Here is a 238616-nt window from a genome sequence, read left to right on the forward strand (position 1 = left end):
GAAAGAAAATCTCATGTTTCCCTTATTACAATCTCTACCAATTTTTTTAAACATGTTAACTTTTTCTTATTGTGAGATATAACATATACAAAAAAGCAGTACATTTTAACAAGTAGTTGTAAAACAGATTTTAAAAATTGGTATGGGTTACAGTTCCACAATTTTTCGTTTTTTTCTTCTGGCTGCTCTAAGACACGGGAGAACAACAGAAGTATCAATATAATGATTCAGCAGTCATAATCATTTGTTAAATCCTATCTTCTCTGTTATACTCCTTCTCTTTAAATAACATATATAGAGAAGAGAATAAATTTCAAAGTACATCACAACAATTAATTGTAGAACAGATTTCAGAGCTTGGTATGGGTTACAATTCCACAATTTTAGATTTTGATTTCTAGCTGCTCTAAGGTACTGGAGCTTAAAAGAAATATCAGTATTAATGATTCAGCACTCAAACTCATTAGTTAAACCTGACTTTCTCTGTATAACTCCACCATCACCTTTGATCTTTCTTCCGCTCTTTAGGGATATTTGGGCTATGGCCATTCTAACTTTCTCACATTGGAAGGGGCTATCGATAATATGGGATGGGGAATGGAAACTAGTTGGCATTATGAAAGGGCCGGCTCCTCTGCATTTTAGGACTTGTCTGGTCCAGGAACCCATCTTGAGGTTTTATGTTTTGGAGAGTTACCCTCGTGCTTGGAACCTTTGTAGAATCTTATATAATGCCCTAGGTATTCTTTATGATTGGAAGGAATGGTTTTGGTTGGAGTTTGGCAAGCTATGATAGGTAGCAATGTCTAACTGAAGCATGCAGTGACGTCCACTTTGGGTGACCTCCAAAGTAGCCTTTTGACTCTAGTTGAACTCTCTTAGCCACTGATACCTTACTTGTTACACTTCTTTTCTCCCTTTTTGTCAGGATGGCATTGCTGAGCGCATGATGCCAGGGCCAGGCTCATCCTTGGGGGTCATCTCCCACGCTGCCAGGGAGACTTTCACCCCTGGATGTCATGTCCCATGTAGGTGGGAGGGCAATGGTTTCACTTGCATTTACATAGAGAAAGGCCACCTCTGAACAACAAAAGAGGTCCTCCAGAGGTTACTCTGAGGTATACCTATAGGTAGGCTAAGTTTCTCTTCTACACACATGAGCTTCACAGGAACAAGCCTCAAGATCAAGGGTTGGCCTATTGATTTGGGTGTCCCTAATGTTTGGCACAGTATCTCTGGTGGTAAATTTTAATAGTTCCATATTTTTGTCCCATCCCTCAAGGGACTTTGTCGTTACTGCTTTTGTTTTTGTTTTTGTTTTTTGCATGGGCAGGCACTGGGAAATCGAACACCGGGAACCGAACCCGGGTCTCTGGCATGGCAGGCAAGAACTCTGCCTGCTGAGCTACCATGGCCCAAGTTTTATTCACGTATTTATTCACATATTCACAAACCAAACAATCCAACCTAAATTTAAAAATCAATGGTTCCTGATAAAAATCACATAGCCATACTTTCACTGAGGTAGTTCATAAGAGGGACTTCAGTATTATTGCCTTATTTCCTTACTGAAATGACTTTATGAATTTGTGTACTCTCAAGAATGCGTGAAAACATGCTTTCTGCTGCATCTGCCTCTGCCTAGTTATGTCCAGGAATGCCCAGGAATGTACAGGCCTACCTGCATAGCAAGATGAAATGTCTATTTTCCAAATCAGCCCTGAGCCAGAGCTTATAGCACCACCCCAGTTCGTTCCCTTTGTAAATCCTGCCCTGAAAGTTCTGCTTCTGTATACTTCCCATTTGCTAGCCTATATAATCTGGAGACAAAGGATATTTGGTGCTCAGACTTTGGACAGAAGTCCTCTGAGCCTGCAGGCAATAAAAAGCTTGTCCACTTCTCAGAGGCTCCGGTGCTTTCTTGTGTGGTGTTCGGAGTTTTTCCCTACTTCATCACCACCACAATCTATATGAGGACATTTCCATTTCTTCTACAGAGAATTCCAGACCTCTCCCAAACATCCCTTGCTTGTTGACATTCAGCTTTGGCATATTGCCTTTGCTACATTCAATGGAAGCATATTACACAAGATGTTCTTAATAATCTTTTCCTTTATTGTTGGTGCTGTATGTCCTATTTAAGAAATATTTCCCTACTTTGAGGTAAAGAAGACATATAATACAGTATACTAGAAGCTTTTTAAAATTTTGCCTTTAATATTTAAAGCTATAGGGGTGCAAGTGTAGTTCAGTAGTAGAATTCTCACCTGCCATGAGGGGGACCTGGGTTCGATTGCTGGCCCATGCACTTCCCCTCAAAAAACGAACAAACAAACCAACAAGAACAAACCAACAAACAAAAATTCAACAAATGGTGCTGCGATAATGGGATACTCATATGGAAAAAGAATGAAATGTGACCCCCCACTATACAGCATACACACACAAAAAAGTTATAGTCAATCCATATATCCTATATGGATTTCTGCAAGTGATCTGAGATAGGGTCTCTAAAAATCAAGCTAAGTTTCACTTTTACACAAGGTGACACAAGCAGGGAAAGGGGAGGGCCTCTGATGCAAGCCTAGAACTGGCGCCAAATCCTTAATGGCCAGGGCCATAGAATGTAAAACATAGTCAAAGGAGGAACCTTCGGTGGGAAGTTCAAATTCGTTAGACTCTCTGAATAGACTGTAACCTTTGGAGTATCCAATCAGTGGAGAAACAGGAGAGGATCTGTGTGCTAGGCGCAGGTATAACTGTTTTGGCATTCTACTGTTTGGCACACCAGCCGTCATTTTTCAGTTAGGTGCCCATTCTTGCACGATCATAAATTGTTTTCTTCTCCACAATCAGATGAGCATTTGTTTTCCTTCAGGTATGGTGTTCTTTCTAACAGGGTCTAGTTTAATTTTTCCATTTAGATATTCAATTGTCCTATCATCATTTATTGTAAAGACATCATTCCCTCACCTCTGTTGTGCCATCATTATTTTAGATGAAATATCTTCATCTGTTTCTGGTTTATTGTTCTATTTCTCTATTGTTTCAGTGTGTCAAAGCTGCTAGAATGCAGTATACCAGAAATGGGTCGGCTTTTTCACAGAGGAATTTGAAAAATTCAAAGAGGAATTTTTCAAAAATTCACAAATTTACAGTTCTAAGGCCATAAAAATGTCCAAACAAGGCATCTACAAGAGGATGCATTCACTGTAGAAATGCTGATGGTGGCCAGGGTTCCTCTGTCACATGGGAAAGCACCTGGAGACATCTGCTGGCCCTTCTCTCCTGGGTTGGTTTCAAAATGGCTCTCTCAGCTCCTGGGAGGTTCTTTTGGCTTCTCCTGGGGTGTTTTCTTCTTCTCTTAGCTTCTCTCAGCTTTGAGTTTTCTCCAAAATGTCTCTTGCTTAAAGGACTCCAGCAAGTGGACTAAGACCCACCTTAAATGGGTAGGGTCACATCTCCATGGAAATAACCTAAACAAAAGGCCCCACCAAACAGGAGGTCTGCCACCACAAGACTGCATTAAAAAAAACATAAGTTTTTCTGGGGTACATAACAGCACATCTATCCTTGCACCAATATTACATTATTTTACTGAGGCTTTATAATAACTACTGATTTCTGTTGTGCAAATATTCCCACCTTTTTTTCTTCACGATTGCATTGGCTACTTTTGACTCTTTGTACTTCCATATAAACTTCAGAATTAACTTGTTGGTTTTTGCAACAATCACATTGCTTTTTAAATTTTGACTGTATAGAGTCTATAGATAAATTAGGAATAATTAACGTCTTTACAATTGTCTCCCATCCATGAATATGCTATATCTTGCCATTTATTTCAATCTTTTAAAATTTCTGTCAAAAATATGCATTTAAATACATATATTATATATGTATGTACATGTGTATATATATATATGTATTTATATTGTCATTAGAACATTATACTTTGTGAGAATAACTATAATTTTAAAAAGTTATGCAAAGCAACTTTTAATCAAATATCAATCGACATTTATCAGTGTTTTGCTTAGCTGAAACATTATTTAATTGTAAAAGACATTTCATGTTTCAAAAAATATCAGAAGCCTTATTAGATTTAACCTGTTTTTTCAAATGTCTTAAGTGGTATCATCTCTTGGTTTTTCAAAGTAGAATAGTATGAATTTTAAAACAGTTTGGTATGTTATATGGTTTATATACATGTATTGACTGGCTTCTTTTATATAAAATGTGACTAGAAGTTATCATTTACATTAAGCATTGTAAAATAAAGGCAAGACAAAAATACTGTCATGGTCAGGTTCACGTGTCAACTTGGCCAAGTTTTGGTACCTGTTTGTCTGGTTCGGCAAGTGCTGGCCTGTCTGTTGCAATGATGACATTTCATAGATTAGATCACGATCACGTCAGCTGCATCCACAGCTGATTCCGTTTGTAATCAGCCAAAGGGGCGGGTCTTCTGCAATGAGTGATGCTTAATCTAATCACGGGAAGGCTTTTAAGAAGTATTTAGAAGAGACAGACTCTATTTCCTGCTTCGGCTGGCCAGCCTCTCCTGTGGAGTTCGTCCAGACCCTACATCAGAGTTGTCAGCTTCACAGCCTGCCCTGCGGATTTTGGATCGGCATTCCCGCGGTCACATGAGACACTTTTTATAAATTTTATATTTGCGAGTGTTTCCTGTTGATTCTGTTTCTCTAGAGAACCCTAACTAATACATCTTGGTACCAGGAGTGGTTCTTAAGAAACAGAATATTAAAAATTAGTTTTTATGAATGGTTTTCTACTCTGACTGGACTCATAGACACTAAGGACTCTGATTCCCGTAATCAGAATGACACTCCCAATCCATGGAGTGAGTTGGGAAAAGAGACAGTCAAAATATTACCATTCGATTCTCCTAATGCTTTGCTTGTATGAAGCCAGGCTCAGGGGGATAATGTTTTTGACACCTGTACAGAGTTTTGTAGAAATAAGAGTTATAGAGATGTAGGTTGGTTATTGTTAGATACACTGGCTACATTAAGCAGTGAAAGGGATTCTCAAACGAGAAGCTTAAGCGCCGCCTGACAGATGTAGATGTTTCTACGAGTATCCTGAAGGAAAATCTTATTTCCTGTAGCCGTAGACTTGAGATCTCTGAAAATCAGACTCAGAATCTTATTGTTAGAGTAGCAACTTTACAACATAAACTGAAATCTCAATCTTTCATAGTGTCTGCTGTTAAAGTGAGGGCATTAATTGGAAAGCAGTGGGACCTTGAAAAATGGGATGGTGACATATGGATTGATAATGATGTTCGGGCTGAAGCTGAAACCCTAGATCATGCTGAGTCTTCTCTAGATAACCCTAGTAATAGTTTGCCCTGAGGACATAACCGCCCCACCTCCAGCCTGCCTTGAGGAGTTGGCCACCCAACCTCCTCCTGAAGGAATTAGCCCTAGAGTGATTAATCCTGTTCACCAGATGAAACTGCAAATGAAGGCCCTAAAGCAAATGGCTTGGAAAGTATTTCTAATTCTTTTCATGACCCACCCCCACCACCCCTCATTTCTTCCAGACCTATAACTAGACTAAAGTCCCAACTGACCCCTAAAGGTGAAGTACAAAGTATCGCACATGAGGAGGTACATTACACTCCAAAAGAACTGTGGGAGTTTTCCAGTTTATATAGACAGAAATCAGGGGAATATGTGTGGTAATGGATTTTAAGGGTGTGGAATAATGGTGAGAGGAATATAAGGCTGGATCAGGCTGAATTTATTGATATGGGCCCACTAAGCAGAGATTCTGCATTCAATGTTATAGCTCAAGCAGTTAGAAAAGGTATTAACAGTTTGTTTGGATGGTTGGTTGAAACATGGATCAAAAGGTGGTCAACATTACCTGAGGTTGAAATGCCAGAACTGCCCTGGTATAATGTAGATGAGGGGATCCAGAGGATTAGAGAGTTTGGAATGTTTGAGCGGATTTATCATGCAAAGCGTGCTCTTATACCCCAGGAATGTCCAGAGGATGCACCTTTTACCAGAACAGTGAGAAATAAATTTGTGAAACTAGCACCATCATCCCTAAAGAGCTCTGTGGTTGCACTTCTCTGTAGGTCAGGTATTACCGTAGGAACTGCTGTCACAGAGCTGGAATCCTTAAACACAATAGGGATGATGGGATCCCGAGTTGGCAGAAGCCAGGTGGCAGCACTTAATTGCCAAAGACAGGGTAGATGTGGCTATTATAATAGCAAACTCAAAGCAGGCATCAAAATTATATGACATACAGAGATTTGTGGCATTGGCTAGTAAATCATGGGGTACCTAGAAATACAATAGAAGGGCAGTCTACTAAATTCTTGTTTGAGCTGTATAAACAAAAGAGTTCTAGGTCAAGTGAACAGAAGTCTAACCTAAATTACAAAAACACAGAGTCACGGCCCCTTAATGAATTTCCAGACTTGAAACAGTTTACAGACCCAGAGCCCCTTGAATGAAGGGGAGGCCAAGATCCCTTTGGGGGAGAACCCTGTTACACTGCCACAAATTTATACCGTTAATCTTCCTCCAAGCCTTCCCCAAGGAGACTGACGGCCTTTTACCAGGGTAACTGTGCACTGGGGAAAAGGAAATGATCAGATATTTCGGGGATTATTAGACACTGGTTCAGAAGTGACATTAAACCAGGGGACCCAAAACGTCACTCTGCTCCACCAGTCAGAGTGGGGGATTATGGAGGCCAGGTGATCAATGGAGTTTTAGTTCAGGTCCGTCTCACAGTGGGTCCAGTGGGCCTCCGGACCCAACCTGTAGTTATTTCCCCAGTTCCAGAATGTATAATTGGTATAGACATACTGAGCAACTGGCAGAATCCCCACGTTGGCTCTCTAACTTGGGCAGTGAGGGCTATTATGGTGGGAAAGGCCAAGTGGAAGCCACTAGAACTGCCCCTACTGAGCAAAATAGTAAATTGGAAGCAATACCAGATTCCTGGAGGGATTGCAGAGATTACTGCCACTCTTAAGGACTTGAAGGATGCAGGGGTGGTGATTCCCACCATATCCCCATTCAACTCTCCTATCTGGCCTGTGCAGAAAACAGATGGGTCTTGGAGGATGACAGTGAATTATCATAAGCTCAACCAGGTGATAACTCCAATTGCAGCTGCTGTTCCAGATGTGGTATCATTGCTTGAGCAAATCAATACATCCCCTGGTACCTGGTAGGCAGCTATTGATCTGGCAAATGCTTTTTTCTCAATAGCTATTAGTAAGGACCACCAGAAACAGTTTGCTTTCAGCTGGCAAGGTCAGCAATATACTTTCACTGTCCTACCTCAGGGGTATATCAACTCTCCAGCCCTATGTCATAATCTTGTCTGCAGAGACCTTGATTGTTTCTCCCTCCCACAAGACATCACACTGGTCCATCACATTGATGATATCATGTTGATTGGACCTACTGAGCAAGAAGTAGTAACTACTCTAGATTTACTGGTAAGGCATTTGTGTGTCAGAGGATGGGAGATAAATCCAACAAAAATACAGGGCCTTCCACCTCAGTGAAATTTCTATGTGTCCAGTGGTGTGAGGCATGACAAGATATCCCTTCTAAGGTGAAGGATAAGTTGCTGCATTTGGCCCCTCCTACGACCAAAAATGAGGCACAATGCCTAGTTGGTCTTTTTGGATTTTGGCGACAACATATTTCTCATTTGGGTGTGCTACTCCAGCCCATTTATCAAGTGACCAGAAAAGCTGCTAGTTTTGAGTGGGGACCTGAAAAAGAGGAGAATCTGTGACAGGTCAAGGCTGCTGTACAAGCTGCTCTGCCACTTGGGCCATATGATCCAGCAGATCCAATGGTGCTGGAAGTGTCAGTGGCAAATAGAGATGCTGTCTAGAGCCTTTGGCAGGCCCCTATAGGAGAATCACAACGCAGACCCTTAGGATTTTGGAGCAAAGCCTTACCATCTGCTGCAGATAACTACTCTCCTTTTGAGAAAGCTTTTGGCCTGCTACTGGGCCTTAGTAGAGACTGAACGCTTAACCATGAGCCACTAAGTTACCATGAGACCTGAGTTGCTTATCATGAGATGGGTGTTTTCTGACCCACCAAGCCATAAAGTTGGGCGTGCGCAGCAGCACTCTATTGTAAAACGGAAATGGTATATATGAGATAGGGTCAGCGCAGGTCCTGTGAAGGCACAAGTAAGTTACATGAAGAAGTGGCCCAAATGCCCATAGTCTCCACTCCTGCCACATTACCTTCTCTTTCCCAGACCAGAGCTATGGCCTCTTGGGGAGTTCCTTACAGTGAATTGACTGAGGAAGAGAAAACTCAGGCCTGGTTTACAAATGGTTCAGCACGATATCACCCGAAAGTGGACAGCTGCAGCATTACAGGCCCTTTCTGGGGTGTCCTTGAAGGACAGTGGTGAGGGGAAATCCTCCCAGTGGGCAGAACTTCGAGCTGTGCACCTGGTTGTTCATTTTGCTTGGAAGGAAAACTGGTCAGAGGTGCATTTGTACACTGACTCATGGGCTGTTGCTAAGGTTGGCTGGATGGTCAGGGTCTTGGAAAGACCATAATTGGAAAATTGGTGACGAAGAGGTCTGGGGAACAAGTATGTGGATAGACCTTTCTGAGTGGGCTAAAAACATGAAGATATTTGTGTCCCACGTGAATGCACACCAGAGGGGGACTTCAGCAGAGGAATGTTTTAATAATCAAGTGGATAAGATGACCCGTTCTGTGTTACCAGTCACCCTCTTTCCTCAGCAACTCCTGTCATTGCCCAATGGGCTCATGAACAAAGTGGTCATGGTGGCAGGGATGGAGGTTATGCATGGGCTCAGCAACATGGACTTCCACTCACCAAGGCTGACTTGGCTACAGCCACTGCTGAGTGCCCAATCTGCCAGCAGCAGAGACCCACACTCAGCACCCCCTATGGCACCATTCCCCGAGGTGACCAGCCAGCTACATGGTGGCAGGTTGATTACATTGGACCAGTCCCCTCATGGAAGGGGAGGCAATTTGTTCTAACTGGAATAGACACATATTCTGGATATGGGTTTGCTTTCCCTGCATGCAATACTTCTGTCAAAACTACCGTCCATGGGCTTACAGAATGCCTTATCCATTATCATGGTATTCCACATAGCATTGCTTCTGATCAAGGAACACACTTCACAGAAAATGAAGTGCGGGAATTGGCACATGCTCATGGAATTCTCTAGTCTTACCATATTTCCCATCATCCAGAAGCAGCTGGATTGATAGAACGGTGGAATGGCCTTTTGAAAACTCAATTACGGTGCCAACTAGGTGTTAGTACCTTGAAAGGCTGGGGTAGTGTTCTCCAGGAAGCTGTATGTGCTCTGAATCAGCATCCGCTGTATGGTGGTTTCTCCCATAGCCAGGATCCATGGGTCCAGGAACCAAGGGGTGGAAATGGGAGTGGTACTACTCACTATTACCCCTAGTGATCCACTAGGAAAATTTTTGCTCCCTGCCCATGCGACCCTGAGCTCTGCTGGTCTACAGGTTTTAGTTCCAAAATGGGGAGTGCTTCCACCAGAAGAAAAAACAATGATTCCACTGAACTGGAAGTTAAGACTGTCACCTGGTCACTTTGGGCTATTTATGCCACTGGATCAACAAGCCAAGAAGGGGATTACATTATTGTCTGGGGTGACTGACCATCACTATCAGGAGGAAGTAGGACTGCAACTACATAATGGAGGTAAAGAAGAGTTTTCTTGGAATATAGGAGATCCCCTAGGGCGTCTTTTAGTACTACCATGCCCTGTGATTAAAATCAATGGAAAACTGCAACAACCCAATCCAGGCAGGACTACCAATGGGTCTGAAACTTCAGGAATAAAGGTCTGGGTCACCCCACCAGGCAAAGAGCCATGGCCAGCTGAAGTGCTTGCTGAAGGGAAAGGGAACATGGAATGGGTAGTGGAAGAAAGTAGTGATAAATATGAACTTCAATCACGTGAACAGTTACAGAAACGAGGACTGTATGCTGTTTTGTTCATGTTATACTATTTAAGTTGTAAGATAACAAGTTTTAGAATGAATGTTGCCCAAGGATTTGCACCCTATTCTGGAGAGATTTAATGTGTTTCCAGTTATATGCAGGACAGTTGATATTTTAGGTAAAAGAAAAAAATGTGTGCTTTATTGTTTTTATTCGGAAATTGGGTATGGTTTAAGGTGATATATATAGCTGCCAAGTTGACAAGGAGTGAACTGTCATGGTCAGGTTCATGTGTCAACTTGGCCAGGTTGTGGTACCTGTTTGTTTGGGCAAGTGCTGGCCTATCTGTTGCAATGATGACATTTCATAGAATTATATCATGATCACGTCAGCTGCATCCACAGCTGATTCCATTTGTAATCAGCCAAAGGGGAGTGTCTTCTGCAATGAGTGAAGCTTAATCTAATTAGGGAAACCTTTTAAGGAGGATTCAGAAGAGACAGGTGAGCCTCTGCTTCGGCTGGCGAGCCTCTCCTGTGGAGTTCCTCCAGACCCTACATTGGATTAGTTGGCTTCACAGCCTGCCCTGCGGATTTTGGATCTGCATTTGTGTGGTCACATGAGACACTCTTTATAAATTTAAATTTGTGAGTGTTCTCTGTTGATTCTGTTTCTCAAGAGAACCCTAACTAATATAAATACCTTTGACAAAATTACTCTGTAGCAACAATCACAAGTATGAAATATATTATTTACTGGCTGATAATTTTCTGCTACAAAATATGAAACAATATACATTTACTGAATTATTTTTAGATTGCAACTGCCCTCTGGCATCCAAAATAAAGATTGCCCATAAATAAAATCTTCAATACAATTCACTTAGTGCTTAGTTTAGATCCTTTTTATCCCCCTTTTTTCTTCCTCTTATCAAACCCCTCACCCTCCTACACTGAGACACCATATCATTAAAACATGTAAGTACCTGTGGTTTTTGCTTTGAACCAAGATATTATTTAATTAGGTACATTGTTATATACCCAGGTGGAACTGCTGGTGGTAATTCCATATTTAACTTTCTGAGAGAACCTCAAAATCATGAATCTACCACTCCAGTTTCATCCAGAACAGTTCCATGGCCCTAAAAATATTCCTTTTTGTAGTCAACTTCCCGTAATACTACCAATAACTGATCTGTTTTCTATCACTATACTTTTGCCTTTTCCAGAGTGTCATATAAATGGGATCATATAATATGCAGACTTTTGGGTCTGTCTTTTTTCACTTAGTGGAATATATTTAGGATTCTCCCATGTTGTTGTATCAATAAGTCAATTCTTTTTATTACTGAATAGTAACCCATTATATGTATATACCATGGTTTTGTTTAGCCATTCATCTGTCCAAGGACGGTTTGATTGAACACAGTTGCTATAAACATTCACATATAGGTTTTTGTGTGACAAAAGGTTTTAGTTCACTAGGGTAAATAACTAGGATTGTTGGGCCCTATAAGCACAAACAGATTTTAGGTTCCTAGGTTGCTCAAGCAAATAACATGAAATGGATTGACTTATATAATGAGAAATTATTAGCTTATAAATTTGAGGTTAAAAAAACGTTCAAATCAAGGCATCATGAAGGCAATGCTTTCTCCCTGAAGACTGTGGTGTTCTGCAGTTGGCTGAATCCTTGGTTCCTCCATCAAGTGGGAAGGCACATGGCAGGATCTCCTGGTGTCTCCCTTCTCTTCTGCGTTCCATCAATGTCCAGTCTCTTTCATCCTTTGGCTTTCTCTCTCCCTGTCTGAATTTTATTCTCTTATAAAGGACTCCAGTAATGGATTAAGACCCATCCTGACTGAGGTGGAATAACACTTTAACTGAAGTAACTTCATCAGAAGGTCTTACTTATAAAGTGTTCATACCCACAGAAACAGATTAGATATAAGAACATATTTTTCTGAGGGACATAGAGCTTCAAACCACCATAGACCATATTATCTATATACAAAGCTGACAAATTGTTTTCCAAATGGCCTATACCATTTTGCATTCCCACCAGCAAAGCAGGAGTGCCCCTATTGTTCTGCAACCTTGCCAACATTTGATATTGTTTTGTTTGCTTGTTTGTTTTTAAATTTTTTATTGTACACAAATATATGAACGTTCTTGACATATAAACATTCTATACATGGCTGTATTAGATAGGATTCTCTAGAGAAATAGAATCAGCACAAAATATCCATGGATATAAAATTTATGAAAGTGTCTCACGTAACCGTGGGAACACAGAGTCCAAAATCCGTAGGGCAGGCTGTGAAGCTGACAATTCCGATGGAGAGTGTGGGTGAACTCCACAGGGGAATGTCACTGGCTGAAGCAGAAAGAGCTTGTCTCTTCTGAATCCTCCTTAAAAGCCTTCCAGTGATTAGATTAAGCATCACCCATTGCAAAGAACACTCCCCGTGGCTGATTACAAATGGAATCAGCTGTGGATGCAGCAGACATGATCATGATTTAATTCTATGAAATGTCCTCATAGCCACAGACTGGCCAGCACTTTCCCAACCAAACAAATGGGTACCACCACCTGGCCAAGTTGACACATGAACCTGACCATGACAATGGTGTATAATCAATGGCTCACAATATCATCACATAATTGTATATTCATCACCATGATCATTTTTTGAACATCTGCATCTCTCCAGCAAAAGAAAGAAAAAAGAAAACACTCTAGCATGCCATACCTCTTACTCTTCCTCCTCATTGACCACTAGTATTTCAATCTACTCAATTTATTTTAACCTCTGTTCCCCGTATTATTTCTTTATTTTTTATCCATTTTTTTTTTCTTTTTTGCATGGGCAGGCATCGGAATCAAACCCGGGTCTCTGGCATGGCAGACGAGAACCCTACCTACTGAGCCACTGTGGCCCACCCTTTATCCCATATTTTTTATTCATCTGTCCATACTGTAGATAAAAGGAACATCAGACACATGGTTTTCACAATCACACAGTCACACTGCAAAAGCAATATCATTATACAATCATCTTCAAGAAACATGGCTACTGGAATACAGCTCTACAGTTTCAGGTACTTCCCTCTAGCCACTGTAATACACCATGACCTAAAAAGGGGATATCTATATGATGCAAAAGAATAACCTCCAGGATAACCTCTTGACTCTGTTGGAAATCTCTCGGCCACTGACACTTTTTGTCTCAGTTCTCTTTTCCTCCTTTTGATGGAGAAGCTTTTCTCAATCCCTTGATGCTGAGTCTCAGCTTATCCCAGGATTTCTGTCCCACACTGCTAGGGAGGTTTCCACCCCTAGGAGTCACGTCCCTCATAGAGGCGGGAGGGCAGTGAGTTTATTTGCCATGTCTGCTTAGACAGAGAGAGGCCACATCTGAGCAACAAAAGAGGTTCTCTGGGGTGACTCTTAGACCTCATTTAAAGTATGCTTAGTGTATTTTTTGCAAGGATAAGTTTCATAGGGGCAAACCCCAAGATCAAGGGCCCAGCCTATTGATTTGGTTGTCCCTACTGCTTGCGAGAATATCAGGAATTCTCCAAATGCGGAGTTGAATTTTTCACTCTTTCTCCCTATTCCCCAAAAGGGACTTTGCAAATACTTCTTTATTCACTGTTCAGATCACTCTGGGATTTATCAGTGCATCACAATAACCTGGACAAACCATGTTTGTTTGTTTGTTATTATTTTAGTCATTCTAATTTGTAGGTAGTTGTTTTAGTTAGTAAAAGTGCTGATACATAATATATCACAAATGGAATGGTTTTTTAAAAAGGGGGAATTATTAAGTTGCAAGTTTATAATTCTAAGGCCATGAAAATGTCCTAATTAAAGCAAGACTACAAAAATGTCCAATCTAAGGCATCCAGGGAAAGATACCTTGGTTCAAGAAGGGGATGAAGTTGAGGGGTTCTGTCTCAGCTGGAAAAACACCTGGTGTCTGCTAGCTTTCTCTTCAGGCTTCTTCAACAGCTTGCCTAGGGCTCTGTCCACTCTGTTGGCTCTCTAGCTTTTCCAAAATGCTTCCCTCTTAAAGGGCTCCAGTAAGCGGCCTCACCTTGAATAGGTGGAGACGCATCTCCATGGAAATCACCTAATCAAAAGTTACCACCCACAACTGGATGGGTTACATCTCCATGGAAACAATTATAAAGCTCCCACCCAGCAATATTGAGTGAGGATTAAGGAACTCAGCTTTTCTTAGGTACACAACAAATTCAAACTGGCACATTCCAGTTTGAATGTGCCAGTTTGAATGTGCCAGTTTGAACCCCCAAAAGACATGTTCTTTCCAAAAGCAAAATACATTCATTCCATCACAACATCAGAAAGCCTTAAACCATTTCAGTAACATATACAATACAAAAAAAAAAAATACAAATAAAATACAAATACAATACAAAATTAGAAACAGTAAAAAAATCTCATCAAAGTCAGCCACAGACATGGTCTGTCCTAAGGCAAAAAATTCTCCTCTGGCTCTGGACCTATGAATCTCAGACCAAGTTATCTGCTGCCAATATACAAAGGAGGAACAGTCATAAGATACATATTCCCATATCTATAGGGAGAAATTGGAAGGAACACAGTGGTCACAGGACCCAAGCAGTTTTGAAAACCTACAGGGCAAACTCCATTAGATTTCAGAAGTCATTTATCCTTGGGGCTTTAGAGAGCGGCAGTCCCACCCTTTCCAAAGGCTTGGGTGGGTCTGCTCTCCTGGCCTGAGTTTTCTTGACGTCAGACCTTAGCTCCCCAAGTTCTCCCTCTGAAGTTATTTTTCTTCCAATTTGTCCCTTTCTGTCCAGACTGGGTGTGGTTCCATTTATACAGATCCCACAACACTATTATTGATTTTCTATGTAGTAGGCTGGAATTATGTCCATCAGACAAAAGGAGTTTTCACAAATCTTTCCTGGATACCTCCATCTCCAATCCTTTCTTTCTCTGAAATGGCTGACTGGTTCCACATTTGATTAAATTCTCATGTGGGGAACTATTCTCTCCCTCTCTGGAAGCCTAGAATTTTCCAGACCATCTTTCTGGTTTCTTTGTACCCAAGAGTTCGGTTCTCAGCTTATCTCTTTCCTGTTGCATTTCACTATAAGCTCCCAGGAGTAACAAGGCTGCACTTTCCACATTTAATTTGGAAGTCTCTTCTGCTAAATATCCAAGTTCACGGCTTTTACAATCTGCCTTCCATCTAAAGGCAGCAGTTTTGATAATTTTTCTCCAACTTCAAAACAAGGGTCACCTTCCTTCTAGTTAGCAATAACAAGTGCATCATTTCTGTTTAAGGCCTTATTAGAGGTATCTTTAGAGTCCACAACTCTACCAACAGTCTCCTTTTTTTAAAAAATATTTTTATTATAAACATTAACATACAAACATTCTTGACATACAAACATTTCATACATGGTGTACAATCAGTGTTTCACAATATCATCACATAGTTGTATATTCATTACATGATCATTTTTTGGAACATTTGCATCTCTCCAGCAAAAGAAATAAAAAAGAAAAAGAAAAAACTCATACACATCATACCCCTTACCCTCTCTCTCACTGACCACTAGTATTTCAATTTACTCAATTTATTTTAACTTTAGTTCCCCCTATTATTTATTTTTTATCCATATTTTTTACTCATCTGTCCATACTGTAGATAAAAGGAGCATACAATACGTGGTTTTCACAATCACACATCATATGTAAAAGCTATATCATTATACAATCATCTTCAAGAAACATGGGTACTGGACACAGCTCTACAGTTTCAGGCACTTTCCTCTTTTTCTCAGTCTTCTTTCTCATGGGTTCCATGATTTTTGCCTATGAGCTTATTATTCTTAGGAAATTTATGAGGGCTGGAATGATGTAATTTCCTTTACAGAGGATTTGTATTTCTTTTGCCAGAATGCTGAACAGTATTATCCCAAGATCAGTTTAATTTAAATTTTCAACTGGAGATTTTTCAGACATTTCAGGTAGTGTGATTTTGAGCTGCAAAAACTCTGTGATAGATGGTTTGTGATTAAAATTCTTAGGAGAATTTCCCCATCCCCAACTCAGTATCTTGGTTTATGACTTATGACAGGAAAATTGCTTTGTAATCCCTAGGGGAAACAGGCACAGGTTCATATCTCATTCATCCTTACATTGAGGATGGTTGCTTTGGAAGTCACAGTTTTTTGGAATAAGAATTCCAAAAGTCGCCAAGATGATGTCTGATGCAGAGATAACTCATAAAAACTTTTATCTAACTTGTCTTTGCTTGAGTTGTGCTTATTTTCAGAAAAATATATATAACTGCCAGCATCTGCAAAGAAGCTAAGCTGCTAAAACTCTAGTTCATGCAGCCATCATTCCATCACCTTGCAGTGAACCACAAAGTCTCAAAGAAAAATCAAGAACCCATCTCCATGCTAACCTCAAGTTCCTGTCTTGCTGCATCTGAGGAAGTTCCCTTACTAAAGTATGCGCACTAGCCCCCAATACTGACCTTACCTTACCTTTTGCTCATTATAAATTGGGTGGGATTTAGACAACATTTTCTGATCATATGATGTATGTAGAAGTATGTTCTAGCATGACCAGGGACTACACATGCTCAAAACTAATTCCTCAAAAACTCTTTAATTCTTTGGAAATGTCATTGCTCAGTTGTCCCAACTATCTGCATGCATATCCCCTAATCCTCTATAAAAGAATCCCACTCATCTCCCTTCTTGGAGAAGGTGCCTTTTGGACATGAGTCCACCTTTCTCCATTCTCCGGCCAAAGAATAAAGTGTTGCTTTGCTTTACTGAACTTGGTTTTGTGCATTGGTGTCCAAATCCCACAATATGTTCAGGAAATGTTGGGTAACCCAGGGGGTAATCATGACCCATCAAGGAGCTTCCAATGGAGGAAGAGGCAGGCATTAAGGTAGTAATTACCACTGTGCTCAAAGTTAGGGACAGAAGCACAGGACATTCTGAAAAATTCTCCTTCCCTTCAGGGTTATGAACATCAATACCATCCGTAGACCCAGTCAAGCAGTACTGCTCAGGGACCCTCCTGCTTTGGGGATTCTTCTAAAAAATATCTAAGTGCCAGGGACAAGTTGGAGCTAGCAGTACAGTTCTTTGGGCAGGAAATTTAGAATCCAGACCAGGACTGCATTGCTCCAGTCCTATTCTCCACTTTGGGGGCACTTTCTGACTTTCCCCATCCACTGCTCGTAGGGTTGACTCTGAAATCTAATGCAGTTTGCCTGCAGGTTTTTCAAACAGCTTGGGTCCGGTAACCCCTTGTGTACCTTCCAATTTCTCCCTACGGAAATGGGGGTATTTATCCTATGACTATCCCTCCTTTGTATACTGGCAGCAAATAACTTGTTCTGAGTTTTACAGGCCCAGAGCCAGAGGAAAATTTTACCTTAGGGCAGACCATGCCTGCTGCTGACTTTGATGAGATTTTGTACTGTTTCTGACTTCATATTGTTACCAAAATTGTTTAAGGCTTTCTGATGCTGTTATGGAATGAATGCATTTTGCACTTGGAAAGAACATGTCTTTTTCGGGTCCAAAGGGTGGAATGTGCCAGTCTGAATCTGTTGTGTATCCTAGAAAAGCAAAGTTTTTTAATCCTCACTCAATACTGCTGGGTGGAGCTTTATGATTGTTTCCATGGAAATGGACCCACCCAATTGTGGGTGGTAACTTTTGACTAGATGCTTTCCATGGAGATGTTTCTCTACCCATTCAAGGTGGGATTGCTTACTGGAGCCCTTTAAGAGGGAAACAATTTGGAAAAAGCTTAAGAGCCAGGAGAGCCCAAGCAGCCAGAGACCTTCGAAGAAGGAAAATGCCCCCAGGGGAGCTTCATGAAACTAGAAGCTGGGAGAGAAAGCTAGCAGACTTTGCCAATGTGTCCTTCCAGTGGAGAGAGAAACCCTGAACTTCAATGGCCTTTCTTGAGTGAAGGTAACTTTTGTTGGTGTCTTAATTTGGACATTTTTACTGCCTTACTACTGTAAACTTTCAATTTAGTAAACTCCCCTTTTTAAAAGTCATTCTGTTTCTGGTATACTGCATTCCAGCAGCTTGCTCCTCTGCTTCCCCTCAAGTAGAGACTTTACTTGAGGTTCCCTTCTCTGCCTTTTTCTCACTCTAAATTGGGGTTGTCATCCATTTCATGGCTTCAACTACCACCTTCACAGAGCTAACAACCAAATTCATATCTCAACATGAATCTTCTCTTTTCTCTATTCTTTTCATTTTACAGATGGGGGGGGTCTCCTCAAATGTGTCCCTTTAGTCACTCAAAGTCTATGTATCCCAAACCAAACTCATGATTTATTCTTATAATCTCTTTCCTGGATCTCCATTTTATGTATTTATCTGGTTGGATCAATTAAAACTAGCACTACCCCTGCATGTTTAGTTTTAAGAGTCCACAAATTCTATTTTTTAAAAAAGGAAATAGCCAAAAGGAGGGATCTGGTTTAATACATATGGGATCCCCTTACCTGCATATGAAAATTGTTTTAAAGACAAATTAGTGACATAGTTAACATTAAGAAATATGGCAGGGTAAATGATGCCAGGGAAGTAGTGCAGAAAAGAAATACATTTACTTATATATGCAGAAAAAACAAGGCTGGAAAGCATACAAACATAACATTTGTCACTGGATGCTGGCATAATGGGTAGTTCTTTCCTTTAGACTCTTCCATATTTTCTAAAATGGGCTTGGATTACTTTTATCATCAGTAATAAACTGTTTTAAAAGAACAGCTTGGAGTGGGCCACCTTAGCGCAGCAGAGTTCTCGCCTGGCATGCCAAAGACCCAGATTCGATTCCTGGTGCCTGCCCATGTGAAAAAAAAGAACTTGTCTGTATTTCATAGTGAAGTCATATGATTACTGCTGACTCTAAATTAAGCAGTATTATATATTTAATCATGCTTGAGATATATGATGCTGTCACTGAATTTAAAATTTCATATTATGTTCATTTAGAAAAAACAAGGTAGAAAAGACTCTCTTGTGGATCTTCTTCCTCCAAAAAGAGTTTATATCACGGATTCTTTACATATATTTATGTGAAATTTTCTGACTTTTGCAATTAAGAGTCCTCACCTATAAAATCACAATGCCACTACCCACAGAGTCACCATCAACATTTTGGCTTTATTTCCTTCCAAACATTTTAATGCTTCTAAATACACTATTTCCTTTATTTTTTAACTTGTACAAAATTAAGAAAATATACACACACCTCTGAAATATTTCAGTCACTAATACAGTTAACTTTTTTTATGTCAATCAAAACTACCACCATTTTAAATTACTGCATAATATTTCACTCTAGAAATACATCATAATTTAATAAATTTCTTATTAAGGAACACATTTTTCTGTTTTCTCTTTCATAAATGTGCCATTTTTATATATTACTTCTATTATTTCCTTAGGATAAATTTCTAGAAGTGGAATTGCTGGGTTACAGAACACGTATTTCCTCCTCAAGGGTTTTGACATATCTTACCAGATTGTCCTTCAAAAGGAATATACCATTTAGATTCCCATCAGCATGAAAACTAGCATGCTTGAAGGGCTGGAAAAAGTGACTAAAAGGGAAATGCCTGCTGGGAAGAAAACATTCATTTATTAACTGAATATTTATTGGGTATCTATTATTTGCATAGCACTGTGATAGGTGCTGGGGATAGTGTGAACATGGACTCTTAAACTTGTTACACTGTATTCTTCCTCTCCTACTATGACAAGTTTAGGGAAATGCTTACTCGGAAGCTTAATTAACCAGCATTATATTCAACATCAAAGAGAGCACCAAAGAGACAGTGGAATCATATCTTGGCATGTATGGTAAAAATCGCTGTACTGGATATCGTTAATCTACATTTTCCTTTCTATGCTCTCCTCTATACAGATGCAGCTAGAATCCTGAAAATTTCTCAGATTCCCTTGCTGGAGGGGTTCTGCTTAAGAGGTTGCCCATGGGAGATACTTGTAAGATACTTAGAGGCAAGAGGGAGGCAGAAGCCATTGTGTTCCATGGAGACAGCAAGTCCCTGTGGCGGCTGTGTGGCAGCACAGGCTTCAGCAAGAGCAGCAGCAACGGATAACCCAGAGACCATGAAGCAGCCAGGAGGCAGTACAGGGATGCAACAGTGCAGGCTTTGCAGTGGCTGCAGCAGCTTCCCTGCAGTCCCTCACCTCTGGACAATTCAACCTTCTTCTTTATGGTCCTATATCCCATTTAACAATTTTGAAACAATCGCTATAGTAATCCTTCTCTGTTTGAAACATTTAGAGTGGTTTTTGTTTTCCTGACTGAACCCTGACTGAGTCAATAGCCCAACATTAAAATTATCTTGAAAATCAATTAGGAATGAGTTAAACATGAGACCAACACATCATCTTTCAATAAGTCTAACAGAGCCAGTTTTTCAAAGCAATGGAATGGGCTGCTGCTTTTTCTTTAGTTGAACACCAGAAGAATTCAGTGACTCGCTTTGAGGGGGCATCTTGCATGAAAAATATGTATCTTTAAACACAAGAACCACATTCAGGAAGATATGATGTACTCACATGCTAGGTACATGGGAACCGAGATCAGTCTAAGGGAACGGGAGTTCTACAACTTCCATCTAATGCTTATAAGCATTGAGAACACAATATAAACAATTTGAAAACCAGAAAGTAAACTGTGCGCACATAATTGGAGCCACATAATGAAATGATCATGTGATATGACTATTTTCTGATACAATGAGAGGGACTTGGGATATTTTTGTTTTATAAAACTGTTATTTCCAATATAATGGTACAGAAATATTAAATCATCTCATAGCCTCCTCTTTCTTTTCACATTCAAACAAATTTTAATATGAACGCATTAATAAAATTTCAATGCTGTACAATACAAATGATCGTTTTCAAACCTTTCCTCTGGCAATTGCACATTTTTTAATAAACACCAATACTGAAAATAGCTTTGCTGACATATGTATATGCGTATAAATGCAACCAAGCTAAGAAAAAGGAACAAGGAAATGGTAACCTCCACTTAACTTTTTTCATCTATGTCTTCTCCCTCACTGTTGTCTTCACAATAAAAGATGTCACTAAACAGGAAAACTTGCTTTGGTGCGGGAGGAGTCTGGATTTCAGTGCCTTCTTTCTCCATCTTCTTTTCTAACTTTTCTTTAAGCAAAGGCAGACTGGTCTCATAAAGATAATCTACAATCTCTAAAGAAAAGAAATTTTATTTTTGAAATTATTTTTCTCTACAAAGCCTCCTATCAAGGTCAAAGAATATAGGCTACCGTAATAATCACTGATCTTGTGGTTAACTTCTATTAATTCAGTCAGTCTTCTCAAAATCATATAAGGTGGCAACTATTTTTCACTATATTTCAATTAGAGCAATTGAGGCATAAAGAAACTGAGAAACTTGCCCAAGGTCATGGAGTTAGTTTGTAAGCAGTAGGGCCAAGAATGAGACCCAGGTAATGATGTCTGCTGAATGTAAAAGGTGTTTTATCACACACTCCAGGACACAATGTCATACAAACCAGTGGTTCCCAAATACTGGTGCTGGGCAGACCACATGCGCCTTGTCTGTAAGCTTCTTAATAAGTTCCCCACATAATGCTGAGGATCTGTGTTTGGGAACTACATATTTAAACTACCCACAACTGGATACCAAGAAGGAAATAGGGGTCTTAGAGTCCATCTGGAATGGAAGGGGTTGGTGAGTGTGATGGCAGCAAGAGCAGCACTTGCAGTTATTGACTGAATGCCAAGCATTGTGCTGACCACGTTTTAGAGGCAAGTTTATCATACTTCTGAAAATCCTGTCAGGTAGAGATGATGATTTTCAGAATTTTTACCACTTTATGATTAAGGAAATTGAGACTCCAAGAGGTTACATTAAATTGCCCAAGGTCACACTACCAGTATGTGGTACCCATGTTATATTCTTAACTATTCAAATATTGAGAATACTGACCTGGAAAAGTCTTTTTCTGCCAAAAGGGGACACAGGTTGCTTTCAGCTTATAAAATTTATTTTGAACATAAGATGGAGGAACATCACTTTAGAAGGGAAAGATTTTAAAAAGTTAGTGTCAGTTTAAAAATTTATAATTTTAATACAGTATATGCTAAATGCATTTATTATACGGTGACATCTATAGATGTAAGTAGCATTCTTATCACAAACATGAAATCATCATGTCTAAACTGTGTTATAAAAATAAGACAAAATCTTTTGCTCATTTAGTTAAGAAAGAAAGAAAAAATCAGTAGTAGGACAAGATGGATTTTGTTTAAATTAAAATAACTTAAATCACTAGTCAGGAAGACAAAGTATAACACTAGCTAATATCAACTAGTGTTGATGCATAGGATGGACTCAGCACTGCCCTAAGTGCGTTACATGTACTAACTATCTTCACAACAATTCTACAAGATAGTTACTTTGACTCATATTTTGGAGTTAAGGAAACTGAGGCACAGAGGAGTTGCCCAAGGCCACGGAACTAAAAAAGGATAGAGCTGGCACTTGAATTGGGCAGTCTAACTCCAATTCCTACCCTCTTAACCACTATATTTAAGATAAATACGTATATGTCACAATTCACAACCAATGTTTATTTTTTATTTTATAAAGTTAAGAAAGGCAGATGCATATGATGTTTTGGTGAGTCAAATAAGTTTTCAATTTATGATAAGCAGTGGAAACAACCAAATCTTAACTTTTTTTTTTTTTGCATGGGCAGGCATCGGGAATTGAACCCAGGTCTCCAGCGTGGCAGGCCAGGGAGCCACTGTGGCCCCACCCTTGTTTTTAAAGGTGAAAACCACTAACTTAAATTCTTGGGACACTTTTTCTTAAACAGTAAAAGAGTTACTTTTTAAAATAATTAACTACTCTAGTTTTTAAAATGACTGTCATGACTAATTTCATCTGTTAAGTACGTAGAGGAAGATGATCAGGCCCTTTTAACTTCTTTATCACAGCCACACTAATTAAGCATGCTCTGTGCCAGGCAGCGGGCTAAGAATCATTTATGCATTGTCTTCTATAGTCCTCATAACAGCCCCAACTAAACCAGTTTGCAGATGAAGAAATCAGGACTCTAGAGAAGTTAGGCAACAACCTGCTCAAGGACAGCTAAACAATAAGTATAGTGCCAGAACTCAACACCAGTCTGCCTGACTCTAAAGCCTGAGCTCCACAGCATCCACCAGCCTTTCCTCTCCCCACAACTGCCTTGTGCTCAATGTGATGTTCTGCAGACAAAAGTCCAGGCTCTGAACAAGAACAACAATTGATTTTAGACATTTTGCATTAATTAGATGTTACATCTCATTAGGTGGAGACGTCTTCTTTAAATCCTGCCTAAATAATCCACAAAGATGTTTTTAAGATCTGAAGAGGTTGGGCCTTTAATATATTTTCCCTATTTTAACCTGTTATTAAAACTAAGAATGTACTATCTCAAATAGTTTTGACTAGAAGTTGCAATCACTATTTTGTTATAACAGCTTTGAGATGATATAAATCTTAGTAGTATAATCAATTTTTCAATATGTAATTTTTATTTAATAAAAAACCCATTTTAATAAAAAAAATCATGTGCTCTGGATAAATGAAGCAATGTCACAAGACATAAAAAAAGCTTAGTGGAAAAGTCAGATTTTTAAAAAGTGATCTGATATCATAACAGGAAGGCCCTGTAAAGCACTTCTCAACAAGGCAACTGGCAGAGGTACACCTCTTTCAAAGCACCTGACACCTTTACCTCTTGGGGACTCACGGAGCTTAAGAGTGTGTGTCCTACCCCTCCAGTGAGCCAGGAAAAGACAAGGGCTTGGGACCACTGGCATTCATTCCTTTCAGAATTCCAATTCTTCAAGTTTAAGAAAGAAAGAGACTTTCTTGTGATATAGTGATAAAGACAACATACTGCCTATGTTCTTTGGCCATAATCCCAAGCTATAAGTACCTAACTCACCAGAACTAGTTTAAATCTTTCCTAATGGATCACTGACAACTTCACACTACTAATTACACTTCTTAAAATCAATCAGGCAGCAGCAGCCTCACTTGTGTCCATACTTCCATGAATAAAGGCCAAACAATTCTTCAACATTCCCTCTTCTATAAGTCCACCAATCTCTGAACCTCATGTTTCTCACCAATTTGCTTTGTTTCGAGTGACAATGCTTTGCAAGTATAACTCTTCCTTGCTTATCAAGCAATGAATTCAGGCATTGAGAGTGGTGCCCTTTCTTCAATAGCACGACCTGATTCAAAACACAAGTGTATGCAGTGAAGGCTCACAAAAGGTGAACAGAGATAGCCTATAAACATTTGAAAGTGATATCAAACTTCACTCTTCAGATGAGAAATGCAAATGAAAACCTCACTGAAACTACTGAGTGAAAACAGGATCTTTTTATAATCTCTACGCAGCTATTTCTTAGTTGCCAAGGGAAAAAGAGGTCCTTTTATACAGCTGGTAAGTGGGGCAGATATGACCTGAGCCAAATGATCAAAGTTAGCATCATGTGCCTTATCATGTGATGTAGTAATAAAGACATAACATATTGCCTATGCTGTATTTCTCCCTAAACTACATAATCTGAATCTAAACGTGAAAAAACCCCAAATTTCAATTTAGGGAGATTCTACAAAACAATTAGCCTGAATTATTCAAAAATTTCAGTGTCATTAAGGTCAAAGGCATAAGAACTTTATAATATAAGACATTAAGGAGATATGACAATTAAATCAAATGTGTGACTCTAGACTGGATATTGGATCAGGGAGAAAGTGCTATGAAGGACATTATTGGGACAATAGGTAGAAATCTGAATGCGGACTGTTTCAGTACTAGTATTGTATCAATGTTAAAATTTCTGATTAGGATCATTAATTTGTGATTATGTAAAATAAGATCCTCGTTTAGGAAATGCCACTCACAAGTAATTCTCAAATGGTTAAAGGAAAAAATTTTATTCCTTTGTAGGAAGGGAGGACTGATAAAGCAAATATGGCAAAATGAAAAAGAAATGATTATCGGTGAAGGGTATACGGGAGTTCTTTCTACATATAACCAGTTAGCTCTTTGAAGCTTTTAAGAGACTTCTGCATATTTCATTCAACTTTTCCAGGTATCCTCAATGTGTGTTGGTCCAATTCACTTCATCCACAGTACACACAGTGGAGGGCTCCAATATGCACATATTTTTTTCCTTTGGTTTATACAATGCTGGTATACTAGTCACATTGCTTTACACTTCATCTTTTCCATCTAATAATATATCTTGGAGCATTCTGTGTACCATCACGTAAAAGCTTTTCTCACTCTTTTTGGATATTTCAGTTGTTCTAGTAAAAACACTGCTGTAGTAAACAACCATGTATACAAGATTAAATTTTTCTATTTAATATTTCTATTAAAGTTGACAATTTAACTTATCATGAATCATGAATGTTCTTAATGGCACCTAGAAGTGTGAATCCTTACCAGAAGGTTTCAGCTGACTTTACCCAGATCCATCAGAAGAATTCCCATCTATGGCAGCTATGATCGTATTAAATGAACTTCTTAAATAAAAAGCTTTCCAGAGATTTCAATGTACAAGTTGGGTTGCGAACCACTGAGCCAGGCCATTACTAGGAAATCAGAAAGCTTCAAATTGAGGACATAAAGATAAATGGAACTTCTGCAATTTTTTGGAGGGCATGCTCTGTTGTCAATGTATCATCTGAACCACCTTGGATGCATGGTGGTCTGACCCTGGTGGGCCCACCCAACTCATCTGATACCATCACCCTCTTACTTACTTCATTCCAGACACCTTTTAGTCCCTTGGATATGCCCAGATGGGGCCTGTTTTGAGAAGCTTTTGCATTTACTTCTGTCTGCCTGGGACACTGTTCCCTCTTATCTTTACATGGCTGCCTTGTTACTTCTTAAAGGGGCCTTGCCTCATCACCCTATGTAATTGCTCCCCTCTCTTCCACCCTATTTTACCCTTTTCTTTTGGTACCTATCACCATCTGAAATTAGTCTGTTTACAATTTCTTTCTAATATTATATATTTAAATGAGAGCTCCAAAGACCCTCATTACATCAGGCTTTTGTATCTAGCATATACAGAAGGTAGTCAACAAGTAATTGTTGAGTGAACAAAAGAAACTGTAAATTTTTGAGATAATTATTATTAATGTAGTCTGTTGTGGATTTTTACATAAATTCTATAGCACACAGAAATTTGTATTTCTGTCAACAAAATGGAAGTTCCACAAGGGCAGGGAATTTATATTTATTTATTTATGTATTTATTTTGGGGGGTGCATGGTCCGGGAATCAAACCCGGATCTCCCGCATGAAAGGTCTCTGGCATTCTAATCACTGAACTACCTGTGCACCCCCGGGAATTTATCTTTTGTTCGCTGCCATATTTTAAGATACCAGGGAAATGCCTGGCATACAGGATGAGTAATTCTAGGACTTGAATTTTCCAATAATCATACTGGTGATGTGCTGGGATAATTCATTCCTATATTACTAAAGTATAATATCTACAATTTTGTCTCCATTTTCCATCAACACCAGTTGGACTGTATGGTAACACCTCCTTGTCACAATAATTTTTCCACTGGAAAATTGAAATAGGTGGGATAGATAGGTGGGCCATAGATATTCCGCTCTATGTAAAAGTTGTGATCACAAAATGCTTTAGATGCAATGATCTACATGACAAAAGAAACAAAATAATCCAAAGAAAAATGAAAAACAAAGCAAATTAATGACTGATTTGCTAATACTTATGGCCATGAAAATCTTGTCCCTCAAGGAACTCAGAGATTAGATACAGTGTGCTCCTAAAATTTAGTTTTACTCTGTACTGGCTTTCCAGCAAACATAAAGAATTTTAGCCACCACTTACACAAAAATCTATATGCAACATGAATTTCAGCTCCACTCTAAAATTTGATAGTCATTTTTTTCTTTTAAGACTTATTTTATTGCAGAAACTTTAAATTTTTTTTCTCATTTTCCATTTAACATTTAAACAATTAACAGTAATCATATTCCTTATGGAAAACGTAGGAAACAGAGTAAAATAAAATAAGAACATATTTACTTAACGGCTTTATAAATGCATGTTATGATATTCTTGAATAATTTTAAACACAATTTTAGTGGTTGGCTAATAGTTTCTTCAGTCAATGGTTCATACTGCCATTACTTGAACATTTATGGTGTTGCCAAGTTTCTTTCCTACTATTTTACATTTTCATAATGATTCTCTTTGCTACTAATTAGATCCACCACCTCCACCACCACCCCCATTCCCTCCATATACATTTTGTTCATTTCCTTAAGACAATACTAGAAGAGAGAAATATTTTGAAAGGGATTTGAGAACTTCTTGATATATATCACAAAATTAATTTTGAAAGAGTTGTCCCAATTTGTACTGCCACCAGCCAAGTTTGAAAATGCTCATTTCACCTTACTATAAAAGAGTTAACCTAGGCGCTTCATAATATAGATACATTTTCTTGTTCTCTCATTTAAATGTGGCTCCAATATACATTTCCTTGGTTCTGTTTAGCATTGAGGTATTGTTTACCTTCCCTATGTGTGAAGCACCTTATATGCGTCTTTATGTCCCAGGGGTAATACAAATTAAAAAAGGTCAAGGAGGACTATACCATCAAGGAGCTCAGTCTTGGATATGAGATGTTCATTAGGATTAGGTTTAGCTGCAAACAACAGGGCTTCAACAAGATAGAAGTCTACTTCTCACTTAATTATAAAAAAAAGAGCCCAGGGTTAGGTAGTACTGGCGCTCCAGACTCTCCGTTCACTGTCCACCATGACTAGTGTGAGGCACTCAGCCTCATGATCTGAAATGGCTGCAGAACTCTAACCAATAATCTGAGTTCCAGGCAGGATGAAAGAAGAGGTGAATAAAGAAATGACCTGTTTCTTTATGGAAACTTCCTGGAAAGGGACTTAACACTACTACTCACGTTGGCCAAAACTTAAGTCAGATGGCCACACCTAGCTGCAAAGCAGACTTTAGATTTTGATCTTTTAGAGGAACATTAATGTACCTGACTAAAACTTGGACTCATATTAATTAGGAAGAAGAGGAGAATGAACGGTAGACAACTTGGGGTCTTAGATGGTCAATTTTTATAAGTCATCTCTTATCCTTTAATTTGTAAAATATTAAACAAATGGTCTTACCCTATGACACTAGCAAGATCTTCCCAATCTATTTCATTAGCATCTTCCACATTTATTTCATACAATCTAGGGAAAAAAAATTAAAAATTAAGTTTTCAAGCAAAATTCAATATGATGGACATTTTCATGGGACTCATATATATGCCTTTATTTCCATTCCAGCTCCCTCATTACACAAGCCTGGCGTAGTTGGCACCTTGGTCCATGGTCAGAGTTAGTGAGCTAACTCTGAGTTAGCCTGGCGTAGTTGGCACCTTGGTCCATGGTCAGAGTTAGTGAGAAGTGGGCCTAAAAGGCAGTTTCCCCACTTTTGAGTTCTTTGCCCCTCTCACCAAACCATGTTTTTTTTTTCCTTACTAAAGAACACAACTTCTCCACTCAATTTAGATACATACAGTACAACACTTGCGCTTACATTTACTATGTGTCAGACACTGTGTTAAGTCCTGTACATCCCCTAACTCATTTATAGCAATCCTAGAAAACCACCTTATGAAGTAAGGGAGATTATTTTTATTCTACAAACAAGAAAACTCAGGTTGAGAGACAGTAATTTGCTCAAGGTTATATGACTAACACACAGTGCCAAGACTGGAAGTCAGGTCTGCCTAACTTAAGAGGCTGTCCTCAGATTTGGTGTATTATACTTGTCTCTGAAGTAGGGACAAAAAATGTAGTGGCATAAGAGTCAGACCAGTGTGGAGAATCAGGAAGCACACAAAAGAACCTCAAGCAGAGTTCATGAGAGAGCAGGGAGAACAAAGCTGGAGAGGATGCGATCAGATTCTAAAGGCTTCTTATGCTCTTTGCTGTCATTCATTCAACATGAGCACAGAGACCAGGTCTGTTAGACTTGTAGGCTATATAAAATAGGCCCATGCCTCCCCTTGTCATGCAAAACTTAAAGCAACTTGTACAGAACTCTATATGGATCAGGAACTCAAAGACAAAAACAAAATCTAAGCAGTAGTATCATCAACAAATGTATGCTGGAAAGCAATAGAGCTTTGCCTGAATTATTTATCTCAAATGGAAGAGATAACTTATATATATGAAAAGTTTCAAAGGCTAAAATAACTACACTTATTGAATACATTAAAAGTTTTATATGCATTATTTAGTTTCAACCTCTCAACAACACTCAAGGTTGAAGTAGGTACTATTATCCTCATTTACGACGAGTAAACTGAGGCTTAGAAAGCTAACATGCTCAAGGTCATACAACTGAACCCAAGCAATTCCATTGTAGACCCTACTATTTTAACAACTACTCTTTGGCTAGAGAGATAAACAGTTAAAATATCAATTTCTATTTTTTCGTACCTCTCAATAAGGTTGATTTTGGCCTGTAGGGCATTGACTCCACGATATACATCCCGACCATTTGTCATTCTCTTAGTTAGAATTTCAGTCCTACATCAGAAGAGAGAAAAATAGTTTAGTTTCAGGAATAAGGTTTCCATTAAAAATTTCCTATATTTTTTCTCATCTAAATTGCCCTCATTCAGAACCTGTTTCTAACTTTTGCAACTCATCACTGATAACATTTACCACCAAGAACATACCTATTTAAAAAAAAATGGGGAAGGGATAAATAAAATAACAATGGAAAGTTGACGGTTATTGAAGCTCAATGATGGGTATAAGGGAATCTACATTTGTGTGTGAGAGAAAATTTCCACAATTTTCTATTGGTAAGTGTTAAAGAATACAATGCAAACTCAGTCTAGTTCTGGTTGCTCACAAAACAGAGGTTGCTCTGATTACCATCACCAACTGTTCGAATACTATATAAGACAAACAACTTAGTAAAGTGATAAATGATTTGAAAATTTCTCTAATGCTCAAAGTTAATGGCTGAAGGAAAAGCCTGGCTAAATTTCCTAATGCAAACAGGAACTCAATAAAAATTATTAAAATTTTTACAAAAAATTACAAAATATCTTGAGTAGCAAAATCTGTCAACATCTGACTGACAGACCATTAACTGTTACAGTTACATTTTGATAATAGAGATATACGATATGCAACAGAAAATACACATTCTTAATAATATCCATGTTCACAGGTTTGAAATACACCACTTGATGTCATTTTAATGTTACATGAAGCAAATGTATGTTCAAGCATCAAATACCTTATTTTTTCCTCCAAATTAAAAAAGAAAATTTGCACATTATCTTAATAATGTTAATTCTGAAGCAGCACTTCCTTTAATCATTTCCCCCATATCCTTTTTCAATATTGATATACCATCCTCCAAAAAAAAAAAAGGCTTATAATCCCTTCCTTTTTTAGGCTCAAATATAGGGGCAGACAGGACTCCAGTTCTTCTGCATACTACACTTTGTTTTTTTTAAACATCATCTGTTCTTTGGAGTTCATTTCTCTCAGTGCAGTGCAGTCTTCTACTAAGATAAACATACACCAATCACAGAATTGTAAAGTACATGAACAGTATATTCTAAGAGCTAAACTAAAATAAAAAATTTATTAAATGTTTTATTAAAAATAAATTATGTTCACTTTGGATTTCATCATATTAAGTCAAGGATCAGTGAGCTCCTTTGATGCATGCGGTGTGGGCTGTGAGTGTATAGAGCTCCTGCTTCAAGGAGTCCTGGCGCAGCTGAACATCCAGCTCGACCACCCTCCAGCCTCCAGGGCTTGGAAACGCTACATCAGGCAAAGAATGGACAGCAAGATCTGACTGAAATATCTCCCTGTGACTGTTTTAGCCAGAAAGTTCTAAAACGAAGAGTGTGACAGCGTCACTGTAGGTGAAAATAGAGGAAATGATGAATCAGAAAACAAAACTGAAAAGGCAGGATTATTACTGATGAGCATGTTGACAACATTTCTCCCGAATGTTAAGTTTCGTATTGTTTTTTGTGTGTGTTGCAAACAGATAACCACCTTGTTTTACGAAAGACTTAGAAACCAGAAGTTAACATTCAACAATAAAATGTCTAAGTTCTTAATGAGGAAGCCATGCAATTGTCAATGAATCAGAAGGGCTAGCTAAGCACCAATATAAGTCATTTATTGATATTGAAGTGGATGAAGCAGACTAGAGATGATAATTCTTGACATGTAAGGCCTTCCACATAGTAGTTATGCTGATATTACCTCTCCACCTACTCTGTACAAATTGTTGAGAGTAGGAGAGAATCTTGCTGATATTTATATAAAGAAACCTTAAAACTTACCACTTACTTTTACACTGCATCCAATTTCTTGTTTCCACTTTAGCTTCTACTTCTATCCAAGATATGCCCTTGTAGAGCTTTTCCCGAACAACTGATAAGCGGTTTTCAGGATTTTCTTGGAGTTTAGAATCCATATCCTTTAACTCCTGGGGAGACATTTTCTTTAGAATCACTTCTTCAACAGCCTTGATTAATTTCTGAGTTTCTGTTTTGCTCCAAGTACCACGATTTCTTTCTACAGACATAAAAGTATAGTCTTAAAGTTGCTAATCTATTTGCTTTCAAACACAGTGTTAACAAATAAATGATAGATTAGGCACTCTCCAGAAGAACATAATGGTTGAACATCTCAATAACACAAACATAAAACTATCAAATACAATTTAATGAAAATGAAAACAAAATTACTACAGCAACCACAGAGTCCTTTTAAGATCAAAAGCTAGAAGTTATTAAATAGTAAGTGATTTCGTAAGGCAGTGTTTTCTTTTTAACTTCGAAAAAAGTTGTTCTTCCAGTTTCCAAGAACAATGTCTTATCTAGGAAACTGTGAGGTTCCCAAACTTTTAATGGGGGGGAATCAAATGACTTTTATGTTATTTATGTAATTTCCCTAAGAGTACCTAGTATAAAATTAATGACCACCAATGATCTCAACACAGAACTTGATGTATGCACCCTGAGAATTTTGGATGTCATTCATCTATGTCAGGTGTCAAAAGTATTTATGGTTCACCCTTTTTGACTAGACACATTCACAGTAATGTTAAGGAAGAGCTCTCAAATCAGCCAGCAGCCTGCAAATATCTTTGGTTTGGCCCATAGAAGCTTATTTTTCCCCCCAATAACAATCTGAACCAATATTTAAAAAGAGACTTAAAAAAAGAAAGAAATCCAGATTTTGTGAAATAAAAAAAAATCCAGATTTTTTTTGTTTTATTTCTTGGAAACTGGAAGAAGTAGCTAACTTTTCACATGGCACCAGTGGCTGGAATTCAGTGGCACAGCTCCTATGGTCTCCAGTCACCTGTACTGCCCACGTGGCTGCAGAACGTGAGGCTCTGTGCTAAACAGTAACACCTACTAAGGGCTGTTTTCTTACAGAAATGGGGGCTTTGTAATGTAAATATAAAGAACACAACTAAGAAAACATTTTACGAAAGCAGGAGGAGATCACCAAGACAGGCAGGAGATCCCTCCACTGCCACCTTAGGGAAATGACCTGTTCTGCCCAGGCTCTCCAACTACCCAGTTTCCTTAGGTACTGGCCTGCATAACAGTTATATTTGGGGTCAAAGTTACTGAATTGGGTGCAGTAAAAAGTCTTATGAATAAAGACTGCCTGGTTTCATCAAATAAACTTGTGGAAACAAAATGAATTATTATGAGACTGTTCAAAAGAACAGTAACTCTTTCTGAAGGCAAGTCTGAAATGACTTCTGGGCACTGAATCAGCTAAGGGGCTGAACTAAGCCTCTACTGGGGCTTATTTTTTCATCTAAGTGGACAACACAAACTGCCACTTACGACTGCTGATCTGGGAGAATTTCAGGGCAACAGAGAGGCTACTTCGGGCCACCATCTCACCAATCTTTTTCCAGTCATTTCCATGGAGAGAATGGTATATCTTTAACTTCTCCATATCTCCTTTACTATACCTAAGAGACAGGGAAAACATATTACATTTTTAATTAATTACAAGATTAAAAACTGAATTTTCATTGCAGTATGCCATAGTCATGGAAAAAATTGAATGGGGAGGGCTGTGAGGAAACCCAGTTCCAGCTCCTGTCCTACCAATAACTAGAACTCTCTTTGTTTCATGTCTCTGCATCTCAACTGTATTAACCCCATAAATTAATCATTGCAATCCCAGTCCAGAGACCTGGCTCAATTATACAACAGCTGGAAGAAACTAACTGGATCATGTTACTTCCCTATCTAAACCCCTTAAGCCTTCACATTACAAGTACAATAAAACACAAAATTCTTCAAGTGCCTATAAAACACTGTGCTCTCTACAATTGACCTTTCTCAATTCAGGTGAGAAAGGTCAGCCCTTTCTCACCTCAGAGCCTCTGTACCTGCAGAGGAAATAGCTCTCCTTCCACCCTGCCTAGATAATTCAGAATGCAACTCAAATAGCATATCTTCAGGGAGGTCTTTCCCATCTACCTGAGTTTAAGAAGACCCCTCTGGGACGTTATCAACATGCAATGTAAAACATCCTCTGAAAAAACTACCCCAGAGACTCAGTGAATAAAAGGACAAACCCCACTTGGTTAAAACTTTGGAAGATGGTAGATACCAGAGAAGGACTTGTTGACATGAAGAAAAAGAAAAACACCAAGGAGGAAATTGCTCTCCTGTAATGCCAGTCTCACTCTCCTCCCTCACTTGGTTCCTCGGAGCTTGGAAGTCCCTCAGAGACAGAGAGGCCGGGATCCCTCCCTCCCACTATGGTCACAGACTTTAGAGCCACTCACAGGAATGTATTAGAAGCCCACATATATCCAGGCACTGGGCCCCAAGTTTGTAGAGATCTAAGACAGAACTCAAACTGCCTCAAAGGGCTCTAGGGGAGGGGGTTAGAGCTATACTAATATCAGACAAAAGAAACTTTAAATGCAAAACTGTTACAAGAGACAAAGAAGGACATTATATATTAGTATAAGGGACAATTAACCAAGAAGCAACCACAATCATAAGTGTCTATACTCCAAATTAAGGAGCTCCAAAATAACATGAGACAGACGCTGGCAAAAATGAAGGCAGCAATAGATGTTTCAACAATAATAGTAGGAGACTTCAACATAACATTCTCTAGAGGTAGAACAACAGAGAGAGGATTAACAAGGAAATAGAGAACTTAAGTCTCATTCATTTATCGAATTGTTTAACAGACATACATAGGTCGTTACACCCCAAAACATAAGGACGTACATATCCTTCTCATAGAGCATTCTCCAGGATAGATTGTACACTGAAGCACAAAACAAGTCTTTATAAATTATTAAACACTGAAATTATTAAAAACACTTTTTCTGATTACAATGGAATGAAGTTGGGAATCAATAACCACCAAAGAATGAGAATTTACACAAATATATGGAGATTAAATAACACACTCTTCAACAATGAGTGGGTCAAAGAAGAAATTGCTAGAGAAATCAGTAGCTATCTGGACACAAATGAAAACATGAATACAACATATCAGAACTTATAGGATGTGGCAAAGATTGTGCTGAGAGGAAAATTTATTGCCCTAAATGCCTATATTAAAAAACACGAAAGAGCAAAAATCAACGACTTAACAGCTCACCTGGAGGAACCTGAGAAAGAACAGCAAACTAACCCCAAGTAAATAGAAGAAGAGAAATAACAAAGATTAAAGCAGAGTTAAAGGAACAGGAGAACAAAAGAACAACAGAAAGAATCAATAAAACTAAAATTTGGTTCTTTGAGAAAATCAGTAAAATCGATGGGCTACTAGAAAGGCTGACAAAGAAAAAAACAGAGAGGATAAAAATAAAATCAGAAGTGAGAGAGGGGTCATTACCACAGACCCTGAAGAAATAAAAAAAATCATAAAAGGATACTATGAACAACTATATCCTAAAACTAGACAATTTAGATGAAATGGACAAATTCCTGGAAACACACAAACAAGCTACACTGACTCAAGAAGAAATAGGAGATCTCAACAAACCAATCACAAGTAAAGAGATTCAACTGGTCATCAAAAATCTTCCTACAAAGAAAACTCCAGGGCCAGATGGCTTCACAGGGGAATTTTATCAAACATTCCAAAAAGAACTAACACCAATACTGCTCAAACTTGTCCAAAAATTGGAGGAAAAAGGAACACTATCTAACTCATTTTATGAAGCTAACATCACTTTAATACCCAAACTGGGTAAAGATGCTACAAGAAAGGAAAACTACAGACCTATCTTCTGTATGAACATAGATGTAAAAATTCTCCACAAAATATTAGCAAATCGAATCCAACAGCATATTAAAAGAATTATGCACCATGACCAAGTGGGGTTTATATCAGAAATGCATGGATTATTTAACACAAGAAAATCAGTTAATGTAATACAGCACATTAACAAATTGAAAGGGAAAAATTATATGGTCATTTTGATTGATGCTGAAAAAGCATTAGACAAAATTTCACCTCCTTTTCTGATAAAAACACTTCAAACGGTAGAAATCAAAGGTAACTTCCTCAATATGATAAAAGGCATATATGAAAAACCCATATGTCAACAGTAAGAGGCTGAAAGTTTTCCCCCTAAGATCAGGAATGAGACAAGGATGCCCTGTGTCACCATTATTATTCAACATTGTACTAGAAGTTCTAGCAAGAGCAATCAGGCAGAAAAAAAGAAATAAAAGGCATCCAAATTGGAAAGGAAAAAGTAAAACTTTCATTATTTGCAGATGACATGATACTATACTTGGAAAATCCTGACAAATCTACAACAAAGTTACCTGAACTAATAAACAAATTCAATAAGGTGGCAGGTTATAAAATTAATGTACAAAATCAGTCATGTTTCTATACATAAGCAACGATCTAACTGAGGAGTCAGAAAACTACACAACAATGCTAAAAGAAATCAAAGGAGATCTAAATAGATGGAAAGACATTCCCTATTCATGGATAGGAAGGTTAAATGTAGTTAAGATGTCAACTCTACCAAAATTGATCTACAGATTCAACACAGTACCAATCAAAATTCCATCAATCTACTTTGAAGACTTGGAAAAGCTAGCTACTAAATTCATCTGGAAGGGAAAGAGACTCCAAATACCTAAGGTATCCTAAAAAGGAAGAATGAAGTGGGAGGATTAATACTCCCCAATTTTAAAACTTATTATAAAGCCATAATGGTCAAAACAGCATGGTACTGGCACAAAGATAGCAGTATTGACCAATGGAATTGAATCAAGAGTACAGAAACAGACCACCAAATCTATACTATAGTAAACTGATCTTTGACAAGCCCCCCAAATCCACTGAACTGGGACAAAATAGTCTTTTCAATAAATGGGCATGGGAGAACTGGATATCAAAAACCAAAAGAATGAAAGAGGACCCTTACCTTACACCCTATGCAAAAATTAACTTAAACTGGATCAAACACCTACACCTAAGAACCAGTACCATAAAATTCCTAGAAGAAAATGTAGAGAAACATCTTCAAGACCCAGTATTAGAAGGTAGCTTCCTAAACTTTACACCCAAAGCACAGGCAACAAAAGAAAAAAAACAGATAAATGGGAACTCCTCAAAATCAAATGCTTTTGTGCCTCAAAAGATTTTGTCAAAAAGATGAAGAGGCAGCCAACTCAATGGGAGAAAATATTTGGATATCATATACTGGATAAAGGTGTGATATCATGTATACATAAAGAAATCATATAACTCAACAACAAAAGAACAAGCAACCCAATTATAAAGTGGGCTAAAGATATGAATAGACATTTTTCTGAAGATCAAATACAGATGGCTCAAAAGCACATGAAGAGATGCTCATTCTCATTAGCTTTGAGGGAAATGCAGATCAAGACTACAATGTGATACCTTACACCTATAAGAATGGCTGCTTTTAACAAACAGGTAACTATAAATTTTGGAGAGGATGTGGAAAAACTGGGATACTTATGCACCGCTGGTGGCAATGTATAATGGTACAGGCACTATGGAAGACAGTCTGGCGGTTCCTCAGAAAGCTAAATATGAGTTGCCCTATGAGTCAGCAACACCACTACTCGGTATATACACAGAAGAGCTGAAAGAAGTGATACAAATAGGCATTTGCACACCAATGTTTATAGCAGCAGTATTCACAATCACTAAAAATTGGAAACAGTCCAAGTGCCCATCAACAGATTAGTATATTAACAAAATGTGGCATATACATATGATGGAATATTATGCAGCAGTAAGACGAAATGATGTCCTGAACCATATGACAAGATGGATAAGCCTTGAGGACATAATGCCAGACACAAAAGGACAGATACTGTATGATTCCACTTTTGTGACCATGGTAAAGATAAAATCAGAGGCTTATAATACAGAATATAAGGGACCTTGAGATACACAGAAGCTTGAGATGCGTGAATAGTTCGCTAATGAGGTTGAACTTAATTCCAAGGGAATAGACAAAAGTGAAGGCGGTTCACTAGTGGGTCTATAAGTAACATTATCATATTGAAAGTGAATATGATTGAAAGGGGTTGTATAGACTCATATGTCCCACCAATTAACACTACAAATATAAATATCTGGAGACAAATGACAATGAGACTATAACATATCAGAACTAATGGGATGTAGCAAAGGCAGTGTTGAGAGGGAAATTTATTGCCCTAAATGCCTATATTAAAAAAGAAGAAAGACCCAAAATCAAGGACTTACTTCTTACCTGGAGGAACTAAAGAAAAAACAGCAAACTAACCCCAAATCTAATGGAAGAAGAGAAATAAGAAAGATTAAAGCAGAAATAAAAGAACTGGAGAATAAAAACAACAGAAAAGAATCAACAAAACCAAAAGGTGGTTCTTTGAGAAAATCAATAAAATTGATGGATCCCTTGCTAGGCTTTCAAAGAAAAAGACAGGAAGCAAATAAACAAAATCAGAAATGAGACGGGGGTTGTCACCATGGAATCTGAAGAAACTGAAAAAAATCATGAGGAATACTATGAATAAGTATACGCCAACAAACTAGACTACTTAGATGAAATGGACAAACTCCTAGAAACACAGGAACAACTAAGAAGTTGTTGGCTCAAGAAGAAACAGATCTCAACTAACCGATTACAAGTAAAGAGATTCAATTAGTCATAAATAATTTTCCTCCAAAGAAATGTCCAAGCCCAATGGTTTCACAGGGGAATTTTATCAAACATTCCAAAAAGAACTAACACCTATCCTGCTCAAACTCTCCAAAAAAGCTGAGGAAAAAGGAGTGCTACCTAACTAATTCTATGATGGCAATATCACTCTAATACCAAAACTGGATAAAGATGCTCCAAGAAAGGAAAACTACAGACCATCTCCTTAATGAACACAGACACAAAAATTCTCAGCAAAGTACTGGCAAGTCGAATCCAACGATACATTAAAAGAATTACATATCATAACCAAGTGGGGTTTATATCAGGAATGCAGGGTGGTTCAATTCAAGAAAATCAATCAATGTATAATTAACAAATCAAAAGGGGAAAACCATATGATCATATCAATTGATGCTGAAAAAGCATTTGACAAAATTCAGCATTCTTTTCTTATAAAAACACTTCAAAAGATAGGAATTGATGGAAATTTCCTTAGTATCATAAAAGATATATATGAAAAACCCATAGTCAGCCTCATACTTAAGAGTAAAAGATTAAAAGCATTCCCTCTAAGATCATAAATGAGACAAAGACGCCTATTGTCGCCACTATTATTCAACATTGTTCTAAAAGTCCTAGCTAGAACGATCAGGAAGGAGAAAGGAATAAAAAGTATCCAAATAGGAAAGAAAGAAATAAAACTTTCATTATTTGCAGATGACATGATCCTATACTTGGAAAACCCTGAGAAATCTACAACAAAGCTACCTAAGCTAAAAAACAAATTCAACAAAGTGGCAGAATACAAGATTAATGTACAAAAATCATGTTACTATATACAAATAATGTCCTGAGGAGACAATTAAGGAAAAAAATCCACTCAAAATAGCATCTAAAAGAATCAAGTATCTAGGAATATGCTTAGCTAGGAATGTTAAGGGACTGTACACAGAAAATTACAAACATTGCTAAAATAAATCAAAGAAGGTCTAAATAAGTGGAAAGATATCCTGTGCTCATGGATAGGAAGGTTGACTGTTGTTAAGATGTCAATTCTACCCAAACTGATCTAGAGATTCAATGCAATTACCAATCAAAATTCCAAAAACTTCTTTGAAGACATGGAAAAGCTATTTACCAAATTTATTTGGAAGGGAAAGAGATGTCAAATAGTTAAATAAGCCTAAAAAAGAAGAGTGAGGTGGGAGGACTAACACTTCCTGATTTTAAAGGTTATTATAAAGCTACTGAGGTCAAAACAGCATGGTACTGGCACAAAGCTAGAACTACTGACTAATGGAATAGAGAACAGAGAATGCAGAGATAGACCACCAAATCTATGGTCAATGAATCTTCAACAAGGCCCCTCAATCCACTCAAATGGGACAGAACAGTGTTTTAAATAAATAAGCCTGGGAGAACTGGATATCAATAGCCAAAAGAATGTAAGAGGACCCCTCTTATACACTATACCAAAATGAACCAGACCTAAATATATGAGCCAATACATAAAACTCCTAGAAGAAAATGTAGGGAAACATCTTCAAGACCTAGTAATAGGAAGTAGATTCTTAAAACTTTACATCCAAAGCACAAGCAACAAAAGAAAAATAGATAAATGAGAACTTCTTAAAATCAAAAGCTTCTATGTCTCAAAGGATTTTGTCAAAAAAGGTGAAGAGGCAGCCAACCAAATGGGAGAAAATATTTCGAAACCAAATATTACATAAAGGTTTGATATCCTGTGAACATAAAGAAATTACAGAATTGAACAACAAAATAACAACCCAACCCCTACAAAAGGGCAAAGGATCTGAACAGATATTTTTCTAAAGAGCAAATACAAATGGCTGAAAACTACATGAAGAGATGCTCATCTATATTAGTTATAAAGGAAATGCAAATCAAGACTGCAATGAAATATCACCTTACACCTATAAGAATGGTTTCTGTTAAACAAACAGAAAACTATAAATGATGGAGAGGATGTGGAGAAACTGGAACACTTATTCACTTTTGGTGGAGAGCTGCTGTGGAAGACAGTTTTACAGTTCCTCAGAAAACTAAATATCGAGTTGTCCTATGACCTGATAGTACCATTACTCAGTATATACTCACAAAAGCTAAAAACAGTGATAGACATGTGCACACTGATCTTCATAGTGGCACTCTTCACAATTGCCAAAAGATGATAATAATCCAAGTGCTCATTGACAGTCAAGTGGATAAACAAAATGTTGTATATGATGGCACATTATGCACCAGTAAGAAATGAGGTCCTGAAGCATATGTCAACATGGATGAACCCTGAGGACATAATACTGAGTGAAATAAGCCAGAAACAAAAGGAAAGATGTAATTTCTCTGTTATAACTCTGGCAAAGGCAAACTCGGAGGCTTATAATGTAGAATAGAGAGGACCTGGAAGCATACAGAAGCTAGAGATGGATGAATGGTTACCTAGTGAGGTTGAACTTAAATATAAGAGAATTGATAGAAGCGATAATAGTTCATTAGGAGTTATAAGAAACATTGCCATACTGAAGGTGAATATGATTGAAAGGGGTTGTACAGAACTATGCATCCTATCGATTAACTCTACAATATTATAAATAAATGCTTACATGAACTACCTCAAACGTTTGATCTGGTACAAAATAGTCAATAACAGAGGGGTGTGGGGGAAAAGTAATATTGCATGATATGGTTTGTAATTAACAGGAAGACATCAACAGTACCACAGTACCTTGGTACCAATTATTACCAAGGGTAAATAATTGGGAGAGAGACAAAAGATAGGGGGAGGTTTGGATTTGATGTTTGGTGAGGCTGTGTTTATGTCTCTTTGGACCAATGAAAAGTATCTAAAATTGAGAGGGCTGATGATCGTACAGTGAAGTGAAGATACTGTAAAACACAGACTATTTATTGTGGACATTATCCATGATGCCCAATAACTGAAAGGGGCTGAAGGGAACAATGACTTAGAGGCAGAAAGGTAAATTGAGATGTACACATAGGATGGAATATTGTGTGGCTACAAAAGGAACAAAGTTGTGAGGGATGCAACAGAGTGAATAAACTGTGGGGACACTGTGTTGTGCAAAACAACCCATAAACAAAAGAACAAATATGGTATGGTCTCTTTTAGAAAATATTTCTAGACAACTGGAGCCTAGACTGTAAATTCTTATAGCAGACTCACTTAGTCTAGAGTTAAGTGTTTCTAGATCCTGAGATGCTGTGCTATACGCGTATAAGCTGGTATTTTCCCTGGAACTTTAGGTTCCAGGTGACATCTAAGACTCTGAGCTGGGGTTATGTAGCTGTGAAAGTAAGCACTGCTATATACAACAACTGTTAAAGTAACTGAAAAAGAGATCAGGTTTTAATTAGAGTTAAAAACAAAGCAGATCAGGTTGGGACTAAAGTAAACCAGAATACAGGGCAAAGGATGATAGTGTATGTACTCTAGAGCTTCATCTACTGTATGAGACCAAAGGCAGAGTGGTTAATCGAGTCTAGAACCTAAAGTTTCTGTAACACACTATCTAAATCAACTTGTCTAAACAGCGCATTTAAACAATCCAAACACATGAAGCCCAGAACCGGAAAGAGGCCTTATAATTCTGCATAATGTAATACCAGAACACATCCCAAACTATGGTGGGCTGATAAAAAGTATAGGTAGAGTCCCCCGAGGTACTGGAGAAAAAATATGGAACTATTACAACTTCCCCATCTGGGAAACCCCTGGTGGTCTCAAACATTAGGGATTCCCAAGAAAATACACCAAATCCTTGATTTAAAAAAAAAATCTTTTTATGTTATTTTTTTAAATAACAAAAAACACAAAGAAAATGCAAACATTCCTATTTTGACCATTCCGTTCTGCATATATAATCAGTAATTCACAATATCATCACATAGTTGCATATTCATCAACATAATCATTTCTTGGAACATTTTTTTCAGAAAAAGAAAAAAAACAAAACAGAAAAAAAATTTATACATACCATACCCCTTACCCCTCCCTTTCATTGATCACCAGAATTTCAAACTAAGTTTATTTTAACTTTTGTTCTCCCTATTATTTCTTTTTATTCCATATGTTCTATTTATCTGTTGACAAGGTAGATAAAAGGAGCATCAGACACAAGGTTTCCATAATCACATAGCCACATTGTGAGAGCTGTATCATTATTCATGCATCATCAAGAAACATGGCTACTGGAACAGAGCTCTACATTTTTAGGCAGTTCCCTCCAGCCTCTCCATTACATCTTGAATAACAAGGTGATAGATATCTACTTAATTCGTAAGAATAACCTCCAGGATAAACTCCCGACTCTGTTTGGAGTCTCTCAGCCATTGACACTTTGTCTCATTTCACTCTTCCCCCTTTTGGTAGAGAAGGTTTTCTCAATCTCTTGATGCTGAGTCTAAGCTCATTCTAGGATTTCTGTCCCATGTTGCCAGGAAGGTCCACACCCCTGGGAGTCATGTCCCACGTGGACAGGGAGAGGGTGGTGAGTTTCCTTGTTGTGTTGGCTAGAGAGAGAGGCCACATCTGAGCAACAAAAGAGGCTCCCTTGGGGGTGACTCTTAGGCCTAATTTTAAGTAGGCTTGACCTATCCTTTGTGGGGTTAAGTTTCATGTGAACAAACCCCAAGACTGGGGGCTCAGCCTGTAGCTTTGGTTGTCCACACTGCTTGTGAGAATATCAAGAATTCAACTAGGGGAAGTTGATTTTTCACCATACTAACCATTCGTTGAAGGGGACTTTGCAAATACTTTTCCACTTACTGATCAAATCACTCTGGGATTCATTGGGGCATCACTCTAGACAAACCAACAAAATCTCATGTCCTACCCAAAGTTCCAAGTACTTAGAGTGTTCAATCAAGCTATCTACATAAGTTATATTAGGAAATGCACTAGTCAAAATATAAATTTTGTACCAAAGAAACATTTTTTGCTTTAGTCTCACACATAAGTTGAAATTTTAAAATATTAATTACCATCTATTTTCAGCACCCTGCAGTAAAGACATTCCTTTGTTCTTCTTCATGCAAAAACATTTTTTTAATTTGTACATTTAGTCACTATCATTATACACTCTAGGCATTCCTAGATTATACCATCTCAATATTTATCGTCTATCTTTCTTTCTGACTTCATTTATGCCCCCAGCCCTTCTCCATCATTCTCACATTCAGCTTCATTGTTTTAACATAGTTGTACTACAGTTAGGTAGTATTGTGCTGTCCATTTCTGAGTTTTAATATTCAATCCTGTTGCACAATCTGTATCCCTTCAGTTCCAATTACCCAATATCTTACCCTATTTCTATCTCCTGATGGTCCCTATTACAATGAAATATTCCAAGTTTATTCACTGATGTCAGTTCATATCAGTGAGATCATACAGTATTTATCCTTTTGTTTTTGGCTAATCTCACTCAGCATAATGACCTCAAGGTCCATTCATGTTGTTACATACTTCATAACTTTATTCTGTCTTACAGCTGCATAATATTCCATCACATGTATATACCACAGTTTGTTTAGCCACTCATCCATTGATGGACATTTTGGCTGTTTCCATCTCTTTGCAATTATAAATAATGTTGCTATAAGCATTGGTGTGCAAATGTCCGTTTGGGTCCTTGCCCTTATGTCCTTTGAGTAGATACCTAGCAATGGTATTGCCAGGTCATATGGCAATTCTATATTCAGCTTTTTGAGGAACTGCCAAACTGCCTTCCACAGCGGTTGCACCATTTGACATTCCCACCAACAGTGGATAAGTGTGCCTCTTTCTCCACATCCTCTCCAGCACTTGTCATTTTCTGGTTTATTGATAATGGCCATCCTGGTGGGTGTGAGATGATATCTCATTGTGGTTTTGATTTGCGTTTCTCTAATGGCCAGGGATGTTGAGCATCTCTTCATGTGCCTTTTGGCCATTTGTATTTCCTCTTCTGAGAGGTGTCTGTTCAAGTCTTTTTCCCATTTTGTAATTGGATTGGCTGTCTTTTTGTTGTTGAGTTGAACAATCTCTTTATAAATTCTGGATACTAGACCTTTATCTGATCTGTCGTTTCCGAATATTGTCTCCCATTGTGTAGGCTGTCTTTTTACTTTCTTGAAGTTCTTTGATGCGCAAAAGTGTTTAATTTTGAGGGGTTCCCATTTCTTTCTTCAGTGCTCATGCTTTGGGTGTAAGGTCTAGAAAACCACCTCCAAGTATAAGATTTATAAGATATTTCCCTACATTTTCTTCTAACAGTTTTATGGTCTTAGACCTAATGTTTAGGTCTTTGATCCATTTTGAGTTAACTTTTGTATAGGGTGTGAGATATGGGTCCTCTTTCATTCTTTTGCATATGGATATCCAGTTCTCTAGGCACCATTTATTGAAGAGACTGTTCTGTTCCAGGTGAGTTGGCTTGACTGCCTTATCAAAGATCAATTGTCCATAGATGAGAGGGTGTATATCTGAACACTCTGTTCTATTCCACTGGTCAACATATCTATCTTTATGCCAGGACCATACTGTTTTGATCACTGTAGCTTTATAATATACCTTAAAGTCAGGTAGCATGAGACCTCCGAGTTAATTTTTTTTTTTCTCAGGATACTTTTAGCTATTTGGGGCACCCTGCCCTTCCAGATAAATTTGGTTATTGGTTTTTCTATTTCTAAAAAGTAAATTCCTGGGATTTTAATTGGTATTGCATTGAATCTGTAAATCCATTTAGGTAGAACTGACATCTTAACTATATTTAGTCTTCTAATCCATGAACACGGTATGCCCTTTCATCTATTTAGGTCTTCTGTGATTTCTTTAACAATTTCTTGCAGTTTTCTTTGTATAGGTCTTTTGTCTTTTTAGTTAAATTTATTCCTAAACACTTTATTCTTTTGGTTGCAATTGTAAATGGAATTTGTTTCTTGATTTCCCCCTCAGATTGTTCATTACTAGTGTATAGAAACACTACAGATTTTTGAGTATTGATCTTGTAACCTGCCACTTTGCTGTACTCATTTATTAGCTCTAGTAGTTTTGCTGTGGATTTTTCGGGGTTTTTGACATATAGTATCATATCATCTGCAAACAGCACGACTTTTACTTCTACCTTTCCAATTTTGATGCCTTGTATTTCTTTTTCTTGTCTAATTGCTCTGGTGAGAACTTCCAACACAATGCTGAAGTGATAGTGGACATCCTTGTTTTGTTCCTGATCTTAGGGGGAAAGTTTTCAGGTTTTCCCCATTGAGGATGATATTAGCTGTGGGTCTTTCATATATCCCCCTTATCTTATTTAAGGAAGTTCCCTTCTATTCCTATCCTTTGAAGTGTTTTCAACAGGAAAGGATGTTGAATTTTGTCAAATGCCTTTTCTGCATCAACTGAGATAATCATGTGGTTTTCTGCTTTGATTTGTTGATATATTATATTAATTGATTTTATGTTGAATCATTCCTGCACCTCTGGGATGAATCCCACCTGGTCATGATGTACAATTCTTTTAATGTGTTGCTGGATTCGATTTGTTAGAATTTTGTTGACGATTTTTGCATCTATATTCAATACAGAGATTGGTCTGTAGTTTTCTATTTTTGTAATATCCTTCTCTGGCTTTGGTATGAGGGTGATGTTGGCTTTGTAGAATGAGTTAGGTAGTTCCCTCCTCTTCAATTTTTTTTGAAGAGTTTCAGCAGGATTGGTACTAATTCTTTCTGAATGTTTGGTAGAATTCACATGTGAAACCATCTGGTCCTGAACTTTTCTTTTTAGGGAGCTTCTGAATGACTGATTCAATTTCTTTACTTGTGATTGGTTTGTTGAGGTCATCTATTTCTTCTTGAGTCAAAGTTGGTTGTTCATGCCTTTCTAGGAACTTGTCCATTTCATCTACATTGTTGTATTTATTAGCATAAAGTTGTTCATAGTATCCTGTCATTACTTCCTTTATTTCTGTGGGGTCAGTGGTTATGTCTCCTCTTCAATTTCTGATCTTATTTATTTGCATCCTCTCTCTTCTTTTTGTCAATCTTGCTAAGGGTCCATCAATCTTATTGATTTTCTCATAGAACCAGCTTCTGGTTTTATTGATTTTCTCAATTGTTTTCATGTTCTCAATTTCATTTATTTCTGCTCTAATCTTTGTTATTTCTTTCCTTTTGCTTGCTTTGGGGTTAGTTTGCTGTTCTTTCTCCAGTTCTTCCAAGCGGACAGTTAATTCCTGTATTTTTGCCCTTTCTTCTTTTTTGATATAGGCATTTAGGGCAATAAATTTCCCTCTTAGCACTGCCTTTGCTGAATCTCATAAGTTTTGATATGTTGTGTTTTCATTTTCATTTGCCTCAAGATATTTTCTGATTTCTCTTGTAATTTCTTCCTTGACCCACTGAATTTTCTGGCACTCTGCCTATTATTGATTTCCAACTTCACTCCTTTATGATCTGAGAAAGTGTTGTGTATGATTTTAATCTTTTTAAATTTATTGAGACTAGCTTTGTGACCCAGCATATGGTCTATCTTTGAGAATGATCCATGAGCACTTGAGAAAAAGGTATATCCTGCTGTTTGGGGGTGTAATGTTCTATAAATATCTGTTAAGCCTAGCTCATTTATTTCATTATTCAAATTCTCTGTTTCTTTATTGATCCTCTGTTTAGATGTTCTGTCCATTGATGAGAGTGGGGAACTGAAGTCTCCAACTATTATGATAAATGTGTCTATTTCTCATTTCAGAGTTTCCCGCCTGTATTTTGGAGCATTCTGGTTTGGTGCATAAATATTTACGATTGTTATGTCTTTGTGCTGAATTGTTCCTTTTATTAATACAAAGTATCCTTCTTTGTCTCTTTTAACTGTTTTACATTTGAAGTCTAATTTGTTGAATATTAGTATAGCTACTCCTGCTCATTTCTGATTCTTATTTGCATGAAATATCTTTTCACAACCTTTCACGTTCAACCTATGTTTATCCTTGGGTCTAAGATGTGTTTCCTGTTGACAGCATATAGATGGGTCCTGTTTTTTAATCCATTTTGCCAGTCTATGTCTTTTGATTGGGGAATTTAATCCATTAACATTTAGTGTTATTATTGTACAGGTAGTACATTCTTCTATCATTTTGCTTTTTGGATTTTATATGTCATATCTAATTTTCCTTCTTTTTATCTTTACTCATAGTCTTCCTTTCTACATTCTTCTCCACATCTCTCTCTTCTGTCTTTTCGTATCTGCCTCTAGTGCCCCCTTTAGTATTTCTTGCAGAGCTGGTCTCTTGGTCACAAATTCTCTCAGTGAGTTTTTGTCTGAAAATGTTTTAATTTCCCCTCATTTTTGAAGGAAAATTTTGCTGTATATAGAATTCTTGGTTGGCAGTTTTTCTCTTTTAGTAATTTAAATATATCATCCCACTGTCTTCTCGCCTCCATGGTTTCTGCTGAGAAATCTATGCATAGTCTTACTGGGCTTCCCTTGTATGTGATAGATTGTTTTTCTCTTGCTGCTTTCAAGATTCTCTCTTTCTGTTTGACCTCTGACATTCTGATTAGTAAGTGTCTTGGAGTACATCTATTTGGATCTATTCTCTTTCGGATACGCTGCACTTCTTGGATCTGTAATTTTAAGTCTTTCATAAGAGTTGGGAAATCTTCATTCATAATTTCCTCCATTATTTTTTCTCTTCCTTTTCCCTTCTCTTCTCCTTCTGGGACATCCACAACATGTATTTTCATGCGTCTCATATTGCCATTCAATTCCCTGAGTCCCTGCTCATATGTTTCCATTTTCTTCCATATACTTTCTGTTTCTTGTCAGATTTCAGATGTTCCGTCCTTCAGTTCACTAATCCTATCTTCTGCCTCTCAAAATCTACCATTGTAGGTTTCCATTGTTTTTTCATGTCTTCTACTGTGCCTTTCATTCCCATAAGTTCTGTGATTTGTTTTTTCAGGCTTTCCATTTCTTCTTTTTGTTCATTCCTTGCCTTCTTTATATCCTCTCTCAATTCATTGATTTGGTTTTTGATGAGGTTTTCCATGTCTGTTTGTATATTCTGAATTGTTTCAGCTCCTGTAGCTCTTGAATTGTTGGCTTGTTCTGTTGACTGGGCCATATCTTCAATTTTCCTAGTGTGATTTGTTATTTTTTGCTGGCATCTAGGCATTTAATTACCTTAACTAGTTTATTCTGGAGATTCCTTTCACTTCTTTTACCTAGGGTTTTCTTGGTGGATGAATTTGTTGTCTATCTGTTCTTTGACATTCAGTTCAGCTTTTTCTGGACCACCAGCTTAGGTTTTGTTTAACAGAGGAGAATTTTTCAGTTCTTGTTTTCTTGCTTCTTGCCCGGCCTGTATGGTGCCCTTCCCCCTCCACCTTTAGGAGAGTCTACTTAGGTATTATAGACCCCAGCCAGATTTTCCCAGACTAAACTGGCCTCCTATCAGAAAGAGTCACCTGCATCGGTTTTCCCTGAGGGTGAGACCCAGCAGGTTGACTTTCCTGTGAAGTCTCTGGACTCTGTTTTTCTTATCCTGCCCGGTATGTAGCGCTTGACTGCCTGCAGGTCTGACCAGCGTAAGATGATGTGGTACCTTTAACTCTGGCAGACTCTCCCTGCTGGGGGCATGGTGGAGACAGAGGAGAGGTTGTAGGCTGGTTTTAATGGCTTCAAATTACCAAGTCCTCATGTCTGAATTCCTTAAGGAAGGGATTCCACCTGAGTTGGGCTTCACCCCTCCCCTGGGTAAGGTAAAAGCTCCAGACAAGCCCTCAAATGAGCTTGTTTCTGCCTATGCCTGGGGCAGTTGCAGCCTGAGAAGTCCTGTGGCTGTATCTAAAGGCAGTCAAGCTTTTGTAGAAACACTGCCACAAAACCTCTCTTTTTTTTCTTTTTCTTTTTACTGTCAGCCGTGCCCCCTTGATGCCCGGACTAAAATGAGTGACCTCTGCCTTGACCAGGTTCACCTGAGCTGGGGGCCTATTTTTCAGTAGTCAGAATTTGTTAATTAATTCCACAATTTGTTTTGGTTGCACTCAGCCCCTACTGCTGGTACAGTCTCTTTCCTTTTCCTTCTGGGAAGCAGCCTGTGGGGAGGGGTGCCAGCTTCCGCCGCTTGGAGAACTCACGGTTCTGGGGGGGGCTCGCAGCCAGTCCAGCTAGTCCAGACTGGGGTACACTGTGTGTCCAGTCACTGACATGGCCCCAGGAGCTGTTCTGTACTGTTTCTGGTTATTTAGTAGCTGTTCTGGAGGAAGAACTAAATTATGCACATTGTTAAGCCACCATCTTGCCCCACCTCTCCCAAACCCTTGATTTTGAGGCTTGCCCCTATGAAACCTATTTCTGTAGTGAAGAAGATAAGACTACCTATATTATGCCTAAAAGTTGCTTCTAGGCAATCTCTTTTACTGCTCAGATATGGCCTCTGTCTCTCTAAGCCCAACTCCGCCAGGAAAATCATTACCTTTTCCCTTCTACATGGGATATGGCATTCACGGGTAAAAGTCTCCTTGACAATGTGGGATATGACCCCAAGGAATGAGCCTGTCCCTGTGGGATCAACCATGCCTTCTGGACCAAAAGAGGGAAAAGAAGGCTAACAAACCCTCCTATCAATGGCTAAGAGGGCTCAAATTGAGTTAAGATGCTTTTCTGAAGGCCACTCTTTTTGTTTTTTTAATAACTTTCTAAATTGTAAAATATAATACATATACAAAGAAAGAAAGAAAAAAGCAATAATTTTCAAAGTACAATTAAAAAATCAGCCACAGAACAGATCCCAGAGTGAGTCATGGACTAACATTCCATCACCTCAGATTTTTCTTTCTAGCTGCTCCAAAACACTGGAGGCTAGAAAGAATATTAATATAGTGATTCAGCAGCCATTCTCATTTATTAAATCCCATTTTCTCTGTTATACATCTTCCCTCCCCCATCCCATAGCCATCCCCAGGGAATGCCCATCCCTACTCTCTCATGCTGAGAAGGGGTATCCACACTGAAAGACAAGGGGATGCAATCAATTGATAATCCTAGAGAGGATAGTCCTTTAGGTTTCAGGATCCATCTGATGTAGGAACTATATGTTCCAGGAAAGCAAACACAGTGGATGAAACCTCTATAGTTTTAGGTCAAGCCCCTTGTGCTCTTAAGAGACAACAGGAATGATGCTGATTGGGGTCCAGCAAACCATAACTATTACCAAAATCTAAATGCCTGTTAATTATTGGCCATAGCATGCAATCTTAGTCTTTCCTCTAGATCTCTTTTATATTTACTCCTTGTGGAGGCCATTCTTATTATAGAAGCTTCATTTTGATATTACTAATTGCCATGGTTTGCCAAACCCCAACTAACATCATGCCTGTTAGTACAATATGTGTTAGAATGGTAACACATATCAAACTGTGAAATCTATTTTGTAATTATTTGTTAAAATGTAGTTTGAAAATTATTGCTTTTTTTGTATATATGTAGTATTTCACAATAAAAATGTTGCAGCTAAAAAAAGAATACTATGAACAAGTGTATGGCAACAAATTAGACAATCTACATAAAATGGAGAAATTTCTAGAAACACATGAACAATCTACACTGATTCTAGGAGAAAAAGAAGACCTCAAAAGACCAATTACAAGTAAAGAGATTGAATGAATCATCAGAAACCTTTCAACAGAAATTAGGACTTAAATGATTATGACTATTGACTTATTATACAGATACTTCTTTTTAGTTTTTAGTGTATTAGAATAGCCAGAAGGAAATATCTGAAATTGCTGAACTGTAACTGAGGAGCCTTGATCCATAATGACTATATAATTATATAGCTTTTATTGTGACTGTGTGATTGTAAAAACCTTGTGACTGACAATCCCTTTATCCAGTGTATGGGTAGATGAGTAATAAAATAAAGATACACATGAAAAAAAATAGATTAAGAATATGGGTAAAATATACCCATATGTAAACTGAACAGTAGTTACAGTACTATTTTAATAATCTTCTATCATCAATTGTAACAAAAGCAACTACTGTTACAAAATAATAGAATTACAAAAAAAGTGTTAACATCAATTGTTACAAATTTTCCACACCAATGCAAGTGTTGATGGTGGGACGGTGTATTTTATGCAAGATTGTTCTGTAAACCCACAACTTCTCTAATAGAAAATGCCTTTAATTAAAAAAACAAAAACAAACAAACGAACTCCCAAAAAAGAAAAGCCAAGGACAGATGGCTTTACAGGAAAATTTTACCAATCATTCCAAGAATTAATGCCAATCCTGCCCAAACTTTTTCAGAAAATGGAAGAGGAGGGAATACCACCTAACTCATTGTATGAAGCCAACATCACCGTAATACCAAAGCCAGATAAAGAAACAAGAAAAGACCAATTTCTGTTACTAACAAAGATGCAAAACTCCTCAAAAAACATCTGCAAATGGAATCCAACAGCACATTAAACAACACATTAAAAGAATTTTAACACAGGTTATCAGGAGATACACTGGGGTTGGAGAATGGGGAGTTAATGCCTAACATACACAGAATTTTTTTTTTTTGGCATGGGCAGGCACTAGGAACCGAACCCAGGTCTCTGGCATGGCAGGCGAGAACTCTGCCTGCTGAGCCACTGTGGCCCACCCCTAACATACACAGAACTTTTTAGGTTAATGATAAAGGTTTGGAAATGGATGGTGTTAATGGCAGCACATTATTGCGTGTGTTATCAAAAGCACTGAACTACAGAGGTAAAAGTGGTTAAATGGGAAACTATAGGAAGTACATAACACTAGAATAAAAATTAAAAGATAAAACAGAACTGTACAACACAGTGAACTCTATTGTAAATGGTGGGTTATAGTTAACAGAGAACAAGTATAATGTTCTTTCATGAATTATAGCAAATGTACGATACTAATATGAGGTGATAATAGCGTGGTTGTGCCAGGGTGAAGCTATTATGTACCCTAGAAAAGCCATGTCCTTTAATCCTCATCCAATATTGCTGGGTGGAATATTTTTTATTGTTTCCATGGAGATGAGGCCCACCCAATTGTGGGTGGTAATTTGTGATTAGATGGTTTCCATGGAGACACATCTCCACCCATTCAAGATGAGGTTGCTGCCTGGAACCTTTAAGAAGGAACCATTTTGAAAAAAGCTTGAGAGTCACTGGAACCAAAGAGCCAACAGAATAGACAGAGCCTCAGGGAAGCCACTGAAGAGAAAGCAAGCAGATCTTGCCATATGCCTTCCCAGTCAAGAGAGAAACCCTGAACGTCATTGGCCTTCTTGAACCAAGGTATCCTTTCCCTGGATGCCTGAGATTGGACATTTTTATAGTCTTGTTTTAATTTGGACATTTTCATGGCCTTAGAATTATAAAACAGCAACTTAATAAATTCCCCCTTTTAAAAAAAGCTGTTCCGTTCCTGGTATAGTGCATTCTGGCAGCTTGTAAACTAGAACAGTGGTATATGAGAAAACAATACACCTAACATACATTATGGATGATAAATAACTGTATGATTTTAATAGTCTTTTGTCCGTTGTAACAAAGGTAACTACTGATAAAAGCACAATTATAAAAACGTGCTGTCATCAATTATAACAATTTGTAATAATATATTTATGGGTTTCCTTGTTTATCTGTCTCTTCCTCCAGAGCAGGGTTGTCCAATAGAAATAAAATGCAAGCCACATAGGTAATTTAAAAATTTCTAGTACCCACATTTAAAAAAAGCTAAAAATGATTAAATTAATTTCAACAATACATTTTCTTTAACTCAATATATAAAAATATTTCAGTATGTAATTAATACAAAAATGTATTAATGAGATAGTTTACATTTTTCTCTTCACACCAAATCTTCCAAATATAATGTGTGTTTTACTCTTACAGTATATCTCAGTTTGGACTAACCACATTTCAGGTGTTCAATAGTCACATGGGGGCTACTGTATTTGATGGTGCTGATTTAGAGGGAAATTTCTCTAAGGGCAGGGACTCGGTCAGTTTTGTTCACTACCATACAGATAATGCTTGATAGAAAACATACATATTAAATATGCGGTGCAGGGCTTGACACAAACATATAACTATTTAAGAATTTTAAAGTGAAATTAATCCTATATATAAACAAATATATTAAAGAATTTAAAAAGCACTATAAAATTATTCATGGATTTTGAGATCAACCACCAGAAATATTTAGGTGAAAAAAGAACAATCTTTATTACATACTAAGATTTCTAAACCTTAATTATGGGTGGTGGTGTTGTTATTACTAAGGTCAACAGAAAATAAGCCCTAGAAAAATACTAATGGTTTCTAATGACAGCAACCCAGAACTATTTCATGAAAATAACATTCTAGCATCTTCATAAATTTATTTATAAATGCAGAGTATGGTCAACAGAGACTCATCATTCTTCACTATTAAGAACTGTCGGTATCTCAGGAATGTAAATATCTTTTACAATGTGGGACAGAACTCCTGGGATAAGCTGGGACCTGGCATCATGGGATTGAGAAAGCCAACTTGATCAAAAGGGGGAAAAGAGATAAGACAAAAAAAAGCTTCAGTGGCTGAGAGATTTTAAACAGAGTTGAGAGGTTATCCTGGAGGTTATTCTTATGCATTAGATAGCTATTCGTTTTCAGTTTATGGTGTGTTGGAATGGCTACAGGGAAGTACCTGAAATTGTTGAACTGGGTTCCAGTAGCTTTGATTCTTAAAGATGATTGTTTAACTATATAGCTTTTACAATGTGATTGTGTGATTGTGAAAACCTTGTGTCTGATGTTCCTTTTATCCAGGGTTATGGACAGATAAGTAAAAATAATAAAGAATAAAAATAAACAAATAGTGGGAGGAGGATAAAGGGTAAAAAATTGGGTAGATTGAAATACTAGTGAATGAGAGGGGAAGGTAAAGAGTATGGAATGCATGAGTTTTTTCTTTTCCCTTTTTATTTCTTTTTGTGGAGTGATGCAAATGTTCCAAAAATGATCATGGTGATGAATACACAACTATATGATGATATTATGAGTCACTGATTATATATAATGGATGGAATGTATGTGTGAAGATTTGTGAATGATTATACATACCATACCCCTCACCTTCATTTATCACTAGCATTTTAAACTAAATTTATTTTAACATTTGTATAATCTTTTTTTGTTAAATGTTCTAAGAAATGATGAATATGCAACTTCGTGATGATATTAAGAATTACTGATTATATATGTAGAATGGAATGTTAATGTTTTTGTTTGTTGTTGATTTTTTTAATAAAAATAAAAATAAAAATAAAAAAGAATCAAGTTTACTGAATTACAGTTTAATGATTCAGAAAAAAAAAGATTTGTGAATGAAAATATATATTTTTTAATTATGGGCATCAAAAAATAATACATTCTAGTAGTTTTTTTCTCAAAGCAATCAAGGCCTTTCTCATATTTAATATGTATCTGTTTTCTCATATGTATAAAGAATGATATAAAGGAGCTCTTGAAGCAAAAGAGGATGTTAGAAACTGAGTACACCACAATGGGGAAACTAGTATGTGCTGATTTCCAAAGCCATTGAGAACCTTAAAATTCTTTGATTTTTGACTTTCTACAGCTTTTTCACTTAAGAATTCCTTAAGTTGGAAACCATTCTAAGGATAAATGATGACCACTACACAAATAACATGGTACATACAAACACAATGAGCTTTCTAAATTATTAGAATGACAAATTAGTTGAGCTTTTAAAAACCATTAGAATGAGACTTAATATTCTAAAAATTTCATTACCACACCTATGTCACAAGTGGAAAAGTATGTTCCCTTGGTTGCCACATTTAATTTGCCACAAACATATTTTTAAGTCCCATTTAAAATGGCATCTCTAGCAAATTTTCTTAAAGCTCTATTTGTAACTGTCTAACCTTGTGCCTTGGGAACAAAGAGTAAGGCAGATTTCAGTCTGTGTGTGGGAATTTCAATGTAAGGTTCTATTCCTTTTTGTAAAAACATAGGGAAAAAAAAGAAAAAGAAACCAAGGTCATATCACTATGTTTAGATAATACACCTGTATTGGTTTAAAATCATATAGCTAAGTACAACTCAACTGACCTTGCTAGAAGACTGTTGTGGTTTATTAAACTTGCTTCTCAGAGTGAGATAAAGCAGTTGAGCCAATAGCTGTTTGATTCCTAGGTGATAGGAGCTGATAGCTTCTTTTTTATCCCCTTGTCCTTGAGCACTGTGTTTACATATGGCAGGCACTTAACCTATTTATTTTTTCACTTGGAATGTTGGGAAAAAATTATATTTGGGTATTTATTTGAGGACAAATTTCACATTAGTCCTACTAAATTATACTTAAATGATCAAATAATAATGTTTATCTCTATGTTCAAATATTTACTGAAAGCCTAAAGAATTGTGCGGAGGGTTGAAGGGAACATCAAGTTGAGAAGGAACGTTTCTATTCACACAAAGCTTACAATTTAGTAGAGAGCACAGAAAACTGCATTCGTGACTGTAAGAAAGACAGAATATGTTAAATGTAAAAACAAAAGTATAAAGGAGAAGCTAGAGATTTAAAAAAGAGAAGATCACAAAGTTTTCTTAAAGGGGTGGAAACTGCAATGGGTTTTAATTCATACACTTAACAATAAATAAACATTCTAGTTCCACACACCAAAAATTCTTCATAATTTTTACTTTGAATATATTACTGTGAATATTTTGATTTATAATATCATCAAAGACTAAAGAAACATTTTGCCTCAATTCTTACCTGCCTTTGTAATTATTAATATCAAACATCTTCTTTGCTCTATAGTATACTAGTTTCCAGGGTCGAGCAATGCCCTTACCTAAAGTCAGAAAGAAAGGCAATCAGAGCGGCAAACATTTTCAAAAATGGGGAACTTTAAGAGCATGGCATGATATGAAGTCAAAATTATAATAACCCATAAGAGCTCTTTAATAACACTAACTATCCTAAACCCTATATTAAGGTTAGTATTTCTTTCTTCCTATTTTTTTGTTTAAAGTTGTTGTCCTGGAGAGCAGATGTACTAAATACCAGTTTCCTTGGACATCCTTCAAAACTCTGCCTACAGGTCCCAGATTCTGGTCTACAAAATTCATGGAAAAGACCCTTATAAGGCAAAGTAATTTCTAACAATTTTAAAGAGAACACCTAATAAATTATCTTTTTTAAATTGAAGAGAATGATTTTCTTTCAGTCTAATCATATATGACCTTGTTAATTTCCAATCATCATTTCCGGAAGGAAAGCTAAAGCAAAAGCACTCATATGGCCACATTTTTTAAAAACAGGAAACTTTGACACATTACATGTGTTTTGTGCAGTATATACAAAAAGCAGAACAGAAAATAAACAAAAACCCCAAAAGCATAATTATTACCAAATTAGAAAGAAGGAAGTTATCATTTACATTTTCACAAAATCTGTAAAAGCACTATATTTACGAGTTATGAACACATTCCAAATTCCCAAAAGTATAGGCTGGCAATGAGATGAATACTATTAACTGTAGCAGCAGTTAACTTGCATTGAACGGGCCAGGCACTGTGCTCAATGCTTACAATAGATCATCACATTTTCTTTAAGGTTAGAAGGCTGTAGATGGTCAAAGAGAGAACATTTCTAAACTTACCAATGTGCAATCTAAATGAGTATTTTCTTTTTAAATCAGTGATTATAGATTTCTCCTCTGGATATCTATCAGTGTACAGTAGCTTATCTGCATTCTCAATTCCCGTCAGGGATAGAAATTCTTCCACATTTTTTTCCAACTGTTTATTTTCTTTTGCTGAAAACTTGCCAAACTTAATAGCGACACCTAGGATTTGGGGATGAGTTGGGGGGAACAGAGGGGGCAGGGAAAGTGTGCATTGTCAGTAACAACAGAACACTTGGTCTTCAATCAGCAATTACAATACAACACAACACCAGTTCTTCCTGCCAGGGAGCACAATCTGCCCACATGCGTGAAGTTGGCTCTCTTGGTCACTCACTTACGGAACTCAGCTTTTCCTTCCAAGATCAGCCCAAGTCATACCTCTTCTCCCAAAGTCTTCCATGGTCATCTTAATCCAAAGCGACCTTTCCTTCTTTATCAACATACATATTCATTAAAAATTCAAACAGTATTGATACAAAAGTTTCAAAGAAGTCTCTCCCTAATTTCCTCTGCCACCATCCGATTCTCCTTTGGCAGTACTGTGAATAGGTTCACATGAATACTTACAAATATCTTCTTTGCATATATATATATATACGTGTGGCAAATGCCATTGTACTTAATAATTCAAAGCATTCAAGCTTCACTATGTGGTGACTGTGTTACATGGCAGTTTTATTTGGTTCACAATTTTATTTATTTTTTAAAGTAAACAAGCAGAAAATTTATTAAATTCACACATAAGAGGACATGCAGGCACTCTGGCAAAGACAGAGGTGAGGGAGGAGAAAGGCTGTAGGCAATGTGGGGCCATTTGCTTTTATGGATTAGCTTTACTTATTCCCCCTCCCCCTTACTTGTTCAGGGCTCTTATTTTCAACCCTCCCCTCTCCCCAGGGCAGTGCCTGGAGGTAACCGGTGCATTTGGGTGAGTCCCTTGGTTTCAGCTTTCTCTAGTTTCAGCCTTATCACTCAGGTGAGGGTCCTTTGGCTTTAGATGGGTCAGCTGCCTCCAGGTGTTTCTCATAAGTAGGTAGCCCCCAGGCAGGGTGTCTGTGACAGATAAAGGCCCTCCTGACTTTGAATGACCACTCTGTTTTCAAGGGCTTATTCATAGTATTTTCCTCTCCCTTCTCTCCCTATTCCAGCCTGCCTCAAACTCCCTTTCAGGGAGTTTTTGCCCCTTAATCATGCTGAGGGATGAAGGTCGGTCTTCTGCAGCTGCTTCTACCTTGTCAGGGTGTAGGCCCTGCCTGACTGAACCCAGAACTTTTGGGCTATCTCATTTAAGCTGAGAGGGGACGAGTCCGGAGGGGTGGTTGGAAGGGCTGAAAATCCTTGCATCAGCATTGGTTTGGTGTGAAAAGTTCCTAATCTGGTAGAAATAAACTTGTTGAGAAGCTTAAAAACCTTCTCAGCTGATCAACAGCAAGAGAATAGGAGTGAGCAGGGCTAGGAGAGTTATTCAAGTGAGACTAGGGAAGAGGGAAGTAAATGACCATCTTTCAGATCCAAGAGTAGAGAATAAGAGGGCCAAGTTAAGAGGTATGGGAATGGGGCTCAGAAGGGGCTTGACTGACTGGGTTATGTTAGGCAAGCAGCAACAGGACAGGAAGTCAAAGCTTAACAGGTTTACTTGGGGTGAGGGAGCAGGGAGAAGGCAAGTGGGAGAGCTAGAAAGAGAGAAAGCAGATGGGAGCCTGAAAATGACTCCCTGGCAGGGAAACGAAAGAGAAAATGGCTCCCTCACAGGTTTATTTTTAAATATCTTTTATAAAAACACATATTCATAAAAATTTCAACAAATAACATATAAAATGGGATCATTCTATAGATACTTCTCTATAGATATAAACTGCCTTTGTTTTGTTTAATTTATCTATTTTTCTAAATGAATCTTTCCAATCTGATTATTAATTCCTAAAGACTAAAGGCCCCTCTTTTAACTTTTTTCAGTGACCAGCGGCATTGGTCTAACACAGCAGATACTCGGTAAATATTATTCAGCCTTATTTTTGTAGTTTACTTTTAAATCCAGTGAACCTTTTGGGAGAGACCTATAATAATAAAATAAGAAGACCAAGCTGGGTCCTGTTGAGACTCTGCCCATATAACCAATTCACACAAAATCACTTTCTTGAGGGGGAAGAACACTACCTTTCATAAAAGTTCATTGTTGCCTCCTCTGTGAGATGCTAGGCACAGTAGAGGAAAACCAGTAAATTTAAATTTTGCTAATTGTACAGCTCTTACAAAAATTCTAGTAGAAGACAAAGCTGAAAGCTGTAAAGGATATTTCTTTATGAATCTATAAATCTGAGTCATTCACAAAAGAAAATCAACACCACCCTCCCCCTGTCTTCATGGGACATGAGTATGGACCTTCCTGGCAACGTGGGACAGAAATTCTAGAATGAGCTGAGACTCATCATCAAGGGATTGAGAAAACCTTCTCGACCAAAAGGGGGAAGAGGGAAAGGAGACAAAGTGTCAATGGCTGAGAGATTCCAAACAGAGTCTAGAGGTTATCCTGGAGGTTATTCTTACGCATTAAATAGATATCACCTTGTTATTCTGGATGTAATGGAGAGGCTGGAGAGAACTGCCTGAAAATGTAGAGCTGTGTTCCAGTAGGCATGTTTCTTGAAGATGATTGTGTAATGACATAGCTTTCACAATGTGACTGTGTGACTGTGAAAACCTTGTGTCTGATGGTCCTTTTATCTGCCTTGTCAACAGATGAGTAGAACATGTGGAATAAAAATAAATAATAGGGGGAACAAATGTTAAAATAGATTTAGTTTGAAATGCTAGTGATCAATGAAAGGGAGGGGTAAGGGGTATGGTATGTATATATATAATTTTTTTTCTGTTTTCATTTTATTTCTTTTTCTGTTGTCTTTTTATTTCTTTTTCTGAATTGATGCAAATGTTCTAGGAAATGATGATGATGATGAATATGCAACTATGTGATGATACTGTGAATTACTGATTATATATGTAGAACGGAATGATCAAAATAGGAATGTTTGTGTTTAATTGGTTTTTTTTTGTATTTAAAAAAATAAAAAAATAAAACTCCCATAAAAAAGGAAAAAAAAAAGAAAACCAAGTGCTAGTTATGCACATAGGGAAAGGTCAACAAATATTAAGTTTCTATTTGCTCACCTTGTGCTTTAAATTCTTTAAACCGTCCTAAGTCATCCCGATACATTCGCTTAATTGTAGTGGCAGCTCTTTCCTTTATATCAGGAATAAATTCTTGAAGCTGCTTTACAGCAGAATCCAAATCCACATCAGAATCATCTGAATCTCTTGAATCTTCAGAAAAATATTTTGTTTCTGAATCTTTAGCTGATTCCAAATTGCTTTCTTCTTCATTTGTAGATTCTAACCTAAGAAAAAAATTGGGTGGTTAATCTTAAACTATCATTTGCCCTAATATCCTTTAAAATGTGTTCTTAAAATATCTCTTACCTAGACTGCTACCGAGTATTACAGCTAAAAGATATCTTGGACTTGATTCATCAGCTCAGGATTTTCAAACTCGTTCATGGAAGTTTAGTTACTTCGATCCTCAAAGTCTGGCTACAGGAAAAATGTGAGGCCCTAAGCCCTAGTTCTCCCAGTTATTACTTCTTAATTAAAGCTATAATGTCATTAGGGACACGTAAATTAATAGGCCAAGCCCTTGATCTTGAGACCTGCTCTCATGAAGCCTATGTACATAGCAGAGCTTAGCCTACCTCTAGCTATGCCTAAGAGTTACTTCCAGAGGACCTCTTATGTTGCTCAGATGTGGCCTCTCTCTCTAAACCCAACTCTATAAGTCAAATCATTGCCCTTCTCACTATGTGGGACATGATATCCAGAGGTGAAAATCTCTCTGGCAGCATGGGAGATGACTCCCAGGGAAGAGTCTGGCCCTGGCACTGTGGGATCAACAATGCCATCCTGACCAAAATGGGGAAAAGATATGTAACAAATAAGGTATCAGTGGCTGAGAGAGTTCAAAAAGAATCGAGAGGTTACTATGGAGTTTACTTTTACACAAGCATTAGTTAAGACATTGCTATCTACCATAACTTGCCAAACTCCAACCAAAACCATTCCAGCCAATCCTGAAGAATACCTAGGGTATTATATAAGATTCTACAAAGGTTCCATGCACTAGGATAACTTTCCAGAAACCTACAACCTCCAGATGGGTCCCTGGACCAGAGCCCTGAAATGGAGAGGGGCCAGCCTCTCCAGAACATCAATTAGTTCCATCCCCCATCTCATATTATCAACATGAAAAAGTAAGAACGGGCATAACCCAAATACCCCTAAAGAGTGGGAGAAAGATCAAAGTGACAGCGGAGGTAGGGTTTAACAAACGAGTATAATTGCTGAATCATTATATTGATATTTCTTTTAGTCTCCAGTAACTCTGAGCAGCTATAAGAATTTAAAATGGTGAATTATAACTTATACCAAACTCTGAAGTCTGTTTTACAACTAATTGTTGCAATGTGCTTTGAAATTTATTGCTTTTTAGTATATATGTTATTTTTCACACACAGTGTTTTGGAGCAGCTAGAAGGAAAAATCTGAAATAGTGGAATGGTAACATAACAGAAATCTGTTCTGTGTCTACTTATTAAAGTGTACTTTGAAAATCATTGCTTTTTTCTTTTCTTTGTATGTTATATTTAATAAAAAATATTTTTCAAAAAAGTTATAATGTATCTAGTTTAAAAAAACAAAGAGTTCTACAATGAAAAACAGCAGTTCTGCCCATGTCTCACTAACCTCCAGAGGCAAAGCAGTTCAAGTTTTTAGATTCACGGCCCCCCACCCCCCGGCTTTACCTCTGAATGTCTAAATAATTTGCTTATATTACTATTTCACAATTTTTATTTTAGATATTGACTTCCTAATAAGCTAAGCCCTCATCTATCTCCACTTTTTTCTGACCCTCCCAATGTAAATTTTAGATATCATGATTAATAACTGGTTAAATGAATATTCAGGGGTCACATACTAAGGCTATGCCACTATTATTCTTGGTAGAGCCTTGCAGGACATTATGGTTACAACTGTTCTATTTCTTTCTTTCCCTTTTGGATACAGTTTGTTTCTGCTGTGATTAATAATGGCTTCATTTTTGCCTTTGCTTAGTTTTTCCTATGTATCCATCACTAATTCATTCCCAAACTCTCTGCCAGATGGCAAAATCTCCTCTCAGTATGTTCACATTGTATCAGTTAGGCTCTCAGCTTGGAAACTAGAAAATTATGTGTCGTTGCCAAACAGAGTCAAAGCTTTCAGAGTGCCCATAACTGAATAAAAGTTAAGAAACAGAGTCCTAGAATATCCCCGTTCATGATCAGTGTTCTGAAAAATGTTCCTGATAAGACAGCAGAGGATGATGAGAGTGGGTCCACATCATCATCAACACAAACAGAAGTGGGGGCCTTTCCAATTAACTTTTATGTGAAACTAGTTCAAGTCAGGACAACCTAACGTGCGTAAGAAAATTGAGCAAACATATACATTGTTCTGTACATGGACGTTTTCTTTATGATTTCTCCCATTTAATATGTATGTGCCGAACAAAGTAGCTAAGGACAGACTTCACACAAAAGCAGTGCACCATTTGAAGGCAGAACATTCCAACATTACCTCTGTGCCACTTCCTCATGGTTCTCTTCTGGATTGGACTGGGTTTTCTTCTTTTTTGGCCTGGGTTTCACACTTTCTTCAATCAAGGTACCATCTCCTTCTGGTGAATCAAAGAGTATGTTCTCTGAGCTCTTATCAAACTCTGAAAATTCATCAACAGAGGCTATGACATTTTCAAAAGAAGACCTTTGCTTCCTTTTTTTAGACTTTTTATTTGTACTGTCAGATCCCTTGATCTCTTTAAGTGTATCTCTATCTTCTGCAATACTAATCTCACTCACAGCTTGTGTTCTTTCAGAGTCAGAGTACACATTCTTAAGACTCTCAGGCATGGCCAATGCCTCATATTTCTGTTTATTTGAATTTTTCTTCTTTTTTTTCTTAGACTTGTTTTTATCAGCAGATACTGTTAGGTCTGTAATTTCATCTTCTAGACCCATAGAGAACAGGGATTCTTGCCCATGTAATTCCAAGTGGGGCAAGGCAATGCTTTCATATGGATTTTCCTGCACATCACAGTATGCTTCTTTCCTCTGTCTTTTTTTTTTCTTTTTTCCCCTAACTTTATTATGTGGTTCTTCTGATTCAATTTGACATGACGTAGTAACTGAATGCAATTCATCTGCTTCAGGTGTTTTTACTGACTTTTGTTCTTTGCTCATATAAACATAAACGACGTCAACATCCTTTTTCAAATTTTTCTTTGGCATGTTCTCAATATTTTCTTTATCCACAACAACATACACGACACCTGTTTCCTCATCTACTCCTAAACCACTACTTCTTCTCTTTTTATTCTTTTTGGATGTAGAAGTGGCCTTTTCAGTCTCATCACAGATTTCTGATTTTTTCAAAGGAGAAGAAATGAGTTCCTGGAAATTTTTTCTTTTTTTTTTGCTCTTATTTATTTGAGACTGTTCATCTGCCAGGGAGGAATCTCTGAAGCTTTCACCGGAACACTTCTGATGTTTTTCCTTATGTACAGAATACTTTTTCTTTTTCTTGTAAAAAACTGGAGTGTTGATTTCAAATCTGTTAGATTCACCTTCCATTTTATTCCTATAGATAAAGTGGACAACAAAGGGGTTTAGGTTAGCAAGATAATTTAAAAGTTTACTTTAGGAAAAAAAAAATCACAGAAAAATGAAATTGTATTACAAATGTTAAGACTGGAATCATGATCAAATGGAAGGTTATTATAAATGTACTGCAGGCTTTTGGTAATTCATTTTGGTTCTACTGCCGTAGTGATACAGACAGTGCCTGGCACTATCAGGCCCTTGTGCACCTCACTCTGAGAGTCTCATCTTTCATCTTCCCTTTACAACTTTGTGCTCAAGCCATGTAGACCAGTTTTTGGTTTTGGTTCCTCAAACATGTCACAATGCCTCCTTGGCTCAAGGTCTCAGTGTATTTGGTTCTCTATTCCTAGAGCACTCTCCATTGCCTCTCTACCTTCACTGCCTCTTACCTACTTATATTCTTCAGAGTTTGGCTCATATATTATTTCTTCAAGAAAGCTTTCCCTGATCTCTTGGACTTGGCTCATTCCCAATATACTTTCATAGCAAACTGTACTTCTTTTTTGTAGCACTGTTTCAACAGTAATGGGAAAAAACCCACACAACGAAATAATTAAGTAATTAGTTGTTTAGTTTCTGTTTCCCCTGCTAAAAAATAAATAAGAGTGAAGGTGACTTCTTTCCTTGTTGCCCACTGACCCTGAAACCAGAAGACTGCCCCTTTGAGAAACAGATGCGAGGGGACTTGTTAGTGTCTATCAGAGTCAAAATTCTGCAATATGTTAGAAATTTTAACAAAAGAATGGTTAAAAACATAATTTTGCAAAAATGCCTTCTTCTTGCTCTGTTTCAAATTTTTAGATTCATCTTTGACTAGGTATCTATATACATAGTTCAAAAATTAAAAGAATCTCTTTTCCACCTCCTTTCTTACACAGTAGATTGTATCTATATATTCTGATTTGCATCTTGCAATTTCACTTAAAAATAGATCCCAGCAATCTCTCAGTATCAGTGGTCAAGTCTAAATGCTAATTACATATTCTATAGAAGTCATCTAGTTTATCTTGGCTAGTACATAGCAGCTACAAGAACTGTGTTGCTAGAAGGAAGGGGGATATGAAATAACATAGGAATACCTATAACCCAAGACCCTCACGGACCTGGGTGCTTGCCTTTAGTGGAGACACCTAGAGAAGCTTTGGCTGAGGCCATCCTCCCTGATGTTCCTTCACATACTAAGAATCCTGCTTACTCCGATCACCCAGCTAGGAATTATCACCCAGAGATTCAGAGACAATTCCCATGGCCTCTTTGTAGTCTCAGCTATAGAAAGAATAAGCGCTCCTTATTCAGAAGACTCTAGGACCTTTCCTGTGAAATGGCCGTCAAGTGCTTGGGCTCTATAGTCAGTTTAAATTCCTTTAACTAGATGGACCTTCGGCAAGTAACTGACATTAAATGAGGTTATGCAGTAAAACAATTAGAACAGAGTATGATAAAATACATGAGTCAATAAATAGGTAGCTGATGATGCTGTTATCACCACCACTATCATTATTATCATCAGTTGAGTGCAGAATGCTACCCCTACTTCTGGTACTGGGCCATACTGCCTCTTTCATCCAGATTCCAGACTTATTAGCTGTCGGTCTCCATATGACCCATCTACGTTCTTGATCATTCCAATTATTCTTTGCTAAACCTTTCCTTGCTGACTGGTTTATGTTTCAGTGATGGTTCTGTTTACAGCATTCTAAGTGGTCAAATAAAAAAAGGAGAATACTTCGTATTTATTTTCAGAGAGTCTCTCTGATTATGCTTGGCATTCTTCTGGTCTCTTTCCTTGTTAAAATGTTTACAAGAAACAGGCTATAACATTTCAATCCTGTTTCAGGACATTAAGTAGCTCTTGAGGGTGGGGTGGAGAGTGTCATTAGCTCTAGATCTCAAACTTTAGTATTCACCAAAATCAACTGGAGGGCTTATTTAAGATTGCTGGGGCCCACCTCCAGAGTTTCTTTTTCTGTAGGTATGAGACGGGATCTGAGAATGTACATTTCTAATAAGTTTACAGGAGATATTGAAGCTGTTCTTCCTGGGACCACACTTTGAGAACCACTTCTCTAGAACAGGGCTCAGCAAACTTTTTATGCAAAGTGCCAAATAGTGAAAAAAAAATTGATTTTGTGGGTCATAGAGTTTCTGTCACAACTACTCAGCTCTGATGCTATAGCATCAAAGCAGCCATACACAACAGGTGAACAAACAAGCATGATTGTATTCCAATAAAATTTTTATTTGCAAAAACAGGGAGTGGGCCATAATTTAATGACAGCTGCTCTAGATCAAAGATTCTCTTTTAGATTGGGGACCTCTTAAAAATCCAATGAAAACAATGGACTGTACCTCTACGTGTTTTCACATGCAAACATACATATCCAGTTTCAAGGGGTTCATGATTTCTGAAGTTCCTACCTATTCTGAAGCTGTTCCTCCAATTTTTCATTTGGACTAAAGTATTTCTCCAAGAGTTGACAGGAGGTACACTTAATGATGGGTTAGAAAAGGAGACTCTTACCTTTTAGTTCTTTTTTGCTTGGATATAACATCTAGGTTTGCTGGTTGGGGGTTCTTATTCAATTAAATCTGTGCAAGGTTCAAATGTTTCTCCTGCAAACTAGAGAAGCAATTTGGTCTTTAAAAAAAAATAGTCATCTCATTTTTATTGACTTCATTGTTCACTAAGTATGATCCATTCAATACTCTGACCTCCTCATTTCCAGTGACCTTTACTTTTACTCCAGTTCTGTCACCTATGTCTTATTCTTACCTTTTAACTATTAATCAAGATAATTCACCTCTGAAATAAGCCTCCTATTCCTTCAGCTTGCATGTGTAGCTAATCCCAGGTTCTTCACTGAGAGCAGCACCTTCCTGTTCCTTTATCATTACCCATTAATCCCCTGCTGTGTCTTCTTTCTTCCATATTCATCTTAGATTCCATGGTTCATCACTTTAGCCACTCCTGCCAACAAGATACACACTTGCCTCTTTGTCCTTTTAACAATTAGGCAAAGCCTCAATCCTGGCTGAATCCAAGAATTGAGTTCCAAAAAAAAGAGCCTTATTCACTACTGTCGCTGCAGCACCTAGCACAGTGCCTGGTTCACAGAATCTCAATAAATACTTTCCAATTAAATTTATGCATTCTCTTTGCCTGCTCTGAACTGCTAGGAACAGCTGGAGAAAAAACTGACAACTAAGCAGATGGACACCAGTATAAACACATGGTTCCCAACTATAGCTGGGATCTGAATGCTGCCTAGAAATCAAACTGTATCTTCCTAGACCTATGCTGTCCAGTACCGTAACCATTAGCCACATGTGGTTATTGAGCATTTGTAATATAAGCCAGTCCAAATTAAGATGTGCTCTGCGTATAAAATACACACTGGGTTTTGAAGGCACAAAACAAGAAAGGTAAAATATCTCATTGATACTTTTAAAATAATGCCTTCAAGTTGAAATAATAGTTTGATGTAGGTTAAATAAAATATATTACTAACTCCAGCTATTCCTTTTCATTTTTTAATGTGGCTCCTAGCAAATTTTAAATTACCTAAGTAGCTTACATTCTATTTCTCTGGACAATACTACTTCAAACAGTTGACTCTCACTCTTCTTGATATAACTTTCAAACTTCCCTCTGCCTTGAAGCAGATGAATTTACCTACTATTTTACACTTTCATGCATGTTAGACAAAAGATATGTCAACCTCCAAATCCATCACACTAGGAGGCACGTACCCCATCCTCTTTCCCACTTGCTACAACAAAGGAAGCATCCCTTCTCTGGTCAAAGGTCATTTCCTCCAGGTGTGTGCTAGATCCCAACCTTCTGCCTTCTCAGAGAGATCATGATTATCAGCTGCCCTATCTCTCTTCTGGATCTTTAACCTCTTCCCTCTGCAGTGGCTCCCTTCTATCAACAATCCAACAATCTTTGGTCTTTCCTAACTTTATAAGAAGAAGGATGCAACCACCCTCTAGCTCTAAAGTCCCACCTAGCTACTCTCTTTCCTCCTCTTTACAATAAAATTTCTTGAAAGAGAAATTGCGCTCTTCATTTCCTCTCCTTCCATCTTAGCCCACTTCCTTAAAGCTTCCATCCCACATTCCAGTGACATTGCTCTAGTAAGATTGCCTATGCTTACCAAGTCACTATATAGTCGAGATACACTTTTCAGGACCATTTTTCAGTACCTCTCAATGACGATGAACAGAGCAGATGATTCTTTCTAAATGTTCTTTTACCTTCCATCAGTTTCTTTCTTTCTTTTAAATATCTCTTAAATACCTTTTAAATACCTCTAGTCTCTTTAGCTCAGTATAACCTCTTAAATATGCAAATCGGATAATCACTCTCTGTTAAAAACATTTTAGGGTTTCACAGTAATTCTTAAGATAAGGTACAACTTTACAGATCTACAAGGCCCTTCATTATCCAGTCTGGCCCATGCTCACTTCTGGGTTTCAGACATTCTGCCAGTTTTTCAATTTCGAGAATACTATATTCAGGATTCCCTGAGATGAAAAAGAACTATATTCTTTTTCATCTCAGGGAATTTGCAAAAGTAATTCGTTCTGCCAGGTATGCTCTTCTTCCATTTACCTTCCTACATTTCAACTGATGTATGAAAAACACCTCCTCAAGAAGGACTTCTCTAATTCCTTAATTTGCATCACGTTTCCGTGATAGTGTTTCCCAACAATCTAGCCTCTTCCCTGTGGAGTGCATGATATGATTGGCTTCCTCAAAGGCAGGGATCTTATCTTTCTTCTCCCCCAATGTATCCCTAGCGACTAGTCCATCGCTCAATACAGAACGAAAGGACATTTATCCCCACTTATTCGGAACCACTTCCTGCCCTTCAGATCCCATGCCGAACTTTGTCCTGTAGTCCCTACCGATCTTTGGGATGCGATGAAAACATTGTTCTGCTCTGGGGTAGGCATTTGGACTAGACGGGAGGAAGTAAATACATAGTCGATTCTCGATCATCTTATCCCAAAGATTGAAGCCTCGGTTCCTACGTGAGAAGGCCTGGAGCAGCAGCTAAAGGAAAAGGAGCCAATTCCAACCCTGGAGCCCCCAGGCCAAAAGCAGGTCTCTCAAAATATGAACATAACTACTCTCTGCTCGATTTATATAAGCGATTTTCTTCTTAGAAAGAGAACTAATGAAAACGCTTCCAACCTACCGTCCGAAGCCGCCGCCATCTTTCTCCCAATCCGGAAGTGCTGCTCTTGGGGAGGCGGAAGTAGTGGCACGTCGCTTTCCGTTCCCTTAGCGTCACGCTGCCATAGCAACACCGCTGGCCCTTCGGTTGAACACCGTGACGCTTGCGTGATTGTTTGCACGTTTTTGTGGGGTGTATTGCGATAGAGTGTTTTCCTAAAACCAAGAAAGTTGGGCAGAATTCTTCCATTGCCTTAGTAATTCCTGCATGTATTCAATACGGGTTTCTGAGCTCCTTTTAAGGTCCAGTAGTGAACAAGATAGTGAGATCCTTAACCTGGGAAGATAGATAACAAACACATCAACCAAGATAGTTTCAGATTACCCTATGAGGAAAATAAAACGGAATAATGTGATGCTGCATGACTGAGGACAGTGGGTGCTACTTTAGATGGAAGGGAAGGCTCTTTGAGGAGTGACATGTGAGCTGGATTGTAAATAAAAAGGGGTCAGGCAAGCAAAAATTGAGGAGACAGAATGTTTCAGGCCTGAAGAAAACATAGAAGTCTTGAATTTGGTTTCTGGGAGAACTGGAAGAAGGCCAGAGCAGCTGTGGCACAATAAATGGGGGTGAAAATGGTAGGAGATTAAGTCAGAAGTAGGCAGGGGCTAGCTAGCGTGTGCAGGGTCTGATACACGTTAAACTTAGATTAAATTTTAAAAGATTAGAGCTAGAAGGAGCCTTGGAGATATATTCCAATCTTTCCAAATCTATTGCTTCCTGAAAAAACTTTTAACCTGTGTTTAGAACTAAGACTTTAACTGGGGCCATCAAGTCAAAGCGATCGCATAAACCACGGAAACTTTTAGTCTTTTTGCATAATGAACATAACCGCATAGATAACAAGAAAAGGGGATTATTCTATTTATTTTGAGTGTTCTCATTTACCCTTTAGCAGCTTTCCATTGTAGGTATTTTTATTAGGCATTATTGGCCCTGCTTTGTGGATAAGAAAACTGAGGCTAAGGGTAACTTGCTCAAGGTGACTTATATGGTCTAGCCAGGATTCAAACCTTTGTCCTTTCCTTGCCCCTTACTGCACCACCCTGAGTTCCTCTGTATAAGCTGCTAAGCAGTTTTTAATAAAAAGTACACAACTTATACTTTTGTGAAAGTTAGTAACTGAAACAGGCTGAAGAAGCCACGGATGCACACATGCACACACACACACACACACACACACACATCACCACACAAGGGCTGCTCCAGCACTTGGATGAGCAGTGGGATGTACGTCTGGTCTGCTCTTTGAAGCCCTGATCTGGTGTCAGTGTAACTTGTTCTATGGTGAACCCACTAACCCAGAGACTTGTGTTAAGTGAATATTTGCACATTTAATGAAGATGATAATGATGGATGATGAGTGAACTCACTAAAGGCTGAGACTAAAAAGGACCATAGAGATCATCTGGTCTAGTGGTTCCAAAAATACTATGCTGATCACCCAGGAAACTTTTTTTTTTAATGCAGATACCCAGCTTTGCATGTGGGCTGCATTTTAGACACTGTTGTCATATCACCTTAAAAACTTTAGACATAACTTAAAATTAGGCCTGAGAGTTACCCCCAGAGAACCTCTTTTGTTGCTCAGATGTGGCCTATCTCTCTCAGCCAATATGACAAGCAAACTCACCACCCTCCCCCTCTCTACGTGGGACATGACTCCCAGGGCTGTAAACCTTCCTGGCAACGTGGGACAGAAATCCTAGAATGAACTGGGACTCAGCATCAAGGAATTGAGAAAATCTTCTTGACCGAAAGGGAAAAGAAAGAAATGAGACAAAATAAAGTGTCAATGGCTGAGAGATTTCCAACAGAGTCGAGAGGTTATCCTAGAGGTATGCATTTTATAGATATCCCTTTTTTTAGTTTAAGGTGTATTAGAGAGGCTAGAGGGACATGCCTGAAACCATAGAGCTGTATGCCAGTAGCCATGTTTCTTGAAGATGAATGATAATGATACAGCTTTCACAATGTGACTATGTGATTGTGAAAACCTTGTGTCTGATGCTCCTTTTATCTATGATATTGAAAGATGAGTAAAAAAATATGGAATAAAAATAAATAATGGGGGAACAAATGTTAAAATAAGTTGAGTAGATTGAAATGCTAGTGAACAATGAAAGGGAGTATAGGAAAAAAAGGGGGCATAGAAAAAAATAGGGGGAACATGGTTAAAATCTATTGAGTAGATGGAAATACTAGTGGTCAACGAGAAGGAAGGGTAAGGGGTATGGTATGTGTGAGTTTTTTCTTTTTTCATTTTATTTCTTTTTCTGGATTATGTAAACGTTCTAAAAAAATGATTACGGTGATGAATATACTATGTGATGATATTGTGAGCCATTGATTGTACACCATACATGGAATGTTTGTATGTTAACAATGTTCATGTTTATATGTTGTTTTGGTTTGATAATAGGAAATAAAAATTTAAAAAATCTTTAGGCTTGGTAATATTGTTCTTGGCAGATACATACTTAAGTATTAGGGCTAAATATGACGTTGTGGTTATTTTCAGTGTCAGTAATTTGTGTTGGGGGTATTCAGAGAGAGGAAGCAAATGTGGCAGGTGTTGAGGATTGGTGAATCATTATGGGCTTTCATTGTCTTCTTTCACTTTTTCTGTAGGTTTAAACTTTTTCAAAATAAAAAGTTTGGGGGTGGGGGTGGAAAGAGGGGATTTAAGCAAAAAAAAAGAAAAATGCATCCCCAGATACCTGATTCAGTGAGTCTGGGGTGGGTCCTGTGAATCTGTATTTTTCAATTTCTCCTGATTCTGTTGCACAAAGTTGGGTACCATTAGTCTAATTCAACTCCAGACTTCCCTCCACACCCATTTCTCAGAAAAAACCCTGGGGATCCAAGAGGGTGACCAGTTTAAGATCGCGCGCAGGATTAGTGGTAACATCAGACCTGGAATGCGGTCTATTATTTCGTCGTGAAAAATTTAGCGCATATCCCAGGTGTATATATTGGAACGAGGTGGAGTGGAGCAGAGGCTGGGTTGAGGAGGCGGGCAATGAGTAGGGTGGATGTGGGGAGAATAACTTATATTTGGAAGTCAAGTGTAAGATAGCCCTGCACAGCCGGCCCATAGCTTTAACAGAGCCCATGTCGAAGAAAGCTCTGAATTGGCCCACACTGGTGGCCACCGGCAAGTTCAAGGAAGCAAAGTCCCGCAGAGCCTGAGCGTCCTTGGCGTCTGGTTGTCACGGAGATGGACCATTCCATTTGTCCTCAAGGAGTGGTCTTGAATTTCTTCACTCTCCTAATCTGCAGCGCGGCGCCCCGAGGAAACTCTGAGGAGCCAATGGGGCTTTCGTAGCGCTTACAGAGAACTTGACCGTTCCTTGCATCCAGGCGGCTGCACGGGGTGCGCGCGCCGCCTCGTCGGAGGCCCCGGCCCTGAGGTCCGAGTGGAGCGGTCCGGGGCGTGTGGGGGGCACCTCCGAGCTCCGCGCTGGGCCCGATGCCGGGAAGCGCCACCCGGCCTGCCGACTCCCCAGCTGTCCCCAGAATGCCAGAGGCCACGACGTCCTTCCAGGACCTCAAGCGATGGAAGAAGAAGAAGCCGCCTGTGCGCCGCACGGTCAGTCAGATTTGTCCGCCCCCGCGGCGGCCCCTGACCGTGGTCGACATCCGGCCTGGCATGGAGAACGAGAGGCTGGGGGTCGTGCGGGATTCCATGCTTCAGAACCCGCTCATCGTCAAGGTGAGCAACCGGATCCCCACCACCCTTCCTCTCTCGCCCCTCGCTGGGCACCGACGCTGCCCGGGGCTTCATGCGCCCTAGACCTGGGCCGCTCAGCTTTGAGGAATCCAGCTCTGGTCCCGACAGGCCTGGACTCCTGGGCGGCCCCACTCTGAGCCTCGCTTTCCGCATCCTCAAAGTGGGATGATAGGCACCCATGAAAGGGGGAAGGGGTTGTGATTCGGTAAACTGAATAGGGTAACCCCTCACGCAGCGCCTGACCCCTGGTAAGCCCACCGTGTTGGCTACTGATTTTTCCCCTGGACTTGGCCAGTGACCCCACAGGGTGGTCGCACACGCCCCGTCCATGGCCTCTCAGGGTGCAGGCCATCTCTTCATTTTTCCTGGCACACCTGCAGCAAGTGCTTCTGTGTCTCTCCTGAAAACAATACTTCACAAGTTAATATCTGCCCAAACATGCTTTCATGTATCCAGAATCACAACTCTAAGAGGAAAAAAATGTGAATTACAGACCTGGGAGGCCCTGCCGGCACCAGGGAGCTATAGTTTCTAACTAGATCATCTCTCCCTTACATTGCATACTCTCTCTCTCTAGTTTTTCGATTACCACCCGGTGATCACCAAACACTCTGGTGGACTGTGCACACATGGCACAAATCAAGTATGGCACTGCCACACCATCCCAGGGACACAGTAAAAGTCAAGTTTTGGGTTGGCTAGGTTGTTAGGGAGCGAGTCACATAGCAAGTTTAACTTGTGCCACTGGAGGGCAGTATACTTTTAAGAATGCATGCAATTTCCTCAGATGCTGTGGAAGACGCAGGTGGTAACCACGGTTTCAGCAACAATTATTTACCAGAGTGCCAGGCATTGGTTAGCTCCAAGAGGGTTTTGTTGTTTGCTATTGTGTTTTGGGGTGGAGGGGGTGGGGACAGAGAGAACTATGGCTTTCTTAACGTTGTGCTGAATCAGCTGAGTTAGTCGCCTCCTATTGAAACATGGAGGCCCTCCTCTTACCTTCCTTCCAGAGCCTTCTATCTAATATACACTGTTTCTTAGGCCTCCCAAAGTGAAACAAGCTGAGAAGAGCCAGTCTCAACTATTTCTATTTCTACTATTCAACTATTAGCTGAGAAGAGCCAGTCTCAGCAGACAGCTGGAGCAGATGCGGTTCTCCATTGTAGGATCAGGGTTGGGAGTGGAGGGTCTGATTAAACCCACTGCTCATGATTAATATTCTGTACTCAAGCAGTTACTAGTGGGCCACCTCCTTCTTACTCAAATACCAAATGACGGGTGTGCCACAGAGTTACTTTCCGTAGCACATGAAGAGGCTGTGATGCTCACCCTGAACCATATGTAAACTCCTTCCTACCCCTTATCCCCTGTTCCTTTTGCTTTTCTTTTTCTTCTTTCCCCTGACTATCAAGAAGGCCAACGTTTGGCCTCTGGATGGCACTAGCTGAACATCTTCTAGGAAGAATTCAATTTCTGATTCCTGAATTTGAGCTTAGGGTTGGAAAATGTAGATGATGGACCCATGGCTGACAGGGGATACCCTTCTCCTAGGGAGGGCAGCCAGGGGGCAGCCTCTCCCTCTGCATGTCCGCTGGTTCTTGATAGCAGTTGAGAATGTCTGCCTTTTGCTATTTACCACCACTGTGAGACTGTCTAGCCTTGCTACCCAAACTTGACCTAAATAAAAGTTGGCTGAGGTTCAACAGCGGAAAGGAATCTTGACAGTCATATTTTCTAAACCCCTTTTTAAAACGAGGAAAGAGAAGATTTCTCTGGTGGACTTTTTTGCTCTAGGCTGTGGCAGAGCCTGGATGTAGAAGTTAAATTCACTGACTAGCGTTATTTTTACCACTCCAGCAGCCTCTTATGATTTAAAGACAATTTAAAGTATGAAAGAATGTTGAGGTTTTTGGCTTTAAAGGAAAGAAGAAAATTGAAAGTATTTCAGTTGCAAGTTGTGAAACGCCTTTTTTTCCCCCAAATACCTTTTTTTAATTCAACGTAACAACATACAAACACAAACATCCTTACCATATGATCATTCCATTCTTGATATATAATCAGTAACTCACAATATCATCACATAGTTGTATATTCATTATCATGATCATTTCTTAGAACATTTGCATCAATTCAGAAAAAGAAATAAAAAGAAAACAGAAAAAAATTCATACATACCATACCCCTTACCCCTCCCTTTCGTTGATCACTAGCATTTCAATCTACTAAATTTGTTTTAGCATGTGTTCTCCCTATTATTTATTTATTTTTAATCCATGTGTTTTACTTGTCGATAAGATAGATAAAAGGAGCATCAGACACAAGGTAGATAAAAGGAGCATCAGACACAAGGTTTTCACAATCACACACTCACATTGTGAAAGCTATATCATTATACAATCATCTTCAAGAAACATGGCTACTGGAACACAGCTCTACATTTTCAGGCAGTTCCCTCCAGCCTCTCCATGACACCTTAGCTAAACAGGTGATATATATATAATGCGTAAGGATAACCTCTCAACTCTGTCTGGAATCTCTCAGTCAGTGACACTTTATTTAGTCTCATTTTGTTCTTCCTCCTTTTGGTCGAGAAGATTTTCTCAATCCCTTGATGCTGAGTCCCAGCTCATTCTAGGATTTCTGTCCCATGTTGCCAGGAAGGTCCACACTCCTGGAAGTCATGTCCCACGTAGACAGGGGAAGGCAGTGAGTTTGCTTGTTGTGTTGGCTGAGAGAGAGAGGCCACATCGGAGCAACAAAAGAGGTTCTCTGGGGGGACTCTTAGGCCTAATTTTAGGTAAGCTTAGCTATCCTTTGTGGGATTAAGGTGAAATACCTTTTTAAAAAAATATTTTTTAGGTATTACTGAAATTTCTCTTGAGCCTTGATTTGCAGGTTTCCTTACCATGGCTGTTTGACCAGCACAATTTCAGACCCAGTATTACTGTGTGCTTCTTCATTCTGGGTGACAGAAGTCAAGGCTGCCCTCTGCCTTGGGTGTCTTTATGAGGATTATTGGAGCTGAAGTATATTTTGGTTTTGTCTGTGTAAATCTGAACCTGAAGGTGTGCATCTATATTGAAAGACTATAGCACCCTCAGAAATAGTCATTTGTTCCACAGTATTGGCGGGGGTGGGGGTAGGGGGTAGGGTTGTTGCCTGGATTATTTTCTCCAGTGAGTAGGATCAGCATTTTCCATTTAAAATTCAGAGACACTGACTGAACAAACCCAACACTGCTATTTCCCACCCATGGAATTTAACGGATGTATATACATCAGTTATTCAATAACGTGTCTGCAAGATGCCACAGTAACCAAGTGAAAAGTGAGAAACTCAGACAACCAAGCAGGTATTTTATCTGCAAATGCTCAACAAACATTTGCCTCATTTAAAACTAAACCAGCTGGTTATTTAATGAGACTGATCGAATCAACTTGTTTTATGTGGCCACAAAAAGCTGTGGACAGTTATAGTACTGCTTCCCCTTAGGAAGGGCTTCTGTGCTATTTTATAATGTTATGTGTAGTTAGTCAGTTTTCCTTCAAATGTGACTCTCTGGGAAGAAGAAAATTAGAGGGGAAAAAAAAAAAAAGCAGGCTTCTCCCTGTTGGATTCTCACCCTCCAGAATTCTGTGACTCAACATAGAATCTTGCTACAATAGCCTTCAAAACTCCTTCGTGGAATCTGTCACGGGTTCACCCTTCCTGCCATCAGGACTCAGCTGTTATCCTGTCAATACAATTATAGGGAGAGACTGCTTGGTTTGCTCCACTGACAGCCTTGACTCTTTTGTCGCCAAGGAGAGGCAGACAATGTACAGGGGTGGGATTTATTGAATTGGGTGCCCTTAGAAAGTGCAAATGATCATGGTGCCCGATTTTTTCATAATTTATTACTGACATTGTTTTCCTGTAGAGGTTATGTCACAAATAGGAAGTGCAAGCATTTGTAAAATAGAGTCATATTATCACAGCTTTAGGGGCTGGAAGGAAGGTTAACAGACAGGTAGTCCAACTCCTTCTTTTAAGACTGTTCAGGCTCCGAGAGGGGAAGAGACTCACTCAAGTTGCTACACTGACATGGTGGCAGAAGAAGAATGAGACTCCAGCTCAAGCTCTTCTGACAGCAGCACACGATCAGTTAGTTAATGACACTCTGGATTGGTTTCATCCTGTACAGTGCGCAGTCAAAAAATGTTCATAAATGACTCTGATTCTAATACTGTCTCACTCGCTATTTTTTACAAAGTGAGTTATACTAATTTCTCAAGATTTACTGAGAGCCGAGAATTATTTTTTGAATGTTTGCTAAGTGCCTAGCCCCATCCTAAGACCTCTTGGGAATACAGAAACACGTTTAGAACTCAGACCTTGCTCACAAGGTGTTATTTAGCTGGGGAGATAGGGTGTAGGTATATGTTGCATAGCACAGTACCTGCCATCCAGAAAGCTCTCAGCACTAAAATATGAGTTCTTTTTGTTAAATACATATACTCACACACCCGACAAGTAATAAGACAAATGGTATCATGAGTCACCTCTTCTAAGTGAATTGCGCTGTACAGAAGGGCTTAGATTTTTGGGGAGAGAGCCCTGGGTAGGACTCAGGAAAGGCTTTATGAAAGAAGAGAAGAGGAATTAGACCTTGAAGGGGCAAAGAGGCAGATTCAGATATGGGGTGAGGAGACTGGGTGAAAAAACCAGTCCTCTGGGACTGAATGCATCCACTGTACCCCAACTTGAGTTCTAGATTATAAGACTCAGCATTGCTGCTGGGATCATTAACAACATCATCATGAAGAAACATTTATTTAGCGCCAGTATGTTCAAACTGGATGCTCTACAAAATAAGGTAATCACATCATGCCCACTTAATAGCTTAACATCTATAATAAATATTGATGCTGCTCAACATAAAATGTAGGTAAAGACAAATTCTAAGAATGTGGGCAGATAAGCATATAGTTGTACAGCTATCCCAGTGTTGGTCAGTATTTTTATGTTTGAGTAAAATATGTAAATATTGCATTCAGCTTTATTGATTGAAGAGAATATACGTTTGATTGCTCAAATTGTTTTACCTTCAATTACTATATAATAGGATAAAATACTGGGAAGGGATTAAAAAGACATCCTTCAGTGAACAAGAGCTGAAGCAGTGAACTAATCTCCCAGGCCAGCGCAGAGGCCATATCAGAAAGCGGAGTAGCCTCCTCTCTCGGGCTTTACACCACCTCCCCAGTGGCAGCCACTCTGACAGAGGAGCCCGCCTTCCTCTTTGTCCCTTTGAGAAAAGGGTGCTTTGGCTTTGAAGTACTAATGAAGATACGACCTCAGAGTTTGGGATCCTCCGATTGAACTCGAGCAACCTTCTGATTACGTGGCTCTCAGAACCCTGTGCTGCGCTGTGGGAAGGCTTGTAGCTCCAAGAATTCTGAAGCCCACGTGAACAAGTCAGAGGCTGCTGCCAGCGCCTTCCAGAGCCTTCCAGAGCCTTCCAGGCGAAAGTGTTGTTCCATTGCATAATTTAGGCCTCTTTTTCCTTATTTGAAAGACAGAGTTTTCTTGATTTGAAACTGGCCCTGCAGACAAAATTTCAAAACCCCATTTTCTACTGTAGCAGTTTTCAAATTGTTCTGTAGGCTCCAGAAGCATTAGAGGTTTCATAAATGTCCGATTTGCACTGCTTTGTAAGAAAATGCATTTTTAACTATTTAAAGAGTCTACTAAAAAGTAAGCACAATTAAATGGACCCTGTACCGAATGCAAACACTGGAGACCACCACCGTTGGTTAGGCTTTCAGGTGAACTGGTTTGGGGTGTTCTGCCTGTGTGTGTTTGGACTGCTTGTGTGCCTCGGATGGGGAAGGTTATAACCAAGTATGGTCTTTCTGGGTTTTCAGGCCGCGGTGAATCCATTCATCTAGAACAGCGTGCCGAGTGCTCTGCCACGGGCCCTGGAAACTGGTCTCCGTAAACCTTTTCTTCATCTCCTAGGCTCTCAGTTCCTGCTTCTGGACACTCTGATTGATTGGGCAAAAGCAAGCAAAGGCACAACTAAGTTGTGGCAGTAGAGTGCTTTGGTTAGTTTTAGTGCATTGGACGCTTCTCACCTGACTTTTGTACTCATAACCAAATGCAAGCATTTGTTAGTCATTAGTAATAATTCAACTTTCAATGAAATTGTCCTTTGGCTGTTCTCTGGAAGTCCCGAATCAGTGTAAATGAGCATGTACACAGACTGTTTAGAGTGATTCCAGATTTCAGCTATTGTTGTCATTCAGCCAGCCACACACACACAAATATATAAATACTGGCTTCCCAATAAGTAGATTTTTTATCAACGAGATAAAACTGCAACTGCCTCACTGGAAAAAAAGCCCAGAAAAGTAGTTTAGACTGCAGGTGTTGGAGCCAGGCACACGTGAGCGTGAGTTCTGTCTCTGCTACTTAACATCTGTGTGGCCTGCAAGGTTATTTACACATTTAACTTCTGTTTCCTTACTGTAAACTGGGGGAAATGATAACATCTGGCCATGAGAAAGTTGTGAGGGTTCAACAAGGTGACAGAGGTAGTGCCGGGCTCCGGGGGGCACTCAATAACTTAGCACTTTTGTTGTTATCCATTATCTGGATTCCAAATGTTTATGTTCCTCATTGTTCCATCAACTGATTTTACCTTGCCATGTTATATATTTGCACTTACAAAATGAATTTATAATGAGGGACAAATCCACCTAAGTGCTTACTTTTTCTCCCCTTTGGTTCTCTTCTTGAAAAATGCTGTCACCCATCCATCTTGTGTTTCCTGCACCTGTGTACCCTAAGGCAGATGGGAGCACCTTGGTTAAGGGTGAAAGCAATCCAGTTTCTAGCCCCATCCCATGCAAGCTTGCTCTTGAGTGTTCTTGGGCAAATGGTTTGATTTCTGACTCTCAGTTTCCTTATCTGAGATAAGGTATTTAACGTCTACCTTTAGACCAATCTAACCAAAACACTATATTATATAAGACATTATGACATTCTGGAATTGGACTGGAGGTTCTAGTTTTGCCCCTGAAATTGGCAAAGTCGGAAGACATTTTTGGTTGTCACGACTGGGAAAGGTGTGTTACTGGTATTTAGTGGGTAGAAACTAGAGATGCTGCTAAACATCCTACAGTACAGGATAATCCCCCACAACAAAGAATTATCCAGCTCCGAATGTCAATAGTGCCGAGGTTGAGACCCTGAACTAGAAGACAAACGTGAGAAATTCATTATTGGTTCACCCATGGTTCAAAGATTACAGAAATGAGACAGTTTGGTTTTAATTGCCTCTTTATCTATTATTTGCTTCTGTTTCCCCTCCTCCCATACATTTTATAGTTGTTTCAAATTGATTTCCTTTCCCTTCGTGTCGTAGCTCGCATAAGTCTGCTAGCTTTTGTGTGAGGCCTGTCTATCTCTAGTCTCACCCACGTTGTGGTTAAAAAAAAAAAGCAGCGGCAGCAGCGGCGGCGTTTTTAGCAATCCATACAGTATGGCTCAATAATTCATTAGATAAATGAATTAGCATAGGGGCTGGTTTGTTGAGTAGTCTCTAACTGCCATGCGAGCTTTGTTTTCCTGGCCCACCAGCTTCCAAGGGTTTGGTTTTGTTTTGATTTTCCTCAGCAGGAACTAATGTAAGATTTAAAGTGGAAATGGTTTGGTACACCAGAAATAAATTCGAAGTAGGCCAGGGCCCCATCACAGATCTTATGCTGTCATTGTGGCACTAAATACAGCATTTCAGGGAAGTAAATAAATGTGCTTTATAAAGAAAGCAGCTGTATTTTCCACCCAATAATTTAAAGACATATCAGAGTTCAGCCAAGAAACTGATTAACAGGGGTCAGTGGGCAGAAAGGTCAACACGAGTAGCCCACAGAATGGAGAAGGGCCCACCAAAAGAGTTGTAGAAAACACAATAAGAGACCAAAAAGAGGGACATTTGATCTCTTATATGAACCAAACAATATATATTTGGGAGACCAATGAACTCAGATGCATACAAGGTAAATTTCTTTGTGTTGATCAATATCTTTTATGTTTGTCCAAAAGAATGAAAGTTCTTTGGTTTCAAAGTCTAGCATTAGTGAAATGCAATACCCCTATCCCAGAGGCTGGCCATTGGTAACCATTTAGATTAAGATCGAAGCTGTAGCTCTGTATCAGAGCAAAAGCCCCAATTAGCTGCAGCCTCCCACAAAGATGGGACTGTTAACGAAGACTTTAAGAGAGGTGATCTTTTAGCCATAACATTTTTGTTGAAAGAATTAGAAATTTTGCTGGCATTTTTTGTTAGTCAGTTTTACTCGACAATAATAAATTTGGCCATGATGCCAGATCAAAATACCATCATATTCCTATTATGTACAATTGCATTCATGTTTTTTTGTCTCCCAGATTTTTAAGAACAGACAAGTTGGCATTTTTGGTATGTGTTAATGGATCTATCAATCAATGAGCAAGTATTTATCAAATACCTGCAATGTGCAAGGTACTGGTGGAAACACAAAAGGTTTAAGAATTTATTTCCAAGGTGTTTAAGGCCTGGCTGGGGGCAAACCAGACTGCATACATTAAAATCAATAATTATTATTAAAGGCATAATGAGAACTGATGAGCCACAAGGAGTGCTATCTTTAGGAGTTAAGGCAGGAATGGTGTTAGAGTGTTGAGGGCAGCTTAGGGAGCTTGTGAAGTTGGGCTGGGGTTGTAGGATGGGTTGAATTCTACACAGTGGACAGGAGAGGGAGAGCATCTGTATCAGCATTGGCCTGAGAAAAGCAGGTTGTCTGAAATGTGCAAGGTGTTCTCAGAAAGAAGAGACAGAACAATAACTCTGATTCTGTGAGCATGCCAAGGAGAGTAGAGCAGGTGAGGCATTCATTCACTCATTGCTTTAATTAACAGATATTTATTTAGTACCTAATGTGCAGCAGGCACAGCACTAGGCACCAAGCATATAGGGGTAAACCAACCTGGATCTAGGCTTTTCCCTTAAAGAGCTTTTAATTTAGTAGACAGGAACAGGCATGAATAAAATAAACAGCAAAGTGGTATAGATGTGGTGATAGCTCTCTGGATGGGATCTGTGCATGCAGGGCACCTCTGCCTGGTGGAGGGGAAGCAAGGAACATTCTCAAAGACTAGATGGCTTGAGCTGAACCTTTTTTTTAATGTCAATTTTTTTGTGGTAATATATGTTTATGTATGTCATTTTAAACATTTTTAAGTGTACAATTCAGTGGCATTAATTACATTTATAATATTTTGCTACCATAACCACCACTGAGTTGAATTTTGATATAAAGATTATTTAGTGTGTGTAGGGAGCTGGGAATTGGGGGCAGAGGTGGATCCTCTTTGTGTGGCCTGAAGCTTATCTAATTTTGGGATCCTTCCTTAAGAAACAGAATACAAAATGATGAATACAAAACTAGGTCCAAGGCACTGAAATGGGCCTGAGGAAATGAGGGACCCTGAAGATGAAGCTTCATTAGTTTTATCGTAGATCAGCTTTTGACTGGGGGAGAAAAAACTTTCGAGGAAAAGGGATAATGTGTTGAGTGGGAGGAAGAAAGAAAAAAATGCACTGAATCTCCAGACTTAAGAGTCCTTGGTTCTTCTCCAGGCTATATGACATTCATTTGTTCATCCACCCATCCATTCATTCGTTCATCCACCTATTCATTCATTCATCCAATAAGCATTGCATATTTCCCTTGGGTCAAGCATAACTAGGCATAAGGACCACATTGGGGAGCTCACGGTATAAATATGGCACACACTCCTTGGCCCTAAAACTTTGGGCAAGTCCCTAGATGTCTCTAAGCCTTGATTCCCACACACCTGAAAGGTTTCTCCCCTGACAACCACCCTGAGCCCACCCTTCATATGCCCATTCGATCATTTGTAAAATTGGGCTTTGTGCCAGGCACTGGGCTGAGCCTTGGGGGTACCTTGATGGACAAGACAGCCTTAGTTCCCTGACTGCAGGCAACTTATAAGGCCTGCTGAAGACAGACAATAAACAAATTGTTCGTTATGTAGAGATCAGTACTGCAAAGGAGTCCAGGGTGCTAGGAAGCCTTGCAACGAGGAGGGTAGGGGAGTTCTTCCCTGCGGATATAACAGTCAAGTCCAGTCTTATGAAATGAATTGATTCAGTCACTTAAGAAATTCAAGAGGTACGGTGTGTGTGTATTAGTGTTTGAGTGGGATGCAGGAGGAGACTGTTCCAGGCAAAATAAAAGGTTCAGTGAGAAGACCTGAGGCTTTGGAGAAAGAGGGCAGAGTCACTGGAGTGAAGCATCAGGGAAGTGAGGTGTCACAAGATGAGGTTGGACAGGGAGTCAGAGGCCATATGCGAGGGGGCCTCTAATCAGCTGAGAGACCCACAGAGGCCGCAGCAAGTAGAATAAACCAGACAGAGAATAGAGAGATGAGAAACAGGTCCAGAAATCAATGTATCTACATAGTGACCATGCCTCCCTGTGTTGATGACAATAACGGACCAACAAAGGGATGTCCCAACTTTAGGATTTTGCCGATTACCTAGAGAAAAATGCCAAGCATCCTCCTTCCCTGGAATAGATGTGTTAATTGCATCCTGTTCCTATAATAGGCTGGATGTTTGGCACACCAGTTGATGGGATGTGTGCCGTGATGGTTTAGGGTTAGCGACTGCAATTTGTTTACTTTTTACAAGTTAAATAAGCACTGGATCTGTCATATTCTGTATTTTCTCCAAGTCGTTTGAGGGAACCTGCTGGAGCAATTCTGAGGGGTCCCTTAGGGCTGAGTGCTGGGCTTTGCTGCTGCCTCCAAAATCTTATAAACTGTCACTGAAGATTTTGCTCTCTCTGTAGGCACCCAGTGGGCATAAATTCGGAGATTTAAGCAAGTCTTTTAAAAACTCCCTTTCTAAAAGCAAAGTGCCTCTCTGGCTTTTCTGAAATCTCTGTCTTAGTCAAGGCTTGCTTCTCAAAATGGATCCTCCTAGGATAACCTCAAAGGATGCTTACTACTTGACTTCTTCAATAGCAGGAGTGTTAGGAGGAGGCTAAGGTCTGGAGTCTGGGTTTCTAGGAAGCTCCTGACAGTAGACCCATCTGATGAGTTGACACCACCACTGTGCCAACTGATAGGCACTGCCCTTTGCAGAGTTGGGCCGACTGTGTGCCAGACTCCTTTCCTATTAAAATTGTTGATTGAAGCCCGTTAGCTGTTTATAAGCTCCAAATTACATTTTTGCACTCTTAGGGGCTGCCGCCCATTAAAAACCACACTGGTGCCTAGTTAGTAACAAGAAAAGACTCCTAAAACTGCAATTTCAGGGGGGAAAATCACAAGCAAGAAACCCAGATTGTACCTTCATGTCCCCAAAGGCATCACGCTTCTTTGTTCTGCTAAGTCCTTCTTATACATCATCTCATTTTAATCTTTGCAAAGCCCCTGTGAAACAGAATTACTCATTCCCATTTTACAGATGGGGAAGCTGAGGCTTATAGAGGCTACAAAAATTGCCTACAGTCAGTCATTCAGCTAATGCACCAAGGAGCCATGCTTGAGCTAGATCTGTGACTCCAAAGACTGAGCTTATTACTGTGCAAATCAAAAGAACTTAGTGACATCAATGGCTATCACTTATTGATTATCTACCAAATGAAAGACCTTTTACAGACATTCTCTCAACTGTGCAAGGTTGGTGTTTCGAGCTCAGAAAGATTTATTAACATGCCCAAGGTCATACAGAGGTTACATGGCAGAATTGGTATATGTACCCTGGCCTGCTTGAGTCCACAGTTCCTCCTGCTCTTTATAGGTCATGCCATGCTGCCTGATATCCTGGGAGATTCCATTGTTCTGTTGGAGAATAGTCCAGTCTGTCTGTCTATCTATCTGTCTACCTACCTATCTACATCTATGTAAAGTGTGAACTTTGCCTAGAGATGTGCTTCCTGTTCTTAAGGAGTTTGTGGTTTAACTGGCAGATACAGCCACCACACACACACACACACACACACACACACACACACACACACATACCTAGAAGTTGACTGCCCAGATCTGAAAAGAATGGGATCAGGGGAGTGGCCCAGATGTAAGTGATTGCTAAAAAAGAGTTTGGAGGGCCCTGTGGTCTGGGGTGACCCAGAAAGGCCTGGGTGGAGTTGTTAGAAGGACAGGCAGGATTCAGATAGGTGGAGAGGAATGGGAAGATCATTTTGGGTGTAGAAAATTACCAGATGAGGTGAGAAATTGGATGCCAAGAGTTTGGGTAAGGTTGGAGGGTATGGTATGTCAGCTGAGAATATAATATGAAATAGGAAGCTGTGGGAGTTTATCCAGGAAAGGGTTGTTGGAATCGGGTTAGGAGGTTTAAAGGATGTGCACCTTTGGTGTCACCACTTAAAAGTGTAAGTAGAGTCATGACGTAAATTAAAAAATTGAACTTGGATACTTGTTTCCCACGAAAGCCTGAATTTTAGGTTATTTGAAATGTATACAACTGCTGGCAAGGGAGTCAGGAGGGCTGGGGCAAAACCCCGGTCAGGGCAGACTGGAATGACCTCCCCCTTTCAAAGGGAATCTGTTTCTTCCTCATCTCACACCCATTGCCCCACACCCTCCCATCCCCACCTCCCTAATCAGTGTGAGCAAATTGTTACCAGATTAGCGCCAACATTGAAAAGCACAGTCTTGCTCACCCTCCCAGTTAGTTAGCATTTAGATAGACTGGGACAGGGGCCTGCACAATAGGCTTCAAAGTCGGTCTCAGGGCAGCGGGAGGGATTAATTTCTTTAACCAACAGGCCTGATCTGGCCTAACTCATTACCCTGCCTTGTCAGTGTGGATGTTAGATTTGATTGAAGATTATACCATTTAGGCCTTTCTCTTGTTTTCTACTGAAATCAGAGCTATTGAATTGCACATTCTTGTGTAGCGTCCGTCAATACTCAGCGGCCTGAGGTTCTAATTCTGCTTCATTTAAACTTCATCAACTTTTCCAATCAAGTGGAAGGATCCGAAATAGGCTCTGTGAGCAGACAGGCCTGATTCCTTTTGTCAGATAATTTATTCTGTTTTCTCCTTTCCCCCCTTGCTCTCTTTTCTCTCTCCAGCATTGCTCCTCTCTCCCCTCTCCCAGTGCTTTTTCCCCTCTTCTTTTCCTGATGCTGAAAATGAGATTACAGTATTTAAATGACTATGATAATCAATCTAGGGACTTGGAGCTGAGATTGAGGTTAATTTTTCTTAGCAGAACAAAGAAGCGTGATGCCTTTGGGGACATGAAGGTACAATCTGGGTTTCTTGCTTGTGATTTTCCCCCCTGAAATTGCAGTTTTAGGAGTCTTTTCTTGTTACTAACTAGGCACCAGTGTGGTTTTTAATGGGCGGCAGCCCCTAAGAGTGCAAAAATGTAATTTGGAGCTTATAAACAGCTAACGGGCTTCAATCAACAATTTTAATAGGAAAAAAAAGTCACTTACATGATGTGGGTACAGATCTAATGAAAAGGTGATCATTTACCTTATTTATTTTTAAACACACTTGGAATAATTTTCCACCATGTTAGAACTAGTAATTACAGCCACAAGGTGCACCAGTAAACTTTTGAATGAAGAGACTTGTCACTCAGGCGGTCTTCTCCTTGGCAGCTTTTGCTGCTATGAAAGTTGAGATTTTGTCATGTTTTGGCTAATTGGAAACAGGGTCATTATACCATTGAAAATCTACATGAAAGTGACTTGTTCAACTGTTACTTGAAGCATTCACGAGTGCTGGCCAGTCATTCTGTTGGTACCTGTGCCATTCCAACCCTCTCCCGCCCCGTACCCCGCAGCTTCTAAAACAGAGAGAATAAAAATATGTATATTTCTTTGTCTCCCTTTGCTATCTTGTCAGAGCTGTTTTACATGCTGCCACCCAATGTTATCTTTTATTTGTGTCAGGAGAAAGGATTTGACAAGTTCAGTATACAATGTTCATTTGGGAAGGCAAATTTTTCATACCAATTTTGAGTAGGAAATGAAACTATCTTTCAACAGAATGAGCAACATCATTTTTGGACAGACTTATTATGAGAGAGAGGATTGCAGAACTTTATTTCCTCACATGATCCTGAAAAGTGCAATACATTTTTAAAAAGTAGGAATTGGTTTCCATAAGCAACCCTAGTTTGGGGAAATAAGAAAGAACCATAATGTCTTCAAATGATAATGCCTAATATTATTCCCCTCCCTACTGCCGCAAGTTACTAAAAGGTTGGAATAAATTGTTCCTCTTCTATATTATAATGATTTTGTTTCAGATCCTTTAAACTGTAGGTGAGTCTCTGACAGTCTTCTGCATTTGCAAAGCGAAATATTTAATAACCACCATCTTCTGAAGAGGCAACCCTATTTCTGCGCCCCCGCCCCCACCTTCATATCCACTCTCCATCACTGTTTACCTAAAAAAGAAGACCATCTCACCCTCTGTGCCACCAAATTCATTTGGGGCAGTGGTTTATAGTGACATTTTTCTTTCTTAAAGCAAATATTGACTCACCATAGGGAAATTAAAACTCCATTAGACGTCGCTACATTGTAGAGCAGGCTGCATTACAGCAGTCAGGCTACTATTAATTGGTTTCTTCCTCAGGAATAATTCAGGGAGGGCAGAGGGAAAGGGGAAAAAGAAGATTGATCTAAACCATAATTTCTTAAAATGACACAACCTAAATCAGCAAAGGTGATCATTACGAGGTTATTAATCTAAATATAAAGAAGATGCCGCCTAATAATGTAATGAATTTATCAATATAAAAAGCCTGCAGTCATGTTACTTCCAGGCTGGGCAGAAAAAAATTGTAAAACACAGGTGGGGCAGACTCAACCAGATTTGGGCAACTTAGAACTGGCTTTTCTAGAGCACAAGGAATCCTGATTCTTCTACCAGGATGCAAGAAAGTTTTCTTTCCTGAGAAAAGGTAGCCTTCCAGTGTATTTATTACTCCTTTCCCAACACAAGTGCCCAACACAAATGCCCTGTTTTTCTGCTGCTTTCCCTCCCTTTGATCTGCCACCTCTTTCTGTGATGCACGGTCCAGTCTGAATCCCACCTGCTCTATCAAGACTTCTCTGTTTATCCTGCAGTCTAGTGACTTTGCCCTCCATTGAGCACCCCATAGCCCATATTTGCTGAGCATTAGATCCTTTATGGCTGCAAGGGAGAGACATGCTCAGATGACCCTGGCAATGTGGTTCTCCCCAAACACACCTGGGGAAGTGCAGCCATATAGGGCATTCTATAGCCATCCATAATTCTCAGTCGTGAGATTGGGATGTTCAATGAATGGATTTCAGGGCACTTCCTCTGTGCACATTTGCATTTCCCAGGAAAGAGAGTTGTGATTGTGTCGGTCTGTCACCATCTAATATAAATTGGTTGGTTTGTCCCCCCCCCCCCCCCCCCCCACCGCACGTACTGGGCAGGGTTTCATATTATCTCAAAGCAATGGCCTCCTTCATGTCCTATTTACATGAAAATGTTTTGGGCTTGAGTCCTGGCCATTTGTCCTTGAGTTGTAGTAATTGTGAGAGTGGCATCCTTCATGTTAAACTTGAGACCACTATCTTAAGTAAGGCTGTGAACATGGCAGGCATTTAGAGCTCTGTGGTCTCTTCTCCAGTATGGAGTGGACCACTTGTAGGATAAGTAATCACATGTAGCTTTGTGTCATCTATGATACTTTTGCCTTGTTATTGGTATTTAACCCTTAAGACTAAATAACTTGGGTCACTAAGCATACTATAAGATACTTTTGGAGTGCAGAATCTACAACATACTTCTTTTTACCTCCCAGAGAACTATTTATTTATTTACTCATTTATCCATCATCCGTCCATCCACACATCCATCTATTCATCCACCCATCCATCCATTCATCCATCTATCCATTCTTTTTTTCTTAATATTTTTATTGTGAAATATAAACATATATATGTTAAATATAACATATATAAACATTTTTGTATATTTAATTGTATATATTTATTTATACACTTAACAATACATTTAGCAAGTAGTTTTAGAACAAATTTCAAAGTATAGTATGGTTTACAGTTCCACCATTTCAGGTGTCTATCCATTCTTTTATTTAACAAATGCATCACTGAATTTCCATTCTACATGCCAAGCACTGGGCTAGGCGTGAGGGAAACATTGGTGACCAATGTCATTGCCACTGTGAATCTTACAGTTTAGAAAGGCAGATGGCCATTAATCAATGAATTGCAAATCAATGTAAAACTACAACTATGATGAGAATGAAGGAGAAGTGCTTCTAATTGGAGGGTTTGACTTAATTGGGGTGTCAGGGAAGACTTCTTAGAGGAAGTGAAAATTGAGCTGAAATTTGAATTAACCAGGGATGATGTGTTGGTTTGTTGCTGTATGTACCCCCGAAAAACATGTTCTTAAACGTTCTTGTAGGTGTGAACCCATTGTAAGTAGAACTTGCGGATGAGGTTACTTCAATTAAGGTGTGGCCCACCTCAATCAGTCTGGGTCTTAATTGTATCACTGGAATTCTTTATAAGTAGAATTCAGACATGGTGAAAGCCACAGAGGGAACAGCCAGAAGTTGGACATCAACAGAACCTGGAAGAGACGGGAGAGAACAGGAGATGCTGCCATGTACTTTGCCATGTAGCAAGTTAAGGACCAAGGATCACCAGTAGCCAGTCCCAGAATGCTGCAGTCTTTGGGGAGAAATCATTGCCTCAATGCTTCGATTCCTTGATTTGGATTTTTTCCTAACCTCAAATCTGTGAGCCAATGAATTCCCATTATTTAAGCCAGCTCATTGCATGGTATTTGCATGAGAGCCAAGGAAACTAAAACAGATAGGGTGTGTAGAGAGGAAAGAGAAGTACATTAAAGAGCCTTATAAGAAAATGTGCTGAGTGCCCTGTGGTGGGAAAGAATATGGAAGAAGGCCAGAGTGGCTGGAGCATGGTGATGGGAGGGAAGAGTATGAAATGAGGGCAGAGAACTGGGTCATGTAGAGTCTTATTGGAGGCCAGTTAAAGAATTTGACCTTGTAGACCAAGATTAATGGGGAGCCAGTGAAGGCCTTTAAGTAAGGGTGGGGACTGGATGTAGAGGTACACATGGTTAAATTAAATTGACTTTTTTGGAAAGGTCTCTCTAGCCACAGAATGGAGAGTGGGGAGCACCAGAGCAGTCATGGGGAGATCCATTAGGGGCTTAGAAAGTAACCCCAATGAGAAACAATCCTTGAACTGGGATGGAAGAGATGGAGACAAATGACAAATTGGAGAGACATTTAGGAGGTAGTTTTGGTAGGACTTGGTGATATATTGTATGGGGGAATGAATGGGAAGGAGATGTGGAGTGTTTGGGGTAAAAGTCATGGGTTTGCTTCTTGTTATTTCTTATGGATAAATGCCTGCCTTTTGGTAAGTATCAGGTAATTGATCTGTCTGGGTTTTTCTTCCCTCATGTCCCTACCTACAGCTTCTCATGTGTCTGTACCTGCATGCTCTCTTACCCTTCTATACATTTGCTCCTTCTGTTCTACACTGTATACCTGGCTGATTCCTGATTCTTTAATATTTAGTTCAAATAGTTTCTCTTCTTTAACATGCTTTCTTATGTCCCAGAACTTTCTGTTTGCCTCTATCAGAGCATTTTACACACTGTTGAAAATTTCTCCTTCAGTGTCTTTCTACCATCAGTGCTCTAGAGTGGCTGTAGAGCAAAGATTATGTCTTTTTCATTTCTTTATTTCAAGTCCTTAGGTACTGTTGGTACATAATAGACACTCCACAATATTTCTTTTTTTCTTCTTCTTCTTTTTTTTTTAGTTGCATGGGCAGGCACCAGGAATTGAACCCGGGTCTCCGGCATGGCAGGCGAGAACACTGCCTGCTGAGCTACCATGGCCCACCCTACAATATTTCTTGAATGAATGAAAGGATATATTGGTGGTTTAAATGTTTCTTCAATGATGGTCTGTGGGAAGTATTGCAGTAAACAAGGGCTACATGTACTGGTGGTTCCTTTTTAGTCTTGAGATTCCTATAGTGTGAGAGAGAACCTGGTATCTTTAAGGCCCTCATCATCTAGGGGATAGAATCTAAACTCTTATTCAATACAGTTCTTCATGAGCTGACCCTTGCCCACATCAGAATTATTCTCCACCTTTATGTTTTGCATTATGTTATAATATACAACCATATGTTGTTTTCCTTATATGCCATATTTCTCATGCCTCTATGCCTTTGCACAAACTGATCCCTCTGCCTGGGAACCCTTCCTTGCTCTCGTCTCTCATTGGGCTGGAAAATACATTCTCACTCTGAAAGTCTCAGTTCAAATACTAGTTCAAATACTACCTCTTCTGTACCACCTGACTCCTTCTACCAGTCTTGGGCATTTTTCCTGTGTTCTTTGTGTGTAATTTCACAGTGACAATCACATTAATGTATAGGAATCTTTTGCATGCTTTTCTATGTCCCTTGGGGATAGGGATTATTTCTTTTCATCTTCATACTCCAAGAATCTCATACAGTGCCTGATACATAATAGGTGTTTGATAAATGGTTTTTAGTTGAATGAGTAAATGAATGAATGAGTGAATGACTGGCTGTATGACTTTGAAGTCATTTCAGATTTGATTCTTTGACCACAAAAGTGTATTTCTTGGGCGGGCCGCGGTGGCTCAGCGGGCAAGAGTGCTTGCCTGCCATGCCGGAGGACCCCGGTTCGATTCCCGGCCCCAGCCCATGTAAAAAACAAACAAACAAACAAACAAAAAAAAATAATAAAATAAAGCATGCCATTTAAAATTAAAAAAAAAAAAAAGTGTATTTCTTTTTCAAAAGTGTATTTTTAAAGTTGATGCGATATCTTCTTTGATGCTTCTTAGGATATGAATTACATTTTTTAAAGCCTTCTTCTGTTGTCTTATTAATTCTGTTTCCACAAGTGTAAAGTTTTTCCTTCATTTTCTCTCTTTCCTGGTATGGATTTTTTCTCATATGTTTGGCTATTCTTGGTTGTACATTTTCTTTATATTTGCTATTCCTAAATATTTGTCTGTGGATGTTTTGAGTCTATACTGTAGCCTACCTATAGAGGTTGTTGGGGAGGGGGATAGACAGGGAAGTGTGCTGGGCTAGCAATTTTTTTTCTAGGGAGGGCTATTTCTAGGAATAAGATGGTTCTTCTCTGTCTCTCCTTTCTATACTTGTTGCTTTAGAGTGAATGTAAATCCACTCTTGCTCACTGCCTAGTAAAACTTTGGAGGAAGAGAGGCTCCCAGATATTCACTATCCATTGCTCCAGAGCCCCTCCTCTTTCCTATATGGATTGACCTGAACTTGACATTCTTCTAAATAGTCACTGGCTCCACAGCAATAATCTCCTACATTTATTCCTGGGGGAGGTTTCCTCTGTTTTTGCTTTTCTGTGTGTTTGATCCGGTCTGATTTCTATCATTCAGAAATTCAAGAAATTTCGGATTCTTGAATGGTGCTCTTTCTTATTTTCCAATGTTATTTTGAATTTTTCCTTTTGAAAAGTATTTTATCTGTCATTTGGTAGAGTTTTGGGGGTAGGAAAGTAGGCCTATGAGCTCAGTCCACCATTTTGATCCAAAGTCCTCATTTTTATTTCCTAAAGCTTTGCATACATTACATCTCATGATAAAGTAGTAAAGCACACTCCAACTCCAAGTCATAGCCTAAAGACAGTTATTTTTATCTTTTTAAAAAGTTTCAAAAACTAGCCTTAGTAGCATCTACCCATAAATTGAATACAGCAGAGTATTTCTATTTTGCCTAATGGCCAGAGCCTCCCTACAAACTACAGACCTACTTATTTATTATGAGCTGAATAAAACCCCTTCAATTCTAATCTCTTCTACCTGACTGCTAAGATTCTGGAAATTCTCAACAGAAGCCCTACTTTTATTTAAGTGAGATACCTAGGGTTTCTGTGAATATGTTAGAGGGAGGAAGCAGCAATCAAGTCATTTTAAGACTCAGTAATGGAACTTTGGTTTCCTTTTTGGTCATGAACAAGTAAGCTCCTATCAGAGAAACACTCCTACAAATACCACTTATAAACTCTGGGTGAGATACAATAAACAGCTACCAGAAGGCATAGAGAGTGAACAAAAGCATGCAGATACATGAGAGTTGTCAATATGAAGAATAAGAGAATTGCTTGGGTGGTTTTCCCATTTTAAAAATGATTTTTAGCCTGAGGCTAGGCTTTACAAGGGGGCTAGAATTTGGATAGAAATCTACACTTTCACTGGCTTGAAGAACTCCAGAAGACAGAGTTTGGTGTGATAATAGTACATGAAAATGAAGGGAATCCAGGAAAGGAAAGAGCAAGAGAAGGGAAGCCCAAGTTCTGTTTATAAACTCTGCTTGTGTCTCTGTCTGAATCTTGAACCATGCATAAGTGGGGGCAGACTCAGCTAAGGCTAAAATAATTGAGTTTAGATTTGATCTACTGCCCTTTCCATTCAGCCAAGTTAATTGCTTCCAAAAAGAGAATTCTCTTAGGAGGAATATAACAGAATACAGAGTCTCTACAATGTGTTAGTTACAATGTCTGGGTTATGCTTCAAATTTACTTCACACATGAATAGGAAAACATGACCCATTTTCAAGTGAAAAGACATTCAGCTGAGGCCAATCCCCTAGATGACCCAGCAGAATCTAGATGACATGAGTCAGTGTATTGATGATGTAACAACAGAAATTATCCAATTAAAGAACAGAGTGAAAAAAATTGGAAAAAAATGATCATATCTTCAGGAACCTGAGACAAAATAAAAAAGTCTAACTTGCACGTAATTGGAGAAATAGTAGCCAGAAACTTTCTAAATTTTCTCAGTGACATACACTTACAGATTTAAAAAGTTTGGTGCCCAAACAGGAATAAAAAAACAACATCAAAAAACAAAGCCACACCTGTGCATATCACAGTCAAATTGCTAAATACCAAAGATAAAGAGAAAATCTTGAAAGGTGACAAAGGAAAAACAATACATTGGATACAAGAGAGCAACAATTGGAATGATCACTGACTTCTCATCAGAAAAAAATAAGTCCAGTAATGGAGACCTTAGCATGGAATTCATTTATTAGAACATATAGTTCTTTTAAAGAACATAAGGAGGAAAACAAAATATAAGTGGTCTGGATTTGGAGTAGGGTAGGAAGGAGGATGACATATGGAAGAAAAGTGTGGTTAATGGGACACATCAGGGTTAGAGTCCTAAGAAACTAGTGAATAGAGTCTGAAGGCTTTAGATAAAAAGAGGTGGAGATCTATGAACCCGTATTTGAGAAACACTGTCAACTTTACAGTTTTGCTCGTGGACATTAGCATGGGCTTCACTGGAACCCTCCTCCTGCTACTTTCTATGTGCATGGGCTCAGGCAAATTACTTCACTTTCCCAAGCTCTGGTTTCCTTTAAAAAAATTGGGGTTATAATAGTACCTACTATATGAAGTTGTTGCAAAGATTAAATAAGATAAATGTATGTAAAGAGATAAGTACAGAGCTTGGTGAATGGTTAGCATCTAATAAATGGCAATTGTTATGATTATTACTATTAGTCCCTTTGTTAGCATGCTCCACCTGTGAGCACTTCAAGTCCTTAGTAGACTTTCATTACACATCACTCTCTGTGAGGTGTATTCATGAGGTGTAGGACTTGTCTTATCACCTCTGTGGGAATGGGCAACTCGAAATTCTACTCAGTGTGACTAGTTCCATGCCTGTGGGTAGGCTGCTTGCCCTGCTGAAGTATTACTTCTCTGCTCCTTTTTCCACCTCCTGTTTTCACATGGCCGTTCCTCACTCATCTTTTAAAACTCAGCTCTGAGTCACCTCCCTCTGGAAGCCTTTCTTGACCCTATCCCCTTCTGGGATATTTTGTGTGTCCCCCTCCTCCTCTCCATAATGTCTTGGTTGTATTTCTCCCATTATATATATGTATATATATATATATATATATATATAAGTGTATGGCCTTGTGGGCTCCGTGTGGGGAGGAACCAGGCCTTATTCATCTTTTTATCTCTAGTGCCTGCAGTGCTTGTCATAAAATAGGTGCTCAATAAATGTTTGTCAAATGAGCGAATAAATAGATGATTTAATGAGTACCTGGGAGACTGTTTCCTAGTAAACAGTAACCTTAGCATGTCTAGATTTACTTTCAATTCAAACTTAAGACACTTTCATTTTAAGATTTAAAGACAGGCATTTCTCCATGTCTGAAGACATAACTTTGGGCACATGCGGACGAAATCTATGAATTAAAATTTTGGCCTAATTGAGAAATGTGGAGAAATTTGTGTAATTGAAACAAATACAATATCAACACGCATTTGTTATCAAGTGTCTTAGTGCAGTGGAAACACACATAGAAACCTGTAGGGAGGCTGGGGGATTGCTCTTGGTCAGCCTTCTGATTTGAGCATTTAACAAGTAAATCCAAAAGAGGGCTTTGAAACCGTGATCGCATCTAGCACGGCCATTCTGTCAGATACGCTCTGTGCTTGGGCAGTCTGAAGCACAAAAGGTAAGAAGGGGGAACACATGGCAGGACCTAAAGTGGAAAGGCTTTTTCTGTGAGAGGATATTAAGCTGTTTGATAAAGCCCAATATTACGCTTGAATTAAACGTGAATGCTTAGAGAAAGAACATTGTTCATAGATGCTTAACATGGACTCTGGTGGATCCCTTTTCTTCTGTTGCTTTCAAGGTGGTGTCCTGGGCTGTAATGATTTGGAATTGTATTTATAAGCTGACAGGGTAATCCTAAAAGCAGCAGGAGGGGAAGCAACCCAACTAAGGCTTTTCAACCAAGCTAATTAAAACAATCCTTCCTCTCCCCATGAAAGCTAATGAGACACAGAGACAGCAGGTTAATGAAAATGTCACTATGAGATTCCCCACTTATTTTATTTATTTACTTAATGCTGTAATTTCCATTTTGGGATTCTGAGAGAAAGATTGATTTTCAGAAATTTGCTAGAAGACCTTTCCTTATTTATAACCCTTGTGTACATGGTGAGCTATCACTGTGTGTTCTAAAATTTTATTTCTTGTCAATAATAACAATATTCTAGGAAGAGGGCTTTACCGCTTCACTTTGAATCAAATAAAAATGAAAAGAATCTGAATCTGTTTTAAGAGTATTTCCCCCAAAATCCAAGAGGTCAGTTTGCTTATGAAATCTTGGTCCCTGGAGTGGGTCACCAATCAAGCTGAAGAGGCCTCACTAATATCCAGTGGTGTTTGGTGAGATAAGGTCAGTGTGCTTAAAAAGTTTTAACATTTATTCCATCAATGTTTGTTCTTGATGGCAAAAATCCAAGTGATATGGTGTTTGATGGACCCAAGTATGACCTCACTCTTGAATACTGTCATTACATTCTGTGGTCCTCTGCATTCATTTCAAGCCATTGCCTTCTTCTTCTTTAGATCACGCATTAATCTAAAATGCATGGTGATTTCAGTCTAAGACTTCATCAGCATCCACTGCACATTAGATTAATGGGAAAAAATGGAAATGAAAAGATTTAATTTCATGTAGATTCTGCCAAATGAGATGTATGTGCTGGTGAGCCTGATTTTTTTTTTTTACTGGAGAGTATTTGCACAGCAGCAGTCTGTGTGTGTGTGTTGGGCTTACTATCCCCCAGCAACAGGTGCAGGTTCCCAGGAAAATGGAAGGAGTGGAGAGAAGATCTTGCTATGGATGTAGTAGGTATATTACTTTCCTGTGGCTGCTGTAACACATCACCTCAAACTTGATGGCTGAAAACAACAGAAATTTATTCTCTCACATTTCTGGAGCCCAGAAATCTGAAATCCAGGTGTAGGTAGGTCCATTGTCCTTCTCAAGACTCTAGGGGAGGATCCTTCCTTGCCTCTTCCTAGCTTTTGGTTTTTATCAGTTATTCATGCTCTTCTGTGGTTTGTGGCAGCATAACTCCAATCTCTGTCTCTGCCTTCACATGGTCTTTTCCTCTGTGTCTGTCTTCTATTCTGTCTTCTAAGGACACTTGTCACTGGATATGGGGTCCACCCAGATAATACAGGATGTATTACCTCAAGATCTTTAACCGAGTTACATCTGCAGAGACCCTTTTTTTTCTAAATAAAGTCATATTCACAAGTTCCCAGTGGATATATCTTTTAGGGGGCTACCATTCAACCTGCTACAGTAGGGTTGGGCCAAATGGACTTCAGTTGGTCAGTGCATCTGTCATGGTCAGGTTTATGTGTGAACTTGGCCAAGTGGTGGTACCTTTTTGTCTGATTGGGCAAGTGCTGGCCTGTCTGTTGCGATGAGGACATTTCATAGAATTAAATCATGATTACGTCCGCTGTATCTACAGCTGATTCCACTTGTAACCAGCCACGGGGAGTGTCTTCTGCTATGAGTGATGCTTAATCTAATCACTGGAAGCCTTTTAAGGAGGATTCAGAAGAGACAGGCTCTCTTTGTGCTTTGGCTGGTGAGTCTCTCCTGTGGAATTTGTCCAGACCCTCCATCGGAATCGTCAGCTTCACAGCCTGCTCTGCAGATTTTGGACTCTGCCTTCCCATGGTTATGTGAGACACTTTTATAAATTTTATATTTGTGAGTGTTTCCTGTTGATTCTGTTTCTGTAACAGAATCAAACCTAAACCCTAACTAATACAGGATCCTAATCAATGGAATGAATGGTTCCCATTTTTGCTTCAAGAATTCTTGCTTCTCCCCCCCTCCCCCAGTTTTTTAATCTCCTGAAGATGTATACAGTGACTTTATAAAAAGTACACTCAGAAAATAATACTTTTTAAAAGTCTATCTTTAATGAATCATTCCCTTATTCTGCATTTAAAGTTGGAGACTTTAATGCTACAGTCATTATAGGTGATAATTATGAAGACTACAAGCAATGAAAGAAATGCTCATGATATGATGGTAAGTGGGGGGAAAAGTAGTATACAAAATTATACTTCTGGTGTGGTTACAGTTATGCAAAAATTATCCTTGTGTGTGAACAAGGTCTGGAAGAGAACACTGAAAAATGAAAAGTGATAACAAATATAGGAAGTGGGCATCCTAAATGGTTTCCTCCCAACCCAATCACAAAATTCATGTAATGAGGATACTCAAGAAACTTGTAATAGAGGGTGCCTCTGGTGGCGGAGATCCTTGGAGACACAGGAACAAAAGGGAGACTTACTCTCCATTGTACATTCTTTTGTACCTTCTGAATTTTGTACTATGTGCTTGTAATATCTTTTCATTACTGATACATAAAAAAAGATGCAGCACTGTAAGACTGACAATGCCTTCCTGACCAAAAGGGGGAAAAGAATTGTAACAAATAAGGTATCAGTGGCTGAGAGAGTTCAGATAGAGTTGAGAGGCTGCTCTAGAGGCTACTCTTATGCACGCTCCAGCTAACATTGCTACTTATCATGGTTTGTCAACCCCCAACCAAAACCATTCCTTCCAACCCTAAAGAACACCTAGGGCTTTATCTGAGACTCTACAAAGGTTCAATACACTATGAATATTTTCCAGAAACCTACAACCTCCAGTTGGGATCCTAGGCTGGATATGTTCTAAAACCCAGAGAGGTCAGCCTCTCCAGAACGTCAACTAGTCCTATCCACCTACTCCATATTATCAATAGCCTTTGTCAACATGAATAAGTTAGAATGGGTATAGCCCAAATATCCCTAAAGATTGGGAGAAGGATCAAAGGAGAAGATGGAGTTATGACAAAGAAGATAGGATTTAATAAATGAATATGCTTGCTGAATCATTATATTGATATTTATTTTAGTCTTCAGTGTCTTGGAGCAGCTGGAAGTAAAACCCTAAAATTGTATAACCCACACCAAACTCTGAAATCTGTTCTACAACTAATTATTGCAGAGTGCTTTGAAATTTATTGCCATTTTTGGGTATATATGTTATTTTTCACAATAAAAAACAAAACAAAAAAGATAGAAAATTTCTGTTATCATGAAGGCTTCCTTGATCTGCCTCACCCTAAGAACAGGGCCTGCTTTCTGAAGTCTCCCTTGGCTTTTTATATACTATTAGTGTTCTTTTCACACTGCTCCCCTGTTGTTTACTTGTTGCCTCTTGAGCATAGTTAGGTAAGCATGGTTAAAGCCCAAAGGAGAAAGATGGTATGGTATACTCCAGGAATAGAAAGGATGTCAGTATTTCCTAGGTTTACATTCAAAACAGGATGTGGCAAGAGATGGGACTAAAGGAAGGAGGCTGGGATGTCATGTTAGGAGTTTGGACTTTGTCCTAAGGGCAGTGGGAAGCCGCAGAGAGGGGCATGATTGCATTTACAATTTAGGAAGATCACTCTGGATTATGGAAAATGGGTTGAGAGGGAAAAAGACTGAAGTTTACGAATAACCAACACATAAGGGCTGGACATCCTCTGTTCTGGGGGCTTTACCTATTGCTTTTTTGCCTGTACCTGTTTAAATCATTTAATCCTTATAACAGCTCTAAGAAGTAGATGCTGTTACTGTTTCCATTTTGTGAAGGTGGCACCGGAGGCACAGAGATTTTAAATAACCTACCAAAGTTTGCCCAGCCAGTAGATGGCATAGCCAGGATTTAAATACAGAATCACATGGAGTGAGTCACATTAGGGGGTGGACAATGAGATCTACAGGAAAAATATCTGGTCTGTTTCTACAAGTGATGTGCTCATAAATGTTTAACAACCAACTCTCAAAAAAAGGAAAAAGAAAACTGATTTATTACTTTTGCCAATTGCAATGGTATAGATAGTCCCTTCATGGCTGACTTCAAGCTGCCAACATGACGTCACTGAACACACAGTTGGGAGGAAACGTGCAGGGGTAAGATACCCTAATCCACAAGTTCAGCTGCAGCATCTCTCTTATTCCTTGGTCCTTTGGTGCCTGTGATCTAGTTCAGTACTTGGGGAGAAAACGGGAATATCATCACCATCATCATAGTCATTGCCTTCATCACCATTGTCATCATCACCATCACCATCACCATCAACAACAACAGCAATAGCAAAAGCGGCTCACATGTACTGATCCCTTCTTATGGGTCAGGCATCCTCTCACTGAACTCCCACCCCACAACAGAACGTACTGTGGTTATCCTGTTTGGCAGAAAAGGGAACCAAATCTCAGAGAGGTATAGTCACATTGTTAGTAAGTGATGGAGCCTAGAGCTGACTCCCAAGCCCATACTTTTCTTAATAACTGGCCTATAATGCCTTGATTTCCATTGGCTGCTGTTGGTAATAATAATATCACCTGGATCATGCTTGAGGGTGTACAAAGTACATCTGTATTCACCATTTCATCTACTGCAATCTTGTGAGGCAGTCGTTATTATTGTTGTCATTTGAGTGTTGAGGAAGCTGGGGCACAGAGAGGAGAAGGGACTTGTAAGATACCACAAACGTTAGGAGGTAGAGTCGTTCTTAAACCTGGGTCTCATGGCACTTCACTTCCACCATGCAAGCTGTGTGGGCTGCCCTCTTTATATTACTGCCTTCTGGAGTATGGGCCATTCTTCTTCAGTAAATATCTCCCACACAAGACACTTTCAGATGCAACCTGTGTGTGTTCCTAAAATAGCTGTGGAATGACAGTCTAGCCCCTTTGCTGTGAAGCTTGCAAGGACCACGGTTCTCATCACCATAACCCTTCTCTCCTTGTCCCTTAACCCCTGCCCCCCTCTACCCGCTCCCTGAATCCTAATTGCACAATACCTGGGTTGGCAGGACCGCCTTCCCTTTGTATTCAAAGTGAAGTGTTGAGCCGCTCACCCCATAAATCTGTCATATGCATACTGTTTCTTGGGGAGTAGGGGGAAAGGAGACTGTGGGCCAGATATTTTCATGCAATTCTACTGATTATTTATGCAGACAAGTAGATATTTCAGTAAAACTGCACTCAACTCTGAGTGACAAGGTATCTTTCTGCAGTGCAAGGTTCAGGAAAATTGTACTGAAGTTGACAGCTTTTTAATGTACAGTTGCTATTCCACTGAAATGCAGCATGTTTTTATTTTGAAAGTACAAGATGACCTATTTATTAGCTGTGATTCAAACTGAGTTTACATGCTTGGAAACACAAAGGCAGAAGAACAGCATATTTCTTTTGGAGGCCACAGACTCTCCCTCCCTCTCCACCACCACACATAAGAAAACACTGAGTGTTGCGAATTGGAGTGGACGTATTTTCCTTGAAATGACAGTCTACCTTGGAATCACGGGAAAAAGTTGCCAATTACCTTAATCATTCTCCTCAGGGTCACAACAAGGAAGTGCTTAGGCTGTCTCTTCATGAGTGGTGGCAGAGTGAGCAGTGAGGTCTGGGGAGACAGACAACCTGGATATTTGAACTGGAAACCTACTCTTTTTTTTAACTGCCGTAGAATGGCTTGGGTCTGGTGTGCTTTGACTCTTGCCCCTCAAAGCGAGATTGGTGGATTGGCAGCATCTTCATCCTTGGGTGTTTGTTAGAAATGCAACTTCTCAGCCCCCACCACAGACCTACCAAATCAGAATCTGGATTTTAATAAGTTAGATGATTTATGTACACATTCCATTTAGAGAAGGGTTGATTTGGAGTAGCCTCCTGTCTTTGCTGAGGTCAAGGGAAACTCAGTTGCTCGTGGCATTCACTCATTCAGCACACATTTATTGGTCACCTACTACATGCCAGGAGCCACACTAGGCCCTGGGGATACTGGGAATTAGACAAAGACCCTGGCCTTGAGGGTACTTACAAAATTGAGGGGAAGCCAAACAGGGAAAAAGTAATCACACACGTGATGGATTACAAATCCATTCTCACCTGGACAGAATGTTATTTACATCTTGATGGGGTTGTAATTGGCAAAATTTATCCAAATCAAAGCACATCTGTGTGATAATCATGCTCATTAAAAAAATTCTTCCAATTTAAAGTAGGCTTAAACCTAACTTACGTGAAATAGGCCAACTTCATAAACTGGCCTTTCATGAGGCAACAATGTTTGTTTGGATTATTACATTGTTAAAATGTAATAATGTAATTGTCACTTATATATGTATGTTGCAGTTTTCCAATTTATTAACCCAAGACGTAGTAAGCATTCTTTCTGAGAAGGATAACAGTATGGTCTGAACGGCTTGAAAATAGGGTTGTAGGTTACATGCATGTATCTCCTAGACATACTTGGATGGTAGATACTGGCACTTGGAAAATCATTCCATTAGGTCTGCAAAGCATGAATATCAGTACCTGCAGTGCTACATGAAATCAGTGGGCGTTCTGGGCTGTCTTCTCACTTTACTCAATCAACCACTGAATTCATTCAATCACCATTTATTGTGTCTCACCCCTGCACTGGGCACTGGATAGATTACGATGGCCCTCTAGGACCTGCAATCAGGCACTCAGACACTCCTGTGATGATCCCTTCCCCGTGCCCTTCCGAATTTCCCACAGAGAGATGGCCTTGCAGCTTGGGGGAAGTAAATTTGAAAATGAAAGCTCTGGGCATAAGGAGACGCAACGGAAGAAGGTATTTGTGAGGATAAGGCACTCAGATGGAGCTTTCCAGCCAAGCAAACCTAGAGCCACCTGCAGCATTGCCAAGGATACAAATGCCACATCTGGAAAGATATCTGCCTAATCCACAGCTTGTCATTTGGGCAGGAAGTACTCTCTCTCCTTTGAGAATCTGCCTAATTATGGGTTGGATATGTGCCAGGAAAGAGGAAAGCAAGAGATGAAGAAGCAGCACACACACTCATTACATCTACGCCAGTTTCTCCTCTTAGACTGTGGTCCACCACCAGGGTCCCACGGGTGTCCACTGTCAGTTCCAAGAGAATCAGCCACGGCAGGGCAGGAGGGGAAGTCCGAGTCCTGTGGGCCAGCTGGTAGGGCTTGATTGTGGCTCCTGATGGGCTGTTTTGATCCATTGCAAGATATGTTGCAAGTAATTTGTCACTATTGGCAAAAAATTAACTTTTGCAGGTTACTGACTTAATAAAAGGGGAGTGTTTGTCTATTCTTGTTCTCACCCTTGAGTTGTCTGAAGTGCTCTCTTGAAGGGGAGGGACAGGCCTTCTGCTGGGCCTCCAGGCCAGGGCACCACTCTCTGCCTGTCTGACCACAGCTCCAGCAAGAGGTCTCTGCTGTTGGGTCCTACACAGCTGTGCTGATTATGAATGATTATTGTGATTTAGTTCTCCTGTGAGTGATGATCGTAGTGGGACTTTCCTCAAGATCGAGGTTCACGGGTGGACAGTATGCTCACTTGTGAACTTAACCTGTCAAATGTTTCACTGTGGAACAAGGGTAAGAAGAACTTCCTTAAAATCTAGGATGTCAGTTCCAATAGGACTGAAATCTGGTCCTAGGACCTGAGGCTTCCACCTGGGCATGGGCGGTCCTAGTTTCCATCATCACTGTATAAATACCAGCACTATTTGAGACCAAGAGAGATATCTTATAGTGCTTCTCACACTTTACTTCATTACCTGGGAAGCCTGGAAGAAATATGAGGGTGGAAAGGGATGTGGGAACTCTGTGCTTTCTGCTTGATTTTTCTATAAACCTACAATCTCTCTAATTTTTTAAAAAAGTGTAAAAGAAAATATAGCTCCTTGAGCCCCATATCTGGAGAGTTTGACACAACAGAGGGCTTAGGAATCTGCAGTTTGGCTTCCTTGTGACTCTCGTGCAGGTTACCCCATGGGTTACACTTTGAGAGACTCCCTACAGCATGAGGAACTAAGCTGTGCTGTTGTTGTAGGTGACTCATGCCAGGCATGGGACGAGGGCATGAAGATATGTCATATGCAGCCAATTTCTTACCAGCAAGTTTAGTTGAGGGGCTGAGGGGTGGGTGGGGAGGCACTTGCCTTAATTTCAGAATTAATACACTATACACTACCCCCCCCCACACACACACACACACTTTGCTCATTCTCTGAGTTCAGTCCTCTCTACGGTACAGTTTTTATTTGCAGCCTGAATTCTACGTCAGAGATTTGGTCAGAAAAGCCCTTTTCTTGTTCCCTGCATTGCCATCCACTGGCTCAGGCTCATCAGCTCGCTGTGGAGACTTCTCCGTGAGGATGTGCAGGGGCCATGCAAACATGGATGTCTCCTTCTCCCTCACGATTAGACATGAAATTCCACAATAAAGATAGCATCGTGGTTAACTGAAGTGTCCACTCTGCGTCAGAAAGTGCTCTAAGTGATTAACCAGCTTTATCTCATTCACGGTAAGCCTTGTAGCAGCCTATCAGACAGGAATTTGTTCTGTTTTACAGAGGAGGAAACTGAGACTCAACAAGTCTTGAGGAATTGCCCCAAAGCCCCAGTGTCAGTTCTCTCTCTAGAGTCCACACAATGGATTTTTGTCTTCTTTTCCCTTCAAATCAACTAATGAGTGAAGCCTGATGCCAAAGGAAAGGGGCTGGAAGTGACACTCCTCCATCTGCCAATTAGCTCATTGTTCATTGTTTTGGGGATGCAGAGAGTGAAATAAGTCAAATTAATTGACCATTTTCTTTTTCAGGGGACTCCCTTCCAAGAAAAAATAGTCCAATTATTCTCATTCCAGTTTCATTTCAAGCCAAGCACATAATTAAAAGTGGGCCCCAGAGTAGCAGAAAGGGGTCTACCCTGGCTCGGTTACCTGGTGGTTTTGTCCCCACCCTCCACCCGGAGGTGATTCACACCACTGCTACTGGGCAGCCCCCGCACTCGCTCCAATGGGCAGGTCAGTTAAACCCAGTGCTCCTTCCCCGTGGTCTACACTAACCCTCCCTCACATGTACACTAAGTTGCTGACAACAGCGAACACAAAGACTTCAAAAACCGAGTGGAAAAAATATGTTAAAAGACTGGATTTCTAGAATGCTAAAAGGTGGAACACACTAGAAAATTGGGCTGATTAAAGAATCATCCTGCTACTTTCTCTCTGTACTCAGTCCTGGAATATTTCTTAATAAAACCACCAAACGTTCAAAGGAGTATCTGCTAAAGGAAAAGACCTACTTAAGAGTGCAGTTTAGACGGCAACGGGATTATTTGTTTTACAGCGAGCCACTGTATTATGCAGTTAGAAGCTGCCAGGGGAGGTAGCCGTTGTTAATGTGGTGACACTGTTATGTGCTTTGTTTGGGAGTGTGGCTTAATTAGATGACAACTTGGAGGTGCTAGCTGTTTGCAAGGTAATACTGGTCTCCTGGGCTAAGGACTAATTTAGCATTTTGGTTTAATTCAGAAACAGGGAGAGGGAAAATGCTCAGGCTGTAGTGGATCAAGAACGCATACATATGCACATGCTCAGATATTATATGTATCTCACAAAACTTAACATTCATCACTCTGGTTGCATGACCCTGGGAGAAACTGTGGCCTCATTAAGAGGAGGGGAGGAGTGGAATGGCTCTGGTGTTCAATTATATTCAATAAACATATGGTTACTGAAGGCATTCTCTACATCACACCCTGCACTGGGCAGTATTATGTCGTGTTTCAGGCACAGCTTTGAGGTTGGACAGGCTGAGCACCCCACCTCTAGCTATGTGACCTTGGGCAGCTAGGCATTTATTCAACCTCTCTGAGCCTTCATTTCTTTGTAACAATAGGAATAATAACATCTACCTTGTGGGGTTATTGTGAGAATTGAATGAGAAAATGTAAGCTTGCACTTAGCACAGTTCTTGGAATACAGTAAGTGCTCAATAAGTTAAGAAGTCTGTTATTAATACAAGATGTAGAGAAGCAGAGATAAATGAAGGAGCCAAGGGTCATATCTCTAGACTAACTGAGAGATAAGCATGTAAGACCTAATTACAAGGTCATGGGGAAAGCCTAACAAGTGGTATCCGAACAAGGACTGCATGGCCCACAGGTGGGCTTTAGAGAAGGTCAGAAAAGCCTTTAGAGGGGTGATTCTGAAGGTTTGGCAAATTTTGGTAATTCTGTTACAATCCTGTTATCTCCATCACCCTCAAGATATAGAATAGTTCCCTCGCCAAAAAAAAAAAGGTCCTTTGTGCCCTTTGCACTTGATCCTCTTTCCTATTCCTGGCTCTTGACGACCACCGACCTGCTTTCTGTTTTTACAGTTTCTTGTCCTGGGATAAATAGTACATAGTTTTTGGGTTTTTTTTTAATGATATTTTATTGAGATATGTTCACACACCATACAGTCCATCCAAAAGTACATAGTCTTTTATGTTTGATATTTTTCATTAGCAGAATGAATTTGAGATTTATCCATGTATCAGTGGTTTATTGCTTTTTGTTGCTGAGTAGTTTCCATTGTATGATGCACCACAACTTATCTTTCTACCAAATAATGGGCATTTGGGTTGCTGCCAATTTGGGGCTATTATGCATAAGGCTTCTATGCATGTCCATGTACATGTTTTTTGCATGGGGATATGTTTTTCTTTATCTTAGGCAAATATATAGGAGTGGAATTGCTGGGTTGCATAGTAAATGTATGCTTTACTTCATAAGGTTCTGTCATACTGTTTTCTAAAGTGGTTGTCCCATTTTGCATCCCTATCAGGAATGTATGAAAGTTCCAGTTACTCTACATCCTCCCCAGAACTTGATATTGTCAGTCTTTTAAAATTTGGTATTTGAGTTCTGAGTCAATTAAGAGTTTGGTGGGCAGCGGGGGTAGGGGGGATTCTAGGTAAAAGAAACAGCATGTGCAGAAGCAGTGAAGCAAGAAGCATGATGACATATGTGAGAACTGAAGATTGGTCAGTATTGATAGGGGAAAAAATGGTAAGGCCTGGGAGTGGGGAAGTTGGGGGAGCAGGAGATGGCCTTAAGCTGTAGGCAGAAGATACCAGCCTAACTGCTAATAATAAAAACATTGACTACAACTAAGCCCCATAAAATGCCTTATACCAGTCTTCAAGTTTCCCTGAGATAAGTCCTCATCTTATCTTTTTTTATTTAACAGATGAGGAAACTGAGGTATGATTTATTAACATGCCTTTGTCCTCACTGGTAATAAGTAATAGAGCAGAGTTCTGACTCAGGTGGCATGGCCGTATAGGCCATGCACTTAACCATTGTGCAGTATTGCCCACCCTGGAAATTTTGATTCTGATTCTATAGGCCATAGGATGCTTTTAAAGATTTTAAGTAAATAAGTGAAATGAACAGAACTGTTTTTTTCCTCTTTTTCTGTAAGACCACTTGGCTGAAAAGTGATAGTGGATTGGAAGGGTAAGCCTGGAGGCCAGGAGACCAGAAAGAGACCACTGTAGTTGTCCAAGTGATAGAAGAAGGTGGGTCATAGGTAAGACAATGGCAGCAGCAGTGAGGAGGAAATGATGGAAAACACTGGAGAGCTAGTTAGGAGGCAGCCTGGCTGGATTTGGAGGGTGAGGAGAAGCCAGGCTGCTGGCTTGGGCACCCAAGTTGATGGTGGTACCTCTAACCAAGATGGAAAATTCCAGAACAAGAGCAGTTTACAGAAAGATCATGACTTCAATTTGGACTTGTGGATGTGAACAGTGAGTCTGCTAGGAACAATGGTCTTTTTGTACTCAGCAAGGGACACAAAGGTCCATGACATTTGATGATTTATAGTTTTATGGAGATTGTGTGTGTTAGTGTGTGTGTGTGTGTGTGTGTGTGTGTGTGTGTAGGATCTGATGATCGTGCCTATTCAGCCACCCAGCACCCACATCGCAATCTCACTCTGTAGTTCTCTATTCTCTTTCCCTTCTGCGTCCCCTTAGCTAAGGGCCATCATTGTTCATTCCTCAGGTTAATCCCATTTGTTTCCTATCTAATGTCTCCCCTACCACTCTTGCTCCCTCTACTGTAGCCCCCTCCACTCTGTTCCCCACATGGAGTGACAGGAATTTTCCAAAAGCTAGTTCAGTTTCTATTACACCCCCTACATAATAGGGCTCCTCCTGCTCTCTGATCACGATGCATGTGTCCCCTCTTCCCTGTGAGTATGAACTTGTGGGGCAAGGACCATGGCAGAGAGAGCTCCTTTACTACTCATTCCTTGACAAGAACATCCCTATTGCATCCTTGGTAGCTTAAGGTAAAATCAAGCTCGTTAATTAGATTAATGCTATAGCAGCCAAGTGGAGGTTCGTTTTGGCACTGAATAGGCAATGCCCATTATGAATGGATAATACTCATTTTCTCATTTCAGCAGAGAGCACCTGGACTAAGTTCTGGGTACCTGAGGCATGGTGGGCCTGAAGAGGAGAGGGCAGGTTGGTGAGCAATTCAGGAAACATGGAGAAGATCATCTGATAATGAAGAAGCATTCTATGGGAAAGGAGAGACTTCTCTGTTTTGCTCCAGAGGGAGGAAATATTTGACTACCATAAACATTGAATCTCTATCAGGTGCCAGGTCTTCCCCAGGCACTGAGACTCAGGACTAGTACCTTAGTAGAAACTCCAGGAAGGCAGATTTCAGTGGTATATAAAGAAGAGATGTTCAAGAGAGTGACATATCTGTCAGTGAGCTTGTCTGCTTATGTAGCAGGTGTGCCTTGTCCTGGGAGGGACTAAACACCAGCCTGGAGAACGAGTGACTTCACAAGGAACATTTCTTGAGCCCAAGTAGTAGGGTAGACCAGATGCCTTTGTGGTCCTTCCTGACTCTCAAGTTCTTTGATTCAATGAAGCAGTTCCTTATCTGGCAAGATAATGTCTAAAAAGCTCTCAGTGGCACTGTGTGAGAGTCATGGTGTGGTCTCAACCAATATTCACTACCTGGATTTTCTTTTGAAAAGTATCAGGGTAGTGAAGCAGGATGAATCAGGGACCCTGGCATGACTATTAGTCTGGACTCTCTCCTGTGTGCCCTGATCAGTCTTAGATTCCTTCCCTTTAAAAGAAAGGGAATGACTCAGTGATTCTAAAAATCCTTCCCAAATCCAGTATTCAACTTTTTAAGAAGCCAATATAATTTATATCTCTTGAAGAAGGAAATGTATCTCATGTTGGTTAAATTTTAAACTGAAATGTGAAGCAACAGGAACTCTCATTCATTGCTGGCAGGAATGCAAAATGGTACAGCCACTTTGGAAGACAGTTTGGCAGTTTCTCACAAAACGAAACATAGGCTTATCATACAATGCGGCAACCCCACTCCCAGGTATTTATCCAAATGTATTGAAAATTTATGTCCACATGAAAAACTGTACATGAATATTTATAACAGCTTTATTCATAATGTTCAAAAATTAGGAGCAAACAACATGTCCTTCAGTAGGTGAATGAGTAAACAAACCATGGTACATCCATACAATGGAATATTGGTCAGTGTTAAAAAGAAATGATCTAGGGTGGGCAACGGTGGCTCAGTGGCAGAGTTCTCACCTGCCATGCCAGAGACCCGGGTTTGATTCCCAGTGCCTGCCCATGTGAAAAAAAAAAAAAGAAATGATCTATCAATGCACAAAAAGCCATGGAAGAAATTTAAATGCATAGCTAGATGAGAGAAGCCCAGTCTGAAAAAGCTACATATTGTATGATTCAGACTATATGGCATTCTGGACTAGTCAAAACTATAGAGATGGTGAAAAGTGCAGTGGTTGCCAGGGCTTCAGGGTGGCCGGGGAAGTGATAATAAGTGGTGCACAGGACATTTTTAGGGCAGTGAAACTATTCTGAAGGATTCTGTATTGCTCGATATGTGACATTATGCATTTATCAAAATCCATAGAACTGCATAACACAAATGGTGAACCTTAATGTAAATCATGGATATTAGTTACTTAAAATGTATCAATTTTTTTTGCCAGTTATATATAACAAATCACACTAATGCAAGATGTTAATAATAGGGGAAACTGTGTGTGTGGCATGAACAGAGGGGGCTGGGTGTATAGGAACTCTGTATTTTCTGTAAACATTAAACTGTCCTAAGAAATAAAGTCTATTAAAATTTAAGCTGGAAGATTCATTTAAAAAATAACACAACATTTTGTCTTCATAAAAAAGGACTTCAATCAGGAGGTTGGGGCCAGGAGTACCAGGTAATAACCCCCCAATCCTATATCTTGCTGCCCACTTTTGCGGCAATTCCTGCATGCTAGGGTAAGATTCAGAAAGCCAGGGTTATATTTGGTGTTTTTCCCAATTATCTTTTGGTCTCTCATTTATGAATATATAAGAACCATTTGCTTTTCTAATTTACAATACTTTTCTTTTGGAATGCTGTCGCTTCCTGATTCAGAGAAAGGAGAACATTTGTTTTAATGGATTTGAAATTGTATCAGCCTGTGTATTTGCACCAAAGCATCATAATAATAAATTACAGTCCTAATAAGTAGGCTATCCAGGAGGACGGTGGTGGCACCCCCAATAATTGATGCACATTCTTTGGAATTTAGGGGCATCATAATTTATCGGGGTTCATTTTTTTCTATCTAATTTGAGGAAAGGCAGCTGTGTTTTGTAAGTAATAAACTCTGTCATTGTATTTCTTAGCTAAGCAGAGAAAAGCAGTCTTATTATTTTTGCCCAATACCGAGTTATTACTGCAGAATCTAGTAGCTTCTTTATAATAGTTTATCAATATTTCAATTATAATCTCCAATTTTCAGGAGGTTTGTAACTCATCTATTTAAAAATCAGATCAAGCTGAAATACAGTGAGTAGCTTGTGATCCCAGGGGACTGGGTACTTTCTAAAATATTAAACAACCAGTAGTAAGTCTGTTCTGTTTCTTTCAACTTTTAGGGTGAGACTTGTTCCTTTCATTATATGAAAAAAGTGGAATCAAGTTCCTTTTTCTATCAAAAAGTGTTCAGATGTTACTGGGGCTTCTACCTGCAATTGTCCCAGGTGTTTGGATCACTGTCTCAACGTTTGTTCATTGGTAGGTGTGTTCTCAAGCAGCTGCCTACAAATCACATTTTTTCTTTTTACCAATCGAGCGATGGTTTGATGCAACAACCTTTTGGATGGAACCACATGGTGACTCCTTTTCCATAAATGAAGCCTCCTTCAGGAAAGCAAATAAACCCTCCTAACTATGCAACTGGCATTGGTAGATTGTTTTTAGGGAACTAGACATAACTATAAGAGTAGCCAAGGTCAAGCACCACCCTCACTGTTGAGCAGATGGGGTAGGGCCAGCCATTCAGTGGACCAGCACACAGGGTAGACATATGGACCCTGGGCACCAAGGGCAATCTGTTGACCTCAGCCAATCCCGGACTCTAGCCAGCCTTCCCCACCAAGGACACATATTGAGGCACTTCTTTTAAGGCCCCCTTAAGTCAGAAGTGTGTGATTGTGCAGACTGTCCCAGGGCCACCCTGACTGAGGACACCACAAAATGTCATGGCACCATATGCAAATTATCCCCTCATTACAGCCAGGTATAGATTTTGTTTTATTGGCTTGGCCTTTAAAAGAGAAACCAATAAATTAGCCTGCACAAAGAACTCCAGTATTGTGGCAAAGCTCATCAATATCTTGTGAAGGAGCAGGTGACCTCTTTTTCTATTGGCGGATTCTAATCTGAACCTTTTTTAGGCATTATTAGTAGTGGAACCTTGTTCCTGGTAACACTGGATGTCATTGCAGCAGAGCCCATGAGTTTGTTCTTATGCATGGGGTTCTCACCCTAAAAAACAAAGTAAATGAAAAACCACCTGCCAAATCTCTCTCTACTTGGCCCCCAGCAGTATGCAATTGTCAGTGAAAAGGAGTAAATCCTTAACCTTAGGATTTGGAGAGGCCGCAGAATATAGTGGCTAGAATGCAGGGTTTGGGGCCCACAGACTTGAGTCCTCATCCAATCTCAGTCACTTATGAGCTCTGTAAACTTGAGCAAGTTACTTATTACTTTTAATGTTCCCATCTGTAAAATGGGGATAATCGTATATATACTGTGCAGCATTACCATGGGGATTAAATGAGAAAGCCTAAGTACTGTGCCTTGCAGTCATTCATTCATTCACTCCATTTTTATTAAGCATGTGCTATGTGTAGGCACTATTCTATTTCTGGGGAAATAGTAGTGAATGGGATGGACAGATAGGTGCTTCTGTCCTGGGCCTCACATTCTAATGGGGAAAGATAAGAAATAAAGAGGTAACAACAACAATGAAACATTTCTGGTTGTGCTAAATGGCTGGGCAGGGGCAGGGAAGGCCACTTTTCAGGTGACTGAAAAGGCATTTGGTTTATGGTAGCTGCCATTGTCCTTCTTTCAAGACCCATTTCAAAGGGTGCCTCCTCCAGGTGGCCTGGCCTCACCTTCATCCTAATGCCTCTGTCCCTCTGCCGAGCACTGTGGCCATGTCACGTGTCCACACGTGTTCCCATTCATTCCCCGAACTCAGTGAGCTCCAGGTACGTGAGAGCTGGGCTCAGTCATCCTGCTGTTGCATTCTTGAACACCTAGTTAGACTCCAGAAATGTGTGTTGAGCTGAGCCTCTGTGTACACCTAGCACTGGCACTGAGTCGTTCCCTACATTCATTTTGATGGACTTGAACCCACGTGCAGAATCTTATCAAGATCTCCTTACCGTCAAAGAGTTGTTCTTTCCCGTGAACCCCACTTGGTATGCTCTACCTTGGCATCTGATTCGTCTCCCTCTGGCCTTCATGGAACAAGAGCAGGTCATATAAGCCGTTCAGAGTGGTCATCACCCAGCAAGGAGGTGGGGAGAGGGCTGGGGATTTTAAAAAGATCATGCCTTGACTGGATCCCACCCTTGGGCAGTCTCCACTGTGAAAGCAACTGAGGGCAATCCCGCTTATTTACTCAGGAGCCAGCTGAGCCCCTAAACCGGGTACCCCTCCTTAAGGTCAGAAAGACCAGGGTGATGGGCAGGCCATGGTGGCTCAGCAGGTAAGAATGCTTGTCTGCCAAGCCCAAGGACCCGGGTTCGATTCCCAGTGCCTGCCCATGTAAAAAAATAAATAAATTTAAAAAAAAAGAAAGACCAGGGTGAGACTGAGGTCTGAGCAGCCTCTCAGCAAAGCCCTCGGCCCCACGTAATCCTGGGTCGCCTGTTCCCACGCATACCCACAAGAAGACCGAGAACCCTAGAGACTGACAGGAGGCTGCATCTTATAAAGGGGGAAAAAAGGATTAAAATAGAGACTTTGCTATTATTTTTCTCTGATAAAAGTGCAGCGAGAAATAGCTCAATTGTGTCACTGCCTAGTTTTTCATTTGTGTTTTTGTTTCATGCTTCAATATCTTCCTCCAGCTGCTTGTGTCTCCTTTTCTTTCTCCTCACTTTGATCTATTCGTTTTCTCCAGAAATGGGGTTTATAAATCATTGTAATGCAGCCTTGGGAAAGATGGTGCTTAGTGCAGGGAGAAATACATTGCCGCTAACAGCCCCGGCAGGGAGGAAAACTCTCGCCTTGTTGCTGGGTTCTGGCGACAGGTTACTGATGGTGTTTGCTTTTTATGTCTGCATGTGTGCCATCAGGGCAGGGCCGTGGGGAGCGTTCCACGCGCCACCTTTGTAATATTTCAAGCTTCCTTCAGCAGTTGAAAACAAACTGCTCCTGCTTGCTCTCAAGGAAGCAGAGAGAAAAAGGGAAGGAAAACAGAAGCAGAAGAGGAGCCTAAAGAAGTGTGCGTTTTCCTTTTGGATTCCACCTTGGATAAAACTGACTCCTAAAATCTCTCCCTCTCTCTCCTTTCCTTAAGCCTATCTGTAAATTCGGATTTGATGTAATTAATCTGGCATTCTGGATCGTCAGTCCTATATCTCCCAGGCACAGTTAAGAGTCTAACAGCCCAGATCCCTTTTTTCTGAAGCACCAATGCCACCCTTGTATTTTATGGTCCTCTTTTCTCTGTAGCTCAGAGCAGCAGAGAGGCTGTGAGCTTGTGTGCGGGTCTCCTTCTGAGTCTGAGCAGCCTCATCGTGCGTGTGAGATCCAGGGCGAAGCAATGAAAATCCTGCCTGGCCTTAAATCAGAGCATAAAGAAAGATCCTATTATCCTGGAGCCATGCACACTTCCACCAGCGTGGCTCCCTGGTAGGCCTGAGTCGCAGGGAGGAACTGCTTAGCGCGGCAGGAGCATGCACGAGACTTGGGTTTCTTCCTTACCGCCATGCTTCTCTCCATCTTCGTCTATCTGGCGGGGGGTGAGGAAGCCTCAGCAGATCCCTCCTCCCTCACATTCGCACCTTTTTTCATCCACATCAGTAATTTTGGCTGAATTATCCTGTCATTACCTCACTGCTCCACTTTGTGAAAGCCAATAATTAATCCTAACAATTATCTTTACTCAGCAAAAGGAAATTATTTTCTTTCAAAGGTTAGGTCTACACAGTACAGCCTGAAATGGAGACAATTACTAGGGGACTCGGCTAGCATAGACCAGCACCACCAAAGGGAACTGTCGGTAATGATTGCACCATTCTGTTTACTGTCTCCAGCAGGGTCGCCACTACCCACGGGTGGATGCTGAACACTGGAGATGTGGCTAGTGTGATCGAGGAACTGAATTTTTAGTTTAATCTTATTTTCAGTAATTGAAAATTAAATAGCACTTGCAGCTAGTGACTACCACATTAGATGACACAGAGGTATTCAGACACTCTGGAAAACTTGGAGAGTAAAATCTTCTTTGGGTTATGTCTTTTGTGATGCCCAGCAGCTGCTCCCCCTAGTAGGCCAGCACTGAAAGACTGAGTATGCACAAGGAGATAAAAGTATGGAAAAAAAAAAACATGAAATGATTGAACTCTTTTGAAGTCAGCTCTTTTGCTAAGGACAACTGGGAGTGAAGACACTGACAGATTTGATAACCAGACCAGATCATGGAAGAATACTTCCCTTTGGGTAAAACAAGTGATAATCCGGATAAGTCTTGCTTTCCTGGTAGCAACCCAATTAACAACCCTGGAATGTCTAACTTATCCTTGTGCACTTAACCCAGCCCAGGCGGACAGGGGTGTGCTTCAAGGAACTTCCCCCGATTTTCTGGGTCTTCAAATGTTGTTTAATACCTTGCACCACGCAACTGGGCGGACTTCATAAGCAATAGAGTTCATTGACCAACCAATTCCTTTAGAATTAATTGAAGAGCTTTTCTACATGTGCCAGATGGAATGTTACAGAAAAGCCACTATGTCCTGTTCTCAATGTGTCATTCCCCACAGCTCTTGCTCCTGCCTGAGCCCTAGTTTTCCAGGCAGCTCAGTGATCAAACTGCTGATTGATTACAGGTTCCTCCACTTATTAGTCCCAGGACCTTGGGCAAGTGACTTGACCTCCCACATCCCTGTTCCCTCACCTGTAGGGCAGAGTCCTATGAACACTCAGTGTGACAGACACTTGGCAAGAACTCATGCTCCATGAAGTTTGGCTCTTTAAGCAGTAATAGCAATGATAACTGAACACGTGTTCTCTGCTCTCCATGGAAATCTTCCCTGAGACCATAGGAAGGTCTCAGGATAGTCAGGTTACACATTTGGGAAATGCTTAAAGAGTAACTGTGTGTAGGGAGGCTGCTTACACATGGCACCTGTGAGCAGGAACATGGGTAAAGGGCCTGATGTTTCCAGGTTACGTAAGACCCACATGCTGGGTGAGATGTGTGGCCGAGGACATGCCTGGGTTCAGGGGACCACTTTTGCCTCTCTGCTGTGATTTGGCTAATGTGTTAATTGCGTTTGCTCCGGTAGCCTTCCATCCAGCTGGGAGACCACTTCTGTTTCTCTGCTCCCCTGTCCCCAGCAGCCAGTGGGGACAGGCCCAGTACTGGGAGCAGCTTGATTTCTCAAGCCCAAGGAAGCTATAAATCTCAAGCTTTAATCATGTCTTCATGATCATTCAGCAAAGAGCGATGGAGGATTTATTCTGCCAGAACCGCAAAGAGAAGACCGCAGGGGGTTGTCGGGGGGGATATTGGTTTAGCAAAGGCAGAACTGCTCTCCTGGGCCCTTTGCAGGACCGACCGATGAACGATGACACCAATGGCCATAACAAGGCAATTACTGGTGTGTGTGGGCAATGCTTTGTTAAAGACAGGCAGGCTTCTCGTGAGGGGCCCAGCACAGGTCTTTGTTGTGCATCTCCACCTACGTTGTCAGAGCGCCTGCGATCGCTCCCTGTTTTACTCTCCAGCCCATGTCCTTGAGAACGCAGTAAGCACTTTTTAAAAGCCCTGAGGGTCTTTTCCAGTTTTCTTTGCAAATGTTAAGGAGGAGGAAGAATCAGGGAACTCCAGAGAGGACTTTCCGTCCCTTCCATATCTTAGACTGCCTCATATATATTTATCCAACAACTGCATGCCCCCATTTTGTGGCGGAGAAAAAGAGGCTCAGAGAGGTAGCAATTAGTATCTGTCCCACAGCTGGTCTCCCAGTTCCCAGTGGGAGCTGACTGCTTCAGTGTTTGGACTTGATTACAAAGCTCGGTATTGGAGCAGCAGTAAGGAAGTAGGTTCCCCTGGGATGAGTAGCAGAAACCCAACCCCTTTCCTGGATAATCTCTGTGAGGCGTTTCTTGTGAGTTATTCCAGAAAAAACTTTAAGTGCATACAAGTGTTCATATCTTTTCTGCTTGTTTGTTTCATTTTTCTGCAAATGGAATTAAACTTCAGTTGTTTAACTTTACTTGTGCCAAGTACTGATTGGGACATGTTTTCATGGCAGTAGGTATACACCTCCCTCCTTTTTGGATGTTGGAGTCTCGTTCTATGACATGACATGGATGTTCCATAAAATATGCAACTCCTCTGTCGATGGCCACTTGCATTATCTCCAGGTTTCTAACACTATAAAATCACACGATAAGAACATTTCTGTATGTATGTGCTAATATTTTTGTAGGTTAAGTCTTAGTCATGGAGTTGCTAGGTCAAAGGACACTCACATTTTAAAATTTCGTAGCTGCTGAAAATTGCCCTTCACAAAATTGACCAACTTGCATTTCCACGCACAGCATCTGAGAGTACCTGCTTCTCTCCCATCCCCAGCCAGCTACCTTTTCCGTCTAGCTTATATACTTCTTTTGTACTCTCCTGCTTCATTACCTCCCACTGTGTTCCAGGGATTGCACTTGATGCTGGTGAGAAGATGCAGTCCTGTCTTCATGGAATTTACCATCTGGGAAGGATCTGGAGTTAACTGTGGGGTGAGGCTGGCAGCTCAGTGTTCTTATTGACATGGGAAATCATTCCCCATGTCAGCAATTCCCTATCCAGGTGCCCAGGATAACCTAGAGGAGTTCTTTCAGGGCTTCTTCCACACACCAGGTGTTACACTGAAAGAGTGTACCTGGCCCAAAAGGAAGACCTCACAGTGACCTAAGAGAAGAAGGGCCACTGGCTTAATGATGTCAAAGAGAGAAGAGAGAAGGACGGGTCCCCATATTCTGTGACTGATGCCAACGTGGAGGCAAATCTGGAACAAACCCAGCCCCTGGATATGGAAGACACTTGCATAACATGAAGAGTAAGTGAAAGCCACAGAGACCTTGAGAGAGAAATGTGTTTGCCTCACCTATGTGCAATCAGGCCTGAGAACGTATGTGGGGTCCCTTGGTGTCCTCTGCAAGGGGAAGATGGAGCTGCCAGCGAGAAGGTGATAAGAAGTCACGTTAGAAGAAAAAGTCTAGAAGGGCTGAGAACCCAGCTTTGAATGAATATGCGTAGGTCAATTCTACCCCAAAGAAACCCAAGCTAGGAATCTTGCAATGGTTAAGAGTTGCTAAGCTGCAAGCTTCTTGGCTAATGGCCAGCAGAGGACATGAAGAGGTGGTTTGCAACCATGGCTGGGTTTACCTAATTCCACATAACAGCCTGCTTCTCTTAAGTGAATGTCTCCATATGGAAGACTAGTTTCTTATTTACTAACAATGAAAAATTCCAATGTTACTTAGGAAATTGTACCCCAAAGAATCCCAATAATTTTGTAATTTCTTATTTAAAGGAAATATGCTAATCTTCTGACCAATAGCTAACATATTGGCAGCTCCCATTCGTTGTGGGTCTCATAGCAGATACCAGGCGTGGCCTCTGCAGAATTTCCTTTAAACCCTCCGAACACCTCACATTTTACAGATGAGGAGAGAGAGGTGGAATTTTCTATCGAGGTTAAAAAACAAGAAATGACAGAGCTGCGTTTGCCTCCCATCATTGGGAAGAGGTAGAGAGCATGGTCACCCTGTAGAATATTATGCAGCCACGAAAAAGAAAGAGTTAGATCTCAAAGTACATGCTCTTGATCTCTGTTTGAGGGAGAGAAGCAAGTTGCAGTCCACTTTTATGGGGATAATCCCTGTTTCTGTATAAATGTTTGTATGTGTGCATACATTTGAGAAAGTCATGGAAGGACACAGACAGCTGTTAATTGGTGATCTCAATAGCTGGAATGGGGTAAAAGGGGTTATTTGTCTTTATACCCATCTAATTGTTTGACTTGTACAACAAGCAGGAATTACTTAAAATAGACTGAAGATTTCAAGAAAGTCCCCCACTTTTTGTTAAGCACTGCTCCAAGGTCCTTATGGAACAAGCACCTCCTCTGCCCCTTTCCCCAGTACCTTGTGGGAGCTGCTGGTTTTTTAGAAACAGACAGGGTGACTGGCCTGAGTGCTCCAGGAGACATAAAAATCCCAACAGAGGCAAGGGATTCAAAATAAAGCAGCAGAGCCCTTTCCAGAAACCACAGAACCTTCTGGTCTGCTTCTATCTGTGAATATCTGATATTAATATACCATGTGAACTTTTGAAATCCTTAAGTGAGGGGATTATAATTTACATTTCAAAGGATTCCTCAGTGCTGAGTATCTAGGGGTGGGTTCCAAATATCAGCATGTTTTAAAAGCTTCTGGGTGATTCTAATGGGCACATGGGGTTGAGAATCTCTGCTTTCCTGTTATAACAGGACTCTCCACAGCCATATGATTGACATAAATTCAAGTTACTCACAGAGTGCAGGACTGTGTCTTTGCTGTGAAAAGCCAGTAAACCTGGTCCTGGGAAGAACATAGTTCCTGGATCATGGCCAAAGGACATTCTGCAAAGTAAGATGTCACAAGGTGAATGTTCAGTTGCCCTCCTGACTGTATTAGCAACTTCCTGCTAGAAAGAAAAAGAAAAGGAAAAGAAAGACTGGATTGGCACAAGGGACCCTGATGAACTATTTCTCCCCTTTAAGGAGAATATCAGTTCCCCAGGCTTTGGAGCCTCTTCCCCTCCTCATCCCATCCCAAAGACTTGCCCAGTGGAAGAGACAACCTCCAGGACTCCCTCCACCTGCTGTAATTCTTTGACTCAAATGAGCCAGTGGCATTTTGTCACAGCCAGTTGTCCCAGGGCTGGGAACAACCTTTTAAAAGCTCTGCCAGTTAAGTGTTCTGAAACAAGGGTCGTATAAGGAAATCCAGATGAAATGAGGTCATCCCCCACACCTCCAATTTAAGACTCTCCAAATTGGAGAGTCTTAAATTGCTGTGGAGGTAAAGATCAGAATCCTTAAAATGGTCCAGTTCTGGCTTGTGCCCACCCTGCAGGCCTCATCCCAGAGCGCTCCCCTGAAACCTGGAGGACCCCCACCCTTGTCCATAACCCCTTCCTCTTGCACATATAATTCTCGCCCGGCTATTCTTTATTCCTTACTATTTCTTCAGGCCTCAACTCTAATGTGTCTTCCTCGGGAAAGCCCTCCTGACTGCTCCAGACTGGCTCACAGCCCCCTGATGCATATACCCCAGTAACAGTCTTTACTGTTCTAACACTTAACAGTGTTTCATCCTGTAACTTGCTGTTTAATATCTGTCTTTCTGGCTAGAATGTGTCATGTGGCTCTATCATATTTCTTTCATATAGGTAGGGGCTCATGTAAACCTTTTGAAAGAGTAAGTGAATGAACACACATACAAATTCATGAACAAGTGTGTGTAAATGTGCACACACATATGCATACACAAATGCACATGGCACTTAGACGCATCCAAATTTAACTCTCAGCCCAGGTACATAAACTCAGGCAATCCTTTCTAAAAGGGAAAACCCCAAATAACTATTAAACGTATCATATTTTATTTTGATTCTCCAAACCAGTCTCCTCCTGCAAATTTCCTCTCTCCCTTCAATCAGGTTTAAATGCCTAAAAAATACCCTTTATCACTTGCATCTTTGTAATGGAGCTAAGAAGCTTCCTTAAAAGATTCTCCCTTGTTAGAAAAGGAAATGGTGGTGGAAACCCACCACTTGCTTGAATATAACAAGGTCTCTGTAAGAAGTCCAAGTGCGGGGGGATGGGGTTAGAGACACACAGCCACACAGCCACAAAAGGGGATGGTAGACTGGCTTGTGCAATCACAGGGATATTTTTCCCCGGTGCCTTACAAAAGAAGATAAAAGCAAGATAAAAATATCTTCCATTTCCCCCCTAATTTGTAGTTTTCTGGTGTTAGCAAGGCTTATAAGACACATGCTCCCAATTAGCTGCTCCTCTTAATTTAAATGCTTCATAAATTATCTCCTGCGCGTGTGGATTATCACTTCATAATGCGAGTTAGCATTTAAATAAATAGCTGTGGTGTAGAAAATTAGAGAGGTTTACTTCTGAGGCACTAGCATAATGAAGGAAAATACCACGGCAGCTGAACAGGGGCAGGGGAGGAGGTGAGGGGACATACAGGCACATCCATGTTCTCCAGAAAATGGGAGTTATTTGCAAAGTCCATTCACCCTTTATGGGCTTCAACATTCTCCTTAATCAAAGCTATTTAATTTGCTCCATGTATATATTTTTAATTTTCTATTTGAAATAATTATAGACCCACGGGAAGTTGCAAAAATAGAGAGGTGCTGGGTATACTTCCTTCTACTTCCCCCAGCGGTAATCTGAACTAGCTATCAATGTCAATAGAAAAACCAGCAAATTGACGTTGGTTCCATCTACAGACCTAATTCAGATTTAGCCAGTTGCTCTATCTTGTTTTGAAGTGGGAATTTCAAAGATATCCTAATATGAGAGTCTACAGTTGTAACAAGTAGGATTTGTGCCAAGCCTGATGCTAAACACTTTCCAGTCAATATCTTACCGAATCATTGCAACAACCCAATGCAGTAAGTCCTTTTGAGATCTCTGTTTGCAGATGAGGAAGCTGAGGCTCAGAGAGGCTTCCCTTATTCAAGGCCCCACAGCTGGTAAGCAGTGGAGGGCAGATTCGAACCCAGGTGGAAATGACTGCAGAGCCTGGGCCACAAACCTCTAGCAGCTACTGCGGTTCTGGGGATAGTGGTGGGAAGTGATGGAGTCCAGCTCTCCTTATGTCTCAGCATTTGTTCTGCTGGAATGCATATACAGCAGTGCCCTGAAACCTGGATGCTTATTCTTTCTTGCAAAAGAAATTTGGATTGTTTTCCAAGCAAGTCAAAGGCTTTAAGCATTTGGTGAATGGTGATGGACATGCAAGCGGGGCTGCGGCATGATGCTTGTGGGGCACCATGAACTTTTGCCCTTGTGGGCCCCTTCGTCCTTAAAAAATAAATTAATTATAAATTAAAAGGGTATTTTTTTTTTCTGATTTTAAAAAGAAGTTAGATGCCCAAGGTCACATAGCTAATGTGGCAAGATGTGAACCTTGGACTGTGTCTCCAAATAAGATCCCATTTTTGCATACAGACATAACAGCTCACACTCACTGACAGTTGCAGGGAATGCTAGTGCTCCTAACAGAACCCTTGTATTGTTAGGGTGTGACCGTTAATGTCTATGAAACAACTGCTTTGTTTTACACACTTTGTTTCAGGCTATTAATGAGCACTTTATTGTTTTTTGTTTGATAAAAATAATATTTAAATAAATCTTCCAGTGTAGACAGTGAAAGACTTTCCAAAATGATAGGCTTCTTTCATTACAGGGGTAGTAACAACTGCCATATCTCTTTCTGACACTAGCAGATAGCTAATGTTCTTTAATTTTGTTAAATTAACATTTCATTTACAAAAAAAAAAAAGAGGGAGAGAGAGAGAGAAGTTAAAACATTTCACAGGCCCCTAAAATTGTCACAGCCCCTGGTCACTGTCCACCTGGACATGATGGGGGAGCTCGCCCTGCCCACAGAAGTTCAATTCGGGGGTTCAGGAAAGCAGTTGGAGTCATTTAATTGTTTAGGAAAGCCACAGACCATCATAAGATTTGGCTCTGGCATCTGTGAACCAAAATCCACCAGAAAATCATGCTGAATGAGAGGCAGAATTTAAACCACAACATGATCTGAGGAGGTGGCTGTGAGCCCAGCTTCCAGACCCTGTGGCAGGTCACAGAGCAGAAATCACAGTGTCATCCAGGACACCCTGTCTGCCCACAGCTCTCTTGGGCCCCTCAGTGAGGCCCACCCACTTTCCCCATACTTTATGGGCCTAGCACACCCCAACAACTGCTGCATCTTCAGGTCCAGCATATTCATCTAAAGCCTCTTCTCTGATTTCATGGGTTTTTTTTCCCTACTTTGGGTTATTTCTACATTGTGCTGTAAACCTTATCGGAAAGGTCATTGTAGGGAGACCTCGCCAGTCCCTGGCTGTAGCTAACCCACCATAATGGGCTTTTTTTTGCTAGGGTGTTATGTTTTGAGAGGAGTATAATTTTTACCTAAAAGACATATGTGGCCCAATCACCTGATAATGTGCCAGTGTCATTTACTCAATTCTAAATAATTTCTGATAATAATGACAATAGGCAATGACTCTCTTCTATGGATGGTCTGGGATTTCCTGTGTTGTCCTACCTAGCTGGTATTGCCAGGTAAAATAAAGGATGCCCAGTTGAACTTGAATTTCAGGTAAACAATAATCAGTATGTTTCAAGAAGTAATAAATATGCCCCAAGCAATATGAGGGACATACCATTACTAAAAATTATCCATTGCTTATCTGAAATTCAAATTTAATTGGACTCTCTGCATTTTTATTTGCCGCATCTGACAATGGAACCCAGGACCTCTGCAGACCTCTACTGCACTCCATTTATTCTGCCCCATGCCCAGATTCATTCTTTCTCTCCCTCAGGAAATTACAAGCTCTTGGGACCAGGAATTGGGTTTCTCCTTTCAATATGCCAAGTATCAAGCACAGTACTTGGCACACACATCTGATACTACATGTTGTTGGACAAATATATTTTGAGTGATGGTATTTGAGGAAGTTTCTGATAATAGGATGGGCTGATTATTTAGGAAGTTATTTCTTAGGTTCTTTATTATGTGATGAAACAAACCAACCAACCAACCAAACAAGTGCAGCTTGGGTAATTGTGTGACCAGCTCAGAGTAGCACACAGATTAGCATGTTCATGGTGCGCGTAGGTGTGACGATGACCATAACAACCATGGCTCGTATTTCTCAAGTGTTTGTTTTGTGTCAGACACTGTGTGAAGTATTAGGCTGAACCCTATGAAATTGCTGGTGTTTTTCCAGTTTGGACCCAGCAGTATATGAACCTGCATTTGGTTCAATCTGATATTTCACAGGCATTGCCTTATTTGGTCCTCATAATACCTTCTGAGGCAGTTGCTATTTGGCATCCCTGCTTTACGGCTGGGGAGACTGAGACAAAGAGGTTGCTCACGGTTGTTCTGTTGGTAACAGAGCTTGGCTTTCAACCTGGACAGTCTTGGGCTCTGAGCCTGCACACTTAACTAACAAACCATACAACTATCAGGAGAACTTCCTATATCCACATAGAGCGATTCCAGGCCAGACCAGATGTATAAAGATCTGTGGCAGGTCCCAGGAGCCTTCTGGCATGGCACAGGGTGGCCCCTCATTGTGATGGAAGATGGTTCAGGCCCTCTCAGAGCTCTGAATACAGACTTCCTGTTGATCACATCAGCTCCTGTTCTGATAAATACCACAGTCTGTTGCCTGTCTTGGAGAAGTAATTTGGGTGCCCTGCATGTGGTACCCCAAATCGCAAATCTATAAAATCCCAAATCACAACTTTTAGAGATTTAGGATTTGTCTCTTATAAGGGCTGGCATTAAAAAAAAATTTTATTGGGTTAAAAGCAGGGTTCATTCTGCTTTTAATAGCTGTATATTTTTTGTTTAAAATTCTGAATAAGTGTGGTTCCAGCAATGCCTTCCCCTAGTAGACTGTAATTTTCCTAGTCCCTGTTCTCTGTGGCTTTCTGTTGGACATATATTTATGAGGGACTCAGGAATTCATTCATTCATTCATTCATTCATTGGTTCATTCAAACATTCAATTGTTGAATGTGGCAATAGGATCCACAAGAGTGTGATTCAAGTAAAATGGGATAAATGGTGGTTCACAGTGCATTGAGGCAGTGCTGTTTTATATCACTAAGTATTCTAGGGATCAAAAGCCACCCTTGGATTATTATATACCCATTGAAGCTCATAGCAAAAGGGTTTTTAAGAAAGTTCACAGTCACTAGGACCAGAGAAGAACTCATGTATGGAACTTCTGGGAATGGGCTGTGGGAGAAACTAAGTGGAGTGTGGCAGTAGTTTTCTGTGCAGAGAACAAGTGGAGAATTACCAAGTTGCTTATGAGTGTGCATGCAGGCAAAAGTTTAGACTAAGGCAGGCAAAATGACACACCCATTTCAGGGCAGGTTGGTTGGGGATATCAGAAATGCCAGAAGAAGTTTTCTTTGAAATAGTCAAAATTGGACCTGACTGCTTAAGTATTTCCAACTGATCTACTAATCATATTTCTTCAAATTTTATATCCCTGACCCTTGTAAAAGGATTGCATTGAAGGCGTGTTTTAAGCTGCATTTTAATAAGTCAATAAGAAAGCTCAAAATTATTTAAAGCTTCTTAAAGAGGATTATATTTGATTTCTTATGGGAATTCTGGGGCGTAGAATAGTAGGGATGCTCTGTCCTTCTGAGATTGTTTTACATTAAGGAAATGCATCATTTTAAACAAAAAACTTTTAAGAATTTTATTGTTTGATTAGTCATAATTCAGTACAAGAAGACTTTTACTAGCTGTTGGAGGCATTAATTAAGCCTTAGGTCTTCCATGGGGAAGGAATAGCAATTTAAACTTTGAAGCAAATGTTGGGACTCTCCTGTGCAGTTTATTCTCTAGCCTTCCCTAACTTTTCTGATATTCTCAAAAGGGCAATCAGATTCCCTAGATAACAGGAAGGGCCCAGCCTGAGCATCATGCATTCTGAGGAACAGACAATTATTTTGGGCCCAAGCGTACATTTAATTCTTTTTTTAAAAAAATGAGTGTATTCATCACTATATCCCATTGCTAAGGCTGGGTCTGAAGTTGGGAATAGGACCCCGGGGCTGGTTTCAACTGCCAGAGCAACCTGCCTTGCTGAGGGGTCACTGGGGTGGTGAGGAGGCACCACTCTGGGGGCAGAACAGATGACCAACTCTGTGAACTTTCTCAGTATTTACCAGTCACAATTGATTCTGAATAACAGATCTGGGGAGTTAGGTGGGAAGTAAGAGATAGTTTAGGGGCAGGAAGAACAAAGAGTCCACATGAAATTAGGCTGGCAGCTTTCTCTATGTTGAATCTCTTTTGAAGACAGTTGGACTTGAAGAGCTCAGGCATCTTGTGTTACCACCATGTTTGGTGGATCTTGGCAGCCCCTCTCCCAATTCAGATCCTTATCGTCTCCCACCTGAAGCACAGAACCAGACTCGTATTCCCCTTCCAGTCCCTCCTGTGTTCACCACCAGTCTGACTTTCCCAGACTGCAGTACTGATCACTCCACAACCATCAAACCACAGTCCGCAGTGCTTCTCTAATCCCTGTCAAAGAAGAGAGCCTGGCATGGTCTGGCCCCATTACTCATCCTTCCCTTTTCCCTTGGTCAGCTGGACCATTTCTACTACCCATATTTCCTCTTCATGCTTTTTTGCATCATGTCTTGGCATATGCTGTGAAATGCTCCTGCCCATATATCACTACTCAGCACTTCTCAGATACTTCCTCTTCCAGGAAGTTTACCCAGAGCCCAGTGGGCAGATAAAACTCGCTCTTTCCTTGGAATCCCCATGGCCTGTTACGCTTCCCTTATGATGTTTAGGCTAATTTCCTCTGTGCCTGGGGAATTGTGCGTATGTCTTGTTATGATCCTGGAGGTTGTATGATTCCAGGGATGCCCCTTGCACTTTACTATCAGAAAAATCGAACTCACCTCTCACTTACTGCTTCAAATACCATATCCTCTGAGCCCCAAAGTGGGTGCACTAATTTGACCTCTATGCACCCAGAACTTTGCTAATCTCTCTCTTCAAGCACTGATCCTCACTGTAAGATGTGAAGTTGTAAAAAGCGGCACACTGTTACCAAATAAAAGCAGTGGACTCTTTGCCCAATGCACTCAATGACCAATTCCTGAGACAGCGGGGTTTTAGAGAAAGCGTTTATTGTTAGGCATGAAGCAGGAGAACAGATGGCTTAGAGGCCCAAAAATCTGTCTCCTCAAACTGCGTGATTCTGATAGTTCTATAGTAGTAAAAGATGGGCAGGTTTTAGGATAATGAACATAGTGGTGTAAATGTTGTAATTAGAGGTGCTCTAATTATTGAGCATGCACAGATTGATTACATGCTTAATCACAGAACATATGTAAGAAAATGGCAGTGTTAATATGATGATGGGCATGAATTTTAGTATTATAATGAGGTATAGATCACTTACAGATTAAAGTCAAATCTACTGTACATGTTAGGTGGGCCCATTTTGGTCAGATCCAGGTTTGATTATCAAGATAACTTTGGACTTGGGCTGGGTTAGTTCTGGGCTGAGCCAGGACCCTTCATTAATAAACATTAGGGGCTGTCTTTTGTGATCACAATATTCTAATGTTGACAAACTGAATAACTGGGTGCAAAAGAATGTTAGTCACAAGGTTTTACAATCACAAGGGCACAGAATAAAGGCTATACAATCATTACCAGAGATCAAGGCAGCTGAATTATAGTTCAGAGATTTAGGTATTTCCTTCTGTCTACTCTAATACACCAGAAAGTAAAAAAGAAATACCTATATAATGATTCAGTAATCATAATCATCCCTTAAACCCTAACTTATCGCTTACAACATGACATAATGTCAGTCCCAATAGATGGAGTCTGGCTCATCTCTTTATAGTGCCTGGCACCGAGGTGGTTCCCATGACTTGCTTGTTTGATTAATGCTGTGTGTCGATAGGTGACAAATGCTACGCACTTGTCAGGGTGGATTGCTGGATTGCATTGCTGTGTCATATTGTTCAAGGGGATAATTTGGGGCCAGGAGATGGATGCAAATGAGAAGGCTTCCTGACCCACTTGCCCTGTGACTTTGATCTCCTTGGGCCTAGGGGCAGCTGGAGCCTCCAGCAGCCTCTTGCATTTACCTCCATGTCTCACATCAAGAGGGTTGTTTCCTCTTTATGCAGAATGGTAGAGAAAGATTTGGAGACCCCAGCCAGAGTGGGTCCAGAGTCAGACACACCAGATCTCCCAGCTCTGCCTCTGGCAATTAATTGTGTGACCCTGGGCACACTCTTAACCTTTCTGAGCACAACCTGTAAAACTTGAGCAAGAGCTCTCTAGGTTATGATGAGGATTCATTCATTCAACAAACATTATTGAGTACATACTATGTACCAAGAACTATTCTAGGCACTAGAAACAGAGCCGAGAACAAAAAAGACAAAATCCATGCCCTTTCTGTTTAAAGGGAGTTTATAGTTTAGGGAGAAGAGAAAAATGACCAAAATTCATACATAAAACATCTAGTTTGTTACTTATGGTAAGTGCTATGGAGAAACATAAAGCAAGGGAGGGGATGAAGAGAGTGGGGTGGGTGGGGTGTGTGTATGTGAGGTGGTTGCAGTTTTAAATGGGAGATCCAGTCAGGAAGGGCTCAAAGAGTCAGTGGGTGTCAAGTGCTTAGCCTTGACCTTGGTCTCTGGCACATAATAGTTGTTCAGCCTGTATTAGATGTTTGTACTCAAGAATATAAATCCATTTCTGCCTTCCCTTCTCTGTCTTTCTCCCTGGGATATTCTGTATCTGCTTATGCCCCACATTGTGTTTAGACCCTTCCTCTTGGCTCCCAGTCTTGGGCATGCCAAATGCCAAGGTGGGCATGTAGGGGTGATGAGAAAACTGGGCTGAACCTAGATGGAAAGGTGAGGTGGCTTTCTACTTGACAGGCCCTCTGGGAGCACGCGCTCTGATTCTGGGACCAGTGTTCACTAAGGAGAGACCCACTGAGATAGCCAAACTGGGGAGCGTCTGCCACAGTCACCTGCTCTCTCTTACTCTTTCTACACGTTCCTTTGCAGAACATGAAAAAATCCAAATGTTGGCTGTTTCTTTGTAAACAAAGAAGAGAGCTAAGATGGAAGATTATGGTATCAGTGTATGAGAAATGGATTTCTTTTTCATCCACCCAACCACACCAGGTCTTACAGCAATGCCCCTTCCACTGAGAGTGCTGAGAAGAGGGCCGCTGGACCTCTGCCTGTCCCTGATGGGAGCTGCACAGGGCCGAGAGACCTTGAAAGACCGTTCCCAGAAGGGCAGTGTGGGTTAGATGTGCATCATGTTCGGTGGGGCAAAGAGTACCACCGGGTCAGATGATGGAGCTCAGGATCTGGTTAAGGGGTAGGCACTCCAACCCAGATTCTGGCCCCAAGCCTTCATCAGATGGGAAACCCAGGCCAATATATCCTGGCTGCCTCACAAGCCGTGGCATGGGATTTGTTTTCCCTCAATTGCTGTCAGTGCTAATACTGCTGGGTATGCATTCAACACTCTGGGCTTCAGAAGGTGCACCCTCAGAGAACAGGAGCAAATTCCTCTAATAAGCAAAACCCCATTTGCTTTTATTACTTTGGGCAAAAGAAAATTTGCTCCTGAATAAGCAAAAGCTCCCCGACAGCTCTGTCGACCCAAGGTGTCCTATTTAAAAAGATATGAGAAGCAAGGGACAAAAAATGCAAGACTCCTGTAAGGTAGGAGGGGCCCAGTACAGGACTGAGGTGACAACGAAAGGACTAATAATCTAATGAAGAAGAGAGGGCTGTGCCCGAAGATGCTTTTATCAGCCTAGCTTTTTAAAACCAAAATGATGGAGTTCATTTGCATTTAGATCTCCTTGGCTCCCTCTTTTCATCTAAAGACAAATCCTCACAAAAGGCTGCTTAATTAGACCAAATTAGATTTCCGCTCAGCAGCTTGTCATTCATTACAAAATGCTGTTCTTTTTCTATTTTGGTAATTATAGGCTGGTCTATACCAGTTTGCAAGCATTCACTTCAGCCACTGAGTATGACTAGCATTCTTGATTTTGTGCAGAGAAGAGGAAAATTATTCAGTTGTACCAAATCTGTCTATTTTATAAGTTGGGTCAAGACTCACTGGAGTCTTTTCACAGTAATGGGTATTCTCACTCTTAATTCTTTAAAGATTAATTGTAGGAGCAGCACAGAGCTTGGTAATTTCCAAGACTAAAAGCTAAGTACAAACAGATTTCACATGTAGCAATTATGCCATATATTTGAAATCTTTACCTTAGTTATTCAACTCTAGTCCATCCAGGAAGCCTCCCATTAAATCATTTACAGCACCTCCCCTTGTCCTCAGTTAATATTTCTCAGCTGTCTTTTACACTAGAACCTCTTCAGGGAGCTCAAACCTTTACTCCCAACCATGGAGCCATGACATTTTCAGTTTAAGGCTGTGGAAATAGACACAGGTAGGTGGGTGCATGGAAGAGGGCCTTGGAGGACTGGGCATGGTTGGGTTGGTCCAAAGTCTTCATTATCACATCCTTCAAATATTTTCACTCATTATGGTGCAGGGCAGCATCTAGAGGACTTCCCACCAATCCAGGAATGGTCCACAAAGTGTCTGGTGGACATGCTAGAGAGGCCATCGTGTGGAGTTCCATCCCAGGGTGGCCCCGTTGGCTTGGCTCTGGTCACTCTGGTTGAGTTCATGTGGGCAGAGGGTCATGAGTTGGCCACGGGGGTGCTGATGGAGGTGGGGCAGATAGCATCAGCACTCTCTGAGAATAATAACCACTCATTCCTTCTGCAAGTATTTGCTGAGGCTTTCTATATGGGAGGCAATGAATGTCATCTCCTGTCACCAAGCCTATGATTTGGGTTGTGTCAAGACATGGCCTAATGGTGAGGAGCTTCCTTGCCCAAGATCCTGCAACTAACAAGTGGGAGAGTTGAAATTTGAGCGCAGATTGGGTGAACTCTACCGTATTACCACTTTGCTGCTTAGCCTTTCTGAAAAAAAGAAGAAGGAAATGTGGATCTAGATATGTTCTAGATAGAATAGCACAGCTGGATGGCCCTAGAGATCAACTGGTTCAGTTCCCTCATTGTGTAGATGGGAACACTGAAGCCAGGGAAGAGGAGATGAGTCTCCTAGGGCCCTTCTGGACTGGAGCTCCCCATTAGCTGCCAGCCTGCTATAGTAGGCTCCTGCCTGCTGGTCATAGTCACAAAGCTGTTAAGTGTCTGGTTCTGCTGTTTATGTCCAGAAATGCCAAGCTTCCCTGTCCCTAGCCCCTCAGGGCCCACAGAGGGGCAGGGCAGGGCTTTTTCACTTTTTGCCTTCACAACTGAATTCTCCAAAGAACTCAGGAGCAGATTTCATAGCTCATTCTAGAATGTCTGTCCCATATGGCCCAGGCCTGGGAGGAGGGCTTCTTCTGTGAGCTTCCAGAGCATTGGCTCTCTGCACCACTCACTGACATTCAGTCACATGAGCACTACAGAAATGTGCATTCAAGACCTACTGTGTCTGGATGCTGGGGCTACCACAGCAAATGAGACAGATCTACCCATGTGCCCCTGTAACCCACATGCAGTTGACTGAGATGTGCCAGAAACCACCACCCAAATGATCAATTACTTAGAATGAGATGAGTGTAGGAAAGAATATATGGAGATCATGCCATTGTGGAGTCAGGAGGACTTTCCCAAGGAGGCAACTTTTAAGCTAGGAGTTAGGAGGTCCAGGAGTTGAAGAGAAGGGAGAAATAATTGAGCACAGGCTCTGAGGTGGAAAGGAGCCCACTACATTCAAGGTGCTAAAAGAAGCTCAAAGCTGGAAGTCAAGAGTAAAGGAGAGAGGTGTAAAGAGGCTAGAGCAGGGAGCTGAGGTGCCCTCTTTGAATTACCACTTCTCCAACTGGTTTATTATTCATCATTGCATGCTGCAAGGTATCAAGAACAGTGCCTTGCGCCCCTTAGTTGGTTGTTTCTGCTACTGCCACCGTGAATGCCGAAGGAGGAAAAGTTGTGCTTAGGTGCCTACCTCATCTTCCCTATGAATGTCGACCCAGAACCAATCATAAAAGAACCCCAACACCTGCAAAAGAGGGGGAAGCGCCAGGACCCTGTCCTCCAGCCTCCTAGCTTGGTGCTGAAATCAGTAACCTCTGATTCTGCTCCCCAGATGGCCCATCCTTATTAACAGGCTTCATTTTAGGGCCACATCCTCCGCTTCAGCTCTCTGCCGTGCTGACAGGTCAGCTGCCATTTTGTGTTAAACTCCTTCTCATTTATTACAATACCACTCTTTTATTGACATGGAAATAAAACCTACAATCAATGAGATATTATGAAATATACATCAAAACAAAATTCACTAGAGTTGGTATTTTCATCTGTTCTCGGGAAGGAACAAGGGTTTATGGGGAGGGGGGAGAGAAAACACTGAACATTTTTCTTCCCTATTACATGATACGATTTTCAATGAATCTATAAAGAAAATGAAAACATAAATAGAGTAACCAAACAGAGTGATCCCTGCAGCTGTCAAAACTTAAAACAGTTCAGTTTTCCTTTGATTTCTGTTTTAAGTTTTGAAAAGTACATACATCATTCTCTGCTTTCTCTCTCTCTCTCTCCCTCTCTCTCTTTTTCTCTCTCTCTCTCAGTAGTGAGCCTCTTTCTTAAATCTGCTTGCTCTTTTGTCCACTGGCTTTGACCCTTGGCAACTGAACTGAACGAATGCCCTTTATTTCTTATGCCATCAGCATTCTTATTCTGTTTATTACCTCTCAGCAGTTTGGAAAGTTATTCCTTTTTTTGAATGCCACATAGAAGTAGGCCCAAACACATTGCCTCCTTTAACTAAAATAACACTGGAGGAGAAGGGGAAAGGAAGAGCCCCTCTCACTTCTGCACACCTCCTGCCGGCCAGCACGTCCTTGGCACCTTTCCTCAGCTGTCTCGTCTAAATCTTATTGTTATGCCCTGAGGCAGGGACCATTATCCTTGTTCTACAAAAGATGAGTAAATGAAACTCGAAGAGGTCAAATGTGGTGCTCAAGATTTTACAGTGAGGAAGTCTCAGAGTCTGGATTCAAATCCTGTCTGTCTATACCAGGCTGCTTCAAACACAGAAGCTGGGTGCTGGAGGGGACATCTCAGGTCACTTACTTGAGTGATTATCATGTTTTCTTCTTGAACCTGTAGAAGCTGCTCTTCAAAAGAAGCCTTAGTTGGGGACACTCGTAAGGAAAGTGACCACCTGGCTGGATCAGGATGAAGGGTTTTGTGTCCCCACACCCCTCCTCCTCCCCCTCTGCCAGAGACACCCCTGAGCGCCTCTCCAGGATCACAGGAGATTGTAGAGCACAGCAGGAAAGGCACTGATCTCATCCAGGGTCCCCCGGTCCAGAGGAAGTGGGGGCCGCAAGGAGCAGGCAAGACAGACAGGGCCAGCACCCAGGCATCTGGAGTCACAGTCCAGCACTCCTTCTCCTTCCCCACCGCAGCCTTCCAACAATAAGACCACGTGAAGCAAAGGACAGAAATAATGTAAAATGGAATCAATCCGTCAAGTTTCTCTGGGCCTGCCCTAGAACACATATTTCATGAAGATCTTAAAAGCTGTTAACGAACTTGCCTTCCCCCACCTTCCACCAAGGCCCCTCACGCCAACCAGCAAAGCAACGGGATGCAGTTGGGAAATGGTCTTAAAAATTCCAGGCCCACTGTACTGTCTTCTCCCTCTCCCCACCACGTTCTCCACAATCTCATTTCCTTAAAATTGAACAATGTTTTCAAATCATGTTGTCCAATTGGTAACAAAGTCACTTCACTTGCATTTCTTTCCTTTTTTAGCCTTAAGAGAGAAAAAAAGAGTTTATTAAATTGCTCAGATGGGAGGCATAGCATAGCCTTCCTGCAGATGTATTAATTTTATCGCTAATGCTGTATTCGTCACATGAATGGAAGCATGACAATGCAAAAAAAAGTGGAGAGTTTAATGACAACCAGCAACTTAGCATTAGAAGTTTTCATGAAAAACCTTCCAGGCCCTCTGCTAAGAACTTTACCTGTATTATCAAATGCTTTAACAACTTTGTGAGTTGGGTACTCTCATTCCCATTTAATGGATAAGGAAACTGGGACTCGGAGGTTAAGTAACTTGCTCAAGGTCACACAGATAGTTGAGGAGCCAGAATTCCAATCAGGCGGGTTGGGTCCATGCTCATGTTCCTGGTTGCCAAACCATAATGTCCCAATAGTGTGCCAAGTAATTTCTGTTTGGATCCGAAATGTGACAATAGGGTATGGGTTGTCAACAGAAGATCTCTGCTCCTAATTATCCTCTGCTCAGACTGTCATGAAAATGAGTTTGCCTTCCTTAAGCACACCCCAGCTGTGAGCAGCAGGCGCTGGCCTGCTGGGTGGCTGGAATTGAACCCCACACAGCGGATAACCCACCATACAGACAAGTGATACTTGACTGCCAAATGCTACACCGAGTGCTTTCTCTCAATTGGGGCGTTTCGTTTTATTCCTCAGTTTCTTCAGAAGACAGCCTCTCGTACCCTTAGCAGCTTCTATTATGCTGTGTCCACAGTGGTGATGAAATCTTTACAAGCACCACGTCCTTTACTTGTCTCAGCCACAGACCTGTCATTTTCCCCATTTTACAGGTAAGGAACTTGGGTGCCGGTAGGTGAGGTCAAGGCCATACAGGTGGCAATTGGCAGAGCCAGAGTCAATCCAGGCATTCAGATTCCAGTGCAGAGCTGGTATGCGGGAGCTGACACTCACTGCCTCCCTTTATTTTTACACCATCTCTTCTAGGAGCCCCTGATTTTGCCCAGGAGAAAAAGTTTCTGGGAGTTGGTCCCCCAAAACAGTGAGCTTCCTTGTAAAAGTGAGTCCATAATCTCAGATGACACCTTACCAGTTTTTAGCACGTGAGTGCGCGTGGGTTTTAGTAATCCAAATCATGGTGTTTGTTCCTTCCAACCTCCTCACATTTGCCTTCTTCAAAATGCTGTGCGTTTCTTCCTTATCCACCTAAACCTGCTGTTGAGTTACCGGCCCCCAGAGGCCGTGGGCTCACAGCGGATGCATCCATGCACTTTGTTGCTCGCCGCCTTCTCTGAGGGTAATCAAACATCAAGCTAAGTAGCAAATAAATCTCTCCATCTCATAAGCTGCACAGCGAGATCATGTAAATGCAAATGAAGGACCTGATTTCAAGCTGTCGAGGGGGAGGGGAGGGGGCGCCGGGCCCTGTCACCGTGACCGCCTCACATGGCAAGGGCCATACATCAGCGGCAATAACAGTTCTGGCAGCCTGAAGGGAGGCTGGGCTGCATCAGGACAAAACAGGAGCTGGGCAGGCAGTGCAGAGGCAAAACACAGGCAGCCCAGGGCCGTGAGAACCAGCCGAGGGCCAAATGGGGTGGCTGACCAGGCACAATGGGGCGTGGAGAGGTACCCCGCACTCTCTGGGACTCTCCCTAGGATCTCAGCTGGAGAGCGCCCATAGTTATACTAACAATGGCAACAGTAGGAGAGGAAACTATGTATTGAGCACGGACCCTGGGTCAGATACAGTTAAACACGCTGCACAGCCCCCTGAGGTTTTACAGGAAGAAAACTGGGGGTGGCAGTAGGGGACCTGGACAAGTTAGGTGACTTGCCCAGAGTCACATGGGAAGTGGCAGAACTGGGGATCCATCTCAGTTCTGTGTGACATAGTTAACAAACTGGTTCCCTACGCTCTTGCTCTTGACTGCAGACTCTTCCTCTCCACCTTCCCCCTACCTACCAGTTGGCTCCTTTAGCCCCAATTATAAACTTGGAGCTGAGCTGTAATGACATAGGGGAACCTTTTGTGTAACTTTGCAATGTATAAAATAGAAATTTATACTTTACCTCTGCTTTTTTGACTTTTTTTTCAATTATAAAAGTAAAAACTGCAATACAAAAATCTGTATCTCTAACGACATACCTTCACATTGTCACAGCTATGTTGCTGTGTTTCCTTCCAGTATTTTTTCAAGGTATTTTTTACATGGTTGTAACAGTAATATATTTAAAATCTTGAATCCTGCTGTGTGTGTGTGTGTGTGTTTTTCACTTGGCAGTATTTTATATGCCTTTGATCATATTTGGATGTGGTCGTCTCGTATGTGGCTTTTTAGTATCATTATGCAATATTCAACTGCCACTCAGACAATGCATATGGTTCAAAGAATTTGGCTTCTAAGACGAAGCCTGGGGCGGGCCGCGGTGGCTCAGCGGGCAAAGTGCTTGCCTGCTATGCCGGAGGACCTCGGTTCGATTCCCGGCCCCAGCCCATGTAACAAAAAACGGAGAAACAGAATACAATAAAACAAGAAAATGTTTAAAGATGTTTCCCTTTCTTCCTTCCTTCCTTCCTTCTATCCTTCCTTCCTTCTCTCTGTCTTTCCTTTAAAAAAAAAAAAAAAAAAAAAAAAAAAAAAAAAAAAAAAAAAAGACGAAGCCTGAGTCCTTTGATGCATAATGCACCTGATTTTACATGATTGTTTATCTGAGGTTCTCATTATGGAAATAAATAAATATTCTCTATGCTAATAATGATCACAATTTGCATTTATATTGTGCTTTTCATTCGAGGATCTTAAGTTGTTTTACAATAATGAACTACCCGTCTGTGAGCACAATGGTATGTGTGTGCATATGTATGCATGGCTACAGTTATATACAGATATTTATTTAATAACTGCCAGGCAATATCTGTGGGATTTTGTATAACTATGCCTTTATAGGATGCAGGAGAGTGAGTGGAGGCCTTTTAACTGCCAAACAAGCATTCATTTAGTTTAGACTCAGAGCTGGGGGGTTATTGAGTTACATTTATGTTGTTGCCAGGAAGTGGGGAGTGGTTCCTGTGGAGGGTTTATTCCTGACTGTATAAGCAATCAAGCCCCAGAGAGAAAGCCGGCTGTTTTGGGAATAAACACTGGCCCATTCCCCCAGAGTGAAATCCGGTGTAGGCCACGCAAGCAACTAAGCTGAGTGATCTCGTCCATTTTTGCCATCGACACCTCGGCCGTGGAAAAGAGGTATATTGCGTGGAAGATGATTAGACTTGAGTTGCAAGGCTGGGCCACTTGCTTTGAAGAAGCTGTCTTACAAAAAGGAGACTTAGTTCCTGGGTCCCATTTTTGTCCCAGGTAAGTTCAGAAGCAAGGCTGGTGCCATGGCACTGGGAAAACTCCTTCCGTGTATTTGCCTCTGGAAAATCCCAGCGGTCCTTGCGTGAGGCAACCGGCTGCTCCAAGGGGGTTTATGGGCCCGGGGCCTGCCTGCCCAACTTGGTTCCCGGTACAGGTTTCCAGGGCCTGGTCCTTCATGTCAGGAGCAGAGGGAGCTGATTTGCAGGAGGAGCCCAGAGAATCTCGGGACCCCCTGGGACAGGGAGAGAGATGGTTTTAATTAGAGCTGAGAGATGGGAAGTAAGGCAGAGAGGGATGACATCTTAATGAGGTTTAATGAAGCTGTCTGCTGATGGGGACAGCTGTCACCCAGAGCTGCATTCCAGCCAAGCCACTTTGTGACAGAGGAAACTCAGGAAAAGGCACAGTTTGAAGGCGGCCAAGGAGAGTGAGGTGGTCAGAATCAAAGCTGAGATTTTCTCCCACATTTGCCTCTTGATGACAGGCATTCAGGCTGGTGGGCCATATTTGAATAGCTTCCAGGATTTATGATTCCCGGTTGTGCAAAACTAAGGTAGGCCCTCTTAAAAGACCTTGAGGATTCTGCATGAGTTCTTTTAGACTTCTGCCACAGGAAATGAGAAATGCAAGGACTGCAAGGATTTCAAGGGTGGAAGGAGTTAATGGGTCACTTTGCTTTATGAGCCTCCATCTCTCTTCAAGTGGGGATACCAAGGCTTCCCTTTCAGGGTTGTGAGGGTCGATGGGTGTGTTAGTTTCCTGTGACTGCAGTAACAAATAACCATAATTGGGCGGCTTAAAACAACAGAAATGTGTTCTCTCACAGTTCTGGGACCCGGAAGTCCAACATCAAGTTGTTGGCGGGGCCCCTCTCTTTCAGCTTCTGGTGGCTCCAGATGTTCCTTGGCTTGTGGCAGCATCACTTCAGACTCTGCTTCTACCTTCTTCTGTATTTCTGTCTTCCCATGGTGGAAACCTCTGGGTCTGTGCTCACTTGGCAAACCCTTGGTGTGTCTTGTCTGTGATCTCCCTCTGCTTCTCTCTTATAAGTCACTGTTTTTTCTAGGGTCGCCTAGAAAGACTCCTCCTCCCAAGATCCTTAACTCACTCGCATATTTTGCCATATAAGATAATAATCACTCTTTTGCCACGTAAGGTGATATTCACAAGTTCTGGGAAGACATTTATTTTGGGAGGCCACCATTTAACCACCTGCAAGGGGCCATTCTGGGTTAAGTTCAGAAGTGTGACATCTGACAGAGCTGAGTTTAGGCCCCAGCTCTTCCATTTACTACCTGTATGGCTTTGGGCAAGTGTTAACCTCTTTGTAAAATGGGAACCAGACTTCATAGTGGGGCTGGAAGCCTTCAGGGAGAAGTACAAAAAGTCTGGGCACCTGCCCAGCATATAGCAAGTGCTCAATAAATGAGACTGCTACATAAGGTCCTAGTTTATAAAGCCTACCTGGTATAAAGGAGATGCTCAATAAAGGTTCATTCTCTTGCTCATTTCTTTATTTCTGCAGTAAAGAAAGTGTGGTGGTTCTAAGGGATAAGGGACCCTTGTGTGAGGAAGTAGCTCTCAGTTCCACATCTGGACTGACCGCCCCTGGATACTTGAACGTTCCAACATGAGAGCTGACTGGGTTCATCTGCCTTGATTGAAAACCTGTTTTGCATCTGCAAGAGGCTATGTCTCATCCTGTCCTGGGCTGTTGGGCAGGCTGCTTAGGAACCGGGGTGGCTTATCAAAGCTGAGATTTGGGCTGTCTCATCAGTTTCAGGGATATCAGGGTGAGGTCGCCATGGAAGAGCAGGTGACCACTGTCATCAGGCCTCAATTCCCTTTGTGTTTCAATGGGAAATGATCTTAGAGGCCTGTCACAGCCGGCTTGCCTGCATCTGAAAGTACAGGGTCAGCAGCTTCTCCAAGTGTCTGTCAATTCTTAGATGGTTTTGCTCAGTCACCAGAGAAAACTTGCCGTCCCTCCATCAGTTTTTCTCTGCAGGTGTCAAGTAGGTAGGCCCAATTGGACAAGCTGGGGAAGGAGGCCGAGGTTAGTTCCAGACCTTCTCTGTTGCGGCTTCTCACTCCACCTGCTTCTAGGTAGCCCTTGGAGCACCCTCGGCTCTTCTGTCCTCTTTGGCTGCCTGACTCTGGATTTTCCTTCATGTCAGCTCTTCCCAAAATGCCAATCCAAGTTCTATACATTTCTTTCTTTTCCTGACCACCTCTTCCTTGGCCTGGTCAAGATTTAGCTGTCCTGTGTCCAGTTCACTTTAGTCCTATAATGTCTCCTGAAGTGTCAGCTCATCTCAGCCCCAGTGTATAAATCAAGTAGCAGGTTTTACCTGGGGCTCCCTTGGATACAAAGCATTGTGTTGTGTATTGCAAGAGAAGGGAATGCAAAGAAGTCAAGAGACTCATCTGTTCTGCATGAGCAAAAACCCACCTGTAGAGATAATGTCTATGCACATGAAAAGACAATTAATAGTCCCAGGCAGTTTTTGCTAAATGAGTCATAAAGAGGCAGCAAAGACTGTGGAGTTGGACATGGGTTCAAAAGCTGGCTCAGCCACTTATTAGCTGTCTGGCTTTAGGCACACAAAGCCCTAAAGCTCCCTGGGCTTGCATTTCCTCACCTATAAAAGAGCAGTAAGGTAACTATTTTGCAGGATTGTTTCAGGATTAGTGGTCAGTTACAAGGGTATGGGGCCCAGCATGCAGCCTGGCACACAGGCCCTGTGACCATAGGTGTTGTTATGGTTTGTGTGGTTGGTGCCACAGTGGTGCTGAGGAGTCAGGGCAGGGTGGGGCTGCCTAGGTTGCACGGTTCATAGGGCAGATCGACTGGTGAGGGGTGAATCTGCCGCTCCGCCTAGGGTATTTACATGTGAACACAGGGTGTCTGAGACATGGTACACCTTAACCTAAAGGACTGAATTGCCAGTGGTGGACTTTCAAGGACAGGAGATATCTGGGGACAGGCAGAAGAGAGGAAAAGGTCCTTTGCAGATAATCCATGCAAAGCTCTGTAGACGCCCTCAAGCTGTGCCTAAAATAGGCCAAGGGACCCCTGGGGTTTCCTGTGAGTGGCTTTCTCTGATACTTTGATGTAAACTGCCTGAGAGGGAAATCCAGGCACCAAAGTGGAAGAGCTAAAGGCCAAGCATGCTTCTGAATCTGCTCTTAGCCAAATTCTTGGGTAGTCCTGCTTCATTTCACCTGGGGATACTCCGGTCTAGAAAAGTTTTAGGAAGCAAGAAAAAAGTTGTCGTGGTTTGTAGTTGTTGATCTTTTACCTGTGTTTACATGGGTGTTGTATGCAGCTGGATCTCCTGTGTGTAGGGCATCCATTGCTCTTTCAGCACAGATGGTGGGAAAGGGTTGGGTGGCTGCAGTGACAGGTGAGAAAATTCTGTGGAGGGCAGGAGGCAGGACTTCACAGGGTTAAGGACACCAACATCAGATCAAGAAATAGAACTTGACCTTGTGCCACTTACAGTCACTAGCCCCTACCCCAAGGAACCCACTTCTCAACTTCTAAGACCACAGCCTAGCTATGCTCATGTTTGAACTCTGTCGGAATGCATCTGGTTTCTTTCCCTCCATATTTCCTGTGGGAACCATCCAGGTTGTTGGGGGTAGCTGCCATTTCTTCAGGGCTTCTCAACCTCAGCATTGTTAACATTTTGAGCTGGACATTTCTATGTTGTGAGGGGGTGTTCTGTGCACTGTAGGATGTTTAGCACATCCCTGGTCTCTACCCACTAGGTGCCAGTAGCACTCTTTCCCCAGTTGTGACAACCAAAAATGTCTCTAATCGTTGTCAAATGTCCTTGAAGGAACAAAATTGCCCTTGGTTGAAAACCACCACTATGGAGTATTCTTTGGTATGAATATGTCATAACTTGTTTTCCACCTGTGATGGCCAATTAGGTTGTTTCCATTTTTTTTGGAAACATGGATGGAGCTATCATGAATGTAGCTGTTATGAGCCTTCTTAGACATGTTTTTAGGTACAAATGCACACTCATTTCTGTTGGGTTCCAGGAGGAGATTGTTGAGTTATAAGGTTGGCATAGAGTTATCTATAATAGATACTGTCAAACAGTTTTCCAAAGTGGCTCTACCAGTTTACACTCCCACCCAGCGCACAAGTATTCCGGTTGCTCCACAGTCTGGCCAATAGCATCGAGCTTTCACTTTGCAATTCACAGAGGTTGATCACCTTGACATATGGATAGCCCCTTAATGAAGTACCTGTTCAAGTCTTTTGCTCATTTTTCCATAGGATTGTCTGCTTTTTTTGTACTGATTAGTGACAGTTCTTTATATATTATGGATAAGAGTTCTTGTTAGATATATGTATTGCAGATATAGTCTCGCACTCTGCAGACTCACAGATTTTTTGAGATAGAGGCACTCTTTGCTTCCCCATCACACCCTCAGGGGCACTTGACTGTCATTACTTGTTTAGCGATCCATTTTGCGAGACAGTGAATTTAATGAAGGCAGGGCTGTATGTCTTCTTTGTTTACCTTAGAAATCCCAGAACAGGGCTTGGTGCAGAGTAGGTGCAAAATAAATATTTGTGGAATGAATGAATGAGTGAATCTTCCATTGGGATGATTTTTGCAGCCTAAAGCTTCAGTGTGCTTCAGCAGTTATTGATTCCAAGGCAGCGTGCACTAGAAAGTGCAGAGATTGAGGTGCCTGACTGCTCCCCCATCCTCTGCAAAGGATAGCAGCCAGCTCCTGAGTCTGTCTGTCATTCCTCTGCCAGCTGGAAGTCTGCCCACCTGCACCTGCCCTGAGGGAGGCGGGGCCTTTCTGAGAAGTCACATTTTAATTAACTTCCCCAGCAGTCACTGGAGAGACCAGATTATTTCCATAAACAAATGAGGGACTGGAGCTTTGTCTGCAGCTCAGAGTGAGTCATGTGGAAGGAATTCAAAACAAACCACCCCATCCAATGCCCAGTGTGCCCATCTGGAACTCAGAACTGAATACCCCTCAGGGGAGTACAGGGTCTGAGATTTGACCCTGAGGTGGATAAGAAGAGGGAGAACGATCAGCTGTGGTGCAGAAGAGAAACTATGAGTCTCAAAGTGGACATTTCATTCATTTATCTATTCATTCATTCTACATCTATGTACAAGCATCTATTCTGCACTGGACCCTGGGGAAAGAAGGATAGAAATAAAGACCTGATCCCTACTAGGGGAGAAGGCATCAAACAAGTCATTATGCAATTAATAACTTAACTACACTACTGTGCAATTTTTGAAACAGCTTTAGAGATATAATTCACATACCATGCAACTCACCCATTTAAAGTGAATAGTTCAGTAACTTAGTATAGCCAAAGTTGGGCATCTGTCACCACAGACAACTTTAAAACATTTTCATCACCTCATAAAGAAACCCCACACCCCTTAGGGGTCACTCTCAAACCCCATTCCCTCCAGCCCTAGCAACTACTAATCTACATTCTGTCTATAGATTTTCCTATTCTGGACATTTCATATTAATGGAATCATACAATATATGGTCTTTTGTGACTGACTGCTGTCGCTTGCATAATGTTTTCAGGGTTTATCCATGTGGTAACATGAACTGCTATGTAATTTTGAAAGTGTCATGAAGGTGAATGTCACGATGCTATGGTGCTACAAGAAGGTTTGTCTCAATCCAGGAAGGCTTCCCAAAGGAAGAAATTTTTAATTTCAGGCATTTATTGAGAAACTACTATGTGCCATCGGTAGAGTGGGGGGAGGGCAATAGAAACCCATGGTCCTAACTGTGTAGGAATTCATATTCTAGGCGGGCTGACTTGACATGTGCATTCATACAAATGGAGGTCACTTAACCTCCAAGACCCAAATGAACAGAACAGATAGTAAGAGTTACTGGAATTCAGGGGAGGAAGAGGCCACTGTGAGCACTAGGGGTATAGACAGCTTCCTGGCAGACACAGGGCTTGAAGAATGGGGCCAAGGACTGAATTCCAGAAAGCTGAGCAAAAGCTTGAGGTGGAATTCTGTGGCTCCTAAAGGGAATGTAGAGTAGGCCAGAGTAGGGGCCTCGCAGGGGTGTCTGGGAGGCAAAACTGCACAAGTGAATAGGGACAGAGTATGCTGGGCCTGGACTGCCAGTCTAAGGAAAAGAGTTTATTCCAAAGGCAGCAATGGGCCATTAAGAGTGGTCCCTCACCATCTTTCTTCATGTACCCAGGACCACAGGTACTGGAGAGGGAGGGACACAGATGAGATAGAAGGAGGTAAAGTGGGGCCAGAGCCCGTCAGACCATCTGGCCAGCCACTGGCTAGGCCTATGACCTGTGTCCTGTGGGGTGGGGAGGACCAGCTGTGCCTCACTCTTCTCAGTAATGTCCACAGGCCTGATGTTGCCAGAAAGCTAAGCAAGCCTGGGGCTCATTGGTATTTATTTAGCACATGAATCTGAGTGGCCCAGTGGTTAAGAGTGTGGGCTGCAGAGAAAAGATCTGAGTTCAAATTCCAGCTAGTCACTTCCTAGTGGATGGCCTTGCACAAGCTGCTTGATCTCTCTGCCTCAGCTTCCCCAACTGAAAAATGGCGGTGCTGATAGGATGTGCCTCACAGGGCAGTTGTTAGGATTAAATGAGAGAAAGTATATGAAGTACCAAATACTTTATCTGGAAGATACTCAGAACTCCGCAAGTGTTCATCAAGAAGGATAGCGATGGGGGTGCAAGGGTAGTTTAGTGGTGGAATTTCGCCTGCCATGTGGGAGACCTGGGTTCGATTCCCGGCCCAGGCACTTCCAAAACAAAAAACATTCAACAAATGGTGCTGCAGTAACGGGCTAGTCACATGGAAAAAGAATGAAATGTGGCCCCCACCATACAGCATACAAAAAAAGAGAAGGCTAACGATGATGGTGGCGGTGATGGTAGTGAGGATGGGGATGGCTGTGATGATTATAATGGTAATTGTGATGTGCCAAGTACCACACAGCAGAACAGAACTGTTGTCGGATGAGGTCTCTGACCTCTGGGGCTACTATTCCAAACAGACGCAGCAGGAAGAACTCTAGCCTGGAGGGCAAACACACCTGCATTTGAATTCCAGCTCCATTGCTTCTTAGCTGTGGATAAAAACTTTGCCTCTCTAGGTCAGTTTCCATATCTATAAAATGGGGCAAATAATATAGGTATTAAAAGGAAGGAACAATTTCATTTACACCAATGTCTTCTGGAGATCCAGGAGGAGTTCGCCAGCGACCTGGAGATTAAGAACAGTTGTCCAACTGTCCAGAGGTGCCAGTGGCAGTAACTGTTTGAGCCATCTCTGGAAGGGATGAAGTATTGGGAAGTAAAACTGCCCCCACCCCTGCCCCCTTTGATGGCGGCCTCTGGACAAGTCTTCATGAACTGGTCCTTCAGCACATCCACTTTGTTGAGTCGATTCCAGCTCAAGCCAGGCAGGTGTAGATCACATACAGTGGACTGATTGTACCTCTCGCCTCCCACTGTACAAGCGTGCTCCTTCTTCAAGACCTCTGTCCAACTCCCTGGTTCCCCATTTCTGCTATCCTTCTTACCCCTTCACATGGGCACACCAGTCATGCTTCTCCTGTATGTGTCTCAGCATCCCAAAGCAGTTTGCACTCCTCTCAGGGAGAGCTCTGTCAGACATATCCTTGTAATCCCTGAAAGTCGAGCACAGGGCCTGGCACAAAGCAGGTGGCTGAGGCCTCCCTGATGCTGAATTATATGATTGCTCTGAGATTCCACCCCTCACTTTTCTCTCTTTCTTTCTCCCAACAGGCTGAACTTGGGAAGCCTCGGGAAAGAAGCTGCAGTCTGCCTGGAATTAATTTTAATTATGGCCTCTACGTCCGGGGGCTGGATGGAGGGGTCCCCGCAGGTAACAGCATGCTTTGAGGTGAAGATTGGATGGAAGGCTCGTTCTACTTCACAGAGCTCTCCATCTAGGCTAGCCTCTTGGCCATTGGCTGCAGCATAATTCTGGTGGAAACCACAGATCTAGGCAGATGAGTGGTGAAACTCAGGGGTTGGCTGAGATATGGGAGGGCCAAGTGTGCAAGGAAATAGCCAGGGTACCCAGCCTTGTTCCCCAGGGATCACAAAGCAGGCTCAGGACTCTCTGAGAGCCCAAAGGAAGTCAAGGCCCAGGCAAACCAACTCTATGATGGATGCTCAGACACCCTCTAGAATCTCAGGGAATCTTGATTCCTCCTTTTTTGGGGCCATCATGCTTTCTGGACACAGCACGCCCTGGGTTAACGGGAAGGTACAAGGACCTGTATACCACCCCTTTCTTCTCAGTTAGATACCGTGGAGCCAGACTGACAGCTTTGCTATGGTTCTGTCTCCCAGCCATCGGACACTGGAATGTGTTTAAGCAGCAGCCCACCTGTCCCCAAGAGCTGACCCGGAATTATATTGCAATGAACCGTGGAGCAGTGAAAGCTGGCCTGGTAACCGCCCGGGAAAATTTCCTCTACCGCCGGCTCAACGACATCCGCATCAGTGACCAGGATGACCGGCGTCTGAAGAAGGAACCACCCTCTCTTCCTCCAAACATGACGTTTGGGATCCGGGCACGGTAAGGTGGTGGGCACCCAGGGCTCCATCCCTCACCACGGGCCCCAGTGTTCTCAGCTGAATCAGGGGAAGCAACACATCCTTTCAATCTCACTGTTGTCTCTCTTCTGTGGCCATGCATTGAATTCTGCTGAGCTGGATCCTTAGCCCAAAGCAGGATGCACTGTAGGTCTGTGCACAGGCCGCCACTTTCGTTCAAGAAATACTTAGTAAGAGTCAGTCACATGCCCCATACGTGCCCTCAGGGGAATGAGTCATTTGGGTGAGGGAGGTGGAAGCATTCCAGGTAACCCCAGCACAGTGCCATCCCTGTGAGCTCATGAGAGAGGCACTAGAGCCTGGGCTCAAACCCAGATTCTGGCTATGACTAGCTGTGGGACTCAGTTTCTGCATCTCTACAATGGGGATAATTGTACCTGCTTCAAAGTGTGGCTGTGAGGATTCAGTGGCAAAATACATATAAAGACATTCACATAGGGAGTGTTAGTTATTATTATTGTTAAAACCATGTAATACAAACCAGAGACCCAAGTGCCACAAACTTTTAAAATTTGTATTGAGATGTAACATGCACAGCAAACTGAACAAATGTTGTGTTCACCTTAATGAATTTAAAAATTCATTATGGATACACTTACATAACCACCACTAAAAATACAGAATATATCTGGCACCCTAGAAAGTTCCCACATTTCTCCTGAGGAACAACCTTTCATCGGCCCACCATCACCATTGATTAGATCAGTTTGTGCAGCATTCCGATTGTTTCACATCCTCGCCATTACCAAATGCTATGCCAGGCATTCTGATTTCTCTACATCCTTGCCAGTATCAAGTACTGTGCCTTGTCGATATCTACAGCAAGACTATGACTGGAGTGGGGCTTAGAGCAGCTATTTAACGGTAATGAAGTTCCAAATTCCACAGAGAAATAGGCAGGGAAATGGGGGTGGGAGGAGCAGAACAAAAGGATTTTCAGAGCCATTGTGCCTCTCCAGTGAATGCCTTCTCTTCTCCTGCTTGCACCTCTCCAGTAACTAGTTAACTGTTCTCCGGCTTCTAGACGTGTCCCTTCCCAAGTCATCTTCCACATGACTGCCAGACCTATCATCCTAAAGCACAGATAAAACTGTTATTCCCTAACAGCTCCACACTCTTAGGGATTTTATCTTCTTTTCTGTTTTTGCCTGCCAAGCATCCTTTCCCCCTCCTTCTGGGTACAGAACCCCTCCATCCACATCTTTTCTACCATTAGCCCAAGTGGATTGGGAAGACTAGTATCACCCATGGCTCCAGGGATGGACCGCCAATCCAGGCCTGGCCAATCAGGACATCAGATTGCCCTGGACCCCGCAATTGGGTCAAAGACTGACATGTGGCCCAGGCCTGGCCAATCGGTATACGTCATAAACCTCAGTCACAGTGATTGGTTCAGAGGCAGAAATGTGGCCCATACCCAGCCCTGACATGCATTACGTTCTTTAAAAGTAGAATGTGGTTGCATGTAATCAAAGCTCAGCTCAAACTGGCTTGACTATTAACAAGGGGAATTTATCGTCCCATGTGATTAAAAAGCTGAAGGGTAGAGCTTTGGGCATAGTTAGATCCAGCAATCAAGTGATGTCATCATCATTTGGTCTCTCTCTCCATCTTTTGGTTGTACTTCCCAGTTTTGGCTCCATTCTCTGACAAGCTTTCTCTTTATGCTGCAAAATGGCCTGCAGAATTTCCATTCTGATATCTTATTCTCTTAGTGACCCCCATGGAGCAGGTGTAGCAACCAAATAAGCCTTGAGATTGAGGTTCTTTGTTCCTACTTGGATTACCCATCTATCACTGAACCTACCTACCCCTGCACTGCTCACTGTGAGTTAGTGAGACCAGCCTGTGAGATACTCTGACTGGGCCAACCAGGGTCACTTGCCCACCCCTGGAGCCAGGGGTGAAATCACTTCACACAATCCACATGGGCTGATGGTGGAAAAGATGTAGAACTAGGGATTCTTTCCTAAAAGGTGAGAGAAGGGAGGATGAGTGGGTAAAAACAGCAAATGTCTACTCCAGCAAGCCTTCCTTATCATTTCCATTCCATGGCAAAACTTACCATTACAAGAAAAAAATTTATATTTGTACATCACACTATACAAATAAATAGGAGAGGTTTCTCTCCTTTGGCCTCCAGCTGCCTCCTCCCCCCTACAGCCGCCTTGGCTGAGAAGATCAGCCTCGTGGCCTATCTGTGTGGCAGCACCGTGCTTTTCCTCTTCAAGGGCCGTTGACAATCCGTCCCCAGCCTGGCTTCCCGCCTCACCTCCCACTGTACTCGAGCAAGGGGACTTGCTTTGTCTATGCCACCATACTTTTGTCCATGTTTTCCTTCTTCCTGGAATGCCTTTTCTTCCCATCCTTCGAAGTTCTGCTCAGTGTCATCTCTTTGGTAAGCTTTTCCACCTCTCAGGGCCTCAAATGCTATGTACATCTTTTTCACCAGAAATGCGTCTCTACTCACTACTCCCTAGAATCTAGAACGTGACACTAGAGACACATAAGAAAGTTACTTCTGGGCTGGATTAACTAATCGTCAGTGTGTGGTAGTTAGATCTACCACATGATCTAACACATATCATGCCATCTGTGGTAGTTAGATTCAGTTGTCAGCTTGGCCAGGTGAAGGTGCCTAGTTCTGTTGCTGTGGACATGAGCCAATGGTACGCGAGCCTCATCTGTGGCTGATTACACCTGCAGTCAGCTAGGAGGCGTGCCTGCTGCAATGAATGATGTTTGACTTAATTGACTGGTGCTTAAATGAGAGAGCTCAACGTAACACAGCCCAAGCAGCTCAGCCCAGGCCCTTGGAGATGCAGAAGGAATCACCCCAGGGAAAGTTATTGGAACCCAGAGGCCTGGAGAGAAGGCCAACAGAGATCGCCCTGTGCCTTCCCACATAAGGAAGAACCTCAGTGGAAGGTTAGCTGCCTTTCCTCTGAAGTACTAATGAAATAAATCCCCTTTTATTAAAAGCCAATCTGTCTCTGGTGTGCCTTCTGGCAGCTAACAAACTAGAACACCATCCTACCCCAGCCTTAGAAATAAGGCCCCAAATCAGTTCCTTCAAGGCACTTGCCCTTATTAACCACTGCCCAATCTGGCTCCTCTGCTATAGCTCTCCACACTTGTGCTCTCCTTGCCCTTTCACCCATAGAGCACCCACGCTGGGCACTAGGCTTGTCCGTGCTGATCTTCAAATGTCGCAAAGGCAGCATGGGAGGAGACATTGGGCCTGAAGCTACTCTGGGGTTCTAGTGCCAGCTTTATGCCCAACTCGCCATGTTCCTCTGCCCTTAGGGCTTCCCCATTCTGTGATTCTCAAGGTACGTTCCATCTCCCCAGCTAGGCTAGACATCTTCACATAGACTTCATTTTTTCACTAAGATCTTGCACAGGAGGTAGGCAGAGTTATTATCCCCATTTCAGGTCAGGGAAAGCGGAGGCAGGGAAAGATTAGATGAATTTACCAAGTTCACACAGTTTCCTCAGGGCTTGGCTTGGCCTGGATTCTCAACCTATAGTATGATTTCCAGCAGGCCAGACTTTTAGAAAATCATTTAAAATATCAAATATTAGAACACATAGGACATTCGTGATCACCTGGTTCAAAGTCCTTATTTGGAACAGAAGAAACAGACATTCGGAGAGGGAAAAGAGACCTTCCCAAGGTTACACTGCAAATTAACAAAAAAAGCTCTAGAGTCAGGCAGGATGGACTCCCTGTCTAGTGCTCCTTCTTCCGTGTCTTGCCTCCTCGGTAGTGACTTTCAGTGTGAACACCTACAGTTTATGGGCCTGGAACTGTGTTTTTCCATTGTATCATTTAAGTCAGCTGGGCTTGGAAAGGACATCCATTATCATCTGGCTTTCAATATAAAATCTTAAATTGCTATAAAACTGCGTGGCTACAATTCCAGGGAAAGGATGTGATGAAGTGCTGGCTATATTTTCTGTGATGGTAAATGGGCTTTGCATATGCAAATTGAATGGATTTTAAAATGGTATTTAATGACAATTTTCGTAGCAGACATTAACATTAATTGCACAAAAATGAAAATGCTGCATTAGGTTGCTGTTAGCAGCAAATATCGTGGCCATAAAGCTTTATCTTTATCAACAGCAACCCTTTCTGATGTGACAGGGCAGCTCAGCAAATTGCAGGCAAAAGGGCTTTTATGGAACAAAAATATCCCCCAAAGCAGGCCCAAATCAGCATCAATTTCGCTTTATTTCTTCATAAATGGAGGTTAAATGGCTGCTGGAAAAGCTTTCTCTGAGATGCCCAACCTGCCCAGAACACCCCTCAACCTCACGGCATAAATGCAGAGAAACAGTTAAAAAATAATTGCCCCTCTCAGTAATGGGGCTATTACTTTAAAGTTATGGGGCTGAGGCCCATTCACTAATGATCACCTTTTACAAGCCTTGATGGTATTTATTTCTTTACTTTAAAAGCATGTTAAAAACCAAAGATGTCATCAGATTACCAAGGAGTTGTTGGTGTGATTTGGTCCAATAAGTAAACAAACGAATGAGTGCCATTTCCTTACAATTACCGATGTGTTAAAAATAAAGTCCCACCTCAAACTAAATACGTGGGAAGCTTGCTCTGAGCTATGGAGTCTAACAAGTGGAGGGATGAGTAATCACTGCTGAGTTAAAATTCTGACCACAGCTAGCCCTCATCCCCCACAAATCCTCTTGCCTTTATATATTTCACGTGGACCAAATAATTCTACGTTAGGGGACATTGCCTTCTCTTTTCCACGCACCTCCTCTACCTGCCCACTCTGCCTTTCAATGCTAGATGGGATTCAAACCTGAATTTGGAATTATCCACTTACTTCCTCTCCAGTTAGCCCATTTAGTTCCCAACCCACACCAATTTGTTATGGATTGTCATTAATTCAGAAAGGTCCAATTCAAAAAGCCTCTCTGGCTGAAAGCAAGTGGAGTCCTGAGTAATTTTTATTAAGAAAATGAAGATGACATAGACCTGTGGTTACAAACTGGGAGTCATGACCAAATGCAACCCACACAGAGGTTTGCTTGGTGCATGGACACTTTTGTCTTTTCGTTTGACTGAGTTACCACATTGAAGTCAGGAGATTTCATATAAAAATCTGGATTTCCTGCTTCTCTTTACAAATCAGAAGACTGGGCAATTTGAGTCTGCACCCCCACCTGGCGCCAAGGGGCTGAGACTGACAGGCGGGGCAGGACCCATCTTTTCTCATTTGGGTTAGCTACCTGGTTCCTGTGGGCGCTGCGTTTGCGTCCACAGGTGTAGATTTACCGCTTGATCTTGATCCCTCAGCTCACCAATGCCTGTTTTTGTTCCCCTGCAGTGGTGAGGGCTTCCACTAACAATATCTGCTGTGAATTGAGCTTAAATGTGGCAGGCATTTTTCACATGTAATTTCTAGTCCTTATATTAATCCTATGAGGCAGATAGCATTCTGCTCACTTCACAGACCAGGAAAGGGAGAGTGCGGGCCCTACTGAGGCTGCACCCAGTTCTGCCTGGCTGGCTTGGAGGACCACACCTCTTGGGGTCAGGCAGTTGGAAAGAGCCCATGCCTTTTCCCTCTACCACTTCATTGTTGAATCTCAGAATTCAAGTCAGGGGAGAATTTTAAATTCTCATTACCAGCTTCTAAGGACACGACATAGATCTCAAAGCATGCTGTGACCCAAGGTCCATAAACAAGTATGTCTGGAGGCCAGAAATGTAACTATTAAAGAAGTACTTAATTATTGATGCATTTTAATAAGTGTTTGCAAATGTTCACATGCCCTCAGAACATCTTAATGGGTACTGCTCCTAATTGGTTCAGCATTGTCGATTAAGATGAGTCAGGGATGGCAGGGAGGGGATGAGTGGCTAGAGCTGGGTGGCAGCTGGTGCTGCTGGTGGATTCTGGGTGCCATGGACTCAACCTCTACCCTGCTCGGGCACCACCTTCCTGATGACACATGCAAGATAAACAGCCCCCTGCGCATTAGTGTCTGACATGTTCAGATGGAAGGTGAGTAGCCCCCAGCTCTGAATTAATAATGGCAGTATGTGTTTTGGTTACCATTACATGTCAGAGAGTGCGCTAAGCATAACTCTTAACAGCCCAGTGAATACGAAGTTGGAACTCCTATATCCAGCCTTATAGAAGAGGAGAGGGCGGTTCAGAGAAGTCTTTTGCCCACAGCTGCTCAGTAGTGGACTGCCAATTAGTCTGGCCTGAAAACCTGTGAAGGTGATGAAGACACTGATATGGCTCCCTAACAGACACAGGTGTGGAGGCAACGCAGGTAGAGAGTACCCAAGTTTTTCTTGCACTGAGACAATATCCGTTTATTTGGTAAGATTATCTTGTTTGAGTTTTTCTTAAGGCTTTACAGTTTAATCCGAACACATCAAGAGAGCCCACTGAGCCCCTCTTGAAGTGTCACTTCCCTGCTCACACCTCCACTGGTTCCTGATAAACTCCTTGGTGGAAGAGCCAGAGCCTAACTCCCTACACCTGATGCCCCAGGCCCGCTTTTGCTCTCACCTCCTGTTTCTGGTGCTGACCACAGTGCCTTTGATGAAGTGGCCTTCAGTAAATGTTTGCCGAATGAATGCATAAACAAATGCCTACATTTGAATCAGAATAGAAAGCCAGTAGCAACATGCAACTTTGGGAGAATATTTAGTTCAACCACCAATTAGTCTGATGCATTTGCTGCCCTTGCCCTGGTGCTGAAGGTGTTCAGGGTATGGAAAAATGAGAAACACAAGAAAGATAGGAAATGCTGCTGGCACACCCTTCTGTCTTCCGCTGCTGCTCACCCTGCTATCAGATGCATCATCAGCCTGACATTGACAAATGTGAAGGATGGAGGAAATTTTACAGGCTGTTAAAAAAATGTTTGCTGCTTGACAGGTTTTTTGAACCTCTCTGCCAAGCTGATTTATTTTACAAATTTACAATGGGCCCATCAATCACTCTAGGCTATTTTGTTTCTCCTGGAGCTGATGGCCAAAATCCAAATCACCCACCCAAACTCTTATAACATAATAAGCCTCTTCCCAGGAAGCTGTCCTAGAGATTCAAGACAAGTTGCTAAATGGCAAGACCAAGTCCAGATTTATTCATGGCCTGAAATCCAGCTTAATAAAACGTGGGCTGACCACAAGAGGGAGCATGCAGATCTCTCAAAGACCTTGGGAGCCAGCCCTGAACCCACGCGACTGAACTGCACATCCTGCCTGGCAAAGCCAAGCCTTTCCTGATCCCCATGAAATCTGCTTCAATAGTACTGACCACTATAGTGGTTAAATAATTCTCCGTTCAATGCCCACCTTCTCCATGGGACATTCAGTTTCTAGGGGGCAGGGACAAGGTCTGTTTTGTTCCCCATTGAGTCATCAGAGTCTAATACATGCCTTGCACATAGTAGGCACTCAGATATTTCTTGGGGGAGAAATATAGTTCAGTGCCCTTTCAGGCCATGAGACAAAGCTATTGAAAAAAAAGAGATAGTCAATCTGAGACTCAGTGAGCAGATGGTAAAGCCACAGATTGCTGTGTCAATTAACAGACTCTATTCTACTCTGGCTACTGCTATGAACAACAATGTAGTGATGCTCCCTCAAAGAGTGAATGTATTCCTTGGTTGCATTAATAGAGGTAGCAAGTCCAGAACAAGAGAAGTAAATGTCCTGCTCTACTCTGTGGCTCAGGCCATACTTATAGCATCAAATTCAAAATTTGGGGGCATCATATATTTTCATGGGAAGGAGTGTCCAGCAAGGAAACATCAGGATTTGCGGAGAGGGAAGTCGCTGTGTAGGAAGAACATAGCAAGAGACCAAGTCTTAGCAGGATGATAAAAGAGGAAGAGGGGACACACCAATTGTCCTCAACTCCCTAACACCCTGTTGTGAAGACAAGGGATGAGTTGCGCTAAGGAACTTCAGAGAACAGAATAAGGACCAGTGTTGAGGGCGGGTAATACTTGTTTGTAGAGCCCTCGCTACACAGCAGGTACAGTATTGAACACTTTACATGCATCATCTCATTGAATCTTTACAACTCTACAAACCAGGGACTAATTAACCCTTTTTATAGAAAGAGAAACTGAGGCATGGAGAGTCACTTGCCCAAGGCCATACCGCCAGTAGGTGACAGTGCCAAGATCTGAGCCCTGTCTGATTCCAGAGCAGCTGTCTGTCTGCACAGGCTGCAGGCTCCCAGCAGTCAGAGCGAGGCCTGTAGGAGGACATCTTTTCTTATTCGGAGCTCTGCCCATGGTGGTGCAGGCTACCTGGTGTGGGGCGAGTCCTGAGAAATGGGACAGTATCTATGAATGAGTACAGTAATAAATAGTCAACACTGACAAGCATTTCCTTGGGACTGGCCCTAAGTGCTTTCCATGTAGTAACTCAGTTAAACCTTACTGCAGTCCTGTGCATTAGGGGCCACCATCACCTCCATTTACCTACAAGGAAGCTGAGGCATGGAGAGGTTACACTATTTTGCAAGAGGTTGTAAGTGGAAGAGTGGGGCCTCAAGTCCTTACAGTTTGACTCCAGGGCCCTTGCACCTAGCAGGGGGTGATGCTGGCTGACACTCCTTGCCTGAGCGTCACTGCCAGGCTGGGGCTTTCTCTGCCAGGGCTTCCACCAACCTGAAACACCCCAAACTGGTTGTAGCAGGGTCTCTTCCTCCTCAGGCCAGGCTGCTTCCATGGGCCTGGATCTTGAAGAAATGTTAAAAGGGTGCAGGCAGGGAGAAGTAGCTGGGAAGAGATGGTGGTCCAGAGGCCTCTTCCTCTCCTTGTTCTCTTCACAGGAAGCCCAGCCTTTCTGGGACCCCAGCCTCAGCTGCTCCTGCTCCATCCTCTCCCACCTTCTCAAACTCCTGCTCACTCCTTCCTCCAAGGCCAGCTTTGTTGTCAGATTCAGGAAGGAGATATTTTTCATGCTTTGTCTTTTTTCTCTTTGCACTCTCCTGAGAGCCAAGACAGAGATTTATTCCCAGCCCGATGCTCACGGCATTCTGAGTGGGGAGGGTTCAGGGAGGCACTGATGGGCCCGTAATGGATAGGGCTGCCTCTCCCCTGGGGCCTGTCCAGGCCCGAACCCCATCCATCAGAAGCAGCTCTGGGCCAAGGTCAGCACTAACGAGGCTGGACTGGCCACTCTGCCTCGGGGCCTCCCCATCCGCAGCCTCCAGCTCGGGCTTTCGGTTTTTCCAGAGCTGGGCCTCGGCAGCATGGCAGCATCATGGGCAAAGTGTAGAGCCCCGCTGGGTACCAGCACTGGAATCGGGCTTGGTACCTGGCACAGTTTCAGCTACATGAAGCACGTTTGTGAGCCAGCCAGCCCTCCTTGGTGCTCTTGAAGATCCAGGCTCAAAGGCCAACACATGACCCCATTTCCCACTGTTGTGCAGAGCCCGGCAAGCAAAACTGTACACAGACTGAATGTGTCGGGCCTAGGTCTCATCTGCTCAGCCAGGAAAGAGCTGGAGGTGATGGCCGGCTCAGTCCTTTCCGAGGCCAGATGGAGGTGGCTGTTTCTTCAGCTCCTACAGGGCCCAGCCTCGTGGAGGTGCTTCCTGTGCACTATGTGACGTCATCCTCAGGACAACCCTGGAGGTAGCGACTCTCTTTCCTCACTTTATGGATGAGGAAATTGAGGCCCAGGGACACTTGTCCAGGATCACATGGCCAGGGAGAGGTGGTGCTGGGATGTGATCCCAAAGTCACACACGTTATCTCCATTCTGGACTGTAGGTTTGTTTAGTGCCCACCCTGTGCTGGCATTATGCCTAGTGTGATACAGAGAGGAAATAAAGCAGGTAACAAACAAGTAGAACAGCAGTGCCCAGTGGTAGTGCTAAAAGCCTGTGTGGCACATTGTTTCTGGGTGGGCAGAGGAGGGTCCAGAGAAGGGCACAGGGGGGCTCTGGGTCTCCCATGACCTGACTCGGACCCATGCCATGCTAAGCTTCGTTCCACTCCTGAATACCCCTCCCTAAGCTTTCTCTTGCCTCTAGCCTTACTTGTGCTTTTTTCTCTGTCAGGGATGCCCTTTCCCCATTTTGTCCAGCTGAGGACTCCCATCCTTTGGTTGCTTTCAGTATCCCTGGCCTCAGTGGGTTACCCTGGGCGGTCACTGCCTGCTGACCTGTCCATCTACCCCCCACCCCTCTCCAACAGAGCAAAGTCACATCTGGTTCTGCTCACTGCTATATCCCCAGAGCTGAGCTTAAACCTGGCATATAAATAAATATTTATTGAATGACAGCATGAGAATCAGGATAGATAACTTGCTTGTGATTCATCTCCAGTTGGGAACAGCCAGTTTCTAGTGCTGAAGAACACGTGAGATGACCTACTCTTTCCTAAGCATGGACTCTGGCCAGCTCTGAGCTTGGGCGTCATTGAAATCATCATTATATTCATTTCCTAGGGCTACTGAAACAAATGATCATGGATTTCATGGCTTGAGCAGAAATTTATTCTCTCACAGTTCTGGAGGCCCGAAGTCCAAAACCAGAATGTTGGTAGGGCCCCACTCTGCCCATGGGCTCTTGGGGAGACCTTCCTTGCCTCCACCAGCTTCTGGTGGCTACAGGTATTCCTTGGCTTGTAGCTGCATCACTGCAATCTCTGCTTCCATCTTCACATGGGCGTCACTGTGTCTGTGTCTCCTCTTTTCTCCTATAAAGACACTGTTATTGGATTTAGGGCCCACTTGAGTAATCCAGGATAACCTGCCCCTCAAGATCCTTAACTATATCGGCTAAGACCCTATTTCCAAATACGGTCGCACTTACAGGTTCTGGGGTTCAGGATGCGAACATGGCATTTACCACCACCCAACCTCCTGCACCCTTACCCAGAACTCCTTCCTTACTGTATTTGTTAAAAATGCTATTTCTTGGGTTCTACTCTTGGACTTTCTGAATCAGAACCTCTTGGGATGGTGATCTTTCAGGGAAATGAGAAAGTGACTAGGGTTATTCATGATCAAAAGGAAGATTAGGAAAAAAGTGAACGGGAAAAGAATGAACTCTATTTAGTAGGTTTTTCCTTTTCTTTTCTTTTTCTTTTTATTATGAAAAATTTCAGACATGCACGAAAATATAGCAGATAGTATAAAACACTCCTATGGTGGCCCTCATCACCCAGCTTCAACAATTATCAATATATTCTATCATTCTTGTTTTATGCTTTTATTTTGTTTTTTTCTGGAGTTTTTGGTTTTTAAAGAAAATTCTGAAGTGCATATTATTTCACCCACAAACCCTCTGGTGTGTATCTCTAATGGATAAAGACTTAAATAATCACAATATTATTGTCACAGATGACACAGTTAACTGTATTCACTTGAGGGCAACTAAAACTCAGAATCATGTTTGATTTTCTCCAGTTTTCTAAAAAAAATACATTTTCACTCTTTGTTTGTATCGGGGTGCGAATGAGGTCCACTTGTTGCATTTAATTGATGTATTTCTTAAGTCACTTTTAATCTATATCACTTCCTTCTCTTCCCTTTCCTTCAATGTCATTAATTTGTTGAAGTGATCGAGTCACCTGCCCTGTAGAATGTCCCACCTGCACTTGGGTGATTGTGTCCTTGTGCTGGTGTTTAGTGTGCATTTCCTATGAACTCTTGTATCTTAGGCCTAAACCTCCATGTCTCACATGGCAGCCTGGCTTGTGTGGCTGTTGAGCCCTTGAAATGTGACTCCTGTCACTGACCACAAGCAACAGTGCAGAGATGCTCCCCGTTATGTCCTCCTGTGTAATGATGGGCATCTATGATCACCCTGGAGAAGGGAAATTGAGGCCCTCAGGAGAGAGTCCTCCCCTGACTTACATGCTATCAGCAAGAACCTGGGTCTCCGATTCCCCGTCCGCATCTCTCTCTATCACCCTCACTCCCTCTCTGGCAGGGATACCCCATCTTCACCTTTTACTCCGATGCCAGTGAAAGTCACCACCCCCCACAGTAGATTCTTGCATGGTCTAGAGGCTCATTTTCAGCCTTTATCATTTCAACTCTGTTGGCCCCTTCCTTTCCTGGGAGGCTTAAGCCACAGCCAACTGGGCAGGACAGAGGCACACTGGGAGCAGACAGGGAGGGCTCTGAAGTTTCAGGGGCAGACACTCGATGTTGGGTGAAGCATCTTGAAAGGCAGCCCACCTCAGCTGCCTGCCCTTCTGCCTGCTGCTGGGCGCCTGTGGGATAACCGCTAATTGAATTCACCCTTGTGAAAAATGTTAACAAATTGCAAATGACCTCTTAGACAAATTTAGAAGTCAGGAATGCGCTGCTAACTAAGCCTCCCTCCTCTGTCATTAGCTTTTATGTTGGATCCACAAACAATTAAAAAATAACCACAAGCCCAGCAGTCCTCTTCTCTAATTAGCTCTAAGAGTCCTGCCAGTGAGGGAGGCTGCTCCTCAATTACCACCCCTTCTCCCATCCCATACTCGTTAGAAAAGACAGGCCCTCGGATGATAGGGGAACAATTAAAAAATAAGGTGGGGTGAGGGGGGCTGAGGGGGGGCTACAGCAGCCCCTGGGGCCTGGGCTGACCAGCCAGCCCACCCAGCTTCTCACTGGTGCTGGTGGCAGTCACGCTGGAAAGGTTCAAATCCTGTAACCCTCAAAGGATACAAGGAATCACACAGGCCAAAATCACCTGGGTGGGATGGCATGCACCCTTATTAAAGTGCAGATCCCTGGGCCCTATCCCAGGCCCTGGGAGTCAGAATGTCTGACGGTGCGGCCCATGCATCTCTATTTTTAATAAACTCTCTGGGAGATTTTTTATTCACGCTCAGGATTGAGACTCTCTGGCCTTGACATTTTTGAGGGGAGGAGAGAGAATGTTAATACACAACTTCTGACCCTGTGTATTGCTGCTGCAGGACAGCTGAGTCTGAGGGAGAGCGCTGTCCTTCCCAGGGCCTCAGCAGGACTTCCTGCGCGCCCTGGGCACTCGTGCCTTCATTAGCCCCTTCCTCCATGAAAAAATATTTAAAACAACTGTATCGGTATAAAGATGAATATAATTCAGGCTGGATTGTTTGTTTTTCTTCTTCTTCTTTTGATTTTAAAATAAATTAGCACATTTTTATGGGCCCCTAAAAATGTCTTGGGACTGAGGCACTGTTGCCTCCTGTGCCTGATGGATCGTTTGGCCCATTCCTCCTTTAAGGGAAATTCTTCTCTTCTTCCACCCCAGCACTCCTGGTCTTAGTTTGCCAGGGCTGCTGTCACAAAATACAGACCGGCTGCCTTAAACAACAGGAATTTAATGTCTCGCGGTTTTGGAAGCTAGAAGTCTAAAATCAAGACGCTGATAGGCGGTGCTTTCTCTGAGGTCTGCAGCGCTCTGATGCTGGCCCACCGGCAATCCCGAACCCGGCTCTGCTTCCGCCATGTGGCAGTCTCCTCCTGCCTGCGGCCACGCGTCCTCTGCTTTTAAGGACTCCGGTCATTGGATGAAGGCCCACCTTGATTCATTTTGGCACCAAGCTAAGTGATAACATCTTCAAAGATCCTATTTACAAACGGGTTCACATCCACAGGACCTAGGGTCAGGATTTGAATATGTCTTTGTGGGGAACATGACTCAATCCATAACACTCCCTTTCTGGAAAAGGAACAGTGCCTCAGGAGGGAGCAGAGGCGAAGGCCCAGGGAGAATTGAAAACTAGCTTTAAATCTCAAAGTCTCCAGGGTTTGTTAGCTGAGTCAGCGGCCCCTGTGTGTGTGACTTTGAGCACCACATTAAGTATCCATGGGCTCCCATTTCCTCATCCGTAAGTGTGAATATTAACTACCTATGCCCAGGTCTGAAAAAAGTGGCACGAAGTCATCATTAAAGAGCTCATGGGGAGAGGGAGAGACACCAAGTTTTTTTTTTCCTCTCACCAGCCCAAGATCTAATTTTTTAAAAAGCTATTTTATTGAGATATATTCACATACCGTACAATCCATCCAAAGTGTACAATCAGTGGTTTTTAATATAATCATAGAGTTCTATATTCATTACCACAATCAATTTTAGAACATTTTCATTACCCCGAAAAGAAAAAAAAAAAAATCCCATACCACTTAGCAGTCACCTCTTAATCCCTCTATCCTTTCCCAGCCCTACCTAACCACTAATTTAATTAGTGCTTAGAAAATAAATGTATATTCATTTATAATTACATTTTACACAAATGAAATCATACTGTATGTAGCGCTTTATATCTGGTTTCTCTCATGTATCATAATGTTTTTATTGTTATTTTAAAATTTTAATTAGAGAAGTTGTAAGTTTACATAAAAGTCATGTAAAAATTACAGCATTACCATATATCCCCCTATTGTTGACACTTTGCATTGGTGTGGTACCTTTGTTAAACTGATTCAAGAATATTAAATTATGTATTTTAACTATTGTCCATAGTATGGATTAGGTGTATTTTTCCCTATATACCACCTTATTGTTAATACCTGGTAATAGTGACATACATTTGTTATAATTCATGAAAGAATATTCTTCCATCTATACTGTTAACCACAGTCATGTCCACAACAGGCTTCACTACGTTATATGGTCCCAGGTTTTAGCCTATAACTTTCCCTCTAATAACATACATGACCACCAATTTCCCTGTTCAACCACATTCACATGCATAATTACCCGCTGTTAATTACACTCACAATAATGTGCCACCATCCCCACTGTCCATTTCCAAACATTTACAAGCAACCTAAATAGAAATTCTTCACAAATTAGGCATCAGCTCTCCATTTTCCACCCCCATTCTTTCTCTATTCTATCTCCTGGTAATCTGTGTTCTAGATTCTAACTCTGTGAGTTAGAATTATTATAACTGGTTCATATCAGTGAGATCATACGATATTTGTCCTATTGTGCCTGGCTTATTTCATGCAGTATGACATGTTCAAGGTTCATCCATGTTGTCTCGTAAACCAGAACATCATTCCTTTTTACTGCTGAATAATATTCCATCATATGTATAGACCCCATTTTCTTTATACATTCATAGTTGATGGACACTTGGAGTGCTTCCATCTTTTGGCAATTGCACATAATGACGCTTAGAACATCAATGTGCGAGCATGTGTTCAAATCCCTGCTTTCAGTTCTTCTGGGTATATACCTAGTAGTGGGATTGCCAGATCATATGGCAGCCCTATACTGAGCTTCCTGAGGAACTTCCAAACTGTCTTCCATAGCACCTACACCATTTTACATTCACAATTACATTTTACATTCACATCAGCCTCTCAAACACTTACAGTTATCTATTTTTTTTTTAATAGTGGCCATTCTAGAAGGTTTGAAGCGATATCCCACTGTGGTTTTGATTTGCATTTCTGTAATAGCTAGTGAGGTTGAGCATCTGTTCATGTGCTTTTCTTTTTGCCATTTGTATTTCCTCTTTTGAGAAATGTCTATCCAAGTCTTTTGTCCATTTTTAAATGGCGTTTTTAATCTTTTTATTGTTGAGCTGTAGGATTTCTTTATGTAGTCTGGATATTAAGCGCTTATAAGACATATGGTTTCCAAATATTTTCTCCCATTGAGAAGATTGTCTTTTCACTTTCATGACAAAGTCCTTTGAAGTGCAAGTTTCTAATTTTTCCTTTCGTTGCTTGTGCTTTGGATGTAAAGTCTAAGAAACTATTGTCTACCATAAGATCTTTAAGATGCATAAATTTTCCTCTAGGAATTTTAGTCCTGGCTCATATATTTAGGTGTTTGATCCATTCTGAGTTAATATTTTTTATAAGACGTGAGAGTGGGGTCCTCTTTCATTCTTTTGCAAATGGGTAGCCATTTCTCCAAACACCATTTGTTGAAGAGACTATTCTGTCCTAGTTGAGTGGACTTGGGAGCCTTGTCAAATATCAATTGGCCATAGATGTCAGGGTCTATTTCTGAACTCTCAGTCCAAGTCCATTGGTCAATATGTCTATCCTTATGCCAGTACCATGCTGTTTTGACCACTGTAGTTTTGCTGTATGCCTTGAAGTCAGGTAGTGCGAGTACCTCAACTTCATTTTTCTTTTTCAAGATATTTTTACTTACTGGGGCCCCTTACCCTTCCAAATAAATTTGACAGTTGGCTTTTCCATTTCTGCAAAGTAAGCTGCTAGAATTTTAATTGAGATTGCATTAAATCTGTAAATCAATTTGGATGGAATTGATAACTTAATGGTATTTAGTCTCCCAATCCATGAACATAGAGTGCCCTTCCATTCATTTAGTTCTTCTTTCAGCAATGATTTATAGTTTTCTGTGTAAAAAGTCCTTTACATCCATGGTTAAATTTATTCCTAGATATTTAATTATTTTAGTTGTATTGTAAATTTAATTTTTTCCTTGATTTCATTACTGGTGTAAAGTAACTATTGAATTTTGCATGTTGATCTTGTATCCCATCACTTTGCTGAACCCTCTTATTAGCTCTGGTAGCTTTGTTGAGGATTTTTAGGAACTTTCTATATATGGAATCATGTCATTTGCAAATAGTGAAAGTTTTCCTTTTTCCTTTCTAATCTGGACATCTTTCATTTCTTTTTCTTGCCTAACTGCTTCCCCTAGAACTTCTGGCACAATGTTGAGTAACAGTGGTGACAGTGGGCATCCTTGTCTTGTTTCAGATCTTAGAGGGAAACTTTCAGTCTCTTACCATTGAGTACAGTGTTAGCTGTGGGGTTTTCATAGACGCACTTGATTATGTTGAGGGGGTTTCCTTCTATTCCTATCTTTCAAAGTGTTTTTATCAAGAAAGGATGTTGGATTATGTCAGATAACTTTTCTGTGTCAATTGAGATGATATGTGTTTTCCCCTTCAATTTGTTAATGTGGTGTATTACATTAATTGATTTTCTTGTGTTGAACCACCCTTGCATACCTGCAATAAAACCCATTTCATCATGGTGTATAATTATTTTAATGTGCTGTTGGATTTGATTTGCAAGTATTTTTTATTGAGGATGTTTGCTTCTATATTCGTTAGAGAAATTAGTCTGCCATTTTCTTATAGTATCTTTATCTGACTTTGGTATTAGGGTAATGCTAGCTTCATAGAATGAGTTAGATAGTGTTCCCTTCTCTTCAGTTTTGGAAGAGTTTGAAGAGAATTGGTATTAATTCTTGGAATGATTGGTAGAATTCACCTGTGAAGCCATCTGGTCCTGGGCTTTTCTGTTCCTTAGCTTTTTGATGACTAATTCAATCTCTTTACTTGTAATTGGTTTGCTGAGGTCTTCTAGTTCTTCTAGAGTCAGGGTAGGTGTTTGTGTGTTTCTCAAAATTTGTCCATTTCATCCAGGTTGACCAATTTGTTGGCACATAGTTGAGCATACTATCCTTTTCTGGTCCTTTTATTTCTGTGGGGTCAAGTAGGAATGTTTCCCTTCTCAATTCTGGCTTTATTTATTTCTATTTTCTCTCATTTTCTCTTCATCAGCCTAGCTAAGGGTTTGTCAATTTTATCGATCCTCTCAAAGAACAAATTTTTGGTTTTGTTAATTCTCTTTATTGTTTTTTTATTCTCAATTTCATTTATTTCTTCTCTAATTTTTGTTATTTCTCTCCTTTTGTTAGCTTTGGGATTAGTTTGCTATTAATTTTCTAATTCCTCCAGGTGTGCAGTTAGGTTTTTTATTTTAGTTCTTTTTTCATTTTTAAGGCAGGCATTTGGGGCTATAAGTTTCCCTCTTACCCCTATCTTTGCTGCATCCCATAAATTTTGTTATGTTTTGTGCTCATTTTCATTCATCTCTAAATATTTGCTAGTTTCTCTTGCAATTTCTTCTCTGACCCATTGATTGTTTAAGAGTGTGTTGTTTATTTGTGAATTTTCCATTGTTAACAATTTCTAGCTTCATTCCATTATGGGTAAAGTCCTTTGTAAAATTTCAATCTTTTTTAATTTATTGAGACATATTTTATAATCCAGCATGTGGTCTATCCTGATGAATGATTCATGGGCACTTGCAAAGAATGTCTATCCTGCTATTTTGGGTTGCAATGTTCTGTATATATCCATTAGATCTAGTTCATATATCCTATTATTAAACTTCTCTGTGATCCTCTGTCTAGATCTTCTATCTACTGATGAAAGTGGTGTACTAAGTTCTCTAACTCTTATGTAGTGATGTCTATCTCTTCCTTCAGTTTGGCAGTGATTACCTCACATATTCAGGGCCACCCTGGTTAGATGCATAAATATTTATGATTATTATTTCTTCTTTGTGGATTGCCCCTTTTATAAATAGTGTCTTTCTTTGTCTCTTATAACAGTTTGGCATTTAAAGTGTATTTTGTCTGATATTAGCATAGCAACCCAAACCCTTTTTTTTATTACTATTTACTTTTTTTTTTTTTGCATGGGCAGGTATCGGGAATCGAACCTGGGTGTCTGGCATGGCAGGCGAGAACTCTGCCTGCTGAGCCACCATCTCACTGCCTGGTTACTATTCACGTTAAATATCTTTTTCCAATCTTCCATTTTCATCTATTTGTGTCTTTGTGTCCAAGGTGAGCCTCATGTAAACAAAAAATAGTTGGATCATGCTTTTTTATCCATTTTGTTCATCTGTCTTTTGATTGAGGAGTTTAATCCATTAACATTCAATGTTATTACTATAACAGCAGTACAGACTTCATCCATTTTTATACTTTGGTTTTTAAATGTCATATCTTATTTTGGTCTCTCTTTTTACTCTTTTAGTTGTCCTTACTAATAATCTTCATTTCTGCACTCTCCTCCAAGCCTCCCTCTCCTGTCTTTTTCTTTCAGACTGCAGAACTCTATTTAGTATTTCTTGTAGGGTATATCTCTTGTTGTCAGACTTTCTGGGTTTCTGTTTATCTGTGAATATTTTAAGCTCTCCCTCATTTTTGAAGGGCAATTTTGCTGGATAGAGAATTTCTGGCTGGCAATTTTTCTCTTTCAATACCTTAAATATATCATGTCACTACCTTCCTGCCTCCATGATTTTTGATGAGGAATCAACATTTGGTCTTATTGTGGTTCCCTTGTATGTGACAAGTCACTCTTCTCTTGCTGCTTTCAAGATTCTCTTTTTATCTTGTCATTTGACCTTCTGATTAGTATGTGTCTCAGGATAGGTTGATTAGGATTTATTCTGTTTGGAATATGTTGTGCTTCTTGGACATGTATATTCATGTATTTCAGAAGACTTGAGAATTTTTTGGCTATTATTTCCTCAAATATCCCTTCTGCCCCCTTTCCCTGCTCTTTTCCTCCTGGAAACTCATGATGCATATGTTTGTGCACTTTTTTGCTGTCATGTGATTTCCTAAGACCCTGCTCATCCCCCCCCCCTTTCTTTTCTGTATCTGTTCTTCTTTCTGTAAGATTTTGATTGTCCTATCTTCTAGTTTGCTGATTCTTTCTTCTGCCTTTACAAATCTGCAGTCGTATGCCTCTAGTGTATTTTTAATCTCTTCTGTTGTGCCTTTCACTCCCATAAATTCTGTAATGTTTCTTTTCATACTTTCAAATTCTTCTTTATTCTCACACAGTGTCTTCTTGACATCTTTTATCTCTTTAGCCATATTTTCCTTCATCTCTTTAAATTGATTTAGGAGATTTGTTTGAACATCTTTGATTATTTGTTCCATATTCTGAAACTCCTCTGAAGTTTTAATTTGTTCTTTGACAAGGCCATATCTTCCTGTTTCTTAGTATGGCTTGCAATCTTTTGCTGATGTCTAGGCATCTGATTATCTTGATGAGTTTATTCTGAAGGTCAGTTTCTCTCTCTTGCCTAAAGTTGAACTGTTCATTGGCTTTGTGTTAAGGCTCTTTTTTTTGGTTCAATTTATTCTAGACATTTAGAATTGCCCATGTTAACTGACTGATCAGATTTTTTTCAGTTCTTCTTCATCTGATTCTTGCCCTTGGTATGTGGAAAAACTTTTAAGATTGCATTATTTGTGCAATTGTTTCACCCAGGAGAAAGCTTCCTTTCATCTGTTCCTTTTCCAGGAATCTTGATCTGTTCTGATTGCTTTTGTTTTGCCTCTGTAGTTGTTTTTTTGTTTGTTTGTTTTTTAACTTTCCTTTCATTGTCTTTAGCTGCTTTTGCCTGGAGGTCAAAATCTGGGAAGAGGCTCACCCCAGAGAGGACTTTCCCAAGTCAGTATTTCCCAGCCAAAACAGGGTCAGGGATCCACAAAGAGGCACAGACTCTCTGGGGAGAGAGTCGGGAAACATACCAAAAAGCCTTTCTGACAGCTCCCCGAAGCTGTGCTTTCCTGACCTAAACAGCAGATGGTGTTCTTTAGCAAACTGTTCCCCACAGCTCTCAGGAGCCATGTGCCTTTGAACTTGCATCACCTTCACCCCTGTCAGTGGCAGAGTTGAAACAATGGCTGCACAATCCTTGTTGGGGGTGGGCTAAACAATGGTTCAGAGCTGGGACCCAGTGATCTAAATTTGCCTATCAAAAGTCATGATCTGTATTTGGTCATGCCCCACCTCCATTCTTGGGGAAGAGGATTTCTATATCCTCTCCATCCAAAGTAGCTATCCAGGCTCACCTTAAGAATGGGGTATGTGTGCCAGCAGTCACTGCAAAGTGAATTAGTCACAGTTCTTTACCACAGTTCCTTAGCCTCTTCATCCCATTCTTCCTTGGATGCTGTACAGTACTCCATTGGCCTCTGGAACCCTGGAACACTTGTTTCAGTTTCTACCTATCCACTAGCTGTTTTTGAAGGAGAAGTGAGTCCTGGCATTCCCTACTCTGCCGTCTTCCCTGGAAGTTCCCCTGAAACCAAGTATTTTTGTTGTTTAGAAGGCACAGAGCTGGGGCTACAAATCCACATGCCTACAGAGACCTGGTGAAGAGGTCAATGGGTGAAGGCAATAGGGAGTGGAAGGCAATAGGGAGTGGCAGGGACTGCATCAAACTTCAGCACATACCAGATCGAAAGGTGGCAGCTCTTCCTTGTTGACACATAGGAATGCAGGCCCAGTAATACCAGATGATCTGATGTCTCAATAAGAAAACCCAGGCATTTGGGATTTTCACTGGAATCTTTGGATTTTTAAAAAATATTGTTTACCTAAGAATTTTTTAAAATACTACAGGCCAAACCAAGCATGTCTGTAGGCCAGACATGGTCTAGTCTGCTCTCTGCAGCTACTTTGGTGCAGTATTCACTAGTGATCCTGAGCAACTTATTTAACCTCATTGAATTCCAGTTCCCTTAGCAATAAAATGGAGGAATAACATGAGAATGCTTTCTATCTAGTAGAATTCTTGTAAGGATGAAATGAAGTGGTCCCTAGCACAGGGGCACAGTGCAAGAGGGAGGTGGATGTGGCTATAAAAGGGCAACACAGGGGACCCTGCAGTGATGGAATCATTCTGTATCTTAGCTACGGTGGTAGAGACACAAATCTATTTGATAAAACTGCATAGAAGTATACACACACACACGAGTACAATTTAGGGAATTTGTTAAAAATCAGTGGATTGTATCAATTTTAATATCCTGGTTGTGATATTGTACTACAGTTTTTGCAAGATGTTGCCACTGGGAGAGACTAGGTGAAGGGTACCTGGGATCTCTCTGTATTATTTCTTACAACTCATGTGAATCTACACATATTTCAATAAAAATTCAATTTAAAAAAAGAAAAAAGAATGTACTTAGCTGGTAGCTTTGGCACCATTAGTCTGAATAGCTTGTTAGATAAAACAGCTGTCCAACTTTAGGTAGAGGCAAAATGCTCAATAAATAGTTGTTGAAGTCCTTTGACAGGCAGAGGAGACCATTCATAAGGATTCCAGCTGCTGAAGAAAAGGGAATAAACCCCCAGCCCGGAAGCACATTCCTCGGTGCTTCCAGCAATAGCATTCCTCAGAAGCTCACCAGTGCTTAGAAACACCCCCAGAAAGTGGAAGGAAGTTGAGTCTCCTTAGGTGACAGTAACTTTGGGTGTATCTCTGAGTATCTCAGAACTTCTGAGAGAAGTCCAGTTCATCAGCCTTTTCACCCCTCCCAAGTCAGACCTTACATGGTCCAATGTGTGTTTTGAATCTCATATGCAGCCGAGGAGGTGAGGCCTGTCTGGAGACCACAGTCTATTCCTTCAGCCCTCATGGCTTATGCAGGTGTCGGTGCCAAAGTCTCTCCCGCCCTCTGGGAGCAGCAGACCGATGGCGTATTAGAGATGGATTTTAATTTTATTTTAACAAAATAGCTGTCTCCGCTGGAAGAAGCATCAAGAGCTAAATAAGGACCCATCTTGAGCGGAATCACGTTGAACAGACCTCCGCGCTGTCATTGATTTTCCAGGAAGAAAAAAATTGCCTCTGGCTACTAAACCGAATTAGTAGTCACTGATGACCAATTATTTTAGCCCGCTGTGAACGGAGAGCCGTACTAAAATCCGGTTTGTCAGACCCAAGGCTCTCTTCTCAAACACCTTTCAACAAATGTGTACCTAAAGTCCCTTAGAAGGTTCCTACAACTTCCTCTCTTCTGCCAAGTTCTCCAGCTCCACAAAGTTTTAATGAGCAGCGAAGATGAAGATGGGTTGCCATGAAAGGGGCCCCCTCTAATCTCCACAGAGCACTCTTTGGCAGAGAGGAGCAGAGCCGGCAAATCAGAGCTGTCAGCCCTCATCCACCTGCACGCACAAAGTGTCAGCCTAATGTTTGCAAATGATAATTTCCATTTTCCTTGCACGTCCCCGGTGCCTTCATTGGAGATCAACCCCTGGTCTGGGGTATCAATCGCAAGGCAGCGAAGATGGATTTGATTGAATTAATTTGAAGTTTCTCGGAGGTCTACCCTGAGTAGGAGCTGATTCCATTTTCTTTCACTCTCCATTCTTCGCTTTTATCAGACTTAGTTTTGCACAGTTTTGTTATGAGTGGAATTGTCAAGATGGTGAGAGGTTCTTGCCAGGTTTTTCTGTGAGATCCCTGCCAGGGCATCAGCAAATAATTTGTTGAAGTTCTTAGCAGTAGCCTTGCCATTGCTGATGGATATGGTTTAGGAGTCCACAGACTTTAGAAACGGCAAAAGTAACAACACAGAAAACTTCCCAGTCTAAGTGTGAGGTCCTGAGATCCATGGGATGGGACTCCATCGGGGGGTCAGGATAACTCAGACTTCTTTGTGCAGGGGCACCACTGTCCGAGAAGTCCAGGGGAGCAAACTGTAGAAAAGCACACCTTAACTTGACTGTCTAGGCATGAAGCGGGATGAATGGTGATGCTTGGTGATTCCACGTTGGCAAAAATTTTATTTGATTTGTCAGGTTTGCTTATGGAGTCACTTAGCACACAGCCTGATGCATAGGAACAAGACTCTTCAGAGTCGAGAGTCTGGGCTCAGATCCTGGCTGTACTGCTTTCCTACTCTGAGGCCGTGAATAAACTGTGGGCAAGCTGTATGAGTTCTCTGAGCCTCAGTTTTCCCATCAGAAAGCAGGAATGTTCACCCTCACTTTCAGAGTTGTGAGGAATCAGTGAGATTTACAGCCAAAGTGCTCAAGGTATAGAGTAAATGCTCATTAAAATGGGAGTTGCTTTTTGATCACTATTATTCTCCAGTGGTGTTGAGGCCAGTTTAGGGTGGGTGGGCGCGAAGGCCAGCACAGCCTGATTCCCTGCCTTTGATGGAGCTGTTCCCTCTACCTGCGGTTCCCTGGCATCAGTTTCCTGCCTGCTGCCTTATGCTTATCCCTAGAAGGCCCATCATGAGGCTTGAAAAGAACCTTCCCTTATCTCACAGTATTGGTGAATTAACCTTTCTCTCCTCTGAGCTCCAATGATACTGCCCATGGCTGTCTCTCCCCTGGCACCTTAGCCCTAGGTCCTACAGTGGGGGCAGGCTGCAGGATGGATAAGTCTGCAGGCTTCTGGACTCAAATGCATTGTCACTCACTAGCTGTGTGGTCTTGAGCAAGATAGTGAACTTCTCTGGGCCTCAGATTTCTCATCTGTGCCATGGGGATATGGATATCTGTGTTTCAAGTTGTCCTAGGGATTGAGGAAGCAAGCAGTAAGTGTGAGACACGATGATCATTATTTTTGCTCTGTGCCCTGTAGTCCTGGAGTGCAGAGAGCATGTCCCCACATTTCACACAGTGCCGACCTCTATGGGGATCGAGTTAATGTTGCTGAGGTTACCGGATGGCTAGATGAACATGTGCATGAATGATGCAGAGTTGAAATCTTGCTCATGAGGTATGTAGCCTTTCTGTTGTGTATTTCCTTCCTGTATTAATCAGGGTTCTATGAGAAACAGAACCAATAGGGGAGATCTGTAAATACGAGATTTATAAAGGTGTCTGTGGTAGTTAGGTTCAGGTGTCAACTTGGCCAGGTGAAGGCGCCTAGTTCTGTTACTGCGGACATGAGCCAATGGTATATGAATCTCATCTGTTGCTGATTACATCTGCAGTCGGCTAGGAGGGTGCCTGCTGCAATGAATGATGTTTGACTTAATTGGCTGGTGCTTAAATGAGAGAGCACAACGTAGCACAGCCCAAGCATCTCAGCACTCGCAGCTCAGCCCAGGCCTTTGGAGATGCAGAAAGGAATCACCCCGGGGAAAGTTGTTGGACCCAGAGGCCTGGAGAGAAGGCCAGCAGAGATCACCCTGTGCCTTCCTGTGTAAGAAACAACCTCAGCTGAAAGTTAGCTGCCTTTCCTCTGAAGAACTAATGAAATAAACCCCTTTTTATTAAAAGCCAATCCGTCTCTGGCATGTTGCATTCCGGCAGCTAGCAAACTAGAACAGTGTCTCATGCAATCATGGGAATGGAAGAGTCCAAAATCTGTAGGGCAGGCAGTGAAGCTGATGACTCCAATGAAGGGTCTGGACGAACTCCACAGGAGAGGCTTGCTGGCTAATGAAGCAGTGAAAAGTCTCTCTTCTTCCTTAAAAGTCTTCAGCTGATTAGATTATCTCATGGGTGGGAGACACTCCTTATTTGATTGCAGATGTAATCAGCCTCAGATGGAATCAACTGACTAATGATCTAATACACCAGCCTTCTGGGTTATCAACCAGTCATGAAATATCCTTGCAGCAGCCGTCAGGCCAATGTTTGGCTAAGTTGACACCAGAACCTAACTATCACACTCCCCCTGGAATGACCTTGTATCCAGCTCTCAAATCTTGCACCTTTCCTCTCATCCCAGCCTAACCCACTCTGCCACCACAGTAACAGTTCTAAAGTGTGGCTCTCATCATGCTCACAAACCGCCCAAGATTCCCTACTACTGCCATGAAGACTGCCCTCTGTTAAGACACCTGCCTTACACATTTTCATTTCAGTCTGGTCTTTCTAGACTTTTTTTCAACAACCTTATTTGGTATAATTTAATACAATAAAATGGTTCCATATAAAGTGGACAGTTGGATGAGTTTGCAAATTTATACACCTGGCACTCCAAGGAAAATACAGGATATTTTCATCACCCCAGAAGTCTCCCAGGCCCCTTTGCAGTCAGTCCCTTCCCCCACCTCCAGGAGGACTCCTGGCCCTGACTGAGGTCAGGACTTGGCCCTTCCTCCCCTCTTGCCCCTCCCCAGGTGTGTGCATGGCCAGCCCTCCACTCTTCTCTTTCTGGGCTCCAAAGAGCCTTAAAGGACTGGGTGACAGACCTGCCAGGCAGCTGGGGACAGTCCTGCCGGGACAGCCTTCAGGCCCACATCCTGACCCCAGTGCTCTTTGGAAGACTCTCCCAGTAAATCACATGGAATCAGATTTTGACAAGTCCGAATTACTTGCTAATCTTTTTTAAAGATTCGTAATGAATGGGTCTGAGAATCACAGACTTCCTTGGCTGGATGGGTTTCTCAGAGAATGCTTGCCCAACCTCCATCTCGGCTTCAGAATCTTGCGTTCTTCCCAAAGAAGGGGCCCCTTCCACTGCATTCCCTGTCCTGGGCAGGTCCTGTTTCTCCTGGGAAAATGGCAGCCAGGACCCAGGATGCACTCTTACATGCTGACTGTAATGGATGAGCGCCCATGATGGAGAGAGAAAGAGAAAGAAATCAAGACCCCAAATGGCTGTGCTCAGGTGCCTATGCCCCTTTCTGTGGGACATCAGAGCCACCCCTGTCCCCATTCCTAGGCATCCCAAAGAAAAGCTCAGTTCTTCTAAAGACCCCCTTCTGGGGCATTGACGTTAGAAGGTCAGGTGTCCTCAGGAAAAGGGTTCTTAAAGTTTCCTGAGTTGCTCGGTGTATTTACTGAGTACCTGCTCTGTTCAGGCCTGGAGATTTGTAGGAAACAATTGAGAGCGGTTCCCTGTTCTATGGAGGTTAGATGCTAGTGGGAAAAATGGACATGGAACCAATTGTTATGAATAATTTAAAAAATACCTTCACAAAATGCAGGGATGGCAACTTTGGCAGAACTAATGGGTTCTCAGGGGAAGTGGCCTCAGGGTAGAGGTGGGGTATCTCCTTCAAGCTGAGCCCTGAAGGATGTGAGGGCGTGAGCCCGGCAAAGGTGGTGAGGAGCCTAGAAGAGGAGGCAGGGACACAGGGACTTGGCGGGGTCCTGAGTCCAGCAAGCACTCAGGACTTGGGAGGAACTAGGAGCATTTGGGGATGTGGCTGGTGTGAGAGGAGGTGGCAAAGGGTTCAGGTTGACAGGGGTGGCAAAGGACCTTTGAAAATTGTGCTCCACCTGCTGAGGGCAATGGGAAGCCACATGCTGGTGTTAAGAAAGACAGGATTAGATTTGTGTTTTTAAAATGTCTCGGCTCCTTTGTGGAGGGTGGGGGCAGGGGGGCAGATTTGGCTATTACTGGGGCCCAGGGACAGAGGACAGTATCTTGGAAAGTCTGGGGTCCTACATTAAAATAGCCAGGCCTCCCGGCTTCGGGGCTCTGCCTGCAGTTGGGTTGCTGGGTGGTACAGTTCAGCCTTAGCTGCCTTGCCCTTTCTGAAAATTGATTTGAATTCTCTGTGTCTGGAGCTGCTGTAGCCTGAGGGTTGGGAATCCAGGCTTTGCAACTGAAATGTGCTGTGTGACCCTGGACAAGCCATTTGACCTCTCTGAGCTTGAGCTTCCCCACTCACATTTTTCCCATCCTCATTTAGAAAGGATAAATAATTTAAGATCTTCTGTGTGAAACCACTTCAGCTCCTCAAAAGAAAGTGGCAGAGAGGATGGCTATAATTGTTACCACAGGGGCTGTCAGCCTGTGGCAAAATTCATTTACTTTTGGGTGGAAAAATACCTTTTTTACAACAAAGAACTGCATTTACATCTAAAAAAAAATACTGAACATGTTTTAAGGTAGCAACAAAAATAGTGGAAGGAAAGAGGAAAAACGATTCCTAAAGATACATCCTGGAAGGGTCAAGCATAGGGGCAAATGCTCAAAATCCCTGACACGGAGCACTGCAGGGCTGGGTTCTTGCCTAGGACCCTCCAAGGTGGCCCCCGGAAGGCCTGGTCACCTCCCACTGCTTGTGGTGACAAAGAAAAAACAAACAGCTCGGAGAGCCCTGATGTTTAGTGAGTGTGCAAGGATGGGCGTGAGGCATGTGTCCCGACGCCTCGTCTGGGGGCACAGATCCATCACCCCCATCGCTGATGGCGTGGGCTCCAACAAGTCACAGCACATTGCAATTTCAGATTTCTTTCCCTTCTTTTTTTTGGAAAATTTGTCATAAAAGAGTCATATAAAGCAAGTGAGTGGGGCGGTGCGAGGGTGGCTCAGCAGGTAAAATTCTCACCTGCCATGCCGATTGCCAGTACCTGCCCGTGTAAAAAAACAAACAAACAAAAGCCAAGTAAGTGGACGGAAAAGCATTTCTCCTTGAAACCGCCCACCGATATTACTTCCCCCACCCAGGAACCTCACTGCCGACACCTTTGGTGGGCCTCCTTCCAGCATTTTCCCCATCCATTTGCACACGTGTGGATGTGCTTATACACACAGTTGTCTCCCCCCCCCTCCCCCACTCACCTGCGGATCTATACCTGACATATGTCTTGGAGATCTTTCCACTTCATTCTGAAAAGCCTACATTGCAATAGCCTGGTCTCCACTCCATATCAGCCAGGGTTCTCGGGAGAAGCAGCACAGTAGCCGCTGCTGTCGTGGAGAAGGTAAGTTTGAATTTTGTAGGGTAGGCCAGCGGGCTAGAAACAGACAACAATTGATACAGGAGTCTGGAGGCAGAATTTCTTGCCTCTTCTAACCACTTTGTTCTCTTGGGCCATTACATAGCATTTCATAGGAAAGATGTGCCATCACTTTTACAAATGTGACCAGTCAGTGAAAAGTGGGAGATGCAGGGGGGTTGGAGAACACCTGTGTCCTTGCCGGGCCGCCTGCTCAGACCTTCTCCGAGGGTCAACTTCTTTCTCGGCCTTCGGGCAAAATTGAAGGTGTCCCAGGATTTTCTGCTCATTACAATAACAAAAGACAATCTCAGTTCAGTAGTTAATATATCAAGTCTAGTAGAATAATCAAAACTTTCAGCTTCATTTGGAGTTAAGCTTCTTTCCTTCCCAGGCTGGCTGCCTCAGTGGGGAGGGGCAGCGGCTGCGACCCCGTGTCCATCTTCTCCCCGCCTCCCCACTCCCAGGCTCCAGAGTGGACAGAGGGCTTTACAACAACACATTGCCCAGTATGATTTGGTAATATTTTATTTAGTATTTTTCCACTTGTGCTTGTAAGTGCTTGACTAATGGTGTGTGTGCTCTTCTTGTCTGGATTTGCGATCAGAAGATGATCTGGGAAGCTTTTTATAAATGCTCCGGAAAGTTCTGGAATACTTTCTATATCATTGTTGGGTGAACTCATGTGTAAAAAGTACCTGGACTTGGTAACAATGGTTTTGGATATGTACTTCAGTCAACTTTGATCTTTTATATTTTTCCCAGAAAAATCACTCATTTTGTTTTGGTTTTCACATTGATTGGCATAAGTTTGTATGTAATATGCTCCTATAATTGAAAAAAACAAAAAAAGAACACTTCTGACTTGTACTCCAGGGAAGTTCCAGATTTTGTGGGCAGGAGCTTATTCAAGTTTGGCAACTCTCGTTAAGATGAATCAAAATTACAAATACTGGTCCGTTTCTCCATCAGCCAGGGAGGACCCCGGTGTTAATGAGAGTAGCTACCAGGCCTCAGTGCCTTGGCGAAACCTCAGATGCGAGTCTGTCCAAGCACCTGCAATTTCATACTGTTGCATCGTTCATTGAATCCCTGGGGATTGCAGCTCTCTCCACGTTTGCTGTGGCACATGCAGATTCCTACAGAAATTATGATTCCATAAAAGAGTTTGAGGGAATGAGGAAGGCTGGTATCTTTCAGTGTGCAATGTGCTTTTGAAATATAAAGAATTTCTTTGGATTAAATTCCGTGGATATTTGTCACTGACCTATCTATGTTTCTGAACTATGAAGCGAGTATGTGGGCTATGGAATAATTTCTCTTGATAAATAAACAATATGTTTTTAAAAATCATAAAGTGAATACTTAACTAGAATGAGAAAACAAATTACATGTTTAAATAAGCTGACAAATACCACCACAAACATTACAAAAACATGTACTTAAAAAAATTAATTGATCCATCCCATATTGATTTATCCACTGCATTTTTGGCTCCAACTTTTGATTACCTCTTTATATGACAATAATTTTCAAATAGTTTCATAGAGTAGAAGCTCTTTCAGTCTTTCCTCTAGCACGCTTGCTTAAATGTTCAAAAATGTTTTTCTCTGAAATAATTATAGATTCACAGGGAGTTGTAAAAATAATACAGAGAGATCTGTTCTCCCCTCATCAGTTTCTCCCAGTGGTTGCATCTTATATAATTTTAATACAATATCAAGGTGACATCGCTACAATCTACAGCTTTCATTCTGATTTTGCACGTGCTCATTTGAGTGTGTGTGTATGTGTGTATTTAGTTCTATGCAGTGTAGATTTGTGTAGCCACTATCCCAAACACAACACACAACTCTTCCATCACCATGAAGCTCTCCCTCGTGGTACCCCAGAGCGATTTCCTTCCAATCCACCATTCCCGAATCCCTGGCAAATTTTGAGTATGTTTTATATGTGGACTCATACGTTATTATAACCTTTGGGGACTGGCTTTTTTTTTTTTCACACAGCATGATGGCATTGAGGTCCGTCCACGCGGTGTGTATCAATAATCCATTCCTTTTTATTGTGGAGTAGTAGTTCATGGGATGGATGTACCACAGTTCGTTTTACCATTCACCCCCTGAAGAGCATTTTGGTTATTCCCAGTTTGGGGCTATTACGAATATAGCTGCTACGAACACCCGTGTCTAGGTTTTTGTGTGGACATAAGTTTTCATGTATCTGTAATATATACCCAGGCATACAATTGTTGGGTCCTATGGCAAGTGTACCAGTAGTTTTAAAAGAAACTTCCAAATGTTTTCCAGAGTGGCTGTACCACTTTACATTCCCATCAGCAATGTATGGGAGGCCCAGTTTCTCTGCATCCTCTCCAACGTTTGGTACTGTCATTATCTTTTTTCTAAAATTTTTTCCAGACAAACATTCCTCCTTCTGTACTTCCCCCGTTCCCTGGTAACTTCTAATCTACTTTCTATCTATGCAAATTTTCCATTTCTAGTCATTTCTTATAAGGATGTCATACAATATTTGTCCTTATGAATAAGCCTTGCTTATTTCATTGAGTAAAATGTTTTCAAGGTTCTCCCATGTTGCAACATGTCCCATTACTTCATTCTTTCTTATGGCTGAATAATATTCCATTGTGTGTAGGTCCACATTTTGTATATCTATTCATTTGTTGATGGCCTCTTGGGTCGTTTCATCTTTTGGCAATTATGAATAATGCTGCTATAAACACTAGTGTCCAAGTATCTGTTCGAGACTGTGCTTTCACTTTCCTTTGGTATATAACTGGAAATGGGGTTGCCAATTCATGTGGTAATTCTATATTTAATTTTTTGAGGAACCACCATATTGTTTTCCACAGTGAGAACACAATTTTACATCCCTGCTGATAGTGCACTAGAGTTCCAATATCTCCGCATTTTCTCCATAACTTATTTTCCATTTTAAAAATATGGGCGGGCCACCATGGCTCAGCAGGCAGAGTTCTCACCTGCCATGCCAGAGACCCGGGTTTGATTCCCGGTGCCTGCCCATGCAAAATGATAATAATAATAATAATAACTATCCTTGTGCGTGTCAAGTGGCATCTTGTGGTTTTGATTTGCATTATCGAAAATGAATTAGCCATAGATGTGTGGGGCTATTTCTGGACTTTTGAGTCTGTTCCATTGGTTTATTTGTCTGTCTTCGTGCTAGCACTACATTGTTTTGATGACTGTAGCTTTGTAGTACAATTTGAAATTGGGAAGTGTGAGTCCTCCAACTTTGTTCTTCCTTTTCAAAATTGTTTTGCCTGGGTGGGCCACGGTGGCTCAGCAGGTAAGAATGCTTGCCTGCCAAGCCCGAGGACCTGGGTTCGATTCCCGGTGCCCGCCCATGTAAAAAAAAAAAAAAATTGTTTTGGCTGGTTGGGGTCCCTTGCTGTTCCATATGAATTTGAGTATCGATTTTTCCATTGATGCTAAAAAGGCTGCTGGAATTTTGATAAGCATTGCATTGAATCTCTACATTGTTTTGGGTAATATTGACACCTTAACAAATTAACCCATCCTGTCCAGGAACATGGGATGTCTTGTCATTTATTTAAGTCCTTTTAAATTTCTTTCAGTAGGGTTTTGCAGTTTTCAATGTACAAGCCTTTTTATATTCTTCGTTAAATTTATTCCTAGCTATTTGATTCTTTTGGATGCTATTCTAAATGGAATTGTTTTCTTAATTTCCTCTTCAGACTGTTCATTGGTAGTATATAGGAACATAATTGATTTTCATGTGTTGATCTTGCACCCTGCCACCTTGTTGAACTTGTATTAGTGCTAATAGTTTTCTTATGGATCTTTTTGGATATATGAGATCATGTCATAGGCAAAATAGAGATAATTTTACCTCTTCCTTTCCCATTTATATACCTTTTATTTATTTATTTATTTGTTTGTTTGTTTGTTTGTTTGTTTGTTTGGTCTGGCTATTTCTTATTTTAGCTGTACTAAGATGTATAGTGGTATCTCATAATGGTCTTATTTTGTGTCCCTCTAAATGGATAGGATAGTGAATTTTTTTTTCATTTGCTTATTTGCCATCCATATATCCTCTCCGGTGAAATATCTTTTCATGTTTCTTGCCCATTTTTTAATAGGATTGTTTTTAGTGTTGAGTTTTAAGAGCCCTTTATATACTCTAGATACTAGTCCTTTGTCAGGTATGTGGTTTCCAGATATTTCTCCCAGTCTGTAACGTGTCTTTCCATCCCCTTACTAAGATCTATCACAGAGTAGAAATGTTTAATTTTGGTGAAGTCCAACTTGCTGATTTTTTTCGCTAATGGATCATCCTTTTGGGATCAGGTCTAAAAACCCTCTACCTAGTTCAGGGTCCCAGAGATTTTCTCCCTTGTTTTCTTCTAAAAGAATTAAAGTTTAGGAAAAATTTACAGTTAAATCAATGACGCATTTGAGTTAATTTTGTATAAGGTGTGAGACTTAGGTCGAGGTTCATTTTTTTTGCTTACAGATGTCCAATTTCTCCAGTACTTTTTAAAAAGACTATCTTATCTTTCCTTCATCAAATTATAATTTCCACCAATTTATTTCATTTAACTTATAATTCACATATAGCCTACTTTAAAATACCCTGAGTTATTAAAAATACATCTCCTAAAAACTTTGCTTATTTCTTCTCTGTCTCCTTTTCTCCCTTCCTTCTTTCCCCACCCTTTCTCAACAACAAACAATTATTGAGAGTAACACTATACCAGTTCATGCTAGACATAAAATATTCCTGCCTTCGTAAGGTTGGCATTCAATGGATGAGACCAATTGTAAAGCAGTAAACGAGTGAATGGAGGAGAGGACTCCCGTGGGACGAGGATGTGAAGTATGTAAGTAGGCAATGGGATGGAGAACACATGATGACGGTGGTTTTAGAATGGGCTGGTCAGAAACAACCCCTCTGAGGGGGCACATGACAATTGAGGCAAAAGACAAACCAAGTATGTGCTCAACTAAAGGAAGAGGGTTCCAAGCATCGGAAAAGGGCTTGGTGGAACCAAAAGGAGGGCTAGGAAGCAGTGAGGAATGCAGGGAATGTTAAGGAAAGGATTGGAGAGGGAGGCAGGAGCCACCTCCGGAGGACCTTCTTGGGCCACGGCAGGGCACTGAGTTTTGTCTAAGAAATGAGAAGCCACTGGCGGCATTTTAACCAAGTAGTGATATGATCTGATGTATATCGTGGAGTTTTCCCATGTTAGACCAGCATCTTCACCATTTTATCCAAGTTAATGGGCCAGAGCCGAATAGGCAAACTGTGCTGGATTTCCTTTAACCAGGTCTCAGGTCATCTTTACTTGAAATATTTGTTGGTTAATTTTCATGCTCAGTAGTGAGAACTGCTGGCCAGAGCAGGACACAAAGGCGGTCAGTAGAGGCTGCAGGAGGACTGTGAAGCAGGGTAGGATCATGGTGATGGATGCAGTAGGGCTGCTGGGAAGATAGCTTTTCCATTGTGAACAGCCTCTTGGGGTAGATATTGTAATATTAAGCATCTACTGTCATTAGAAAACAAGGCCATAAATTAGGCTGCTCAGAAGCATGGTGTGTGTAATAATTAAGTAATAAAAGTCACCACGGGAGTAAAGGAATTGGAAAACAAAGAGCCTGTTTGTAGATGCGCTGCAGGCTGCTCTATAAAGAGACCTCTGAGGCAAGTGGCATTTCAGAGCCTCTGAAACCCCAGCTCAAATAGTCACAGAGATAGCTGGGAGGCCCATGGAAGGCACGTCAGCCCAGTACCAAAGAGATCCATGTGGAGGAAGGGACAAATCCCCAGCTGGGGGAGGTGGACTGTACCCAGAGTGTAGATGGGTAAGTCTATGGGAGAGTTGGGGGGCAGAGATTTGGAGTCCAGGAAGCTCTGCGTTTGTCTCAGGGGCAACAAGCTCAAATGCCTAGGGGGGTCCAGCAGCTAGTTGAGTTAATCTGGTAAAAGGAATAAAAGGGAGGGGTAAGGACTGGGGCTCTAGGGAGCAGTTGGCCAATGATTGCCACATCGGTGATGCAGATCCATTAGAGATCCGAAGTTTTCAAGAAAATCCGGAAATGTGTTTGTTTTTTTTTATGTAAAATTTCCCAAATTTAAAGTGTTGGCAACAATTTCAAAGTTTTTAAAGATCGCCATGCAGGACAAGCAAAACCCCAGTTTGCAGTATCTGGTCCTTAGCTATATGATCTTGGGAGAGTCACTTCTCTCAGTATCTCCATTTCCTCATTCTGCTGTCTGTGAAATAAGGACACTGTATAAGTTCAAAGGTTGTGAACATTTCCTTCGACGCTTACACCTTTGAAAATCTGGTAGAAGTTGTGGATCCTCTCCCTAGAATACGTGTCCTCACAGACCAGCTCAGAAATGATTGGTTGCAACTTTGGGGGACTTGGGGGACCCCTGAAACCTTGGCCAAGAACCCTAGGGCTAGATCATCTATAAGAACCAAGACTCAAAGCATTTTCTGGCCCGCCCCTGAATCCTGAACTAGAATACGCCTTTAACAAGATCCCCCAGAGATTCGTGCAGCTGTGGTTCCTGATTTCTAGTCACAGGAACCTACTCTGAACCACAGTTTCTATCAGCATTTCTGAAAGTGTTGGCCAAGGAACCCTCCCCCTGTGTATTAGCTCCTGTGGCTTCTATAACAAATTACTGCAAACTTGGTGGCTTAAAACAAGTCTCTCTCACAGTTCTGGAAGACAGAAGGAAGGCTCTTAGAGGAGAACCGTTCTTTGCCTCGTCAAGCTGCCAGTGGCTCCATGCATTCCTTGGCCCCATCACTGGAATTTGTCTGCTGTTTTCCTCATCCTAGACAGGGTCATAGGTTTGAGGAAGAAGGACCACCCAGGTAAAGCGCCACTTCATTACATCATGTCAAAGGTACATACAATCAACATAATTTAAGACTTGCTGTTCACCTTGATCAACTTGCTGGGGAAGTGTTCTTCAGGTTTCTCCAGTGTAATGTTGCTCTTCTCCCCTTGCTCCCTTTTCTTTACTCAGCGAAAGGAAGTCATTATGTGCAGCCCACACTTAAGGTGTGCGGAGTTTTACTCCTCCTCCTTGAGGATGGAATAGCTACATAAATTACTCCTCTGCATGGGAGATTTGTTATGGAGAGTCTTCCCATTTATTAATTATGTAATAATTTATATCAGTGTAGACTCAAGGATATTTATTTTTGCTATGGGTTATATTCCAATAATACTTTGTTTAATTTGTTACTCAAATTGTACAGCTTTAACCACTGAGAATTCTTTTAGTTGACTCCTTTGGTACTTTGATATACACTCATCAATGTGTTTGTGTGTTTTGTTGTTATTTATTTGTTTTTCTTTTTTAACTACATCCTAACTCTTTAATCCTACAAGATTCTCCGGGCTCATCTTGTGTATTTCCTGCCCCAGCTAAAATCAGCCATTTTTCCAAGGAGCTCTGATTCCTTTTATTGGGGAATGATATTAGAGACTAAGATTTGGGTGCTAGGAGTGTAACTATCTGTCTGTACTAAGCTAAACATAAATTCATGCTGACATCTCCAACTCTATTCCATCACCACATGGATCCTTCTAATCTCCTCCCTTTGCTTATCTCTAACTTCCCACTTGGACAAGAAACCTGGCTCATCTGCCACCATCTGCCATCCATTTACTTAATTGCTCAATTCCATTATAGCAATATCAGAATTGTTAACCTGTACCCCATGGGAAGCAACTTTACCAACTAGAGTACAGTGCTTACAGGCAGTTCCTTTTTGGTTTTCAGCCCTGCTCTCCTCCTTGGAAAAGTAAAGATGTATTCACTGAATCATTTTTTTTAATTATTATTATTAGGAAAGTTGTAGATTTACAGAAAAATCATGCATAAAATACAGAGTTCCCATGAACAACCATACTAACACCTTGCATTAGTGTGGTACATTTGTTAAGTTGATGAAGAATGTTTTTATAATTGTACTATCAACTATAGCCTATGGTTTACATTAGTATTCATTATTGGTGTTGCAAAGTCCTATGCATTTTACTTTTTAAAATTTTCTTCTAGTAACATATATACAACCTAAAATTTTTCCTTTTAAGCATATTTAATATATGTTAGGGCTGGGTGGCTCAGTTGCAAAATTCTGCCTGCCATGCCAGAGACCCAGGTTTGATTCCCAGTGCCTGCCTATGCAATAAAAAAAAGTATATATAGATCTATATATAATATAACTAACTTCTAGCTGTCTACCCAAAAGAAGTGAAAGCAGGGACTCAGACATGTATACACCAATATTCATAGTGGTGCTATCACAATTGTCAGAAGGTGGAAGCAACCCAGGAGTCCATCAAGCAATGAATGCATAAATAAAATGCAATTTATATATATATACAAGGGCTGTTAATTACATTCACAATGTTGTGCTACCATCACCACCATCCATCCATCCATTTCCAAAACTTTTCCATCAATCCAAATAGAAACTTTGTATAATTTGAGCATTAACTACCCATTTTCCACCCCCACCCCAGCCCCTAGTTACCTGTATTTCAGATTCCGACGGTATGAATTTGCTTATTCTAATGATTTCATTTCAGTGAGGTCATACAATATTTGTCCTTTTGTGTCTGGCTTATTTCATTCCACATGTTGCCTTCAAATTTCATCTATGGTGTACATGTATAAGAAGTTCATTCCTTTTTATGGGTGAATTATATTTCATCATATGTAAATGTCACATTTTATTTATGCATTCATTGCTTGATGGACTCCTGGGTTGCTTCCACTTTCTGACAATTGTGATAGTGCCACTATGAATATTGATGTATACATGTCTGAGTCCCTGCCTTCACTTCTTGTGGGTAGATAGCTAGAAGTTAGATGGCTGGGTCATATGGTAATTCTATACTAAACTTTCAGTGGAACTGTTGAACTATCTTCCACAGCAGCTGCACCATTTTCCTTTCCTACCATCAATGAATGAGTGTTCCTATTCCTCTACATCCTCTCAATACTTGTAATTTCCCCTTTTGTTAATAGTAACCATTCTAGTGGGTGTGAACTGGTTTTTTATCATGGTTTTGATTTGCATTTCCCTAGTAGCTAGTGACGTTGAGCATTTTTTGTGTAATTTTTGGTCATTCAAATATCTTCTTTGTAGAAATGTCTATTCAAGTTTTTTCCCCACTTTTTTATTGGGTTGTTTGACTTTTTGTTGTTGAGGTGAAGGATTTATTTATATATTCTGGATATTAAACCCTTATCGGATATGTGGCTGCCAAATATTTTCTCCCATTGTGTGGGTTGTCTTTTTACTTTCACAATAAAGTCCTTTGATGCATGAAAGTTTTTAATTTTGATAAGCTCCCATTTATCGTTTTGTTGTTGTTGTTGTTGTTTTGGCGTGGGCAGGCACCAGGAATCGAACCCAGGTCTCCGGCATGGCAGGCAAGAACTCTGCCTGCTGAGCCACCATGGCCTGCCCTATTTTTTCTTTTGCTGCTTGTGCTTTGGGTATGAAGTTTAAGAAACCATTGCCTAACACAAGGCCTGAAGATGCTTCCTTATGTTTTCATCTAGGAGTTTGATAATTCTGATTCTTATATTTAGGTCTTTGATCCATTTGGAGTTTATTTTTGTACATGCAATTCCTTTTGCCTTTAGACGTATGTCTCCACTCATTTCCAAAGTTACTTAGGTCAGCACCTTTTCCTCTCACCCCTTTCAGTGAGATTGTTCATACATTTATAATACAGAGTCTCTTGTCACAACCTGCATTCCTTGCTGGGTTCCCTAGACCTCCAAAATGATTTTTTAAAAATCTGCATCCATTAAAGTTCATTCTTTGTGCTGTAAAGTTCTATGGGTTTTGACAAATGCATAATGTCAAGTAACCACCATTACAGTACCATACAGGATAGTTTTACTGCTCTGAAAATCCCTTGAGGTTCATCTATTCACCCCCTCACCCCACACACACCTCCTGCTTCCAATCCCTGACAACCACTGATCATTTTACTGTCTCTGTAGTTTTTCCTTTTTCAGAATGTAATATAATTGGAGTTATACACTATGCAGCCTTTATAGACTGGCTTCTTTCATTTAGAAATATGCATTGAAGATTCCTCCATGTCTTTTTGTGACTTGATAGCTAATTTCTTTTTTTTTCTGAATAATATATACCATTGTATGGATACACCACAGTTTGTCAATCCATTCATCTATTGAAGTACATCTTGATTGCTTCCAATTTGGACTGATTATGAATAAAGCTGCTGTAAACATTTGTGAGTTTTCAAATCAGTGGCGTAAAGATCTAGGAGAGTGAAGGCAGATCATATGGCAAGACTATGATTAGCTTTGTAAGAAACTGCCAAACTGTCTTCCAAAGTGGCTGTACCATTTTATAGTCCCACTAGCAATGAATGAGAGTTTCAGTTGCTTTTTTTTTCTCTTTCAGCCATTTTTAATTTACAGTTTGTGTTCAATGCAAATCAATTCCATAACATGAGAAGGTACTATGAATCAAAGCATAAATACACAAACACAATATACAATCCAAAACAAGATGTATAGCATTCAAATACGAAGCAAAAGGGAGTGTTCATTCACACACACGGTAGCTTGAGATCTGTTGGATCTATTTTTCCCCTGTGGGTTTCTAAAGAAAAAAAAAGATGGAAACAAATGACTGGCTATCAAGACTTCTGTGGCCATGTTAGATACTAGGACGTCTAAGCATCAGTGTGTGACCATGCGAACAAAAAACTTCATGAGAGTATTTATTTTAAAAAAGCTTTCTGTGCATTTAGGCAGTTGTAAAAGATTTACTTTCCAAAATCAAGTCAATTTTAGGCTTATGACCATGTTCTAACTATCTAAAAATATTAACTGGTAAAGAAAGTGTTCCAAATGTGGCTATTCTGATTCATAGTTAAAAAAAAGTATTTACAGAAAGTGTGTAAAAATTTTTGTGAATTTAACGCAGGATAGGTTCCAGTCTTCACTTCCCAAATACTGGATTTACATTATTTTTGGCTCCCTCACATTTGCCTTTTAAATTTCAAGACCTATCAATTTTACTTTCAAAACAGATCATTTATTAAATTGCAAAAAGTGCTCAACATATGCAGAAACCAAAAGCAGAATTTTGAAATTGGGTGAGGTCAATGCATTTCTACTCTTTGGAATCAGTTTAGCTAAATGAATCTGGTGCTGTTGTTGGATGGGAATGTGATAGGAAATGCCTACCATTCTATTTTATAAGTGAATAAGCAAGATTTATTCATTATGCTTACATTGGGGGGTAGATTCCAATACATCATTGCCTGGCACATGTCAATTACTACTTAAAAAGTCAAATACAATATCGAATCCCAACCTCAGAAATAAGAACTGAGTTCCCAAGAGAACAATGATAGCTTAACAATGAAAAACTTTTATCTAGAGTTTATCAGCATTAAATTAGTATTGGTGAAACAATACATGGAGAATGTACAGTAACACCTGGAGGTTCCTTCTAATGTACACATAAATAGATTGGGAGAGCTTTTATATTACCTAATCATTTCATGACCCTACATGTTTAATGTACCAAATGAAAACTGAATCTCCATTCCACACCCCAGTGTTTCTCTTTGGATAAAAGAAAATCTATTTGTTTTTCAAGGTAGAGTTTTAAGTGTCCCTATTTCCTAAGTCACATTCAAGGAAATAATCTCTTCATTTTGGAGGTTGTCTCTTTTCGTCTTCTACATGAAACTCCAGCAGACTTAATATTGGCATTCATCATCTGATCAAATCCTTCACATGTTCTTCAAACCAGTCAAATTTGGGATTCTCAACATTTTCTGCATCAATAAGGTGTGGAACCAGTAGATTCAATGAAGACCTGTGTTCTCCTCGCCACACTGGACTTTAGATGCCGTTTGGATTGGGTTCAGAAGATGGGGAAGCATAGATGTTTCTTTTTTTTTGAAATTTTTTTTTTATTTTAACATTTATTCCCCCTATTATTTATTTTCATTCCATATGTTCTACTCATCTGTTGACAAGGCAGATAAAAGTACCATCAGACACAAGGTTTTCACAATCACACAGTCACACTGCGAAAGCTATACCATTATACAATCATCTTCAAGAAACATGGCTACTGGAACACAGCTCTGCATTTTCAGGCAGTTCCCTCCAGTCTCTCCACTACATCTTGAGTAACAGGGTGATATCTACTCAATGCATAAGAATAACCTCCAGGATAACCTCTCAACTCTGTTTGGAATCTCTCAGCCATTGACACTTTGTCTCATTTCACCCCTCCCCTTTTTGGTCGAGAAGGTTTTCTCAATCCCTTGATGCTGAGTCTCAGCTCATTCTAGGATCTCTGTCCCATGTTGCCAGGAAGGTCCACACCCCTGGGAGTCATGTTCCACGTAGACAGAGGGAGAGTGGTGAGTTTGCTTGTTGTATTGGCTGGAGACAGAGGCCACATCTGAGCAACAAAAGAGGCTCTCTTGGGGGTGACTCTTAGGCCTAATTTTAAGTAGGCTTGACCTATCCTTTGCAGGGTTAAGTTTCATATGAACAAACCCCAAGACTGGGGGCTCAGCCTATAGCTTTGGTTGTCCACACTGCTTGTGAGAATATCAAAAATTCAACTTGGGGAGGTTGAATTTTCCCGTTTTCACCATTCCCCGAAAGGGACTTTGCAAATACTTTTCCACTCACTGATCAAATCACTCTGGGATTCATCGGGGCATCACTCTGGACAAACCAACAAAATCTCATGTCCTACCCAAGCTTCCATGTACTTAGCATAGATGTTTCTTGATCTGAGTCTCTTGACAGTAGAGATGTAAAAGAGAGAGTGTGACCATGAGGAGGCTGGCTGTAGACTGCACGACTGTCTACTGTAGACTGCAGACTACTGCTGCTTCCTGGGGTGGTGGCATTAGCTGGACTTGGGGCAGCCTAGGTACTCTGGGAGGAACTACTTGAATGTGCTATGGCAGGTGTTTGATTTGAATACATCTGTGTGGGTAAGAGCAGCACCAGTCCGAGCCTGGCAACCATCGCTTGGCCCACAACCACTCCGTCAGTCTGGCTGGATGCTGGGTGTGTGGAGAACCACTGACTAGGAGCAGGCACAGGCAAGGTGGGCGAGTTCCAGTTGCTTTGCATCCATACCAGCACTAGGTAGTCAGTATTTTGAATTTTACTACTAGGTGTATAATGGTATCTTATGGTTGTTTCACTTTTCGATTCCCTGATAACAAATTAAAGCGAATATCATTATATATGCTAATGTGTCATCTGTATATCTTCTTTGGTGAGGTGACTATTCAGATCTTTTGCTCATTTAAAAAATTAGGTTATTTGTTTTCTTATAGTTGAGTGTTGAGAGTCTTTTGATTATTTTGAATATAAGTCCTTTATCAAATGCATGATATTTCTCCCAGTTTGTGGCTTGTCTTTTGACTCACTTACCGGTTCTTTCACAGAGCAGATGTTTTAGATTTTAATAAAATGCTTGCCAGGTGATGCCGCATGCCTCCTATTGCATCACTTGTGGCACAAGGTCTGTCACACTCTCAGTGATGTTAAGACTGATCATTTAGTTTAGCTGCTGTCAGCCTAATTAATCCATTATAAAATTTCCCATCAGGGGAAAACAGAATCATTTTAGCAATCATGGGATGAGCGTTACTTATATTCATTATTTTGTTAGGGGTTGCAAAATAGTGATTCTTTTTCTGATTCTATCATTCTTCCTGCATGTATTGGTTCTGGTTCTTCTATACAGAACTTTACCTTGCCACCTGTTTGGTTACCCTGAGATGCAATTCGGGCAGGAAAGGCAAGGAGCATTCATTTTTAGAATAATGATTTGGTAGCCCTGCAACCTCCAAGCTGACCAAGGACGTTTTCCTTTTCTCCCTCAGTATTATTATGAATTCAGATATAAACAGAGACACATGTATATATGTGTGCGTATGGTGTATTTTAAACTATGGCAGTAATCATTCTTCCTAATGCTCAAATTGGTTCATTTCCTTCAGGTTGGCCCCTATATTCTATTGCCATCGCCTCCAGTAGCCTCTGACGGCTTCCTTGCTCCTGGCACAGGGAGCTTTCCAGGAAGGGATCAGCCATTTCTCCAGTGAGCCTGAGTTCCTCTCGTTTCTTTTATAACAGGTGCATGCTAGGCACATTCCTCTACACCTCGCTTTTTTTCTCTTTTTTTTACTTAGAAGTCCAATCTTGAGATCATGCCATAGTAGTGCAGAGAGAACCTTTTCATTCTTATTTACAGCCGCATATGGATCTATTGCAGCTTTTCCGGTAGTCCGCTACTGAGGGACACGTTTCCCCAGTCTTATGTTATTACGTATGGCGCTGCTTTGACTCACCTTGTGCGTGTTATTTCATATGGGTATTTGCTAATAAATTTTTAGGATATGGATCGTTCCCAGAAGCTCATCAGCTAAAACAGAATCAGTGACTGCAGAAAGGGAATCCAGTAACACAATGCTTGCATTTCTGTAGTGGCAGGTGGGCTGGAGGGGCCTGCAGCTTCACTGGTGCCCCTTGAGACTGGCCCAAACCAGTAAATGCACGGACTGCTGCCAGCTGCGTCCTGGGAAGGGCTTGAGTAGCACTCTCTCATCATGTGATGCTCTTGTCACCTAATGGAGCGCTCCTTGCTCTTCTTCTTTTTAAGAACTTTTATCTGTGTTCAAAAATACTTAACAGTCAAAAAAATAAAATACTGGGAATCAAGGTGTGGGCCCCCTCACATCTTCAAATCCAAGCACCAGAGTTATCTGAGAGTACGTGCCTTTGCCAACTGTTTCCATTTTCTCTTTTCCAAAGACAAAGAGACTGTGTAATAACAGAGGCAGTCAGCTCTGTTCCATGTGTAACGATTAGGCCTCACCTGGGAGCTCACAGTGCTCACCTGTGAGAATGTGCAATCCTTGTTGCAGCGAAGCCTTGTGGTTGAGCAGGTTTGACTCTCGGCGTTCCCCTCACTGCCCTTTCCGCCTCCTCTCTAAGACAGGGATAAAATAGTGCTTTCCTGTGTGGCACAGGGGTAGGGCACATAAAATGCTCAGCAAAGGAAAGTGCCATGGACTGCAGGCTCCTTGACAGCAGTAAGACTGTCCCGCCCCAGGCCCACTGGCACTTGGTAGAGACTCAGTAAATGTTTGTTGAATAAATCAGGAAAGGGACCTGTTTCTCGCACAGCTTTTGAAAACTGGGAGAGAGGCTTTCACAGCCTGGAGGAGAATGATTTGTCCTGCAGCACCTGAGAGTTAGGCTGGTGCCCATGGGGAAAGGGTGACGCTGGCTTTTCCAAGACCTCAAGCCCTGTCTGGACTTCTCTCTAGACCTTCGACACCCTTCTTTGACCTGCTGCAGCACCAGTACCAGCAGCTCTGGGTGCAGGAACAGAAGGCCACCCAAAAAGCCATTAAAATGGAGAAAAAGCACAAGGTAAATGCAACCATCACTCCCACGTGGCAAATGGGTGGGGGCGGGAGGGGAGAGAAGAGGTGTCTGGAGCAAAGCTCAAAGATTGACATTTGTGTGTGTTTGTGGTTGGGGGATGAGAGGATGGGGAATGCAGTTGCACATTGCTGAGCTGACCAGCCATCAGAGGATTTTAGAGCTGGAAAGTTTCATCTCCTATTTAAGCTCAGAAAAGGTAGCCTGGCCTGGGGCACCAGCAAGTTGGCCTTGTGTGTCTCTGAATTAGAACCCAGCTCTCCTGACCTGCCTAGGGCTTCTTGCCAACAAACCTCTGCAAGACTTTATAGACCAAAAGTCAGCTTTTCCAGTAATCTGACCTGACCTAGACAGAGATGTACCCCGCACTATCTCAAAAGAAAAGACTAATATGGCAAAGTTTAAAAAATGAACACACTTTCAGGGGGGTACTTTAAAGAACACATCTTATTAAACTTTAGAAATATATTTTATCAATTATTGATTAGGCTCCATGCTAAACATTTCACATACATAATATATGCCATGTCATTTACACATCCCAAAAGCCTGAGGTGGGTGTCATTATCCCATTTCATGAGTGTGGAAATCAAGGCTCGGAGAAGCAACGCCTTGCACAGGGAAGTTTGAGCAGAAGTCTGAATGATGTCCAAACCTGTGCTTGTTTCCATTGGACCTTTGTTGCCAATAGCTAATGATATGAATCATTAGCAACTGACAGGAAATGAGCTCAGTAAGAATTTTACCTGGAAAAACATCTTTAGCTGTTACTTTGTGTTGTTGTACACTCTTAGAACTACTGAATACTCTTGAAATATTCTGCAATTCAGACTTCTGAGAACTCCTCTGAGATTGGCCTCCTTTCCCAGTAGATCAAATATATGATCATAAAAATAAGAATTGCTTTATGTTCACAAAGTGCTTAATCATTTTCATGAAGGGTGCAGCTTTAGTGCCTCTGGTTGTTACAACAGTTGCAACTTCCACTGTCCCAAAGGCACGCTCTGCATCAAGGAGCAGACTGAACTGGCACCCTTGTCCCTACATCTAGTCCTGCCGACAGCCCCATGATTTCATAGACACCACCTCTATTTGTTTCACTTTCACATGGGAAAACTGAGACCCAGAGAGATGAAGAGGTTTACCAAAGACATCAGAAACAGGCCCTGGACCCAGCCATGTCCTACACCAGAGACTGGGTTTCTGGAAAGCAAGGTCCTACACCATGCTCGCTATGGGAAACCTCAATAAATCCAGGATTCGACAGTCCTTGCAAGGTTTTAGGGCCACACTAGGCATCAGGAGTCAGGGGATGGGGGTGAGAATGCTAGTCCACTCATTTTAACCCAGAAAATATCCCTGATGGGCTAGGAGAGGTCATACGGTGTGGAGGGACTGAGGGTTCCTCAGGCAGGGGTTCCAGGCACCAGGCCTCTCCTGGCTGTTCTCGGCAGCCTTAACCAAAGCCACCTCGGCAGTTGGCGGAGTCAGTGCCACCAGCTCATTATGGAGCACAGCATTGTAATAACATTTTTAGCAGCCCACGATTAGTTTATTTGTTAATGGCTCAAGCAAGAGTCAACTCATTATGTAACGACGAATTTCAGAAAAAGCATTGCTGCTACAAACTGTTTTATAGCTTCACATGACAGTCGTGCTTTTTAATTAGCAACTATTTCACAGCGACTCTGAGTATTGGCAAATCCACAGGAACCCAAGCCTCCAGGGACTGATTTTCTGTCTCTAAGAGACTTGTAGTGAGTGTCTCTCTCTTTTATTTCTTAGCAAGATATCCCCTAAGCAGCTAATGTGAGGAACGACACCCCAAGCACTCATTTGGAGCTGGTTGCAACTCCAGGTGTGTGACTTTGAATGTGTTGCCACATTGTTTGGGTCTCAGTTTCCCTATTGGGCAAATAAGGAGGCCCTATAAAATGGGGACCTGCTGATCTGTGCCTAGCATGTAGTAGGCACTCAGGAAACACTTGAACAAACCACAGAGTTCTCTTCTGCTCCAAGATTCTTTGTGGCTGCCAAATTGTCTTACAAATAGCTATGAACCCACCAGTTGCTTGTGGGGGGCTATTGTCTGGGTTGACAAACAATTTATTGGGGTTGATAAGACTGTTTGCAAGACCAAATTACCACCAACCAAAGGGAAGTTTCTCTCTTTCTTGGGGACTGTAAGCAGATGGGGTGTCCTGGATTTTGGATGGTAGCAACCCCAAATGTAATTCTTGGTAACTGCTGCCATTTCGCAAACAGTTGTCTTGGCCAGACACTCAGCTCAAAGCTTAACTGAACAACCTCTGCAGCAACCCTGGATGTTAGACATCATCCCAGTTCCAAAGAAGGGACCTGAGGCTAAGAAAGAGCTTATCTTTGTCCCTCCAAGTTTGAAGCCCATTTTTTAAAAACCCCTGACTAGACAGCTTCTATGCTTTTCAAAAAACCTTTTAACATTAGGCTGGTTTAAAGATAAAGTTTCAAAGCTCTCTTCTAGAAGTCAGAGAGAATAACTAATCCATAGGTCTTGCATGTTATTCCAGACACCTTCAATAAATTAATATAATTGATTAGTAATAAAATTAATCAATAAAAGGGGTTTAATGGAGGTAGTCTCATCTTCAAGTTAAATTCAGTTTTTGACTATCCTTTCTGTGTACTTGGTGTGACGGTTGTTACAGTAGATGTAACACTGTGGAAGACACTGAAGTTTTATCCAAACTTGGGCCCAACCCTCAGAGGAAAATGGTCTTTAAAGAGAGTCAATTTATCCCAGGTGAAACCCAGGACAGACCCAGGTTTTATGGGGCCTGACACATACTCAATTTGGAGGCCCTACTTAAGAAAAAACAAACAAAAACACATGACAAGGAATTACTGATTGCATATGTAGAATGGTATGATTTCTAAATGTTGGGTTAATTTCTTTTTTTCCGTTAATTAATAAAAAAAAAAACAAAACATGACAATTGCAACTTTTCAAAATCATGTGTGCACATGATTAAGGCCCCTCCCAGGATTTAGGGTTAGGAGGCCCAAAGCTCAAGCTGTATCAGCTTCACAGAAAATCCACCTCTGCGTGAAACAACCAGCAAATAACACAGGGCATGTTTATTGCAAATGTTTATCGAGCTTGCCTCCAGGCCTAAAAGGCTCAGCCTGTGACCTTGTCCCCAAGGAGCAGCTCCGACAAAGGCCTATGAAAGAGAGCGATGGGGCAGATTGGCTCCCACAGAGTTCTGGGGTGGTGGAAGGTCCCTCCAGGAGGGTGTGCGTGGGAGTCAGCCTGGGTCCCGTCCTCATCCCACCGCTTACAGCTGCACGACCCTGGGACAGTTATTAACTCCACCAAGTCTCATCCTTAGAGGGGATAGTAAGTAAGGAGTGTGTTATAAAACGTAGCCTGCGCCTGGCACAGCATAAGAGCTCAGTAGGGTTAGCCATGATGATTATGGATGAATCCCCTGGGGGGTTTCCAGGGGGCACCTACGGTTGTTCCTCCACTCAGCCCCGGGGCCGGCAGGGGCTAGGGACTGCAGGAGCCGTGTGGGGCACAGACTGCCCAGGTTCGCATCCCAGCTCTGCTCCTTCTGGCTCTGTCTGTGACCTTAGGTGAGTTCCCCAGTCTCTCGGAATCTCAGAACGTCACCTATAGCAAGGGGATGACAATAACACCTCCACAAGGGGCTAGAGAGAAACACACTAGAGAGCCGCAGGGCATATCCTGGGACCGCCCTCCCCCTCCACCCTCACTGCTGGCCCCTCTTAACTGGCTCCAGACGACCCAGTGGAGTGCTAGGAACTCCACATTAGTATCCAGGCCGTCCGTAACTGCTCTGTGACTCCTCCAGCTGGTGCTTACTGAGCGTCTCGAAACGTGACATGTCCAAAGCCAAAGTCCCGATTCCCACCCCAAACTTAACTCCTCTTCATCCCCGTCTTTTCCACCTCAGAAAATGGCAGTACCATTTTTTTTCCAGTTTGAGCCAAAGTCCTGAGAATCATACTCTATTTCCCTCATGCCCCATTTCTAAGGCCTCAGCAATTCCAGCATCTGACTACTACTTACTGCCTCCGAGGTCTTCACTTGAACCCAAATCATCTTCAGCTCTCACTTGGATTGTTGTACTTGCCTCCTGACTGCTTGTCCAGCATATACCCTCCTACCCCACACTGTCCCAGAGTTGCCTTCCACCAGCACTGGAGAGAGCCTTCCAAAACCAAAGTCAGGTCACGTCATTACTCTGCCTTCCAAAGGCTTCCAGGGCCCTACGTGATCTAACTTCCTCAGCCTCTCGGATTCCCCCTCCTATGCAAGCCACACCGCCCTCCTTGCTATTTCTCAACCGTACCCATTGCACTCCTACCCCAGGGCCTTTGAATTTGCTGCTCCCCTTTACAAGAGCACTCTCCCCCCAGATTTCCCAATGGTTCCCTCTTCCACCGCCTTCCGTCTCTCCCCAAATGTCGCCTTATCAGGGAAGGTCTTTTCTGACCTGAAATACCATCTCTTCCCTGGTTGGCCTCTTTGGGCTTTAGAGCTTTTTTTTCTTTTTAAGCACTTATCGCCAGTTGGCATTTTTTTAAAATTAATTTCTTAGTATGTTTATTGTCTCTCCCACTAGAAGGCTAGCTCCGTGAGGGTGGGGAGTTTGTTTTATTCAGTCGTGAATCCCCAGCTCTTAAAACGGAGCCCAGAATGCATGAATGCAAGTGTCAACTACCTGGCAAAGCCTGTAAGCCCAATAACTGTTTGCTGTGAAGCTGTATTACTGGGCGTTCAACCAGCCCTACAGGATGAATATGATCCTGTTCTCCCTGACCTGGGTCCCTTTCAATGGCCCTTCCACAGTGGCACATCCTGTCTGCATCACTGGGTACCGGTGCCCTCCCCTGCTTATCCACCAAAACAGTCCCTTGTCTGCACCAGGGGTGGGGCTCCAACTCTTCTCACCAAGGCCATAGGTAAAGACAAGGCTGAACATCTCCTCTGTTAACTCCCCTAGAGTCTTGCATTTTGACAAGGATCAAAGCCATGGGTTCTTAAGGAGGTGGGCCTCAGGTTTGACTGTACATCAAAATCCCCTGGGAGTGTGTTGAAAATGCAGAGTCCATGGCCCCTCCCCAGCTGATTCTGAGGTTGGAGGCTTGGGCCATCACAGAACTCTAATGATGGACTTGCAGCATCTGTTTGACTGTTAGATGGCTCAGGGGTTCTTCTGGGCTTCTGAAATCTAACCCTGCAGAGAACTTGGGGCCTCTGCTCTGGGCCCCTAAATCTCCCTATTGCATGATCAATCAAATCATACATTTCTTGATGAATATGCAACTAAGTGATGATATTGTGAATTACTGATTATGTATGTTGATGTTTTATTTTGTTTCTTTATTTTTTTAATTAATAAATAAGTTTTTTTTAAATCATACATTTCTTCCTCCAAACACTTAGTACTTCTAACTGTCAGCAATGTGTTAGCTGGGCAGGAAATTACAAGGATGACTGAGACACTTTCCCTGCTTCAAGGAGGCTGCAAATCAGAACTCTGCATGTTCTAGGTAGAACTAGAAACTGGAACAACAGGCTGGGGGCATCCTACGATCCCTCTCCTGTCCACTCAGCTTTGGCCACAGGCTGTAGCAGGGCTGCAGGTGCTGTGAAACGAGTCTCTTGGAGAAGGGCCAGGGGTGAGAAGCAAAGTGACCCACTTACAAGTTTGCCACCCAACCATCAGGTCCCTTCATCCTAGCCGGGCTTCTCCAGGTGATCTGGTAACCTTCTCTACCTTTGCATTTCTCTGCCCTATAGGTGATCCTTGGGAAGCTGTATGAGACCCGGAGCTGTCAGTTGAGGAAGTACAAGCCGCCTGTGAAGCTGGATGCCCTCTGGCATATGCCCCACTTCCAGAAGGTCAGTACCCACCACCCTTCACCCATCTGTCCCCTCCCTCACCCAGGGGTGGAATGTCACTTGCCTTCCTGGTCTTTCCCTGTCATCTTGACGGCTGAGTCCTGTCGGCTTCTAACAATCAATTGGTTAAAACAACACAATAATAGCTATAACATTTGTCGAGCACCCCCTAGGTGCCAGGCACTGCACTCGTGCTCCGCTTACCCTTGGAATCTTCCCCCTCACTGCAGGAGTTGCTGCTGTTATCATCCCCGTTTTATAGATGGGAAACTTGCCCAGGGCCTCATAGCTGGTAAGCAGCAGAGCCTTGGGTGGAACCCAGGCCATCTGACTGCAGAGTTTGTATGTCCACCCTGGGCCAGACCTTTCTACAACGAGGCTGTTGTAGAATGCACCGATGCACCAGTGGACTGGGCATGTGGGGCTGCCAGACAGCCACATACCCACCAGTGCTAACCCTTCCGCTGGGCAGTGTCCCTGGGAGATGGGGGTGACAGTCCATCAGGGATGAACATAGGTGCGTGCACACACCCAGGTGATCCAGATAAGGACCCGGGAACCCACCTGCTGTGGCCTCAGGACTGAGCCAGGTGTTTGCCATGTAGCCCTGTAGCACCTGGACAGGGATTCATTTTCAGCAGCTCTTAACAGGGAGAGAACAGCATAAGGGCTGGAGGTATTGTGCAGAGGAGGGGAAATGTGAGGTTTACGAACACTGGCTTCAGGGTAGGAGGGGTGCTGCGTCTGCCCCACTCGGGCACGGCCAGCCTTTCCAGCTGGTCACAGGGGACACGCCTGGCCCTGGGAAGACAGCTGCGCTAAGCAGCGTTCCTGGCCAGCCCAGGACCAGCCGCTGTGTTGAGTTAAACTGCAATTTAGACAATGAAGGGGCTGGTGCCTTCCTGAGGCTAATGCACTTGAACAAGCTGCCGAGTTTCACCAGAGAAACCTGCCTTGGCCGCCTTGATGCCGCCTCTCATGTCCTGCCCCAGCGGCCTCCATCCGCATATGTCAGTGACCATTCACCTCGCTGCCTGTCAGCCCGCGCCGCCACCGCTGAGACCGCAGCACAGACCAGGGAAAGGACATGACTAGGCGCTGTTCAGGGACTGGGGACGCGGGGGCGGGGCACGGAGAGGTGGTGGGAGCTCCTGCTTTCTCGCTCTTCTCTTCCTGGCCCTTGACGTGACGACTCATCTTCCGTTTCTCTGTCTCTCTCAATTTCCTACTTTTAAAAAACGACATCCTTACTTCCCTCTTCTCTGTCTCACACTCAGCAGTTTCCTTCACAGCCTCCTCTCTGGCCATTTTTCTGTTGCCTTCGGCCCTTTATTCTTTTCTCTCTGGTGTCTGTGGGGGACACGGGCGTCCAGGGGGTGCTCCCCAAGAAGCAACAAGGGCCCGCTGCCCCGTGGGCGTGAGATGCAGCCCCTGGTGCTCTGCTTTGCGGCTTTGACTCCTAGCCCCTCTCCACCCCTTCCTTTCGGATTTAGCACCCACCCATAGCTACCAAAGCCACGGTCAAGGGAGGGCTCAAGGGGTACTTCCCTCAACAGAGCAGGGAAAGGGCCTCCTCCCCATCCCAACACCCCCACGCCCAGGTGCCACCGGCACTCCTGTGTTGAAAGCTCCTTGTCGCACGTGGCTTGGTAGCCCCACAGTGCCTGGCGCATGGTAGGAGCCCCCATGTGTAACCGAGTGAATGCGTTTCTGCTTCTGAAATAGTTGTCTTGACTTAGCTGACCCTGGACTCTCCCACTCTTTAGATTGTTGTTATAAGCAACAGTCGTGAAACTGTAATAATATTTTTTTCAGTACCGGGCAGAACTCGTATCCTTATCCCCATTGTTCAGATACAGCCACCCAGGGCATGTGCTTTCCTTGCCCAGCGAGTGGCCGAGCCTGGACACCTGTGTCATAGAAAGAAAAAAAAAAAAAAGAGAACAGGAATAAAAATGCAAGCCCCGGTATTTGTAATGTGTTTTCATCTTTTCTGGGAATGTTCACATCGCACTTTGTGGGGTTCTTTTAGTTAAAGGGACTAGTTGTGTCCCTCATTCTATCGACCAGAAACCTGTAGCCAAGGGGAACAGGGGCTCACGCTGGACTCTTAGAGCAGGCCGCACCCCTGGAGCTGTCCTGCACAGCCCAGCAGACACCCTTAGATCCCCAGAGCACTGCTGTCACAGATGCAATGCTCAGTCCCCTCCCTGTTGGGAAATAAAAACAATGAGTACGTATTGAGCTCTCACTATGTGCCTAGCACAAGGCGTACAGATCTCATAGATACCGTGTCCCCACTCTACTGGCGTGGAAACTGAGGCTCAGAGAGGTGAAAGAAAGGATTGAGTCTAGGGCTGCCCGACCCCAGGGCCTCTTCTCTCTACAGCTGGGCAGTCATGCCTTGTGAGGACTCTTTCCTTGACCTCCCTGCACTACCCTAGGAATCCTTTCTTCCCCTTTCCCCTCTTATCAACACTGCAATTGATAACTGTGCAATTAGTCGTTTAATGTCTGTCTTCCCTGGTAATGTGTGAACCCCACGAGGACCAGGCCTGTCCTGTCCTCCACCATGTCTCTAGAGGCTAGCGCAGTGCCCACCACGTAGGTACGTGGTCAGCGAGTATCTGGAATGAATGCATGACCACTGCAGCCCAGGAGGACAGAAGAATGTAAGAGCCTTCACAGACCCGGTGAAACCGTCCTTCCCACCCTAACCTCCCCAGCGCCCACTACCCCTCCCGGCCACCGACGAGGCCAGGGCGCTCAGAAGGCAGGCCGGTAGCGGGCGGTTCCTGCCCCGCCGGGGCTGCTCTTGGTGGTGTTTGCAAAGCCCCGGGAGGGTCTTTGTCTGTGCCTCGTGTCACTGCTGATCCGCTGCCCCCACCCCTCCCCACCCCAGCCCCATTATGAAGGGAAAAAAGCGCTTCCAAAAAAGTTGAACCTGTCACGGTGATGGATAACCTAAATGGACTCTCCCCACTCACGAACAGATGTCGACGCTGAACTCTGTCAGAAATAATTAAACACCTTTCACATGGAAAAGCAGCAGGCAGGGGCGCGGGCAGCCTGCTCCTTGGGCTGGGTCAACACGAGTGAGCAGGCTGGCTCTCGGCACAGACTCCGCCAGCCCGCCAGGGGGGTGCTTCCATGAAGGGGGCACTTCTCTGGGTCGTGAGACGGAGAGGAACCAAGAAAAGGAGAGGAAAACATTCTGTCGGGGCTCTCACTACTGTAGGCAGAGAAAAGGCTGCTGAGTGATTCCAGCACCTCTTTTCTGGTCTGTGTAACCAGCCATTGCCGCAGAATAGCCAGTGTCCGGGAGTGAGGGTCAGTGACAGCTGGCAAGTGGCCTTCCTGCCAGGGATCTCTATCTTGTGTGACTGGGCGGCTGAGCGGCCTGCACTCGACTCTGGACCACTCTGGGCCTCCGTTTTCTCCTCTGGAAATGAGGGGGTAGGACTAGTTTTTGAAGGTCTCTTCTAACCCAGAATTCTGTGACTCTGAGTTCACTGGTCATGAGCCACGTGGGAGGAGACAAGGCCCCCCTCTCCAAGCCCAAAGTGACCTGACCCTTCCTCAGGTGCCCGTTTTGGGGCCAGGATGTGAACTCATCAACTCCCAGCCACCGAGTGGAGGAGTCGCTGGGCTCGGGGCCGAAACCCTCTGTGCCGATGGCATCAGGGCTCTCTCATGCCCTTCGCCAAGGCGCGATGGGATCTGAAGGGCAGAGAGAGGGAGGGAGAAGAGAAGAGGTGTGCTATGCCTGTGTGCCTGCAGGGGTGGGGGAGGGGGGTGGAGGGTGGTAACGCGACCCCAGGGTCAGCCACACTTGGGTCACTCCCTACCTGTCAGGTGGCTTTATCTGTCTGAGGCCCTGTTTCCTCTCCCGTAAAATGGTCCTGTGATACTTTCCCGGCAGCGTTGCCAGGAGGATTTAATAAGATGTGCGTACGAAGTTTAGCAGAACACCTGGCCTGGGTTTACAATAAATGGCAACTGCCAGGAGTGTGGTCCTCGCTGTCCTTCCTTCACTCATTCATTCACAAACCCTTTTACTGTGCGCCTTTGGGAGCTGTTCTCGGCCCTGGAGATATGCTGACAAACAAGCTGGACTAAATGTATTTTCGCTGCCACTGGCTGCGGGTGACTGTCAAGGAGTAGGACGATGGATGGGTGACAGGATAGGATGGCCAGGCAGGGGAAGTGTGGAGAGACTCTACCCCCAGATGTCCAGTGTTGACCGACTGAAGACAGTCGGAAGCACCAACCTTAGCTGGCAGCCCCAAGCTTGAGGCGTGGGGGTGATTCAACTGCATTAAATGTAATTACAGCACAGGCTGGCTCTGCCTTCTTCACATGCCTTTTTGCAGGAATGTCCTAAGGGCTCTTCCCTGGCAGGGGACCAGACATCCCGGCGTGTCCAGGACAGCCTTCTTTATTAACTGTAATTATTAATAGTTCCCCCTTTTGCTCTCAGGAGTGGCCCAGTCTGAACCACGTATTCTCTGGTTGCCTAATATTAAGCCGTGAAAAGCAGATGGTCTATCCTTCTATTTAAAAAAACTTCCAGCGAGAACGGCCCAAAAACAAAAGGACAGGGGCTCCTGGGTGCTTATGGCCACGCAGATGGCAATGGCGAAAGAGGGGCAACTGCCAATGATGGGTTAGCTTAAGTAATGTGTTGGTAGTTTTTTACAGGGAAATATTATATCGGCATTAAAAATGATTTTGATCTTTACTTACTGATAGTTATATATTGTTGGGTGGAGGAAAAACCTGATAACCTAATAAATAACCCGTATTGTGTGAGCCCATAAATCTCTACATGGGTCTGTGCATGGACTGCGGAAACAACAGTGACCTCTGGGGGTGAGATGTAAGCTGGTTTTACTTTCTTCGATGCTTTTCCCTGAATTGTCTGAATGTTTATAGTGAGTACATGTAACTTTTACAATGCCAGTAAGTCTGAAAAATAAAACTCTTTTCCAAGGAAGGGGAATCTACATCCTGTCCTGGGTGCTTTTCCAAGTGTCCAAGCCCCTTTCAGCCATTCTTCCTGGGGTCTCACGGAATGGGGTCTCACGGAGTAATCATATGCTGCAGGGCAAGCCCAGCTTTTTGGGTTCAGTTTCCATCTGCCCCATCTGTAAAGGTCCCAGGCAAGCACTGCCCCCCAGCAGTGAAAGCTGCTGACTTGCCAAGTTGTGATCTTATAGGCAACTCCATGTTATAATTGGGACCCCCAAATCCAATTTACAAGGCGAATTTGCCCATGTATCTCACAGTCTCTACTTCCAGGAACACACTCCACCCCTCCCCCAGCAGCCCTGGTCTCTCCTGGCAGCTCTGCTATCCACTGACATTACATAGTCATTCAGTCACTAAAGTATGAACAAATTGACTATATTTTTACTTGGCTTTTGGTTTCAGCCCCACTGCTTTAGAATAATGGCTCAAGCTATTAAGCTAACAGTTTGATTTACAAACTATTGTGCGCTGAACGCTGCATTCAGACTTCTGTTTTCATGGAAAATGAACCCTGCCTCTGGTCTCCTGGGCCTCAGGCTCCCTGATAGACCAGGAGATGGTGGGAAAAAAAAAATCATCACAATCAGCCAAGCAGTGACACCCAGAGATGCAGCTGATTAGTGAAAGCTGCTGAATCTAAGAAAAGGATTTTCTTTCCCCGGCTTTAAGCTCTCTTACAAATCATAACTGGCTGGGAAGTTAACTCTCTGCTAAACCCCCAGTGCAGGCTCTTAGCCTGTCCACCCCGTGGCCTCCACTTCGCCAAAGGGCCTGCCCAGTTAAAATAAAGGGCGGTCGTTCTCTGCAAAGGTGCTCCAACCCGGGAGTCATTCTTTCCAGACCCAGGCAAGACAATCCACTGCCCCTCCCAGAGACCTCTGCACCAGTGATGTATTTTAAGAATCCTCTGTCTCTGTTGCATTGGAATAAGAATTATCCTATGTTGCCATGGAGGGCACTGAGCTCAGGAATGGAATGTGTCACACACACAGAAACGGGGCACTAGGAAGAATGAGTCAGAGGCCCTGATGCAGTTGACATTTCTTCCCTAAATACAGATACCCCCTCATTATAAACCGGATCACTATGCAGAAGAGCAGGCTTGCTGAGGGAATAAAAGCAGAAGCTTGATTGGTTTTACATAATCCAGCACCTCAGAGGTACAGAATTTTTAGGCATCTGCTCATGAAGTGACATTGTTGCTCAAATACTGGCAAGTCACAAAAAGCCAGAGCTGAAGTTCTGCGGACGGGACAAGAGGAAAGGGGGAGGGATCAGCCACGGTCCTGGAGCAGCATGAGAAGTCTGGGGGGACCAGGTCAGAGAGGAAGAGGTCAAACGATAGAGGGGCCAGCAGCAAAGGGATGCTGAAGCCAATACTTCCAACAGAATTAGTCCTGTGGCCTAGGACCCGCAGCCTAATGGTCCCCTTAATCCTTCCAGCTTCCCCGAGGAGTTTTCGGTTTAATCCAGAGGATCATCACCTTGCTGGGTGCTAAAATATCTCAAAATTTGTACTGAAAACCTACCAGAAAATAGAGTAAGACAGTGTATCTTGGCACCAGGAATACATCTGGAATCTCTAGAGATATCTAGAGTCTCATGTTGAATTTGGGGAGTTGATGGGACTTTGAGGGTTCCCCCAGTTACTTCTTCCAGTTTCTAGTTCATCCCCAGGAGAAGAGATCCTTGACAATTTAAAGACAATCTCACTGGTTTGAGGAGTTTGTGTTCACGTCTTGATACCGCCAGCATAACTTCTTCAGTGACTCCTTTGAACCCCCCTTGTTTCCACATGTCCTCACTTGTCAGCCTTTGTCACCTGGCCCTAATGGCTTGGGTGTCATGGGAATTCAAAGTTGCACAATATGGGGTCAGCAGTGGATTCTAGGAGAGAAACAATATTAGAAGAACTTTACTTGGATAAACTGAGGGTTCAATCAAACTGAGATTTGTCAAAGGGTGAGCAAGATTAATCAAGATGCTGGTATCTTTCTAACTAAAAGCCATAAGCAACAAATCCAACCTTACTAGTGTCCCCTGGAGATGTAAAGTCCATTGCCATCAGAGAACATACATTAGGGAGAGGGTAAGATAACAGGTTTTTCTGGCTTCTTCCCTTCCTCTCCTTAAAGAAGTCCTGTGAAATGATGCCTTGGTGGTGGGGGGTGGAGAGTACAAAATAAAATGTGAATAGTTTGACCAAAGTCATGAATTGAGTGGCTGGAAGTATAAAGGGAAGAGTGTATATGAAGTTACCTAAAGGCAGCATTCCCAGATGACAGTAGCAATGACAGCATCTACAGCTCACACATGTGGACACCACTTATGGGTCAGGTTGGGTGCTTTTGCAGATTATCTCATTTCATGTCAATACTCACTATCATCATATGTGGTATAGATGTCACCCTGTCTCAGAGATGAGGGAAGTAAGGCTCGGAGGCCAAAATCACTTGCCCAAGGTTAACAGCTAGCAAGTGGCTGAGTGAGGACTTGAACCCTTAGGCTGGCTGCCTCCAGGCCTCAGGCCCGGGAGGAACTGATAAATACTAAGGACCTCCAACTAAGGCCAGGTGCCAGTAAGAGGCTAAACACAGGATCCGTGAAGGAAGTGAAGGGCCAGTTTTTAAAAGGGTTTTTATAGGTGTCCAGAGGGTCGTGGCCAGCCCTGCTCTGGCTGATTTAAACTCTTGCAATAAACCAAACTTCCCACTGCCACAAAACAGCTTTAGACCTCGATAAAAACCCCAAACATCTTTTAAATTGCAGTTTGGTCCCAAGAATAAAGCAGAAAGAGGCCATTGACCTGGGATTCAGCCTTGCTTTATTAAAAGGCACAAGCTGGAGACTGAGTAGAGTGTGAGAGCTCAGGGTGTGGGTTTCGAAATCACCCAACCAGCTTCACATCCCAACCTGCTGCGTGCCTGCCTCTGTTTCTGCGTCTGTAAAACGGAAATAATAGTTGAGAGGATCAGACATAATTGTGCATGTAAAGGGCTTGGCACAGACCTGGTTAAGGGAAGGTTATGAAACAGCAGAGCTTGTGGTTGGCCAGGGCCTTGGATCTGCTCCTGCTAATAGGGGTTCTCAAAATCAGCTGTGCCTGGGGTCTCCTCTTTGAGGAGAGGTTTAACATGCAGATTTCAGGACTCTGGCCAGGACCTTGATTCAGACCTTGATGTCAAGTCTGCATTTTCAGCAAACACCTTCCCTAGCTGCCTGGGTCAGCATTAACTCCACTCTTATAAGTTATGTTAAAGTATATATTTCCTATGAGAGTTTGGTGCACTTTCATAGGTTTGATATGAAGTATGTCGGGCCTTTACAAGGAAGCATGCCTGTTGTAGGCAGGCTGTTGAACCAACCTAATGATTATGAACTTGGTTCCTAAATTCTGTCAAAATCAGTCTCTTTATATCTTCCTCTCCTTGGTTGTGTTTCTCAGTCCTGGAGCTTGATGAAATCATCTGCCTTCTACGTGGCATCCCTTCAAATACCTGAAGTCAGAAACCCATTTCTTCACAATCCCTGGTTCCTGTCTGCTCCTGTGGCAGAGTTCTGAAAGTCAAAAGGCCGAACCATACATTAGAATAAGAATGGACCACCCGCATCAACTCTGCCACTCAGCTTGACAGTTTCTACTTTTATCCAGTCAGTAGAAGATTTATCAGTTTGAACTACATTTCTATATTTGTTTAAAGAGATTGTGGTTGGAGACGTCCATCGGTGCCACTTAAGTCAGGATACAAGAATCTATGTGAAAATTTCCTGCTTGAGGGCAATTTCAGGAAAAATTGCAGCCAGATTTGTAGGCTAATAATAATAGTAATAATCACAGTATTAGCCACCATGTCTTGGATGCTTATTCTTTGTGCCAAGCATCGTACCAAGAGTCTGGTCCCCAGTGACCCCATGGGATGGCTAGCATTAACTCACTTTGCAGATGGGAAACTGTGACTCCTGGTCATATGGCTGGAAAAGCATTAGGATTAAGATTGGAACTTAGATCTATTGCACCCAGAAACCTGTGTTCCTAACCATTGAGCTTCTAGTGTGGAAAAAACATGGTTGATATGATGAAATGCGCTCTTCTTTTGCTTCACATGGGACAGAAATTGATCAAGACTTCGCATCTGTTCAATTCAGGGGCCTGAAAGTTTCTACACTTCCTCCAGACAATCTCTGTTTTATGGAACCTTTGAATATCTTATTTCACATCATGTGTAATCTATTAGACCTGTTCAAGTCACTTGAAAGGAGACAGGATAAAAATATTGAAGAAAATAAAACACGCTTTTCACTTAGAGTTTAAGCTGAACAAAGCATATGGAAAGGATCTTCAGGGTGCTTCAATCTCAGATATATCCATCCATCCAACCAACCATCCATCCATCCATTCATCCAACCATCCCTACATTAATCCAGTCAGCCACCTAGACATCTAGCCCTCTGTGGTGGTTTGAAGCTATTTGTGTCCCAGAAAAACATGTTCTTAAATTTAATCCATTCCTATGAGTGTGAACCCATTGTAAACAGGACTTTTTGATGAGGCTACTTCAGTTAAGGTATGACCAACCTATTTCAGGATGGGTCTTAATCCTATTTCTTGAGTCCTTTAAAAATGCCATGAACAGACATGAGAGAGAGAGAAAGCTACTGACAGAGTAGCCAGAAGCTGAACGTGAGTGGAACCTAGAGATGCCACCATGTGTCTTGCACGGTGACAGAAGAACCAAGGCTCATCAGCAGCCCCCAAACACCACAGTCTTCAGAGAGAAAGCATCGCCTTGATGATACCTTCACTTGGACATTTTCCCAGCCTCAAAACCACGAGTGAATAAAGCCCCATTGTTTAAGCCAAACCAATTCCTGGCATTTGCTTAAGCAGGCTAGAATACTGAAACACCATCCATCCAGCAAAGATTTGTTGAGTGTCTACCTGGTACTGCTAAAGAATAGAACCCCCAAGCTCTTTGAAACATATCCTATCTTCCGCGATTGTCCCACTTCAGAACAGTGTCCAGAATATGTCATCAATAGCCTTGCTGTCTGGCTGAGGACATTTAACTCTTATAGTCTGACTTGAAGGGGATGACCTTATCGGCCACAGAAGACTCTGTTCCTTCTTAAAGGACACCAGAAAAAATTCTTCCTGTTCATTATTCTAATAAGAGAAAAACAGGGAGACAGTACCAAATCCCACCACAGTGTACTCAGTGCAATGGGCTGTGGGCACCAAACATCTGAGTGTGTTCTCAGCTTCCCTGGTGGTAACACAGGAGTTGTTCAACAGCCTATTTAAATAAGCGATAAGGTACTGACGGGCACTATACAGACAGCTGAGCAAAGGACTTAATTTGCAACAGAGCATAAAATCAAAGACTGTCAACTGGGGAGCCGTGTGCCTGGATAACCACCTTGCACTACCTGAGAAAGCACTGTCAGGTAAATTTCCAGAGAAAGTAATTAAGGAATCCCCATTGTCTAAATTCAGTAGCAAAACTGGAGCTCTGGAACTTGATGCTCACCATGATCTTGTGTCTCCTCCCAGCCTGATCCTTCATAGAAATCAGCAGAGGAGGTTGGTGAAGGAATCAGCTAGTGTGTTTCCCCCTCACTCTCTCTAAGATGCCCCCCCCCACCACTGTGCAGTTCTGCATGTGTGGTCTTGTCAAACAAGTAATAAGCAGCAAAAGAGATCACTGCTGTGTGAGGTGGGGATGAGATTAATATACAAATGTATAGACCTCTCCAAGATCTGGCAAGGGCCAATTAACTTTTCTCAAGTACCCATGGTGTCCAAGATATGAAGTATACACATGCGTGATATACAGCCCCTGGCGTAAGGGTGTCTACACTGATTCAAAAGCTACACACACATAGCGCTCTGTGTGATTGGAGGCACCCACTCTAGTGGGCGTACCCGCCAAGAATTTAGGTCAGTATTTATAGCAAGTGGCCTGTTCTCATGAAGGCAACAGAGAATTCTCAACCAGGCATCATCAACATCAAGGACTCCAGGGAAACATTGCAGAGACCCATCACAAATCACCAGGATGCGTCCCATTCACAGAGACTTCTCAGCAGGATCTCCATAAACACTTCTCCTTTATTCATTCCCTTCTTAGCTCTCACTTGAGGTTAAATAAAAGGAAGAAGTCTCACTGTCCACTGAAGATCAGTCTAACATGGCCATCCTGGCCTGCTATTTCTAATGGGGGAGACCCGCTAAAGCTGGGGCAGGGGGCAAGGAGGTGGAACCCCGCAGGAGTACCCCACCGCCCACTCGCAGGCTGAGCACCTCTAGCCAGACGGCTCACCCTCCACCTCCCGGGAGAATAGAGGCAAGTGGACTCCTATCATCTGGGCTCTGAAAAGAAAAGGGGGAACTTGGCCCCACTCCTGGCAACTCAGCTTGTCATGGTATTTGTTGACAACCCCATTGGAAACAGATCTCAGTGTGGTTGTGAAGTCTTGTTCCATCTCCCACTCACTCCTTTCTCAGACAGTTTTTGAAAGGCAAAAAGTCTGCAAAACACATACAACACACACACACATACAAACACACACACACACACCTTCCCCAATCCCCTTTACACAGAGGGAGAGAGGCGGCATCTTGGGTGAGCCACGGTTGACGAGCCTCCTCACCTGGCCCCACGGTGCACTGCCTCCAATTAAATCAAAATGGTTTGTTTTTAATGGTCTTTTACACTGACAAGTGGGCGATCATTTTGGGCCCACTAGCTGTCAGGGAACTGAGGCAAATCCTCCGTTGATAATGCCCAATGCTTCCAATTAGGAGCTGAGGCCGCTCCTGGCGCGCTAACGATTCCCCAGCCATCCCCTAGGCCCCTTTGGCGCTGGCTGTTTCTTCTTGCCTCCTCCACCGCAAATTACTGACACAAAACGGAAGGCCCCACATCTCCTCCACCACGCCAGGCCCGGGCCCTGTTGGGTTTAATGAGCCGATGGAAGTTTCGTGGCTCCAGCGCTAAATTCTTTTCTTGTTTGACAGCTGCTCGGCTAAGGCGAGTGTTGACCTTATAAAAGATTTAGTGTTTCTCATTATTTTCTGTCAAGCTTCACAAGTGATGGCTCTGCAGTTATCATTTGCATCCTGGTGTGTGTATGTGTGTGTGTGTGTGTGTGTGTATGTGTGTTGGATGGGGCTCTGAGGTAGAGATGGGGAAATGGGAAGAGGTCTTTCTCTCCCTGGGTTGTATTTGGCTTCTGTACAATACCTTCCAGCATGACATTCTTCTTGGGCTGAAGTGCTTCAAAGAGAAGCCAAGATTCAAAGCCAGAGATGATGGATGCTTGGCGATGGCTTCCGGGCCTGCTGGATGGAGGGAGCCTCGGTCAAGGCAGAGGAGAAAATCTAGTACACCTTGAGGTTGGTAGACAATCAGGAGCCACGCTCAAGATTTCAACAGAGAAAACTCACCCTTTTCTTACATACCCCTTTAAAAGCCATCCTTGGCAAGCTTTCTCCCTTGCTCTGCCCCCTATATAAGGATTTAATGGTTTTAAGAGGCAAAACCGTAAACATAAAAAAAAAAAAAAGCACGTATTATTCTCCCCTGAGACGACAATGGGAGCGTTTGTTAGTCCTCATTTTTTTCCTGCACCCATGCCAAACTGGAGCTGCTCTATAAAAAGTATGACACTAGGGTTTCCATGCTCTGGCCCCTCCATCAGGCCTCCTGCTGGCCCCTCCATCCCATCTCTTTAAATCTCCCCTCACTCTCACCTATCCACTGCCCATCCCAGATGTGGGTGACCTGAGTCACTTGAAGGAGAAAAGAAAGTTAAGGGCAGATGAGCATGTAGATGTCTTCTCCCTGTGGGTCCTGAGTCTATATTCATCGCTGTCACCATGGGAGACTGTATTTTGATCTCTTAGAGCAAAAACATGGCATCCTCTCCACCCTGTACCCATGGCAGACCCTCATAATCAATCATTGCACACTTTCTCAAGAGCCCAGTTTCAGCCTGAGCATATTTTATCACAGTACCCTACTATCTCATCAGTCTATGGGAGCTGATATGTGAAATGAAACCTACTCACCATGCCTGCCTTAGAGAAGCTATTTAAATGAATTGCTGGATATCCTAGAATTCCTTGTCTTTTAATGCTACATTAAAATATTTACATAAAGGAAATAAAGATAGCCCACTGAAAAAATAAATAAATTGGACTTCATCAAAATTAAAAAACTTTGTGCTACAAACAATACCAAAAATAAAATAAAGACACCCACAGAATGGGAGAAGATATTTGCCAGCCATATATCTGATAAGGGGCTTGTATCTGAAATATAGAAATAACTCTTCCACCTCAGAAATAAAAAGATAAATGACCTAACTTTTAAACGGGCATTTATGAATAGACGTTTTCCAAATTTCAATGTCATTTGATATGAATAGACATTTCTCCAAATAAAATATACAAATGGTCAAAAAGCTCATGAAAAAAAGCTCAATGCCATTAGCCATTGGGGAGAAACCACTTCACCTCACTAGGATGGCTTCAATAAAAAAGATGGACAATAGTAAGTGTTGACAAGGATATGGACAAATTGGAACACTCATACATTGCTGGTGGGGATATAAAATGGTGCAACAGCTTGGGAAACTGGTTTGGCAGTTCCTCAAAAAGTTAAACATAAAATTACCATATGACCCTGCAATTCCACTCCTAATTGTATAACTAACAGAATTGAAAGCAGGTGTTCAAACAAAAACTTGCACACAAATGTACATAGCAGCATTATTCACAACAGCCCAAAGGTGAAAAAAACCCAAATGCCCATCAAATGATGAATGGATAAAGAAACTGTGCGATACCCGTACAATGGAATATTATTCGGCAATAAAAACAATGAAGTATTGATATATGCTATAGCATAGATGAACCGTGAAAACATCATGCTGAGTAAAAGAAGCCAGTCACAAAAGACCACATAAAAGCCAGTCACAAAAGACCACATATCGTCTGATCCCATTTATATGAAACTTTTATGAAATGTCTGGATTGGCAAATCCAGAGAGTAGTTGCCAGGGATGGGGATGCAGGAGGAATGGGGAATGACATAAAGGACATGAGGTTTCTTCTGGGGGTGACAAAAATGTGCTGAAATTAGATTGCGATGAGGGTCACGCAACACTGTGGATAAACTACAAGTCATTGGATTGTATATTTGAGATGGTTGAATTGTATGATATGTGAATTACATCTCAATAAAGCTGTTTTCAAAATTCAGGCCACTTGAGAAAAAAAGACAATAGCCCTCTGAGTTAGATGCGTGATCACAGCCCAGATTCTGCCTTTGAAATCGACAACAGTGTGAAAGTTGGCCTCTGTGATGTGGCTTTGGACGGTGAAGGAGGCTCTGAGGTGTCCGGCGCCGTCTCGCTCAGCTTCTGATCCCCGGCCGGCGGAGGGAACAGGAGGGAGAGAGAGACAGACGCAGACAAACCGACTCAAGTGACAGACACGGGTTCGAGACACGCTGCAGTTGTGAGCACAGACCTTTACTGGAGCTAAGCTTGCAAGCTCTGTTACAAATTCCGCGCGGGACAGAATACCCCGCGGGGGAACAACCTCTATGCGGCCGTCAGGTACGGCTCCCTATGGGTCGTCTCCCCCCACCCTGTCCGGGTAACCTCTTATATACTGTGCCCAAACCCAATAGGTTAGTGCCACGTATACAGAGGTGATTGGAAGATAGGGTTGGTGGGCGCGTGCGTCATACGCGGAAACAGGATGCGGGCGCCATCTTGACTCACTCGATGGGCGGGGGGGAACTCTAGAGCAGGCCGCAGCGTGTCCACTAGGCCAGACCCGGGAGGCGGCTCTCCACACTGAGGTGTCCTCAGTTCCTCCCAGTTGTCCATTATGACGCTCACTTACCTAAAGTCTGTTAAACTTAGAGGCTGAAGAAGCAGAGGTGGACACCAACTTGTTGGGAAATTCAGACCCACACCCTATCTTGGGACAGGTGTTACCACTTTACTTATCCACTGGCATCTTGCAAACATTCATTGCTGAAATTTGATTTTGACTGCTGTTGGCTAAACTTAGCTAATTCTTGAGAATTTTCTAGAGATATTAGTATGGCTTTGGAAAGTAGTAAATTGGAACATTTTCAAAGTCAGTACTGACTACCTTTTCTTCTGCCTTAGAAAGTTTCAAGCACCCTACTGTGAGTGGGCCACAATGTCAACAGAAGTAATTCCAGTTCTGGCTTTGCATTTGATGGCTGGGTTTCCTTGGGTCAGTGTCTTAACTTTCCTGGGTATCAGGCTCCTCTCTGATCCATTGCAGATGACACCCCTGCTTCAGAGGGTTTGCTGCTCTGTCCCATTCACTCGACCAGTGTTCACTGCAGTTGCCATTTTAGAAACCCGTTAGACCTTGCAGGGAAGCAGGAAGTTTCTGGGCATGGGTTTGGATACTCTTTGAAAATGCAGCATGTGTCCGCAAGCAGGGTCATGCCCTCTTGTCCTTGTTCCATCTATTTTTGGACCACAGAGAAATTAGAGCTGATAGCAGAATGATAATTCAGGGGACCAGATGTCTCCAGAGAAATTGTTACCCTCGTTAATTACTTAAAACACAAACCTCCTACATCAGAGCTTAGGCTCTTAGCCTGTTTTTCAGTGGTGCCTTGCACGGATTTGTGTTCTTACGGGGCCTCTGACCTCCAGCTGCCCCGAACTTGACAGAAATTACTGGCCTGGGACTGATCCATAATTTTCAAGTGCCTCTCATTAGAGGAGACAGCCTCTCAATCTTTTCAAGCAAAACCTCGCTCCCAGTCACCTGAGTGATTGTCATGAAAAAAAACCAAAAAACTAAAATCTCTATGGCTGTCTTTTCTTTTTTAGCTCTCTGGCAAATTTTTTTTTTTTTCAAATCTGGCTACTTTTTTCTGAGATCATGTCTTTTGCCCTCTTGGTCCATGGATTTGACACTGGAAAGCTTGGCGTCCAGTGTGGGACCATAATGTAACTGATGAGAGGGGACCCAAGGGTCAGGTGACCTGGCTGTCCCCCGCAGTGGGATTGGACCTGGGGTAGGCATGCTAACAGGCACCGTGGAAAAGCTGTGAAATGATGGGTTTGGTTTTTTTCCTGCCTGTTATGCCCCACACCCCACCACGTCCCTGGGTATGGCTTATAAAACAGAAAGGGCTCACACTGGGTGGGGGATTCAAGGAAAAACCCTCAGCCCTCCTGTTGTAAAGGGCGCCATGGCTGTGGCTGCACATTCCCCATCTGGAGCAAAGGTCTCATGCTGAAGGAGTAAGAAGGCAAGGAAGGAGGGAAAGCACAGAGAACAAAATGCTGCTCACCCTTTAGCATGTAGATGGAAGCCGTTCAGCCCAGACAAAGGTTAGCACCAGCAGGCAAGCTTGGAAAATAACCAACATCTTACCTCCAGTTTGAGCCTCCGGGTCTTGGGTATTTTCTTAGACACTGAAATGCATCATAGACCCCATGAAATGGGGTATGTCTAACAGGGAGGATTCTTCAGGAGAAAAAGTTTAACAGCCACTGTTAAAACTCTGTTTTCCAGCAGAACTCTTTTTATTTTTTTCCAAATGGAATCGTACATGGACCTCCAATAAATAAGTAAAACTCGTAAAACAGAGTAACTCTAAGTTTTGTGTCTGGAGTTGGGGTAGGCGGCACTTCCGCCGTCTTTCAGGACCCCCATCCCTCATCCCCAAAATGCCTCTCCAAAACAGTACCCCACATCTTTTCAGGTTAAAAAAAGAAAGGCAATAATCCCTTACAGATAACACTGAAATCCTTTCTCCTTCCCTCCCTATGCTCAATCCCCTTCCTCCCAGAGGCAATCCCAGAAATGACTTCCACAGACATTCTTTCCTTCGAAGTCTTTCTATTTAGGTAGAATTCACATATATACTTCACAAGTACGGAGAATCGTTTTGTATGTTTTTAAGTTTTTCGTATAAATGGCATACACTAACATAACATCCTGTAACAAACTTTTTTTCATGCAACATTATTTTTTGAGATTTATACATGTTGACTCAGATAGGTCTAGAGCAGCGCTGCCCAATAGAACTTTCCATGATGATGCAAACGTTCTGTCTCTGGCTGGTAGCCGTGAGCAGCTTGTGTGCACTTGAAGTACGGATAGCATGTCTAAGGAACTGATTTTTTACATTTTATTTTGTTTTAGACCATTTAAATTTCAACAGTCACGTGTGATGATTGCCTACCCTATTGGACAGTGAGGCTCTAGAATATTCATTTTAACTGACACAGTATCCCGTGGTATGAATTACCACCATTTGTTTATCCAGTCCCCTACTGCCAGACATGCAGTTGTTTCCAGTGTTCGCTATCACGTTACAAGGAGGATTCTTGTACATGTGTTTTAGTGGGCAGGTTCAAGTGTATACCTTAAATATGGACTTGGTTTGTAGGGTGTGCACATTTCCAGGCTTTCTGGCTAATGCCACATCCCTGTCAAAGTGCTTGTACCAATGCACAACCCTATTAGTCGTGGAGGGAAGTTCCCTTTTCTGATGCCAGACTTAGTATTACTGCCAATCTGATGGGTGTGAAATGCTAAGGCTTTAATTTGCTATTCCCTGACTCCACATTAGGTTAACCATCTCTCTCTGGGTTTGTGGGCCCTTCAGGCCCTTCCTAGGAATTGCCTGTTTGTTTCTTCTGCCCATTTCTCCAGTGGGTGGAGCCACCACTTGTATCTGCTCGTCTCTGCCTTATCTTTCCAGTCTCTGCTCATCTGTTATTTCCTTGGCGAAGCTTACTTTGGTCCCAAGGTATGAGTTCTATTCTCTGTATTATAAGGTCACACAGCTCCTGTTCTTCTTTTATGTGACCTAGCACAATGCTAACTGAATAATTAATTGTACAGTTATATTTTTATTACTGGTTTCCCAGCTCCATGGGAGTGGAGGCTTTTACAATTTTTGCTGCATCGCAGTGCCTAGCACAGTGTCTGGCACCTTGTGGATGCTCAGTAAGTAGTCACTGAGTGAAATAATGAATAGAAAAATGAAAGGACAATGGCCACATCTTATTCCCTAACCCAGGTCACAGGGTTGCCTTCTCTATGATGGTACCAGCTTGCCCTATATACAGATTTTGTGTTGAAAATATATCAGACTTGTCAAGCAAGCCCACAACGCAAAACCTCAACAAATGCTTAAGTATCTGATCCATGCAAATTGCTTTTGACACCAAATAGATTAAATTAGATATCAATGACCAAAATGTAACTAATAAAATTGCCTGGAAATGTGTTATAGAGATCAACAAGAAATCCAAACAGAAATAAGAAAATACTTAGAATTGAACAAAAGTAAATATACTCAAAACTTGTGAGATGAGCTAAAGGAGAATTTAGAAGGAAATTTATAGTTTCTAATGCTGTAATTTATATAAATGCTAACATTACAAAAGAAAAAAGATTAAACATTAGCTAAGCAGACAACTCTAGATGCTAGGGGGAAGCCCCAGCAGAACAAACTCAAAGAGAGGAAAAAAAGAAGGACATAATCATGTTAAGAGCAGAAATTAATGAAATTTCAAATTAAGGGTATCAATCAAATGAAAAGTTGATTCATTGAAAGTAGCTCAGAAAAGTACAGATACTTTAAAATTAATCAGGAGGTAAAGTCTAAGAATCTAGATCCCAGGGGGCAAAGTGGAGCCCTAGGGTAGGCAGGGAGTGCTATTGGGCAGTCAGGAGCTGGCTACTGGCCTTGGTGCTGCCGAGGACTCACAGGAGACCCTAGGGGAGTCACTTTCCACCTCTGGGCCTCAGATTTTCCATCCGTGATATGGGCGATGTGGATTCAATGACTCTAAGAGTTCGTCCAATCCTAACTTTCTGGGAGTCTTGTATTCCAAATCCATTGCAGAGAGACAAAAGGGGACTTAGTATTCTCTTTAAGTGTCTAGTACAAATCTCTTTTAAAATCTGGCTGCTGCTCACCTCAGCAGCCTCACCCTGCTGACCCAGGTACACTGGCTTCCTTCTATCTCCTCTAATTCATCCAAAGCCTTCCTACTTAAGGAACACTTTTTTTTTTGTACGTGCTGATCCCTACTGCCTGGAACACTTTTCCACTTCCTCCTCCCCTGGCTAGCTCACTCACCTTCCCTAGAGAGACCTTCCTGATCCCCTAGGTGGGGTTAGATTTTCCTTAATGCACAAACTTATTAAGTAGCTCTTGTATCATTGTTATAAAGCCACGTGTACAGTGTGTTTAGCGACTGACTCTCACACCAGCTTGCGAGGTCCACGTGGTCGGAGGCCCTGGCCCTTTTCATTCACTAGCATATCCCCAGGGTATTGCATGGTGAAGGCCCTCAGTCCATATCTGTGCAATGCTATTTAGATGCTCCCCATTCACACAGGACCAGTGCCCCTGTCATCCTGAGTGAAGCTGCCTGCACCTGGCTCCCAGGGCTGCTGGCAGGCCATGGTGCTTGCCTCTTATTTACCTGCATTGACCTTAGAGCGACTCAGAGCTCCATTCAGCAAAGCTGTCTGCTGCCAAAGCCGTTACAATTTCTTAGCTCCAGGCAGAGACAGACTGCAGATGGCTTAATTTAGAAGCATCTCAGAAGGAATTCCTTGCTTCATAGCACTTCATCCTTCCACTCTGGGGGTCCGTGGGGTCGTGACCATGCACAGGATTGGGGCCTGACTTCTAATTAAGACACTCATCTCTAGTTGAGCTGTTCCTTTAGGGAGGCAGAGAGTGCATGTGGGATAGAAGCTACAACTTTCCCAGCAACAACTCTCATTTAAGAGAAAATGTAGCATAGCCATCAAGAGCTCTGGTCCAAGACACCCACAGCCCTGGGTTCAATCTGTGAAACCTTGGGTGAATGGTTTGACCTTTTTGAGCCTCTGTTTCCCTACCTGTAAAATGGAGACATGATGGTACCTTCCTCATCAGGGACATTTTGAGGCTTGGGTAAAATGCACAGCACTGGCAAATAGCAAGTCTGTTATTATTATATTATTGCTTTTCATAATAGAGGCTGAAGATTCCAGTTGTGGGCCTCCAGGAAAAACTTTGCAGAGGGGACCCTGGCTACTTGGCATTCTGAGAACTAGAACTCCCTTCTCCATGGACTCCCATCTTTTGGTTCAGGATGTGGTGAGTCCATGGCTTCAGAATAGGTCCAATTTTCCCTCTCTTTCTGGAGGCGCATCCCATGTGGGTTCTAAAGTTTTGCTTGAATTAGCCTTCAGGAGAGTCACAGGACACAGCCACTAAGCATGCTCTTAGATTTCCATCCCAGGCTCACGTGCCATCTCCTGCCTCTGCTGACATCCCTTTCTCCTCTTACAAATTCCTTCCCACCTCCCTCATCCAATCCTTCTAGGCCACATTCAAGTCCCACCTGGCCTGAAAAGCCTTCCCTGACCGGGTGAATCCCACCCATTTCATTCATTCATTCACTGCTTTGTTCATCCTTCCAACTTTGTTTAAATACCTCCTGACTGTCAGGCCCTGTGACAGGCTCTGGCGTCCCATAGAGAGCATGGCAGTTTCAGTCCCTGTCTCAGAGCTCCTGCTGGGTACTCGAACACCCCATCTTGGATGATTTAATGCCACAAGATTCTGGTGGAAATGGGAATTCATCAATGTCAGGGACCACAGGCAACATGCACTCTACCTCTCCCAGCCTCAGCCCAGTGCTACTGAGAACACATCAGGTGCCAGAATGTGTGTGGCCAGTCACTGAGGTGAGCTTCCTGTGCCCAAAAACACCTCTTCAGAAACAAGGAAATTTGGACTTCTGAAGTACAAGGGGCACTTGCTTAGCAGTCCCTGTCATATAGTAGGCACTTAATAAATATTTTTAAAATGGATGCATGAATGAATGAATATCTCTGCCTCACTAAATTTTCTAAATAATTGGAGATTTAAAAGAAGCAGATGTCTAATTCGGGCTCTCTTTTGTGCATGTGCTGGCTTTAACCTGATTGCTTCTAAGCTGAGCAGATCCTTACAGGCTGCCGCCTCCTCAGGAGGCGAGATGAATGCGAGTGGTGACAGGCCTCCTGCCCTCAGCGCTGCCCACCATTCCCAGATGAGGAAACACTCGGGGAGTGATGGAGCCAAGGAGGGATGGGTGGAGGTGACAGAGACGTGGTCCTCAGAGCTACATTTCCCCATTAAGAACCACTGGTGTCTGGGCACCAGGCACAGATCTGTTGCCCATCTGTATGCTAGCAAGGATCTGATGGGGAAAAAGGAATCTGTGCTTGCCTGGGCACACGAATTCACTGGGGTGCCCAGGAGGTTCCCAGATCCCCCTGGTACCAGCTTGATTGAGCATCTCTAGCTGTCCTCTGGGAATGCGGGTGTCAGGAGCATTGTGTCACAGTGTGAAAATCAAGCCATCATGTGTCAGAGGGGACACAGAAGTATACCCTAGGGGCGGGCCATGGTGGCTCAGCAGGCAGAGTTCTCGCCTGCCATGCCAGAGACCCAGGTCCGATTCCCAGTGCCTGACTATGCAAAAAAAAAAAAAAAGTATATCCTAGAAGCCTTTTGTTTGTTGGCGATTGTCTTCCTGCACAAAATGTTGGTCTTCTCCTGGTAACATTTGTGAGGCCACTTGGAAATTTCTCTGTGACTGTAGGTTGAGTTGAGAACATCATGGTTTGATTAATCCAAATGAATGGAGCACCAGGAATTTAACCCTGGGTGATTCCCTGGGAGTCCTGGGTCCAGGTGACGTGTTAAGAACACACTTGGGCCTGCCCTGGTGAGCTCATAGCCTGGGGGTGCTTTACCAAGAGATTCTATCTAGTATATACCCAGGAGTTTAAAAACCTAAGACTGGGCCCGCTTTTGGAGAAATGCTGGCCTAGATCCTCCTGAAATGACCCGTGCTGTTTTTCACTTAAAGATTTGTGGCTGTTTTTTTTTTTTTTTTTTTTTTTTCCCAGAGGAAAGATGCCATACCTTTCTGCAGAGTCTCAAAAGAGTGGTTTTATGTCCTGGATAAACGGACTAAATCTGCTTATCACGATTTGATTTTTAAGTCTTCTAACAAGCTTCTGCAATGCCTGCCTCCTTGATTTCACCTCTGTGGGCAAGGTGCAGGGAACACCACCCCTCAACCCAGCGGTTGAGCAGCCACTGTGGCAGAATGCCCTGGAGAGAATCCAGAACTTAGAGCCTTCAAGGCTGGGAGCTAAAACAGAGTTTCTCTGCCACTGGTTCCCTGTGGGACCAATCCTGAATCAAACCCTGCCCTGGGCCTCCGTTTCCTCTTCTGTACTATGTGTATGTACAGTCCATATTGGAGTCTCAATGATTTACCTTCTCTACCCTGATAGTGAAGATGGTTCCTTGGACCTGCGGTCAACAGCCACAGTATGGGTGGCGGTGACCCAGATCTTGAACTTGAGGGCAGCATGACGGCATCCCAGGGGCAAGGCAGCAGACACAGGCTGTACATCAGGCCTGGGGGGAGCCACATCAGCTCTGTAACGGGCATCAAAAAACCATAGTAGGGCCTGGAGCTCTGGTGAAGGTTTGTGAATTTCCCCTGGTGGTGGGAGGTTAAGGGGATCCTTGTGGGGCCTGGGCATGTGGCGCCAGGCACAGAGACATTTCCCTGCAAGCTCCTCCCTGTCTTCCCTCTACTTCCTTTTAATATTTTATCCTCTCACCATTTTTCCTTTCTCTCACCTTTCATCACCTTAAGGCTGCCTGCAGCATTGCGAGCTCTGCTAAACACCCCAGGTGACGACCCTCACCTGGCTTCTTGGCAAGAGCCTTGTGTCCATCCCCAGGCATGGGTCCTGCTCTATTCCGTAGACATGGCTGAGCTGTCAGCGGTTCCTGCCAATCCGAAGGGAACCTGTTCCCGACCTCACCTCAGTCACCACATCCCCTCACGGTCCGTGTTCCGGCCATGCCACCTCTGGTTTACACTTTGACCCAGCAGAGCATGATTTTCCCTTTCCCTGGGAGACCCCTGCACACCCTTTAGCTTCCCTTTAAATATCTCTTCCTCAGGGAGGCTGCTCTTGACTCTGGCAAGAGCTGAGTCCAAGCTCTCTGTTCTCGTTGCACAGCCAACACCTTTGCTCTGTCCATTGTAATGAAATTGTGTAAGTATTGTTCGGTGTCCACTCTCCCTCTAGATTAGATGCTCTGTGCAGCTAGAGCGGGAGTCTCTCGTTTACTGAGATATACCCAGCATTGGGCACAGAATGGTGCTCAATAATAGGCATTGCATGCATGAGTGAATGAATCGATGCATAAATGAACAGGTGAACCTGGACCCTTTCTATCCTTTGCCTCTCTTGGGTTATTCTAAGACAGAAAATGCCATTTGGTGGGGTGGGGGTGAGGGCTGCTGCATTCAGTTAACAAGTCGAATTTTCTCGCACCTGGAGGTGGATGTAACAGACACAGTGGACACCAGGAGACAGGGGGGCTTATGGTCCATTACCATTTCTTGAGAAGGAAGGGCAGTCTGAAATATTGATTGCATAAAATTTTAACCAAAGAGGCTCCCACTCCTTAGATCTGCCTCCCTTGCATGTGCTCTTCAGAAGAGTCAAGGCGATGCTTTCTTGAACTCCAGTTCTGGTGCTATTGAGGATCAGCCACTTGACTCCCAAGAGCAGCTGCCACCAGGGCAGGAGGAGAGCAGGTTATCTTCCCGAGAGAAGGAGCGCTGACAGCCAGCGGGAGGACCCCCTTGGAGAGGGCAGCTTGCTCGAACTTTTTCATCATGGAAAAGCAGCACGTTAAGGATGAGCATGGGCTATTAGGCTCCGTTTCATGGTGACTCCAGTTCATTGTCAGGTAATATTTACTATGTATCCTCCCTGGCAGTGAGCTGGCCAGGAGGAAAACCACCGTGACACCCAAGCAGCCCCCGCGCCCGGCTGCCCTCTACCCTTGGCTCCTTGTCAACTCGGTACCAGGAACTTACCCTTCACCTCTTTAACTGTTTCTGAGACAGTTTTCACCTGGACCTGCAAAGGAGGAGTCATCGCAAGGCTTTTCTTCAAGATGAGATGTTTAGGAACCTGTTGTAAATGAAAGCAGGGACTGGTAGCCAGCACTGTTTTTTTTTTTTTTAAAGGAAAGACAGAGAGAAGGAAGGAAGGATAGAAGGAAGAAAGGGAAACATTTTTAAACATTTTCTTGTTTTATTGTATTCTGTTTCTCCGTTTTTGTTACATGGGCTGGGGCCGGGAATCGAACCGAGGTCCTCCGGCATAGCAGGCAAGCACTTTGCCCGCTGAGCCACCGCGGCCCGCCAGCACTGTTTTTTTTAACATGGGCAGGCACCGGGAATCGAACCCGGGTCCTCTGGCATGGCAGGCAAGAACTCTGCCTGCTGAGCCATTGCGGCCCGCCCGGATGGCATTGTTTTAAGAGCACATTCTTTTAAAAGACCAGTGAGGTGCTCCCCAGTGTATATAAAAAGATCAAAAGGAAAAGAATTAGAAAAGGGACAGAAAAAAAGAGAAGGGATAGTTATAATAAATGCGGGCCAGTAATTGAGAGTAGCCATGGGCCGGTATCTTGAGTCCTTCCGACAAATTGCCAGCTGGATAATGAAAGGACAGAGGGGTGAAGGGACTCGCCCCAAAGCATATAGCAGTGAAGAGCAGGGCCAGGATTCACACTCAAGTCTGTCTGAACTGGAGTTGGGGAAGCAAGGAAATGAGGAGTAAAAGGGAGCAAAGGGAATAGAGGAGAAAGGAAGCAAGTAAATGGGGAAATACGAAAAACAGACAGAGTTCACTTGTGTACAAACACGAGGCTGGGGGAGCTGGTTCGGGGTTGGGGGCAAGGTTTGAAAGGGCTGCTGTGGGTGCAGCGACCTGGGGCAGGGAGGCAGCTGTGCCCGAGGCAGGACCCAGCGTGGCCACCAGTTTGCGTGACGCTGAGAAAGAGGTCCCCTCTTTCCCAGCCTTGGTGAAACGAAGGTCAAAATCCGCATCAGCAGCGTTTTAGGATTAATGTGGGCAGTGCATAGAAGGCTGTCAAGATATCACAGCTACTTGTTATTACTGTAAAATTGAGGTGGGTGTGGGTGAGGGGACGGAGGGGAGCAACCGAGATGCTCTCCACAGAGACCCTGCTCCCACTGACCCGCCCCCCTTCCATTGCAGGTGGGCGCCCATCTGGACACATTCCCCACTGAGGCCGACCGCCAGAGAGCGTTCAAAGCCCACCGGGAAGAGCACGCTGTGCGCCAGGGGGCCCTGCGGATGGGCAACTACACACACCTCTAGACTCGCGCCTTCCCCTAGAAGCCTTCTCGACAAAGCAGAAAAATGCCCCCCCCAAAACACACGTGTCTTGCCCCAACTCACTTAAGACGCTCCCCCGTTTTTATGGGGGTTCTGCTTCCGCAAGGACCTCAGACTCAAGCCTTAGGTAAATTATTTTTGGTAAGAGTCCCCCCTTTAAAGCTTAACCGTCCCTGGTCCTACCTTGGCTCCAGTGACCCACTCCTCCACTTGGTCCCTCCCCCTCTTCCAGCAACCTCATCCTGCCTCTCTTCGCAAGCCCTGGCCTGACAAGATAAACCCAGATTATTAGGCACTTTTTTAGACTCCAGGCTAAGGGTAGATTCCACAACTCTGCCCATTAAGTGTTAAGAACAATCCTTGTTTCTTCCTGCAGAAAACATGATAGTGTCATGCTTTGAAAGCCCTGGTTTTATATTCGAAACAATGTGTTTTTATTGCTCTTCTGGGGATGGCTGCTAACTCATCACAGCAGTCTTTTCTCTCCAGGATCCCTGTCAGCAGCTAAAGCCAGTGGTTCATGGCCCAGGGACTGTCCAGGCCTTTGCAATGCCCAGGCCCTGTCCATCAGGCAGGCCAAGGGGGACTTCCTCCCCTATGGGTGGCTCTGGAATATCAACCTCCTCCCCAAGGAGAAGCCTTCCGGACGAGTACGCAAGCTGAAAGCACACCGGCTAAGGAACTTAGCCAAACTCTTGGGCAGTTCTTAACTCAATTTTTCTGCATGTTCTTTGGCATTTCTTAACTCAAGTTTTCTGCATGTTCCCCACAAATTTTGCATTGGTCTATTTTAAATTAAAAATGCTATTTGTCATCCTCCTCTCAGGTGTTTCTATGAAAGCAGTAAACCTTTAATTAGTGAGGGGAGCAATCTCAGACGTCAAATGATGATGCTACCACAAGGAGACTCTTCAAGGTAGATTAACCTTCTCCAAGATATTCCAGCAGAGCCTTTACTGACTCAGACAAATTCTCAAGTTTTTACAGACTATTCCTACTCTGAGGCTCCCAAATGTTTCTCTTCAATCCTGAGCTATTCCCAAAACTCAAGGCCCTGTATCCAGCTGGAGACACCTCCACTTGGATATCTAGTATTCCTCTCAAACCAACACGGCTAAGACAGAACACTTGAGTTTTCTTCGCCCAAACTTGCTTCTGTGTCTTCCCTATCTCCTAAATGAAGCCACCACCAATCAAATTTCTGAAGCCAAAAACTTGCATCCCTCCTTCCTTTGCCTGTCATAACTAATCCATTAAAGGACCTGTCAACATTACCTCCAAAACATATTCTGGATCCACCTGCTTCTCTTCATCTCCACTCCCCCTACGCTGAGCCCAAGCCCTCGTTATCTCTTTGGACAGTTGCAGTAGATCCTTACAGGCCTTGCTCCTTCACTCTTGCCCCTCTGACTGCCCATTCTCCACAGAGCAGCTCCAGTGACCTTCATTGCTCTTACAGTAAAATCCACACTCCTCACCTGAGCCCTGAGGCCTGTCCCTCTGACTTCATCAGGAACCCTCTGGCCATAGCATATTCAATCCTGCCCATTTTTCCCTGGGCCTAGAACACTTTGGTCCCAGATTGCCACATTCCTGCTCCTTCTTGTCCTTCAGATCTTAGCTCTGAAGTCAAATCCCCTACTCAGAGAGGTGTTTCTGGAATAGCCACCGGTTAGATTCACGCCAACCTGTTCTATTCTCTGCAAAACAAGGATCTCTGTCATGAACAGTGATCCCTACCATAAAGGTTACTGCCTGTCTTCCTCTGTGGAAGGGAAGCTGCTATGGGACTAGGGACTAGGGATCTAAGTGGCTTGTTCAAGGTCCAAAGGCCTGCCATATGCCAAGTCCTCAGTGACATCTGTGGAATGACTGATGGCATGAATACCTGTCATGGCTAGTGCCCCGACAGGCTGCATGCTAAGCAGGGGATGTCCAGGAGCCTTGTTCGGGAGACACATCCTAGGTTTTGTGATTAATCGAGGGCCTGAACTGTTGCTCTGCTGCAGATCTTGAGTTTCTTGATTAGGCACACACACATGCATACACACACACACACACACACACACACACCAATTAGAAACCAATGCCATAAAAATGCCTCACACCAACCCTCTCTAGAACCTGTCTTAGCCAGGGCCTTGACGGGACCCCATCCCTGAAAATGCCTGCCTGCTATGTGAATCGGAGGGAAACAAGCATCCCCACTCATCTTGACAACCACCTGGAGTGGGGCAAGGCTCGTATGGGAGCAGAGGAGGGCCCAGTGGGGCTGGTCACAGAGCCAGGACCGCAGCAGACAATATTATTCCTGTTGTGGTAAAGAGCATGAAGCCCAGCTGTGTTGACCTTGAGCAAGTTTCCTAACCTCTCTGTCCCTCGCCTGTGAGATGAGGACCCTGACACATCCAGGGAATTTTCCCAAAGCTAAACTGAATATTGGTTACATTAAAGAATATGTAATTAGCACAGCATCTGGCACTTTTAGGCAACCAATAAATGTGAGCTTTTACTCTTTTTATTATCTTATTAATAAAACACCAAAAAGGAACAACCAGAAAGAATTCTTGTGAGTTATTGAGGGATAGCGGTGGGGTGGATGAGAAACTGGCAATTGAAGGTTCAAAGTGGCAAAAGTCTTTCTGCATAGATACAATAAGAAGGTAAGGATAATTGTTTTGCTCTGAAATCCCCTGTGGACAGTAGAAGGAGAGCCTAAGGGGGCCAAAGAGTTTCCTGGAGAGCCAGAAATTGGGCTCTGTCCTCTAAAGAGTGGGGCACACCCTGCTGCCGCAGAAAGACGCCCACGGGTAAGAGGCCCAGTGTGCCTCCTTTTCCAAGGACCTGGACCAACAGGTATGATGGGCTCTGCCAGCAAAAGCTAAGGGAAAATCTCTTTGGTTTATCCAATCACCTCCTGGCCCAGTGCTGCGCAGACTGCCTGCTGGTGGGACTTGAAAGAGCTGCTCCAGAAGCACCACTCTTTAAGCCTCTCCTGGAGGCCCGCAGCCTTCTGGTGCATCTGCCCAAGCCTGAAGTGGCTCGTACTTGAGCGTTTCCAGCTCCTTGTCCTACAGTGCCACCCGCTGGTGAGTCTGAGGCCCAGGAGGTTTCTGACTCTCCTCCCTCCCTCCTTCCCCAGTTTGTTTCTTCCCTCCTCATGAATTATTTGTGCCCCTACAAAGCCCTGGGCCTGGTTTGAGTCTGTTTCTACCTTCTTGGGTATCCATCACACCAGCTAAACACTTATTCTTCCTCGTGTTGACCCTGGCTGGGGGACCTGGAGTCACTTGGGTCCCTTTCCTGCCTTTCGGGACCCAAGATAGAATCCTGGAAACATTCCAGCCTGGAAGGGCTTGGGGGTCATCTTGTTGAACACCGCCTTTGAGGATACCCCCAACTTTGCAGATGAAAAATAGTTGTCAAAGGTAGCCTGAGATCACTCAATACGCCCAACCAAACACAGACTGGACCAGGGGGCTCCTGCCCCCGCCTAGTGGCGGGTCCACTACATGTCCCGGAGCCTACCACCCAAAACTACTCCTCAAAGCATGGATGGAACTGGGGAGAGCCTCGCTCCCCCCTCCCACTCCTCCTTATCACACACAGACAAATGCCAGGTGAGGGTGAGCATTGCTCAGAGGCATGGTCTTAGGCCCCTGTTGTTGCTTATTTCCCTGTGAGTTGGTATTTGGGAACATTCTGTATCCTGGTTAGATGTCTTGGCAACGCTCCACTGGAGATATAAGCAAAGAGGCCTACATGGACCGTCTCCCAGAGCCATAGGGAGGCAGCTGGTCTAGACCCTCTGCTGGTCCCCTCCAACATGGGAGGGAGGCAGTGCCCAAGCTGATACATATTTGGCAGGAGGGGGAAATGCTGGCCTGGGATGCAAGGACATTGAGTTGGAACCTTTGGAAAAAAGATTTATGAAGAAGGAAGGGGCTTGAGAAACCTTCTAGACCGGTCAGGATAAGACAAATTGTAGATATACCAAGAGCCAAATGAAGGTAAACCAGGCTTCCTGGATAGTTGGTTCAGCTTTCTTTTTATGCTGTACCCCTACTGAGTTCAGTCTATTTCCATATTTTCTCCCTCCCTCTCTCTCTTTCATATATCTCTCTGATCTAATTGGATATTTAATCGTTTTCCTGGCCAGAAGGAAAGAGAAGTTCTGGATTCTGACCACTGTAAAGGATTTTTATCAGGGATGGCAGCAATCAGCCGATAAACATTCTGCCACCTACTTGGCAGAGAGCTCCAGGTGACCGGAAGAGGAAGTACTGCTCAAGGTCCGCAGACCCAATTCCAGTCCCAGGGAGATCCAGACAGAAATGGTTTGGCTTTGGGGTTCACTCACCCCAGCGCTAGTGCTGATCTGGAAACAACAGATTCAGGAGTGAAGAGAAGGCACGTTTTTGTGGTGGCAAGCGGACCAACAGCTGAGGAGCCAAGGAGGGTCTGCACTGCAGCCAGGCAGGCCTGTGTTTCCAATCAAATGCTTTCTCTTGCGTTTTATCTTTTTATGGGCCAAAACCTTCTTTTTGTTGTATTTCTTTTTTACTTGGGAAACCCTTTGATGCTGGAAATCACTGTTTTAAGAAGGAAAAAAAAACTAGGTAGGTTAGCTTTTTATACAGATTTAATTTACCTGTATAAATTATAAACTTGATTCCATAAATCAGAAATTATCTCTAAATGGGGATGTAGACCAATGGGCACCACTACATTCTATAAGCCCATGAGGGTGGGTCCAATTTGATACTCCTCATCACATCTGTGGGGCGCAGAACAGAGCTTATGCTTAGTAGAAGGAAAGAAAGGAGGGAGGGGGGAGGGAGGGAGGGAAGGGGGAGGGGGAGGGTGGGGGAAGGAAGGGAGGGAGGGAAGAAGGAAAGAAATGAAAAACGGCTTTATCCCTGGTTTCAGGAGCTCCATGGACTTTTGATATCAACAACACAAAATTGTCGAGAACAGCATGGACTTAAAGCCCACAAATTATCCAAATCCTTATTCAACCCATCTGTTTCAAAGTGGAGAGATAGTAGCATCCAGGCTTGGTGTATATGATCCAAAACCCCTGGCCCCCTCCACCTCAGAATCTGGTTTTGGTGGGAGGATCGTGGACAGAGTGGGAGCAGACTTCTCTGGTGGGAGCTGGGGAGACGAGCTTGGGGATTCTACCCCTGCAGAGAAGGAGCTGTGATTATTATTATTAGTATTTGTATTATAAACAGCATAATTATAATTCTCTAGGACCAGGACCCAGCCAAAAGAAAATATTCCTCACAATGAACGTGTGAAGTAGGCATCATCATCCCCGTCTTACAGCTGAAAAAACTGACTCAGAAAGATCAAGTGATTTGCTCAAGGCCACAGAGCAATCCCAGGACAGAGTGAGGTGCAAAATTCAAGGGGACACCAAAAACTCAGTAACCAAGACGAACAACATTCTAATGTAATCTTTTTAAAAATCAAAATTTAAAACCCACAGTGAACAAAATATCAAAATGCATGAATCACTTCACCCTAGTTCTGGTCATTTCCTAGAGGACAATTCTGGAGTCCATGCCCTTAAACCACCCTCCTCTTATCATGCTGCCCCCAGCCACAGCCTTGGATTATGATTAGGCAAGTCATAATTCATATACAAACAGAAAAGTCCTCATGATCATTCTCGAAAAGCTTTGAGCAGACCTCCCATTGTGATAAGATGGGCAAATGAGCAAAATTGGCAAAAATAACCCCTTCTTTAAGCTTCAGAGCTGGATGGCATTAAGTGGGGGCTGGGGGGAAAGAAGTTGCTAAGAACCATAGGCCAGCCCCAGGCCCAAGCACCCTGGTCCATCCCTGATGCCGAACCCAAACCCAAGCCAAGAGTCCCAGGTGGAGAATAATGGAGTGGATTTTACAGTGAGTTCACTTCGTGTGCTTCTCCTACCCTTGTCACTCACTAGAAACCTCTGAAGTGGACAGACTGGTAGTATGAATGCCATTGTACCAAAAAGCTGAGGCCTGACTAAGAGTGAGAACCTATCCAAAGTGGGAGCCAGGGCCAGAGCCAGAACTTCTGAGGGCGTGGCCATGCGCCCTGCCTTCCCGGCCCCTGGAGAAGAGCACCGCCTCCTTCCTTGCGGTCATGTCTCAGTTGGCTTGGTCTGGACCGTCCAGGGTTTTGTGTTCACGGGGAGCCAAAGGTTTAAAAGAAAAATCATCTCAGAGGATTGGATGGACAGGGACTAGAAGGTTAAGCAAGAGATTTTAATAGGAAGTGGGAAGCAGAGGGGAGAGGGGTTGGAATCCTAAAAAAGGAGCCCAGAGTAGGGGACTTGGACCCTTCGAGTGTTGATTCTGGGCTCTTAATTAACACTGAGTGGAACTGGGCTTCTGATCCTTGGAAGTGCCCTTGTCATCCCTTGTCCTTCCCCGGAGGCTCCCAATCCCCTTAGCCAGGTCTGGCTTCCTCCCTGGGGGCAGGGCAAAAACTGCGAAGAGCAGAGGGCTGGGGCTAGGGAGAGGAGTCTGTTTTCTTTTGTGTAAACTGAGGCTCAGATAGATTAAGTAATGTCTAAGGTTCAAACCCAGCTGGGCTTGACTTCAAACCCCAGATGCCTCCCCTCCCACCAGGCTTCTTTCTCCAAGGAGGAGTGGGTAATTCACCCAGGAGCCTTAGATGCCTAGTAAAACACCAATTCCTGGCTCCCCGCTGAACAGGAGTGGAGGTGAAAGGACACAGACCTCTCAGGCTTGATGCGAAGAAACACCCAGAAGACAGAGAAAAGAGAAAGAAGGAACGTTGGTGAAGCTGGAAATTCTTAAATAGAAATAGTTCAATGTTAGTATTAACATCCAGAGAAGAAAGGCGAATCCTGGAGTAAATTCCAAATGACCACATAGCATGTTTTATATTATAATAGACTGTGATAAGGCAATATTAATGATATACTAACAACCCACTCAAATTTCTTGGGCTCCAAGAAGTGCCCTGAAGCAGGCTAGGGCAGAAGGAGGTGTGAGGCTATATTTTTCTTTTCAACCGTGAGAGGTTTGTGCAGGCCTGAACACTCCACGAGGCTCTGAGCCGGGCGCATAGGCCGGCGCCGCCAAAGCTTCGCTTTTACTAGTGCGGGATCCAAGCCGGAGCCTACGACTCTGGAAGACAGAAAAGGTCTGAGCACTGACGCAGGTCAGGGACGCACTTGGGGCCTGGCCGGGTCTCCCGGGCCCGTGTCGAGGGGCGGCACCACCCCCAACAGGCCCAAAGGCTGGGTCCCGTCGACCCCAGTTGGGATGTTGGGTGCTTCGGAGGAGATGAGCTTCCTCGGGCAGTGCAAATGAAGGCCGGGGGGAAGCAGGGATTGGATGGGGCGAGTGATCGGAGGAATGAGGTTTCCGAAGACGCAAAGAGCAGGAGCGAGGCCCGAACTAGAGGCTGGCTGGGAGGGGTCGGAACAGCGGGCGGTCTCCTTGGTTTCTGTGCTCTTCCCCGTGCAACAACTAAAACGAACCACCGGCCGGGCCCGGGCTCGGCCTGGCTGCGGGAGGCACCTGCATCCGCCGCTAAACGAGGGCCAGAGCTTTTCCTCTGGCGGCCGCTCGGCGCCCCCGCCCTCCACCTTCTCCGACAGCTTGTAGCCGAGCTGGACCCTCTGTCCCTGGGGAGCCGTGCGTCCTTGCCCCCAGCCGGCCCGGCGGCAGGGCCGCTTCCAATCTGCCGGCGGGCTCAGGGGGAGAGCGCGGGGAGCCAGGCGTGAGGCCTGCCCCGACCTCGCCCGAGAGAGGAAAAAGTTTCTCCACCTCCCGGCCGCGCGGGGCTTCCCGGATTTGGGGTCATGCGGCTGCATTGCGACTCTGCTGCGGTCTCAAACTCTGAGACTGAGTTGGGGCTGTAAGGCCGCGGAGCAGGCCCCGGTAATTTTCTGGGGGCCCTAGGGAAGGGGGTCAGGAGCGTGCGGACCCAGCTGGGAAAGTTTGACTCCAGGAGTGAGACGAAGGGCGCATAGGGCCCTCCAGGGGTCCCGCTGCAAGCGCGCGTCCTCCACTCCCCCCGCCCTTCGGTTGCAGAACCGGGTCGCGATCCCAGGAGCTGGGTAGGGGGGGGGGTGGAGATCTCGGCCCGGAACAGGCTTCCGATCTAACCGCCGCCCTGGACTCCAACCCAGGAGGCTGACTCTTGAAAGATTCAGAACTAGAGCCCCGCAGCAGGGTAGGGAGGACGAGGGGGCGTGTTTTCACAACGAAAAGAATATGTTTCCTGCGCTGCTTTGAAAATTCATCCCCGGTTGTGCTCCGCGCGAAATAAGCCTTTCGCAGACATCTACACTCCTTGTCCGAAGCTCTTGCGCATTCCTGTTCAGAGGTACAAAAACACCCATCCCCGGGGACACGCGCCGCGGGAGGGGCCTTCGGCTTGTGAGAGGGGTGGACGCTGCATTCTTTGTCCTTTGCGCTGTATCCCTCCGGCTACACGGGTTTCTCAGGGTCCCCCGAGTCCTAGACATTCTGGGTCCGAATCTTCCCATATTCTCTACCCCTGCCCAGAGTGAAGCCATTGGCCCGACCAATTCCCAGGGCAGACACCAAGCTTTTCCCCACCCCAGCCAGGCCAGCATAGCCAAAAAGGACATTGGGGGGGGGGGGGTCGCAAATTCTCCAACACAGGAAACATCTAGAAACCAACGGAATTGCCCTGAAAACAACATAAGTTATGTTTTCTTCCTCATAGCAGGAAAGGGGTTCTCCGTACACGTACTTCTTTCTTCGCTGGATTTAGTCCCTTTCTCTTGTTTGGGTGAGATAAAGGATCTCCGACAGACCCACGGACGAATAATTTGAATAATTGTGGGAAAGGGTCCGGGAAAACTTGCAAAACCGGCACATCTCCACCCACCCGCAGCAGCAGCGGCAGCCGAGCTTTGGCCCCCTCCCCGCCAGCCCGCACCCCCCTCGGCTAATCACCCTCATTAGGAGCTTCATCACTGGCCTAATGAAAGCAAACCGTGTGGAAATCGCCGGTAAACAGTTGGGGCCGTGCTCTAATTAATTCAGTGTCTCTTTTAATCAAACTGAAAGGGGATCGGGCCGTGGCTTGCGGAGCCGTGACATCACCCCCAAAATAGGCCGGAGCCAATCAGCGTCATCACTCCGGGGACACGTGGGCGAGTCCCTTTTAAAAAAAACACAACACAGCGGAAAAAAAAAAAAGAAACAACAACAACAAAAAAAACCCAGCCCCAAAGTAAAAGTGACACAAGTTCATTTTTTAAAGAAAAGGGGGGAGAGGCGAAGACGCTCGCGGCGAAGGGACTGAAAGCTGCAGCCGAGGACCGGGAGGCGCTGTCCACGGTGCTGACGCCCCCCTGGAACTACAGGAGCGCCGAGAAAGGACCTCTCGCGCAGGTGGAGCGTCATGCTCTGCCGGCCGCCCCTGCCGCTATCCGCGGTGCTGACGCGTCCAGGTGCGCTCGGTCCCGCCGGCCTGTAGCGCCGCCCCGGGCCTGCCGCTATCCGCGGTGCTGACCCCGCTGCCCTCGCCCACTGCTCACCTGGAGGAAGCGTGCGGTTTGGATTTTTTTTTTTAAAGGCTTTATTTAGATTCCAACATCCCCGCATTTCTTCTGTGCCAAAGGGACGTTCAGACTGTCCGTCTCCCCTTTTGCTCTCCCCAACTTGACGCGCCCTCCCACCCGTTCCTTCCTGACACTCCCACCACCCCCCCTCGGCTCGGTGGCTCGGCGCGATGCTGCAGAAGACGCCTTGAGCCCTCTTGGATCTAATGCGCAGAGGAGGTTGGCCCAGAGCTCCCGGGATCCCCCAAGGCTGAACTCCATCCAAGGTGCCCGCAGGCTCCCTGCCCGCCTTCCCCATGCCAGCCCGCAGCTAGGGGCAGAGGCAGCGGCGGCTGGGGTTGGGGGTGGGTGGGGAGCTTTTGGGGAAGAAAGGTCGTAGCCTGGCTATGGAAGGCTCCAATGGCTTTGGGATCGACTCCATTCTCTCCCACCGCGCGGGCAGCCCCGCCCTTCCCAAGGGGGACCCTTTGCTCGGGGACTGCCGCTCGCCCCTGGAGCTGAGTCCACGCTCGGAAAGCAGCAGCGACTGCTCTTCGCCAGCCTCGCCAGGAAGGGACTGTTTGGAGACTGGTGCTCCACGGCCTGGTGGGGTATCCGGCCCAGGTTTGGACTCCCACCTGCAGCCAGGGCAGCTCTCCGCCCCGGCTCAGTCGCGCACAGTCACCTCCTCCTTTTTGATCAGAGACATACTTGCCGACTGCAAACCACTCGCGGCCTGCGCACCCTACTCTAGCAGCGGGCAGCCCGCCGCCCCTGAACCTGGGGGCCGCCTTGCCGGCAAGGCTGGAGAGGACTTTAGAGAAAAGCTGGACAAAAGTGGCAGCAATGCCTCATCGGACTCTGAGTATAAAGGTAAGAAAACAGGATTTGAAAAGCTGAAAGCTGTATGTGTGTGGTGGGATGCTTTATTTCTAAAAACTGGCATTTAAAACTTGGGTACACACATCAGGGGCAGGCATATCTCACCTCGGAGCTCCTTCAGGGCCCAGGCTGAAGAATTGGTCTTGCTCAAACCTTTCAGCCAGCCCTATGCCTTTTAGCAACACAGAGTTCAGGGGAGAAATGGGGGGGGGGGCAAGGGGTGGGAATACTGTGTGAACAAGGAGATAGTCCCAAAAACGCACAAAGCAAACTTTCTAAACTTTGACTGGGACTTCCTCTTACCCCAGTTGTGCTGATGGGGAGGAGTGCGTTTCTATAAGGTCAGTGGCTCTCCAGGAAGCACCTTTGCAGAAGCAATGGAAGACCCAAAGGTTTCTGTGTGAATGCTCATTTATAACAGGAAAAACCTAGTAGGAAATTTCAACTGGAGCTTAGGGAAAAGTCAGAATTTTTCACGCTTTAATCTGAATTTCCAGATGGGAAGAGGAACTGGATTCTCCCTCCCATTAGGCCCAGTGCGACTCTGGGCTCTGTGAATCATGCACAAGAAATGCTCGCTTTGAAGTAGAAACAGGAGCCAGGTGGCTGGTGGGAGCAGGTTCAGAGGTCTGGTGAAGAAGGCAGAATCCCACACCCACCCAGCAGGTTTCACTGAATTTGATTTTAAGCACATTGAGCAATAAACTCCACATTATGTGTGGGGGTGGGGGTGGGGGACCCAGAGATTCCCAAGGAGCTAACCCTATTGCCCCGGTACTGAACTTGCTGCCCCTTAACTTGCCTTTTCACCCCCATGAATGTTTGTTATTGTTGTTGTTATTCCCTTTTTATTCCGTCTTAACCACGGAGCTGAGATCAGAATTAAGAGAAAAAGGGAGAAGAAGGAAAGAAAGAAAGACAGAAGGAAGGAAGGAGAGAAAGAAAAGAAAGTAATTAAGAAAAGAAGGAAGGGAGGGAGAGATGGAAGATGGAAAGAAAGAGGTCTCTAATTCTGTTTCTCCCTCTCAGCCCCTACTTTGCCTTCAGTTCTTTGGCAGGCCTGGAAGTGCAAAGTTCTTTCTAGGAAGAAATCAGGAGGCAGAAGGTGAGAGAAAGGAATATCCAGGCTTGAGGCGACAGAAAACTCAGAGCTGGCAGAGGCTGTTCGGAATTCTCCTTTCAGCTGTGTAATTAATTCCCAGAACCGCATTCATGAGATGAAATTTCCCTATAAAGGCAACTTCTTTGTTGTCTTGGGGACCCCCACCCCCTCCTGGTTTTGATTTATACCAAGGCTTCACAAAAATTTAGGAAGGCTCATTTAACACTCTCTTCCTAGCCAAGAACTTGTCTGTAGACATGCCCTGACCCCAAATCGAAACCCATTTGGGGCCCCACTCCCTATTTACACCCCATTCTTCTCCAGTCCCTAGGCAAATGGCCGAGCATCCCTCAGCCTGGGCTAACAGTTGCCTAGAAAATGAGGAGAGTGGACAGGAGTGCCCAAAGAGAAAGAGCAAAGGAATGTAAGTGCTGAGAGCTCTGACACCTTGGCCCAGCAATGCTTGCTCCTCCCCCCGCCCTCGGGCCTGTTTAGAGAGAGGCAGAGAAAACTTCCACTGGAGAAAGACAGGTGTGTGCATGGGAGGGGGATCTAAATTTATATTTATAACATCGTGTTTTATTATTCATAATTTTCAAAAACAACAAAACTCCAGCTTTATGGTTAGAGCTGGGGGGGGAGTCAAGACCCTTTAACCTCGTGTGCTAATGCGATGTTGGTGGTAGCGAAAGTTTGGTTCTCCTTTTATTTCTTTGCCCCCGGGTAGCGTTTTGAGAGGAGGTTTCGTTTAAGATAATTGGAATATCAATTTTCTTCTCTTGTCCCCGATGATATCTGATCAGGGAGGTGAGGAGAGATGGCTGTCCACGTAAGGCTTAAACGGGTTTGGCGCTGCGCAGAGTGGAAGGAGGCCCCCTCCCCTGGGCGCGGCTGTCTTTGAGCCTAGAAAGCCCCGGGGTTAAAAAAAAAAAAAGAAGTGGGAACAGTCGCCGAGGCCGTGTCCGGAGCGCTTCTCAAACGCGGGAGGCGACTTTTTCAGGGTCGCAGTTAGGAAGCCGTGCGGAGACGCACCGGGCCCAGACACGGTGAACATCTAAACCGGTCACTCTGTTGCCTTTCACGCCAAAAGCCATTTTCCTCCCAGAGGGGCATAGCGGGAAGGTCAGTCTCATCCCGCGTTTCTGGTATCAAAGACTCCTCAAGCATAGAATATATATGTTTTTATGCATATATTTAAAGAAGCCGAAATGGGACTTAGGACGTCCGTCGCCAACCCCAGGCGGCTGGAGCGAAGGTCTGCGGAGAGACCGCGCTTTGCGCAAAGCAGGCGGTGTCGGTCAGCCTCCAACTTCGACATGAAGTTGGAGCCTTCGGGCTGCGAAGTCCCGAGGCCGAGGCTGATGCCCAGAGAGCGCCGAGTGCGTGCCCCAGGGCTCCAGCCCGCTTTGGGGAGGGATTGGCAAAAACAACGAAACAAAACAAAAACGACAACAAAATCTTTGTAACTGACCAGTCCTTCTTGGCATCGCAAACTTAACACTCTCCCCTCACTTAGGACATCAGCCCTGAGAAGTGGGGATCTTCCTAAACAGTCAGTCCAGACAATTAGGTAAAAAAGTAGAGTTCTCCAAAATCAAGTTTGAGATAGGCTTGTGTGGATGATCATTCCCTCACACTTGTTTCAGCTTACCACCCCAGCACAGACAGAACTCAAGTCCCTCCACCCCCACCCCAATATGTTTCCATTTCTCAACGTGGCCGAGCCCCGCCGTGGCCTGAGTCCCATAGGGCAGAGAGAGCCTGGCACCTGCTTGGAGGAGCCGCGGGAAGCGCGTGTGACATCGGCCGCGGTTTCTCCCCAGCACTCTCCCTACTCGGCCGCCTCAGGGCACCCGGTGCCTCGCGCCCTCCAGGCCTCGAGCCGCTTCTTGCCTTTCCGGTTGAAAAGTCCTGCTCCCTAGTGGCTCAATTAACCGGATTATTGTTTCCTACAGAGAGAAATCAACTCGCATTCAGTTAAACCCTGTCACGGCAAATGCCACGCAGGATGAGATTCACCATAAAGAAAAATGGAAAAGTAGGGAGAGGGGGTTGCGGAGGGGCTCCCCAGCCCGCACCGCCGATTCTGGGGACGAGGTCACTTTGGTTACCTAATAGATTTAGGGGAAGAAGGAGGGAAAGAGGGTTGTTTGCTCCGTCAAGTGTGCGTTTTCGGGCACTATCATTTCCGAATGAAAGTGTTTGGGGGGAGAAACCAGAAATCACTCCTGTCAATTCCATCTTTGGACCTCAATCGAAGGAATTCTAGTGCTCGACTGTCCCAACCGTGGGACACGGGGTGAAACGGGGACGTAGTATGCAGTTTGGACAACGAAACATAGACCCCGGCAACGCGCTCAGCCGAGGGGTAAATGTGTGGCAGAATAATTTTTCTCTCCAAAGTGCTTTGCCCTCCCAGACCCCCGTACCTGGGACCTCGTCCTCGCACCTGGCCTCCTGCATTGCGCGCTGTTTGGACACAGCCTAAGCGTGGGGGAAGCCACCACTTCTATCTCGGTATCCATATGGGGGGCCACACAAGATGGGAGTAAAATTATTTGCTCTTTGAGGCAATGAGTCGTCCAACGATGGGCAGGTTTTGTCTCTCCACACGGGTTTTTCCTCCCAGGATACCCGCTTTCCTTTATCCCTTCCCGCTCCAGACCCGGGCTGGGAAATCCGGAAGCAGGCGCCGAGCACAGTCCTGCAGCCGCGCGTCCCATCCCGCCGGAAGCCCTGGACCCGGCGCTGCCCCATCTCCCACGCCGGGGCGGGTTCCCGCACAACAGCTATCGGTCGCTCTGTTTATTCCTCCAGGGAGCGAGGATCAGGCGCAGGAGCGTGGCGGAGAGAAAGCCGGGTTGAGTTCTCCCAGCTTAAGATTCTTTCTCTCCGGAGCCGCCAGCCCCAGCTGCAGTCCCCCTCTGGCCGGGTTCACGCCCTTCTACGGGATACCCGGAGGTCCCGGTTCGGAGCAACTTTCCCGCGGGCGCCACGCCTTGGGTGTGGCGAGGCCACCGCGATCGGGAGCCGCGTGTACACGAACGCGAGGGGACAGCGGCCGACCGGGGAGGGAGGGTGGGCAGGCCGACGAGTCGGGGAACGGTGGGGCCCGGCCCTGACGCGCCGCTGTGTCTCCGCAGTGAAGGAGGAGGGCGACCGCGAGATCTCCAGCTCGCGGGACAGTCCCCCGGTGCGCCTGAAAAAGCCGCGCAAGGCGCGCACGGCCTTCACCGACCATCAGCTGGCGCAGCTGGAGCGCAGCTTCGAGAGGCAGAAGTACCTGAGTGTGCAGGACCGCATGGAGCTCGCCGCCTCGCTCAACCTCACCGACACGCAGGTCAAGACCTGGTATCAAAACCGCAGGTGAGGCGCGGCGGCGGGGTGGCGGGAGGGAAGGGCCCCTTCCCCTCTCCTCGCTGCTGCTCCAGGGCACTCACGAAACCACCCCCTGGCGCTAAAAGAGGACTCTGGAGCCTCCTCCATTGTGTAAAAGTCCGGAAACTGAGGCCCCCAAGGGAGAAGGCCTTGCCCAGTCTACAGTGAGGGGCAGAGACAGGACTAGATTCTAACTATAGGGTGCAGTCAGCCCCGTCCACGACAGATGGACAGAAAAACACAGCAGCCACGCTAGGTCCAAGAGCTACCTCACTCCCCCAGGGTTCCTGCCCAGCACCTCCGCCTGGCTCAGCTTGAGCCCTGGGGTGTTTGGGCCACTGAGCCCACTCGGTGGACGCCCCAGGCCAGGGTAGGAGGCGGGTGCCTCAGGGAGAGGACCTGAGGGCAGCTGCCCTCGGCTGCAGAGTGAAGCTGAGTAACCCAGCCAGGCAGCCGCTGCCTGCGCTTCGGAGCTTCGCTGAGCCTCTCCAGCCCGAAACCACTCGCGGGAAACCCAGCCTGGCTCCTGTTCTTGGAGACTCGTGTTCAAAAAGGGTAAGGAGAGGAGGATCAGCACCGGTCTTGAACACGCATTACCTATTTCCCCTTCTCAACACATTTAACAATACAGATAAACACATACATTCTACACACTCATACTCGCCACACACACTCGGTCACACTTACAGACCCACAACACGATGCAACTCACACGTTCTACTCAAACACACACACACACACATGCTTCAGCACTCGTCCACTCACACTCGCTCCACAGTCACACACTCAGGCACACTTAGATGCCGAAATGGTGCTTTCCATAAACAAGCCTCAGAACACGTTGCCCCATTAATAATAAATACCGATTACTGCTTCGGGCATCAATAATTAAGGCCCGTTACAGTAATTACACAATTATGATGATGATGAATAATTCAGGAAAGGAAACGTGGCTGGCGTGGCTGAGCCCGCCTCAGTGGGCTCCCGGCCCGCCGGCCTGGCCTTGCCCACCGGGTTCGTCCAAGGGCCTGGGCCCCGCAGCGTGGCCTCCGCCTTCCCATCTTCAGAGTCCCGGGCCTACGCTCGGCGAATGGCGTCCCAACTTCGAGGCTAGGCGGGATGCGGTGCTCACCCCTCGCTCGAACCTGGGTGCCGAGGGAGGCCTGTGCGGCCTGCGGTGGGAGACGTGGCCGTGAGGGTCCCTGGCCCCGCGCGCCTCCTCTGCGTCTCGGGCCTGCGCGGTTCCTCGGCGGTGCCTCCTCTGACCCGCCGCGCCGGGAGAATTATCCGCTTCCTTTCCGAGACTAGCGACCCAACCCCCTGACCCCTGGCGCCCTCTCCAGGGCGAGGCTGACTCAGGCCTCACCAGGGGAAGCACACACACGGGGACCCCCAACACCCATCCCCAAGGGCCCTGAATGCTATTTTCTAAACAGAATGCGTCAAGGTGAGAGCACCGACTTTGGGGACAGACGCCCAGGATTAGAACCAGGGCGCTTCCGTTTTCGAGACCATCTTGAAAACTGGTTCACACCTCAGTTTCTTATCCATAAAATGGGGGAAATAACTCTGGAAGGCTGGTGGAAGATTAAACGAGATGCATGTAACGCGTGGGAACGCAGCCCGGCCCTCCGTTACTTATTAACAATTTAGTGTGATCGCTCCTGGGCTCTCTGCAGGCGCTCTGGGCCAGTTAATCAGGAGGGGTAGAGGTCGCCCGGCGCCCCAGCCCTGACTCGGCCGTGCGTGTTTGTTTCGGTCCCCAGGACTAAATGGAAGCGACAGACGGCCGTCGGGTTGGAGCTGCTGGCGGAGGCGGGCAATTACTCAGCGCTCCAGCGGATGTTCCCGTCGCCTTATTTCTACCCGCAAAGTCTAGTTTCCAACCTGGACCCGGGCGCAGCCCTCTACCTGTACCGCGGGCCAAGCGCTCCGCCACCCGCCCTCCAGAGACCTCTGGTGCCCCGCATCCTCATCCACGGACTCCAGGGCGCCAGTGAGCCGCCCCCGCCGCTGCCTCCGCTAGCGGGGGTCCTCCCGCGCGCCGCCCAGCCTCGGTGAGGCGCCCGCCCGCGGCCCGGCCCGCTCCGGGCGTCCCCAGCTCCTCCTTCCCGGGATCTCCGCGCAGACCCCTTGCACCCATCCACGTAGGGCGTGGGGTTTCGACGCCTCCTCCCGGAGGGCCCCTGTCTGACTCTCCCCGGCGCCCCAGCCCAGTGTCCCTCGAAGGGCCAAATGCCAAGTCCACTGAGGCCCGGACCCCAAACTGAGTTTCCCCGCTCCTGGGCGTCCTCCCTCCTGGCCGCTCCATCAAAGAGCCACTTCCACCTGCCGGATGTATATATGCGTCTCTGCCTCCCCCAAACCCTGCCGGCTCCTCTAGGCACCCTGTTCCTCTCTCCTACTTCCTCTCCATGCTCCAGCGGCACACCATCCCCTCCCTCCGCACCTCTGCCTGGAGGAGGGGCGGGGGAGTGTGGGAGCGCACCCCTGTGCTCCGCTCCCTACCCCAGCTTCCCACCCCAGCGTCCGGTCCGGCGGCTGAGCTGTACATACTGTGTGCAAAGTGTATATGAAGTTATTTATTCGTGACCCATGAGCCCGTGACCGTGTCCGTAAATCAGTGAATCTGTGGCCTGTGCCCTCCCCCTTCCCGGGTGCGGCTAGAAGGGGCTGAGGGGGTCTTCCTACCCATCCCGACCCTTTCCCCCAACCTTCAGCCCCTGTCGCGGAGGCAACGAGGGCTCTGGAATTCTTTTTTAGATGTCGAAATAAACTTCTTACAAATGCCCAAACGCCTGTCCGCGCTCCCAAGGAGTCCGCACTCAGCTCTTCTCTCCCACTCCTCCTTAAGCCACTTCCCTCTCCCGGCACTCTGTCTCCTTCCACAGCCAGTAACAAATCATTTTTGTCCCCTTTCTCTTCTTTGGCGGTGCGATCGTGAGGACGGGTCCCCGATTGGACTCGCTGTGGCCTTGGGCAAGATCTCGCCTCCTTGGCCTCAGTCTTCCCATCTCTACAATGAGACGAGCCGGTGCTCCCCCCTCCTCTCCATCTGGTTCTCTTCCTGCTCCCAACCGCTCCGGGAGGTGGGGAGGGCGTGCGCGGGGTGGGGATCGGCGGCGGGGTAGGGCTAGGGTCAGTGCCTGGGCCCCACTCGGCCGAGAGCCTGGCCGCCGTGCCCTCGCGGAGCCGACTCCTCTCACCGCGACAGGGGCGCCAGCAGCTGGTATCCGACCCGACCGCGCGAAGCTGACAGATGGGCTCCGAGGCTGCTGGCTCCCACCTCGCGGCCCCGCCTCCCGCCCTGCGCCCCGGCCGGGCTCGAGTTGCCTGAGCTCGCGGACTCTGAGGCTGCTCCAGGCCTCCCGTGCCGCGTGGGACCCGATGTGCCTTTGCTGCGAACCTGACCCCACATCGGGTAACCTCCCACTGCTGCATCTTCTCACTTATCTCTACCCCGGGAGTAAGCTGGGGATGAAACCCAGAGAACAGCCAAATCCCCACCTCAGCTCCCCACTCTTTCACGACGCCCCAGTCCGTGGCTTCAGGATCTCAAGGGAGTAGATTTAAGTCCTGAGCCAGACTGAAGGCCTCCAGTTCACATTCAAAGGGCCAAGGTCACCACTGAA

General features: G+C 43.0%; 3 protein-coding genes across 7 annotated transcripts; 2 read left to right on the forward strand and 1 right to left on the reverse strand.

The window, feature by feature from the left end:
• Positions 1-14433: 14433 nt before the first annotated feature.
• On the reverse strand, positions 14434-69191 carry TTF1 (transcription termination factor 1). Of its 4 annotated transcripts, none has more exons than XM_077147324.1 (12): positions 69093-69191; positions 66410-66508; positions 62807-63865; positions 60308-60534; positions 57113-57298; positions 56224-56302; positions 33064-33194; positions 31537-31771; positions 29651-29740; positions 28328-28393; positions 22057-22142; positions 14434-21293 (listed from the first exon to the last, which is right to left on the reverse strand). In XM_077147324.1, the coding sequence occupies exons 3-12, from the start codon at positions 63856-63858 to the stop codon at positions 21112-21114; spliced, it is 2334 nt and encodes a 777-aa protein (XP_077003439.1). In that variant the 5' UTR covers positions 63859-63865; positions 66410-66508; positions 69093-69191; the 3' UTR covers positions 14434-21111. The 4 variants fall into 4 exon arrangements, 1 of the variants encoding a protein (XP_077003439.1); XR_013170068.1 differs by lacking the exon at positions 14434-21293 and adding an exon at positions 25586-25734; XR_013170069.1 differs by lacking the exon at positions 14434-21293 and adding an exon at positions 25586-25750.
• A 3324-nt stretch (positions 69192-72515) lies between these two features.
• CFAP77 (cilia and flagella associated protein 77) lies at positions 72516-220888 on the forward strand. 2 transcript variants are annotated; one of them, XR_013170083.1, is made up of 7 exons: positions 72516-72846; positions 144245-144344; positions 144818-145046; positions 188686-188791; positions 194616-194717; positions 219934-220201; positions 220550-220888. XR_013170083.1 is itself a non-coding variant. In XM_077147340.1 (6 exons), the coding sequence occupies exons 1-6, from the start codon at positions 72604-72606 to the stop codon at positions 220054-220056; spliced, it is 903 nt and encodes a 300-aa protein (XP_077003455.1). In that variant the 5' UTR covers positions 72516-72603; the 3' UTR covers positions 220057-220888. The 2 variants fall into 2 exon arrangements, 1 of the variants encoding a protein (XP_077003455.1); XM_077147340.1 differs by having other exon boundaries at positions 219934-220888.
• Positions 220889-230029: 9141 nt separating this feature from the next.
• Positions 230030-237045, forward strand: BARHL1 (BarH like homeobox 1). Its single transcript, XM_077133615.1, has 3 exons — positions 230030-230495; positions 234750-234972; positions 236751-237045. The coding sequence occupies exons 1-3, from the start codon at positions 230030-230032 to the stop codon at positions 237043-237045; spliced, it is 984 nt and encodes a 327-aa protein (XP_076989730.1).
• Positions 237046-238616: the final 1571 nt, after the last annotated feature.

The sequence above is a fragment of the Tamandua tetradactyla genome, chromosome 2, assembly GCF_023851605.1.
Source record: "Tamandua tetradactyla isolate mTamTet1 chromosome 2, mTamTet1.pri, whole genome shotgun sequence".
Lineage (NCBI taxonomy): Eukaryota > Metazoa > Chordata > Mammalia > Pilosa > Myrmecophagidae > Tamandua > Tamandua tetradactyla.

Bases quoted from the DNA above. Each gene is read 5' to 3' on its own strand.
- TTF1 (XM_077147324.1), bottom strand. From the start codon at position 63,858: ATGGAAGGTGAATCTAACAGATTTGAAATCAACACTCCAGTTTTTTAC. The intron at 57,299-60,307 runs GTGAGCAAATAG...CCCAAATCCTAG, and splicing joins TAAAGAATTTAAAGCACAAG to GTGTCGCTATTAAGTTTGGC. The intron at 22,143-28,327 runs GTAAGACCATTT...TCCCTTCTAAAG, and splicing joins GATCTTGCTAGTGTCATAGG to TGATGTTCCTCCATCTTATG.
- BARHL1 (XM_077133615.1), top strand. From the start codon at position 230,030: ATGGAAGGCTCCAATGGCTTTGGGATCGACTCCATTCTCTCCCACCGC. The intron at 230,496-234,749 runs GTAAGAAAACAG...GTGTCTCCGCAG, and splicing joins ATCGGACTCTGAGTATAAAG to TGAAGGAGGAGGGCGACCGC. The intron at 234,973-236,750 runs GTGAGGCGCGGC...TTCGGTCCCCAG, and splicing joins ACCTGGTATCAAAACCGCAG to GACTAAATGGAAGCGACAGA.
- CFAP77 (XM_077147340.1), top strand. From the start codon at position 72,604: ATGCCGGGAAGCGCCACCCGGCCTGCCGACTCCCCAGCTGTCCCCAGA. The intron at 145,047-188,685 runs GTAAGGTGGTGG...ACTTCTCTCTAG, and splicing joins ACGTTTGGGATCCGGGCACG to ACCTTCGACACCCTTCTTTG. The intron at 194,718-219,933 runs GTCAGTACCCAC...CTTCCATTGCAG, and splicing joins ATATGCCCCACTTCCAGAAG to GTGGGCGCCCATCTGGACAC.